This window comes from Festucalex cinctus, chromosome 6, assembly GCF_051991245.1.
Source record: "Festucalex cinctus isolate MCC-2025b chromosome 6, RoL_Fcin_1.0, whole genome shotgun sequence".
In the NCBI taxonomy this organism is placed as follows: Eukaryota; Metazoa; Chordata; class Actinopteri; order Syngnathiformes; family Syngnathidae; genus Festucalex; species Festucalex cinctus.
In genome coordinates, this window is record NC_135416.1 from 20,789,472 (window position 1) to 21,053,096 (window position 263,625).

Below are 263,625 nucleotides of genomic sequence, written 5' to 3' on the forward strand. Positions count from 1 at the left end.
CACTACTATCCCACACTGATTTTGAGAAAATTGGTCACATGACATGGGAGCTATTGAGCTGAAATGCTCATTTTTGCAAATAAAAATTCATAGAAAAAATTGAAAGACGTAAAATCGAAAAACAAGAGGCGTATCTCATGCGGCAGGCCTGGCACTACTATCCCACACTGATTTTGAGTCTATAGGTCACATGACCTAGAAGCTATTGAGCTCGGATGCTATTTTTTACATCAAAAAAATCATAGAAAAAATTGAAAGATGTAAAATCGAAAAACAAGAGGCGGATCTCATGCGGCAGGCCCGGCACTACTATCCCATACTGATTTTGAGAAAATTGGTCACATGACCTGGAAGCTATTGAGCTCGGATGCTATTTTTTACATATAAAAATTCATAGAAAAAATTGAAAGATGTAAAATCGAAAAACAAGAGGCGTATCTCATGCGGCAGGCCCGGCACTACTATCCCACACTGATTTTGAGAAAATTGGTCACATGACCTGGAAGCTGTTGAGCTCGGATGCTAATTTTTACATTTAAAAATTAATTAAAAAAAATTGAAAGATGTAAAATTGAAAAACAAGAGGCGTATCTCATGCGGCAGGCCCGGCACTACTATCCCACACTGATTTTGAGAAAATTGGTCACATGACCTGGAAGCTATTGAGCTCGGTTGCTATTTTTTACATCAAAAAATTCATAGAAAAAATTTAAAGATGTAAAATCAAAAAACAAGAGCCGTATCTCATGCGGCAGGCCTGGCACTACTATCCCACACTGATTTTGAGAAAATTGGTCACATGATCTGGAAGCTATTGAGCTGAAATGCTCATTTTTGCATATAAAAATTCATAGAAAAAATGGAAAGATGTAAAATTGAAAAACAAGAGGCGTATCTCATGTGGCAGGCCCGGCACTACTATCCCACACTGATTTTGAGTCCACAGGTCACATGACCTAGAAGCTATTGAGCTCGGATGCTATTTTTTACATAAAAAAATTCATAGAAAAAATTGAAAGATGTAAAATCGAAAAACAAGAGCCGTATCTCATGCGGCAGGCCTGGCACTACTATCCCACACTGATTTTGAGAAAATTGGTCACATGATCTGGAAGCTATTGAGCTGAAATGCTCATTTTTGCATATAAAAATTCATAGAAAAAATTGAAAGATGTAAAATTGAAAATTTGGCTAAGCGCTGTTTGCCAAGAAAACAATGCCAATTTTGAGGGCCTAAACTGAAAAAGAAACACATGAAACTTGGCACACACATCTGACCTGGCAAAATGAGAAATATTTTATCGTGGATTGTGCTATTTTTACAAAAATGATTCAGTAGCGCCCCCTAGAAAATTTTAAAGAAGCAGCCTCGGTTGTACGTTTAAGCAAGATATACTTAAATTTTTCGGTGTATGAAAAGCCCAAGACCTACAAAAACGTCTCTTAGACCCATATGCTAAAATGAACAGGAAGTGAGCTACGAATTTTTGAATGTCCCGTTTTTGACAATTTTTGCACATTTACAGGGGGCAGACTTTTGCCCACTTCTCCCACACGTTTCATCCGACTGACTTCAGACTTGTCCTGGACCATGTCAAGACCTGAGCCAACGACAGGGGAAAAAACCTTGACTTTTCGAAATACTATATGATGAGGGAGGGGCATCAATTTTTGTGTTTTGCAATGAAAAAGGAAATGCTTAATAACTCCCCGGTACATGCTTCAAAAAATCCCAAACTTGACATGTATGTTTATAGTCAAGGCCTGAAGGTATCTCTATGACAACATTCAGTTATAAATACAGTGCCACCTAGCCCTTGCGGGAAATAACCCCCCAAATATCCCACATATGGTATTTTGTACAAAATTTGTAAACAAATTGTAAATGTGATAATTAAGTCATTCTTTTACATTCCACCACTCAAAATGTTCATTGGCGTTAGACTTATCCTAACATATGTACTTTTTTATTTTGTTTTATTTGTTTTTTATAGCCTCACTGGACAATAAAAGCAACATTGTGCAATGAGTACGAGCGAAATATGTGTATATATACTTTTACAAAACATACCAATCAGGGCAACTCATTGTCTAAAAATAAAAAAGGATGTTGACTTTTTCAGAGGTTGACATTCACAAAAACCCATTGAGCTTGACACACTCAGCACACCTGGCAAAAAAGAAAATACGAGATACGCCTCTTGTTTTTCGATTTTACATCTTTCAATTTTTTCTATGATTTTTTTAATGTAAAAAAATAGCGTCCGAGCTCAATAGCTTCTAGGTCATGTGACCTATAGACTCAAAATCAGTGTGGGATAGTAGTGCCAGGCCTGCCGCATGAGATACGCCTCTTGTTTTTCGATTTTACATCTTTCAATTTTTTCTATGATTTTTTTGATGTAAAAAATAGCATCCGAGCTCAATAGCTTCTAGGTCATGTGACCTATAGACTCAAAATCAGTGTGGGATAGTAGTGCCAGGCCTGCCGCATGAGATACGCCTCTTGTTTTTCGATTTTACGTCTTTCAATTTTTTCTATGAATTTTTATTTGCAAAAATGAGCATTTCAGCTCAATAGCTCCCATGTCATGTGACCAATTTTCTCAAAATCAGTATGGGATAGTAGTGCCAGGCCTGCCGCATGAGATGCGCCTCTTGATTTTCGATTTTACATCTTTCAATTTTTTCTATGATTTTTTTTATGTAAAAAATAGCGTCAGAGCTCAATAGCTTCAAGGTCATGTGACCAATTTTCTCAAAATCAGTGTGGGATAGTAGTGCCAGGCCTGCCGCATGAGATGCGCCTTTTGATTTTCGATTTTACATCTTTCAATTTTTTCTATTCATTTTTTAATGTAAAAATTAGCATCCGAGCTCAATAGCTTCCAGGTCATGTGACCAATTTTCTCAAAATCAGTATGGGATAGTAGTGCCGGGCCTGCCGCATGAGATACGCCTCTTGTTTTTCGATTTTACATCCTTCAATTTTTTCTATGATTTTTTTGATGTAAAAAATAGCGTCAGAGCTCAATAGCTTCAAGGTCATGTGACCAATTTTCTCAAAATCAGTGTGGGATAGTAGTGCCAGGCCTGCCGCATGAGATGCGCATCTTGATTTTCGATTTTCGATTTTACGTTTTTCTATTTTTTCTATTCATTTTTATATTAAAAAATTAGCATCCGAGCTCAATAGCTTCCAGGTCATGTGACCTGTGGACTCAAAATCAGTATGGGATAGTAGTGCCGGGCCTGCCGCATGAGATACGCCTCTTGTTTTTCGATTTTACATCTTTAAATTTTTTATAATCATTTTTATATGAAAAAATTAGCATCCGAGCTCAATAGCTTCCAGGTCATGTGACCAATTTTCTCAAAATCAGTGTGGGATAGTAGTGCCGGGCCTGCCGCATGAGATACGCCTCTTGTTTTTTTCGATTTTACATCTTTCAATTTTTTCTATTCATTTTTTAATGTAAAAATTAGCATCCGAGCTCAATAGCTTCCAGGTCATGTGACCAATTTTCTCAAAATCAGTGTGGGATAGTAGTGCCGGTGCCTGCCACATGAGATACGCCTCTTGTTTTTCAATTTTACGTCTTTCAATTTTTTTTAATTAATTTTTTAATGTAAAAATTTGTGTCTGAGCTCAATAGCTTCTAGGTCATGTGACCTGTGGACTCAAAATCAGTGTGGGATAGTAGTGCCGGGCCTGCCGCATGAGATACGCCTCTTGTTTTTCGATTTGACATCTTTCATTTTTTTCTATGAATTTTTATATTTCAGAATTAGCATCTTAGCTCAGTAGCTTCCAGGTCATGTGACATATTGACCTCAAATCATTGCTGCATCATAGTGGTATATCTGATAGATGATGCATCCCTCTCTTTTTTTCATTTTACACCTCCACTTATTTATAATTATTTTTTTTCTGAAAAATATTAGCAGTTTAGCTTAATAGCTTCCAGGTAATGCGACCTATTGACTCCAAATTAGTCCTGGCTCATAGTTGCATGTCTGCGTGATGACATATACCTCTTTTTTTTCTCAATTTCAACATTTTCTTCATTTTAAATTAACTTCATATTGTACACATGAATATTATTTCTCAATATCACCCCACCAGAGTGCATTCCCAGTGAAACGTCTTTTAAACTTACAATAATAATAATAATTATTATTATTATTATTATTATTATTATAATAATAGTGAGAAAAAACATCTTTTAATCTTGAAAAGTGATCCTTTATTTTGAAAACAGGATGTGAAAAGTGATACTTTATTTTGAAAACAGGATGTCGTACTCCGTGCCAGCGTCCTTTCGCGCACACTACCGTAAATCCTAGAAAAGGGCGAACAGATTAAATGAAGTGCGGCTGGCTTGACTGCGTAAAAAGAAAAGGTGGCTAGTTTCAGTGCAGTAGCCCCCGGAGCGTATCCCCGAGACGCGGCGCTTTCCCCCGGAGGTGGCATCGCGAATGTCTGTCGAATATCGAATATCCAACCTAAAACTAACTTCACCGCAGTATCTTCTGACATGGTTCCTAGCAGCTGTGTGTGTGCGTGTGCGTTGGGAAGGGGTGACATCAAAATAGCTTCAGCCGCACTTTAATCCTCCCCGCCAGTCAGACAACCACGACGGGGGCGTTTAGGCCCCCATCGCCGGGCCCCAGCCAAGTTAGTTCAGTTGTCGTCTGAACTTCACGTTGTTTCAATAAGAGATAATTAGATTAAATTGGCATTACCCGCATACATTTCAATTATCTCCTAAAGTTGGCCTCCAGTAGAGTGATCAGGCTGGGATTTAAGGAGCGCGGGCCTCATTTAAATAACTAATCAGTTCTCAGTAGAACTTCCACAAAAGCTACCTTTTTATTAGCACACTACTTCCGGGTCTATGATGATGATGATGATGACGTAGGAGACGATGGTGCCAGTTTGTCAGTGCATGGGGGTGGTATATCTTATTTAAAAAAAAAATAAAAAAAAATCTAGCCTAATAACTAGCTAATGTATATTGTAATATAGACTGGCCTTGTGTGATTTGCGCTTGGCAGATGTTAATATAGTAATATCATTCTCCAGTAAAATACTTACATATTTATTGCATTTTTAGGGGAACTGGAGTAGTTTTGCCTAATGATAACGAGCCTCAAGTGGGACAGTCTAAAACTCTTAATGTAAAAACAACTTAACATCGCTTACAGTCCAAAAACCGTGATCAATCATCACCAAATTTATATGCACATATCTAATTAATAATACATCTCTATGCTATTAGAATTATTGCCTCCCTATTTGTGATGTTATGGACACTTACAGGACTGCCTCAGAAAATTAGAATATTGTGATAAAGTCCTTTATTTTCTGTAATGCAATTAAAAAAAAGAAAAGTCATACATTCTGGATTCATTACAAATCAACTGAAATATTACAAGCCTTTTATTATTTTAATATTGCTGATTATGGCTTACATCTTAAACAAAACTCAAATATCCTATCTCAAAATATTAGAATATCATGAAAAAGTATCCTAGTAGTAGGGTATTCAACTAATCTTTTGTTTTTTTAATTGCATTACAGAAAATAAAAGACTTTATCACAATATTCAAATTTTCTGAGACAGTCCTGTATGCTCACTACAGTTTAAATGATTTTTCCAATAATTTTGGTGGTTGAAGTGAGGGGGCACTAGATGTCAGCATACATTTTGGTGGTGATTGAGCGAAGTTTTATGAGCGAAGTTTTATGATGTTAAGTAACATTAAGCTGTTTTAGATTTCACGTACGTTTTGGTCCGTATGTGGAATATTTATGAATGAAGAAAGCTATCTAGTTTTATACTCAAGTAAATTATGTTTTACAATTCACGGTATGTTTCCAAAGTGCAGTTTGAAGTTGGAAAAGTCCGACTTCCCGACTATCATCGAATGCAGCATTAGTCCTGATGTCAGTCGCCAGCAAGGAGCAATACAAGGCAAAATGGCCGCCCGCTGAGAAAGTGGATTTTTTGTTTTGTTTTGTTTAATTCATTTTCTTCAAATGCAATATTAATTAAAATATTGTTCAGACTAGTAGGGGTGCTTGAAACATAATACATTGTCAAGAAAATATTTGACTTGATTTCCACTTTACAGATTAATAAAATTGTCTAAAAAATGTAATTTTGACATCTAGTTTCACAACATGAGCGGACATCATGCTGATTTGATAGCTTAGTCTTAATGATGTTCCTATTTGGATTTATTTTCCCTGGACACCAACTTGCTGAGTATAGTTTTATTCGTATGCACAAACATTGTGCATGACAAAGTGGAAGTGGGACAGATCACATGATTAATCTGCTCCTCAGTTGTTGACCGTAGACTCTTCACATCCACTTTAACAACCCGCTTCAGTCAGGTCAGACATTGAGTCGGTGGCCTCCTTCATACAAATGTTGCGTTGAGTTTACTTCGCTCTACTGGACCTTTGACCTCATTCTGCGCCAACTGCCTCTTGGCTTTCACCATAGAAGGAATGTCCGAGGTCTGATACACGGCTGACCTCATCCTGCTACCACGGCAACGCAGCTCTGAGGCCACGTCCTCCCACTTCATGTCCAGTTCACATCGTCGAGGGCCCCGCCGGTCTCGTGAGCTTGCGCGGGCTTGCCCGGCATTGAAGGAATCGTGACTCACGGCGACATTGTCCACATCCAAGGCTTGTTTGCCAACTTTGCGGACGGAGCGGGACGAAGGCGATTTGGATTTGCGGCGCGAGCGGGGAGGGGGCCGATGGGGGGCGGGAGGAGATGGAGAGGGAGGTGCACGATTGGATGTTGTTCTGCTCACAATTTTGAGACTCCCTCTTCTTTCCCTACCTCTCCATCTGCCTCTGTCGTTACCTGAGGACAAAGAGGCTGCAGTAAAAACACAAAATACATTAAAAAGCAACTGGTGAAGGAGGAAAAATGTGCAAAAACACAGCAAACATGCTTAGAAAACTTGTATTAGCTCACTTGTCACAATGACAACACGCACCTGCACATTATCTTATACAAAAGCTGGATCCAGATTATGTTCTTTGCAAGGATGATAATGCTCTGTTTTTATTAATGCTACAATATTTGTTGCCTCCGCCAAAGAGATTGTGTTAACGTTTATGGTTTATGTGTACTAGCAGGATAATGTAAAAACTCAAAAATAGACCCTTCCAGTGTGACGTCACGTTTAAGTGCGCCCCTTGCAGTGGTGGGCAGGGCGTCAATTTGTTTGTTAGCAGCTAGCAAGCTAAGATAGCTTGAAAACTTCGATATAAAGCAAGAGAAGTATATTCGGACACAAACGATTTAACGAATGACAATTTACACCATGAAAGTAGTGATCCATTTCAAGCAAAAACAACATACCTTAAGCAATTCCGCTTCAACTTTTCCTTCCAAAAAACTCAATTTTTTTTTGTAGCTAGCAGCTCCAAATGGCTGGCTTCATTGAGTCGCAGTAATAGAGTGTCCTACTCGGGACACTTTTTGTGACACTTGACATATTTCCCACCTTTTAACGAAAACGTTCGCCGAAAGTCAAGCTCTGTACATTTATCTGTTATGGGATGTTTGCCTTCCGTGAGGCGCAACGAGAGCTAAGCAATGACGTCAGCTGGGCCTGGAAGGGTCTATAAAATCACGGAGCTGCGAAATCCCCTGCTCTGCCCCAGAGCCGCTTGTAATATCACCTTATTTATCTACATCAGAGGAGCAAAATCATTCAGTATGATATAGTACATGTGTATAGTTTTTATTAAGTACCCCACAAAACAGTGTGTATATGTGCTAGTTTGAGTGGCCATAAAACAATATGGAGTGTGACGCCTGATGATTTAGTGTAAATGAAATTAAGAATTTAAGATCGCCGGCTTTATCCATTGGCTTGTGTCCATGAATCCTCAGCTCCGCTCACCCCAGATAACCCAGACCCCTTGAGCAAAATCAGAATTTTTTTTAAAGTTATTATTTTAGTTATTAGGCATACAGCTTTTGTATTCACGTGAATGAAACCCCCACCCCCAAACCGGTAAGCTGTGTGTGTGTGTGTGTGTGAGAGAGAGAGAGAGAGAGAGAGAGAGAGAGAGAGAGAGAGAGAGAGAGAGAGAGAGAGAGAGAGAGAGACGGGAATGTACTGGACTGGATATGACATGCATATGACAGCATGGGAAAGAGTAACGCGCCAGTAGTCTACTGGCTCGCGCGCACTGACGCCATCCAGTGGCTGACAGGAAAATCGGCCGACCCGTTTGCTTTTTTACGTTTCTTCTTTGCTTTCTATTGAAAACCGAACAGTATTGACACACAGAAAAATGTCAAGTCAAATATCTTTCTGTTTCAAAGTATCAACTTATCGTTGGAAGGTTAATCTAAGTAATCGAAGACAACAGCAAAACAATCTATCTATCTATCTATCTATCTATCTATCTATCTATCCATCCATCCATCCATCCATGCGCTACAAATTTCATGTGGTTCTTATCACCAGCAGGTGGAGCCATTTGTGATGAATATATCTAAACTGTTTAAATATGGTAATTTTATTGTTCAAGCAAGAAATTTTATCCTAGGACAAGGTTCCCATAAACAGAGTTGAGGGCTCACGTAAAAATGTTCGAATGTGCCACATTACGTGTCTAGAAAAGGCACACGGGTCTGTTTATATGTGATTAACAGTAATGCAAGATATACACGTCTTTATATATTTCCCTGACAAAGTCATCAGGGAAAAAAACATTTGATTAAACTTGACACTTGCAACCTAATGTGACAAAGCTTGCCTAACAAGGCACATGAGCTGAGGGGAAACCATGCATATCTATTAGCCCAGTTCCCCTGAAAAAGCCTCTGTACCCGAAAAACAAAAGCTTTGCTCCCCTTTCTCCCTCCCTCCCTCAATCATCTCTCCCTCACACGTAATGAGAACTAAACAGAATAGGCACTAGCAAGAGGAGACGGATATCAAGGAAAACAACAAGGGAAACGTTTGTAAGGATTGAAGACCTGAATTAAAAGGTGTTAAAAAAATAATAAAAAAATAAACACTAATAGTAGATTGACTACCGTTTAATTTTAGAGTAATGTACATTCATATAGCATATAGGTAAATCTATCAATCTTCCATAGGAACCCAAGAAACCTGGGAAAAATTAAAATAAGCCAGTGTCATTGGTTCAATATATTAGAATATCAGAAAAGTTATTTTAGTAGTTCAAATTTCAATTTGAAAATGGATTAATAAAAGGACATGTACTTACTACTATTGTATCACAATACCTTAGTTAAAAAACACCAGGTTGTTTTGTGTGTGTGTGTGTGTGTTTTTTTTTCTTTTCTTTTGGTAACACAACCACTGGAAATGAAACGTCTGAAAAGAATGGTTATTTATTTATTTATTTATTTATTTTTAAACTACATTACTTTTCTTAACCCTCCTAATGTCATTGGGGTCAATTTGACCCCATTCACCCATTGGGTCAAATGTGATAGAATTTCTGACAACAGGAGGGTTAACCTGTTTTTAATGTCAGGCTGCCAATTTAATGGCAAAAACGTTTCTTTCTTTTTTTTAATTTTTTTTTATCATAAATCTTTAAAAAAAAAAAGTTATCTACCATGTTCAATGTATTGTGATGCACCTGTATAGTGTACTGATGTTTAACAAGTTTGTACACATAATCCCAGAAGACTGTTTAGATCATCCTGCCATGCAGTCAATTCAGTCACGACCAACTTTGTCTGTGTGAAAGTAGCCATATTGTCATCTCTGCACTAAACATGAAATTTGATGATGTAGTGCAGCATCCCCGTAGGATAGCTGCTTTGACATGTGGCATGTCGAAGGACAGAGAAAACAACTAGAGGCTGTTTAGTAAGACAAAGAGAGACTTGAAGCTCTTAACATTTATTGTATCTATTTACAGACAATTGGAAAGAGAGCAGATAAAGATGGATGTATATTGTGACATAGCTGAAGAAACAGTTGCAGTTGAACAATAGCAACATTCTGTTTGGGGGATTTCACTAGTTTGCCTATGTACAAATTAACACTTTTTGTTTTACTGACAGTAACAATATATTATAGGTAGAATGTTTAGCCATAATAATGTAAGTCGAGAAATACTCTATGTGAGTTTGAGCTTTTGTGAATTTTGCGTTTTTAAAGTACTTAAAAGGGAAGTCAACCCAAAAACTTTTTTTTTTTGACAATAATGTTCTATGCAGACCCACTAGTCTAAATATAGCATTCTGGTTAATATTGAGTTAGTGGAATATCAGTTAAGCAGCAAAATACAGCAGTTTTATCCATCTCGTGGAGCGGCCATTTTGCCATTTGCTGTCGACTGAAGATGGCATCAGTATTGCTCAACCAATCACAGTTCAGATTCAGAAAACAGGTGAGCTGTGATTGATCACTGCCTGAGCCTTGAGTAACTGTGATGTCATTTTCAGTCGACAGCAAGTGGCAAAATGGCCGCCCCCTGAGATGGATAAAAGTGGCTGGATTTTGCTTCATAAGTCATATTCCACAAATATTAATTAAAATATCATGTTTAGATTAGTGAGGTCACATATAACATATTATTGTCAAGAAATCTTTAAAGTTGACTTCCACTTTAAAATCAAATGTGGCAAAGTATAAAGTCAAAATGACAGAAACTGTGTCCCATTCCAAATACTTGTGAACCTACCTACACAATTCGAGTCACTTCAGGCAGCTACCCTGTGAAAATTTTCCAAGAATAACAAAACAGCTTTGTGATGTTGTGCAAAGAAGACAAAAGATTGAAAGATTGGTGCAAAACTTGCTGGGTCTTTTTGGTCTGCGAGCAGTGCCAGCGTGCACAATGACTGTGGTCTGCGTTTGAGGTGAGAATTGTGAAAACACAGAATATATTGTACTCGAGTTGGAACAAATGTGTTCTTTCATGCTACTATAAGCAGGAAATCTGCATTTGGATGGTCAAATGTAAATACTACACTCACACCAACCATATCGTATAACTTAATTTCCATTCTTTTAGCGTGAATATACTTGGTAAACGAGTGATTGTGTGTACGAATGTGTCATCTTGTTCGTAATGGGCTAAAGTGCATCATTATCTTTTAGTGAAAGGAGCTGGCACAAGTCATCCTTGCACTCACCTTCACTATTACATCTCTGGGAAAGAAAAATGAAAATCCACAGCAAGCCTGCTGAAAACGTCACAGAGACGCAAACCACACAGGGAAATTCCAAGGGCAAATTGTGACCTTTCATAATGCATCCATTTATCCTCGCTTCATCTTCCTGTCCTGTGTCCAACCAACTATTACAATACAACAATTGTAGCGTAAGCTAATTAAACCGGAACGTAATGCTTCTGTACCACATGGAGTGTTTTTATTGACAATAAGAAGGGAGGAGACGTGGATGCATTCAGCCTCAGCTGAGAAGGGGGCGAGAGGGCACGTCAAACACTCGCAGTTGGCTGAAGGGAGAGGTGAAAGGTCAAACGGGGGATGTACCTGAGCTAGGCCGAACGTCCTGCTGTTGGGCTTGGGGGCGGGGCTTAGACGGCAGGCTGGAGGGGGTGACGTAGTTGAGGCTGGCGCTATTGATGTCCCCCTCGCCCACTAGCGTCAGGTCCGACAGGGCGTCCTCTTCCAGCATCTGGACCGACGCCCTGCCAGTGTCCTTGAACGCACCACACTGCGCCTCCTTGGATGGGTGTATGGGAGAGATTGAAGAAGGCGGTCGGGCGTTGCCCCATCCGCCGACGTCAGAGCCCAACGCGGAGTCCAAACTTTGAGACTGATGATGAGCGTTGAGAAAATGGCTGCCGCTTGCCCTGTCGTGGCTGGCCTTGTTCCCCGGGCGAGCGCCGCCGTTGCCGGGGTTACGGGAGTGAGGGGTGGAGCAAGCGGGCTCAGTGGGAGGAGGTGCGGCTTGGCCGGTCGCCGACGGCGACAGGCGCAGGAAGTCTGGGAGCTGCAGGTCGCTTTTGTTCAGCAGGCCTCGCTGGTCGTCAGCTCGGTTGCTCTGAGCTTTGGATATGAGGTCGAAGAACTCTGTGCACACACATACGTGAATAAACCTCCCGAACGGCGGGTGAAAACGGCGCTCGGTGTTGGGGTTGAGGTGGCATGCAAGCGGAGGGAGTCAGTTTGGCAAGTCAAAGCTACATTTAGTGTGCTACATATAGCTAGCTATCTACATGCTAGCGAGTTAGTGTCATTACAGCAACGCAGTTTCAGAAACAAGAATTGAAGAAAGAAAGAAAGAAAAAAAGAAGAAGGAGTTCTTTGTAACTTTACCTTCAGCTTCGTCTATATTAATCTTTTTCTGCTTTCGTTTCTCCGCAGCCTTATGAAGAGAGACAGAGTGGTTGGGTAAGGGCTGGCTCCCGGCCTTGCCGTTTTCCCCATGGGGGTGGGTGGAAGCGGCTTTCCTTGACTGCCTGTCCTCCCCCTGGGAGCCACAAGGAGAGCGAGCGCAGAGGTGTCAACGTACAGCAGGACGAGAGCTACTGATGGAGACGGGCGTGACAGCATTTTCAGGGCGCGTGGGTGGGGCGACTTTTGTGAAGAAGGGCTATTAAAATGAATCTTGATGGTACACTTGTGAGTTTGATGGGATTAATAGCCAATGGCGTTCATTAATAATAACGAGTTAGCACTTATTGCTAACTTGGACCTTCATTATGAGGCATAGAAGTGCTTGATTTCTCCCAGTCGGTCAGCGAAGAAAAAAGTTGGAAAAAAATGTACCATGTTTTTCGGACCATAAGGCACACTTAAAATCGTTTCATTTTTTATTTTTTTTAACTGGCCGCGCACCTTATGTATGGGTGGATGTTGTCTTCAATTAAAATTCTTTTCTATTATGTTTGCGTTCTCATTCGTATATAATCGCTAGTAGGCGTCTAACGTATTCGTCATACCGGAATCAGGACTACTTCCTGAAATGAAGTGCTCCTAGCCTAATGCTACCTGTTAAAGTAGATCCAACCAAAGACGAGCTTCTCTAGCGACATATTTCAAATGTTACAATGCAAGACCAGACCGCCACTAGCTGGGTAAATGCCAACTTCCAATAGCTGCTGGGAACAAGCAAAAAAGGTTCGATAATAGTGAGTGCATTGCTTGTATACAGCTGTTGAACTGTCAATCAACCAAGATAGCATTTAGCATTAGCCAAAGTAATACCACAAACACTCACCAGTCACCTGATTGACTAGAGATGTTCAAACATTTTTTTTTCATCTGCCGGAGGATCCTGTCCTCCGCTCAAAGCAAATCACGTCTAAATTGTGCCTAATATGGTGCACCCAATGGTCCGAAAAACACGATATATCATACTTATACAATATTATCACTAAATGCAAGTATAAAAACATAAAATATAATAAATAAAATCAGTTTAAAAGTGTGCCAAATACATTGTAAAGCAGCGGCCTCCAACCTTTTGTTTTCATGGACCAGACCAGAAAATGACTGAGAGGTACAAGTCTCATATTGCAAAATCAGTGAAAGTCAAATGTACCGAGCCCCTAAGCTGACATGGAAGAAAAAAAAAAAAAAAAAGTTGCGATCACGCACAAAAAAAAAAAAATGTGAAGGTCTTTCTTTTGTTTCAAGTCACCTTAGGGCTCAGTGCAATTTATATACATACAGTGCTAGAAAAATGTATTTGCTTGCATTGGTGACAAGCAAAAATAATTTTAGTGGTTAAATGCTATGCCGTACTTGATTAATTCATTAAGACTAGTGGGAAAAAAGTACTTATAAAAAGGTGAATTCAGTTTGAAAGCTTGAATTCCCTCATTCCTATTCAAAATGGTAATATGTTCACAGCGCCTTGAAAATGAAGGTATCCAATCCATATCAAAATAATTAGTGCTTGCTTGATGGTCTCAATTTGTTTATGACAGGTGGTCTCACAAATTTATTCAACACTATGAATTTAGTCTGACCGGGTGTTCTACTTTAAATGCAGGCTTATTTTTGCCAGTATTACTAAAGTGTTCAGAATATTTTGTCAAAAAATCTCCACATTGTTATGTTTATTTTTTTTTAAATTGTCATAACATGTTGTAGCTTGTGGCTTTCATTTATCCGAACAAAAAGAGTCAAATTAAGGTCTGGTATGAAATGATCCATGGCCCAGTGGTTGGGGAATGCTGCTCAATGTTTTTTTTTAATCTACAGTATACAATGGATACCACAGATATGAACCCTGTGTACAATGCACCACCAACACTGTGACCCACACCACCACATCTACCAACTCAACTAGAGCCACACTACAGAAGCAAATCAACCAAAAATAGCCAAACAAATAAACCACTGCACATTGACATCAAGTCGACAAAAGCATCTACAATCTAGCGCTACAGTGCTCCCACCACCAACTAATTCTCTTTGTGAAGCTGTCAAAAGCCAACAGAGGCATGGCTTGGTCAGAGAAAGAAATAACAAAGCAGATGGAAAAGTTGCCGATGCATCAGACCACAAAAATAGAACAAGAGAGGACCTTGAGAGTGTCACTGCCCAACATAAAAAACAGACACACACACACACACATACGGGCCGGATGCTGCCATAGACACGCGTCATACACAATTATAATACATTGCAAACAGACATGGGTCACTGAGGACAGCGGGATCGACACTTAGTAGCGTGATGTCATCATCAGGAAGAGGAGACATTCAGTGGGTTATCAAACATTCCAGAGTCAGGAGATCATATAAAAGCCGGAAGGCATCTTACGCTTGTTGATTGGTTTCTGCTCGCAGAAGCCCCGACGTGACTTTTCGACGGCGCTGCGGTACAGAAAGTGAAGGGAAGGTGCAGTAAACTTGATTTCAAATGTACTGTATTCTGTCAACACAAAGTCAACGTGGAACTTTTTCATTACCTTTTCCTGGCATGTGATCTGCCGAATCCAACACCACTCTCAGCCCGTCCAGATTGGATATGGGAAGACCGAGATCTAAGGGCTCAGATTCGCCACTCTTCAAATACACAAATGGAATTCAGATGATACAACATAGTGCAAATTTGCAACCTTGAAGATTTGGACTTACAATGCGTGCCACCAAATCGGAGAGGTGCAGACCATATTTGGCCACCACCGGCCTGAGAACCTCAGTCACTGGCTTGGTGGGCTTTGCTTTTAGGCCCACTGAGCGGTTAATAGGGACCAAATCTAACCTGGGAAAAGAGGACATACAAACTTAAAAGATTTGAAAGGTTACATCAAGATGCTACAAGTTATAATCAAAGGACTGAATGTATCTGACCTGAACAGAGTGCGCTTTTCAAGTCTGAGGTCTCGAGAACACAACGTCATACAGTCTTGATCCAAAACAAGTGGCTGGGGGGGAATCAAAGTTTTAAAATGCTTTGGTCACGCCATGAAGACTGTTTAAAAATAAAGACTATTTCTAAGCTTTTTAATTATCATTGTTACAAAAGATGGGCAGGGAGCAACTTCAACTTCACCCTGACCTTATGGTTCTGTTTCTGGTACGGCATTTCAAATGGGAATGACTGTTTTGAAGCTGGAGGCTGACCAGCACCAGAAAGGTTTGAAAATATGCTGCACTCTGGTCACATGAGCGGATTAAAAAGCATTTTTATCATCAGTGCATCCACAGCAAAATCGGCAGTGTTAATTCAACACCTACAGAGTTCAAATTAAGTGTCCACACTAAATATAGTCAAATCAATATATTTTAAAGTATTATTTTTTTACACTGAGATGGAGTTAAAACAAAACTCAGGGTAGTTGAAATTTAACACTAATCACAAACTGGTCAGTGTTGATTTTACACTAGTGTGCAATGTTAAAATATTACATCATCTAGTGTTGTACTTTTTTTTTAACATTCAAAACAAGTTGTTTTCATTAAAACTAGAGTGTTAATATTAACTAATGACTAGAGATGTAATGATATCCAAAGAACACGATATGATATTATCACAATATGAAGGTCACGATACAATAATTATCCCGATATTGTGTATGCGATACAAAAAAGGTCACAATATTGTAAAAAAAAATGAGCTCATACTGAAAAAAAACACCATATAGACAGTAATGCATAATAAACAACCCACAATCTCTAATAACACTTAATATTGAGGCACTTACTTTCTAATGCACATATTGAGTTCCTCCACATATTGACTCGCTTCACAAGCATATTACAATTCCCTTCATCTGATGATTAGCGTGGATTTTAAACATAGAAGGGCCAAAACATGCTGTATGAAAATTAAACTACACTAAAAAACTACTCACCAAAGGGTGCTAGAACTGCACAAATGGAAATCAACTTGACTTTTTAAAAAGATGTGCTGCTTCTAATATCATGGCATGACAGCGACGATATTGTGTACGTTTTAATATCGCAATATCACGATATTGCTGTTATCGTTACATCCCTACTAATGAAACTTCCAAACTTTAACATTGCAGTTTTTGCTTTTCTATTGACAACCACACATAACAATTTTGGACAAAAACATTTACTTGACTTCTAATACTTTTGGATCCACCACATCCATTTGTGTCGTACCTTCTCCCCTCCGACCAGGAAGAGGTCGATAGCTGCCAGGTTGATGCAGAGCTTCTCACAAAGCCCCAGCAACAAATCCCTGATGGAAACGCCAGCCCTCAGCGGCACGGAGCAACAAGAGCCATCTGGCAAGTTTATGTTACACTGCCTCAGGGAGGCGCTGCCTCCTCCACGCTCTGATACCGCCACACGGGAAACATCTCCCTGAAGAAACAACAGACAAGAGAGGAGGCTTGGTACAACATGCGGGTATCAAACATGAACAATGAGGGGATAAAGTTAAATTTTTCTCATAAAAGTTCCTGTCACTAAATATAATATATATGTTTTTCAGTATTGGTTGGCAACCAGTCCAGGGTGTCCCCCGCCTACTGCCCAGAGCCAGCTGAGATAGGCGCCAGCAGCCCCCGCGACCCTTGTGAGGAATAAGCGGTCAAGAAAATGGATGGATGGATGGATGGATATGTTTTTCAGTCTTTCCAGACTCACCTCATTCTTCCCAGAAGCAGATGTCCCAAGCTCCAGACTGGCGCCTGAGGACAGCGAACCTTGGGAATCACGCCGACCATTGCTACCAGAGAAATCTGAAAATGTATTCACCAAATTCAAGAAAGATGGTGGTCAAAAAAAAGGATTCCAGACATATTTGCATAATGAAATATATTGTAATAGAAAGAACTGCCAAAAAGCTTGGAAATGTGTTGCTGTGATGGAATATTATAGCAAATAGTAGTATGAAGATGTACTGACTGTAATTAAAGTCAGTCAGTTCTCGCTTCTTTGGGCCTTTGCCAAAGCTCCTGTTGCGGGACCAGGAAAAGAACATTCCCTTCTTCCTGTCTCCTGAATCATCCCGGCTGTCATCATTCAAGGAGCGGCCTGACTTGCTCCTTTTGTCCTCCTGTAGGACCCAAACAGGAAGAAAGGAAATGGGCAGACAGCCGCAGAGTGGAGGCCAGCGCCACATGTGTTTTTGCTTACCTTCTTGGGCGTGGACAGGTTGGAGCGGTCCGAGCCCGTGGTGCTGTGTTTGGAGGTGGGGCTGCTGGGGACGTGGTAAGGGTCGGGTAGGGGTCGGCCCTCCACCTCTGCTAACATGCACGCTTGGTAGAGCAGAGACTTGAGGAAACGTGTGTAGCTATCAAACTTCATCAGGTTGAAAATCTAAAAATGGAAGAAGCAAATAGAGAATTGTCATCAAAACTGAAAACACAAAGGGTTAAGAAAATTTGTGTGATTAGAGAGGGGAATAGACTAAAACTATATACAGCAGCTAGGGCTGAGCATGAATCGGCGGTAACTTAAATTAAGTGAAATGCTGATTCATAATTTTCCCCCTTGAGTCATAATGCATATTGTCATAGAGGAACATGTGAATGGAATCGCCTGTCTCCCTTTAGGTGGGATTTGCACATGCGTGGAAGCGACGAACGACACGTAACCCAGAAGTAGTTTGTGTGTGATACTGTCATACAGAATAATTGGCTGCTTTAACGTCTACGGTAGGGACTTTGCAAAAGTGGATGCTGGCCACCACTCACACCTCCTTAGCTTAGATGAAATAGCTTAGCATTAGCGAGGACAAAGCTACTAGCATAGCATTAGCGAGCTTAGCATTAACGAGGACAAAGCTACTAGCATAACATTAGCGAGCGTAGCATTAGCAAGGACAAAGCTACTAGCATAGCATTAGCGAGCGTAGCATTAGCAAGGACAAAGCTACTAGCATATATCATTAGCAAGCTTAACATTAGCGAGGACAAAGCTACTAGCATAGCATTAGCGAGCTTAACATTAGCAAGGACAAAGCTACTAGCATAACATTAGCGAGCGTAGCATTAGCAAGGACAAAGCTACTAGCATAGCATTAGCGAGCTTAGCATTAGCAAGGACAAAGCTACTAGCATAACATTAGTGAGCGTAGCATTAGCAACGACAAAGCTACGAGCATAGCGTTAGCGAGCTTAACATTAGCGAGGACAAAGCTACTAGCATAGCATTAGCGAGCTTAGCATTAGTGATGACAAAGCTACTAGCATAACATTAGCGAGGATAGCATTAGCAAGGACAAAGCTACTAGCATAGCGTTAGCAAGCTTAGCTTTAGCAAGGGCAAAGCTAGTAGCATAGCATTAGCGATCTTAGCATTCATGAGGACGAAGCTACAAAAAGCTAGCATGGCGCAGATGGATTTAAAGTGGGACAAAACAAAATCCTTGGATCTCCCATCGGCCAGGGAACACGGCACGGGATGCCTGATGCTTAAAGTAAGTTTATTTAAGTTATTTCCGTGGGAGTTGGTAGGCAGAGTCACCGGTCAATGTAGGCTTTGACAACTCACTATGTTTAAATGAGATAAGTCAATATGGCTTAGTAAACGTATGAAGATAAAGCGCTTTTAAATGTGCACTTCATTTACCATTTCATATTTTACAACTCTACCATTATTTACCATTTAATATTTTGATCAAATTGGATATTTCATATGTTGGACTATGAAGCATTTTGGGGGAAAGTACCATAAGTAAGCGATTCGAGTTTACTCGGGACTCAGCCATTGACACGAACGAGAATCTTAAGTGCTGATGATGGCCCCGAGTCTAGGCACTAATCTCACCAAAGCAGTGAAAGTATTATGATGGCATTATGATATACGTGAAAATCAGGCTCGCGGTAAACCAGAAACCAGCGGTACTTGTCCACAGTTGTTTGCGGTTCAATGACTTCTTCATGTGGCTGTAAAAATTTCAATTACACCATCACCAACCAGATAATAGGGGCTTAGGGGTGTTTTGGAAAGCCACAATTGAGGTACAGTATCTAGAGTTAATGTTAAATGAGTCAAAACTTGAAGGACGGTGTTAAGATAACCTTCTGGACTTGTGACTCTTGATATTTGTAACATTTCAAATGAAATCAATAGAGCTTTTCAGTAATGATTCCCTTTACACAACACGCCTTGCTTATCTTGTGTTACATAAGCAGCCACCACTCTACAATTAATACACTGTCAAGATAGTATTTTTATTTCTTTTTTTCAATTTTGAGTGCTAGTCCAAACATTCCTTTTCAGTGCTATCTTGTTACATTTGCACTTTGGTTGTCCAGCCAACCTGTAACTGTTGCTCCTTGAACATGTCAGGTCGGGGCGCATTGAGGATGTCGTCAGCGAGCTGAGCTTGACTGTCAATGTTGACCGGCGTGGTGGCTTTGCTGGACAAGAAACTGTTGTAGATTTCTCTGGCTCGCTGAGACAACTGGGAGCAAGACGGGAGAGCAAGTTGGAGCATCTAAAATATTTTTCACCAAATGAATGGAAATAAAAAGTACATGTAGTGTATGCTGTACCTGCTTTTTGTCATTTTCAGGGACGTGGCTAAAGAACTCGCAAGCTTGCCAGAACAAAATATTCTCCTCACTGAACTCTTTCTTCAGGAATTCCTGCAATAACAAAAAATGTGGATTATAAATCAAACAACACTTGACAAGCAAGGTCATGAATGGTGAAATAAGAATGTGGAACATAAATGTAAAACTTTGAAGAGCCAAAAGCTGAATTGTACTTTTTTTTTTTTTTTTTTTTTTTAAACCATCACCAGTGTGATTAGTAACAGTTTTTCCACCAACACTTTCCAGGGAACACTTATATGGCAGAGTCAAGAGGTTCAAGTCATGCCTCTGCAAATGTACGGTGGAGAAGAGCAGCTACCGCACGTTACCGAGAAGTATCGGACTCCCACGGGGTCCTGCAGCAGCCTCTCGAAGCACACGGCCCAGCTGGCCACTCGTCTCTCAGTGTGGCGCCGGTGACTCTGCACACTGGGGAGGCTGGCATTACTGTTCAGACTGTTGTCACTGCTGCAGCCCTGCAGCTCCACGCTGTTCAGTTCTAGAAAACGCACACAGACACTAGGGATGTAGCGATAACAGTAATATTGTGATATTAAAACTGCCACAATATCGTTGTCGTCATGTCGTGATATTAAAAAGCAGCACATCTGGTAAAAAAAGAATCCAAATATCCAGTTCTAGCATCCTTTGGTGGTTAGTTTATTAGTGCAGCTTCATTTTAATTAGGAATGTTTTGACCACAGCGGCGGTTATCACTCCTATATATCAGTCATACCAGAAAATATTTTAACATATGCGTAAAAGAATACAAAAAAAATTAACGGCGCTACTTCGCGGAAATTCACCTATCGCGGGTGAGCGTGGAACGTAACACCAGCGACAAGTGATTGAACATTATACACTCGGGGTAAAAAAATTCTAAAATCATGCAATCGTTGAACTGCATGATTTTTTTTTTTTTTGCATCGTTATGTAATTGTCCTAAGAATATTGGTGTGTACCACCAATGTTAAAATAGACTTACACAACAAGATCAGGAGATCAGAAAAAATAGAAGGCTGCATAAAGTGAACATGGCCTGTGCAGTACAAAAAAAGCAGTGCTTTGGGGAATCGCTAGTCAGGTGGCGAGATGATGCAAAGCTACTGAATGAACAAGAAGATTCAAATCTCTCCCAAAACAAAGCCCGAGTGATTCCTGTGTGATTTCTGCAATTGCGTACGTCAACCTTTTCATTCACATTACTGTATTTACTCTGTTGTGATTCTGTTCATTCATTGCTGAACGGTCACTGTGAAGAATTCCTGGGATTATTCGGATTTCGTGGAAATGTTCTCCGTCAATTTAATGAGATTAGAGATATGTAGTCAAACAATTGAATCTGGAAGTGACGCGGAAAATACACAATTAAATACATTAAATAATTAAAGGTTATCCTCTTAGTACTTTTCCATCCATATCAGTCAATTCACAAGACCACTGAATATTATTTAACAGTTAACAAAAGACACATTAAACCCTTAAGGTGTTATGGAATTATCTTCCACACTCCATTATACTATTTGCTCATTAATGGTTAAAAACAAGCCACGATACTGCCTTTACAAAGGTAATAATGATTTGCTTTGATTGAAAGTGACACTGTCAGGGAGATATTAATATTAATCTCTACCTGAATAATTCAATAAATAATGCAATTTAGTGAGAAATAGCCAATAGCAAGCAGTAAAAATTTAAGGTAGGCAAGCCAAACTGAATTTGGATAGCTTGAGAAATGTCACTATAAATTTCAGCATTTAATAAAGAAGCCAAATTAAAAAAAAAAAAAAAAAAAAAAAAAAAAAAAAACACAATACAATGTTGAAATCATCATACTTCGGTTACCACATGACGAACACTGTCAGACTGCCGTGACGATTCATCAAAGGAACGATTCTTTCAGTACTGACTCACTCACGACAATGTACACTTTTTAAACTAATTCACCACTCTTTTGTGTTGCGCAATTAGTTAAGCGGAAAATATTTAATCACCATACCATTGAGATTAGCAACAGATTTTCATCAATACGCCCAAACACACTTGATCCAATAAACCTGTTTCTGCTCATTTCACTCCCACTCCAATCCGCAGCTATCTGTAATCATCATCCGAACTCTTTTGTAATGTCACAACCTTGGAATACAGAAGTGGTTTTGTTTTTGGCTTGCATTTACGTAGATGTCTGTTGGTGTGTTAGTTTGAACACACACAAACGCGCACGAAATGGATCTGGACACCACTCATGAAGTTGTGAAATAAGACTCAAAGCACATCAAGTCACAACAAAAGAGGCCAGTTGAATATGTACACAGGTTTGTGTGGCCTCTATAGTTTGTCTCTTTGGAAGCCTTCAGCCATTGAACCAAACCAGCTCAACTATAGAGCAACACATCATATTCATACAGACTGCAATCTAAGATCAAAATATGTGAAAGGGAAAGGTTGTTTTTTTTCCAGATACTGAAATTCCTTGTCCTTAAATGTCAACCTTGTCTGATACAATTTCACAGAAATACTGTATTAGCATCTGACCAAGTTAAAACTGATTTAAAAATACATTTTAATTATAAAACTATACCGGAAATTGCACACAAATCAACCAACAAATCAGTCACTGTGTTAACATTGTGCTCCAGCGTGCTATATCTTCAACAAGCGCCAGCTGTCTCCTCACCTGGATAGAGCTGGTAGGAACCAGTGTGGTGCCAGCAGTAGCGAATCCTAAGTGGCAGCCAAGCACCTCCATCCATACTCACACTAACAGGGCCCCTCACAGGGTAACGCCGCACCAAGTGTAACACACACACATTGGGACACCATCATAAGGAGGACAAGAAAAGAATGGAAGGGAAATAGTTGGACTAACAAACAACCCGAGAGACTTAGGTCACAATACGCACACGGCCACATGCGTGTATAATTGTGTGCGTCCACCAATGATCTGCTCAGTGGGTAAGTGATACATGCCTACACAGGTCTTGACAAGATAAATAATTCAGAGTTGAGGGGGCAGGGAAGGGAAAAGGACAGGTCGTGCATGCGCATGCACTGCAGTATTCATTAGGAGCTAGTTAAGAGACGGACACTGCTGTGACTTAAGATGGCCTCCAGGTACGAACACACACAAAAAGAGGAGACGTACATATGTCAGCCTAATCTTGTATTGACCATTGGGACATATCCAAACAAACATAATATTATTAAGTAAATAATAAAACAATACTAGGGCTGGGGGAAAATAAGTAACCAAGTCAGTTGGGTCAACCATAAAAATCGGTCGACACAAAAATGCATGAGTTGAAGCTATTTTAATAATAAAAAAAAAACATATTTGCGGCACCTGTAAATTGCTGGAACCAATATTTTGTGTTTCCGCAAGGGCACTTAAATTCTTAGGGTTTGTTTGTGCTCTCTTTAGACTGAATAGGGAGGAAAATTAGCATCTGTACATGTTTTGTTTGTAACCAAACAATTTGCGACAAAATCGTTAAACAAATAAAAGAGTTCTACGGAATTTATTGGAGCCAAATACGTAAGATGGGGCCCTACGTGTGTCAGCAACAGGTATCTTATAGCATAGAGCAAGACTCACTCCTCCCGATACGGCGACTCGAAGTTTGTTTGTTTTTTCACTCCTCCAAATAGGCTAAGCCATCCAGCACGTTACCACAAGGACTATTACTACAGTTTTATGCCACAATAACCGAGCCAAATTGACTCAGTTGGCCAAAATTCATTTCACAATAGATGCAAGGAAGTTTACAAACGCGGACGCTAGCAGACCTTAGAAACGAACTCACTTCACAATACCATTGGCTAGGTTAGCATTCGCTAGTAGCATTATCAAGTTCGAAGCTACAATAGTGAATACTCATGACGTTTATGGATTTACAATGGGATGAAACCAAAGAAAAACACCAGGGTGACGGTGCGGGATCCTGGAGCATAAAGTAACTGATTTGAAAAACCTTTCTGTGCTGTTAGTATGCTACATGAATGGCCATTGTCGGTTTCGTCAACTCAATATGTTTGAACGAGACAAGCGAATATGTCAGGCTTAGTCAACATTTAATGAAGATAAAGTGCTATTTAAGTTTTACCATTTACCATCGAGTTCATTCAGGGCTAATGCTAATCGCGGTAGCTAATTGTTTTGCATACGCTAAGTTTGTTGGTGTTTGTGTAATATGTGCATATGTGTGCAGAAGATAATGAACAAATGAGTATTTATGCCCACTAAATTCAACTCACGTTCAACCTTAGAGGACTTAAATAAATAAATAAAATATTAATAATAAAAAAAACTGTTTTTATTTTTTATTTTTTATTTTTTTACTCAATGGAATAATAATTAATCAATGGAATAATCGATAGGAGACTCGTTTTGGTTTTAAGTCGTTAGTGACAGCACTAAACAACACTAATAAAACAACACAATTGAGCTAGAAATAAATGTCTAACTAACTACAGCATATTAAGGTATAGTTTAGCGTGTACATTTAGCATGTCTCCTGCCAGTAGATTGTAGCTTCTCGACAGGCAGGACACAGCAGCTCATGCTGGTGGGGGTGACAAGTCTGCATATCGACGGGAAGTAGAGCTTTCGCCACAGCTGCCCCTCAAACTGTCCACCTGCTCTGTGTCAACTGTCAAGACCTTCAAGTTGCTGGGAATTACAGTCGCTCTCAGGACATGACGTAGGAGACCAACATCACAGTCTCGTTTGGTACTGCCATAAAAAAGGACAAAATCTGACTGCAATGGAAAGTTAGGACTGAATTATTTAAAAAAAAAAAATGTTCCTCCACTGGCCACTACCCACTCTTGGGGACTTGCACGCTGGAAGAACCAAGACAAGGGAAGGCAAAATTCTGTTGGACCCTATCCTGGTCACCACCTCTTCCAGTCCCTTCCCTCAGGTAGACACTATCGTACGATGCATGCAAAAATCAGCAGACATTCCAATAGCTTCTCCTGACATTGACTCCCTAAACAATTGACTCACAATTCCAGTGGCTTTTTGCAAAGGTTTGCCGATTTCTCACATCCCTTTATGACAGAATTGCAATATTGATTATCGTATCTTTAAGGAACACATGACTCAACATTCCTTTTCCTTCATTCTAGGGGGCAGTGTTTATGAACATTAAAAGTGAAAATGTCAATGGCATCAGATTCCAATGTATAAACAGCATTGTCCATTTTAGACTTGTTTCCTGCTATTGTGCTATAAAAATAATACAAATAATAATTTAGAGGTAACTTCTAACTATCTCAGGTTTCATATTCTTCTTTCAAAAAAGAAAAAAAGACATTCATTGTGGAAGTGACGCATACTGAGGAAACTGGTAACGACCAATCACGGCTCACCTGTTTCCTGGGTTTGGTCAGCAAACTGAGGCATGATTGGTCGTTACTTGTTTCCTCAGTACAGGTGATGTCATCTTCAGTCAACAGCAAGTGACAAAATTAGTTTTTATAGGCATTACTTGTTCATGAAAAATAATAAAATTATACTCATTTTAGACAAAATATCTTCTTACTGGTGAAAATGGCTCAATGAGTTAAGTATCCCTTCCAGTGTTACACAAACTTTGACATCAGCAAGGATGATATATGTCATCTCTCTAATTCAGTAATTCTAAATGTAAAATAAAAGGATTCTGATTTGCCTTAACCTCCTGACTACCAGCAATTCAAATTTGTCCTCTGTAGTGGACCTTTTTAAACCTGAATATCTCCCACCCAGTGTATACGATTAAATTAACTCCTTTTGTGATCTATAGAGGACATTCAGAACTTTCCAATGATACCAAATGTGTAGGGGTGAAGTCATCATAAAAGAAAATGGCTTCCCTAGTCACAGCACTTTTTAGGGAAGAGGAAAAGTAAGTGTATAACACTTTTTATTGTTTGAATTATTTTCACTGTATTTGAGCCTAGCATTTAAGTTTAAAAAAAATGTCCTCTGTAGTGGACACATAATAGCTTAAAAATAAAAACTTTTTTTTTTTCTTTTTTTTTTTTCAGTATTCCAGTTGCTTCACAATGATTGGGGAATATCAAAATAAAGATTATTGAACAATATATATATTTTTTCCTGGTAGGATGTTAAGGTGCAATAAGTCGGGTATTTCATAAATGTAAGAAGTAGGGGTGTGAATTGCCTAGTACCTGACGATTCGATTCGTATCACGATTCACAGGTCACGATTCGATTCGATACCGATTAATCCCGATACGAATGGTCACGATTCGATACCGATTAATCCCGATACGAATTTATAAGTCGATTGTTGCGATTTTTTTCCATTCAAATTTAGAAAATACTATCAGTAAATTTGTACATGTACACTGTAAGATTTGTATGAATATATTTATCTAAAACTTGAGGCTTATAACCGTGAGCCACTGTACACAAACAGTTTGCAATCTGTTTCACATTTGAACAGCATTAAAATAAAAAATATTAAGGCTTAATGTGCCGTTCATATAACATTCTTCCATGCTCAAGGTGTGAATCCTAAAAAAAAAAAAAAAAAAAAAAAAAAAAATCGATTCTGCCGATTATTGAATCGATTCGAGAATCGCGCGATGTAGTATCGCGATATATCGCCGAATCGATTTTTTTTTAAACACCCCTAGTAAGAAAATACTTTTAAATACGTGTGAGCAGTAAATTTCAAGAAAACAGTGAGATACAAAAAAATGGCCTTTAAAATTCTATTTTCCTCTGAATTTATGGGAAAGAGATATTAAAATAATCAATTCATCGTTTTATGAATTGATATCAGGCTCGAAAAAGAAAATCGATTCAATATTGATTATCCAATTTTATAAGCCCATCCCCACTATAAATACAAAAAAGTAATACTTGTAATTAAACATAGTTGACTCTTCTCAGGTATAAAAGTTTTTTAAATGCAGAAAATGTAAAGACAAAAAGAGACTCATTATTGTACTACTAAGCATTTGAATGTTTGGCCACTTAAAACCTCAGCGTTTCTTTATTATTCTGCTACATTTTCCTTTTTTTTTACTTATGACTGCACGATTGTGATGTGGACACCAAAAGCTCTTCATAGGCATATTGATCCTATTTTGATGAAAACCCGATTACTCATTTTGTTGAGGTGTGCCGAATGAAGTGACCAGTTGGTGCATCTTGACCTGACCTGTACATTCTCCTTTCTGTGTGAGTGACAAGTGAGCAATCAAAAACCAAATGTCGGCCTCCCTTTTGTCTCTTTTTCTCACCTCCAGCTCCTCCCTTTATTTCCCATCTGCTGTGGCAGCGAGGTGCCAAAGCATTAGCATGATCCACAATCAACAGCTTTTGTTTATCGAGCCACATATCGAGCAACAACAGTGTGGCAGACACAGAACACTATATCCATTTAACACATTGACGAGCCACACCACATGGGGGATACCAGTAGAGATGGTGAATTTTACTGCAATAAAATGATTTGTATGTCACTTAATTGCCAACAAATATCCTCAGTGTGTGTGTGCTGTGGCAAGCTTGTTTTGAAACTAACTCAAGTCAAGACATTCAAACAGATTTCTGTGGCGTTAACATATAAATGGCCATTACCCCAGTACTTCTGTCATGCTGCTTCTCATTTAGAGGAACAAAAATAGACCAAGAGAAGGCAGCCAACTTGACACTAGCCAAAAGTGTTCCAATTACCATTAACTGGTAGAGCACAAGCAGATTATGAGAACAGAACGATAGTGATAGAAAAAACAGCAACTCACCTCCGTCGGAGACTGCGGTAGACTGTAAAAAAAGACAAAGAGACATGGATTACAATCTCTCCTCATCACAGATAAGACGCTGCACACTCAAACACATGCTCATACAGTGACGTGAAGGCCAACGGGCATCTGGCCTGAGCACACGCACTCGTGACGGCATGAAGGAACACTTTCCACGGGATCTGACACAGGCATACACGTCATGATAGACTCAAGTCCTCAGTGGGTGGAATCGCCGGTGAACTGGATGTGCCTGCTCTGCAAGGACACCTCCCCAGACGGGAGGTGCTTACCGGCTGTGAGTGATGATCAGACGACAGAACTTCACAGTCGAGTGTGATTTTCGTGTATGCATTACCAAGATAAGAACACAAAAATTCACTTGAATTATTCTTTATTCACTCACCTACTTCTTGTTAATGTACTGATGTAAAATGTATTTACTTGTGTTAAAAAAAACGTGTATACGCACTTCAAAATGTTTGCTTTGTTCTTGTTTTGTTACCTTATTCTTTACTGCACAACCGATATTCATGTTTATGTACAGCACTTTGTATACAGCAATGCCTGTTCTTAAAGCGCTTTATAAATAAAGTTGAGCTGAGTTGAGTAAGTACCGTAAGTACCAGATAAGTAAGTTAGATAGATGGATAGATAGATAGATAGATAGATAGATAGATAGATAGATAGATAGATAGATAGATAGATAGATAGATAGATAGATAGATAGATAGATAGATAGATAGATAGAAAGAAAGAAAGAAAGAAAGAAAGAAAGAAAGAAAGAAAGAAAGAAAGAAAGAAAGAAAAACAATTTTGCCAAAGTGGTATTTTAAGAACAATTTTGCCAAAGTGGTATTTTAAGAAAGAACTGAAATATGCATGAGAATACCTCATTCATTTTTATTAAATGGAGGTCATCCTGTAGCGCATGCTAAATCCAATAAATGTTGCTATAAGGTAGGGCTGCACGATATTGGAAAAACATGCGATATGCGATATACTTGCTGAATATAGCGATATTGATATTATTGCGATATTTAACATGTACCTAAAGAAATTTCATTTATATTACCTAATGAAAGAAAAACATTTTTCATGTAGCAAAATAAGCAACCTTAATGTAATCTTAGTTAATTAATTGTAATTATGTCTTGATAATTTTCAACTATTGAATGGCGATGCACATTTTAGTTAGCATCTGACTGATCAAATTCATATAAAAAGCATGAAATTCCATATAAAACTTATTGCATGCCTTTGCGATATGCATATTGCAAGGGCCAATATCGCGATATCGATATTTTTTCGATATATTGTGCAGTCCTACTATAAGGTACTGTATTTTCTACCTCAATATGCCATATTGGAGCAGCCCATCACATATTATTGCACTGGCTACATTTTCAGCTCGTAAAGCCTCCCAATTGACCCCAGGCTCATCTTGAATTCATTGCTCAACTCCTGAAATGTAAGACCTCCCACCTACTATCATGTGCAAATGTTTTCATTGTGAGTCGGCTCTCTGTGTGGTGTAACATTTACAATACAAACTAACTATCCATAAAATCCACATGGGAAAGTATCACATAAAGCCCGAAACTGATGTTATGGTAAGGCCCTGGTAATTTTTTGTTTTTGTTTGTTTGATTGTTTTTGTTTAAAATGGATGCTGAGAAGGGGAGACTACTGCGTGGAGAACATTTTCTGCATGGGGATGAAAAGAATAAAGTTGTTTTTGGGTTTTTTTCCCCAGAAAGTCATATGATGTGTAATGGGATGATTACAGTAAGCTTCCGTAGCTCCACAGGGGAGTGTCTACTTTCTACGGCATCATAGTGATTGTGGCTAGACAAAATTAAACTGGATTGTCCTTGTGACTTTAGTTAGTCACTAGCCTTTCCATTACAATATTCAAGAACGACCTCATTGTCTGCCGTGGTCATCTTGTGACAGATTCAAAATCCATATGGATGTAAACAAATAAAAGGAATTGTGATAATGATGTGGCGAATCTAGGCATGACCTTTGCAAATCCGAGACCAGAAAACAAGTTAACTGGGTCTGCTTGGGTTTCATCACTGCCGTTTTTCGCAGGCTTCCTGACACGTTTTGGCCCATTAGTTCTGACATTAAGCAACCAACGGCAACAATAAAAACAGACTCAAATCATATCGATTGACTATTCTACATGAAAACAATAGTTGTGGTTACTTCCCTTATATGATTTACACGAACATGAACTAAGCTCGCCATCCGTTGATTTAAACGGTAACCTGAGTATATGGGAAAGGCCTTGAGGAAATTCCCTACATTCCACCTGAAGAAGGAAGGTGTCAGGTGAAAACAATAACACACAACACTGAAAAAAATCCCGAACATGCCTTGAAACATCCCCGGATCAATCATTAACCAAGGTGCGCTAGCCTCCTTGAATCTATTTCGATATTCTCGACAAATCAATTATTTAATCTCTGTGGAAACAGAGTGAGGAAGGAACCTTTCTGTTCCAGCGTAACTGTGCCCTGTTGCACAAAGTGAGGCCGATAGACGCATGCCACCAATAATAACAATAATAATAATAATAATAACAACAACAAATCTTGCTGGGCATGCTCACAGTTCACACTGATCAAATCTCATAAGCTACACGACGGCGTAGCATTCAACATGCTGGTGACTTCACGTGCAACTTGTCTGTGGACTTCTCTGGTCACACTCTGTGAAATGTGTGAATTTCAAATATCATCTGGAAGAGCAAAGGTAATTTCCCTGAAGTCAAAAGATATTTGATATGACTTTGTCGTAGGTGACTGTAGTCAAAGTACCGCAGAGGGCCACAAAGGGACAAACCCCGTCATGGATACTTGCCATAGATGCTACTCCCTTTGCTGATCAGAGCTTCTTGCACACATGTCAGTGGCATGTGCTTTGTTTCTGGTACGTGTGTGTGTTTCTAATATATAGGAGAATCCTGTTTTATGTAGGGTACGTTCGTCTTCAATCCCACCCTCTTAATGTGATCACTTCCAGACGTTCCCTGCGGTGGGGTGGTTTGGCCCCTAGTAAAGGCCCTAAATCTGTTCCTCTTTTCCTTTCCCCACTCCCCCACAAACGTATTCATGCTCCCTTTGGTGTCTCCCCTTTCACTCAATAAAGACTTATTTACTAAGACTAATTAGAAACCTTCAACTCATTCTCGTCATTACTTTATTATCTTTTTTCAGGCTCCAGTTTTATCACCCTCCTGCTGCTGGCCTATGCCAGCTATTCCTGTTAGCAGGAGTGAGAAATAAAAGGTTTTCGGAACTTTCCCACACATTGATGTTGCTGGAAAATGTTACCTAAGAATAAAGAATTAAATAATCCCGACAAAGGTTTTTAGGTTTTGTTTATGCTTAGTTCCAATGAATGACACGAAGGAATAAGAGCGAATGTGAATCTTACTTTAAAATCATCGAGAAAGACATGACAGTTCTCAATTGCACAATCAATGACAACACTCATCACATCACTGGTACTCAAAAGGAAAGACTTTACCACTATAGAAAACTGAATTATTGCTGTTCTTGGACCTACAACTTAATTTGCAGTGGTTGACTCTCCACTACCATAGGAAAACTGCTTCCCTCATCGCGAGAATGCTCTGACGCCACAAGTGCGACTACACACTATTAGTCAGAGAGATGCTATGAGAAGGAACAAAAGACAGGGATGAGGCTTTCATCATGTTTGATGTCAACTGTATGTTCTAATGTAGGCTATACAGTTTGATAGACATTTATATATCAGGACCTTGTGTAAATTCCCCTCGCTACAATTCTGAATTCTCTGTATTACATCTCAATTCACATAAGTACATTAACATTAAAACAACATGATAAGGTGTGTTGGTTAAGTAAGAATGCATTTATGACAAACCAGCTTCACCAATGAGTAACCACAGTGATTTACATCAACCACATTGTATCACATGTGAACAATGTAAACTATGTTTACATGCAGTCATAACGCTTTCAAAACCCACATATTGGCAATATTCAGGGTTTGAAGGGCCATGTAAACACCTGAAGGTGAAAAACCCGAATAAGACCCCTGGATTACTCCGTGGCCTTTTCTAACCCGAATAGTTGGTCATACCTTACGTTGCTATTCGCTAAATTAACCCAACTTGAAAACATTGATTTCTCAGTGATGCTTTCAGTTCTTTTCTGTCTCTACAGTGAAAATGCCAAAGTGTGTATAAACATATACCTGTATATGCGTACCTGTAGTAAATCCCTATTACATCCCTAACAATAAGTCATCTCTGGTTGCGATGGTACTCCTCTTATTACATGCCATCTATACGCATGTTTACCTGTTTATTCCGCATTCAGTTCACCATGTAGCCATGAGTGCTTCTGTTTTTGTTGGGCTTCTGTGTATTTCTGCATGCAGGAAGTGGCTGGTCACCTTGTGCGTTACTCTGAAGTGATTTATTAGCTGTAAAAGGGAGGCTTACATCATCTGCGACGAACCCAGGACGTTGGGTTAAACACTCAGCACAATTTATAGCCATCCGCTCCAACTGTTTTTACAATAGTTTTACTTGAAACACTATAAAACAGAATCTTCCAAAACATTCCGTGTGTGCACATGGGCTTCAAGATGGGACATCGACTCCTTAAAAAACAATAAAATAAAGAAATAGATCTGTTTTAGAGGATGAGACACAACGCAGGTTGTGACACTTCACTTGGTGAATTAAACATGACTATGTGTGAGAGAAACTACGAAAAACAAAGACAACACTGTTTGCACCACAGCAAACTATTCCTGGCTCCGTCCTTCAGCAAGGAACGAGATCCACGCACGTGTGTGAGACCAAAGTCAATGATTCCAGAGAAGACTTAAACATGGAGAAACACTGATTTGTTGAAGTTGTCTTAAAACGGTGGTAGAGGGCCCAAAAATATCAAACTCACCAACTGACATTTAGATTTTGGAAAACACTAAATTCCAAATAGGACACACACTCAAACTCAATTCCATCTAAAGAGGAAGCTGTCTGAACGTGTGCGTGCCTGAGTGTTTACTTTTGAATATGAGGTGAATAGTGGCGGCCATTGAGAGGACCTGAGACACCCTGCCAGGTCTTTACAACGGCTTCGTCTGAATGGAGGAGAGGGAATATGGAAACAGGCCTTTCTGGCTTTTAATGACCCGAAAATAACCCACTGGTGACTGCTCACGTGTGAGCATCAACGTTGAAACCACCAATGTGATCCTTGAATGTGGTTGCACAAATCACAAGCTAATTCAAATTCAGAAAAGAGACAAACTAAATCTGAATCACTTGATCTCCTGAAATTCCGGAGAAGTGCGAATGCCTGTGAATGACTTTGTAATCAATATCCGCAATCTATGTAAAGGAAGGAATGCAGCTGATGTTCGTTTCCCAACAAGTGAGTCACACATCAGATGTGACTAAGGGTGATAAACAGTCTATTTGACTTGGCTGTTTTCCGAACGCACCACTGACACATCATAGAAAATAAATGACAGTCCCAAATACAATTCAATCAAACACATCTGTTTGAACAAAATACAAATACTGTAGCAAATAGTCACAACAGTAAATTCATTAATTGGAGAAGAACTGAAGCAGTAGAAGCAGTTGGAACATCTTTCCGCAGATGTGTGTTTTGGGTGTGTAGAAATGATGCATCACTCATGACTAACAGTGGCCAGAATTATTTTTTATTTTTTTGGTCTTAGTGACCATTTGTCCTCATTTCTGTCTTAGACACACATCTGGCTTTTGAGCGCAAGAGAAACAGCCCAGAGCTTGTTTGTCTTCAGTGTCACTTTACCTCACCATCTACCTTTTTCTGTTTTTACTTTCTCTCAGGCAAAAACTCTCTTTCACTATTTTTTTTAAATTTTTTATTTTTTATCTACAGCTCAGATCAATGTTTTTTTTATTTTATTTTATTTTATTTTTTATTTCATGTGCCATGGACGTTATTTGTTATGAAAGTAAGGAGTTAATGCAACAAAAGCACAAAAACACTATGGGCCTGATTTACCAAGATCCCAAACAGGCAACAGGTGTAAAAGTGGTGGGGAAGTGGGGACAGGCATATTTAAAAAGAAATAAGGGCTGGGAGGAAAAAAAAGGTTTTTGCAAGAGGGTCACGTATGCAATCCACAGACATTTCCAGTCTACATGAACATCCATTCTACTGTATCTAAACTACACATGACCTTTTCACACTCTCTTAGTATCCTTGTCAGGGGTCACCACAGATTTTACACTAGATGCCTTGAGAGTGGCGCTAAAGAGGTTAATAGGATAATCGAATCTAAAAGGATTTGATATTGACAGCCCTAAAAGAGTTTTTCACAAAAGTAGCAGTTATGGTTTTCACCATGGAACATTTTGGAAATAACTGCGAGCACAAAATGAGGTTTGAAGTGATGGCAATGGAGTGTTAGTAGAAGATAGTCATATAACTGAGTTGACGAAAATAAACGGAAACTCCAAGTTGAAAGTTTTGTCACAGTTGAGTAGCTGCAAGGCAGCCCTTCAGAAGACAAAATTCCGATAGATGATATGCTACAGTGATTTTTGTTGACATTTCAAAAATGTTTAAAGTGTGAAATTTCCCCTTGCCGCCTTTCAATTTTTCTAACTCAGGAACAGTTTGCGTGCTGGTTTTCACCTGTCATCTGACAGGCTATTTATTGGCACAAAATCAGCCACTGCAATTCGTCTGAGGATTGATAAATTAATCTATTTGCATAAATACTGCTCCAACAATGCCTAAAGTGAACTGGCAGTAATTTAACACTGTGCGGCAGACGCAATCCTGGCTGCACCTCGTTAGTAGATCAACTTACAAACCTGTTTTTGATGTTACTAGGCCACACCCATTAAAGGTACACATACAGATGTTGTGACTTCCTGCTTGTCTCTATGTACAGTAATTAAAACCAGTTTAATTCTTTACATTGACTTATCTTTTTTTTTTTTTTTTGCTTTTTTTTGTGTGTGTGTATGTGTGCGTGCAAATACGTATAAATTTATACTCATTAATTCACCTAAAACCTTATAAATATCCCATTACCCTTCGCCTTAACCAGGTACTTCAGAGTCTTGCCAGAGTCGTGAGGTTCAAATGGTCAGGAGACCAGAGAAAAGGTCAGAAAAAATAAAGATAAAAGAAAGATAAATCAAAGTGAAATCCAGCACCGACCAAACACTTCCTGCCTTCCCCATGGTTACAAAATCAAAGTCTTACGCCAACCCCAGAAGCCTCTAAATTCCAACAAATTAACGAGATCTCAAGAGACCAGAGGAGACCAGAGGAAAAACTACATTGACTTATCAATATGTATGTACAGTGCCAATTTTTCTTAATTAAAAACTAAAAGAAAAAAAATGTGGTGGTTTATATACATAATGGCATTTCAATTCATTTCAATTGAATTTTGTTTTGATATACAAATAAATGAAGTCACCAGTATGCTGTGCTAGACTTTGCCTTTTATCTTGAAGTTAGTTTTTACACAGTTTTATGAAAATAATAAATAAAAACACTAAGATTAGCAACATGTGTAATCCAGTATGTGTGTGAGAAAGGGAGTGAGAGAGTATGCACTACTCACTGTATTGAAGTTCCAGACCCGCTTAAAGGAGAGCCTCTTCCTCAGGCTCATCCTGCTGACTACTGACTACTTCGTCTACATGTTGCTCACAAAAACACACTCACGCACATGCACTGGGACACCCACTGATCATCTTTAGAGATATTTAGAACAGGAAACCCAATGTAGACGTCTAACATGGATGTAACCAGGGCTTTGCACATCTGTCACACACATGGACACCCCCACACACAACAAACACACTGAATTACAAGCAACATTTGCTATTAAGCCAACACGTTGCAAACACACGTTTTCCCTTATAGGCTGACACACTCACACACGTTTAACCGACACATTGACAAGGAAGTTCCATTCTCTCCCAGTCTCTCACACACACACACACACACACACACACACACACACACACACACACACACACGCAAACGGCTTGTTTCCATAGAGACACGCCCCCATCAGGCAGTGTGAGCTGAGGAGGGGGAGGGAACAAAGGTTAATCTGCCAATCATATTCCAGCACAGCCCTCGTCATTTCAGCCTCTTCCCTCTCAACAACCTTTTCGAATCACAGCATTTTTTTGAATCCCTTATTTCAAATCCAACATTTTTTTTTTTAATCCTCATGTAAATTTCCCAGAGGGAGCCTTCCCAAAGGGATCAATAAAGTCAAGTCTAAGTCTAAGTCTAAGAAAAATTAAAGTTACCAGGTAGTGTCTTAGTGCATTAAAGTTTTGATTTGAAAAATGAAGTTTTTTTGATAAGTTTTAGAAGATAAGATAGCTCTTAACTCATGTTGTTTTTTGAATGTTTAAATGTCCCAAAGACGTATTTATACAATTTTTTTTCTTTTATGTTTTTTTTTTCATGCTAGAGCATACAGAAGGCTTTGAACTGCATAGAACGGTTGACACAATGATAGTTATTACAAAAACGGCAGCAGAGTATAAGAGATCAACCAGGGACATGTTGCAAACATGCTGATGTCCCCACAGATTTGTGAATGATAAAAGTTAGCTATATTCTAATGCTAATTACTGCAAAACAGAAACAGAGAGAAATATACTTTTCCTAATGAAAAAAAGAGACTAATCCTTTCTTTTGGTAGGTTCCATGTTTTTATAACAATATTACAATATTCTGTGGTCCTTGCAAAATCTGTCAAAATCCAGTAAAACAGCCGGGAGCGAAGGGGGTTACTTCAGTGAAAATGGCTGGGAGTGAATGAGTTAATATGAAAACAAAAAAATGCACTGAGCTAATATCACACTCGTTTTTTTATAGTACAGTGCATCTTTTTAATTTTAACTCAATTTTATGAATTATTTAAAAAATTACTGTATCAATGACTAAAAGATCACAAGGGTCACGGGTTTGCTATATATAAATAATAATTATATATATATATATATATATATATATATATATATATATATATATATATATATATATATATATATATATATATATATATATATATATATGATATGATATGATATGATATGATATGATATGATATGATATATGATATGAAATACCTAGTAGGTATTTCATTACATATGTAAGTGAAGTTTGGTCAGCTCTATTTTTTACATTTATTATAAATGTTATGTTTGTAAAAAAAATCCTCACAACACATTTTATACATTTTTCTCATAGAGGTGTTTACATTAAAAATATGTATAGATAGATAGATAGATAGATAGATATAGATATAGATATATAGTTGGGTTCAAAATATTCTTAAACTCAATAAATAAATAAAATGAAATATCTTGAGACCCACCCAGAATGTCACCCACTTAGCAACCTCAAGACACCCACCACTCACTTTCACTCATACAGAAACAAAGACTGCAATTCAATATGTGCATGTGGCCTTTAAGCCTACATCTCACTCCCCTAATTTCCTGTTATGGCTTTCTGGGTGTTGAGTGGGGGTATAAAGTGAAGGCATAGTTATGCCAGACATTAAAATGACAACTCAATATTTACATTATCACTCTGCTGGCAGTGAATCCCAAAAGCCAAAAGCATTTTTTTTTTTCCAACGCAAGCCTTTCACTTCTTCGTCCACAATGCTGTGGTATTCTATTGATGAAGTTAACCTTCCACATCACTGTCTCATAGCAACATCAGGGATGGCTCTAGCATGCGGCGCCCACCACTACCACCACCTCGCGCGCACGGAGGCGAAGCACATTGCCACAGCCTTAATGACACAGCCTTCAAGCGATACACAAAATGCCACCCACACCCAACCCTCCTCCCAGCCACCTCCCAGGTAATTGCATGCCCAGACATACAGTATGGAGCATGACACAGTCCAAATTGGTTAAAAATGATGCTCCGTAGAGAAAAGGAGGGGAAAAGAAAAAGGAATGTTATACTGTACAACTATATTGGTGGGAATACGGAGGCGAACCACACTTTTGTTAGACAATCAGCAGGTTGTATAGGAGTGACTGTCAGAGGATGAAACAGTTTGTTACTCATAAGTAATGATAATGTCATGGATAAATAGAAATCAATTGGACAATCATCTGTTCAAAAGGAAAAAAAAAACATTGCTGCATTGATGAATACATAATATCAGATTGAAATAGCGGAAGACACATGACTGAAGTGTTGCCTGAGTGGGCAAGAGTAGCTTTGTGAAAATTAGAGACATCAATCTTGCTTATCTTTTCTGGCAACGGCCTCAATTATACCTCTTGATATTTTTTCCCCCGCGACCCTTGTGAGGAATAAGCGGTCAAGAAAATGGATGGATGGATGGATATTTTTTCCCACTGGCTTGCACACAAGTTCATCAGTAAAAAAAAACTTCAACATCGCCCTCTGCTGTTAGAATTAAAGTATTGCAGAGAGTACAGCAAGCCAACTGAGATCACTGAGAGGCGTGAGATCATTTGATGGCATTAGATCTTTTGCCCTTATTAGATATTCAATTTTCTCAATAATCCTACAGAGAGCATGGACGGTGTTGCAGAAGTGGCAAGTAGCAGAACATACGGATGGAATTGAATGGAGAAGCCAAAAATGTTCTTTACAATAATAGGTTGCATATGCTCACACTAGTCTAAACATGGCATTCTGATTCATATTGCATTTGTGAAATATGAATTAAGCAGCCAATCCACCTGTTTTTAACCATCTCAGGGGGCGGCCATTTTGCCAACAACGTCAAAAATGAGAGCACAGATGCTCATGGCTCAGGTAACGATCATCAATCATCGCTCACCTGTTTTCTGAGTTTGGTCATATGACATTCGCAAGCAGAGCTGTGATTGGTCGTTACCTGAGCAACTGTGATGTCATTTTCAGCTGTTATGGACAAAAACGGATGGATTTTGCAGTTTTAGTCAAACAAACGCAACATTAATCCGAATACTGTTTAGACTAGTGGGGCTGCCTAGAACATATTATAAAAAATATTTTGGGGTTGTCATGACTGAAATATTTTGGTCAAAACATGACTTAAGTTTGTTTTAGAATGTGACATAAAACAAAATTCTACTTATTACATTTGACGCGTGTGCCTATGCATGCATGTCATCGCAATTAACTGGTTTCTGGCTAAAGGCTGCTTCGTCAACCACAAGCGCAGCAAAAATGAACACACACAGCAGCGAGTGACTTATCACATGGCAACATTTGATTGTGCTCTTGAGGTGAACTGCGCCCATCTGGCACTTGTTGAAGGGGAGGAAAAAAAACAAAACAAAAAGAGGCACTTGTCTTCATGTGAAAGTGGAGCTTCCATCTGACGTTGTGCCTGCCATCCTGAGGTGTTTCATGTACAGGAGCAATGTTGACTCATCATCTGATTTGCCTTCCCTACAAACACTTGTGGTCCCAGGGGAAATCACGAGGAACACACAAGTAATGTGTGCGCGGGTCACTTATCTTTGGGCATCGTATTGTGTGATTGTTCCTTTTTGGGAGGCTATGAATGGGTGTTTTATGTCTGGTGTCTTGATGGAAGGATGGTTGGGGAGGGGGGGTCTGGCCTGTTGCATAAACACGCTGATTAACTGCAAACTGCTGTTGGTGAAATTTGGTGAAATTAAAATAGATTCTACCCTTGGGCCGAGAATGACTAACTGGCATCTTTATACTTGATGTGATTTTTATAACACATCCAGTGCATAACTGAGCGTGTTCTCTCTTGTTTGCTTTAATAGACTAAAGCAAGAAATCAACAGGTTTCTCTTTGGTGAAACATTGTCAAAAAACTGGCTTGTGATTGGCTTGCGCTAGTCACATGACCTGTCATTCCAGAGCTGGGCAGTGCGAGTAAAGTTTCAGTACATTCAGTGCATTTAAATAAACATGCAGTTGATCAAAAAAAAAAAAAAAGAAGATAAAATTGACAAATTTAAGAAGTTAGGTTGAAGACCATAACAAAAACAAGGTTGCGTTGTGTCATTCACACGCACACAATTACTCACTGGTTGTGAGGTCTTTTCCGAGTCCCCACTCAAAGTTTGCTGCTCCATGAAGAAAGATGCAAGTAATTTCCAACACTACATGTGACGGCTCCCCAAGGTGCTCGTGGCTAAAGCTTGATGCCGTCAACCCGCTCCAGAACGCGGCTGTTGCTAGATCCCCCTTCCAACTTGCTTGCTCTTTCTCATCTCCCCTCCTCTTCTTCCTCCTCGCTCGATCGTCTCCCTCTCCGCTCTCACCCTCCTCTTTCTCTGCATTGCCACCCACCCTTGTGTCATTCCTATTCCACCCACACTGTTGTCTGTGAGAGGCATGCACATACACACTAATCAGATGCAGAATGCGAGGGAGACCCCCGCCTTGACGGAAAACACACCATAACCTCCTACATATATATACTCGGCTCTGAGTGAATGCGTTACCTTCATTGCCCTCGTCTGTCATCTCATTAGTATTCCCCGTGCACGAGTGACATTCATGACAGAGGGAGGAAAAGGGGGGGGGGGGTCGGGGGGGGTGATGGACTGACTTTGATCTGTGTTGGAGGACCAAGAGATGACAGAGCAAACAGTGGAGTGGATGGCACAGGTCAGAATGATCAGGGTGTACAGAAGAGTTGAGAAGTGGATGCATTCCACAACATGCCTTGACACACAGTGGTGATACACACACTCACACCCCCACTTACAACCGTGCCCTTCCCCTACATGGCTTTGGAAGAGCCCTGAGGTCAGGAAAGTGGGTGCAGCACCACTTCACTAAGTGAAAGCATTTTTTTTTTTTTTTTTTTTTTTTTTTAAATGGGAACTACCATCGATCAATCAAATCACCAACATAATAATTTTTCCACAACACGAATAATTAAAACTCCTTCTCATTCCTGCACCCAAAGTAAATTTGAAACTGTTGGAGTATCAACATAGTTTTGGTCTCTTTTTTTTTTTTTTAAATAACCCTTTGAATTTCTCTCCCAAACAGAATCTGTTTAAGTGCTACTGGCACTGAGTAATGGAAGTTTGAATAACGGCATTTTTTGGTTCACCCAATTATTTTTCACAAAATCTGCCTTGAAAATGAATATAGAATGGGTGTGTTGGACTGGAAAACTGTTAAGGATTGTGATGGATTGGACCCCAATGCAGAATGTTCCAGTAATATTTATTGTAGCAAACCAAAGTAACAAACAAAACTGGTGTATACAAAAGACCCCAAAAACAGTAGAACAAAAAGCACTACCACACAAATAGGATAAATTACAAACTACAAACAAATAGGGATTTACCAAAAGGGAAGTCAGTACCAGGAAAAAAAAAATAAATACTGGGAACAAAGAGAGCAGACTGTAGCCAAACTAGAATGCGCACAGCAAACAAAACAAAGGAATGATCCAGCAAACGTGCTGGTGTGCTGGGGAGCCTTAAAACAAGGACTTAATTTCATTTGCCCTCAGGTGTGCACCTCCCTGCTCAAATGCACCACCTAAAGGGCAACTCGTATATTGGGGGGGAAACTAAACTGAGAAAAACAGACAACCAAGAGAACATGACAAAACCGCTACAGGATCAAAGCTTGAGGACTTCCCTAGCTCCAGTTCAAGTTTGACAATAATACAACAGAAAATGAGCATTTTAAACAGGTTCTTCCAAAACAGGGGTCCAGGCGAACAAAAGTGTGACATTTGGGGGACCTTTTAAAACATGTCAAGTCTGATAAAAATTCATTTTAATTTGTCACTATTTAATTTAGCCGTAGTTGAGAGACTGTATCCACATTCATCTTTTTGACATGAAATCAAAGCAAACGCACCAAAGGAATATGTCCCTTTATGACGCGTTATGATGTTCTGTGCTATGACATTAGCGCCGCTGGCTTTCGAGAAAAAAAAAAACCCTGGCAAACCTCGCCATATTCAGAATCTCATAAGCTTTTCTACATGTCGATCACCATGAAGTTTTGCTGTGAGCAGCAATCATGCATCATACGAGGGAGGGCATTTTACGTACATTGTCGTTGCATGGCCATGACAGACAGAGGAAGATGTGGACTGGCACCCCTGGGTTGACTTGTTTTTCCATTTATTTATTTATTTTTTTTGACTTGGTTGTAATTTTTCATACATTTTTATACTTCTCTGTCAAATTACTGACATTTGTTGCAATTCTATGGGCATATGTTAATTTTGCCTGTCTTTTTCCTTTTTTGGACATTTTATGGCCATATTTTAAATATTTTTTCTATCTTTTGTGATAATTTTTTGGCAATTTGTGAACATTTTATGGTAATTTTAGAGATTTCTTTTTTTGTTTTTGGACATGTTATAATTACTTTGTGAACGCTGACTTTTTAGTTTTTTAAAAAAAAAAACATCTATTTTCTGACTTTTTTTTTTCTTGGCAGTTCCAAAGACATTTTAAGGTCATTTTGTGCCTTTCTAATTTTATTTTTGGACATTTCATGATTACTTTTTTGAACATTTTCTTTTCTATTTTTTTTTTATGCAGTTCTATGACTTTTTTTTTTTTTTGCAATTCCATGAACATTTTATGGTAATTTTCTGCTTTTCGTCTTCCTTTTTGGCCATATGTTGTAGGACATTTTTAGGTAATTTTTAAAATGTTCATCTACCTTTTGTCTCTCTTTTTTTGACTATAAATAAAATATGGACAATAAAGTGACTCTGAGTCTGACATTTTTTAATATTTAGTTATTCATTTTTTATTTAATCATGAATTTATTTAAATAATATTTTATCTAAAAAAAAATAAAAAGAAATAAAAATGTAATTTTTATTTTTTTTATTAATATCCACTTTTTTTTTTTTTTTTTTTTTTTGAGAGAGAGAGATCCAGGAAGCTACTGGAGAAGGACTAAAGAGTCATAATGTGACTCCAGAGCCTCAGGTTCCGACGAAATGGGTGTACAATGGCCATTAAAATTGGAGATACTGCTTTTGGGAAGTTATTAGAGTGCACAAACGCTGCACACATTTAAAGGAGCAATTTTACAATTAATATTTAAACAAAATTATAAAATCATAAAATTTGTTTTTAATTATTATTAAAACATTGTGTTAGTTTACCAACAGATCCATAGACAGTATTAATATAATAACTTTGTTCAAGAACTCATACTGGTATTGGTATGAAAAAGTGGTATTGAACATCCTTATTAACTCATTTGCTCCCAATAACGTGTAAATACGTTTTTTTTTTAATGTTGTAAGTGTCCCAAAGTCGTTTTTTTGTTGTTGTTTTTTTATGCTAGAGCATAGAGACGGCTTTGTTGCAGCCTCTCAACTGCAAAGAACGGTTGCAAAAATGGTAGTTATTACACAAACGGCCAGCAGGTGGCAGCAGAGCAAAGGAGATCAACCAGGGCCATCTAGAAAAAAAAAGCTAAATTACTTATAATTTTAAATAGATTTGTGAAAACTGATGAAACTTAGCTCTCTTCTAATGCTAATTGCTGCAAAACGGAAACAGATAGAATCATACTTTTTTTTTCCTGATGAAAGAAGAGACTTTAATCTTTCTTTTGGTAGGTTCCATGCCTTTATAACAATTGAACACAATATTCTGTGGGCCTTGCAAAATCAGTCAAAATCCAGTAAAACAGCCGGGAGCGAACGGGATTGCTTCTGTGAAAATGGCTGGGAGTGAATGAGTTAAATAGTATGCTAGGGCCAGATAACCAGAAACTGTAGGAGAAAATTTTGTCTGAAGTTTGATGTGGTAAAGGCACAAAAGATCAAAAAAGAGCCTCCCCGTGTCCAAGAGACAGGCTGCATTTGTCTCCAAAATAGGGTCGCTTTAGGCAAAAGTCATGTCTGCATCACGCAAAAAGCACAAAAAAAAATCACTTACATAAATATTCACTGATACAGATCTAAGATAATGAAGATGAATTTGTAGGAGTTCATGCAGTTGCTAAAAGGATGCCATGCGCATGTCGTTACGGTACACAGACAGTCGCCAGGCAAAGAGTTCTCAAAGCCAGTCAACGTGATTCACTCGCTCTCTTTTTGCTTGTGTGCAACACAAATGACAACCACACAAGCCAGCCCAAAAAAGTAACACACTACTGTTTCCACTATGGAGTAGAGTGGAAGCTCGATTCACGAACGAATCATCTTCACACTGCCATCCACTGCATAATAATGAATCTATCAAGATGACTGCATTCAGGTTAAACCAGAGACTCATTATGATGAATGACAATGGATAACATTAATGTCAAATATTTCAAAGTTAAAGCACAAAATACAGAGGCTAGATTAACTTAAATCAAGACAATTGTAATTGTAAAATATCCCCCAGAGGGATTGTGGCACCGAACAACCACGGCGACTAAAGCAAATTTGTCTTTACTTACTTCTATGTTTGTGCATTACAGAGTCCATGTTGTTTATTCCCACAAATTCAAGAGTAGAACAACATTGCAGATTGCAGATTGTGGGGGAAATATTAGCAATCAGCCTTGCAATCAGCCAATTGTCTGTATTGTAGGGCACTTAAATTCGTGCATTCAACCCTTAAATTGTTTTTTTTTTCTTTCTTTTTTTGCCCTGCTTTCATTGGCGAGTCTTCCTGGTAAACAGCTTATAGAGAAGTGAACAATTGTAGCCACAATCACCTTGCCATTTTGTGTTCAACCACCAAGGACCACTTGAGAATTGTTGATGCGGGACAGTGGCCTTTCAAATGATTAATTCCATTTGATGCACAAAAATAGCAACTCTGAAGCACTTCTTGGAATAATATCCAGGTTTATTAATCGCGACACGGTCAAATGCACTCACCCAAGTGGTTCGTTGGGTACATCTACACATATACAAAAATGAGATTTAATACAAGAACTGTATAAAAAAAAAAAATCTGCCTTTGTAAAGAAAATCATGGTTAACTCATTCACTGCTATTGACGGCTATGTACGTCAAAAATCCATTTGAACTGGGCTGGCAGCGAATGAGATCATTTTGAGTGGTACTGCTGGAGACGTATTCATCACATTTTTGTGGTTATAGATTGCAACGGTGTACAATTGGATACAATTGTAATTGCAACATAGTGAGCAAGGTGTTTCAAAAGGTTTGTCCATCTCTTCCAGCAACATGAGCTAACTCAAATATAAGAAACGACCCTCGGTATGATGTAGTGTAGTTTTACACCACAATCAACAAGCACAGCAATAAACAGATCCGCAGTTTCAATCAAATAATAAACCCTGTGCATTGTGCAGGAGTATCTAATATTGTGGCCACTGAGCACAGGTACTATGTGTCATAAATGTGTGGATGGTCTTTTAAAACTGCATCTCTCCCTATATTAGAGTGGGATTAAAATTGGCTCCATTAGGGATGACTGCAAGAAAGGGATTGCGGTACATTTACTTTAAGGTGGAATAGCTGTGACAGGCCATTACACACAAGGGCCATACACAGGTATTTTCCCATAAGGCAAAGAGGGAAAATCTATTGCACACTTGTCTGGCAGAGCAGATTCTATGATGCTCATTTACAACTGTGAGGAGCAACTCCCTTTCAATTCACATTATGAGGCCAGAGCTTTAAGAGTTTTTTCATTGTAATGTTTATCGGTTTCTATGCTGGTCTATCAAAATACAGTCAGCCACAATAATGTTTACAGTGTTCCCTCACTTTTCGCGGGTGATAACAGTCCACCCGTGGTAAGTGAGTTCCATGAAGGAGAGGTCACTTTGAAAAAGTTTGTTTTTTTTCCTCAATAACCTCTAATACTGTATGTCACCTTAACTCATTTACTCTCAGTCATTTTCACTGACGCAACCCCCTTCACTCCAGGCTATTTTACTGGATTTTGACTGATTTTGCAAGGCCCACAGAATATTGTGTTCTATTGCTATAAAAAAAAAATAAAAAAAAAGAGGAACCTACCAAAAGAAAGATTAGAGTCTCAGGAAAGAAAAGTATATTTCTATCCATTTGAATTTTGCAGCAATTAGCATTAGAATATAGCTAAGTTTCATCATTATTCACAAATCTGTTTAAAACTGTAGGGAAAACAGCTTGTTGTAACATGGCCCTGGTTGATCTCTTATACTCTGCTGCCATATGCTGGCCGTTTTTGTAATTAGTACCATTGCTTCAGCTGTTTTTGAAGTTCAGAAGCTGTATCAAAGCCTTCTGTATGCTGTAGAAATTAAAAAACTAACAAACGTATACATATGTCTTTGGGACACTTGAAACATTTAAAATATAATGCATTTATATGTTTTTGGGAGCAAATGAGTAAATGAGCTCTTCTTGCGGAGTTAGGTAAACATGCCGCTTGTTGAAGTTAAATACCTTCAATTAACTTGTTTTTTTACTTCTCCTGCAGTGCACAGAACTGTGTAGGTGCCAGCGTGTACGAGCAACAACTGTGGTCTGTTCTAAAAATAGTTCACCAGTGATGGGACACTGAGTTGCTCAGAATTAAAAGAAGAAAAATGTCAAAAAAAAAAAAAAAAAAAGTTAAACATATTATTATGGTACATGTTTCTTAATGTACCAAATATTCTACATTTTGTTTAAAGAACTAATAGTGTTGAATGAAAGAAAGATGTTTTTATTTACTCAAATATTGCAAACAGCATAAATTGACCCAAATAAATATACAGTGAATCTGTAATAAGTGAACCACAAAGTAGTGAGGGACCACTGTACATACATCAAGTAAAAGGTAAACTTGCATAAGTGGTGATTACCTTCGAGACATTTATGTGCACGGTGAACAACTGCTTGGTCAAGTTGGCCAAAGTGTCCAATGGGATTGCTGCACATGCACATTCATGCGTTCAAATTGGTGGCCCTTCGACAAGGAATTGAGAATGCATGTAACTACAGAATCCTTCAGTATTGGACCGCCAACATGGCGGACAAACAAATATTAGAAACCATGATTGAAAACTTAAAATTGTATTGCTAGAGCGCTTGCTGGCTTGGGTGTATTAAAAAAAAAAAAAAACGTGTCAGTATGTGTTTGTGTATTTGCACAGCTCCCATGTGCTTTTGTGTTGAAACCATTCTAAGGACCAGCTAGTGCTCATTAAGAGTGCCAAAAATGTTTGAGCTACCCCTCTACAAAACACCAACGCACATACACGCACGCACACGCATCCACACACATCCCCCATGGTCAACACAAACACAAAGCTGTCTCTGTCTGTGGACATTATTGCATGAGCACAAAGAGAAAAAGGCCTAATGACCGGAAGAAAAAGGTAAGATAACGAGGGAGGCGGGTGCAGAGGAAAGAATACTGAATATAACGATAACATAATTGTCTACAAATAGTCACAATAACACAGTGGTGACTTCAAGACAAATGTCATGCCATGGGGAATTTTTTTTTTAATTGGAAGGCCATTTATCACTGATGGCATTCCACTTCATATGTAATTCTACAATGAAGACCAACCATGGAAAAGGAAAGAATTCCACAGTGTCCAAACAGCCAGTGAACAGCGGAAATATTTAACTTTCCTCTGATCTTTATCTTCGGAGGACAGACAAGCTTAACTGTTGTGAATTATGCTCAGCCTCCATTTCACTCTCCAGCAGAAACGATCGAGGTAACAGTGTTCATGATGTTTACCTCGGTTGGACTACAATGTGCAGCATGAGCCTGGAAATTAAAATGTAAATAACAGCTCATGCCTGAATTCTTGTCAACAGATGCGTATTAGGTCCACAATGATATGCAATACACGATCAATATCATAAATGGGTGGCTTGAATGCAGAAAGCTATTCTTACTGGATAGAAGATAATGTGTTGACTTTCAGTGAGGTATTGATTTAACAAGATATTTAATATTGTGGTTGTAGATGGCAGATTCGAGGTGCATCATACTCAGAGCTCAAAAAGTTGAAAAGTCGGAAAATGTCACAAGTTTGACTTGTGAAAATATCGAATACAGTAGTGCCAAATTCAAACAAATTTTCATGACAAGTGCCACTGTAGCTTGTTTTGCATTTGTAAAATTGATTGGTGTATAATTTATATTTACTTGGCATTAAAAATGTTGAAAATCTAGGCAGCTTTTAACACACCATAAAACTTATCGTTAATTCTTGCTGAGGGTAAAATTTGCAGTTTCGTACGGGAAAGTTTGTTTTGAAATATGAACAAATTACTTTGATCGGCTTTCACACTAAGCTAACACAGAGTCCACTGTCAGACGTGTCATTTTATGCTTTGACATCGCATCTCATAGACTCGAGGTTGGATCGTTCCTACTTGATTGTAGAAGTTGTCGTTTTGTAAGAAAGAAAAATAAAATATTTATGTAGATCACGATTAGAAAAAAAACAAAAAACGTATTGCAATGAGGTTGAGACGTGTAAAATAAAATAATAAATAATAACAAAAAACAATTGGCAAATCTTTTTCAACGTATATTCAATTGAGTAAACTACAAAGTCAAGATATTTAACTCATTCACTCGCAGCCATTTTCACTGAAGCAACGCTCTTCGCTCCCAGCTGTTTTGCCGGATTTTGACTGATTTTGCAAGGCCCACAGAATATTGTGTTCTGTTGCTATAAAAACATGGAACCTACCAAGAGTCGCTTTCATTTGAGTATTTTTGTATGTGTTTCCTTTTGCAGCAATTCACATTAGAATATAGCTAAATGTCATCATTATTCAGAAACCTGTTGAAAATGCTGGGGAAAAGTGCTTGTTGCAACATGGCCCTGGCTGATCTCGTATACTCTGCTGCCACCTGCTGGCCATTTTTGTAATAACTACCATTGCTTTAAGTGACCTCTTCAGGTCAGAAGCTGCATCAAAGCCTTCTGTATGCTCTAGCATAAAATACATTTAAAAAAAAAAAAAAAAAAGTATGTTTTTGGGAGTGAAGGACAAAGCATTTAAAAAATGCATTTATACGTTTTTTTTTAATGAGTTAATGTTCAAACTGATGAATGTATTTATTTATTTATTTGTTTATGTATTTTTCTTCCAAAAAAGCGGGGAAAAAGGAAAATACTATAGAAAATACTATGACAGCCCTAGCGGCTTCATAGTAAAAGAGTGCGAGTACTAGACTGGCATGCCAGCAGTCCAGACATGTCTCCCACTGAAAATTGGCGTACATTATGAAGCAAAAAATACGACAAAAGTGATTCCAGGCTGTTGAGCAACAAGTTGTGCATCTAAGCAGGAATGGGAAAGAATTCCACCTACACGGCTTCAACTACAGGGTCAGGCAAAATGGTCTGACACATTTGTAGGTTTAATTAAAGACAAATTCAGTAAAGAAACAAAAATGTTTTTATTTTCGAAAAGTACGTATAATGCCATTTTTTTTTTTAATATAATGCCTTTTTGTTTTGTTTCTGTATAGTGCCATTATTTTTGTTTCTTTTTCAGTTGATGCCATGATTTGGACTGGTAAACATTGTGCTTTCATTGTGGAAACATTTATTAAAACAAACAAATGTGTTGTGGGTTACCAGCTTCAGAGCTACTGGATCTGCATTGAAACTTTCGTGAATGCCTTCGACAGTGTGTAGACAATAACGGATCGGTAACGGTAATAATCGGTAATAACGGGGGGTTATTACTTTGAACATTAAATCTTGTTTTTGTATTGCATTCAACTGATTGAACAGATTTGCAAATTCATTTTTATTTATACTTTACACAATGTCCCAACTTCATTGGGAGGGGTTTGTATAAAAAAAAAAATCAACTTAAGTTTCTTCCATGAAGCTGCACAGACAAAAGTACGATTATGACGTCAGTAGCTTTAACGTTAAACAGTAAAAACAGTCACCCACTGTATGATCTAAATGCCAGTATATAACTGTACAATAATCAGAAAGTGTACAGTACACAGTGTCTCGCTATAGGCTGGCTTGTCCACAACTGTGTGTATGTTGCTATGGTGATATGAAGAGAGGGCTTGCGGTGTCATGTGATGATGCGCATGAGCTGCTATTATTAGAAAGAGCTGGTGCACGTGCGGCTCAAATGTGACGATAACACTCAGATGAGGCTCGAGTGTTGAAATAACACGCACCACTTGTCTGCAGATGTAGAGAGAGAGAGCGAGAGAAAGAGAAAGAAAACGTGCGCTCCTACCTCCAGGTCATCCAGCGAGCGGGCCAGGCTGAGACGTTTGGAACGTCCGAAGGAGCGCCTGGCTGAGGAGCGCTGGGGGAGAGGAGGGAAACCCATTGTCAGACCTCGGAACCGACCACCCTGAGGAGAGAAAAGACACGGGTTTCACATGCAGGTGGGGACAGCAGTGAACATCTGGGAAGCAAAATGAAGTCGTTGATCTTGACATTTGTCTGTTATGGAGAAGGAATTTTCAAAAAACATCCCAAAAACAAACTGAGGAGTGAAGATGCGGTCAGAAAATGAACATTAAATACTTTTAGTGCTCATTTCCACATTATAGATTGCAGTTGTGTTTTGGAATTTAAGTTCTATCAACACCATTAATAACAATTATTTGATTTTGTGGCAACTTCAGTGAGAACAGTTTGTGGGGAGAGCCTTTTTTGTTCTAGCATGTCTGTTCAGTCCATAAATTTGCACTTGAGTGAGTTGGGTGTGGAAGTGCCTGAGAATCCTTACCCCTGTCTCTACAAAAGAGATACACATGGAAAACAGTAATTTTGGTCACATTTCTAAAAGTACACATAGGATTCCTACCAGGAGGTTGCATAGGCAAATGAGCTGAAAATGAGGTGGACATAAACATATTCAACCTTCCATTTAAATTTTATGCACACACAGCTAACTTCACGCAGACATTTTACAATCCATCTGTAAATGTGCATCGTGAGGTCCGCCTCTACATACCTCCATTGTTTTTAAAAAGGAGAAAAATCTCACCTTGTAGGGTTCTATTAAACAATCTGGTCAAAAACTCAACAGGCATGTCATCAAGACTAAATGCCTTTCCTAAACATTGCTATTTCCTGGTCCATGCCAATCACATCTTCTACTCTTCCTTCTCTGTCATTTTCCTCATTCATCAACTCCTCAAAGATTTTTTCCATTTATTCAGCACACTTACAGCATCAGTCATAACATTTCTACCCACCTAACCTGCTGCATAAACCTCACATCTATAATTCTGACTAGCCAACGTGTATAAATGTTTCTTTTCCTCTTTACAATTTGGCATACAAGTTATCATATGCTACCCTGTCTGTACTGAGAAAATTATTCAAAGCCACGCACTCAAATTTGGATCTTTCACAAACAAAGGAGCATTATTGTCTGTACTTAGTGGGTTCTTGTAAATGTCAACTCACCTGCTGCAGAATAGTCAAGTGTCATCTGTTGTTTGGAATTTGTATGAATTTGCTATTGTGCGGAGGCAAGTTCATTTATGCAAGCAGTTTCCCCTTTTTTCTCCCACTGAAATGTTAAATTCCACATTAGACACAGGCATGTGCAGTCCTGTGTTATTGCATGCGCATGGATTCGAGTCAAATGGTAAACCACACATTCACAAATTCTGGATAGACCAGACTATACCAACCTTTACTGTCAAAAGAGCCATTTTCGGCCAAATAAATAACCAAAAATCTGTGTGGAGTCACGAAACATTTGAAGATTGTGATGAAGAAAGCAGTGTGTTAGTGTTAGTCTAATGTACGGAGTGCCCAAGAGCTAATTAGAGTCACACCACAACACACAAAAATATGACAGCAGCATCCAATACATTGACATTCATTTTCTTCTACCTTTTGTCTTCCGTTTTTGGTTTTTGTATTTAATTTTTAGACATTTTTCCTGCTTCTTTTCTTCATTCTTTTGACATTTTATGGCTATGTCTTGACTCTTTTTGTGGCCTTTTTTGCTATTAATTTTCTGATATTTTTGGCAATTTTGGGTCATTTTCTGCATTTCTACATTTAAGACTTTTGTATTTTCCGTAAAACGAATCCAATGTTTGTATTATTATTATTTTTTGTATCTGGTCTCACTAACAATGCCTGAACAGGGACTTGAACCCTGGACCCTCAGATTAAAAGTCTGATGCTCTACCAACTGAGCTATCCAGGCTTCAAGTTCAGTCTTCTCAGTGTCCTTCTATGAACTAAAAACAAAACACCAAGTAGCGAGGGTCACCAGTGATGGACTTGGGAGACTATGAAAGGCGGAAGTAGTTTTATCGATGGACTTAAATTACTGTTATTCTAATTTTGTATTTTGATACTTTTGAAGTACTCCGGCCCTCGAGGACTGAGTTTGCCCATCCCTGGTTAGAGTTCTTTTGTTTTCATGTCAGTTAAGAATGATCTGAGCATCTAAACGTCTGATGCTCTACCAACTGAGCTATCCAGGATTGGACTGCAGTCTTCTCAGTGTCCTTCTACAAACAAAAAAAACAAAACATTGCGTAGAGTAATCAGTGATGGACTTGAGAGACTTGATGAAAGGACTCTGATCTGAGTCCTCTTAGTGTCGTACTACAAACTAAAACCACAACACCGAGCTGGATATTGGCAGGTCGTCAGTGATGGACTTGGGAGACTGAAAGGCTGAAGTAGTTTTATCAATGGACTTAAATGACTGTTATTCTACTTTTGCATGTATTTTCCATATATATATATATATTTTTTTATCTCAATAAGAACACCTGGACAGGGACTTGAACCCTGGACCCTCAAATTAAAAGTCTGATGCTCTATCAACTGAGCTATCCACGCTCTGAAGAGGCCCTTTTTAGTGTCGTACTACAACCTAAAAGCACAACACCAAGCCGGACTGTCAATGGTCGTGACTGATGGATTTGGGAGCCTTTGAACAGCCGAAGTAATTTTATCACTTCAATGATGGTTACTATACTTTTGTATTTTCCAGAAGTGTTTTTTTTTTTTTTTTTAGGTTTTTTTTGTCTCAATAGGAACGCCTGAACAGGGACTTGAACCCTGGACCCTCAGATTAAAAGTCTAACGCTCTACCAACTGAGCTATCCAGTCTCTGAACTGAGTTTTCTTAGTGTCGTACTACAAACTAAAACCACAACATTGAGCTAGCTAGTGCCGCGTCGTCAGTGATGGACTTGGGAGACTTTCTGAAAGGCTGAAGTAGTTTTATCAATGGATTTAAAGGACTATTATTATACTTTTGCATGTATTTTCCATATATATATATATATATATATATATATTTTTTTTTATCTCAATAAGAACACCTCAACAGGGACTTGAACCCTGGGCTCTCAGATTAAAAGTCTGATGCTCTACCAACTGAGCTATCCAGGCAGTGTATTGAGTTTTCTTAGTGTCGTACTACAAACTAAAAGCACAACACGGAGCCGAACGTGATGGTCGTCAGTGATGGAATTGGGAGACTGAATGGCCGAAGTTGCTCGATTGATAGACTTAAATGACTGTTATTATACTTTTGTGTTTTCCATAAAAGTTATTTCTTTTTCATCTCAGTAAGAACGCCTGAACAGGGACTTGAATCCTGGACCCTCAGGTTAAAAGTCTGATGCTCTACCAACTGAGCTATCCAGGTTTGGACTTCAGACTTCTCAGTGTATTCTACAAACAAAAAAACAAAATATTACGTAGAGTGATCAGTGATGGACTTGGGAGACTTTATGAAAGGACGAAAGTAGTTTTATCTATGGACTTAAATGGCTGTAATTATAATCTTGTGTTTTCCATAGCAGTTCTTTCTTTTTCATCTCAGTAAGAACTCCTGAACAGGGACTTGAACCCTGGACCATCAGATTAAAAGTCTGATGCTCTACCAACTGAGCTATCCAGGCTCCGAACAGGCCCTTTTTACTGTCGTACTACATACGAAAAGCACGACACCGAGCCGGACTGGAAGGTCGTGACTCGTGAGTGATGGGATTTGACTTTGAAAAGCCGAAGTAATTTTATCAATGGACTTAAATGATGGTTATTCTACTTTTGTATTTTCCATAAATGTCCTTTTTTTTGTCTTAATAGGAACGCCTGAACAGGGACTTGAACCCAAGACCCTCAGATTAAAAGTCTAAAGCTCTACCAACTGAGCTAGCTATCCAGGCTCTGAAGTGAGTTTTCTTAGTGCCGCACAACAAACTAAAAGCACCACAACACCGAGCCGATACACACACAACACCGATATTTGATGGTTGTGAGTGGTGGACTTGGGAGACAATGAATGGCCGAAGTAGCTTGATTGATAGACTTAAATGACTGTTATTATGCTTTTGTGTTTTCCATAAAAGTTATTTCTTTTTCATCTCAGTAAGAACGCCTGAACAGGGACTTGAATCCTGGACCCTCAGGTTAAAAGTCTGATGCTCTACCAACTGAGCTATCCAGGTTTGGACTTCAGACTTCTCAGTGTATTCTACAAACAAAAAAACAAAATATTACGTAGAGTGATCAGTGATGGACTTGGGAGACTTTATGAAAGGACGAAAGTAGTTTTATCTATGGACTTAAATGGCTGTAATTATAATCTTGTGTTTTCCATAGCAGTTCTTTCTTTTTCATCTCAGTAAGAACTCCTGAACAGGGACTTGAACCCTGGACCATCAGATTAAAAGTCTGATGCTCTACCAACTGAGCTATCCAGGCTCCGAACAGGCCCTTTTTACTGTCGTACTACATACGAAAAGCACGACACCGAGCCGGACTGGAAGGTCGTGACTCGTGAGTGATGGGATTTGACTTTGAAAAGCCGAAGTAATTTTATCAATGGACTTAAATGATGGTTATTCTACTTTTGTATTTTCCATAAATGTCCTTTTTTTTGTCTTAATAGGAACGCCTGAACAGGGACTTGAACCCAAGACCCTCAGATTAAAAGTCTAAAGCTCTACCAACTGAGCTAGCTATCCAGGCTCTGAAGTGAGTTTTCTTAGTGCCGCACAACAAACTAAAAGCACCACAACACCGAGCCGATACACACACAACACCGATATTTGATGGTTGTGAGTGGTGGACTTGGGAGACAATGAATGGCCGAAGTAGCTTGATTGATAGACTTAAATGACTGTTATTATGCTTTTGTGTTTTCCATAAAAGTTGTTTCTTTTTCATCTCCATAAGAACACCTGAACAGGTACTTGAAGCCTGGACCCTCAGATCAAAAGTCTGATGCTCTACCAACTGAGCTATTAAGGCCCTGACTTCAACCTTTTCAGTGTCCTTCTACAAACTAAAAACAAAACACTGAGTAGCTAGGATCATCAGTGATGGACTGGGGAGCCTTTATGATAGGCCAAGGAAGTTTTATTGACGGACTTAAACGACTGTTATTTTCTATAGATGTTCTTTTTTTTGTCTCAGTAAGAACACCTGCACAGGGACTTGAACCCTGGATCCTCAGATTAAAAGTCTGACACTCTACCAACTGAGCTATCCAGTATGTCAAATGAGTCTTCATAGGGTCATACTACAAATTAAAAGCACAACATCGAGCCAGAAACTCAATGGTGGTCAGTGATGGACTTGGGAGACTTTCTGAAAGGCTGAAGTAGTTTTATCAATGCAGTTCAAAGACTGTTATTTTACTTTTGTATTTTCCATAAATGTTCCTATGCTGTTTTTTTTTTCTTTGCCTGAATAGGGACTTGAACCCTGGACCCTCAGATTAAAAGTCTGATGCTCTACCAACGGAGCTATCGAGGCTCTGAATGGGAACTTTTGCCGGTCGTGAGTGATGGATTTGGGAGAGTTGCTGAAAGGCTGAAGTAGTTTTATCAATTGACTTAAATGAGTATTATTGTACTTTCCATAAATGTTGTTTTCTTTTGTCTCAGTAAGAACACCTGCACAGGGACATGAAGCCTGGACCCTCAGATTAAAAGTCTGACGCTCTACCAACTGAGCTATGCAGGCTCTGAATTGAGTCTTCTTAGTGTCGTACTACAAACTTAAAAGCACAACACCAAGCTTGCCACTTGCCAGTCGGGAGTAATGGACTTGGGAGACTATGAATGGCCAAAGTAGCTTTATCGATGGACTCAAATGACTGTTATTCTACTTTTGTATTTTCCATAAAAATCAATTTTATGAATACTTTTTCTTCTCTTCCTTTTTTATTCAATTCTCTGACATTTTTGGCAATTTCATGGACATTTTATGGTAATTTTTTGCTTTTCCTCTTCATTTTTGGACATTTACGTTTGTTTTTGTTTTTTTTAACTTCTACAATCTTCATCAACCTTGTGTCTCTTCTCATCTGACAACCTAAAAATTTGGACTCTGACATTTTTTAATATTTAATTATTAATTATTTATTGAATGATTTAAATAACATTTTATCTAAAAAATGAAGATAAATATGTAAAAAAATAATAATTTCTACTATTTGTTTTTAGAGCTCCACAGGGAGCCACTAAAGAGCCACATGTGGCTCCAGAACCGCCGGTTGCAGACCCCAGCGTTTATAGTGAATCATCCAATCAGTTAAATTAGTTTGGGTCTTCCATTTGTAATAATTATACTCTTGACTCTATGGATTTTGTCCAGGGTATAGATTCAATGTCATCTAGACAGAGATGATCCATCACAATGGTATACAGTTGATGATGGATGGATGGATGGATGGATGGATGGATGGATGGATGGATGGATGGATGGATTTACAACCGCTGTAGCAAACCATTAACTAGCAACCAAAACCTGGCCAGCTGGGCCATTTAGTCATAAACTGCAGCCTAAAATGTGCATGAGATTAGTCACCGTGTCGTCAAGATTTACAAAGCCATCAAACCATGATGTAACCCATAAACCAAACAGAAGTCTTTCGTTGCCTTCACATTTCCACACAACACTCTTAATACTGTATGTCATTTTGCGTTTGGGGAATTGAACTTTCCTCTCATAAATGTTATCAGGCTGATTTGCCCATCGCGCAGGAGAGAGCGCTTAATGATGCTTAATTAATTCCCCCTAACAATTCAATCAACACCAAGATGTGACTAGCACTAATTAGTAGCAGGATTACACAAGGTGCCAGTGAGTACAATAAACATTTTGGATCCATATTTCTGTAAATGTATCTGGTAATATCACTTTTTTTTGTTTTTTGTTTTTGGGGTGTTGGGGGGGGCGGGGGGGTCAGTCTTATTCTTTGCTAAGAAGCATCTGAAAACATGTGGCCTGTATCTATGCAACTGATCTGCCTCACACACACAAAACAAACACGCACACACAGCAAAAGGGACAGCGAAAGCGAAGAGAAGCATTCCCTCAAGGCAAAACAAAGATTCAGTCAGCAGTTCAGTCATCACTGCAAACTAAAAGCAAAATGACTATTTCGGTCATGGACACTGTCTATCAAATATATGACTGTATTCTTATTACTATTATCATTAATAATAGAGTTCAGAGGTCGTGGGTTCATATCCGGCGCTCCGGCCTTCCTGTCTGGAGTTTGCATGTTCTCCCCATGCCTGAATGGGTTTCCCCCGGGTACTCTGCTCTCCTCCCACATTCCACAATCATGGCATGGTAGATTAATTAGACTCTAAATTGTCTGAAGGTGTGAATGTGAGTGTGAATGATCAACAGGTACTAATGATAACTAATGATGCAGCATGAAATGAAGTGTAAATTTAAGTCCAAAATAATGTTAAAAATGTTTCAATGTGAGAGATAAGGAAGCAGTGCCACCATGTGGTATTGCAATGTAAATTGCAACCAATTGCATTATGTAGGGTTCAAATTTAAACCCATACAAGATTCAAAAGCAAAAAAAAAAAAAAAGACCACAGCAACAGTACAGCAGTAGCTCAAAGGAAAACCATCTTGACCACAGTAATCATGAAGACAGCAACCTCAGTAGTCTCCACTCGCCACATGAAGGATATTGAACTAAAAAAAAAAGTACACGTCCACCTTCCTGTAACTGTTTGCTCTTGAAATACTTCCTCTGATTGTGGCCTGGGGTCCCTGGGACCAGGAAGAAGCAACATTCTGGTTCAATATGGAGGAAGTATCTATCTACAGCAGGGATGGGCAACTTAAACGTTGGAAGGGGGCAAAATGTTTCATCAGTTCTACGGCCCGTTGCTTTAGATCTCTCCCTTCTCCAACACAGGTGATTCCGGTGATAAGCTCATCATCAAGCTCTGGAGAAGCCTGATAATGATCCTCACCTGTGTCGGAGGAGGGCGACATCTAAAACACACAGGTCTCAAGGACCAGGGTTGCCTACTCCTGCGCTATCCTAACCCAACAACAAAAGATTTAAAGAAAACAACAAAATAATTCCATACTGTTTTTTTTTCTGAGTGTAAAGGGCTCTCTTGCATAAAAATTACCATTCAAGGATGGCACAAAATAGCTGAACAAGAAACAAGAACTTTTTTGTGCATGTGTTTTTTCACAAAAATCAACTCACTCAAAATTTTAAATGTCTGACCTGCTTATCATTCAAAATCTGCAAAAAAATAAATATATTGAAATAATATTGAATCCAGCATGGATTGCTATATTATGGACAGTATGGTTATTTTGCTGTAGCAAGATCAATGTACAGTGCTGTACTATAAATTGGGAAAGTGCCTTAATACTACTACTACCAATAAGAATAATTTGATTTGTAAGTACCTCAAGACCCTCAAGCACACTGTTCATCAAACAGATAAATAAGAAAAAGAAAAAATACAAGATTAACTAAATATGAATAAGTGATACTGACCAGATATGTTAGGGGTGCTAAATTTACCGCCAGCAATGTGTTCTGCATCTTTTTGTGTCCTAAAAGGTGTGCATTTTATCCAGCAGTAGCCTAATCCTACACTTTTTTTTATGTGACGCCAGTCTGAAACCCACTCCAGTGGAACTCATTAGTATGTGAAACAGGTGGTTTTCAGGTCAAGACATATGTCTGGCTGGTGCATAATGTATGATTTGATACTGGAGCAGTGGGATAAATAACTTATCAATCTAGTTGATGGGTAGAGGGCCGAGTTGTATGCTCGCATTACTCAATAGTGGTACAGCGATGTTTGGTGAGGGTCCGCACAGGTCAAGAAACTTTCACATGGATGAAAAGTTTCACATGTCAGTGGGAGAAGCATTTCAGCCAAAGAGCACTGGAGTTAAATTGGAGGCTTTCAGACAGAAGGAGCGATGGGGACCATTGGCATGAGCACAGACAGATTTATAACTTCAATAAAGTGCACTTGGACAGACTCAAGTCGAGTAAATTTCCACAGATGTGACGGAGGAAGCTACCTGCTGTCAAGGCTTCTCATTGCGTGGCTAGTTTTAACACAAGTCTTCCAAAATCCTTCAACAGCACAGTGACACATCACGTTGTGGAAAGACACAGAATGCGTTCAGATGAGATATAAAACCAAATCATGAGAATTTTTTTTACCTTTTTCTCTGCATCTTTGGCAAGTGCCCGCTTCTTGTCGTTTTCGCTTCGCTCTCTGTCCCCGGCGCCAAACAACTTTTTGGCCCACTCGTCTTTCAGCCGCTGGGTGTGTGCTCGTAAAGCAGGTGGAGGCTGGCTTCCACCCGGCGGCGGCAGGTGGTCTGCGGGGACCAGCGGGGCCCGGTAACGGTCGGCGGGGATCTTATTCATGGGAGGGGGCAGGGTGCTGCAATTGGCCGACGACCACCCGTCCGTGGATTCGGCGTACGACTCTTGGTCGCTGCTCAAGCCGTGGAGGTGGTGGTGCTGCTGATGCCAGTCTCTCAGCACGTGGACTGGCAGCCAACGCTGAGGCTCTGCCCCTCCCCCAGTTCCTCTTTTGTCCCCGCCTCCCCGCTTCCCCTGCGGGTAGTGCATCCCCCGAGCGTGTCTAGCTGCTACGTCGGCGTGCGCCAGCGGGAGGGGATGAGGGAGGTCTGCCAGGTATGCTTCATGACGGTAGTTCCTTATAGCAGGCGGGGCCGGAGGCGGGTGGGAGGCGGCCACTCCGAGGGTGGGGCTCCAAGCCTGTTGGGAGGAAGGCGGGCTGTCCCAGTGGCGCGGCCCGGAGACGTGATTGTGGTTCACAGGCCCTCCCAGGTCAACCAACAGCACCCGGTTGCTCTTCTCCTCAGGTAAAAAGTTACCGATCCCGCTATCGCTATTACTGCTTGTGCTGTGGTTCTGCTGGGCGTCGTTATCGGGGTCGTGAAAGGCTCTGGCCCGGACGCCCTCCATGTTGTCCCCCATGTCCCGGTAAAGTACTGACACAAAGTGGAGGAGGGACTGAGAAGTAGGTGGGAATTCCAGGCAGCCTCCCGTGTCTGGGTCAGGGGTACATTCGAAGCCAAACCTCCTGGCCACTCCCAAATGCACCTGAGGAAAAGAAAGAATATGGTGAAATACATGCCAAAATATTGACCCGTCTTCTCCACAACCGCAGTGTACCAGCCATCTATTAGGGTTAAGGACTTTTTTTTTTTTTTTTATAGAAATGCTAATTACAGAATGAAACTTCCATCCATCCATTTTCTTGACCGCTTATTCCTCACAAGGGTCGCGGGGGCTGCTGGCGCCTATCTCAGCTGGCTCTGGGCAGTAGAATGAAACTTTATATTTAAAAAATATCACTGTCAATACAACATTCAATTGTAACTAATATGTTGTCATCAAAAGTGAAGTCAGCCCCAAGTATATGCTTTAAAAGGGACAGCAACATGAAAAAAAACAACTTTTTGGAGCTTTTAGCCGTGGTAAAATGCTAATTCCTCAACCAAAACATTACCGCAGTGATTTTCCTCCATTGGACCCTCTATGAGAAATTCTAAGTCTAGGTCATTCCAAGCACCACCCCCTCCCAACCTGAGAAAACGAGCTGTTGGCACTCTTTGATATCATAAAGTGCGAACCCACCCCCACACGGCCTCACGGACTAAACGCACACCCACTTTCTCTGAGACCTCCATGGGATAGTGACAAAAGCAGCCTTTATCAGTCAACATTTTGTCCAAGTGAATTCAAAGCAATCAATTATTCTTCACATTTTCAATGCCAAAGTGCAATGACAATTGGCTGTCTTAAAATCCCACAAAGGTTCTGGCTGACACTTGTGTAAACACAAGTAAAACTTTTGCACTGTTAAACCTAACTGAACAAATAGTTTAGTGGTTAGTGTGCTTGCTCTGTAAGCAGCAAGTTCCCTGTTCAAAACAAGCTCAGGTTTGTTTTTGTTTTTTCCTCCTTCTTTCATTTATCTTCTTCCCTCTACTCCCCTCCTCCTCCACGATTTCTTGCGGCAAGGAGCCGTTTTGTTTCTGTTTATTGAAGAATTGGCTTGCGTCAAGTTCCGTGGCCATTCGGAGGAGTGCTGAAACCTAGAGCTCCAACAGCAGACTGCAGTCGGCTCGCCGGGGGCGGGGCAATGACACGAGAGAGGCGGGGATTTACTGAACCGGGCATTTTACTTCCACGCTACAAAAATAACCAGCAAAACACCTAATATTTCATAAAAAAATTATATTGCCATGGAGTCAAAGTTAAGATTTACGTAATCATTATATGCCTATAGTTAACTTTTGGAAGGGCTTAAAATACTGTGGTGTAATCCATTTAAATCCAGGTTAAAAATCCTTGCCTTTTTCTTCCCTTACCTTTGATATATACACATATACATATACATATACATATATATATATATATATTTTTTTTTAACCTTTTTTAAAATCAACTTCACTATACGGACTTTTAATTTAATTCTTTCCTTTGCTTGGCTTATAAATCTGTTGTTTATAAACATGTTTAAATGTTGCCAGTTTTTTTTTTTTTTTTAGTAATTTTAATAAGCTCCTTTGATTTTCTTTGTTTTGCAAATTTTTTCTGCTGTTCTGTTGTAAATGCTTTTAGGTGCTGTCTTTTTGGCTTTGTGAAGCGCATTGAGTTGCCATGTGTATGAAATAAGGCTGGGCGATATGACCAAAAAATTCTTGTGCAAAATGTTCAGACAATAATAATGTAGTAACATTAGCAAGCGGTGGTGTTGTCATAGCAAAAGTAATTACAGCCACCTAACTGAATACAGCAAGCCTTCCACTTCATCAAACTCCATGTGGTTAACGTTAGTAAATACCTGATGGTGACACAGGTCCGGATCCACAATAAACACGTGGCAAGAGGTCCTTAAGCCTCCTTCTTCGTATCGTCCTCTGCTCAGATGACAGTCTTCGTCTGTGGCCTGCATCGTGACCAGTCCAAAGAACCGCCGGTCATCGGGGCAACAGGCACTGAACGCTAGCTTTTCTGCCGGATACGTGGCAAGGATCTGGCCTTTGTCGCTGCACAGGCGCACACTGTCATGCATGACCTGGCAGAAATAGGAGAATTTGTATTAGAAATGGACACAAGGGAAACAACAGTGAACAACCGCAATATTGGGGTTTATCTTTCGCGTCCCAAAAAAAATCTACCAGCTAGTGTTAATTTTATCCGCCATTTTTAAAGTTAGTCTCAGTTTTAGTCCAGCTTCAATCACGCTTATTAGTTTTACTTCATACCGTTTCTATTTAGTCCATTTTTAGTCGAATATAAATCTAGCGTTTTATAATTAATTTTAGTCCAAGAAAACAATTTTATTCGTGTAGTTTTAGTCAACAAAAACTGTCGTTATAGTTTTGTTTTAGACAGGACAATCATTTTACCCCTGTATATTTTTTTTTGTCAGCAGATAATGTTGAACATTAAACTATTTCACAAATTTGATGAAAAACAACTTCACACACAATTACAGTATATCAACAAGAAGCTAAATGCTATTAGCTAATAAATTAGCCAGCATTAGTTAGTGGTCTGATTAACATTATTGTTGGAACATTATAGCTGTTGGATTAATGTTACATTATAAATATAATTTACTTTTTTTTTTTCCTTTTTGTTTTTAACCTTTCATCGTGAAGGGGGTGTGTCTCTCTGGGTCACATGACAGTGTCACACTGACAGATTAGCACAGACAAGATTTCACAAAATCATGTAATTTCCGTCTCATTATTGTTGATGAACTAAATGTCCATAGATTTTAGTCAGTTTTTATTAAGCGAAGAACATTTTCGTCTCGTCTTCATTAGTCAAAGAAAATGCATACTGGTTTAGTCTCAGTTATTGTTTCTTAACTCATTTAATCCCAGCCATTTTCACTGAAGCAACCCCCTTGGCTCCCAGTTGCTTTACTGGTTTTGACTGAATTTGCAAAGCCCACAGAATATTGGGTTTTATTGCTAAAAAAAAACAACAAAAAAACAACAACAAAACCCACAACAAAACAAAACAAAACAAAACAAAAAAAAACATGGAACCTACCAAAAGAATGATTAGAGCCTCTTCTTTCATCCGGAAAAAAAGTATATTACTATCTGTTTCTGTTTTGCAGCAATTAGCATTGGAATATATCCACGTTTCATCATTATTCCAAAACCTGTTGAAAGCACTGGCATAAAGAACTTGTCGCAACATGGCCTTGGCTGACTTTTTATATTCTGCTGCCACCTGCTGGTCGTTTTTTGTAATCACTACCATTGCTTTTAGCGACCTCTTCAGGTCAAAAGCTGCATCAAAGCCTTCTGTATGCTCTAGCATTAAAAAAACTAATAATGTTTTGGGGAGTGCAGGACAAAGTATTAAAAACTTATTTATACGTTTTTGGGTTTGAATGTGTTAATGAGGGTTTTAGTCTATTCTAGTCGAGTTTCGTCCAGTGAAAAACGTGTGTTGCGAAATTGACGAAATTAACACTACTACCTGCTGACAATATAATATTGAAAATATGTAAGCTCACCTTCATGAGGACCAGGGAATGGATCTTTTGCTCTGCCCTGAGGCGCCTCATGCATCCTCTAATGGCTTGCAGGCTGTCACTCTCCAGGCTGGTGCCCGTGGAGGCCAGCTCAATCGAACCCAGGTAGCCCACAATCATGCCCACGTTGACAATGTCCTGATTTGGATCTAGCACCAAGTCCCGCCCTTCGCCAACATCCACTTCCTCGTGGTCGTGGAGGTGGAGATGTCGAAAACCCGAGTCTAGGAAAACCGAGTCATCGGTTAGAACTTGGGCCATCTCCTCCTCGGAGAGCAGAAGCGGGTTGCTCTGCGAACGGGAGGAGTTTCGACACGGAGGAAACTCCGGATCAGACATCGGACGCGGTTTGGATGATGAGCTGTGGCCGGGTCGGTCCTTGTCGGAGCTGCTGGACGAGTGGCTGGAATTCTCAAAGATCATGTTGAAAATCCCTCCGGACTGCAACTCGGCCACGACCCGCTCTGCTCGGTTGATGCCGAGCTGCTTGGAATCCATTTTGGGTCTCAACCAGCCCCCGCGAGCTCCGCCGCAGGTCCTGCTGTTGTTGTTGCTGTTGTCGTACAGGCCGTCCAACTCGTCGTCGCTGGAGCACGAGTCCAGATAAGAAGTGGCGGTAACATTGCCGCTATGGTGACGGGCGCCGGAACCGCGTTGCTGGTGTCGCCTGTGACGCTCCGCTTCGCCAACGAGCAGCTTCAAGACGCCGGTGCAGCGTCCGATCAGCTTGACCACATCTTCATGGGATGCTTTGGAGACGTTGATGTCGTTGACTGAGAGGATGTGGTCTCCTGAACGCAAACCCACGTAATGTGCGGGGCTGCCTTTCAGGATGCAGCTGAGGACACAAGGGTTTTGTCCCGAGAGTGTAAAACCGTAGCCCGTCCTCCCCCTGGCCACCTCGACAGCCCGCATTCGCCTCGGTTGGAGGGAGGGCAGCGGTGGAGACCGGGGCCGGTTGGCCTCATTGCCGCCATGAGGACGTCTTCTTGATGACGCATCCGCTTGCTTGAACATCGTGCCAGAGGATTTTCTCTCATCTATTTGTTTAGAACATTCTGGTCGCTGCCAAGCTGGAGCAGCCGGCCCCCGTCTTCTAGTCGGAAAGCTCTGCCATCGAGTGACAAATACAGCAAAGGGGTGAAAGTTTGGACTCAGCTCTGGCACAGCCTGATGTCATTTTCCAATTTACAGGTTTAGTTACCTGCAAAAAAGGACAAGATGATAAGATGACACAGGCTGATACTCTTATCTCAACAAAGAACTTCGTTACAACAAAATTGTCTCCTATAAATGGGCATGGGCCCCGATTAGATTCTGTTACTTGAAAAACCCAGTAAAGTTTTCTCACTCATAAAATCTAAGTAAATTTTACAAGGAGCGTTTTCAATACATTGTACCATCAATTTTCTGAACCGCTTGCTCCTCACAAGTGTTGCTGGGGGGGGGTGCTGGTGCCTATCTCAGCTGGCTATGGGTAGTAGCCAGGGTACACCCTGAACTGGTTGCCAGCCAATCGCAGGGCACACAGAGACGAACAACCAACCACGCACACAAGCAAACCTAGGGACAATTCGGAGTAGTGATAGACCGATATGGTTTTTTCAAGGCCGATACCGATACAGATTATTTGTCGCCAAGTAGGCCGATAACCGATATTTCAAGCCGATATTCATTTGCAGTAAAATGGGGGGGGGGGGGGGGGATTTTTAAACTATATATAATTTCTCACTGAGTAACAAATTCATGCGAATGTAGCTCATTTGGGGGTTTTGTTAGGGTTCGTAAAAACGTTTCAAAAAGATTTTCGCGGTGAAAAATGGTGTGAATATGTTCCAAATGTGTTTACGACAAATAATAACTGACTGCGAACATCTTACAAATCCTGATGAAAACCCCAAATTCGCTACGTTCGCAAGTATTCCCTGCTCAGTGAGCTTTATCGGCCTTCAGATTCAAAAAATGGCCGATGCCGATATTTGTCAAAATGCCAAATATCGGCACCGATAATCGTCCCGGCCGATTATCGGTCTATCCCTAATTCGGAGCGCCCAATTAACCTGCCATGCATGTCTTTAGAATGTGGGAGGAGACCGGAGTACCCAGAGAAGACCCATGCAGGCACAGGGAGAACAAGAAAACTCCACCAAGGAAGGCCGGAGCCTGGACTCGAACCCGAGTCCTGAATACATTGTACCAGTTTAGTTTTTTTTTTTTGTTTTTTTTTTTTAATTATAGAAAGCTACTCACGGTTGAAGTACGAACCCACAACCTTCAGCTTGGGTGTCAGCGACTCTACCACCTGAGCCATGCCACTCCTGCTGTGTGTTGTTAGTATACTGATGGTGTAAGGCGGAATCCTTGTACCTCAAGAGACCCAGTTTTGGTCTCATTTTGGACACACCAACAATGCAGTATAGTGGCAAACAGCATGAGTGCCATGGCTCAGGTGGTAGAGTGGGTGTCTCTCAAGCTGAAGGTCATGAGGTCATTCCTCAATGCTTGATTAAATGTACTCAAAAGTCTCTTTGTAAAATGTACTTAGAAATTCGGAGTGAAAAAACTTTACTAGGTGTTTTCAAGTAAATCTTGCGGCATTACAATATTAAAATTAAAACTCTAAAAATGTCCTTTTGTGAAATATTTGGGCATATAAATATTTTTTTTTTAATTGATCACAATCTTTGTTATTAAAAAAAAATTAGAATATTTGGTACATTTAGAAAGGTGTTACCATCATGTTAAGTTTAAATAAATACATAAATAAATAAAAGTTAACATTCTTCTGTTTTAATTCTGAGCAGGTCACAATATTCCACCACTGGTGAGCTATTTTTAGAACAGACCTGTAAGCTACTCATGTTGTCCTTGGGGCTAACGACATGCTGGCACCTACACATGTACACAATTTTGCTTTTTCAGAACAATGCAAAGGCATCCATGTAACTGTGGCCCTGTTTATACCTTACCTATTGTTGCCAACTTCCCAGTATAAGGAAAGTAGATATTGGTTGAACTAAAAGTCGCTAAATTACATCATTGGCTAATTTGCATAACTGGCAATTTGTGTGTAATTGTCGCTGTAGGAAGAGGAATAACGTGGGAGAATCAAAAAGTGAGTAAGAAAAAAAAAACATCCTAAATGCGTTTTGAACCATCTTCTGTAGTTTTTTTTTTTTTTTTTTTTAATGTTGCCCTTGAAATAGACCATCACTTCTCAAAATAACTTAATGACTTAAATGCTTTGTCTAGTCCCACATTATATAAATCAATCTTCCATCCATCCATCCATTTTCTTGACCGCTTATTCCTCACAAGGGTCGCGGGGGTTGCTGGCGCCTATCTCAGCTGGCTCTGGGCAGAAGGCAGGAGACACCCTGGACTGGTTGCCAGCCAATCGCAGGGCACACAGAGACGAACAACCATCCACACTCACAAGCACACCTTGGGACAATTCGGAGCGCCCAATTAACCTGTCATGCATGTCTTTGGAATGTGGGAGGAGACCGGAGTACCCGGAGAAGACCCACGCTGGCACGGGGAGAACATGCAAACTCCACCCAGGAAGGCCGGAGCCTGGACTCGAACCGGAGTCCTCAGAACTGGGAGGCGGACGTACTAACCACTCAACCACCGTGCTGCCCTAAATCAATCTTGTCCTGTATTATTAAATTTAATTATAAGACTTATGTGCAGAGTCTACAGACCACCATAAAAAGTTGCTACACTTATCGCTAGTCGCTTTTCACCAAAAACAATTTAAAAAAAAAAAAAAAAAAAAAAATAATTGCCAAAAGGCTTTGGTGAGTTGCCAGATTTAGCAAAAAAGATGCCAAGTTGGCATCACTGTATTCTTTTTTTTTTTTTTTTGTTTGTTTTTTTTTTGTGACACCACCCACAGAAAGTATTGAAAACGGGAATGGATCTTTTTGTGATTTAGATGCAAGTGTCCAGACTACGCAGTGCAACACGACTAAAGCCATAATAACAAAACAAGAGTCACAGAATGTGCGCCACAAAGTCAGCTGCGTTTTGTCAACATGAAGCAACCAATCTTCGACGCACAAGCAGTTGTGGCATAGGGTGAATTGTTTTATGTACTAGTAACAACAGATAACTGATGTTTATACTTGGATGACAGTTGCCGTTAAAATGTTGGCTATGCAAGATTTACGATGGCGACAGCTGGACCCTGGATTGTTTTGGTAACCGAACCAACTGAACGTAGGCTGGCTTTTGGGAATGGATTTTCTAACAACAGTTACTGAACATTATAATCTATATAAGGAAGGCCAAGTGGTGGCGCATTCTTCATCTGGGAAATTAATGTGTTCATAAATTTAGAAATGAGTACAAACAAATCACAACCTTCGTTTAATGAGCCTGACAGATATATACGCCCAAGAGTAAACATTAATTTGCAAACGCATTATTCCGTGTAATAGTCACACTGCCATAAAAGGCACAATCCGAATTTTATCTATCATGGGACAGAAACAGGGTTTGACGGTTCAACTTCTGATTCAAATTAATTCTCGAAACAAACATCACAAACAAAAGAGTCAATTTCAAATCTGACTTCTTCTGAAGTTAACTGAGTACTGAGTGGACTTATGCCTAACTGTATTGAGCTTGTACGAACTCATCACAGCACAGCTTGCGAACATCACATGGCCAAACTCAGTTAACAGGTGTGCCCTGATTGGTCGTTACCAGAGCCCTAAGCAACCATTATATTATTTTCGGTAGACAGAAAATGGCAAAATGGCCGCCACCTGAGATGGATTTAAATTTAAAATGACTCCCCTTTAAGTATTTTTTTTTTTAGTTTTCCAATGTTTGTAATGCTGTTTGAATGCGTAGTGAGTACAGGTTATCCCCTTAACCGTGCTCTCAATCTATCAAAAATGCATCTTGAAAAGTGGTGACTAACCACCGGTCACTTATAATAGTTTTATAATAGCAAAATAACTTTATTATAAAACGGACAAAGTGCTGTGTTTGTATGGGTTGTTAAAATTTGGAGTGAATGATATCCAGCAGTTAACTTTATATCCCCTCACCTCACCTGGATGGGATGACGTCACATCACGTTTGCCCAATGGGAAGCAGGTTTTTAGACAGGTTCCTTTGCATGTGCACTACATCCACTACTACTACTACATCCATACAGATTCGTAAACGCTACTTTTGAGTTCACTTCACCTTGTAGACTGGACTAGTTAAGAGTTCTATTATTTTCGACACGGCGTCCCTTCATTCCCTGTCACATTAATTACATTAGTTTAGGCGTTGTCACGTTAACATGATAACAATGGTAGTATAACTGTTCGGAGATATTAACTCCCGCATAATCATATGCAGTGACCTTGTGCTGAAAACAATGCGTTTTCTCCTCTATTTACAACAGTTTTAAAGTTTTCTACAGTCGATTACGCTCCAGAAGTGCAGCCACCCTTGCCTACATTTTAGCCCCGCCCTTTCCATTCACAACTTTCCCGATTGGCTGTAACGTTGACAACGGTGGTGTACACACACTTTTCTTGACTGCCATTGGTTTGCACGGATGCCAATCTAGTAGCCAATAGTTATGTGGAGAACTTGACTCAGGTTCGACTGAGAAGTCACAAATAAAACTATCATCGTTCTGTGTCAAACTTTTGCAGGAATGGTGTGAAAACAGTAGCTTCTTTTTTTGTTATTTGTATATATACACGGAGAACATCGTGCATATAACAAGATAACTTTAGGCAGGAAGGCTAAGCGTGTGCGGGGGCGAACGAGTCAAATTTATGAAGCTAAGTCAGCTAAGTCAAAGGTAGATTACTTTTTTTTTTTTTTTATGCAAAAGTAACAAAAGGCCTGCGGGTGGCCTAGAGCGACTTACTTGACGAATGACGGCTCCCAGATTGCATCCATATTTTCGTAGCTAGGGACAGTTGGGTCAACTCATGGCCGATGGGTAAACAAAAGAAAAGGCTGCACCATCTGGCCAAGTCGCCTTACGAGGAGGAGGACTGGAGGAGGGGGGCAAGTTTAGAGTGGGCTGCTATGAGGAGGGACTGCATGTGGAAGGAAACATCAACATCCAACTGGTCCAATAACGCTTAAAGTTGCTTCCCTTGTTGGCCCTTATCATTGCAGCGGATAGAAAAAGACGACACCACTGTCCAAATATGCAACGTTTTTGTGATTTAAAAAAAAATAAATAAAATTGAGTACCTTTTTGAACTGTTATTTACTGTATATTGTTTATTATGATCTGTCCAACACAATAGATTTTTTTTCCCAAGAAGGGGAGTAATTAAATTGAAATGTGGTTGCAATAGTGTACACATCTTCTTATTCAGAATTAACCACATACATTCAAAGTCATGTTAAATGGGAGTCAGCAGCATACACCTGTCACCATGCTTCTAACTAACCCAAACTACACTTCAGCAGTTCTAGTAGGCTTTTTCAAACTTTTTTTTCTTCCTTGGAACTGTTAATTCTCTCCAACTTCTTCCATCTCGAGAAAAACAGCCCCAAAACTTGATGCTGCCACTATCGTGTTTTACTGTAGGCCGATGTATAACGTTCTTTAGTTGGAGGTGTTTGCTATGGATTGTTGCTCAGTATCTGGACTTGTAACATCATGATCTTGGCTTAGTGCCCAATAAAGCATATGGAAGCTGCCTGGTAATCCCCTTCACTTAATGCCTTTTAATCATCAGCACATTAATTAATAGGTGCTGTAAATTAGTCACATTTGTACAATATAATAAGAGCTCTTTTTAAAAACAAAACAAAACATTGAGTTGCACTTTCATAGGCGTGTTTATGAGAATGGTTTGTACTAGTTACCAGTTTTAAAATACTGCACCATAGTGTTTCTAAATTGACCAAATGTGCCACTGCCCAGTGAGTATGCAGCATCATGCAAATGAATGCACCATAGATGTTTTTATTTATTTTTTTAGCCCAGCTTAACAATTAATTTCCTGTTTATCAAATCTTGTTCTAGCAGAACCTCAGATCAATTGTCTCTGGTGGAAACGGATGATGGCGTCACGTTACAATAGTTACACCCTGGAATGAAGTTATGACATCACACATGTCACGCTTGCAAACATCTGTAAATAATTTGTTTTTGACAGACTTTATGTTGAAAATAAGTCGAAATTCTACTGGAAAGGGATTCCCAGCAAAGTGAAAGGAATCACAACTCTGGATTCATAATCAATCACATCAAGTCTTCACCGAAATATGATTTCAACATGCCAGCATGTTAGTCATAATAAATGATGTCATATGGTTTGGGGGAAGATGTGAATAATTATTTTCAGCTAGGAAAAAATACCATCAGGATTGCTCATTGTGGAATTGGAAGGTGCACCAAAATCAAGCCGGTTCAACACTACTTTTTTTTTTTTTTTTTTGCTAATTTGCTCCTCAAATCACCACGAGTTTCTCGGTAATCGCATTACCCCCTGCAGGGTTCCCAAGTCACTCAGGCTTTTGCTCCTCTTACACCAAATCAGAAGCAATCGCATAAAAACATTTAAATCCTGTTTGGGAATAATTTCCTTTGACATTTTAAGCAGTACACGGTCACCTGAATCAGAATAAGATGACCTTTCAAGTGAAGAAAAGGTTTATTTAATATGCTTTAGGGGAGCGACGGGACCTAAAACTTGAATTTCAATAACCGCTACAGGACTCATTCATTTATTGTGTTAGTATACATCAGTTGACATTGGTCACGCTTGAATTTGGAACATAACAATAAAGCATACAGTTTGATTACTGTGGATGTTTATTATTTTTATGTTGCAGAATTTGCCCAACATCAAGAACAGCAGCTAGATCAATCCATATTCTGCAATAAAACCATTTCTTTCAACAAATTATTTAAACCACAACACAAAAACTACCTGCTGCGCTGTAACATTACCGACAATTCTCTTCTTTTGATTTGTCAACGCTGCAGTTTGTTACCATGGTTACATGGCTGCCTTTGGATTGTGTTGCGTCCGATGCCACGCAACAGTGGTGGCAACCGTCGCCATAGAAACGGACTAAGGGCAATAATGCAAGAAGGTAGCTGTTACGCATGCTTTCAAGCGTTCAGTGTACAGGACAGAATCCTTATCTAAGGCAAGTGTATGTACACAGTATGAAAGCCCAGCACAGTGCCAGGCAACTCTTCATTGGACATTGAACTTGGTGCATTCTGTGGTCACATATCTTTCATATTCTGATCATATACATTTAAAAAGGAACAAAAAAAAACACACACACACACCACAACATACTGTTACTTTAAAACTCTCCTTATCTTTGTACAATTCTATCATGCACAATGGCTTTCATATTAACTTTTTACAAGATACAAGGGTAACATTTAAACTAAGGTGACCAAATGGTTTCCAGTCTTATTTAAACAATCACATTTTACATCCTGAGTGTTACAAAGATCAAGAGGACACATGGAATCATGTCGATGCACAGTTGGGGGACCATCGGATTATTTGATACAACTTAAAAAACAAAATGCACAGTCATCAAAAATAAAGAAAAACAATTTAGTATTTTTGTCTCTAATGTCTCAAAGATCATGTTAAAAGCAATTCTGTAATTCTTTGTCACAAAACTGACATCATGTCCGTGACAAGGAATTTTTACGTTTGCTTAGTAAACTGACCACACAAGTTCATAGAGTTTTTAAAAATCTTTTAAAGACAATAAGTAAAGTCTTGCTATTACCACTTTCATGAAACGGGGCAAAAGCATACTGAAAAATAGATGCAATGGTACTTAAAATATAGTAAATACTTTGCCGTTCAACAACACTATTAAGTGTTGAATCATCTTATCTCATTATGCTTTAATCAAAGTGCTATTTTGATGGGCTTGCGGGCGTGTCTCATTCTTACACTTCAAATATTTTCTCCAACTTAACAAATACATCATCTTCAGAATTGGTTTGCGCCACCAGAAGATTATTTCCTTCCATCACAGCCTCTCAGTGCCCCGACCACGTTTCTCCCAGAAGCCCACTGGTCACCACTCGTTTGCCTCCGAGCCAAATCCGATTTAAAGTGTCGTATCCTGATGGATTGATTGCAGTGACCCCAGCAGCTGGTAGTAAGGACTTCCAGGCGAGGCGACTGTCTCAAAGACGGACTGGAAGGCCCTGCGGTCCAACTCCTCATCAATTTGGTGGCGGTAGAAGTCCATGGCCACCAAGCAGAACAGGTTGACGTCAACCGCGTCGCTGGAACCCATTCTGCTGATGACGTGAGGAAGTCTGGTGTAGAAGGGGGTTAAAGACAACAAGTTGCCATCTTGGGCTAATGATCTAAACAAATATCCATACACATATGCATATTTCCTTAGTGCCAAGTGCCATTTGCTGTCGACTGAAAATGACATCCCAGCTGGTTCAGGGATCAGGCAACGACCAGTGACTGATCACCTGTTTCTGAAGCTGAGCCGTGATTGGCCATTAACTCAGCCAATGTGATGTCATTTTCAGTCGACAGCAAGTGGCAAAATGGCCGCCAACAACAAAAAATGTCAACTTTGGCTCATTTGTATGTTTTATTGGGGAAATTTTATATGCATAAATGTACATTACTAAACTTTAAACCTTCGTTTAAATTATTTTTGACTGGAATTGACAATTTAAAGTCTCTTAAAATTTGTAACAAACAAGAAATGTAATTTGATAATATCCATGAAGAATTATTTAAAGGGATACTTGACTCATTGAGCCATTTTCAGCAGTAAAAAGTTAATATTTTGTCTATAATTAATGTGGTAACTTAATTATTTTTCACGTACAATTAACACCTTTAATTAAATAGTAAATTTTCTACTTGCTGTCGACTGATGATGACGACATCACCTGTGCTGAGGAAGTAGGTAACGACCAATCATGGCTCAGTTTACTGCCCAAACCCAGAAAACTCAGCACAGGTGATGTCATCAGTCGACAGCAAGTAGAAAGATTACTTTTAAATTGTACATTAAAAATAATGAATTATCAAATTCATTCTGGACAAAATATCAACTTTTCACTTCTGAAAATTGTTCAATGAGTCAAGTATCCCTTCTAAATAAAAATGGGGCTACCTGAATGCTGTTTCTCCCCCCCCATTTATAATTTTACATTTTATTTTATTATGAAATGCTTACTGGTATTGTTCTATGTTCAATAAATGTTTAAAAAAACAAAAAAAAACAACAAAAAAAACATGGCCGCCCACTACTAAGATGGATAAAAAAACAGGTGGATTTTGTTGCTTAAATCATATTCCACAAATGCAATATTGATCAGAATACTGTGTTCACACTTGTGAGTAGATTTGTGTTGACTTCCCATTTAAAAGCAACGACTTAAAAGGCTTACATTTAAAAGCTGGTTAATGGCGAACCCCTGCATATTCTTGGTCCGCCATTCCCTAATTAATATTTTTTTTAACCTATGATGAACTCACCTGTTCACTGAGTTTGTGCTCAGGCCAAAGGAATACAAGTATTTTGGCGCCATCATGTGGCATCTATGTTAAATTGAACTGGGAACAGGACACCATGCCGTCTAACCTGCTTACTTTTACAAAATGGAGTGGTTAACAATTACATGCATAGTAGTTTTTTTTTTTGTTTTTTTGTTTTTTTAAGTTAATAATAGATATGTTTTTTTCAAGGCCAATTAGGAGTCAAGGGGAACGATAACCAATAGTTCAAGTTGATTTTCATTTGTAGTAAAAGAGAAATTATTAGTGTCAAAATCTTCAAAAAATGGTTTTGTTTTATTTTAAACATATAAAGTATTGACAGCATTGTTTAAAAATTACAACAAAAATTGCATGGAAGTTCCAGGGTCACCAGCATGTTAAGATAAATAACGTAACCCCGGGTTTTTCACCGGATGCGGTTGCGGTGCGGTTGCGGTGCGGTCCGGCGACGCAAGCAATTAGATTCCATTCATTCGAATGGTGCAGTTTACACCGCTTGCGGGTGCGTTGCGTGTCGACTGCGGAAGGCCTGCGGCGTGCCGCAAGCCTTCCGCAAGGATAGACCTATTTTCTATTTTTGCCGGACGCCGCAGCGGTAGGCCTCCGGCAAATGGCAAGCTAGCACAAAACACATCGAGCGGGACAGGAAGACCGAGGCAGTTTCAAAATAAATTTCCGGTTACCTTTCAGAATAAAACACTCGCCAGCTCCTATTTCACAAGTTTTTCAGCAAAACGTGACGTGGGCGTCGCCGGGCCATGTGCTCATTCACGGTTTAGACACCAGCGAACATGGACGAGGAGAGGTTTATATTGGAGGTGGAAAACCACAAAATAATATATGACACGGCACATCCTTTTTATAAGGACTGTAATGTATTGTGAGTTTGATGTTCGCGATTGCTTGTTGTGCCCGTCTCGCTTGCCACACTGAGCGGCAGCCGGACGCGGAAGACAGCAATAAAGAGTGGACCCGCACTGACCCGACTGTCGTTATTAATATACTTTACAAGGACAACCAAAAAAAAGATGCTGCATGGAATCTCATAGCAGAAGAAGAAGAAAAGGTTAAATCAAAAGAAGTCCACCTCTCGTTGTGAAATGCCACATGATCGCGCGCGCGCGGTCCCGCGAGACACGTTGGGAAGTGGGCGGCGACGGAGCTGCCGGACCGCAGCTGTGCGGAGCCGGTGTGGATTGACAAAAAAATTGACCCGTCCGGAGCACGCAGTCAAGACGCACCGCACCGCAACCGCACCGCAACCGCATCCGGTGAAAACCCGGGGTAAGTAATAGCTGCCTAAATTTTCTACTGTAAATAGTTTGCCAAAATCTCAACACATGTAATTTCTTTATTTTATTATGATTATTTTATTTAAAAAAAGTGTAGGGTGTTCCCAGTGTCAGCATCATTTTTTATAGTGGAAATTAAGAGTCCATAAATGAGTTCTCTGTATCTCACTGAGCGACAATGCAAATGTAGCTAATTTTGTTTTTTTCGTCAGGGTTTGCAAAAGGTTTTACAAAATCTTTGCAGATGGTGAAAAAAATTGTCTGTGAACATCTTAACAAATCCTGATGAAAACCCTAAATTCGCTGCATTTCTCCTCCATCAGATTTGTAAACAGGCCGATGACGATATTTGTCAAAAATAATAATTCCTACTTTTTGTTTTTGAATGACATCACAATGGGCATTGTTCTCCCCTAACAACAGTCATTTTTGTGTAACTTTTGTGTAAGACGCCATGATGACCCAACTTCATATAACTCCAGGTTCTTGAACTTATTCAACATTTTATGCTTTATGTATCATCAGTCCAGTGGTTACTTTTAATTTCCCACCATTTTGTAGTAGTGTTTTTCCACTTAGTACCCTAATGACCGAATGCCTTCAAGGTTGTCTGTCATTTCTAAATACGACAATTTGCTTGGCCGTTGACAAGCACTTGAGTGCAAACAAGGATACAAGGCTGAGATCCACTGCGATGTGGAAGCGGAGACAAAAAAGCAGGAGAGGCTCCACATAGCCATGGCCACCGGCGTCCTCTGTGTGAAGTTGGACAAGGAGAGCAGCACCCAGTCTCTCACCATCGATGACTGGCCTGTAGCATGCAGTGTCTGGAAAACCTGAACGTGACGGATTGAAAGATCAATTTGAGCTACGTATTCGCACTCCGATTTGGCTCGAATGCATTGAGTAGTAATGGGGATAAATGTTTGGCAACCTTGTAAACAACTGTGGCCATGAACTGTGGGTAAGGTTGCTGGTTGGACAGAAACTCCCCGATGACCTTGTTCATGACGTCTTGAGGTGGAAAGAAATCGTCGAGGAACTGTGGAAGAATCCTTGACACTACCCGAGCCTCACTTGGCAAGCCTTTTCGGATCCTGCAAACACGATAATCCACATGAAGTGACGACAGACAGCAACCAAATAAATGGATTGTTGGGACCAAGGATACGGGTGTCAAACTTATCACGCAACTCTTTTACTGCCAAACGTTACCCAAAAACAACCCCGATAGCGTCAGCCGATTGCGAGCATTTTCAATCATTTTTTCAAGGCAGACGGAATATTGTGCGCTATGCTTACGTAAACATGATGGATATCATATGAAAGATTGGATACCATTCTTTCATTATTTAAAAAAAAAAATATATATATACACACGTTTCTACTAGTGTTGTTCCGATACCGATACTGGTATCGGCAGAGGCGCCGATACTGCATTAAAACAGTGGTATCTGTATCGGTGAGTACTCACAAGTAACATGCCGATACCATTAATTCCAACCCTAATATAGGATTTTGGATGCTGCATCTTGTGTCTTGCTCGTGCACGATATAAACTGATGTGACATGCTCAATGCATGTTGATCTAAGATATCCTATTGGCCCTTGAATGCTCTGAACCAATGGCAGGACAGCTTTTTCATGTTGAGGAAAAAAAACCTTAAGTATCGGTATTGGCCGATACTGCTAAGCTGGGTATCGGAATCGGTATCGGGGGCCAAAACACGGTATTGGAACAACCTTAGTTTCTACCTTATCCCATTCTTTAGTACCGGTAATCACTATTTGAAAATAGGTCATTTGAGTAACATCAGTGAAAACAGAAGAATAAGGCGAAAACAAGCTTTTTGTGAAAAGATACATTTTCTACACAACAGTGACTTTGGCACTAATATTTTTGATCATTCACATACTATTTAATAGGGGTGGGAATCTCTGACATGAGGCCGATTCGATATGTATCTCGATACACAAGTTGCGATTCGATTGAAAAACGATTATCTTTCAGAACAGAACGGTTCGATACGGTTCGATTAAGTTTGGGAACGATACAATTTTCGATTCGATACGATTAATTTCAATATTCAAAACTGACAGTGACATTTGTTGCTTGTAAACATTAATCTTAAAACACCACACATTTTTACAGTATCTACAAATGTGTAAAAAAAGAACAACAACGTCTTCGATATTTTTATATATTGAATCAATTATTTAAATGGACCGGAACAAAGGGCTGGGCGATATGACTGAAAAATGTATCAGTTTAAATATTTATTAGTTGTTATTGACAGTTATAATTGTTTTTTTTTTTTTATTCAAAATCAGGATCAGGAAAACAAAAGGCTTTTAATTCAATTTGAAATATAAATATTTAACCTTTAAAAACACACCAACACAATTAAACAGAATATGTCCACATTGTGAAGTATTTCAGAAACATAAATTTAAGACATGAAATAAACCTCTACCGTCCAGCCAATGAAATATGAAGCCACCTTATGGAACAATAAATCTAGCAAACACATTTTAACAACTTAATATATCCAAAAATATTTATTTTTTTGGTTACCTGAGCCCTTGTGATGTCATTTTCAGTCAATAGCAAGTTGCAAAATGTGTTTTTAAAGGTACTAATTGTATGTGGAAAATAATGAAAGTATCAAATTAATTATAGACAAAATATTAATGTTTGACTGCCAAAAATGGCAAAATAAGTAAAGTATCCCTTTAAGGGATCTGGCCCATCACATCATTGTGTGGCCCAAATATTGGGTTCACAATTCTTGCCAAAAGATGGTACAAAATTGCAAACTGCCTTCACCTTTTAATAATAACAAAAGCTGACACTTAAATTGTTTCATATTCAAAACAGTGATTGATAAAAATGAGCTTGAAACCCCCGTTCAGCTGAAGTATCAACTGACTACTCTTAAAAAATGAGTTGTGTGTGTGTGTGTGCGCGTGTACCTGTCAAAGAGCACAGAGACCCTCTCCATGGCAACAATGATGGACTCGCTGTCTGGGGCCTGAGGGTCCGGCTGTGCGGGCCGACCGGCGGGGCTGGCTTTCTCCTTGCCTGAGGAGAAACCAACATGACCCGCCGTGACCCCCACCGCATCCGCTACAGCTGAGCCAGAGTCAACCTGACCTCTAACCCCTGTGACTCCTGAACCGGACGCAAGCACCGCTGAGAGGACGACAGGGGAGGGGGGCACCAGTTAAACCAGTATGGCAAAAAAGGTTAGAGTAGGGACATGGGTATTTAAAAAAATAAAGAAAGAAAGAACTTGTGGGAGGTGATTTTAATTTGTATTCTGGCTGTTCGCGAACATTGCTTTCATGGATTGTGAGATGTCCAATTTCCTGAAAACATTATGCATCTCCTAGGCAACGATTTACAACAATATGGTACTTGGCCAGTCAGTGCAAGGAGAACAAAATAAAAGATAAAAGTATTGACAGTTAGTAGGTGACGAAGTAGGGGTTAGAGGTAGGCTACAACTAAATCAACCTTTTTTTGGACACAAATCGCATGCAGGAAGCAAACGGGAGTTTTAATATTAGAAATGGCTGAAGGCAACAACTACTAATGGGACGGCGACAACAGGTGGGGAATCACACAAGTCATACAAAAATTTGTATGTATAAGATTTAAACTACGTTTATAAGAGGAAATCAATAGGTTGAAATGATCTCACAGCACGAGTACACAACCTGCATGCAATCAAAAAAGGCTAAGATCTTCAAGTTTCGATATGCCTGCTTTAAAGTACCATTTTATGCAGACTGGACTATTAAACAAAACTGTTAACTCATTGGCTCCCAGCCATTTTAACCGAAGCAATCCCCTTTACTCCGGGTTGTTTTACACTGGATTTTGACGGATTTTACAAGGCCCACAGAATATTGTGTTCTATTGCTATAAAAACATGGAACCTACCAAAAGAAAGTTTAATCTCTTCTTTCACCAGGAAAAAAATATATATTTCTATCCGTTTCCGTTTGGCTCCAATTAGCATTAGAATATAGCTAAGTTTCATCATAATTCACAAATCTGTTTAGAATTGTGAGTAATTGAGCTTTTATTTCAACATGGTCCTGGTTGATCTCCTTTGCTCTGCTGCCACCTGCTGGCCGTTTACGTTCATTGCAGGTGTGAAGCTGCATCAAAGCCTTCTGCCTTCTGTATGCTCTAGCACAGGGGTAGAGAACCCTGGTCCTCGAGAGCCACTATCCTGCCCGTCTTCCATGTTTTTCTCCAGCAATACAGCTGATTTGTTTAACTGGATTGTTATCAGGCTTCTGCAGAGCTTGCTGCTGCTGCTGCTGCTGATGATGATGATGATGATAACAAGTCAGCTGTTTTTGAGGGAGACATGGAAAACGGGCAGGACAGCAGCTCTCAAAGACCAGGGTTCCCTATACCCCTGCTCTAGCATTTAAAATAAATAAATAAATAAATAAACAAATAAATAATCAAACAAACATATGAATACATCTTTGGGACATAACACATTTTTAAAAAATGTATTTATACGTTTTTGGGAGCAAATGCGTTAACGTAGGAGAGTGAATTTAATTTATAGTGGCTTTTGAAAGTGACGGTTTTGATGGTACCAAGTACAGAGTTAGCATTTTGTACAAGATGAGATGTACATTTGGCTAGATTTACGCTACAATTGCTGATAAGTGTCTGGAAATGTGTTATCGTAGAGGTATTTTCCAATTACAAAGTGGATTTGTATCCATACCTGCTACAGATAGATTGATGTGTTTTTTTTTAGGGTCAATACCAATTATATTATTATTGTTATTATTATATATTATATTAATTTTCAGTTAAAAAAAAAGGGGGGGGGGGTATTGGCTTATTTTTGTTTTAAATACAAATACCAATCCCAAATGCCAATTCCACATACAGAAAATCAGAAGGACGCATAATGTTATGAAGATAAATTGTGTTTCGTCTTAAAAATTGTACAAATAATTTATTTGTGCTTTTGTATATTTAGAAAAATGCTACAGTATATAAACAATTTATTTGCAATATGGCAGTAGGGTTATTATAGTTTTGGAATTTTTCATTTTAGTTTTTATTTTGTTTTGAGTTTTGTTTTGTTTTAATTTAGTTAGTTTTAATTAGTTTTCAGGGTGGTTCTGTTCGTTTTTGTATTAGTTTTAGTTCTTTAATAAATGCTTAGTTTGAGTTTAGTTAGTTTGAGTATTAGTTTTAGGTTTTTAATGTGTATTACTTGTGCGCAACATTTAAAAAACACCATGGGCGTGACCTCATTATATCAAAATAAATCTATAAAAATCACATTTAAAATCATCCCCAAAGGCTCATGCATTCAATTAATTACCAAAGACTAAAACGAAGGACATTTTTTGCTATAATTATAGTTAGTTTTATTTTAGTTAGTTTTGAAAACATAAAATTTAGTTTCAGTTAGTTTTCTTTTTTTAAAAAGCATCTTCGTTTTTATTTTATTTCGGCAACGAAATTGTTTTTTGAATTTTAGTTTTTTTGTTAGTTTTAGTTAACTATAATAACCTTTAATAGCACGTGTTTTTCGACACCCTCCCTTCTTACTTTGACCATCTCCAAACATCTTTTGATTTTATTTTATTTGAACTGAGTCAAATGCCATTTTTAGCATATGTCGCGGGCCACTAAAAAATGGACGGCGGGCCGCAAATGGCCCTCGGGCCGTAGTTTGGACACCACTGTCTTAAAGCATATTTATTGAACATTTTTTCAGACTTTTAAAAATGTATACGTTTTTTTTTTTTTTTTGTTTGTTTGTTTTTATCTTAGACCAGGGGTGTCAAACATACGGTCCGCGGGCCGGATCAGGCCCGCAAGTGGGTTTAATCCGGCCCGCGAGTTGATTTTGTAAAGTTAAAAAAAATAAATAAAAAGAATGTAATGTCTAATTAATCAGCCGGCCACAATCAAAACATACAAATTTGTAATTTCACAAGCAGTCCTCAGATGAGTAATGCAACTTGAACGGGGAATCGTCATCCTGGATGTCTTTATTTTGCACTCAAACTTTTTTTATTTTTTTTAAATCATACACAGACAAATGTGTTAAATTACTGGTAACACAAATAGATATGACAAGGATTAACGTGCTTATAACATTATTAACACCCATGCAATGCATTCTGGGAACAATATATATTGAAAACAGGTCAATTTAACACGTCCGGAATGTATACCGGCAAAGTGTTGCCGCATTCCATTTGCATCCGTCTTATTTTTCGGAACAATATGATTACAGATGAGCTCCGTAATTTAGGGCTGGTCCACGAAAATATGCGTATCAATTATGGCAATTGTTTTTAAGTTATATACCGTTATTTTCCCGATTCGGCCCACTTGATAATATATTTTCCTCCATGCGGCCCCTGAGCTAACATGAGTTTGACACCCCTGGACAATAGAGTTCATTTTAAATTTCTTAAAAAAATGTTCAGGGAGCTGCCAGGGTTATCAGTACATCTAAAAAAGTTAAATAGAAACTTAAGTAAATATCATCGCTGTCTATAATTTTCAACAGTAAAAGTTTTTTTTTTTTTTTTTTTTTTTTTTTTATAAATACCTGGAATCTTAAACTTAACTTAAACTTTGTACTCTTTTAATTTCAAACAAAAACAAAAGCTTCTTATGAAGTTAACCGAACCAAACACTTTGTATAAATTAACTGAAATTTAAATAAATAGCTCCCTGAGATTAAGGTCTTAGACTCACCGTTTATCGGCTGTCAGATTTAAAAAAAAACAAATATAACAGCAGATGACGGGTGTTGGAGTAACTTCATTTAAACCATTAAGGGGGAGTGTCAGTCCAGGCCAACTAAATGATATTTAAAGGTTCAGATTTTTGCTTGTCTACATCTATGTTGTCGCTTGACACACGTGCAGTTATTGGCATTCAATTTTGCTGCCTGCACATGCAGGTTGTTTCATGTTCAGTGAATATATTGGATGAGTCACTTGAAAAGTACATCACATTTAAATATGGCTTACGAGAGACAGACAAAAAAAATAAAAAACAAAAACAAAAAAAAAAACACTACATTGAAATGTGATCTGCCTTCAAGTCCTGCTTACCAGTGTACATGCAGGTGAGCATGAGGCCCAGGGCAGCCATGGCTCTGTGAGGTGACGGCATGTTGACTCTGTCGACACTCAGCTTGACAAGTGCCTCGCCATCCACACGAGACAGCTGCTCAGATAGCAAGAGACGCTCCAGACCCCGCAGCACACAGTGATAGATTACTGAGGGGGTGGAGTCCTCACTGGCTGACACCATCACGCTGCACACCTGAAACACACAAATGCAGCAAAGAAGGCTTGGAAGAGCACAGAAATAAAAAGTTGAGGGTACAGCTGTCAAAATTGATCATCAAGTAATCGATTATCAAATTAATTGGCAACTATTTTAAGAGTCGTTTGGGGCCCTTTTTTAATTTAACATGGTCCTCAATTTCAGCATATCAACAGTCATTGTTCACTGATTTCTGTTGTGCTTCACGAAAGAAGACTGATTATCTTTTGTGTTTAATCAAATTAAGACATTTGTAAACATCTGTTTTCACTTAAAAAAAAAAAAAAAAAAAAAAAAAAAAAAAAAAAAAAAAAAAAAGAAGGGGTCATTGTTTTCCAAAGTCACTATACGAATACGAAGTACAAAATAAACACCAACCACTGGTTAATGAACAGTAATCAGGGAGAAAATGGTTTTGTAATACATTTTTATGTAAAATTAAAATGAATCTGATTAGTCGATTAATCGACTGAATGATAGATTAATGGATTCTAAAATTATTAGCTAGTGACTGCACTAGTTGAGGCACAATATGAGACACAGGAAAGCATTATTGATCTACAATGGTAAACCCAACCGGTTAACTCATTCAAACTCAAAAACATATAAATCCGTGTTTAAATATTTTGTCCTTCACTCCCAAAAACACATTTATACATTTTATGATTTATTTATTTTTTATCCAAGAGCATAGAGAAGGCTTTGATACAGCTTCTGACATGAAGAGGTTCCTTAAAGTAATGGTAGTTATTACATAAAATGGTCAGCAGTCGGCAGCAGAGTATACGAGGGTCTTTTTGACAGTGTTTTCAACAGGTTTATGAATAATGATGAAACTTGGCTATATTCTAATGCTAATAACACGGAAACACATACAAATATCCTTTTTTTCCTGATAAAAGAAGAGACTAATCTTTCTTTTGGTAGGTTCCATGTTTTTACAGCAATCGAACACGATATTCTTGCAAAATCTGTCAAAATCAGTTGGGAATGAAGGGGGTTGCTTCAGGGAAAATGGCTGCGAGAGAATGAGTTAAAATCGCAACTCACGTTCACTATTAGGGACCAAAACAGAACTTCTTACATTTACCTGTATAATAGCAGCAATGAACTCTGATCCTACATCTAGAGGGTAGTTCTCCATCATGTAGAAGGCCACGGCACACATCACCAGGACATGCTGCTGGTTATGCAGGTTCACACAGCTGTAAAATGGAGGAGTAATTTGATGAACAAAAGGCCGCGCTGTTCTCTTGCACAAAATAATTTATGCACATGGAACATGCCACCAACTGATGCATGTAACACTAACTGCGCAATAGCCCTGAGGTTGGACAGCAGGTACTCAGAGATGGTCGGGATCAGCTGCTTTGCTGTGTCATCGAGAAGGTCACACTCCAGCACGTACAGCACCCCATGAAGAGCACCCATGCGGCTGGGCAGGTGCGTGCTCCGCAGGGTGGTCTCTAACAAGCGACAAACTGGTTCCGCAATCGCTTTGTCCTGAAGGAACATGAGTTTTCTTTTCAAATTCCTTCCACTCAGTATTTAGAACGAATCGGGAGTGATGATGCTCACCATGCCCAGCACAGCAGCTGCCTTGCAGATAGCAGGCACCAAGTACTGGTTAAGGATCTCATCCTCTGGTGGGTGAAGCTTCTGCAGCTCCATAAGTGTGGCGAACATCATGTCAAACTGGTTCCTCTCTGTGAAAAGGTCTGACACTGCCAGCAGCTGACAAGAACAGGAAGATAGGAGTAGATGTCATTTTGCTCATCGACAATAGAATTATAGTCATAGCAATATTTGTGTATTATGGCTCACCGATCGGACCACTTCACTAACGAGTATGGTTGGAGTTTTCCGGTTACTTGGAGAGCTTGGGATAAGCCACTGGCTGTAGAGCTCCAGAAGAAACTGGGAACACGAGTGAATGTCCACCCCTGCGCGATGTTTTCTGATAGCACACGTAGATGTAGGTCAGTGTTGTTTTCATCAGCGATGAACAAAATGATTTCTGTGACGACAATGTGACGGTGAGGAACTAAACATGACTCTTGGATGACGAAATCGTGACAACATGAGATGAAAATGTTAGTTCGGTTAGACGTTCAAACTGCACGCTCCCCTCGTCTAGTTTTTCATCAGATAATTGCATTGCTGAGCAATTTTCTGCATAAGCCCTGGTGCAAAATGGTTGCTAGCTAGTTTCAGGCTGAATTTAGCTTTGATGGGCTAACACCACAATACATGTGTTAGCTACTGTGTAGAAGATTCAAGGATTTTTGACTCGGTAGCAAGTGTAAGGTGTTGCCAAACTTGTCATACTGACATTAGTTTGAGTGAATGTCTAAATCATGAAGGGGGAGTAGCAATTTAGACCTATTGTGGCATTTTAGACCTGTTGTCACCACACAAAAAACAAGCAAACCCATTCATGCAGATATTTGATAGTTTTGGTCATTGGTCGAGACAAAGATAAAAAAATCTTTAGTGAAGGGTGGGTGGGTGTTGCATGGTTATAAGCTGTCATATTTTTGCTTATTAACTCATTTGCTCCCAAAAATGTATAAATGTTATATTTTAAATGTAATACGTGTCCCAAAGACATATTTATGTTTTTTTGTTTTTTTTATGCTAGAGCGTACAGAAGGCTTTGATGCACCCTCTCAACTGCAGAGAATTGGTGAAAAATGGTAGTAATTACAAAAACGGCCACCAGGTGGTAGCAGAGTATAATAGATCAACCAGGGCCATGATGAAAACAAGTCGTTTCCCCACAATTCTAAGCAGATTGTGAATAATGATGAAATTTAGCGATAGTCTAATGCTAATTGCTGCAAAACGGAAACAAATAGAAATATACTTTTTCCTGATGAAAGAAGAGACTATAATCTTTCTTTTGATCTACAATGGCAAACCCAATCAGTTAACGCATTCAAACTCAAAAACGTATAAATACGTTTTGTTTTTGTGCTAGAGCATACAGAAGGCTTTGATACAGCTTCTGAGGTCGCTTAAAGCAATGGTAGTTATTAGATAAAATGGTCAGCAGGTGGTAGCAGAGTATAAGAGAGCCAGGCGATGTTGCAACAAGCTCTTTTTTCCCCCAGTCTTTTCAACAGGTTTGTGAATAATGATGAAACCTAGCTATATTCTAATGCTAATAGCTTCAAAACAGAAACAGATATCAAAACAAATATCATTTTTTCCCTGATGAAAGAAGAGACACTAATCTTTCTTTTGGTAGGTTCTAACTTTTTATAGCAATATAACAAAATATTCTGTGGTTCTTGCAACATTAGCTAAAATCCAGTAAAACAGCCGGGAGCGAAGGCGGTTGCTTCAGTGAAAATGGCTGGAGTCAATAGGTTAAGGCCATTCTATTTTCATAATGTTGTACTATTATCAAAATTCTGAAATTATAAACTCAATTATTAAAAAAAAAAGTTGCAAAAACTTAACTCAGACCTTGGAGTTTGACTAAAACCTTTTGAGTTTTTGTTGACATAATCACATCGAGACGACTAAAATATGACTACTGTAATAAGCATTTCCGTCCAAAGGGCAAAACTAAAATGGCTTCCAAAATCAAGTTTGATAGATGCCTGTTTTCAGTGTAAATAGACAAACTGTGAACGTCTGCATGTATCTAAAATGATTCACAATACCGAGAGTTAATTGGTGATAAAGGTGGGGAGGTGGGTGCTGGCGTATCTGCTTCATCTTCCTCATCTTCGCCCCATTCTTCCTCCCTCAACGGGGTGATATTATTTCCTAACCACACCGAATGAATGGACACCTGTAGAGAAGTGACCAACATAATAAAATACTTCAAATCTATTTAAACAGTTCCTAATAAGTAGCTTGAATTACCTGTCCCAGTTTGTAGTCCATATTTCCCATCTCACGCTCTGTGTTGATCTGAAGCAGCAACTTTTCATGACTGATCAACATCCCTGCTGAAAGAGAATACAGTCAATTACTTTTTAACGTCATTTAAAAAAGAAACCTGCATGCGGTATTGTTTTCTACCTGCTGAGGCTGCAGACAAAGAGGGCACAGGGTCCCAAGCATGGTAGGGGTGATGTGTGTGAATGTTGTCTCTCTTGGAAACAAGCGCCTGGATTTCTCTCTCAACCTCACCCCGGATCACTGCCAGTTTCCTTCCAAACCTGGGCACAAACTCGTACAATGAAACCAAAAAAACAATGAAAGTATTCAGCAAGACTGGATAGAGAATAATAAAAATGTACCGTGTCTCCAGGGCCTTGAGGCTCTTATTGCGAGGCTGCTGTTCCAGACAGCTGACAGCAGGGTTGCCTGCAGTGGGCAGCATCATGGCACCCAGCACCAGGCTGGTGATGGCCTGCACTGCCAACACATTCAACTGTGTACGCTCCAAATCCTCCTGCAAAGCCAATCCAATGTGGAACAGCTGATGAACCAGAAGCTAAACGCTACATGTACCAGGAAGTGCTAAGACTTTAAAAGATGAACATCTTTCTGTGCTATGTTGACTTGTATTAATTAACATTAGCACTTGTGTGCATTTTTTTTAACAAAACCTAAACAAAAATAATTTCGTCAATTTTCACCGGACGAAAACTAGACTGGACTACACTAAAACCCTCATTAATAAACAATAACTGGGACTAAAGTAGTATGCATTTTCCTCGACCAAAATGTACTTCACTTAATAAAAGCTGGACTAGTTCATGAACAAAAACAAGACAAAAATTACCAGTATATGATTTTGTAAAATTTTGTCTCTGCTACTCTGTCACTGTCACACCCCCTTTCAAATCTGCAGCTAGTGAATGCAACATGCACAAACACATGAGACAAACAGGAGGTGGAGTCATGGTGAAAGGTAAAAAAAAAGAAGTAAATTATAGTTATAACGTAACAATCCAACAATAGTGTTAATTCAACCATTCACTAATGCTGGCTAACTTACTAGCTCATAGCATGGAGCCATAGCAGCCACTTGTTGATATACTGTAATTGTGTGTGAAATTACGGAGCCCCTAAGGTAACATGGTAGAAAAAGAAAAAAAAAAAAAACTTCCCTCACTTCCCTCAAAAAGCATTCCCTCACAAAGATTTGCCCAATCTTTGCAAGGGAACGCAAAGTTGTTTTTTTTTGCCTACCATGTCACCTGAGGTGCGCCGTAAACACTTCGGGGTCATCTTCCATGTGACCAAAAGCGACAAGGATGGAACGTTTGTAAACATGAAACAAATCACTTTTGGTCACATGTAAGATGACCCGTAAGTGTTTACGGCGCACGTAAGGTGACATGGTAGGCGAAAAAAAACAACTTTGCGTTCTCTCACAAAGATTGCGTTCACGCAAAGTTGTTTTGCGAGGGAACGCAATCTTTGCGAGGGAACGCAAAGTTGTTGTTTTTTTTCTATCATGTCACCTTAGGGGCTCCGTATGAAGTTCTATTTCGTCCCTCCCGACCGCCAGAAGGCGGTGCTTTAAGCACGGAATGTTCCTTTCGCGCATGCGCAGTTCGAGTAATGCATACCAAATTAGTCACCTGTGACCCCTGGGTGACCCTAGAAGGGTATAAGTTCCGGTGTCACCCAAGGTTCGTTTCCTCTTTTCTTCTCGCGTGGCGTATGCATACGACACATTTTCGAAGAGTGTAAGAATTGGGATTTGTATTTATCCTCTTGACCGCGCCGCTTGGAGCCTTGTGACCGGATCGGTCGGAGCTGCGTAGTTCGCCCTCCAAAGGCTGCGGCGACGGTGTTTTTCTTTCCTTCGTTTGTGACCCGACGTGGTCGCGTATTCTAACCTCCCGTGGGGTAAGGTTATTGACTACTTGTCGCCTTATTTCCGCGTTTACTGCGGTGTTTTGAGTTTTTTGTGTGGCTAGCCTCGCGTTAGCGCCCTGGCTACCACGGCTCGTGGTCTACCCTAATTTTTTCCTCCGCTGGCTTTGGCAGCGTTAGCGCTTCTCTCGGTTTATTAGCGCCGCTTTCTTCCGACGGTGTTGCCGTTTGGTTGTTGCTTTTCTTTTTTGTGCCTTTGCTGGTGAGGGCAGCGTCAGCGTTCCCGCTCCCAGCTTACGGCGTCGCGCTTTTCGCTCGATTCTTTGTTTTACTTACTTTGTGCGTGTCCCGCCTGCGGTGCGCACCTGGCTTGAGCTGTGCAGGTGGCGTTCGCGCCCCTTCTCCCAGCTTGTCGCCGCTTTCGCGACTGCTGTCTGCCCCTCCCGCCCGCCGGCCGCTCCGTGTGCGTCTGCTGCGCAGGTGGCGTTCGCGCGCCTTCCCTCAGCTTATCGCTACTATTGACAACTGGCTGTCTGCCCCCGCCCTCCGTCGGCTGCTCGGTGTGCGTCTGCTGTGCAGGTGGCGTTCGCGCCCCCTTCCCTCGGCTTATCGCTGCCTTACCGGCTTACTGTTTGCCCCGACCCACGCGTCGGCTGCTCGGTGTGGGTCTGCTGTGCAGGTGGCGCTCGCGCCCCCTTCCCTCAGCTTTCCGCTCATCACTGCTTGGGCCTCCTTGTGTTCACAATGGAGGACTCCCATTGCTGCGTGGACTGTGGTATCCTCTTTGAGGCCTCCGATGTCCTGGACGATCGCTGCCCGAGGTGTCTTGTTTCTGACCGTGCCGGGGATGGCCGGGCCTGCAGTCCTAGTGTCAGTGACCCCAGTCCACTGGGTCATCTGTCGTCCTCCCAACCGAGGCGCCGGAAACGTCTCGGTGTGTCCTCTGCTGTACATGCCCCCCCCAGGAAAAGGGCGGCGCAGCGACGACTTGCTTCGGAGGTTGGGCACCTTCAGGCTGAGCTGGCAAAGGTGAGATCTCTTCTGCAGGACCGTCACCCTCCCACACTTACGGGGGGGCCGGGACCACCTGCCCTGCCCATGCCGCGACCATCCACCCCGCCCATGCCAGTGCTTCCTCCTGAGGAGGACGCCATTTCCTTGGCAGCTTCGGCTTCCTTTTTTAATGACGACGACCGTGACCCGGGGTCTGTGGTTTTGGGACCAAACTCTCCAGCGTCCGCTCAGAGTTCGTCCAGTGAGGCGGGGGATAGTTCTATACGGGCTGTCCTGCGCAATGCCTTGGACCTCCTGCATTTGGAGGTGCCTCCACAGGCTCAATCGGCGTCTGAGAGCGCTTTCTTCCGGCGCAGGCGCCCTTCCTCGGCTTTTTCTGTCCCCGCGTCTGATGACTATCTGCGGGAACTACATGCTTGCTGGAGGGATCCTGGGGCTCTCTCCCGTCCTTCGGCTGATGGCCGTGATTTAGCATCTATGCACGGTGCTGCTAGTGTTGGCTTGGACCGGATGCCTGCTGTGGAGCCAGCTGTCGCATCCCTCATTGTGTCCCCGGAGGAGACCCTTCGGCCATCTGTGCGATGTCCTCGACCCCAATGTCGTGTGACTGACGACCTTCTCACACGGGCCTATGGCGCTGGTGCACGTGCTGGCCGCATTGGGAACTCTTTGGCTCACCTCATGCTTGCTCTCTCTACATCCCTGCAAGCGGACAGCGTGGAGGCTGCTGTGTCCTTCAGTGATGCAGCCCTCCAGGCTTTTGCCCTCATGACTAGGGAACACGGCCGACTCATGTCCTTCCTAGTGCAGGCGCGCCGCCAGGTGTGGCTAGCGCAGTCCCCCTTGTCGGAGGCCTCTAGGAGGGCCCTCCGTGGTGTTCCTGTGGAGCCGGGGGAGCTTTTTGGTTCTGCCGCTGTGGGTGCACTGGAAAGGACGGTTAAGGCTCATGAAACCAGGAAGCAGCTTTCCAGCCTCAACAGGGCCCTGCCTCCCCAACAGGGTAGGCCTGGGGCACCCTCTGCTTTTCATCGCTTTCCTCAGCCCCGACCTGCCGAGGCTTATGGCACCCGGCGACCCCCGCAGAGGCCCGCCGAGGGTTTTCACTCCTCCGCCCGCTTGCCTTCAGGGCAACCACGGGCTGCAGGCCCCACCCGCCGTCCCTCTCGGGCCCCTAGGGGCCGGAGGGGCAGGGACTGAGGCCTTGGGGCTGGCCGTCGGACATTTTTCCCACCAGCAGCTCAGTTACTGGGCTGCTCGTGCCTCAGACCCATGGGTGGTCTCCATCTTGACCCACGGGTACGAGCTGCAGTTCCGACGCCGGCCTCCTGCTTCCTGTCGGGTCAGGATGACTCTCATCGCCGACCCGGCAAAAGCCTCAGCTCTGGACCAGGAGCTGTCCACCCTCCTGGCCAAGGACGCGATCGAGGCCGTGGACCCCCTGGCACAGCCCGGGGGCTTCTACTCGACGTACTTCCTTGTCCCAAAGAAGACCGGTGGATACCGTCCGATACTGGACCTGAGGGGGCTCAACAGGCATCTCAAGGTATTGCCATTCCACATGCTAACCACGAACGACGTCTTGCAGTCGCTCGCCCAGGGGGAGTGGTTCACGTCTATAGACCTGAAGGACGCCTACTTCCACGTCCCCATCGCACCTCGACACCGTCGATTTCTCCGTTTTGCCTACAAAGGCCGTCACTGGCAGTTCCGTGTGCTCCCTTTCGGGCTCTCCCTCGCTCCGCGGGTCTTCACTCGGTTTGTGAGGGCTGCTCTGGCGCCCCTGCAGTCTGTGGGCATGAAGGTGCTGCCGTACCTCGACGACTGGCTCCTCTGCGCGCCGTCGCGGGCTCAGGTGATCCGGGACACCTCCGATCTCCTGTCTCATGTGGCCCGGTTGGGTATCAGGGTCAACTTGCCCAAGTCCTCTCTGGTCCCCTCTCAGCGGACGGACTTCATTGGTGTGACGTTGGACACCACGGTTATGAGAGCCCACCCGTCTCCTCACCGAGTCGACGATGTTCTTCGCCTCCTCGCGCACTTTCGAGGGGGCAGGCTGTTGCCTTACGTCGCCTACTTGCGGCTTTTGGGCAAGCTGACGTCCATGACGGCTGTGGTCCCGTTGGGCCTGCTGACACTGCGCCCACTACAGAGGTGGCTGAACGGCTTCCACTTGGACGCCAAGTGGCACCGCCACCGGAGGCTCAGGGTGTCCCGTCGGTGCCTCCTTGCCCTGGCACCTTGGAGGGAGAGGGCTTTTCTATTGAGCGGCGTCCCGCTGGGTGTGGCCCCGGCCCGCCGCGAAACAGTCACCACGGATGCCAGCCTCACGGGCTGGGGTGCTGTCTGGCAGCACAGGACGGCTCAGGGAAGTTGGTCTGTGCGCGACAGGGCCGATCACATCAATGTGCTGGAGCTTCGGGCGGTGCACTTGGCACTCATGCACTTCTTGCCATACCTGAGCGGACGGCATGTTCTCATACGGTCGGACAACACCACGACCGTGTTTCACATAAACCATCAGGGCGGCGTCAGGTCCGCCCGTCTATTGGAGATCTCCCAGCTCCTTCTCAGGTGGGCTGCTCCCCGTCTGGCCAGTCTACGGGCCACCTATCTGCCGGGGGTTCGGAACCAGCTCGCGGACTCTCTCTCCCGTCGGGGTCCTCCTCCGGGAGAGTGGCGCCTCCACCCAGAGGTGGTGCGCATGATTTGGAGCTGCTTCGGCACGGCGGAGGTCGATCTCTTCGCCTCCGAGGCCTCGACCCAATGCCCACTTTGGTTTTCCCTGAGCGAGGCCACCAGCCCTCTGGGTCTGGATGCACTGGCGCAGCCGTGGCCGGAGTGCCTTCTCTACGCCTTTCCGCCGCTCCCTCTGATATGGCTGACGCTTCAGAGAGTTCTTCAGGAGGGTCACACGCTCTTGCTGGTAGCCCCCTTCTGGCCGGCCCGGACGTGGTTCCCCCTGCTCCGTCAACTGTGCTCCGGCGAGCCGTGGCGTCTCCCCGACAGGGAGGACCTGTTGTCTCAACAGGGAGGTCGGGTTTGGCATCCCGACCCTCGGCGCCTTCGCTTGTGTGTTTGGCCACTGAGGGGCCCCAACCGCTGCTGACCGGCTGTACAGAGTCTGTCACACGGACCATTCTTAATGCGAGGGCACCGTCCACTCGGCTACAGTATGCCAACAGGTGGAAGTTGTTTGTGGCATGGTGCGGAGAACACGGGGTGGACCCTGCTTCATGTTCCATCCCCACCATCCTGGATTTCTTGCAGTCCCTCCTGGATAAGGGCAGGTCTCAGTCGACGCTGAAGGTGTATGTGGCAGCTATTTCTGCCCGGCATGTTGGTGCTGATGGCGGTTCCGTGGGGCGCCATGGGTTGGTGTCCTTGTTCCTCAGAGGGGCTCTGCGTCTTCGTCCCCGCCCGGCCCCTCGGGTTCCGGCGTGGGATCTGCAGTTGGTGCTGGACGGCCTGTGCAGGCCTCCCTTTGAGCCCCTGGCGGGGGCAGACCTTCTGTGGGTGTCGCGCAAGACTGCACTCTTGCTCGCCGTTGCCTCCGCCAAGCGCGTCAGCGACCTACACGCTTTATCGGTTAGCCCTGATTGCCTGCGATGGCACCCGGATGGCGCCGGCGTCACTCTGTGGCCGAACACTGCCTTCATTCCCAAGGTGTTGTCTGGCTCTCGTTCTAACCAGCCTCTACGGCTTAAACGTTATGTACCCACTCCTGCTGATGGTGGGGACAGGCCGGAGCTCTTGTGTCCGGTGAGAGCCTTGCAGTGTTACATTGACGCTACGGCGGGCTTTCGTACGTCTGCCCAGCTTTTTGTTTGTTATGGTGGTCCTACCAAGGGCTCCGCTCTCTCCAAGCAGCGCTTGTCTCACTGGGTCGTGGATGCCATTCGCCATTCCTACCTGCTGTCGGGCCGCCCCCTGCCGTCAGGGGTGCGCTGTCACTCCACCAGGAGCGTTGCCACGTCCTGGGCCGCCCTGAGGGGTGTTTCCCTGGAGGATATCTGTGCTGCTGCCTCATGGGCAACGCCTTGCACCTTCTCCAGGTTTTATAGCGTGGATGTCACCTCTCCCCATCCGCTTGGCGTGATCTTGGGTCCTGCTGGGGCTTCTCAGTGAGGTTTGTGTCTGAGATCCCTCGCGACTACGCCGGTATTAGTCATTCAGTGCTTAAAGCACCGCCTTCTGGCGGTCGGGAGGGACGAAATAGAACGAAAGTTACAACTGTAACTACGGTTCTATGAGTCCCGGACGACCGCCAGGGCGTCCTGTCGCTCGGAATCCTCGTGTTCACGCGAGAAGATTCCATAGGAAACGAACCTTGGGTGACACCGGAACTTATACCCTTCTAGGGTCACACAGGGGTCACAGGTGACTAATTTGGTATGCATTACTCGAACTGCGCATGCGCGAAAGGAACATTCAGTGCTTAAAGCACCGCCTTCTGGCGGTCGTCCGGGACTCATAGAACCGTAGTTACAGTTGTAACTTTCGTTGTTTTTCGTCAAAAAGATGAGACGTTTTTATGTAAAATAGTTTTATATCCGAAATGTTCAACATTATCTGATGACAAAAAAATATACAGGGGTAAAATGATTGCCCTGGCTCCAACTCGGCGAATAAAATTATGTTTTCTTTGACCAAAATAAAGACTAAAATTCTTGATAACAAAAATTGACTAAATAAAAAAATGGGATGAGGTTGACTAACTGATACAAACTAACAAGCATGATTGAAACTGGACTAAAGCCGAGACTAAATTTAAAAATGGCTGATAAAATGAACACTAATTGGCACCTCTTGCTGTGTGTCCTCCTCCTGGTCCATTGAGATTGGTTGGGTGACCAGCACACCCAGCAAAGTGGCCCAGGTCTCCTCAAACTGAGTCCTGCTACTCCAGCCTAAGACAGTCACAAAATGTCCATTAAAAACAAAACAAAACAAACGAAACAGGCATGGGGGACAATGTAATTAAGATGCAGATGCCAATTGTACATTTTTACACACCAAGTATGTTTATGCGGTACAGGAACTCTCTGAAGACATCCTTTTCTTGTAGAAAGTCTACAGGAATCTCAGGCAGTGCTGTACCAAACTCCCCCTCAGGCTGTGGGGACCAGCCTAGTTTCCAAACCTGTGGAGTGTTGACAAAGCATTGCAACACCCTTACACACTCCTCCACTGCACAAACACACAAATATAGAAAAACACTGACCAGTGGAGGCACCCGAGTGAAGCTGTTCACCAGTGGCAGTCGGGCAATACTGATCACAATGTTGCGCAAGGTTGGTGTCAGAAAAGCAGGGATTGTACTGTTTTTGTGATGTCCTAAGGAAAGAATGCTCTGTAGGCCTTCCACCAGCTCTGCCATGATCTCACACGCTTGCCACTCACATTTATCTGCAACCAAAAAGATGCTCAGTAAAGCAAACCCATCGTTGCTGATTTGCTTGATAAACTTCATCAGATCAATAAATCCTCACATTTTGTGTGTACGGAATCCACTTCATCTCCTTCAGCATCTTGTAACTTTTTCTTCTTCTCTGGGAGCAGAAGCTGGTCTCCGGGGCTCACAGCCACTTAAATGCAAAAACACAAAGGAACCATTTTAAAAAGAGATGTAACAAGCAATAAGCTATCTACAAAACAAAAACAAAAATACCGGCGACAAGAATGAGACGTAAGCAGTAGATGATGGAACAAGCGCGTGTCGTGTACTCTGCGGTGGACAGTTTGGTCCAAATGGAAGTTTGCTGCAGAGCCAGGCACAGACAAGCCAGAGCCCACTGCAGGTCCACACTCAGCGGTAACTGATCTTGAAGCAGGCGCCAGACTATCACCTGGGTCACGGAGAAGATATCAGTGAAAAACAGACAAATTGGATGTAGATTTGATATTTTACCTCAGTGGCAGTGCAGGTGAAAGTCGTTATGAGGTCTTCTTTGTCAGAAAGAATGCGGAATGAGGATGGCAGCTGGTTGACACAGAGGAGGTACTGCGAGAGAGCTCTACAGAGGGCTAAAACCTTGGGGTAAAAACCTGGCTCATCTGAAAGCATAGCAAGCCATGGAAATCTGATCAATACTGTATCAAACATTTTGAAAGGCAATCAATCGTTACAAACAGGCCATGCTCACGCCAGTCAGTTTCTTACCATACACATCAGCCAGTTGGGTCCAGTAAGACTGTGGCTCGGACGTTGGTAAAAAGGAGCGGTGTGGGGCGGGAAGTGACTGCGTAACTCCAGCAAGTTGCTCTAAGGTCACCTGCAACGCTGTCTCCAACAAGAGTGGGCCCTGACCTCGCGTTAGCCGCTGAACACCCATGCTCAGACATGGACACAGCAGACTCGGGTTGAATGTCTGTCATTGTAAAGGGAATATGTGGGTTGATTTTGCATATTGGCAGGAAAAAAATAACCAATAATGAAAAACCCAAAATAGAGTATCTGCTTTAAGTATATGCTACTTACTTCACATCTCATAATGCTGAAAAGATCCGGGGCAGGCAGCTTGGTAAGTAGTTCAGTTGTCTCCAACAGAGACACGTCTCCACGAAGACAACACTGTGATTTCACCAGGGTCACATACCACTCCTAGCAAATAGCAAAAATGCATAAATAAACACATATTTTCTATGTTTTTTTTTTTTATGTGAAGTTAATTAACTCTTTGACTCCCAGACAGTACGAGCCGATTTCAAGCATTTTCACTCATTTTTCAAGGCAAACAGAATATTGTGCGTTATGACTACATAAACATGGTCAATACCATATGAAAGATTGGATTCCATTGTTTCATTAGAAAAAAAAAAGAAAAAAAAAAGAAAAAAAAAAGTATGTTTCTACCTTATTCCGCTCTTTAGTAATCACCATTTGAAAATAGGTAATTTGAGTGACATAAGCGAAAATAGAAAAAGGTAAGGACAAAAGATCCATTTTCTGCACAACCGTGACTTTGACACTAATATTTTTTGTTTAGTGACGCTCTGTGAATTAGATTTAATGTGACAAAGACTTTGATCATTCACGTCATCCTTGAAACCGTTCTATTTCATCAGATTCGTCATGTTTCATTGTAATTTGATACACCTTGAGCCCATTGAAAAGATATACAATGCTGCCATCTGCTGGCCATAGTTAGGTGTTTTTTATTTCACAATTCATTGACCTGGCAGTGCTGCACTGGCCATTGATACTTAAAAAAAAAATAAAAATGTAGTTGACATTGTGTTAGTGGGTGTTTTTGATTTCACAACTCCATTGACAAGGCAGCGCTCCACAAGATGTTGCAGTACCCATTGATTTAAAAAAAAAAAAAAAACCATACTAAATGTCAACATTTATGGCAGCATTCATTAGGATTTTAGCATACATCATTAAATGTTTTTGGTGGTCAAATAGTTATATATATATATATATATATGTAAAAAAAACAGAAAAACAGTTCATATTCCAGACCTTATCTGCATTGACCAGTTGAGGGGCAGGCGGTGGACGTCCATCTAAGGGGTGTGATGTCACTGGAGCCGCTGGGCTACTAGTTTTAGCAACAGTGGCTCGAAACCTGTCCAGCAGGGAGTAAAACCTCTGATGCCTGTGATGAGAAAACAAAAAGGGCATTGTGAAATTGTGCGTAGATTACAGATCTGCTTTGCTTATATGACTCGCAATCTGTAGAGAAAATCAGTCAATGAGTGTATTTAAATGTAATGCATTCTTCTATTAAGTATTTGCCATGTGTGTGTTTTTGTTGAAATCAGCATTGGGCGGTCGTGATTTGCTCACTCTGATTGGCTGCTAGCTAGCGAGTCAGCACACTGGACAGAACAGGAAGTTGCAATCATGATTAAACAAACAAGATAGCAGTATACTTTGTTTAGATTTTTATATGAGTTATAAGAGTTTTCCAGTTGCATTTTTCTAACAATGAGGAACAGTGACGACCGCAAATCAGCTTAAAATTATTTCTTTCATATCCCGGACTTACTGTCCTGCAAAATTGCATTACCTCTGAGCCAGGCTACTGATTTGGAGGTATTCTTGGATTCTGTCTAGTTCCTCCACAGGCAGCTGGGCTTTACTGTTCTGAAGGGCAGAAAAGTGGATTATTTGAAACTACAGTATTATAATAACTTGCGGGTAATACATTCTGCAACACTGAGTTTTTATTTCTAAAAAGACAAAAACTATGTAACAACCTGTAACGTTTCTGCCAACAGCATCTCCACCCTCCGACAAGCTAACGTGTCAACCATTCGTGCCAAAACCCTGAAAGGCGTGTTCAGCATCTTGTCCACATAGAGCATCAGCAGGGAGCCAGACTGGCTCAGGTGGATGCCTTCTAAACATTGTAGAGTTTTCTTCAACATGGTAGGCTGCACAGAAAGATGTAGGGGAAAGATTTTTAAGAAGACATCAAGTAGATAAATATGGAGGACCAAAACTGCTAAAATTCAAAATAAATAAATGACTAAATAAATAAATAAATAAATGTCTACAAGTGAAAATAAAAATGAATATTAAAAAAAATATAATTCCAAAATTATATCTAAAAAAAAAAATATATATATATATATATATATATATATATATATATATATATATATATATATATATATATATATATATATGGAAATAAATCCGTTTTTATTTTCACTTTTAGACATTTATTTATTTATTTATTTATTTAGTCATTTATTTATCTATTTATTTAGTCATTTATTTAGACATTTATTCATTTTGAATTGTGTCGAAATGTTATTCAAATGAGGGGGCGGTCCTTAGCGTGTCTTCAGTTGGACTCCACGGTTGCAAACTGGCTGTCATTGGTCGAGTGAGCAACTCGGTGAACAAGGAAGTCTTGCCGGCTTGCAATGGAGCGCTCCAGCAATGGACAACAATCGTGTCCACTGTCACCTCAACTTGCGACTTGAGTTGTTATACAACAAGTGAGAGCAGACAGTGGACACGATCGTCGTCTATTACTGGAGGTCTCCATTACAAGCAGGTGAGACTTCCTTGTCGCCGAGCTGCTCACTCGACCAATGACAGGAAGTTTGCAACACTGGAGTCCAACCCACGACACGCTTAGGACCGCCCCCTCATTTGAATAACATTTCGACTTGGCTGTACGGCCCAAAACTGCCAAAAATCAAAATAAATAAATGACTAAGTAAATAAATGATGAAATAAATAAATGACTAAATAAATAAATGTCTAAATAAATAAATGACAAAGTGAAAATAAAAACGGATTTATTTCCATTCATATTTATTTTTTGATATAATTTTCGAATTGTATTTTTTTTATATTCATTTTTATTTTCACTTTTACACATTTATTTATTTATTTATTTATTCATTTATTTATTTTGAATGTTGGCAGTTTTGGTCCTCCATAGATAAAAGGTTTAAAGTGCTGATTAAAATATGCAAATCATTTAACATTGTCACAGTAAGACTGAAATGATGACTAACGCATCACATAAACAGTATTAACAAGCAGCCTGAATATGTCAAAAAGGCAAAAAGGCCGGCTTACAATGGTCAAGTTGTAACAGCGGGACTGAATAGCTTGGATGAAGAGGCCGCTGGCAGCTGAATTTCGGTGCACTGCACTGATGAAATCCTGCACGGGGGGCTCATGGGAAAGACTGATGAGGTCACTCACATGATTAACTATCAGCCAAGTTAGATGCTCCGAGTCATGGAGGTTCTGACACTGCAAAAAGACAGTTGGAGCAAATATTTTCTATTTGTGCATGAATTGAGAGAAATCATCATGTAAGCATTCTGTCGGAATCAAACGGGCTCACCACATAATCACAGAAAAGGATGAGGGCCCCTCTGCGGACAATCTCTCTGTTGATCATGGCAAACAGGGACACGGGATTCTCCTCATCACCTTCACCTGACGAGTGAGGGCTGAGCAGTTTCGTGCATGATCTGCTGTTTCTCCTGATGGAAAAAGCCAGCAGAGATTCATGTCAATTTCAAAATATAATTATTGATTTGTCTACCGCCCTGATTATAATCTAGCCCACATGTTATGTTTATTATGTGCTTGGGCTTCTGAAAAAGAAAACTCAAAGTACAGACTGATGTCCAGACTGTTCTTACCTTGGTGTCTGGTGAACCGCAGCCCACCAGGAGTAGTTGGTGTAGTTGATGAGGAGAAGGACTTGGCACCAGAGGAGTACCAGGGAGGGGTGTGTGGTGATCAGACCCTGCACCATGCTGTTCAGGTTCTCTAAATGGTAGTACAGGCCAGCCTCCGAATCATTCTGGCCACTGGCACCCTCATCTTTTAGGAGGAGGCTGGCTGCAGCTGTGATCCTACGGAACATACCTGTATAGAGAGAAAAAAAAAAAACGGCCAAGGTTAGAAGACGCAGCTCATAGCCATAAATAGATTTAAATTTGATAAAAACACTTACCACTTTTGAAGATGTGTATTAAACACATGAGCAGTGTACCCAGCTGCTGGCAATAGAAAGTGTGTTGCTGCTCCGTAATGTCCACTTTAACTTGTTTGCAGGAAATTTCATCCAGCAGCACTCCGACCATTTGGAGCAAGAATCTAAGACAAAGACAAAACCAAAATAAAGTTAAAAGTCGACAGAAAACACAGAAAAAAAAAAAAAAAAACGATAGCAAATCGATTTTCCTTTAAAAAAAAAAAAAAACATGAATCGATTATTCTAATCTCTTTTTCCCTTAATTAAATTCATAAGAAAATACAATTTTAAAAGCCATTTTTTGGTATCTTGCTGTTTTCTTGAAATGTACTGTTCACATGAATTTAAAAGTATTTTCTTATATTTATGAAAGACCTGACATAGCATTTTATGACAATTCAGAATCTTTTTCATTTATATTTACAATTATTGAATTTGAATTATGAAAATATTTTCATCTCATCCTTGCTGATGTCAGTGTTTGTGTAGTAATCAAGTGATAATGCGTTACTTTGATTCATGAACTAAATCATTTAACCAGTTACTGCCTCGGCAAAATTTAATTTGGAATTTAATGTTGGGGGAGTTTTTATCATGACCTTGATATTTAACTCATTCGCTCCCAACATTTTCACAGAAGCAATTCCATTCGCTCCCGGCTGTTTTACTGAATTTTGACAGATTTTGCAAGGCCCACAGAATATTGTGTTCTATTGCTATAAAAACATTGAACCTACCAAAAGAAACAAAGTCTCTTCTTTCATCAGGGGGGGGAGAAAAAAAAAAAGGATATTTCTATCCGTTTCCATTTCACAGCAATTAGCATTAGAATATAGCTAAATTTCATCATTATTCACAAATCTATTTAGAATTGAGAGTAATTGATTTTTTTTCAACATGGCCCTGATTAATCTCATTTGCTCTGCTGCCACCTGCTGCCCGTTTGTGTAATAACTACCATTTCTGCAACCGTTCTTTGCAGTTCAGGCTGCATCAAAGCCTTCTGTGTGCTCTCTAACATAAAAAACAAAACAAAAAAAATCCACATACGTACGTGTCTTTGGGACACTTAAAACATTAAAAAAAATAACCAAAAAAACGTATTTATAAGTTATTGGGAGCAAATGAGTTAAGAAGAACTGATGTTGCATAATCAATCAATATCGAATTGGGAAAAAAATTTAAACTGAATGAAACTCAACTCTTGTGAATCAAAATCGAATCAAATGAGGTCATTAGAATCGATACCCAGCCCGATCAATAATCACGTTACAAAATTTAAAAATGTAATTACAGCTCCCAAAAAAATTATGCATACATTACCAAGTCACAGTCAATAACTTTACTCCCCAAAATGTTGTTCATATTTCAAAACATTGTCATGTATCCATTTTCACACAAACCTGGCAAAAGTTTCCTCGGGTAGGACTTTCTCTGAATCCCCATTAGCTTCTTGACTAGCAAATGAATCCAAAGAGGGAGGGGCCGTCGGAGAGGGGCTCTGTTGGTAGAGGCGACGGACGGTGGTGCAGGAAAGAAGATGTGGGGAGAGGGAGAGCTCGTGGACTCGTGATAAAACAATGTCCTCAGTTGACTGAGAGACAAGTACCCTGAGCACTGCCAGGATACCAGAAACCCACAGTTGGACTGTAGTCACTGATGCCTGAGGAAATGGCGCATGGATTATAGTTAATAGCCGGAAAGTACGGATCAAATTGTGATTTCTCACCATGGTACCCGGGACGACGAACATGCTCTTGAGCAGCATATCCACAGGCCGAAGAGAGGAAGGTGCTACACTCTCAAAAAGAGTGTTCAAGACACCCAAGGCCTCAGGAGAATCCAAATGCATCTATTGAAGACACCGCCAAAGAGCCAAAAAGATGAGAAATTGTGTTGCTGTCCCAATATTTATGCACCTGAGCCATATATTTGATTCTCTATTATGACTGTAACATGGTGGGGTCTCCATTCCAAACAATAGCTTGCTAAGTGTTACCTGTTGCTTGGCAATCATGGGAAGTATGACATCTGCAATCTGCCTAGACAACCTTTTCCACTTGTCCTCATTTTCTTTGTGACACTGCTGCAGAACAAGGATGAACATCTCCAAAACCTACATTACAAATGACAACAATTAATGTGGCAAAAAGGTCACGCCTGGATAGCTTGAGAATACTTTGTCATCCGGTGGCATACCTGGTGGTGCTGAACAAGTCTGAGCAGCATCGAGACCACCACTTCTTTCTGCGTATCCAACTCTTTACCCGCATCTGCCTTGTTGGAGCCCCTCAAGACAAACAGGTCATGAACTATTGGCTGCAGGGCAGGGATAGCTTCAGAGAAAACGGGAAATCCCATGAAATCAGAACTGTTTGTCAGCTTTCAACATGTATCGTGCGTGCAACTCTTACCGTGTGTGACAGCTTTCCTACCACTGGCCATGATGCCATCACACAGCTGGATGATTTTAGGGATACTGATTATTTGCTTGGAATGGTAACGTTCGTAAGACAGCAGCACCAGGAAGAAAAAGATGTTGGGTATGACTGCCTCTGAATCTCTAAAGGAAAAATTATAAACCATTGAGTTAAATAGCTTTGTTACATAAAACTCTGCTTTGGCATATATTAAAAACAGTGTTGTACATCGGGGTCTCCGAGAAAAAAATTATACTGCAATAAATTGTTATTATTATAATATCGAAACACTAACGGCAGTGTCGATATTTTGAATCATACTCAATGTCATCTATGCCATCTATGCTAAGGCTAACATGAAAAATAAAACTTTACCAAACAATACATTGATGCCAATGCAGTTGCCTTAATGGGCTTTTACTTTGAAGTCGGCCTGCACGGTGACATCACTACCAGCTTTACTTCGCCTTTCGACATAGTGGCTTATATATCATAAGTTTTTATTGAAATTTCACATTTTCTACCAACATTATCACAATGCCACCCCGATGATACGGCCAAAGTCTCAAGCGTTAGTGGCTAGCAGCTAGTGTTAGCATTAGTGACAGCTACCTGCCTTCCTATCTTTACTCCTTTGTCAATATCCTGGAAAAAGGCTACTTTGTAATACACTCTCCATGTTTCAAAGAAAGGAATGTGCCTTAAATTGCACTTTGTCTTTTTCATTATTAAAAAAAAAAAAAATAAATAAAAAAAAAAAAAAAAAAAGATAATAGAACTTAACTAATAAATAAAAACATTCAACTCAAAATGTCAAATATTGCCGTTTAGATTTTAGAAACACAACTTAAAGCCATTAATACCTTTTTATTTGATCCATGGAGCATGTATAAAACAAAAATGTATCTGCTTCTTTTTGCACTTACAAGTTTTTTTTTTTAATTTAATGAACAAAAGTGTTTTATAAAATAAATCAATCAATGTATCTATCAAAAACAACGATTCGATCTGTGACTCAAATCTGTGATCCTAACTGTGACTTTTGTGAACTTTGCTGTCACCGTCAGTACCTAATCTCTCCTGTCCCGTTTGTGGGGGGCGCTAATCCCCTAAATGGCGGTAAAGTAAGCAGAAGCAGTGGCATCATAACTTCCGTCTTGACACCATTGGCGAAGAAGAACAGTTGGCAAGTTTCCACTCTCACTCACATACTGAATATCGTGATATATCGTTGAGAAAATTTCTGACAATATATTGAATATTGTAGAAATCCTATATCATGATATGACCGTTATCATGGGCATATCGTCACAGTATTGAATTGTGACTAAAGCCTGGTTCGCCCGGCAAGATTTAAAATTGTCGGCCGATTTCCAATCTTTGCCAGACACCACACGTGAAGAGAAAAAATCACGGGAGTTCCAGTTTTAAACGTACCGTGCGTGGTGTGCGGCCACACTGCACAATCAACACACTCCACACGAACCGAGTTCATTCAAGAATCTGACGGGAAGTCTTGCAAAACCTCTCGAGATTAAACGTGGCTTCCGAGTCGTCAACATGAGTCGATCCTGGTTTTCAACCGAAAAAGCGGCATAAAAAGAAAAGGTCTTGTTTAAAGGAGTGTAAATGGGCACTGGCGAGACTTCGCTTGCCCTCGGCACGGTGCTGGCGGCGCGGGTTGGCATCCCACCCACCACGTTTATTTGTGGAGAATGTGTGTGCGTGTAAAAAATAAAAAATACAAATAATTAAAAACTAAAAAGTGTAATAGCGCGAGCACTGACTTTCTGCTGCGTCATGACTGTTTTGTTTTTGGATTCCCCACCGGCTTCCTCGCTGGCTCGCTTTTTGATTGGTTGCACGTCACTGTCAATCTGCTGCGCGGAGCGAAATCGGGCAAAAAATCCAACATGTTGGATATGCCCGATTTCAAGTCGGGGGTCCTTCCGAGCGCCGATATCGGGAGGCGCCGTGTGTGGTGACAATACACACGGAAGGATTATCTGTGAAGATTATCGTTTGCGTCCTTACGATTGTCGGGAGGGGAAATTCGGGGCTAAAATCGGGCCAATTCTCCTGCCGTGTGAACCAGGCTTTACCCGTATTGTCCCACCCGTAGTTGTAAATAAAAATACAATGGAGACATTTGTGATACTTTGACAAACTTACCTAAACTGTCCCACTTCAATATATTCAAACTGCTTCAGGACAAATCCTATGAACACCTACATCAGAACAAAATATTATTAAGAAAGAATAGCCCACAACGATAAATGGAGATCCTACTATTCATCTGTTCAACCTGATCAGAGTCCAGCAAGCAGTAGTTGACCCTGAGTTGCACAAGTTGGGCCAGAAGGTCCAGAACTTGTCTCTGCAGAGCCACAGAGGTGCTGGTTGTGTACTGCTTTAAAGCTTTAATCACAAGCGGCTCAAAGAGACGGATGTGATTGTGGATGGCATTCTGGAAAGACAATTTCAGAACAGCAGTATATGAAAAAATACAACTCGACGGCATCTCAGGGCAATTGCTATATATGATCAACTACTACCTTGTCACCTCTGTGTCGTGTTGCATTTGCAATGTTCGACCTAAGTTGATTTGATGCTTTCTGCATTACATCAAACCATCTGAAAGCGGACAAAAAAGCCACAAATTCACGATGCATTCTTGATGCGACAGATTTGCCACACACACAAAAAATTACAATTCATTTTCCTGCATCAGGTCTGTATGTTTCAACCCACCCAGAGGCATCCTGCTCTTGCTCAGCCTGCACCATGTTACGGAGACTGGCATCAGCCAGAGCCTGTGTGAAGTGTGTGTACGGTGCCATGAAACAGTAGTGGTACAGGCCTGGCCTCAGGCTGGACGAGCCAAGCCGGAGCACCTTGCCCTGGGCGCGGCTGGGTCCACTCAGGACACCCTCACACTGGGATGCCAAGTTGGTTCCAAATAGTGTCTTTAACAGCTAAAGGAGAACAGATTGCAAAAAGTAAGGAATTGAATGGCTTTGTTAGTTGATCTTGCAAATTTCCAACTCTCTCATTTTGGACTCGATTATAGAATGTATGGAACCATCGCACAGGGAAGCCAAAGTCTTTACAGGCCCTGTCGGCAGGATCCAGCCTTACTCTATGTGGAGTCTCTGGTGGCAACACACTGCTCAGTGGTGCAACCATGTCGAGACTTCCACACACAATCCAAAACAAACAAGTAAAGCAACACCATGTACTGACCTGCTGAACACAAACTGTAGCCATGGTAGGTTCTCGCGAGAAGCAGGACCTGAGGTAGCCCAAAATTTCCTCCACGCACTACATGGGGAGAAAAGGTTCATCTGAAATGTATTCCAAACAGTTCAGTAATCTAAAAAACAGCTTCAAGAAAAATACTTTGCTGATGTCATGAAGTGTGGCCAGCTCAAGCAGTTGAGAAAGAACATCCAAGGCAGCGCGAAGGAAGCCGCCAAACTTCTCGTGGCTATTGTGAAGGTCCAACGTCACCTAAGAGAAATCGTGCAAACAACAGTCACGTTTCTGGTATATCAGTGAGTAAATTTAATTAAAGTTATATACCTTATAGTTGGCATGAGTTGCTTTGAGGACGTCGTAGAGCTTGAGGTAGGGTGGCAAGTTGTAGAAGTTGCCAAGAGTGTTAGACTTGTTTACTGCTGTTCCACTTGTGCTGTCAGCATTTCTGCCTGCTCCCCACAATACACATAGACATAAAAAAAAAAAAAAAAAAAAACTTACTAGGGATAGACCGATTATCGATGCAGATATTTGACATTCGGCATCAGCCTTTTTACGAATCTGAAGACAGCTAAAGCTGGCATCTCACTGAGCGGTGAATGCTTGCGAACGTAGCAAATTTGGGGGTTTCAGGAGGATTTGTAAGATGTTCACAGACAGTTTTTACTTATTGCAAAGACATTTTGAACATGTTCAGACAAGTTTTCACTTCCTGTGAAGATCTTTTAAAACCTTTTACAAACGCTTACGAAAACTAAAAAATAAGCTACATTTGCATACATTTGTCGCTCAGTGAGACAGAGGGACTTGTCATTTATGTTTATTTAAATTTCCACTTTATAAAAAAAAAATGAAGCTGACACCAAGGTTATTTTAGTTAACTAAAAAGAACGAAAAAAAACAAACTATAAATCAAAACCAATTTCGTTAAAGAAATAGAAAAAAAAAAGAATTATTTTAAAAAAAGGAAAACTAACTGAAACTACATTTTAGGTTTACAAAACTAACTAAAACTAACTATAATTATAGCAAAAATGTCCGTTTTAGGTAATTAGTTTAATGCATGAGCATTTGGAGATGATTTTAAATGTGATTTTAAGTACGGTAGATTTATTTTGATATTAACCGCCGGAAAATAAGGGTGTTTCAAAGTGTGTCACACAGAAGTGATGTCATCTAGCAGCAGCCAATAGAAAAACACCTTCAGATGACATCACTCCCATGGTGTTTTTTTAAATATTGCGCACAAGTAATACACATTTTTAAAACAAAAACTAATACTGAAACTAACTAAACTAAAACTAAGCAATTATTAAATAACCAAAACTAATAAAAACTAACAGAACAACCTTAAAACTAATTTTTTTTTAAACTAAACAAAAAAAAAACACAAAACGAAAATAAAACTAACTAAAATGAAAATTCCAAAACTATAATAACACTGGCTAACACTGGAAACTCCCAATAATTTTTATTTTTAAACATTAAAGACTGTTCAAATTATGAAATGATGCTGTAATTTTAGAAAACTATTTATAGTCTAAAACTTTAAGGAGCAATTTACTTGCTTAGTTTTTAATTTAGTTTAATCAACATAAAGTGATGGCCCAGGAAGCTCTGCATTTTTTTTGTCATTTTAAATAAAGATATCTATTCTTTACATATTTAATGAATATCGGCTTGAAATAACAGTTATTGGTGTCCATGACTACTAATAATCAGTATCAGCCCTTACAAAAAACATTATCGGTCTGTCACAGTTCATGGAGGAGGATAGATGTATGTTCCTGAGCCTTGTGTTGTGTACCTGCGTTGATTTCATTGCTTTTCTTTGGACTCAAAGGAACAGCATTAGGATCAGCAGCCTCCTTCTCTTTGCCCTTCCTGCGAATGGGACTGAGTGAGGGTGTGTTGGTCAGGGAAGGCAGTGTGGCCTACAGGAAGAGAAAATGAAAAAAAAAAAATTCAGTCACTTGAAAGGAAGTAATCTACAGAGACGAAAGAAATTCGAACCTTAACTGCTGGTCCTGGGGGAGTGTCATCCAGCACATGGGCACAGATGTTGAGAACTTTCAGGAGGTGGAAAAAAAGCTGCTCCACCATTGTCACCAGTGAGCGCTCTGACAATGCTGCCCAGGGTTCCTCCATCTTATTTGGACCGCCACTAGGATAAGAGCTGCCGCTGCTACCTTCTTCCTCTCCAGCCCAGGGGTTGCGCATGCATTTAGGAGCCACCGCTTAAATCAAGAAGGTGAATTGCAAATGATTTCAAACTACCCATTTAAGTACATTAGCTCTGACACAAATCACTGCAAAAAACAAAATCTTAGATATAATTTCTTAAATTTAACCTAAATTTGCTTATTTTGCTTTGACAAGTTATTTTTACTTAAAATGACAAGATCATTGTGCTTATTTTTTAGATACTTTTTACTTCATTATAAGCACTGTGAGGCTTAAAAAAAACATTTTAAGATGACAATTAACCAACATCAAAGGCCCTGAAGTGGGGTTTCACAAGATGAGTTTTCTTATTTTAAGATTTTGCATAATGAAAAATTACAACCATGAAAACAATCAGACAAAAGTGCAAGTGGTTTCGTTATAATTACTAAGCTCATTTTTCATCTTTCCAATATTCCGATATCCAAATTCAGTGGTCTAGTGGTAGAGTGCCTAACCTCAGACTTGGAGGTTGTGGGTTCGATCCTGGCCTGGGTCATACCAAAGACAATAAAAATGTGACCTGTTACTTCCCTGCTTGACACGCAAATTTATCCAAGAGTCAAAAAATACACATCTATTTTAAGAAAATAGTTCTATTTATTACAGCTTGGGAAAACTCAATATAACCTGTTTTTTTGTATAAAACCAAAGACCACTGTGGATGATATGGGAATAGTATTATTTATTTCTTTGTTTTTTTTTGTTTTTTTTAATCTTACAGGTACTGTAAATTTAAGTAGTTTTTCCTTATTCTGTTGGCAAATAATTTTGCTTATTTGAAGTAATATTTTTCTGATTTTACTATATATTTTCTTACATTTTCTACTGTCCTTTTTGTAGTGTATTATTTGTGCTTGTACAATGAAAATGCATTTTTGGAAGTAATTTGATTTTGAAATCATATATAGGCTTTGTGATTTGGGTGCATTACTGACCAGCGAGCAGGTTGCCAGCTAGCAACAAGGCATCCTGGTGTGCAGAGAGGTCAAGTGGGAACCAGGCAGATGACAACAAGGAAAGCACCATGTTGGCCATTCCCACTGTTAGGGTCCTTTGCTCCACATCCGGTGCGGAGGAGTTTGGCGTATTGCTGGGTTGGGACAGACTAAATCAGAATAAAAAAAAAAAAAGAAATAAATCACAAGAAACATATATGAGGGAAATGCATGTTCACAAACCTTAAAGCCCTGCCCCTGCTGCGGTTCAGAGTGGCTCGAGCTGAAACTGAACTAATGGAGTTAACGTAGCCACAGTGCCAGCCTGTGCTCCACGTGCACACTGGAAAATTTGAAGCCAGGAGACACAGTGCCTCACAGCAGCCAAACTTTAAAAAAAATAAAAATAAAAAATAAAAAATAAAAAAAAAGACAAATGATATTTTGAGTTGTTATAATATGTAAGAGTATCTATCTGCGCATGTGAAAGCTTACAGTCAGGGCCCTCGAGGTAGAGGAGGTGAAAGCATGAGAGATAGCGGTCACTACTCGAGACAAGTTGTTTTCCACTGTGACGTCAGACACCGTGTTTGACAGACTAAAACCCCGATAAGTCCTGTTAGACAGAAAAGAGCGGGATTTTGTAATAAGCTTCACACTAAAATTGAACAAACTTGAGCAAAACATTGCTTGCATATACAGTTTGTAGCAGATCTATGGTTACCTTGTGATGGTGCTCACTGTGAATTGAGAGGGGGGTTGTGCCTCGTGCATCAGCAGCTGCAGGTAAACTGAACTCTGGTCTCGGGCAATGGCAACAACAGGGTCCGTTTGGCCCTGGTCGCAGTCATAAAATAATCTCGATACGAGCCTGATGGATGAAGAGGGACATGATGAAGGGAAACATATTTAATCAAACCCTCCATCTTGTGTATTCAACCAGCAACAAGGAATTTGAAATATTCAGTAGCAATGTTTTTTTTTCTTCTTGTTTTAAGGTAACATCAAGTTAACAAAAAAACAAACACAACTGTTATACAATGGTGGTACTCAAAGGAGCTTATAGGAACTTAATAATAATCCTACCCCTTATTTTCCACTATTTGGCTATATATATTTCTCATACGACAGAACATCAAACTGAGGACAAAAACAAAACAAAATATATTCCATCAATTTAGTTACAATATTTTGCCTAATCACTAAGACAATTTACAGAAACCCAAATCACAATTTATGTCATAATTATATAAAATTAATAATGTACTTATTTACAAGTAGCACAAGAAACACAGGCATCAAATATACAATATAAGAACACAAAAAAGGAAAACAATCGGCACGAACGGAATACTCGTTTATGGTCATGTAGTTTGAAGATAAAGACAAATTGTGCAAATAGTATACACATTTGTAATCGTACAATATTAGAAAAACTGAAGACAGTTGAGAAGAAAATAGTCTCAATAGACTTATTTATGAATACAGTACAAAAAAAATAAAATAAACACCTTTCTCATTAGCTATTTAATTTCTCTGCATATTTCTGCATAAGTATAAAGTAAAGTTTTTTTGGATACAAAATAAATTCATCTTGAACTCTATAAGGTCCCTAAATTTTAACATTTTTGACTGAAGAAACAATTAAAGGCAAGGTCTTCTGTTTGCACTCAGGAAAATGCACTATATGAATACAGGATTTTTACCCATGAACTCCTTCTCAATCTACACCTCTGGGCGTCTGTTAATGTGTGGTGGTGATTTTTTACGAAACCCGGAAAATACATGCTTGGTTTTAGGGAAAAAGAATCACCACCACACATTAAGCCCAGAGGTGTAGATTGAGAAGGAGTTCATGGGGAAAAATCCTGTATTTATATTATGTATTTTCCTGCGTGAAAATGGGAGACCGTGGCTTTAAGGCAAGTGACAACATTTAGTGACATAATATTAATAATACAATTAAAAGCATACCTGCTGACAGCAGACGCTGCCACATGGCGGACTCTTGGGTCATCATCACCCAACAGATGAATGACTACATTTAGAACCCGGTCCTGCAGTCGTAGATGCTAATATGAAGACAAAATAAACACACATTAGAGGACTACTTCCAACATGTAAATCTACACAGAAAAACTACTTTGCATAGTACAAGTAGAGCAGAAAAAAGCTTAAGAAAGTCTAAAAAATCAATCAATCAATCAATAAATAAATAAATAAATACCCCAGTATAGTGATGATCGCCTTTGTGCAAAGTTTCAGTTTTCCTCTCTAGGAAATTGACTAACCTAGAAAGAATAAATCAGGTAATTTTTCCTGGTCACTATTAAAGCACTTCTTTTAATTACGACATAAAAAAATAAAATAAAAAATAATCTAAAACGCTTGCCGAAAATCCATCTCAGCCAGGGTCTCCAACAGCTCAGTGCGGACAAGCCAGTAGGATGAGTCTGTCAGGGCCAGCAGGTCAATCACCAACTGCAGGCCCAGATCACTTAGTGTACTACTGCATATGGTCATGAGGCAGTGCTGAAAAACACAAGCCGTATGTGTTTAAAAAATAAATAAATAAAAAATTAAAAAAATTTAAAAAAAATACCTAAACAAAAAGGTACACACAGCAACTTACCCTGACTGCAAAGCAAGCCATCTTGCAGGTTACTGAAGATTCATCTTTTAGAGCGTTTCTCAACAACGGCACCAAGTCCACCAGGGACAAAGGGTTACCTGAAAAGGATTACGATGACAAATTCTAAACAGTTCTACATCAGCACCAAAGAATAACAATGCACAAACACACTGACCTGTTGCGCTCTGCACACTGGCCAGCCAGGTGTGTATGTTGTAACGGGTTTTAGTGAGCGCAGCCTGAATAATGGCTGCGCAGAGGATGGCTGTGGCACCTCGAATCTGCGGATCCCCATGATGAATTAGGTCCAGCACGTCACTGACATATTGCTGCTCTGGAAAGTCATCGTAAAGGAGGAGGGTCAAAGGTTGAACTTGGTAACAACTTGCTGCTTGTGGATATTCTCATTCATCCAGGCCATTGAATTGACTACAGCTGGACTGCTTTGTTTTAGAAGACATTTCACCTCTCCTCCAAGAAGGCTTCAACAGTTCATGCAACAAGCTTGGTTAGGACAGACCAACCTGAGTTGGTGTGGAAAACCCAACTATTTATGGTTCACGTTGGAGGCATGCCCCACCATCGGAAATAGTATCATTCTTTTCGTTGTTAAGATGCTTCATTAATATTCCACTCAGTTGTAAAAAAAAAATGTAGGGAGCTACCTCTACAGTCATGTTTTGTTGTTTGTCAGAGGCAAACTCATTAACCTGCTTCAACCTGCTGGTCACAAGTGTGATGGACAAAAATTATTTAATTTACAGGGCTCTAAAAATGCTACTGGGTAATCTTTCAAAATATTATCAGTATATATTGTCAGAGTACATTGCTTGGATGAAATGCATGCATTTGCACATGTTTGGAATAAATTATCACATGACCAGAGTTTACTTCCTGGTTACACCTTGAGAAGAAGATTGCTTCCTCAACTCGTCCCAACATACATTTTCACTTATGTGTCCATATTTTTTTTTTATTATTATTGATTATTTAAAGGGCTATGAATGACACCTGATGTTTGATATGCCTGGGTAAAATTTGGGATTAAATGGGTTAAGTTTCTTGGGAATATTTGTAAGGACCCCCATTGTTTGTGAGGGATAGATGCGAAAGGGTGTTTTCCAAGGCTGGATAGAGGATGCGTAAAATGAAATAAAATAAAATAATCACTTAAAACCAGTAACACCTGAGAAACAATTATTCCTGAATACAAATTAATACATTCTCCCCATTTTCTTGTATTGTTCATGTGTTTTTATGCCCGTGTTACGCAAGCATATTCAAATCAAATCAAGTTCACTTTATTTATCCGCTAGGAACGTCAGTGCACTCTTCCTGGTTCCACAAGAACTTTCAATGTCCTTTGCCTGCTTAAGACTATGCCATTTTCCAAAACGTTCCACATCACACGATACTACCATTTGGGAAAAATTTGTACACACAGAATACATTAAAAAAAAAAACAACAACAACAACATTCTATTGCATAATTTGAATAATTTACCTTCCACTGGAATGCCGTCCAGCGGCTCCAGGTAGAGGGAATTAAAGAAGGCTTCAGGAAGCAGTGCTCCCGCTGCTCCAATACAACTGACCGCCAGGGCCTTTACACTCACTCGTACCTCCTTGTCAGGAATCACACCTGGTGATATAAACACAAACAAAATCTCTTGAGGAGAAAATGAGTGTTAGGTGGGATCTTCTTCTTTCTGAATCGTAGGTCTTCTGAGAGCTCTCTTGAGCATTATATCTATCAGGCAATTCATTTCTAAAAACTGGTGTGCATTTTCTAGTGGCCAGAGAAGATTTAAGCCACACCCCCAAACTTGTGTCATTGTAATGTTGTATCCCGCATCTGGAGTTTATCCATTTTATTTAAATTTCAATTCATACTCACCATTCTTTTGGCCTGTCAATAGGAAGGAAGCAGCAAGCAGCCTGACACAGTGACTGAGCGGCTCGGCACCCTGGTCTGTATAATGCCCAATTGGACCATTTATACTTGATGGCTGATGAAGCAGAAAGTAAATGTGTCAAATGAAAACATTTTAATTTCATTTACATGTAGACAAACGCGTGGTGTGTCAAGTCACCTTGCTGTCAGGTTCAATTTCAGTGGGTTCCTCCTTTGGGATGAAGCGGTCCACGCTGCTGTCGGAACTCTGCCGATTGTGACCTCTTCGGTCGAAGAGATGAGGTTTGCTCAAAGCTGCGCACAAACACCCACAGTGACAACAATCCTTGAATCATTTCTTTAGGTTTTTGTGTTATAATTTAATATACCCAATGCCGATGGGAGAAAAGAGATTTCCTCTTGGGATGAAGGTGCTGGTCCTTCATCTTCCTCATCCTGCAGAGTTCCGATCTGCATCCCGGAGTACTGGCTCTCACTGCCATCCAGCACCTTATGAAGTAAAACCTTTTCAGTAAATTACACTATGAAATGCAACCAATCACATCAGAAGAATAAATAATTTTTCCAGTTATTCGGAATGTAAGCAATTTGACCAACAAGAACCCCTCCTACACAGCCAGTTGGACGGCTGACTCTCTGGTACACCTGTTAATGAAAAGGCAAAATAAAATGTTGCAACTGTAAGGTAGAATTCAGGGTGGGAAGAAATACAATCAACCATCCTTACTGGAAGATATTGATTAATTGATGCCTCATAAAATTCCCCTCCCAATTCAGTATCGATTTAGCAAATTCTCTGAAATTGTTTCACCTCCTGGCCAGTGAAGGACGCTGTGTGTTCAATCAAAAACACAACAAAATGGTGACCAAATCAAGCAACAGTGGTGCGAAGCCAGCACCTTCAACTTTTGCAATCAAGAACACACGGAATAGACGAGAGGTGTAATGATTAGTTGACAATTAGTCAATTATTAAATCAATCATTTTACTTGTAGATTCATCTTTGGATACTGTACCTTTTTTCAAAATTGTCCAAGTCTTTGGAATGTCGCCTCTAATACATTTTCTCAGATTTCTGTAGTCCCTCATGAAACCAGACTGATTGTCTTCGTGAATAATCAAAATAAGTCATTTGCAAACATCTGCTTTGACTGTGGAAAACGATCTACCAATCTACCTTTGCCAATTATCTGACGTTATAGACTGACACGGTGGGAAAAAAAATGAAAAAATGATTTCCAAGGAATTTTCCTTACAGATTACTATTATTCAGCAATCTCAATCTAAAAGAGGCCTATTATAGCTCAGTTGCAAGTCAAATGATTCAACAATCAAGTGATTCACACTTGACTCGGCACATTGTACAGAAAATCTTGAAACAGAGAGGAATGCGCAGAATTGAAACCCCCAGTAAACTTTGTCTACCACAATCAGCTAAAGGAAGACCAAGCTTTTGGTCCCCAAGCTGTTTGACTTTTAGATAAATGCCAGCTACATTTAACATGGCTTACCAAAACATTTACATTTGTTTTTACGCCACATGAATTTAAGCACAATGCAGAAAAGTTTCTTATTAAAATATAAAATAAGTAGGGTCCAATCAAAGTTGGCTTTTGTTGGTATATTTGGTTTCTGATTGAACGAGAGCCTGTTGGCACCTCTTGGCTAGTCATGCGGGAACATATCTAGTGGGAAAGAATTGAAATTCCTCTAATTTAAATAAGTTAAATTAAAAAATTTAAATTAAAAAAAAAAGTCTATTGATAATTGAGTGTAATAACTGACACACAAAACAGCTATTTGGCTAACAGACGTGAAACGATGCTGCACCATCAGCCGACAGAAAATCTCAACATCGACAAATTACATGTTAGCTTGCAAACCAATTAGTCTCAGAATCACGCATGCAGTACAAATCAATCAAACTGACCAGCTCTGCAACATCTGAGGGGGTGACAGCTGAATCGGGCCCTTCCGTGGTTGTCTGAGAGGAGTCGCTGGCCGGGAGTGAGCCGTCATTGGTGCTTAGGAGTGACCCGCCCTCAATTAAGGGCCCTCCATCTGGTGTGGCGTTCTCTGGTGTAGTGTAGTCAGCCGTCTCGGGTGTAACATTAGCCCCGCCGCTCGAGCTCCGACTCAGCATCTCCTCCTCATTGTCGTTGGGTGACTCGGGAGTATCTGAGGCAGATGTCCCGCCTCCGCCCCCGCCTTGGTCCGAGGAGGCGCTCAAGTCCACAGAGTCACCGGGCTGCAAGGTATGCTGGGAGGAGCGCGGCTGTTCGGTGATGATGTCCACCTGGGCTGCCGAGGAGACATCGCCGCCGACAACAGATGCTGGAGAAAATAAATACATAAAATAATCATGCTACTGTTACGGAGCACAATGCTTTAGTGGTATAAACTCATTAACAGGGGTGTGCTCAAAAAATCGATACAGCAATATATCGTTGCGGGCCTCATTACAATACACGTATCGATACGCAGGCGTCAGAATCAATACTGTTCGTTAACTTTAAATAAGCAGTTATCGTTTGCATTTGTAGCTTGCATTGTACCTAAAAAATAAAAACTAGCAGCGTCTTTGAAGTTAATTGCCTTCAATTAATGCAAAAATAGCTCACCAGTGATTGGACACTGTCTTGCTAAGAAAAATGAAAGCAGAGGAAGAATATCAACATTTATTTACTTATAAACTTAACATGGCACGTGTCTCAATGTACCAATTTTCCTATATTTTGTTTAAAAAAATAATAAAAAAGTGTGACATGAAAAAAATGCTGTTTTTATTCCCCCAAATATTTCAAATAAGCACATTTTAGAGCTGTAATTTTAATACTTTGATATTTTTGCTCATATCGGCTCATGCCTATTAATAGTTTTTCCCGGTGTGTCTGTGAAAACTGCTCCCTTCTCTGCAGCGCGTACACATTTAGACCAGGCATGCCGCTTGGTGGTAAACCAGAAGAGCTACTAACAAAAACATTTTTGTCATCCAGCATAATAAACATATCCTTTAGGTATACATATGACTTATTATAAAATGCAAGTAAATTAATGTAAAATATCACGATACGTAGCGCCTCGAAGATCATATATTGGGATATGCAATACCCAGCCCTAATTAACATGTTTAAGCAAATGGCTAGCTAGTAAAAAATATAAATTCTGGATCAATGGCCCTGCTCTGTACAGTAAACATTAAGAGATAATGCACAATCAAGCAAAAGCAAGTTACTAGTTACAACAGGATGACCGCACCTGTGAAAGTGCCAGTAGTAACGTCAGTCTTCTCAGAATCATCTTCCAATCCCTCCTCCTCCCCTGAAAGCATTTTGCCTGGAAAAGAACAGATTCATGAAGAAATACAATTAAGATTAAAAATGTTGATAGGGAAGAACGAGTGTTGAAATTCAGATCTCATGTATTCTGCCATCTGGTGGACTTGTTTGTGCATTGTGGGAATTAGGAAAACAGCTGCATCTTGTTGAATTTGGAGGTAACTTTAGCAAACATCACAGAAAGAAAGCAATGTACATTACTATAAAATATAGTGAAAAATGTTCTTAAATATAAACTGATGAATATCAAACTCGATCTGGGGCAGAAAAATTACAGGAGACGAAGAAGGTAAAGTAAAATTAGTGCAATTGTGTTTTGTTTTGTTTTTGTTTTTTTTAATTCGGGGGCTGTGTTGAGACAAACATTCCTTCATTAATGAGGAAATCTCCCCCCCCCCCAAAAAAATTCCTTCACAATAATATGTTCAATGCGCCCCCAACTAGTCCATACATGGTATTCTGATTAATATTGCGTTGGGAGGAATATTAAGCAGTTTTAATTCATCTCAGGGTGCGGCCATTTTGCTGCTTGCTGTCGACTGAAAACGACATCAGAGTTGCTCAGATAATGACCAATCTCGATTCAGCTTGAGGACCTCATCAGATGGCTAAAATCAGAAAACAGGTGAGCCGTGATTGGTCATTATCTGAGCAACTCTAATGTCATTTTCGGTTGACAGCAAGCGGCAAAAGGGCCACAAATTGAGCTGGATAACATCATTTTGCTGCTTAAATTACATTTACAAACACAAAATTAATCAGAATGCCATGTTTAGACTAGTGAAGGCACATAGAATATTTCTGGATTCACTTCCCCTTTAAGATGTGATAAAATTCACACAAATCTGAACCACACTCAGAAGAAAAGAACAGCAGGACAAAAAGTAGACAAGTCACCTCTCTGTTTCCTAAGGAGGAGTGGACTGCAGGAAGACCCTCCTGCTGAAAATGACAGGAAACAGGAGGCACAAACAGGAGGTGAAGAGGAGAAAAGCAACAGTGGCTCCAAAGACTTATAGAAGAGACAACGATTAACATGAAAAGGATGAGGAGGAAACAAAAGGAAAAGGCTCACGCCCAGTAGTTAAGAACAAATTCATCTAAGTATGGGTTAGTCAATGACAAGACAACCAGAATGAAATGTGAGTTAATGTTAAACAGTTCTGGAGACAACTCTGTCCAGATCATGAGAACCTGACAGGTGTATTTACCAATGAACTCCAAGATGCTGCCTGAGCGTGCACGACTTTCCGGATCCTGACGAAACACGGTGGCATGCGGAATGGCGCCTACATGTATGAGCATGTGCAAAAGCTCTGGCGGTGGAGTCCTTAACATTTGTTGCAGAAGCTCCAGAGATGCCGTCACCACATTGTGGTCCCAGTGTTGCGTGTAGTGTAAAGTCAGCTCATACACCTGGAGACACACAGAAATTCAAACACATGAAACTGTAAAACAAAAACGCAGAAAAATAAGATTTTTACCTGCAGCAACTGCTCTGGTGTCGGCTGCACATCGGCCTCCTTCTTCATGACTCCAAAGCTCCCTTTGAGACTTGTGGTGTTGACCTGCTGCTGCAGCAGAGGCATCAGGTAGCGCAGGGTTAAAAGTACCCCGAGGATAAGATGGCTGAGATGTTCCTCATCAACTGGAACCACAAGACCTGAAGATGACCAATAGGGATGTAATGATAACAGCAATATTGTGATATCAAAACTGTTACAATATATCGTCGTCATGTCACGATATTAACTCATTTCACTCCAAGCTATTTTCACAGAAGCAACTCCCTTCACTCCCAGCTATTTTACTGGATTTTGACTGATTTTGCAAGGCCAACAGAATATTGTGTTCTATTGCTATAAAAACATGGAACCTACCAAAAGAAAGTCACTTTTTTTTATCAGGAAAAGAAAAAAAAAAAAAAGAAAAAAAAAAAGAAAAAAAGTAAATTTCTATCGGTTTCTATTTTACAGCAATTAGCATTAGAATATAGCTAGGTTTCATCATTATTCCCAAATCTATTTAGAATTGTGAGTTTTTTTCCCCCAACATGGCCCTGGTTAATCTCCTTTGCTCTGCTGCCACCTGCTGGCAGTTTGTGTAATAACTACCATTTCTTAAACTGTTCTTTGCAGTTGAGAGGCTACATCAAAGCCTTATGTATGCTCTAGCATAAAAACGTATAAATACGTCTATGGCACACTGAAAACTTTTAAAATAGAACGTATTCATACGTTTCTGGGCGCAAATGAGCTGAAAGCAGCACATCTGTTAAAAAAATAAGGTTGATTTCCATTTGTGCAGTTCTAGCACCCTCTGGTGGCTAGTTTTTTAGTGGAGTTTAATTTTCACAAGACATGTTTTGACCCTTCTATGTTTAGAATCCACACTAATGGTCAGATGAAGGGGAACGTAATATGCTTGTCAACAGAGTCAATATGTAGAGGAACTCAACGTGTGCTTAAGTCTTATTAGAGATTGCAGGTTGTTTATATGAATTGCTGTAATGTACACAAGCACAATATTGTATGTATATCATGGCCTTCATATCGTGATAATATCAAATCATGATGTTTGAATATCGTTACATCCATAGTGACGAACAGTAGGTAATCAAAAGTTATTGCGTGTGGCCCGCAAATACTGTCGCCCGTAAAGATGAGCGTATATAGTACGTTGTCCTACCCAGCAGCACATTAAGGAGCCATGTGTAAAAGAAAGTGGCGCGTCTTGAGTGTTGGCACACACTAACGGCCGAGCTGGCAGCTGTCCTTCTGATGGTGGGGGAGCTGGACTTCAGGTTGGCAACAAATGACTTCAAGAGGACCTGAGACAACATCGAGTATTGGCAATATATTATTATTGGTGAGTGAAGAAATCATCATATTAGATCAAGAAGCTGAGACAGACAAAAAACAAATAGAGGGAAAGGGAAGACCAACCAAATTCACACAATAGGCAAAACAAACGGTTCAAGTCAACCGTCAGACTTGTGAGAGGACACCTTGATCTCGCCATCATTGGCAAAGTGTCCCAAGGCGGCCATGATCTTCGGCATGGCTGAAGCCAGGGTCTCCTGCACAGTCTCCTCCTGCCGCTTGGTGATTCTGGTCAGGCATGGCAAAAGGTTGACCAAATAGGGTCTGCGTTTCAAGGGGAAAGAATGAGACTCATTAGATGGTTAGCCCAAGAATCGAATCATGTTTTTTTTTTTTTGCCTAATTATTAACTTAAGTCCTATTGAGTCAAATTACTATCTTAGGGAATAGTGTCTACCTGCATTTCTGAGGTCTGATGAGGTGTGCGAGCTCAGCAAACCTCCACAAAGCTGCTCTCAAACTACGAGAGGCACCATTCTACAGGAAGACAAGTGCATTCACCATCATCACCACAATCAGACATCGCAACTTACATTACAAATAACTGTACAATTGTGACAACAAACCTGTCATGTGGCTTTCCTCAACATAAGTGTTAAAAAGAAAATTACCTTTTTAATTTCTTTATACAGCTCAAGCTGCAGTCGAGGCAGATTAGAGTCCATCAGTGCCTAAGGAGGTGCAACATATTTTTTGAAATCCTCAAAACTGCAGTGTAAAAAGTCAGGTTACACTAGGGCCTACTTTAATCGTTACAAGATAATGTAGCATGGAGAAAAGATGCAAATAAGGCCGAAGCTTGCAAAAGGGTAAATAATCAAAAACTGTACATTACAAATCAAACTAGAATGTCATGTGCAACAGGTTCATTGAATTTTTTCAATTACATTTTGTAGGAATAAGTACACTGAGTTCCAACTATGTTTTGCATTTGTATTATTAGTGTTGGAACACCTTTGTAACTAGGGAAGTGGAAACCAAATAAAAAGAGAGGGTGAGGAGAGGATTTTTTCCAGAGAGTGCAGTTGTGAATTGTACCAGTCAGTCCCTTTCCTCGCGAGCTTTGAACTGAGTGTCTTCTCTCCTTTTTGTTGTGTTTAATAAATGTCAAACACACCTGACACATTTTCATACATCAATAGACAGATATGACACATATTTACAAAACTTAAAGTATATTAATATTGTTTTACAGTTATAGGTGCACAAAATGGAAATGAATATATTTCTCACAAAACTCTGCATCCCTGTATGTCTTTGTTAGGGATGTAACGATATCCAAACATCACGATACGATATTATCACGATATGAAGATCACGATACGATACTTATCACGATATTGTGGGGGCGTTGCCGATATTTAAAAAAAGATCACAATATTGTGAAGAATGAACTGAAGAATGTGTTTTAATTCTAAAGTATGTTTAGGAAGAATAACGACGACTCACTTTGATTATTTTGTTCAGGCACTCATCGGCTACCATTCGGACATCTGATTCGCTGTCGTCACTGCAGAGCAGGAACATTTCCATGGCGATGCCTAGCAATTTCTGGAACTCCGGTGATGTTCTGCCACAAGCAGAAACACAGAATGGAAAACTTTACTATGTACACAGATGCTGACACAAAATAATTTCTGAAATAGTATATGGTGAGAATTAATGGCCCAAAAGTTTCATAATTGATACTGTAGCAAGACCCACCTGAGAGACTGTGCCACTATGTTTTCACATATTGTCAAGCAGTGTGTAACTCTGTCTTTTTTTGTTGTGGCCTGCTCCTTTTTCCTGTGATGGGAAATAAGAATTGTGTATAATGTGGTTTTAAAAAAAGAAAGAAAATCAACAGTTTATAGATGTAAAAATACACAGGAAACTCATCTCAAATTGTGTTATATCAAATGCATTATAATTACAGCTGATATACTTTTGCCATGTCTTTAACTTCACATTTTCATTGCAAAATAGCTTAGATTGGATAGAGAGCAGCAATTCTCAAGTACAGCCACAGATTTTCAGTGGGGTATAGGTCTGGATTTAGACTGGCCAATTCCATCACATTTATATGCTTTGATACAAATCATTCCAATTTAGCTCTGACTTTATGTTTAGGGTTGGTGTGTTGCCGGATAGTGAGCCTCCACCTTGGGCTCAAGTTAAGATGGACATTAAGTTGGACGTTAAGGGGGTAGCACTTGATAACTTTATACTTCTTCTTACTCCTTTTCGAACATGTGTAAATGTGTAGCTAATGACTGGATGAATTATTGCAAAATTGTTATTTTTGTGGCTCTACTGTTGTGTTTGTTACTTTATCTGTCTTGCATTTTTTCCTTATTTTTTTATATGTATTCTTATAATTACTTTGTTTATATACATGTTTGAAATAAAATAAAATAAAAAAAGTTGAACAACTCCACAATTACAAAATCAGCATAATTGTTAAAAATTATTATATGCATACCTTTTTTAAATTTTAAAATAACTAATTTAATAAATTTAATTTAATCCAAAAGGAACTTGCATAATTATAGTGTTTAAAGAATTTTGTCTTACTATTTTTTTTTATATGTATAAACATTTTCTTGTTTTGTACCAAAAAATAAATGATCGTCCAGCTGCACTCCAACTTCATGTTTTTGCCAACATATATTATTATAAATTCTATTTGCTCCAAAATGAACTTACATTGTTTTTTTTTGTTTTTTTTAAATGCTCAAACATTTTGTTTTGTACCAAAAATAATCGTTTGAATCATCGTGATTATTATTTTTTTCCATAATCAAGCAGCCATATATATATATATATATATATATTTATTATTGTATTTTTTTTTTTTTTAATTTATAGTCATTGTATTACACACTACTTATGGGACTTCATTTGAGGGCATCTGGTTGCACAGCATTTTATTTTAGGGTAGCGGAGTAAATTAGGAGGCTGTATGGCTAAATTTTTGAAAAACATGCATCATTTTCTTTCCACCTCGCAATTATATGCCGCTGTGTGTTGGTCTACCACATGACGTACCAATAAAATGTATTTACGTTCCTGGCTGTACCATGACGAAATGTCTTATTGGGCTATAAATACTTTTTTGCAAGGCACTGTACAGTCGAACGACCCGCAGTGAGCGCATTCAGTCAACTTGTTAACCCGTCCCCAGACTAATCAGATTTCTACTACGACAAAAGTACAGTACATTAGTTTGTGTCAATAGCATGCAGTACTGTACTGCAGAATTTTCACTTGAGGGAGATTACAATGTGTAAAATTAAAATAATTTTACAACTCCATAGGTGCAAACTGGTTAACATACCTCAACATGCGCATCAATAGAAAACTGTGTATATTTAGTGACTGCAATTTTCATTTCCAGGACTCGTGCACTCGCCAAGCTGTCTAGTTTGGTTGTTAGCTTGCTAAGCTAACATGGTTGGGGGGGGAAAAAACAAAACAAAAAAACACTTACTGTCTCTGGACAAGCTCCTCGGCGGTCGGTGGTCCTTGCTGCTGCTGGAATGACTTCAGCGATTCAAAGGCCTTCATTAGTTTTTCCATGGTGGCCATTTTTGCAAAACACAGAAAGAAATCTGGCCTGGCTTGCTAATATTTACAATTACGAGCTAACTAGCTTTAGCGCACGGAGAGCAAGCGGTGCGTAGTCCAGCAGCGCGCCACCAACGCAGCTTGCTACAACAACCGCAAGGCTCCCTGCTCTCAACCTCCGGTCCGAGATGTCTATTTTCACGTCACAATAACGTACCTTACCAAGGAAAATATTACTTGCAATGCCATATTGCATGCAGCTATGCGTACCCACAGAAATACAGGAAGTGGCTAATGTGATAGCTTGTTAATAGGACGGTAGCAGAATCACCGACCAATCAAATTACAGTTGTGTGGCCATTAACCAATCATAAATAGCTAAAATACTTTAGTCACGGGACGGCGCTATGCATATCGATTACGGTTTGCAGCAGTTATTGCTACAATTTCAATTCAAAATAATATATTTGAATAAAAAAGCTAAACCAAAGAAAACTATGATTGCCAAAACAATTTGGGCTTTAAGTTCGAGAGCAGGAGTCCGTCACGTTTACGCCTTTTCTTTCTTTGTATTATTGTTGGGACTCTCAAAAACCAACAAAACTACAAGGTCAATTTATTCGAAGCCAAACAAATAATGACTATACAGTATTGATATCTCACAATAACCGTGGCACAAGCTGATAACATGCCCCTCTCACCCCACTTTAATAATGGAAAATAACACACTAGGCAGGACATAGGTGAATTTTATACAAATGGCAGTGTATTGTTTCATAATTACAAATGCAAGATATGATACAACAACCAGTGATACAACTTGTACAAGAATTAACAATGACTGCAGTGGTTGAACAACATGACTGTACAGGTACAAAAGGGGGAAAAAAACAAGGGAAAAAAAACACCGTAGGCCCTGTTGGAATACAAGTAAAGTGTTCATTTAAATATCTTTACGCTAACAGAATGACAAACCACCCAAGTGGTTCTCCAGGCTTATATTGACTAGACCTAAGCGACATCAAGGAATTGAGTATCTCTCCCTCAGGTGTTAACTGCTGAGGCTGATCCTAATTTGGAAGGGCTGAATCCCAATCATAGAAGGAATGCATTCAACATATTCAAACAAGGCCGTCTCTACGGGTTACCTTGTCATTTTAAACTGTCCTCAGATACCATAGATATGTTGGCACTAAAAAGTCAACGTTTACATATACAAGGAACCTGATGTATTACAAACCAATACATGCGTGCGTAATAAAACATATGTATTACTTAAAACAGGCATTACAATGCACTTAGTGCGGACATTCAAAACCTTTGAGCAGTTTAAAGTTTCTGTATGTGAAAGAATTTATCTCAGAATGGACGGAAGGATGCATGAAAAGGGTAAAAAAAAAAAAGAAAAGAAAAAAAAAGTCTAACATCATTAATTCTTGTAATTGGCACACACTATGAAGACAGTCTGTCCTCAATTTTTTCAAATACTACATAATTAAATTTTTCTCATCTAAAAATAATAATAATAATAATAAACATTCTAGTGCAAAGAATGTTGGATGGAGGAGTACTGACCATGGCAGGTGGACACTGTAGGTGCAGACAGTTTCTCTATGAGAGCAAGTGACAGTTTTACAGCTTTGTTCTAAATGTACAAAGTTTTTGAGGCTAGAAGTACTAAAAAGGCTCAAATGTACAAAGGCAAGAAAGTCAGCTCCAGAGCATGCCTGAGTGCAACAAAGACAAACAAAATGACTCAAGACAGCAAAAGATACATGGCACGTTTGAATTATCGCAACGGAATGTGCAATGATGGACTTAGTTTATCGAGCAAAATAATATCGAAATGGAAGGGGTAGTAATATACGTACACGGTAACATATATTATCTAATTTGAGAAATTCTGTGCACATACAAAAAAATTCCCTCCATGGTTACCAACTATAAATTTCTAAAGAAATGTAGACACTTGATTTTTATCAAATTGGTGATAAATGGGGGGATGGGTGCAGAAACAAAATGAACTTAAACTAATTTGAGCTCCTTATCACTTCAGATCAAATTTGATTCAATGCATTGAACTTAAAAGCTGGATTTTTATACGACGCCATTTACACACAGTAAGCTAATGTGCGAAAACGGAGTATTCATAGCATTACCGTAAATACAGATGGTTATAAGTTACACTGTCCATCTCAAAAAGACCTCTCCAAACTTCAAACGCTTTTGAGAGCAACCATATGCACCAAACTGAGTCCGAAATACAACAAAATCAGCAAACCCCTATATTCAATTTTGTTGGACCTGGAAAGGGTTCAAATCCTGCATTTTCTGCCTTTATCCACACAAGAAAGCACCTCAAACCTTTTAATGGAAGCGTAAACATTGTCCACTAATACAACACAGTTCCCTTGAGCTACCAAATACAGTACAGCTGTATATTCTCTACTAGTAGGACACGTGGCCAACTATTTAACTACTGCACAGAAGCTCAATTTTTGTCTGTGCAGAGGCTAATTCATTTCATTCAGCAGAGGTGTTTTACCTGTAGGCTAGATTTTCCATTTTACACCATCATCCCTCATTCTCGGTCTCGAAGATTAATTTAGCAGGGCAGCAACACAAAGAGGAAGAGTTTTTTTTGCCAGAGATTATAATAAGAAAAGGTTAGCAAATGGTCGACACGACAGCAGAAGGTGTGAAGCATCTGTTATCTGTTATGAATATTGAGAGCCTTTCAATTAATGTTTTTGGACTGTTAGATGACCTTTTTTTAGGGGAAAAAAACATCAATGTCATCTGTTTGATACAAGTTGGCACAGGCACATAGAACTCCTATACTGGCCAAATATCAAAACATGCTGTCAACAACCTGCACAATTTGGGAAGAGGTATACACAGGCCAGATGTAACCATCAATCAAGAGAAGCGAGAGGGACTTTTTGGGGGGCAAATTGTTGGGCAACGTAGCAATTATGAACAGATTTGTTCTCAATTGCTGACAGAATTCATTCCGATGTACCTGAGCCATGAGGGTGAATGAGGCAATGGGGATATGGTGTGCTAAAAATCAATGCTAAACATACAGCACTTTTTAAAACAAAAATAAATGCCTTATGCTACATTGAGAAAACTAAAGACAAATTGTACTGTGCTTCTTAAAAAAACAAAAAAACAAAATACCCCAAGAAAAAATATCCATATTCATTCCCAAAGACAATAAAATGAAAATGTAATGTATGCATTCAAGTGGTACTTTTATGGCTTTTTGTACAATACAACCTTTAGTGAAAATATACATCTAGACATAAATTCAAGTACAAAGGTACAAAATCTTTAAACTCATACTTTTTTTTTCTTTAATTATAATACACTTTTAATACAGCTCATAAATACAGGTCAACATTCACTGAGTTCCTAAGATTTGCACTCGGTTGGAGTTTATGGTGAAGATCAGCGGCAAAGGGGGAGGGGTGAAAGGGGTTAGGGTTGTTTTGGGTGGGGGGCGAAGGGAAGTCTCGAGGGCTCCTCGAACTCGTCGTCACTGTAACCGCTCTTAAAACAGACCTGAAGGAGAGGAGGCATATGTGATGACGGGATAAATCACAGAAATATGAACAGCTTTAACATACCTGTGGCGGTTAAAAAGCAAGTGATAAACACATTTTTGAGAGATATCAGAAACGGATACAAGAAAACATACTGCCAAAACCAGTGTTGGGCAAGTTACTTCCAAAATGTAATATATTTCATATTACTAGTTACTTGCATTTGAAAGTAATGAGTTTCTTTACAATATTACCGTCTGCGTAAAGTAATGAGTTACTCAACTTTAAAGTTACTTTTAAGTTACTTTTTTTTTTTTTTTTTTTTTTTTTTTAATTCGGGGATTAATTTATTTAATCATGATTTTGACATTTTAAAAAGAAAATGCAAAATTTGCAACTATAGCTGGTAAAGTTAACTTGAAATGAGGAACTTTATCTATATAGCGTGGGTCATAATGTGAAATATTTTCACTCTATTATGGTGAGAGATCACTGCCTTTGATTCATATTTGTAATCAAAATGTATTTTATTACCATAAATGAGATTACCAAAATATTCAACTAAATTTATACACAAGGGAAAGATGAGTTTATATTTCCAAATGCCATGTTCCTCTTTACCTTAACAGTAACACAATGTATTTTTTTACGTATTAAAGTCAACTTAATCATTGGTCTAACTAATAATAGTGATGGATTAAGTATAATTAATAACTAAATTGAAACATGAAGTATAGGTGTTAGGAGCGGCATGGCTCAGTGGTAGAGGTCATCTCCCATCTGTGAGGTTGTGAGTTTAATCCTCACCCTTGGGGACCATGTCGAAGTGTCCTTGAGCAAGACACAACCACGATTTGCTTCCAGTGGACCTGACAGCTGTGTAGCAGCAGCCGACCACAGGTGTTTGAATGTGTGTGCGGTATTTAACTTTGTGTCTGTGAAAAGCACTGTACAAATAAAGTTTACTTACTATTAAGTTGACATTTGTGGCAATGTAAATTCAGCCCTGTAGGCGCTTCATTTATGATGCACGGCAATGTCAGTGCAATGTCAGTATAAGTAGATCCTCCAACTCTCCATACTCGCCTCATTTCCCCAAAACATTTCGACCTCCTCCTGCCTCCCTACTCTGGCAATATAGAATTGATAAGGCACGGATTTACATAATATCCATGCGGGACTACATCTACTTCCGCAAACCGGTGTCACGTGAAGATGTGTTTTGGGTGAACGTCACTCAGTGTTGTGTTTTGTGCTTAATGTGAACGAATACATAAAAAAAAAGCTTTAAAAAACCCAAAAAGAGTTAGAATTGGGCAGCACGCCCTGCAATGTGAACATAGCCTAATTATTGAATGTGGCGTGCGGGAGTTTGTCCAACGGAGTTTCTTTACCGTGACGTCATCGGCCACTGACGCTCTTCTCTTGGCTCAGATACAAACAGATTTGCATTTTTGCTCGCTAACAGCCAATCAGAATGATCATGATTATCTTTTTCTTTTTTTTTTTCCATTATGCACGTTCATTCAAATCTTATCTACACAATGACTCTTAGGCTACTTCACAGTTCTAAACTCCGTTTTTGTTTTACTTTGTTTTTTTCTGCTTGTGTTTTGAATGTTGAACATTTTATTCCATGAAACCATCACAGTGAATGGTCTCACAAACGATGACTTCTCAGCCGCGTACGGAGCTGAGTATCGTGTCTAAATAAACCAATGTTGTCGGATTCTTAAAAGAGATTGCAACTTGCAAGTGCTACCCGATAGTTGCTTTAATTAGCAGCTTGTGTTATAAAATGTAGATATTGTAATAGATTGGGTTTAAATTGATGGTGTTTTTTTCGTCTGGTCACGATGTTGTAATGCGCGTTACAAGGGTCAGTAACTGTAATATTACAAAAATATATTGAGTAACTCATTATATTACCTCGTTACTACCTAAATGTAATATGTTACTACCTAAATGTAATACATTACTGCAACGTGTTACTTTTGAAACACGTTACCCCCAACACTGGCCAAAACAGAATTCATGAAAAGGTATATCCCAAGCAAATAAACCATTCAGAGCAAAACAACAAAACAGAAAAGTGTAAAATTCAACCCAGTGGAAAACAAAAAAAACAAAAAACAAAAAAAAGAGGAAAATGCAAGCCTGGAAATCATCAGACTGAAAGCTAAAAAGTGCTGCGATCACACGAGACAGCCACGGCTAAGAAAGAAAAGAAGGAAGAGAGGAAGTACCTTAGCCCCCACCCCCTCGAAGAGTTGCCGGAGCACTAGCACTTGCCTCTCTTCTAAACAGGCGGTAGAAGAAGCCTCTCTTTGGTGGAGTGTTTGGCCGGTTCATGTCCAGGTCCTGACATAATGTCCCATCAGTCTCGTAGACATTGATTTCTTTGAAGCACTCCATTTCAATCATCTTTACAAAGAGAGATAATGTGATATGAATGAAGCACACTTGATGTGCACAGCTTTCACCTAGAAATGCAAATGTAGATATTTCTAGATAGTTCTCTACACTTTTTGTTTTTTTTGCCACTGTACTAAAATGAGTAATCTGGTCATTATCACTTTTTGGCATCTTTTGTGGGAGTGCCAAAGTGGTGGAAGTGGTCCACTGACTGCATGACAGGAATTTTGCTTCTTCCTGTTTTTCCCCACTCCATCATTTTACCGACTCTGATTTGTTTAAACTTTTACATTTATTCATTCATGGAACAGGAACAACGAAAAATGTGCCATTTTTCTCACAAAGCTTGTCTTCATATAATGAATGGCTATATATCTAGAAGAAAGAATGCACAATTGTTATGTTCCTAATCTTCATTTCCAATTAGAATTGCTGCTTTATATTTAACTCTATAGTCGACCGCTGCCAATCGTGGGAGATGACTGGCCCGACCCGAGAATAGCTCTCACATTATCCTAATAGTATTGTGCAAACGGTCATAATGTCATGGCCTGTCGGCGTACATCTAACATTATAACCTTCACTGACGCAAGGATAGCCGTGTCGTGTACTGTACCGCACTAAGTGAGCTGCGGGGGTGTAAATGACATCATCCCAGTGTCCAATCCTGCAGTTACCTCATTCTGCCACGGGATGGAGACACTTCCTGTGGCAAACTTGTGGTAGAAGTCGTCATCGGTGGGGTCAAGGTTCACACCTTTGACAGTGGAGAACTGCTCAATGTCAAGGACATCTTTGCAGTACACAGCCCGAGGCTAAGAGAAAAATACAGGCAAGAATAGGAACATGTGGTCAAATAAAAGACTGTGGAACTTTAATACCCATACTGAAAGGGAGGGTCTTCCGTTTTCACACAGGAAAATGCACTATATAAATACAGGATGTATACCCATGAACTCCTTCTCAATCTACACCTCTGGGCTTCTCTTAATGTGTGGTGGCGATTTTTTTCCTCTACCCCCATCCCCCAGTCTGTATTTTGCCATTTTTTGTTTGTTTTGTCAATAGCGGGACGTTTCTGTGGACAGACAGTTTTTACCCCTCCAGCCAATCGAAGAGCAGGGGGTGGCTGGGAGCGTGTCACTCACTGTCAGCCGACGGGGCCGGGCGAATTTGTCACAAAGTGTGAGTGAGTGAGTGAGTGAGTGAAAGAAAAAACAAAAAACGTGTGTGCTGTCAAGTTGCAGCGGGAGTGACGTCATGCAACCGACAAATTCGCCCGGCCTCGTCAGCCCACAGTGAGTGACACACCCTGCTCTGCGATTGGCTGGAGGGGTAAACAACTGTCTGTCCACAGAAACGTCCCGCAGTTGACAGTTAGAGGGAAAAAAATAAATCACCACCACACATTAACACAAGCCCAGAGGTGTAGTTTGAGAAGGAGTTTATGGGTATACATCCTGTATTTATGTAGTGCATTTTTCTGAGTGAAAACGGAAGACCCCGCCTTTAAGGAAAATGACTGATCAATGTGGAATATGATTCCAGTGTCAATATGGACTACTAACCGTTATAACCATACACAGCAACAGTGTGTACTGGCAAATATTGTTTTAACCTCTCGGAACAGTTACGTTATTTCTTATTCTGTCAGTCTATTTACAAGACTGAAAAAGAAACAATTTTCAGTGTCAACAGCACAAGTTCACATGCGCTTGCAGTTCCAACTTTGAATTTAAAATAAAAACCTATCCTAGGTTTGTTTCTCACCCAAGAACGTATCCTAAATATTGTAGCTGGTAACTGAAGTGCAGTAGTGAAAAGATGGAGGATGATTTGTAGATTTTGGAGGACCTTATAGTTTCTTTCTTGGGTTTTTGTGTGTGCATGTAGGTTGCACTTACATCAGGGCTGAAAGGCGGTTCGAGCATGCTGGCCTCCAATCGTTTGAAGTTGATGTTCCTGAAGATGTAGTGTTGCTTGACCTCTATGGCCCCGCGACCCTGACAACCCAGACGATTCTTGGGGTCTTTAGCAAGCAGCTAGGAGAGGATGAGACAAACAAAACATTAAAATGTCATCAAAACAGAAAGAAGGGCTGGTGAGCCCAAATGCAAACATGCACGGAGTAAATGGCTTACATGTAACCCTTTTGAATTCCCGTATCTGACTGTCGGCCATAATTTAATAAAGTTCACTAATGCATAGTATTTCATGTAGTCATGTGCTAATGCAACACAATCATGTCTCGAATTAGAACGCACTGCTGCTGTTTCTTTGAGAGCTTGTGGATAATATTCCCTCCATACCACCTACAGCAGAGAGGGCCTTGTGAAGTGGATGAGTGCAGTTTAGTGTTGCGCTCACTTTTTCACCACATCTCTCCAGTTTCAGTTATCACTGCACGACTTTCACCCAGTTTCCCCGTAGCTTTCTGCTCTGAACAACTCATCTCCTGACTATTTAAAGCTGTCTTGTTATTTTTCTTATTTATTTCCAGTATATAACAGAATCTTTTTCGTCTATGACAACATTTAAAAGCAACAAAACAGCCCAAAAAAGGCGGTGAGAAAAAGCTCATCTCTTCCATGACGGCTTCCCCATCCTCCAGTTTTCTACTCAACTTTTTTTTTTGTACAGAAACCTTTCTTCTTGCTCTCCCCACACTCATCCTCCCCCTGGGGAGTCTTCAAATCTGTTGAACCTCAGGTCAGAATGTTCCACAGCAGGACGCAAATAAACGTCTCATCCGCCCTGGCTCCCAAACAGATAAGCTCACTAGCTCCCTCTTGGTACAGATGAGAGGGTTTGCATTGAAATTTTACTTCCTAGTTATTATCAACTGAAATTGCTACAAAGCCACGATTCACAGCAGCAATTAAAATTTTGTTCATCTTGTCAGTGTGGTTTGTAACAGTAAACTCTAATGTAAAATATGTTTACACCACATGATCAGTATGTGGCGGTTTGACATCATACAAAAGGATCAGGTGGACTGAATTCAGCACAGTCTACAAAGGGCAACAATGAAGGTTATCTGGCTGGCTGTGCTCTTTTTTGTGTGTGTGGCAGTTTATTAAAAGAACACAGGCTTTGTTCAAATTACATTCAGCGTTCTATCCATGTCACTCTACTGTGCAATCAATCCTCCATTGACTAATCAAACTACCGCAATGTGTGCAGCTCCTTTCTTTAGTTGTACATACCACAAAACTGACGAAACAATGCCAAAAAGTGACAGTATGCCATTTTGGAGGACTCCATAATTTTCTATAGTTTGTATTATACTTGATGTGATAGTAGTGTTAGTGTATATATTGACTATATTGATACAGTGTGAATACTCACTGATTATAACGAATGAATAAATGAGTTAATGCCCAAAAAATTGTTTTTCAATGTTGTGTCATTAAAAGCGATATTGCCAGGACCTTGTTGAATATTTGCTACAAATAAGGTAAAATCCCAGCTAACATAGCATTATTATTTTATTAAGTCTCAAATAAATACCATGCATTATACCACATCAGTCACTACCCCCAAGCTGAGAATTCTTTTTTTCACTTGCTTTTATATTCACTTGCTGAAAGTAACAGCAGGTAACAACCAATCTTGGCTCAACTTCAGAAAACACGTTAGCTGTGATTGGTTGTTACCTGAGCAACTGTGAAGTAGTTTTCAGTCGACAGCAAGAGGCAAAATGACTGTACCATGAAATCACGGATTTATATATGAATGGCCTGTCAATAGGGCCCACGCGGCTAAAGCTTGAGGGCAACCATTTTATGTTGCTACTTTTACTGACATTCTGTGTTATTATTTTCGCTGTGTTATGCTAGGATCCATGTATGGAGTAATTAATGTCAGGCAACCTCAGGGAGTGGCAACGTAAGATGGCCGCCAGTGGCTCCACTTCTCCCAATGGAGAGCAAGAGACATGACAATCCATTCCTATGTGTAGGAATAATTGTAACAATAATAAGTTAGCATACATTTGCTGCAAGGAAGAACTGCTTCTGCTTGCAATGAAGAATGCTTTGCTTTGCACTCACATTCACATAGCCTAGCCATATATGTTATCTTATCATACATATATTTGCTGCCATAAAGGACTGCTTCTGCTTGCAATGAAGAATGCTTTGCTTGCAAAGAAGAATTGCTTCTGCTTGCAATAAAGAATGCTTTGCTCTGTTCCTACTCACATTCACATAGCCTGGGTATTTGAAGATGACTCAAAAAGCTGTAGAACCACAACATCTAACGCAGCAGAATGGTTAGAGCCAGTCTGCTAAGGTCGCCTGTTTTCTGTTAAGAAATAATTGCAAACTTGACCACACATGTACTCAGCAATCTTCCACTTACGTGCACAACACATAGACAAACAAGTACACTGTGTTCCAACTGTGCCTTGCGTTTGCATTTTTAGGGTTGGAACACCCATGTAACTAGGGGCGTAGAAAGGGCATAGAAAACCAAATAAATAGAGACGGTGAGGAGAGGAATCTTCAGAAAGTGCAGGAGTAAACTGTATCAGTCAGTTCCTCTCCTCTCTCCTCGCGAGCCCTGAACTGAGTGTCTTCTCTCCTTTTTGTGTCGTGTTTAATAGATGTCAAAACCGGTAACCCTAACACTATGTATCCGTGCCTGAGATAGATAGAAACTCTTTAATTTGCTCTTTAATTCATAATCCACAAATGGATTATGGAATATTATTAAAAATAGAGTACAGTATTTAGACTAGTGGGGCTTGCATGGATCATATTATTGAAAAGAAATCTTTTGGATGTTCTTCCTCTTTAGCCAAGTGACAAAACAACTAACCTTTATCCATTTGCCCTCACCTGTCGGCAGATATATTTTGCTTCTTCAGAGAACTTATCAGAGTACTCCTCCTGATCCTCGCGCACTCGTTTGTCCACCTCCTCCCGCTTGACACGTTCCTTGCGCTTGCGAAAGGGCGACTGGCCTTGAATCATCTCAAAGATAAGGCAGCCTAGACCCCACCAGTCTGGACTGAAGGTGTAACTCTCGTTCTGGATTACCTCGGGAGCTGAGGAAGAAGGGAGGAAGAAAAAGTGGTAGCTTGACAGAGGTCGGGTCATGCTTTTTGATGGGGGCACTACTGTGTTTGACAAAAAAAGTCCACTTCATACCCATGTATCCAACAGTGCCTACTCTCCCTCGTATCGTCTCTCCTTCAGGAATTTGCACAGCAAGACCCAAGTCTGAAATGCGGATGTGCCCTGAGGAAGATGTACAACATTTAGTTTAAGCTTTCACAAAACTATGATGATAGGTCTACAAATTATCATCCTTAAAAGTTGAACAGATTTTTACAAGCATTTAGAAAAATTAAACTATCAAAAGAGGCAGTGGCTACATTACACTGCAGTATTTGCACAAAATACACTGAACTCAGTGACTGTTATTTTACTCAATCCCTCTTACTGGCTCATTCTAAAAACCGATGTTATGCAAATTAGTCTCTCTTGGCAATCAGCGTTCCAACAAACAGATCTGATGTAAAGAAGAAACAAAGACATACCACGATCATCCAGAAGGATGTTTTCAGGTTTTAAATCCCTGGAAAAAGACAAGAATAAAAAAAATTGCGCAACAAATTTTCATTTAGTCGGCAAAACTAATAACACAATACAATATATACAGTGGAAACACAATTTAAAGGACTAATGTGTATCTATGTTGATCCTGTACATAGATACATTTGCATGCATGCATATATATGTATACACAAATACACGTACAGTATACAGTGCACACATACACAATATACACATTACATTTCATTCCATTGAGCCAGACACAGCATTGTTAGCATTAGCTCTCTATTACTACGGTTTACTATGTACAGAAAAAATATTCTATATTTTATCAATTGCATGAGATTTATGTTTATTTGATTTTTTTACAATATCGTGAGTTCTTATACGGTATCGTGAGATTTTTATTTTTTTATTTTTTTATTGCTAACCACCCCCATCATAATGATAATTATAGTATCATGAGGTTCATATTAGTGATGCACGATATTGGGAAAATATGTATTTATATACATTTGTATTGGTCAGATATTGCAAAATTAGACCAATGTTGAAAGCCGCTTCAAATAAACTAACATTGGACTGGTTACTGTCACTTGAGTTCTGTTGCTGCATAACATAGGAGGAAATACGATGGGGAGTGATGACAACGGGGCCACGCCCTTTAACTGAACTTTTACCTCCGTTGCTGGTTACTATAATCGTGTGGAATTAATCAACATTGGGCTACAGTATAAGATGACAGGTTCCAGCGACTTTTACCGCACTTTCAACATCCCATATGAGATGGGTGCCACCAGCAGGACTTCCATGGATTTAAGATGAAAGGTTAAATATAATATTACACAAGCAAAAGACACTTCCAGAAAGTAATTAAGTGTATGTATAAAGACTGAACATAAATTATTTTAAGTGGATCAAAGAAACAGTTTGTAAATCGGCAAGTAAAGCAATTTAAGCTTTCCTATTTAGTATTATCTTTTTTAATGGATTTCAAAGACATCCAGAAGTCTACCAAGAGCTTCGTTTGCCATAATTTGAAGACCACTTCAGCTGTTAGTGAATCACACCTCTTGAGTTTCCGCGTTCATTCTGTTTTTGCACGGTGGGTTATGTCAGGAGTTTGGATGGGGGAATCCACAGACATGAAAAAGGACGGACAAGCGAATCATGGGAGAATCTGGTTCTAGTCCATCCATCCATCTTCCGTACCGCTTACTCCTTACAAGGGTCGCGGGGGCGCTGGAGCCTATCCCAGCCGGCTTCGGGCAGTATGCGGGTTACACCCTGAACTGGTTGCCAGCCAATCGCAGGGCACACAGAGACGAACAACCACCCACGCTCACGCTCACAACTAGGGACAATTCAGAGTGTTCATTTAACCTGTCATACATGTCTTTGGAATGTGGGAGGAGACTGGAGTACCCGGACAAGACCCACACAGGCACAGGGAGAACATGCAAACTCCACCCAGGAAGGCCCGAGCCTGGACTCGATCTTGCGTCCTCAGTACTGGGAGGCGGACATGCTAACCACTCAATCACCGTGCCTCCCGGTTCTAGTTATTTTAGTTCAAAATAGTTAATCAAATGCTATTTTTAAACAACATTTATCACACATAGAATATAGTTTACAGTTGTTACAGCTGTAATGGCTTTAGTTTTGGTTTAGGTGTAGCAAACGCACTCGCTTTAAATTCCTGTGTGTTCTTGTAAAATTGCTGACACAATAATAATGTTTGATGTGTGAAATTTTCCTGTGACAAAATTTTCACTCAATGTGTGGGCGGGGCATATTTTGTGGTTTATTTAACTACTTACATTACCATTACTTTGAATATTACAATGCCAGTGTGAAGCAATTAATCATGAAATAGACACAGTTTTAACTCAACGTTAACTCCCATGCTAATCTTTGCTAACCTGTAGACTATTCTCTCACGGTGCAGGTCCTCAAGGCCACAGCAGATCTCAGCAGCGTAAAAGATGGCCCTCTGCTCATCGAAGCCAGAGTTGCCCATGTTGTAGATGTGGAATTTTAAGTCACCGCCATTCATTATCGTCAACACCAGGCACAGGGCATCCTTGGTCTCATAGGCGTATGCTAAACTAACCTGGGAAAGGGGCAAATTGGGATTGAAGCAGCAAGGAGGGTGAGGAGTTGTAAATCGGACAAATGGGGGTGGAAGAGATGGAAGAGGTAAGAGACCAAGGGCAGAATGGTTACATACCATTCACATGTTACCATGCAGTACAGTATATGACTCACAATAGGTAATATAGACATTTCAAGATGTTTTTATTATCAGAATAATTTCAGCTACATCAAATCCCCACATGTAAATTGTACAGCCTTTTTGAAGGATATTTAATTCATTCTGTAATCAAAACAGATCAAGCCCAAACCAATTGAGCTGTCTCAATACATCTGTCAATAAAGTTTAAATGTGAAGACCAAGTTTGCCTTACTAAGAAGCTTCTTTCCCCTCCGTATGCTAATATCTTTCCTTCTTCTTGATCTCTATTTTCCTTCGTTATTCCCACCAACCGTCCCTTCTCTCCCAAGGGTCAATGACATGCAGGGTATTGTGTAATGTGTGTGAGTGTGTGCGCATCACTGCTGTACAAGCAGGAAGTTATTGCCAGCAGGAGGAATCCCATCTGCTTTAAAGTACGTAGAAAGTAACTGTCCACAAGAGGGTGTGGGAAAATTCCTGTGTGATATCATGTGCACCCCCAACACACAAAGCATTATGCGGGAAAGCAAAATAAACAAATGACAGTAGTTACCAGTCAGCAGCATAAAACACATTGTGTCCTTAAAGCTGTCTTCAGAGCTCTATTGGATATTAACATCTGACAGTTTTTAACCGCAGTTCTGAAGCTGATCAACGTGGCAACCGAGTCAATGAAGTGAGTTGCTCTTTGCTTAGCTGCTGGCAATGTTAGCCAAAGCTAACAACGATGGCACACGGCAACATGTGACAACAAGAGTTAAAATATGACAACAGAAGGTAACAATATCTATTGACTAATAGAGAGCACTGATCAAAAAGACAAAGAACAGGAGAGAGCGATGAGGGGTTTCAGAGAGCACTTGACTCTTCTCCTTGCTACCGCTGTTTGGTCAGTGTTGCTAGGCAACAGAGCAGCTCTTGTAGATAGAGAGGTAACATGACGAGTCATCAGTTCTGCCTGCAGCACAGAGAATGAGTGCGTGCGCACGTGCGCAGATACACAGCCGCACACACAAACGCGCACGGAAAGAAGCATGTCAATCCCAGGTGACACAAGCTTGAAGTGTAAGGTTCGGCAACAAGCCCACGCCATTCTCCTTGCGTGTGCGTGCGTGAGTGAGCGAGCGTCGTGACTCACTCAAGCAAGACACTCAACATAGCTCACCCGTCATCACAATATAACAACTCCAACTCTTAGTTTCAAATGGCGAACACGGAGAGGATCGTTTTTTGGGTGAGTTTATGTTCCAATTTGGAAGTCTAGCTATGTTACAACAGAAACAAAGACACACTTGGTGAAATAATCTTGTCTGTGGAACAATCATTTTAAGTTTCGTCTCCTGTCTGTGCACCTGAGATGCCAGGAACCACACACGCCTGGTTTGACAACAAATGCAAATGAACAGGTTTAAATGTCATGCATGTTCACCTAAAGTACATTTTAACGGAGAAGAGTAGAGAAAAACAATAAAATTCACAAATGACATGCATATCACATTACAGGTCTAAGCTCTACTACATACTGAAAAATGATCATTTTAAAAAGGACCCCCGAGGTGTAAAAAAAAAAAAAAATAGTATAAAAAAAAAAAAAAAGGTTAAGCCTACATAACCCCTACTTTATTCGAGAACCAAAACCATTACTTACATCTGCCTTTAATACAGTGGAACCACGAGTTACGAACGACCCTTTTTACGAACTTTTTTAAGTTGCAAACATAATTTTGGTCGAAAATATGCCTTTAATTACGTACAGCACATGTTTTGTTATGCAAACTCAGTATGGGTGAGCGAACAGTATCATATTGTGCATCTCGCGCGATTTAACAATCAGTGGCTCTGTGCAAAACTAAACTTTTTTAGTCTTAATTAGACCTCTAAAACAAATTAACTTTTCCTGCCATCAACATTAATTCACCTTAATAGAAATCCCAACAAGTACTGCCATCGACGTTAATTGACGTCAACTACATTTTGTTTTTTGTTTTTTTTTTGGGGGGGGTTAAAATGGGCAGTCCAACGTCTTGCGTAGCTCTGGTTTCTTGAGTGAGCTGAAAAAATAAAACACCCGCTAACTATGGCCAGCAGATGGCAGCATTGTATCTCGTTTCAATGGAATCCTGTGTGTCAAATTAAAGCTATTGTCACATTAAAGGGATCATTCGGATTTTTTAACATGAATCTCAATTTCATCCTCACCTCCAGTGTGTGCGATCATCACTGACTTACCCCTGACAGCGTTCTGTGACACGAGTTCTAGTTTGGTGTTGGACGAGAGGAAAATAATCCAGCAAGGTGGCTCGGGTCTCGGAAATAAAGCGTTTTTCTTCTAAAAACAATTTGTGTTCAAAAGAGTCATACATTTGCATCATAATACTCCTTTTCTGAAAAAAACTCAGATGCCATTACCGCCTGTACTACTTTTCTGTTTGTTCGTATCACTGCGCGGCGCATCGCATGCAGCTGATAGACGCGCACTAATCTAGAAGTTGTTTGTCTTTTCGAAGGCGGAAGGATCAGCTGGCTGCAGTGCGTCTATTAGCTGTCTACAGGGCGACACGCAGTGATACGAACAAACAGAAAAGTAGTGTCTGGCGGTAATGGCGTCTGACTTTCTTCAGAAAAAGAGTATTGTGATGCAAATGTATCACGTTTTTGAACACAAATAGTTTTTAGAAGAAAAACGCTTTATTTCCGAGACCCCAGCCAGCTTGCTGGACTATTTTCCTCTCGTCCAACACCGGACCAGAACTCGTGTCACAGAACGCTGTCAGGGGTAAGTCAGTGCTGATCGCACACACTGGAGGTGAGGATGAAATTGAGATTCATGTCAAAAAATCCGAACGATCCCTTTAAGCCCCCCCCCCCACAAAAAAACAAAACAAAAAAAAAATAAATAAAAATAAAAAACACAATAGAAACTAGAAAGACAAAAGCAAAGTGTGACCAAGATTATGTTAATTATTTTGTAAGGAGACCTTTTCATTGGAGGAGCTGTTGTCCTTGTACCCTCCTCACAACGTTAAAGCACAATAAGCACTTGTTTGTTTAGTGTGTGATTTCGTCATAGTATGTTGTACTGTATTTATTTTTCAACCACACACCAATTAAAATTATGAGGGGAAAAAAAATGTAATTTGGGGCTGGAACGGATAAATTGATGTTCCACTCATTTCAATGGGAAAAGTTACCTCGATTTAAGAACGTTTCAACTTACAAACGAGGTCACGGAACCAATTAAGTTCATAAGTTGAGGTACCGCCATATTGCGTTTGTAGAATATGAATTCATCAGCCAAATACACCCGTCTTTTATCCATCTCTGGGGTGGCCATTGTGCCACTTTTGCTGTCGAATGAAAATGACATCATATTTACAGTTATGCCGTGATTCGTTACCTGAGCATGAGCAACTGTGATGTAATTTTCAGTCGACTGCAAGTGGCAAAATAGGGTGGATTTTGCTACTTATTTCATATTCGACAAATGCAATATTCATAAGAATACCATATTTAGAATAGTGGGGCCGCATAGAAAATATTATTATAAAGAAACGTTTTGGGTTGACGTCTCTAAGTTTCCAGATGTTCCATTATGTTAAGGATTGCCAGCTTCACATTCCTGTCCCTCTATTCTTTGGCCCAGAACACAAGAAACGCAAAGCATGGTCACTCTCGAAAAGTGTGTTCAAACTTGTTATTCAAGTGACAGCCAAAAATCACCACTTGCTAATGACTACGGCTCAGTTTATAGAATTCCTCCGTAGGAAAATCAGCCAAGTGCAACAGCGCTATTAAGAGCATTAGGGATGGTGGTACTGTGGCAGGTTAATGATTTTCAGAAAGGGATGGTGGAGGGTCTGGTGCACATATGCAAAAGGGACACTGGACTGCTTTCTTCTATACATACAGCATGCAGTTTGTTTGTGTGTCACCAAATTTCATTACAGACTCAATGTCAGTGCAACAAGGCACACAACTCCTTTCTTAAAAAAAAAAAAAAAGTTCAGCATGTAGCACTGTTGTGGTTCCGCAGACATTGTTACTTAGTGTCTACATAAATGAATTGTTAGGTAATCTAAGAAATGCCTCAGGAAGTCTTTAAGAGTGCAAGTCCACCCCCTCCCCCCCGGTCAAAAGTAATGGATTGCTTGGCACTGAAATCAGCAACAAGTCATTCCCACTAAGAAGCAAGATGTCACATTAAATGACCATTTCATAAGCATTCCCATATGATTAAAGCAGAATGCTTGAAATGAAAGAAACAGACATATTTACAAAATGCTCATCAGCACAAGTACACAGAGTCAAAATTACCATTCGGCATGTGATTTGATTTCACATGATCCTTTTCGTCACTTTAGTTCTCTCACTGAAAGGTGTGCATAACAGTTCTGTCTTTGAGAGCTGACTGGTCAATTTTGCAAACGTGCCATTTGTTTCTTTTGGAGCCACAAATGATGGTCACACACATAACACGCACACACAATTTGTTTGAAAGGTTAAATAAGAAAAAGGTAGTACTTACTACAAAATTACTGTTAACTTTTTCTAAAATTCGTTTTTCGTTTAGTGCCATTGCTTCACTTTTTCTTTTCTTCACTCGTTTCTTTTCCAGCTTTTTACAGGCGTACATCTTACCGGTGGCACGTACTTGGCAGGCACAAACCTGGGGGGAAAAAAGTAGCAAGGAAACATGAACAAACATAATTTGGTGTCAGAGAGAAAGTTCATGTCAAACCACAGGATTTTCCGATATTTAATTACATAAGCTCATAAAAGGTGTTAACCGTTGAGGTTACTTCAAATCAATTACATTTCATGAAGTACCTCTGAATCACTATTAATACATTATCTTGAAGAAACTCACCTCGCCAAATCCACCTTTTCCTAGTACTCTGTAATGTCTGAAGGTATTTTTGGTTACGGGCTGCCTAGAATGGAAAGACAGGAAGAATGACAGCCAAGTTAAAATGCCATGTGAAGCTGGAGACTGAATAATACTCTAATATTAATAATTTACACTACTCCAGTTCCAATGTTTTATGAACAACGAACTTTAATTAGGTTGTTGTGTGACTACTATACCATGAGTAAACTGGTAAGTTTTTAGTTTCTCAGGCTAGCTGCTAGCTAGCAAGCTAGCCACTGACTATTTTTAGCTGTTTGTTACTTGGAACCAAAAGCTAGCGGTTATTTATGTCTTTTTGATTTACTTAAATACTTAAATAAATGATAATCAACTTTTTACACAAAGGTGCCATACATTGTAACTATTTTATCATAAGCCAGCCTGCATTAAGGAAGGAGGTTCCAACTGACTTCTCAAAGACTTATGAGCATACTGAGTGGTAGTATCTGACAGCATTTAAATGCAGTTCATGAAGGACTTGAAATTGAAACAGTTAAAATGTCTGATAAACTTTAGCTTAGTCTGGACAAGATGTTTTTCAATGTTGTTTTTACAGTTGAGATGCTGTAGAAACAATAATTCTACGTTATCTAAAACCTGGTTCACACGGCAGGAGAATTGGCCCGATTTTAGCCCCGAATTTCCCCTCCTGACAATCGTAAGGACGCGCCGAGACGCAAGCAATAATCTTAACAGATAATCCTGCCGTGTGTGTTGTCACAACACACGGCGCCTGCCGATATCGGCGCTCGGAAGGAACTCCGATTTGAAATCGGGCATATCCAACATGTTGGATTTTTTTGGCCTGACTTCTCTCCGTGCGTGGTGTCCCCCGAGGACGAACCATGCGCACAGCCGGTTGACGGTGACGTGCAGCCAATCAGAAAGCGAACCGGTGAGGTGGGGAATCCAAAATCTAAACAGTCATGACTCAGCAGAAATTCCGTGCTCGCGCTATTAAGGCCTCAGTATACTTCTGCTTGAGGCTCACGCGGAGATTTCACGGCGGAGCTCCGCTCGTGCGTTAGCCTTCCAACTTGTGCGCAATACACATCGGTGTCTGCTGGAGTTTCACACCAAGTCCCGCTGTCGCTATGGCTGGGACGCCACAGTGTGGCGATTCCTCTGCATTTTATGACAAATTCAGGAAGTTCAATTTAATTCAGAATCACGAAACAAAGCCGGGGGGGAGAGTAAATTCATCACCGTGGCAATTATCCATCCATCCATCCATTTTCTTGACCGCTTATTCCTCACAAGGGTCACGGGGGGTGCTGGCGCCTATCTCAGCTGGCTCTGGGCAGTAGGCGGGGGACACCCTGGACTGGTTGCCATTCAATCGCAGGGCACACGGAGACGAACAACCATCCACACTCACAAGCACACCTAGGGACGATTCGGAGCACCCAATTAACCTGCCGTGCATGTCTTTGGAATGTGGGAGGAGACCGGAGTACCCGGAGAAGACCCACGCGAGCACGGGGAGAACATGCAAACTCCACCCAGGAAGGCCGGAGCCTGGACTCGAACCGGAGTCCTACCGTGGCAATTAATTATTGCCAATTTGCACCGGTGTCGGCTGTAAACACAAAAGCCACGCGCTTAGCGAACACAGGTTTTTTTTTTGTTTTGTTTTTTATAATAGTTGTTGTTTTCCGCCTCACGTCTCAGGCACATATCCACATGCACAGCCATGGTCTCCGAGCAGGAAGTCGATTTGCGCCGCTAAACAGTTGCCTTCACGGAAACTATCTGGGCGGAGGCGGGGAGAGGGGAAAAAAAAAAAAAAAAAAAAAAAAGAGAAAAAAGCCGAGTACGCCATCGAACGGACCAATCACGAGCGAGCTACGCCCCGCCATCTACGGTGTGCAAGGATTGGCGACGTGTGCACCGCAGCCGGCCACGAGCTAAGCGGCACTTAAAATTCATGGCTCGCGTAGATCATGTGATCTACGCCGGTTATTAACGCGAGAGCCAACGTGGAGGCATAAATCAGGCTTTACACTCTTTTTATTTATTTATTTGTAATTATTTATTTATTTATTTTTTTACTACAGGCACACACATTCGCCACAACTAAATGTGGTCTCCGGACGAGACGCCAACCCGCGCCGCCAGCACCGAGCCGAGGGCAAGCGATGTCTCGCCAGTGCCCATTTACTCCTTTAAACAACACGTTTCCTTTTTATGCCGATTTTTGGCTGAAAACCAGGATCGACTCATGTTGACTTGGAAGTCACGTTTAATCTCGAGAGGTTTTGCGAGACTTCCCGTCACCTTCTTGAATGAACTCGGCTCCTGTGTGGTGTGTGATTGTGCGGTGTGGCTGCACACCACACACGGTAGTTTCAAAACTATAACTCCCGTGATTTTTTTCTCTTCACGTGTGGTGTCTGTCAAAGATTGGAAATCGACCGACAATTTTAAAATTTTGCCGTGTGAACCAGTCCTAAGCCGTATCTAAGTGGATTCCACACAACAAGACCAACTTCTCACCTCTCCAACCATTTCCACTGCAGGAAGCGAGAGAAGTACATGGACTCCTGGTAGGAGGAAAATGGTGTGCCACTTAGATAATCACGAACTATTCTGTGGAGACATACAAATGTATTGATCAAACAAAACTTCAAGAAATTATTTTGGGACAAATACATTTGACAGCAAAAGACAATGTTTTCTGAAAAAAAAATAAAAAAAATTTTTTTAACTCACCACATCCACTGAAACCAACTGTTTCAGAATGGATTGATGTAATACACGAACTTTGTGCTGTGGAGTATGGAGTGGTTACATTTTTCCTTTAGGCATTCCACACTGAAATGTGAACAATATTGGAAGATGTGGAAAAATGTTTTATTGAGATGTTCTCACATTAGAAGGAAAGCTTTGTTGATATTTTCTCGACCAAGAAGTGATGTGAAGTGTATTTAACTGTTTGGCAGATGGCTTCCTTTTCTGTTATGTTAGTCCTTTAGTTTGTTTTTATAATACATTAAAAAAAAAAAAATGAATAAATTAAAACACCCTCTGCATGTCATTCAAATGATTTGGTGAACTGGCTTTATGTTCCGTATTGATGGAAAGGTTGGCAACACAAATTTCTTCAAAGTGTCAACTTGTCACTAAAAGTTGATGTGACCCTGGACAACTTGCATGTATGTGATGTCTTCAACTGCTTTGACTACAAGTTGATTAAAATACCAACAGGGTCAAATGAACCCTAAAGTTTCCCATTCCAAAAGTGTTATGATTGCATGGTGGCACACAGATTTTAACATAATTTATTATCCTTCTAGAAACATAATAAATTACAAGTGAATAAAATAGCTCTAGAAAAGTAAAATCTCACTGTATTTATTTAAACCATCTTAAGTGCCTGCTGTTTTCCAATTCTAAAAATATATTAAAAACATACTCTCATATGCCTAGGAGACTTTCCCTGGCACATGCTGACAGTGTTTCATAACTAAAAATGATGAGGAAACTGGTCTGGCTGATCTTGGCTAATGACAAAATAGGGGTAGAGTTTCCACAAAAGTGGCACCATGACTGCTTTGTAATAGCAAACAGTTATGTCATCACAGATCCCAGTAACATGACATAAATGTTGACTCGTTTGTGAGATCTAGCCATCATATTGCATGCATCAAAGCTTTTGTCTCTTAAGCAAAGATTGATATTGGTCATTGGAAGCTATTGTTACATGAAGTGATCTGCCCTGTCGCCCCAAATATATACCATTGTGTTCATTACACAAACCGCATTTGGGGCATAGCACTGTGTCCTTGCACAAAAAGTTGTGTTGTCCAAGCTCAGTTATCAGGTCAATAGATGTGACTTTGTCTTAGAGGTTAAAAATGTCCACAGACACTTAGTGAGGGAGGAGTCCAGCAGGAGCTGGCTGGGTGCCCAGCCCGACAGACACTGCTAGGAGCAGAAATAAACATAGCTACAATATGGCTATTGTTTAGGGAAGGCCAGGCAAGAGGAAAAGAAAAGAGGCAAAAAACAAAAAACAAAAAAAACAGACATGTTAATATGGGCGATATGGGCAAGCATACCCGTTTGAACTTGGTATGACAAAATTCCAAAGCAATGCAGGAAAACCCATGAGCGAACCAATATTTTCTGGTCTGCAACCGGCTGTGAAAATGTCATGTTTCCACGTGCAGCACCATGCTTTCCTTTGGGCTTTCCCTCAGGGGAAAAAAAAAAAAAGAAAAAAAAAAAAAGATGAACAGAGAAAGAATTACATATTAAATTCCTAGTTCCACAATAGACTATAATAGGAATTGTGGCACACTAGGTGCCACAAACGACTATTTTGCTAGTCGACTAATCACCAACAGTAGTCGCGATTAGTCGACTAATCGTATCATATCGTCAGCCTCCTTAAAATAATTGCTCAAAGTCTTTTTTCGACCCTTTTTTTTCCCTCAGAAAACTCCAAAAACGGAATCACATTCTGATTATGTATTAATTTCATTTTCATTTCAGGGGTATAATTATATATATATATATATATACATAAAATAATAAACTATCTGTTCAACTAAGGATGTAGCCAATTTTAGCAATGGTGGCCAGCACGTTTTTATTTTGACGACTTGGGCCAATATTTTTAAGGGGCTGACAATCAAGCAGCTACTCTTATATAACCATCATTAGCATATAGCTTGAATTTATTAAGATATATGTAAGAGTTAGTAATAAAGAGGGTGACGGGTGAAAGGTAACAGTATATTCAACTTTTGTTAAAGTGCAGTTTGTACCAGAATTTAGCCATAACATCGCTGTAACAATGTTGCACGTTTTATCACACAGTGTGTGCTCAATGCTGAAAGCATCTCCGTTAACGTCCACGTTAGCACTTAGCTACGCTAACCATCCAAATAACTTACAGCGGCTGAGATGACTGTCCCTCGCCGTCAGAAGGATTCGACAATAGGTGCTTCCGTCTCAAATGCTCATGCATTGCCGATGTGCTGCCGTGAAAGGCACGGTCTGTCTTGTATATTTTACATTGAACATTATTCGCTTTAGTGTCTGTAGAAATGTTCCCAAACTTTCGAAGTCCGATGTCGGTTAGCCATGATAGCATACTGTGTACAGCTGGTGCTGACGTCACGTCTGACCCGGATTAATGCTACTGCGCATGTGCGTCTAGTAAGAGCAGGCAGGAGGACGGGCGGCAGGCGGTCAAACAAGCCGTTGAGGCAGTTTTGGAAGAAAAAACAAATATAAGGCTGATATATATTATGTAAAAGTGACTACTCGACTATTTAAATTAGTCACGACTAGCCGACTAATCTTGGTAGCCCTATGGCACACTAGTAAAATTTTGGTAACCGTAACATGTACATGTGTTATTTCATGCTTCTACACAGTGCTGTTTTGCCACCCACTTTCAATTTATTTATTTACCGGTAACCTTTATTTATCCCGGTATGGCAATTGAGAACAGATTCTCTTTTGCAATTTGTGGATGCCTGGGGAGAATATTTCAAACTGATTTGTAGGTCTGATTTTTCTTCAAATTGTGTGTTTATTTTATACAGTTTAAGTTTTAAGTTGATGTGGCTTATGCTATTTTTAGGTTATGAAATTTGATGGAGATGTCATCATTTGTCTGTACAATATGCACATTAGTCATGTAGTCAACAGAACTGGGAGGACATCACAAACCAATCAACATCAGAAATTTTACTATGGGCTGTTTTATGGCTAGTTTAAACTAATGTCATACATAGCTGAATTTAGTTGGAATTCTGGAAGATTAAAGAGACATATTGCTTCCTTCATAAAGCAATGAATTGTTAAACCTCAATTTTATGGTAAGTTTGACAACACAGTGAAATGGCATCAAGTATGGATGGGAATAGCAGAGTAATGCTCCTTACACAATAAATGATTTATTTCAAAAGTTTAATTAAAAGAAACTGGAGTACTTGTCATATACAAATGGAGGTTAAAAAAAAAAAAAAAAAAAAAAACTGTGGCCAATTCCAAATCAGGCCATGTGATGAGAAGCAAGTTCAGTCTTATAATCCCTGGTCTGTTTGCTCCTCCTGACTTGCACCGCCAGCAGCTGAAACACCTGCAAGTGTGTGTGTGAGGGTGCATGTATGTGGACACTGAGGCTGCAGTTGTTTTCATGCCAGCCACCCGGATGATCTCTTTGCCCAATGAACTTTTTTCCCCCCCTTTTCAATCACTTCTCGTCTGCAAGCCTTTGTGGGCGTCTATGCGTAAAACTGCACAGCAGGTGCCAGCTGCCTCATCGTCACTAGTGACAGGATGCACACAACACTGTGTGCAAACACAAACAGTGAACGAGAGCGGTTCTGCTGGTGCCACTAAGCTGACTTGTCATAAATAAAACCTCTCACAAACATTCCTTTCATTACAAGAGCAGATCCATTCTAAAAGAGGAAGTTCGGTTAGACCTATACTACATGGCTTCAAAAAAAAAAAAAGTCATCCAAAGTGTGGAGAAGATTAGACTTACTTGGTGCAGTCATTGAAGAGCTCCTTACAAGGACTCTGTTCAAGTCTCTCCCAGCACCCGGTGACCACATCTATCGGTATGCCTAGCAGATGGGATGCTGACTTGAAGGGGTAACAGAAAGAGAATGGACTGTGACAATGGGCAAAACACAGGCACCTGCAATCCGTCATCCATGCTGCTATGAACATATTATTACCCCATTATCGAAGTAAGTGTCTAAAACATTCAATCCGCAGTCCCACCGCTTCTCATCAGGAGCGAGCTGATACATGGCCTGCCAGGAGAACACAAGCATAAGCACACATCACAAGAATCCCCGCTAACCCTGACATCACGAATGCCTCTACAGATAGGGCAAAGGAAAGAGGGAGGATGAGAGGTTCATCGGAAATGAAAGAAAAGTCACAGAGTGGGCACACATCGGCGGGACAGGCCACTGTAGTTTTACAACTGGAGGTCAACTGGCACAGCTTTTAATTCTTTTCCCGCCACAGGATGTACATGAGTAATGCTGAGTCCTGCGTCATCTACGTCAATACTGTAGTGTTGACATTAGAAATGCCCAAGAGCATGAAGCGGAGACTAAAATGTACAATTTTATTGAAGATGTTTTTAAAGCAACTTAGTCAACAACCCAACAACTTTCTTTACCACAATATGTTCTATTTGCCCCTACAAATGTAAACACAGCATTCTGATCAATACTGTGTATGTGGAATATGAGTTAAACAACAAAATCCACCTGTTTTTATGCATCTCAGTGGGCGGACATTTTGTCACTTGTTGAATGAAAATGATATCACAGTGCCTAAGGGTTCAGGGAACAACCAATCACGGCTCTATTGTTTTTGAGCTGCGCCATTATTGGTTGTTACCTGAACCCAGAGCAACTGTGATATCATTTTCAGTCGACAGCAAGTGGTTCCCTGATGGCACTTGATAAAAATGTGTGGATTTCGCTGCTTAACTAATTTTCCATAAACACGATGTTTATCAGAATGCTGTCTTTATAGACTAGTGGTGCTGCATAAAGCACACTGTCAAAATGTGAGAGATGACTTCCCCTTTAAGTTAAAATTAACACGGCACAAGTCAGAGACCAGCAATAGCCAGTCAAAGATGGTTTAAGTCTTAGAATTGAGAACCACAACTCGCAGTAACCCTGTAATTCGTATTTTATACTGTATTTAATACTGATCAGTAATTGACTTGCAAAATTACTGGAAACAATGAAACCGCTTTAATTCAGCAACACTGGATGCTATTTTTTTCCTTATTTATTTATTTATTTATTTATTTATTTTAAATGGGACGCGCTGGTGTGGCCAATTTCAAAATAAAAGCTTTTTAAGTAATACAATGGTGCCAATGCAATTGCCTTCTTATTTGTATTTGGAAAATGACCCACGCACCGTGTGGTATGTGTCGAAGCTCATTGCAGCCATCCTCACGCGACGTTTGACTTCCACACATCAACACAACGCCACTTCGAAATTACGGTATATTTAATTACCAATTAAGGACGATAAGACAGTTAGTCTGCGATTGATTGATACAGCCCAAGTCTCCGGCATTAGCAAATACTAGCCACTAACGGGAGCGCAAACATTGACAGCTTGAGTTCAGATAGCCGAACTGCAGTTGCATTCAAATACTGTGGGACACATCAAACTCCAGTCCAACAAACTCAGCTCAAGAGCAAAGGATCCCGCATCATGCAAAGGGCACCAAGTCCTTATTCATGCTCATCATGAAAAATGACTTCATGGAGCGCATGTGCGCCAAACATAAAAATGACTAATGTGTGTTCTTTTTAAATAAGCACGATTTGCTCCTGTTTTCATTTGCCGCATACCTCCGGGGGCCGAGACACAGTCTTGGGCCTGTGTTCGCCTGCTCCCCAGGCTGACGTGGGCCTGACCTCACAGACGAGTGCATGGAGGAAGAGGAGGGGTCTGCTCTCTGACAGCCTGTGTCTGTCACTAATTACCTCCTTCGTTGACCCCCCCACTACCCCCAACCAACACCCAATGTTATTGCCAAGATCAGGGAAAATATAGGGGCCCCCTCTTTGATCATTATTCATCCCACAGGGAACACAGGGATGTTGAAGCCAACAAACAAACAGGGAAGATAATAAGGACTGGGTGAAAAAAAATGACAGCAAAAATATTTTGATCTTACCACGGCGTCCATGAATTCAATGCAGCGCTTCAGTTCCGGCCTTGTGTCACAGTACTGGCGAAATAGAAGCCGACCAATGGGCTGCTTCTCACATAGACTGGTATAGTCCCTTTCTGACAGGTAGAGACAAGTACACAAAGCGAGAATTGATCATCTACATGCTTTTGTAGCATCACACAACACATTCGGATACCAAATAAAAGACAAAAATAAAACAAAAGTAATTGTCATGCTGTGGTTATACGAAGACAAAACTTTTCCTCTGCTCTCTATGGTTTTCAGGACAGGGAAAAAAAATATTGTTAAAGTAATATAAAGCGTCCGTTATAGGTTAACTTCCCAAGAGCTAAGCTGAAAAACCACGCGCAATTCATAAACATAGAAGACAAAATAAGACCATACATGCAAATAAAAACAGTCACACGTGTTTCCAGAGGATTGAAAAGGAAGAGATGAAGATGTCTGAATGGGTGACACCTACAAAACAACCTACTAGTAAATCAAATCTTTGTGACTGTTCTCCCAGCTGCAGTTTATTACCCAGCATTCCCTCCGCTCTGCAGCACACTGCTTATTATTGTAACTCATTCACATGATCACAAGGCCAAGGAAACCCTAGGTAAGCAAATCAAAGATTGTAAAGACTGCGGTTTTATTGCCTCTCTTTGATCTGCCCCCCCCCATATGTCATATGCAAACATTCACGGAGCAAATCTCCTGTACTGAGGTTCATTGTACTATCCCTCGGGTATTGCCTTACATCATTGATCCCCAAATATCTTTGGTGTTTCCCTGTCAGCTGGAAATAGCTGTCAAATGCGATGCTCATGAAGACAAATTTAGAGAACCTATGCAATAAAAATGTTTAGAGCGTTTGTGTGCTAAGGTGAGAATAAATGGAATAGAGTAGGGTCAGCTGAATTAACTTTATGCACAATGTGCACGGTGTAACTCACTTCTCACCCAATTGAGGGATAGGATAGGTTCCAGTCCACCCACCACCCGAATGAGGATAAACAGTTCAGAAATGGATGGTTAGATGGCAGGCAAACAGAACTTTCACGGCTAAATGGGCATGGCATCTGTCGTGCTAGCTTGCATGACGAGCTAACAAAGCAGCAACGTCACATCACCTAATGCTCTTAAAGGACATTTAGGCACATCCATGATTGATTTCTGCTTAGAATTCGAGTCCGATTTCTTCACAGTAATATCTGTTCGATCGGTTTTTGGTTGTTTTTTTTGGTCGTCGTTTAAGTCCGTCACAAAAACACTGAATCAAAACTTGCTGTTGGAGTCACATAAAAAAGGGTCAAACTCCAAACTGTATAACTTTTGGGCTGTTTGAATAAGCATATGCAGATGACTATATTAGAGTGCAATTGATAGTACAGTGAACTGGGCATTGCTCACTGCTGCCATGCAATAATGGCTGTTCAGCTCCATTAAAATACTGCCGGTTGCGGGAGTGCGCGGAACAAGATAACATGGCCACACTGCACATATTTGGATGGATATCTGGGACCGGTACTTTTACGCTGGTTTAACAGACCGGGTCTTTAAGCCATCTTAGGGATAATTACGGGTAGGTAAACATCGGGTAAAAACATGAAAGTATACGCCTTCATTTACTGAAACCAAGTCTAATAGAGCAATCAAGCAAATCTAGAATATAGAAATGAAGTTTTATTATAGTGGCCATAATTATCAGAGTTACTGGTATCATAATGATTTTTCGAAAAGTCATCCATCCATCCATTTTCTTAAATTTTCTCCTCACAAGGGTCACGGGGGTGATGGAGCCTATCCCAGCTGACTTCGGGCAGAAGGCGGGGGACACCCTGAATTGGTTGCCAGCCAATCGCAGGGCACACAGAGACAAACAACCATACACACACACACACACACACACACACAAGTACACCTAGGGACAATTGGGAGCGCCCAATTAACCTGCCATGCATGTCTTTGGAATGTGGGAGGAGACCGGAGTACCCGGAGAAGACCCAAGCAGGCATAGGGAGAACATGAAAATTCCACCCAGGAAAGTCGGAGCCTGGACTCGATCTTGCGTCCTAAGTACTGGGGGGGATGTGCTAACCAATCATCCACCATGCCGCCTCGAAAAGTCATGTACAAAAAAAAAAAAACAACCTAGGTATCATCAAATTTTGTCTGTGCCCAAATTGATGATGCTTCCAGTCCACTGGGTGTGAATTTAACAACAGCCGGACTCGCCATTGCTCCAGCAATATGGTGGGAAGAGATGAGGGCTCGCGTACAGTATGACCCAAAATGAGCCAATTTTGTAATGGCAAGAAATATGTTGTAAAAGTGTGTCTATAATTCTTGTTTTTAAAAAAAAAAAAAAAAAAAAAAAAAAAAATGGACATCTCTTTTCATCATAGAAACACAGGCCGTAACAAATACCATTTTAATTTGCACATAGTCACACAGCAAGTAAAAAAAAAAAAAAAAAAAAAAAAAGAATGACTCATTTGAATCGAACTGGAAGGTGGCTAGGGAGTGAGTCCCATACACCTCACCCCAACACAAATGTAGAGACTGAACCCTGTGGTATTATTTAACAATACTGAGCTACAAAAGTGTGCCTTGTACTGGTTGTCACAGTCCTTAATAACTCGGGGTGGGCAAAAAAATCGATTCATAGAAGAATCGAGATTCTCATTTATTAATCGAATCGAATCGATATTAATATTCAAAAATCGATTTTATTTAAATGAGAAATGAAGAAGAAGGGGAAGTTGTAGCCCACATCCTGTTTTGTGGAAAAAGGCACTTAAAATACAAAATTAATAAATGTTTAAACAAAAAAAAACAAAAAAAGAAAGACACTTTAATGTCTATTTGTCATTTTGTCTTGCAAAGCAGACTGGAGTAGATCATGACAATGTTGTGCATATCTGTAAATTGAAGCAGAAATCATTTGTCAAATCAATCGAAAATCGTTTGAATTGAGAATCGAAAATCGATTCTGAATCGAATCGTAGACCCAAAAATCGTAATTGAATCGAATCGTGAGACAGTCAAAGATTTCCAGCCCTACTAATAACCCAAATTTAGCCAGCATCAAAATGTAGCACAAAAATTAGCTCCTAACTGAGAGCATGTTTATGTGATGTCATATGCGTAAGACAAAGACTGTTGCTGATGTTTCGATAAATGAGCATTAGCGCCAAAAAAAAATCAGCGAGTAACTGAAAGAGTGCAGGCAAGTGTCTCCAACACATTTACTGCGCAAGTATTGCTGTAACTAAACAGGAGAAAGTCAAGAGTTGAATGACAAATGTGACCATGAGCAGGTTTGCTCCAAGGCGCAATAAACTCTGCTAAATAACTCCTAGAATGATGTGAATGTGAAACTGAAAATAATTTGAGTCGTAACTGAGAGAGCAAAAAAAAAAAAAAACGCATAAAAAAACGTACAAGACGATGCATGGAGAGTGAGGGGCTGTAAATGGCAAGCCGACACAACGGCTCCAGCCCACATAATGCAATCTAGGATTCCTAAAGTGACCTACTTGTCAAGGCTAAGGTCAAATGCCTGACATTATCAAGACACAACAAAGACACTGCTATCAGCGTCTATACTGTATCTTTCCAACCCCTACAAAAGCACGAATGCAGTGTGCGTGTGCGTGGCTACATGGTCAGTGTGTTTAAGTACGCAAAGGGGATTATTTTGATCCTGCGCTGTGTGTGATAGGGAAATTACGCAATAGCCTCTATGTAACAGTGACGTATGAAACCCTTAACAGCTGCTGAGTGCAGACACAGACACAAAATCGTTTTTTTCTTTACGCTTGAGCAGGCATATACTGTATGTTTTTTTAACAAACTCATGAGCAATACTTTTGTCTCATTGTCATCATGACCACATCCACCTCTTGAACTCATCTTCCCTGCTTTTATCTTGCCGTTAGTTTCGCTAACTTATTGGCGATGTTGACAGTGCTTCTTTTTTAATTGGCATTTAATTGTCATGATTCTCTTCAGAAAGCAAGATAGCAGGAGGCGAGGCAGAGAGAAAGTAGGGAGAGGTGTGAATGTGGGGGAGGGGAGTGTGGTTAGAGTTGCAATAGCAGAGAAAGCTGTGAACCACTGTTACATGTGATTGCACATTACTTGGGCAGATGTGGAAAAAAATGGGTTAACATGCAATTAATGTGCGATTAATCGTCAGTTAATTATTGAAGTCATGCGATTAATTACGATTAAAAAAAAAATAATCGACCGACACCTTTAGTTTTGATACAAAAACCTAAACTGTAGGAGGACTGTAAACCCAAGCATATCTATAGAATATAATTATTCCTGTGCATTTGTTCTATCTGTGTGCCAAATTGATGCTTAAATCACCTACTGTTCAAGTCTTTAATAAATTGCATCAATCTGCCTAACTACACACACATGTACTTTAGGCGTAAAACCATGGGCTCTCTTTGGCCCCATCTTCATGGAAACTGAGCCGATGTTTTTCTTATTCATTTTTAACACACTTTATGTAAACAATAGTTGTCCACACGAAGACTCTGAAACGCTGCAATTTATATGCCAGGCCTGAAGTGGCGCTGTAATGCTGTCACCAAAAACAGATCAGAAGAAGTCCATGCGATGAAAATATATTCACATCAATTTAACTTCTGATGACTGATGACGAGATGGAACTTTTGCTTCAAATATAGAGCCTAGATCACCGCCAAAGTAAAAAAAATATATCAGACACGATCCACAATTATTGTTGTTGGTGGTCTTAGCACACAGTAATGAGAGAACTGGAACAACCATGTCATCAACTCAACAGACATACATGCATGCTGTTCAAACAGAAACGCGAAGGCTGCGTTTTGATATTTATGGTTTCGAAAATGATAATTTTCGGGCTCCCCAAAAGCCCGTTTCAAGTGGACAAAATGTTACAAAAACCAAAAACTTTGCCGATACACTTAAATGTGTTGTGCAGGCGGAGCCTAAGACCTCAAACACTTGCTGATCATCGAGGCCTACTCACTCTAAAGCTAATCCTCAATGTAGGAGGCAAGTTGTAGTGGAGATGTTATGATTTGGCATACGAACAGACAGAAAACACAGTTGAAGAAATGGCTGAGCAGACAATTCCTTGAGTCAGACGCACTCATACACAAATAGTTTCCTGTGCCCCGCCTGCGGGTGGGTGGTGATGCCAAAGAGGAAGGAAGTCAGATCTGAGCTTCCTCCTGCAGTCCGACCCAACCCTTTGACATAGCATGTCAAATTATCCTTCTGTCTCACATGCAAACCAATTTCTTACCAATAATGCGACGCAGCTCCTCACACTGGCTGATATGGGGTAGTTTTAGCATCTTTTTCCATTTCTTACTGCGTCCATTCCTCTTCCCGCCTCCACCTGAGAGTTACAGAAAGAGACGGTCAATAGTGACATAGCAACATCGCAGGTCTTTCCTCACATACATGTGAGCATGTTTGCTACCTTGGTGTGACCAGGTACCTATGTGTTCTAGTGATTCATATCACTAGTCACCTCCATGCATAAGTAGTGCACGCGGTGAATAACCAGTATTTTACATGCAGCAAATTGTGTTGACAAAATTCTCTGTGAAGAGTGAGTTTACATGTGCTAGGGGTTATTAGCTCTTTGGATAAACTCTGCCTGCCTCTGCAACAAAATGTAAGAAAAACAAAGTATCTGGAGAAAAAACACATAAGCATGGGGCGCACATACAAACCCCACACAGGAAGTTCTGAGCTGAGAAATTTTAGGATTTTGTTAGGGGGCCATTTTTGGCAGGAAAATAATCTTGATTACCAATTAATCGTCTGATTAATAAAAAACAAAAAAAATGCATAAAATAAAAAAATTTTCTCCCCAAAAGCACTTCAGTTGGTGTCAATTATACACTGATTTTTGCTATTCGCGGGCTGGCCTGGTTCCTATTCCACGCTGCAATATTCTATTCAGGGGTGGGACGATACGGGTAAACCACGATTCGATACTGTGACGATATAGGACTCACGATATCGATAATATCATGATACACGATATCTATGATTTTTTATATATTGTCAAAAAAAATTAGCAATATATCACGATATGTGACTGAAAAAGCCAAACAATTGCCCATAAAAAGTAAAATGTCTAATTATGCATTTATTTAATGCCAAAACTTTTACTATGTAAAAAGTTCTGCATTGTGCCTCACTGCCTCTTAGACTTTTAGCCATAAACATTGTAAAGTGAGACAAATTAAAGTGCATAAACATTTATAACATAACACTGCACAATTGGACACATGACATTGATAATTGCTGTCGCTGTATCGATAATTTATTGCAACAGAGAGCGCAACAATATATTGCGATATCGATTTTTTCTCCGACCCCTAGTTCTATTATCCTTTTTCCATTTGTTTATAAAATACATGTACTTTGTAAAGAACACACTATAAATAATTAGAAGTGTGATGACATATCGATATCGCGATAAATAGTGATACTTTGTCTCCATTATCAATATGCCAAATATCAATATTTGTAGTTAATATACAGTCACATAACGGCTCCATTGTCCATTACTTACTGAGCAATTACTTGGCGGGCCACTAGGGGGAGCACCTTATAAGCATGGCAGGGAAATGTGCGGAGGTCTTCAGGCGAAGAAGACTGATGAGCTTACTTTAATCATTTATCGGTCCAGCAACTGACTCAGTTTTGAATGAAAAATGCGTATTATGTCTTCAATTTTTAAGTTTTGAAAAATATTTTATGTTTTGACTTTTTGAAGCACACAATCTCTGAGGAGTATTAATATTGATTTAATTGGATTTAATATAATTTTATTTACTTTTGCAATGTTACACAAAAAAAGTAGGGCTGTCAAAGTTAGAGTTAATAGATTAATTAATCACGGAAAAATGTTGCATTAATCACGTATTAACGCATATTAATCGCACTATTTTTTTTTACCGCACTTGAGCCTTGAACGTAACCGCGGATGGTTATATTGAAGGCTGCGCAGGTCAGTGATTAGGTCGTTTCCTACGCTTGTTGTTCCAAGATAAGCGGGGTGACTCCAGTTGGTGTGCTCGGTGGTAAATTTCGCTTTAAATGTACCTGATTAATCGTGATTAATCAAAATTAAAAAGTGTGACTAATCAGATTAAACATTTTAATCGTTTGACAGCACTAAACAAATGTTTATAAAATGAAACAATTGACTATGTGACTGACTACCATGTTGCATGACAATACTGTTTAATTAAGAAAGACACAAATTTGTTCACAGAAAGTTGTCTGTTAAAACATTGGTATTTGTTTAAAAAAAAAATACACTAAAGTACTCACTGTGAGGAAGACACCAGTTTTAATATTGTGTTTCAGTGATGGTACGAAAAAACAATTTTCTCATTGAAAGAACATCAGTTTATGTCTTGAGTAGTTTTATCGTAGAATATCGTGGATTTATTACCTGACCTCTATATCGATAATCATGGCATCGTCATATCATGAGATAATTGTTATCGTGAGCCTTGTATCGCATTGTATTGTATCGTGAGGTACCCAGGCAGCGGTTCCCACAAAAATAAGAGGGCTGGGGGAAAAAAGTCCATCAAGTCGGATAAGTCAACTTTAAAAATAGATCGTCTAAAATTTTCTACCTCGAAGCTCCGCCATCCATGTTTTATACACTCATTTTTTCTTGTAGACGCACACAGTATTGGAATGGTGTCTGTGATCCGAATCATCTGATCTTTATTTCTTCGCACATGATTCAGGAACAAAAAACGTCACAAAAGAAGAAATCTGACATGTTGAATACTGTAGCGCTGGTGTTGAGTTTTAAATTAAAATCAATTTAAAAAAAAAAAAAAAAAAAAAAAGGAAATACAAGACTAATTGTTGAGAATACTACATACTGACCAAACCTGAATGTTCGGTACAGGCCCACAGGACCAGACAGCAACCCTTGCCCATTGAGAAAACTCTTTGCAGCAATCAAAGGCTTTCTTTCACCTTTGGTTATTGGTAACGCAACGTTAGATGCTAATGTGAACACTAGTGACTTACTTCCTATCACTCAACAAGCTCATTTCTCAACCTGGTAAATGGTCCAGTGTGAGCACATAAAAGGTAAAAACGATCAGCAAACATCGACCAATACCCAACGTCTGAAGCGCCATACTCGACCGATTAATCTGCCGGCCGCTAAATCAAGCAGGCCCTAAGCCAGAAACTCTCAATTGTGAGGCTGATTTGCACTGTGCTGCTCACAAAGCCAAAATGCAGCAAAAATGCTCCAACTCTATGTCAGAAGGGGTCGCCGCCCAGCATGTCGATGTCCAAGTCGCACAAATCCAAAGATAGAAATTAGATGTGGTAAGGCCACTTTGTTGGGCAACCATGTATCCACAGAGGCTTCCCCTACTGGGACAGTACAACATAGTACTTGTTGACAGGAAAGCAAATCTAACAAGGATAGGATCACATTGGCCTCATGTTGAAAATATTGTTGGGAGGCTACAATGAGGCGCATAATATACAGTACATGCACACGCATGCAGTGCAAAATTCCACAAGTTAAACATAACATTGAATAATGAATTGGCTGTGTTTGACGGCAGGATAAATCCTCGGAGACATTTGAGCCAAAAAACAAGAATGACTGATGAAGATGTCCCATTACCAAAAACATCAGAGCTCAAATTCTTTGATGCCAGAGGTGTGAGAAGTGTTTTGTTATGTACAATAAAGAAAGGAAATGAGAAGCTGTTATCTAATTTTGAAGTCAGGTGGAAAAGAACAAAGAAAACAGTGGGGGAAGGAGTGCGTGTGTGTGTGTGTGTGTGTGTATGCGCGTGCACGTGCCCGTCAGAGCTCGTTGGGCAACCCCACCCTGTTTAATGTCACTCTGACGTCAAAGCCATGTGTGCAAGCCTTTAATGCAGAACGGATGGAGGGTGTATTTATTTAACTAACTTTGGTTCTCCCTTCCAACAGAACGGGGCCGCTCCATAAACACCAACATCAGGGCAGTTGGCATCAGTCAAACTCTGAGATCATCACGTAGGATCTCAGCGACAGGTCCGAGCATGTGCATGGTCACATGGCTCGAGTTCAAGAACACTCATAGCAGCTGAATGGCCCTTACTTTCAAGAAACCCTCTAGCGCAAAATAGTTTATAATGTTAGCGACAACATCCCAAGCCCATCTCATTTTAATAACCGGAACCATATGGGGGATGGTCATATTTCCTGCTACATTCCGCCACCAGCTTTTCAAGAAAAGCTTTAGCCACAAATGTGACCTGACAAATGAATGGGTGGTCCCATGGTGCACTGAGCTTTTACTTTTTTTACGACTACAGTCGTTTTATTCCTTGCTGACTAAAACATTGCTGTGACACTTCACGGTAACACCAAGTGGCTTTCGGGCAAAATATCTCATCAGCCTCCCATCACTTGCCGCAGCATGATGGGACAGTCTAAAACGGCAGTCTAAAGCTTAATGTTGCAATGTAAGAAAAACGGGATCAATTGTCACCAAAATTCATGTGCACATCTCTACTCATGCCCACTTCAAACTCTGAAAATATTAATATGCCCCAATATCTTGGATTTTATGGCTGTTAAGTGTTATCCTCTTAAGCTTAAAGGGGAATTAAAGTAAAATATTTTTTTTTTTTCTATACAGTCTGCCCTGCATACTTGAACATCCAATAACAAAGTAGCTTTTGCGTAGTTTTGCGATTGGCGTGGTAAAAAAAAAAAAAAAAAAAAATACAACCAGCTACAATATGTCTGCTATTTACTGTAAAATCCGTGAATAAGGCATTTTTTTCAATACATGACACGTATAAAATGATCCAAAAATCGTCCCACTATACTACTGACAATTCCAAACAGCCGGTTATTTCTGATATTTCCGCAGTGCAACACAATGCAAATGCTTCCTTTACAGGGTGATAACAAACGGGGTATTGCCTTTGCCTGTGACTAGGCTCCAAACCAGGCAGATTGCAGGTCTCGACACTGCAAACATTTCACTCGCAAATGCGGCCAACTTTCAAGTGCGTGCTGGTGAAAAAAAATCCCGCTCGCATGGCGCGAGCGCATTAATTCTCCCTCTGCACTATGTTTAAAACGTATGTTCTAAAGTCGTTGTGTCCTCCGCTGGCTCTCCCGTAGCAACGAGAGCGCGCCAACTCAATCGAATAGTATTTGAGTGAAACATGACCTGCTGTAATATGATTGGCTGGCTACTTCCTGATTGGGCACAGCTTACACGTACATGCACACCGCGCAGACTACAGTTTACATACAAACATATATATGCCGCTTTTCCACCGGACCGGTTCCACACCGAAGCGGCATTTTTTTGTCACCGGATGTGAGCGTCTCCATGGGACTTTTTCGGGGCAGAGCGGTTCCGTTGTAACCGCTGTTTAGAACCCTTTCCGTGGTGGGGGACGAGAGGGGCCGTGTCGTCACCTGTCATCTGATTGGCCGACAGCAACGCAGCAAGCGATGCCGTGGCACACGCTCATGACTCTGCTCCTCTCGTGTAAAACAATTAGACGAGAGAAGCAGAGTCATAAAAATACAGTATATTAGGGGTGTTAAAAACAATCGATTCGGCGATATATCGCGATACTACATCGCGCGATTCTCGAATCGATTAAAAAAAAAATCGCATTTTTTTTTCTTTTTTTTTTTCTAAGAGCTCAGAATTGTTCATTCGGTAGTCTTACCGATTCAACGTCTTATCATCATTGCCTTTTTTTTGTGTGTGTGTTTGTGTGTGAATCGATTTTTAAACTTCCATTTTTAATGGGAAAATATTCAACAAAACGTCTGACTTCGGGTTAGGATTCACACCTTGAGCATGGAAGAATGTTATATGAACGGAACATTAAGCCTTAATATTTTATTTTAATGCTGTTCAAACATGAAACAGATTACAACCTCTATAAGACTGAAATTTCAGATAAATAAATAATACATTTTCATATAAATCTTACACTCTACAAGCTTACTGATTAGTATTTTCTAAATTTGAATGAAAAAAATCGCAACAATCGACTTATAAATTCATATCGGGATTAATCGGTATCGAATCGAATCGTGACCTGTGAATCGTGATACGAATCGAATCGTCAGGTACTAGCCAATTCACACCCCTACAGTATATACAATAAATATAATAATGTTTTATATTTTTAACTATATTTACAATTTAAAAAAGTACTTGTGGATGGAATTGCAATATTTACAATTTTAAAAAGTACCTGTGGATAGAATTGCAATGTTTGTGGTTTTATAATAAATCGCGAGTGCACAAGTCTCGCTGGTGGTGTGTTCCCATTCACTTGAATGAGAGCTCCAGCGGCAGAGCTCTCCATTCAGAAATAGCGTCGCGAGCCGGTTCTGAATCAAAATATTTCATCCATGGTGGTTCATATTAAATTGTAAATATGGTTCAATGTTGGCGTGACTTGCCACTCGTGAAATGTTATGGCACATCCACACGCACTGAGGAATGCAAGCTTGGCTTAGACAGTTCAAATGATACGGATGAAAAGGTCAGGGGGATATCGGCCGAGGAGCAGGTGAAAAAAAATAAATATCGACTTTTACTGAGCTAAATAAAATAATTTTCACATGAGTTAAGTTATACGAAATAATTAACTTGATTTGATAGCCACTGCTGTTGCAGGCAAACCTTGTGTTCCAATAAAATATTTTGAAAATATATCGAGTTGCGTATGCCTAAGGTCATGCTGCACCTCCACAAAAAATGGCGCGACCAAATCCTGTGCTGTGTGACCAACTAAAAATGTTACTCGCACCAGTGGTACCAGTGGAAAAGTTAGTGTAGAGCCCTGAGATTGTTATAGTAGTCAACGGCATTTCATCACATTTTGAAATCACAATAATAGCCACAAATCAAATTACAACGATCAAAAGTACAATGCTTTTCAGTGGACGTGATGTATGCTCGGAATTGTCAATACAGTACACGCATTCATAAAAATAAATTAATGTAAAAAAAACTAGAAAGAGGTTTTAATTATATTTACATTCCAACATAATATTTAATGTATAATGATACAAATTTATGTAAGTACCGGGTTTCAAAAAATTGTTCGGTGTGTATAGACCAGGGGTCTCCAAGTTCGGTTCTCGAGAGCCTGTTGTCCACGTCTCTGTCCTTCAGCAAAGCTGAATTTAATGATCAGCTAATCAGCAAGCTTTGCAGAAGCCTGATAACGATCCCGATCATGAATCAGGTGTGTTAGTGGAGGAAACATGGAGAACTGGCTGGATAGGGGCTCTCGAGAACCAAACTTGGAGTCCCCTGGTATAGACCATGAGCACAACTGGTCAAGCTAAAAGCAGCAACAAGCAATTGTTTATGGTATCCATGAACGAACGCACAGCTAGTGGTGAGGCCAACTTTAAAAACAAAATTTTGCCAAATGCAGTAATGTGCTGATAGTAGCAGTGCCTTGGTCGCTTTTATTTTGAAGTTGTTCCCAGCAGTGTGTCGCCGTGTGACTAAGGACCTGGCACGTTTTTTGATTCACTCTGGTTGTGGTGTCTTGCAAACTTTTGCCAATAAAGTTCAATTGATAATTAAGGACACTAAAAAACTACTGACATTGTATTATATGGCACCTGTTGCCAGTATTCAGCGCCATCTCCAGCATTAGCAACTAGATGCTAGCTAGCCGCTAAGCAAACGAGAGTGAGAGCCATCGGTTTACTTTTCAAAGGCAATTTAATAGACAAACATGACTGCACACACATTGATACTGACAGCCTGACAGCTGCTGCTCTTACTGATCACTTTTTAACAAACCAGGCTCGCTCAAAGTGTGCTATTTAAGCCGGGAAATCGGTTCCGACGTTATTTTGTTTTATTAATCAAAATCATTGGTGAGAGATTTATCTAAAATCTCAGGGGGGGGGGGGGGGGAATCTAAAATTCAGACTTAGGCAATATTAGCAGTAAACAACAAGCTTGTTTTATGTTTATTAGAGAATAAACAAAAAGCCTTTTCAATATCCCCAAATGAATTATAAATCAATTAATTGTCAATATATATATATATATATATATATATATATATATATATATATATATATATATAAATCTCTGTAAAACTAGAGCAAATTAAAAGAAAATTATGTCATTTTTGGTCTCAGCAGCCCAGAATTACTCAAATAAGAAAAAATGGACTTGGCACTCAGGAAAAAAAAAATGTTGGCCAGTATAATAAAGAATGCCAGCAAAAAAATTTTTTTTTAAAAACTTAAGGGTGACTTTGGGGGGAGATGTATTATACACACACATGGCACGTAGACACGGCATCCTGTGCAGGTAGAACATTGTCTCATCACCATTGTTGTTGGTGGTTGCTCTTTATTAGACTGACAAAAAAAAAAAAAAAAAAAAAAAAAAAAGAGAAAGCACTATTTAAAATTGACAATGAAGAAAATGCACAAACACAAAATGATTCAGTTATTGGTTTGGTCTGTAATGTGCAGTGTTCACTAAACTGCCTGCACACAGGCTGGTCTACAGTTGGCTGCAGTCTGCAAAGCACCAGGTGTGGATGATCTTTTTTTTTTGTGATGCATTGATCACAAAAACGCATTGATCGACATGCCGATCACATACTTTTCCCCACATAAATCAGTCCAATGTGATCAGTGGTCGATCGATCAGAGCAGCACTAAAGTACAGAGTCAAGGGTTAAACTATGCCCCATGACAACGATCAATCGATCCATCCATCCATCCACCGACAGACAGACAGATGTACCAAACCAGACAAAAATATGGCCTCTACACATAAACCCATAAAATTGAACATTAAAAATTTAGTACGAAAACGAATGCCACACTAGAGAAGTCTCAACGAGCTTTTGAGCAGCATTACTGGCAAAGTCCTCGCAGTCACAGCATAGCGTAGTGCCACTATCTTCACAGCTCGCTTTTATTTTGCACTGCCATGTGGTAGAAGTCACTCACCCATCTGATGAACACATGTCACACGCTGATGCTCAGCCGCAAGTCCAATGAATCCTGACAAAGCATTGCAGCATGCAGTCAGTATTTACATCTTCACAAAATATGTTTGGGGGCGATTGCCACGTTTGAGACTTTGACAAGACAGTTTTTAACAAGCAGCATTCAAAGAGGATGAAGAGTAAAGAAGAGTCTTTATTATGCTGAGCTGATACAAATCAATTACCATATTTTCGGCACTATAAGGCACACCGCATTATAAGGCGCACCTTCAATGAATGACATTTTAAAACTTTTTCCATATATAAGGCGCTACAGTAGAGGCTGGGGTTACGTTATGCATTCATTAGATGGTGCTGCGCGAAAGGGAATGTCAACAAAACAGTCAGATAGGTCAGTCAAACTTTATTAATAGGTCGCTTGCACATGTCGTCACTTCCGCCTCGGATTTCTCGTAGTCGCCATGCTGGGTGGCCTCCATTTACGTAGCGATTCGGTCTAACACGTATCTATCACGTTTGTTTTCTGCGTTTAAAATGGTACATTGTTGCTGCATCGTTGGCTGTTCGAACAAAGCCAAGGGGGAAAATGGTCGGTCTTTTTTCCGAATTCCGAAAATAATTAGGAACCAGGGCCTGAAGACAGAGGAGTGCGGACTCCGGAGGGAAGTCGTTACTTTGGGCTCGTGTGTGCAGCGATCACTTTGTGAGCGGTAAGCTTGTTTACCTTTATTTAATGCATGAGGATTAATAACGTTTCGACCGCCCATATATGGGCAAGTTGCTTATGTTTTGGATTCATGAGCAAGCAAGTTCGGTAGTACAAGCTGGCTAGCGGACGTTAGCCGAAAGCTAACATCGAACATTTTCACCCAAGTAGTGCCAGTGCAAAGTGTTTACTGCTGAAATTGGATTGATTAGTCTTGGGCTTTTAATGGCGATAACATGTTTTTTGGTGGCAAAATGTAAACTTGGAAAAAAAAGAGACAGAAGGGGGTGATGCAAGAAAACAGACCCCCGGGGGTGATGCCACAAAACAGGCCCCCGGTAGCCTACACATCATGCTAAAGAACTTATTCACGGCCACCCTACTGCGGTAAAATAACCAGTCTTTCCATATTTTATTTGTTTATATATTTGTTTATTTTAACAGGTCGCCCTGCGCCCGTTTTTCTGTCCAATCATCCCGACTGGGCTCCAACATTAAAGTTGGGTCCCAAGTTACAACCTCTATGTCTCAGCCCAGTCGGTGCCAAGATATGAACGTGCACAGGAGAGACAAGCAAAGAAAAGACGACTCGAAGTGGCAGAGATTGTTGCAGTTATGCAGCCAGATGGCTCCAGTAACCTGTACCCTCAAGTACTGCTGACATAATTGACTCTGGTATGCCACTCAGAATTCATTACATGATATATTGTATGCATGAGTGAATGTATGTGTTTGTTTGTGTGTGTACACGCACCTTATATTTTAGAGACATTTGGAAGTGTTTATAGAAATAAGTATTTGCCTGTAGCAATGTTCATACATTAAAAAATGCAACAAAATATGTACATTTCTTTTACACTGACAAAAAAACTATACTACTTTACTATATTAAACCTATTACTGGTACCGTATTTTTTTGTGATTTTTTCTTTATTTTTTTCTTTAGGGATCTCATGCCACACCGACTTGATTGCCAATGACATGATGGAAACGAAGGCGAGCATCAAAGCATTGGAGGAGGACAACATGCGACTGTTTGTTTGGCGCTAATAAAGGCAGCGTTTATACAAATTCTATTGTTGGGTTTGTTTACAAAGCTATACATAATACAAATGACAGGATTTGACTCAATGTGCAATATGGTCCCTCTTAAAGTAATGGCATAAATCTCTAGTATTTCTAAAAGCACAAAAAATGAAGTGAATAATGATTAGATGTAGTAATTTCAGGGTTAAAAATTGAACTGTTAATTAATGTAGTTTATTTTAGCACAGGTGCCTACCATCCTGAGATGACGGTATGATGTAATGTTGATGGGGTACGCAATGACTTTCATTATGCTATGTACAGAGGAAAAAGTTGCTCTCTTTTAAATTTGTTTAATGTAAGACAAGTACCAGTACTGTGTTACAGTTTTCCCAATAATCCTTGTTTCACACTTGTCACAAAACCACTGTCCTTTTGGTAGTCTAGATTGGCACACTTCAAGTGATATCATTTGATTTTACAATCTGCTGCAGCACAAAAAACTACTTTATTCCGCATCTTTGAAGTACATGAGCAAGTGGTAGGTGACAGCGGCTGAGCAGGAACACTGGAAGTCCACTGCTGATCTAGTAAATGCTCTCCCGAGCAGTTCAGGTAAGGCGGGGATTTTGGGGAAAAAAAACTCTGGCTTTTCCAACTGGCCAAAACGAGCGATCTGGGTGGACTCGCTCAATCACACTTTGTCCACACCACAAAGTCGCAGAAGTCCGTCCAGTTAAACTCATCTGTGCCTGAATCTGAAAATATTACAAACATTGTAATGAAAATATGAAACATAGAATTAAATAAGAAACTACAAAAAGTAAAGCCATACATACCTGGTAATACTATTGGTGTTATCGTGACAAGTGATGGGAATTGTTGCCATCTGGCACCAGACAGAAATTGGGTGTTGTGACAGCCTCCTTAACCGTGAGATCATAAGAAAAGCTGTCAGTATGCTCAGTAGTTACCATGAACACGTTTTATTGTACTGGAAACTGAAACTAAAAATACGTCCTCTGAGAGTGGTTAACCTTAACCATTTAGAATAAGTTGATTAAGTAACATGTAACTAGTGAAAGGGTAGCATTAAATTTAATTAAGCCACGGGGAGGCTGTGCAGTTACTTTTTATTCTTATACGCTCTGCCATATTTGCCTGTTATCAAATTGTTAGAAAAACCACATCAGGTAAACCTAGCTGTGCATGTAAACACAATGATAACAGGAAGCCTGAGAACAAATCAACATTTTTGTGTGCAGAATTACCAACACCATGTGGTTTACTTACGTGCAACAGCAACCGTTTCTTCTGATGCGATGTTAAAGTTTACACTCTGTATCCACCCGCTTACAAAATAATTGTAAGCCTCCAGGGATTTGTTGGCGTGTTATGGAGCATGTTGTCAACACGAGGTAGGGAAAGATGTCCAGAGATGTCACATTTGGCCAACAAGCTTTCTCCGTCAAAAAAAAAATCACCCTTGGTCAGGACGTAATTAGGATCAATCCCGCCACACAGAGACACCTTCTGCCTGTATCGTTGTTTTTGATCTTCCGGTAAATCGTGAAAATACTGCGAAAATTACATCAGGTTGATAAGCTCTACCGTGTAACTCGCGAGTGTACCTTGTGAACCGGCGGACACCCAATATGGCGCCCGAAGGAAAAACTCCCATGATGCATTACGATGTGCAAGCGACCTATAGATTACAAACCAGCTTTCTGACAACTCCATTCACTCCCAAAATGAATAAACAGCTGTTTTATTATTTTCTCTGAGGTAAAGTATTAGTATTAGCTAGCGATCCAAGATGGAGGGATCTTCTGCGCATGCGCATCACCGATTGTGCAGGGTCACCGATAGCGTCTTGACAGCGAGACCTGTTGCGGCTCAATATTGATCCATATATAAGGCGCACTGGATTATAAGGCGCATGGTCAGCTTTTGAAAAAATTGAAGGCTTTTAGGTGCGCCTTATAGTCGTGAAAATACGGTACACACGTTTAAAAATTCAACCACATTTGATCACAGAGATCAACTCTCGAAACACAGGTAACACCACGGTAGTTGTTCGCAAATGCAATTCTATCAGTGGTGAGCGGTCATAATATGCTAGAAATGCGGTGCATGCCCAAGCCCTTCAAGAAAATCATTCAAAATATTTATCTGTCAGTGTCCTCTATTAATAATAGAGGGTTTCTAACTTCCTATAGGTTTCTTCAAGTTAACTTTAAGACTTTTTAAGACTTATTTAATACCATTTAAAAATGTAACACCCTTTTCATAGCCTTATTGGCTAACAAAAAAAAAAAATTGTGAAAGTGTGTTAAATTATTTCTCAAACGTATAAATATGGAATGTGTGCAGGATGTAAGAATGCAAGCATATTGAGTAGGCTACTCATGCGACACCACCACAGCGCAGACACGGACCACAGACAATACTTCAATAATGTGGCATCTAGTTTGCCAATGGCTTTAAAAGCGATGTCCGGCTAAGACAATTGCAGCTGAACACCGATAACGAGCATGCCAACTATTGTACGTGCTAGACGCGTGTACAAATCAAAGGTGTTTACTCAACCACGCTTCATTGAGTTTACATCTATATCTATATCTCCAGATCTCTAGTCTAATATGAAATGGGTGGCCTTGGCTACGTGTAAATAAACAAATAAAATTCTGCGTGACTGCATTTGTGTAGTGGTGCTCTTCAGTGAACTGTCGGATGTTTTCAAAAGTAAAAGCTGATACAAATGTCTTGGGAAAAAAACACACACACACAAAGATGTTTCACCTCTTCACACTCCTTTTCAGATATATAAAATTGATTTTTTTTTCAGGTTTTATTTTTCATGTCTCTTTTACAAGTATTATATATTTGACTATAATACTTGTTTTCCTAATTATTGTAGCACATGCTCAAATTTAAAAAATAAATAAATAAATAAATAAATAAATAAAAAAGCTAACTACACAAAGATAATCAGTCTGCTATCATGGAGGACTACAGCAATATACTACCTAATCTAATAAAATACTGCTGAGAAGCTGAAATTCCAAGGACTCAGACCATTTTAAATTAAACTGGGTTTCTAAACTTTTTTTTTTTTTCATTCTCAATGTATTGCCAAGGTATCGGATCGGGACTCGGTATTGGCAGATACTCAAATCAAATGACTTGGAGTCGAGTACTGAAAAGCGTGATCGCGCCAAACCAAACTAAATATTAGATAACAGCCCGTGCCTTGTCGCCATTGTCCCACACCCTGCGGCACTGGAGGTGCAGAGAGGACGACGGCTTCAGCGCTCCCAAAAAACAAAACTTAAATGGTAGGAAATGAGACAGGGTCACACATAGTTTAGGGGCATTGTAATGTGAGCAAGCTCACGCACGCAGGCACAATGGAGCCTGGCCGTGATAAATGAATGGCCTGTTGCTTTTCCAGTGGCTCTCACATGCGGCGTGTGATTGGCTGGAGTAGCCCCAGATAAGGAAAACATTAGCTGTGAGTATCTCTGTTGCCTATTCAAAGTAAAGACCCGGTGTTTGCTTAAAGTAATACGTGTGTATAGTCACAGTAGAAGTCAGCGAGTGAAAGGAAGACAGAAACATGTGAGTAATAGGCAACACTTATCCTCACCTCTCTCCCTTTTTGCCTCTTCTCAGCTTCAGGCTCCCCTCCCCCATATAAACAACTTTTTGCTCTTGTTATGCCTTCAGCAATTCCGTGTGGCCAGACTTTTCCTCCACTTTATATGGCCCTGACGAAAGGTGTGTTCTGAACACAGAAATGTGAATACATTACGGGTCAACATGACAATAGCGTTCAAACGCGAATTTCCACTCATTTGTTTGATTTAGGCTGTATATTTAATATGAAGATGTTTACACGCCATTAAAGTTACAGTGATGTCTATTTTTTTTTTTTTTTTTGGTTTAAACAAAGGCTTTAATGTTAAGACAATAGACCCTTTTCATGGTGGCGTCAGATCACTTCCATTCAGTCACTCCAGGATGTCTATTAGCTCCCACAACCTGTATTTGCCAGTTGACTAACAGTTAAACAAATCGACAATCAAACTTTTTTTTTTCTTTTTCTCTCGTGAGAAAATCGACATTCAAATTTAAGTATGAGTAATTACGTTTTGCATCAAAACCGTGCAAGGGTGCTTCATTGCGCTATTTTTCATCCCCCATGATCCATTTATCTAAATGTGGACACAGAGTAAAATTCATCAAATTCTCTAGAAATCTCGACTCTAACAACTGAGAAATCTGCCCATAGCAATTAAACTGGATCAAAAAGCAGACTGGACAGACAGCTGAAGACAAGCAGAAGGATAGCTAGCTAACCAGCCAAGTTGTACACATGCTGATCACATGTATGCACAATTCCAAGCTTACGTCAAAAGTCAAAATGGTGGTCACTCAGTGAAAGGATGCTGTCCTCTCATTGAAAAGCATTTGACTTAAGATCGTTGTAATTTGTTTTGTGAGGATTATTTTGATTTCAAACAATCTGACAATCTTTTTAGATGATAAGAATGGTGGGCGTTTGGTGGGCGTTGGATGTTTACCTTGGGCCCAAAATGACTAGCTAGGGTCCTGCGCTGGGCCAGTAACATCGCAAGCCAACTGACGTTCCCAGAGTGTGATTGGCAGGTCACGCATAGATACAGAAGGCAGCTCGTGGCTGCGATAACTGATTTGAATTTCACAACATCCACACTACGTACATAGATCGCGCTCATATGCTCCAGTTCGGCGCAAAGACAAGGTCATACACGAGCAGACTGCTCTTCCCCAATCAGTTACGGGGGACACAACCAGGCTGCTGCACGTCCCGCCTCTCGAGTCATGGATAAGAGTGTGATTGTCAACAAGTGGCCCGCAGAAGTTTACCGATACATGATGATAGAGGGACATTTTTCAAGCTTGACACCGGGATCTTAGGACCTTTGCAAATCTCTACACAGTTTATCCACAGCTAGAAATGACAGAAATAACCACACATAAACGTTAACTTAAAGGGATAGTTCGGCTTTTTTGACATGAATCTCTATTTCCTCCTCACCTCCAGTGTGTGCGATCAGCACTGACTTACCCCTGACAGTGTTCTGTGACACGAGTTCTGGTCCGGTGTTGGACGAGAGGAAAATAGTCCAGCAAGCTGGCTGGTGTCACGGAAATAAAGCGTTTTTCTTCTAAAAACAATTTGTGTTCAAAAGAGTGATACGCGCACTAATCTACAAGTTGTTTGTCTTTTCGACGGTAGAAGGCGCAACTATCAGCTGTCTACGGGGCGCCGCGCAGTGATACGAACGAACAGAAAAGCAGTGCCTGGCGGTAATGGCGTCTGACTTTTTTCTGAAAAGGAGATTAATGATGCAAATGTATCACTCTTTTGAACACAAATTGTTTTTAGAAAAAAAACGCTTTATTTCCGTAACCCCACCCCACTTGCTGGTCTATTTTCCTCTCGTCCAACACCGGACCAGAACTCATGTCACAGAACGCTGTCAGGGGTAAGTCAGTGCTGATCGCACACACTGGAGGTGAGGGTGAAATAGAGATTCATGTCAAAAAATCCGAACGATCCCTTTAACTTAGCGCCATTAGCCTAGCAACATTAGCTGCTACAGCTGTGCCTCATTCAAGTTCGTTCAAAACGGCTCTGCTCTTCTTTCTCTCCTCTCCTCCGCTTTCTCTCCTCTGTGCTTGCCAAAAGTCGTCTGGATGGTAATTGTCATTCCGCCTTTAGATTTGTTGCTGCTGGCTTGTTAGCTTAGCACCGTTAGCCTAGCAACATTAGCTGCTGCCTCTGTGCTTCCTTCAAGTTCGTTTGGTTCAAAACGGATCTGCCATGATGATGGATTTTCAGGTGAGCAAAAGCCTTCTTTCCCCCTCTTCGAATCCTTGCTGAAAATGTTTTGATCTTCTGCCATGGAGAAAAAACACCACACTGGTGAGGACATGTTGATTGCTACGTGTTAGTCTAGACAGTAGTGTGGGGCGGACCAAGCTTCGGTTAAGCCGTTTTTTTTTTGTTTTTTTGTTTGTTTTTTTTAGATGCCGGTCTAAAAAAGCGAGAGGCGTGATAGATGATGTAATCAGCGCGACATGGTCTATACAAAACGTAAGCAGCGCGACTTGGTATATTGTAGGGTCCTCAGTCACGTTGCAAACAGTGTACAGACTTTAATAGATATATCGGACCTTTGTATCGGCTAAAATATACATATCGGGCCGATCAAAAATGACGTGATATTTTCCCATATCGGCCGATATTGTATCGGTCTGATAAATATCGTGCTTCCCTAATACGCAGTCCATTTGTGGGTGTAATGACTACTAAATGAGCCTCACATGAAGGTACAGTCACAAAGCAATGGGCTTTATGACCCTCAGCTGGAGGAAACACCCCAGAGTGATGACAACAAATGTTAGTCTGGCTGTGACCACAAAACTAATAAAGCTATGCTGGCTAACGTCACAGGAAAACCCTTCCAAGTGATGAGGGGGGAGACCTGCTGGTGGTGGCTAACAGAGAAATGCTTGCCACGCAATACAGGCAGTATTTTTCGGGCTATAAACACTTTTTTTCCCTGGTTTGGCTTGTCCTGCTACTTACACTCAGCTGTGACTTGAATACATTGAAAATTAGAACTCCGCACCAAAAATCACCATTTCTATTGGCTGTTAGCAAACACTTTTGCTGCATTACTGCTGGTGGATAGAAGGTGGTGGTGGTAACGCGCCAAAAGTATTTGCAAACTGCCAAAAGAAAGATGATGTAAGAAGGAGAAGAAAAAGAAGAAAAAGGAAAAGAAAACAATGAAGAAGAAGTCATGTTATTCATCATGATGCATTTATTATTTTTTTTTACTTGAACGATTTATAGTCCAAAAAATATGATACATCTCTTCCTAATCTGGTGCGATTTTGCTTGGTTTGCAAGACAAACAGGTCACAATTTTGTAATAATGGGATTTCAATATAGATTTATGTCAATTGGTTAATCATCTAATAAGTTGCACATACTTGGAACAGACCTCCTGTTCTTGGATAGACAAAAAGCTAATCAGACCAGAGGAATGCAATGCAACCACCTGCTTTATTTTGACTAAGTGGTCCAACTGGAAGGGTCAGTCATGCTTGGACTATGTCATCACCACTGGTTTCTACACCCGCTATTTTTATAACACAAGTGTGAGTGAGTGTAACAAATAAACACCGACAAGGGATTTTGCACAATTTTGCTAATAACTAAAACAGAAATGGTAAATTCTATAAAATTTGTAAATGTTGAGCTTTAGATCACCCCCCAGTAGGGTTGTCAAAAGTATCAATACCAACACGTTGTATCCAGATAGCATATCACGGTCATGGTATCGTTACTACCGATACAGGGTAGCGTTCCCACAGCGCCAGCCCTGCACGGCAGACAGCATCCGGCGGGTGCGACTTTGGGTATCGATATCGAGTTTGAAATTTTAGTAACGTGACAACCCTACCCACCAGCCCTCTGCCTAAAATGAACGAATGTTAGAAATCTGTCATCTTATCCATTTTCAAAATCAGCAAGTCTGCAACAACAACAGTAGTGGAGTTGTAGTTTAGGACTTATACCTAGAGAAAGTGTTGATCTCTGAAGAATACTGTAAATGTGTAAATAAAAATCCATTCAACCATCCATTATCTTAACCGTTTATTTCTCACAAGGTTCGTGAGGAGCCTATCCCAGCTTTCAAAAACATCGATCCCTGTGATATTTATTTTTAACTATTTATTTATTTATTTATTTATGAATTATCGCTAAACACCACCAAATAAAATCAGAAATTATTTAATAAACAGTTATGGGAAAAATGGTTTTGTAATTCACTTGAATGCAAAATAAAATTTTATCCCATTATTAAATGGAATAATCAATAGAATAATCAATTCTAAAAAGCAGTTAATAGTGACAATGTGACATCATGATATCCCTGACTATGCATGTATTTAAAAGTAGCCCCTTAAAAGTTAGTCTCACAGCAAGATACTGTATGTTAAAATTGTTAGAATATTATAAAGCTAACAGCTAACAGCTAACCTGTCATCATCGAACAAGAGGAAATCCATCCATCCATTTTCCGAACCGTTTATTCCTCACAAAGGAATATATTGAACTGGATTATGCTTATAATAAGCATAGCAATAATATTGTGTTAATACGATAATTTTGCTAGTCGTCTAATCACCAACAGTAGTCGCGATTAGCCGCTTAATCGGATCATATGTAAATTGCAGCATATTGCACCAGCAATCAGTTGCTCTTATGAAAACCATTTTAGGTTGCAACTTGAATTATTTCAGGTATGTACAAATTAATAATGAAGACAATTAAGATCTCTGCAGCTTATGCACCATTTTTTTTTTTTTTTTTTGCACTATAACCCCGTTTACCTGCCAGTTGAGTAGAAGCACGTGTGGCTAAAGCCAACCTGTGGCAGGGTTTCTACTTTCTGGAGTCTGGATTCCTCAACCCTGACTACAACATAGCATACATTTACAACAGTTGTAACAAACTTGGTTATGTGTTGCCATTGAGGGCTTGTGGCAAATGTGTCATGTTCTGTTACTTTGAGTGTTCCTATTTATGAGTTCATAAATGCTACACTGTTTGTGGTTCTGAGTGTGGATGGAGAATATGAGGCAGCGCGCGTGTCGTTCCAGTTAATGCCTCCGTAATACAAAGTAGATGCTACATGTTAGCGTACCAAACAGTACGACTTTACAACAAACACACACGGTAACCTAAGCTATATGCGCTAATGCTAGCTTCCAGACACGAGTGCCCCGATGACATAAATGAAATCAGGCATCAGCCACGTTACGTGCTTCCTTTTTAGACGATTGAGAATCCCCGTCGTGTTGCCATAAAAAGTAGGTTTGCATCGTAGGAAGTTATTTTCCTGAAATGTGTCTGTTTACCACTACTGCGCATTTTGGTCTCAAACATATAACCAGTGGGAGATGCAAGACGCATGGCAGTTTAAAGAGAAAAACAAAGTGCCAAATAAATAAAAACAGAAACAAACTATCCACATATCGTCAACGTAGTTATGACTAATCAACTATTCTTCACAGCTCTAAATACCAGTGTGAAACATTAGCAGAAAATTTGAAGGAAAAGAGTACTTGTCTACTTGACACCATAGAAAAAAAATATTACACCATTAATAAGGTTGTTGTAGAACAAAAAGGAGCTAAATGTGTTTAAACTGAGACATCACTCCTGAGCATGTATCAAATATTATTGTTATTAGCTTATGTTGCTTAGTTGCTGGATCTGACAGACAGTGGGTAAAAGTAGTTTTTTTTTTCCCCCCCCAAATGGGATATTATCTGCGATTGGCTGGCAACCAGTCCAGGGTGTCCCCCGCCTACTGCCCAGAGCCAGCTGAGATAGGCGCCAGCACCCCACGCGACCCTTGTGAGGAATAAGCGGTCAAGAAAATGGATGGATGGGATATTATCTAAACAGGAAGTTAACGGGAAATAATACATCCATCCATCCATCCATCCATTTTCTTGACCGCTTATTCCTCACAAGGGTCGCGGGGGGTGCTGGCACCTATCTCAGCTGGCTCTGGGCAGTAGGCGGGGGACACCCTGGACTGGTTGCCAACCAATCGCAGGGCACACAGAGACGAACAACCATCCACACTCACACGCACACCTAGGGACAATTCGGAGCGCCCAATTAACCTGCCATGCATGTCTTTGGAATGTGGGAGGAGACCGGAGTACCCGGAGAAGACCCACGCGGGCACGGGGAGAACATGCAAACTCCACCCAGGAAGGTCCGACACTGGACTCGAACCGGAGACCTCAGAACTGGGAAGCGGACGTGCTAACCACTCGACTACCGTGCCGCCCGGGAAATAATACAAACTAAAAAAATCATAACTTAAAGCGGCTCTTTGTAACAATTTGCCTGAAAATATCTGTACAATAGCCTTTTTATTTGACCATTTATGACTGGAACATCTTCTAATTAGCAGATTAACACCTTAGCTGTTCACAAAGTATACTCCTGAAAGCCTCAGGCCAATAGTTTTCAGATTGGATTCAGGCTTGGATTCTGGATCGACTTTCCCATGTCTTAGGGATGTGACGTATGCATTGTGTACGTGAAGAAGGGTGGGTGGAGTTTCATTTTTTGGCCTCAGGTGGCAGTAGAGATTCAAAATTGAATTTTCTGCGTTCAGTATTAAAATGCCATATTCACTGGAGAATGAAGAGCAAATGGTGTGAAGTTCTCAAAGCTGGAGCTATCAAAACCTTTTCATTCCTGTGAACTGGTTACTTTGGGGAAAATGTTTTCAACTGATACAAGTAGGAGCCTGCTTTCACACCTTGACTCTAACCATGTTGACATGCTCATATTTCCACATATTTCCAATTAATTGCCCGCCGATTATAATCGGCCGATTATTGGCCTTCAAACATTAGCCAAAACAACCGGCCAATTGGGCCAAATGGCCAATTATTTCCCCCTTAAAACATTATTGAAGAAAACCGAAGTTTCCAACACTGTGAAAGTGCCCTGAATGCACCATTTTGCTTTCGTAGCATTAGCAACTAGCAAGTGTGTAGCGTATGTTATTCTATCTATTCCGTTGTCCCCAAGTGTCCCTTAAGCTGTTTAATGACACCACAGTTGGAGTTAACTGTAAAACTAACCACACAACGTAAAGAATTACATCCGCTGTACATTTAAATACAAGACATGCTTCGATTCTAAAACATCGCTAGCCAAGCACGAACAGAAAGTTAGCAAATGCTAAAAGGAAGACAGGAAGTTAGCATTGACTTCGGGAGTGTTTTTCCTTCAAATAACGAATATCCACACACAAATCTTGTGGGAACACATACTCATAAATGAGATAAAGGCACAAATACTTCCCAATGTGTGAAAAACAAGTTATTTTAATAGAATTCAATCGCAACCTTCTTCTGTACTCACTTTAAGTGTGTACGCCATGGATACATGGCACCACACTGCCCCCAAGAGGCCAAAATGTACAGGAGCAGTCATCTTGATTTATATTGCACTTTCAAACAGCCTTAGCTGTCAGTATTTGCATTATATATATATTTTTTTTTTAGATAACTAATTGGCAGATTAATCAGTAATCTGTATTTTTTTTCTGCCAAAAATCGGTATCAGCATCGGCCTCAAAAAGTGCATATCAGTCGGGCCCCTAACAATCCACACAACAATCAGCGGTCATTATTTATTTTTATCTTAGCTTGTCAAAGTGTGATTTAATACTGTAGTCAAACATGATGATGAAATATTGAGACTTTTTTTTTTTTTTTGCATTAACTCCTTGCAGAAAGTGCTGCTGACACCGACTTGATGAGACGACCAAGAAAACTTTCCATCACCTAACACTAGTTTGCAACAAGCATTCTTGGTGGGTTGCACACTGGGGGATCGTCTTGTCATTTCTCTCTCCACGGCGACATCGAGGCGTTAATTAAAGAGCAGACTTAATGAGACATTAGCAGGACAAAATTTTGCAGACTCATGGGATGGAGCACAGCCACTGCAGTTGAGACCAACTTCACACGCTCCACTGGTGTATACATCGACCTCCTTAGTGTCATGATGCATTAGGGGGACCAAAGCGGGGGAGTTAGCAGACAACCTCTGTGGGGTATCTAAATGTGTAGTTTTCTTCGACGGCCTGCACTCACTTCTGGAAAGGCGACTTATAATACATCATTGATATAAGCACTGAACTAACCACATAGCTATCCGTTTGTAATTGTTGCACCATTAATTCAAGACCATCACCTCATGTTGCAGGATGATATTGCACATGTGGCAAGGACCTCCATTGAGCATGTTTGGGGTGCTCAAACTCAGCGTATAGAAGCCGCATCACACTGACCCCGGGTTTTCACCGGATGCGGTTGCGGTGCGGTCCGGCGACGCAAACAATTAGATTCCATTGATTCGAATGGTGCAGTTTACATCGCTTGCGGGTGCGTTGCGTGTCGACTGCGTCTCAGCTGCGGCGTGCCGCAGGCCTTCCGCAAGGATAGACCTATTTTCTATTTTTGCCGGACGCCGCAGCGGTAGGCCTCCGGCAAATGGCAAGCTAGCACAAAACACATCGAGCAGGACAGGAAGACCGACGCAGTTTCACAATGAATTTCCGGTTACCTCTCAGAATAAAACACTCGCCAGCTCCTATTTCGCAAGCTTTTCAGCAAAACGTGACGTGGGCGTCACCGGGCCATGTGCTCATTCACGGTTTAGACACCAGCGAACATGGACGAGGAGAGGTTTATATTGGAGGTGGAAAACCACAAAATAATATATGACACGGCACATCCTTTTTATAAGGACAACCAAAAAAAGGATGCTGCATGGAATCTCATAGCAGAAGAAGAAGAAAAGGTTAAATCAAAAGAAGTCCACCTCTCTTTCTGCTTATCTGTTGTGCACAGACTTTCTGTATGTTTGTCGTTGTGAAATGCCACATGATTGCGCGCTCGCGGTCCCGCGAGACACGTTGGGAAGTGGGCGGCGACGGACCTGCCGGACCGCAGCTGTGTGGATTGACCAAAAAATTGACCCGTCCGGAGCACGCAGTCAAGACGCACCGCACCGCAACCGCACCGCAACCGCATCCGGTGTAAACCCGGGGTGAGTGATGCACCCAGCCACGTCGACAAAGATAATTTGACGGGGGCATCAACCCCCCCCCCTATTTAAAGGCTTCGATATTTTTGGGAGGAAAACTTGGTGTTGAACGGCAAAAGGCAAATAGTGGTCGTGCCAGATATGGACATATTTTATTGGGATTTTCTTCTCTTTTGATTGTTGTTGTTTTCTGTTTTATCTCTGCTGTTCATCTGTTTATATGTTCAAAAAAATAATAAAAGGAAAGAAATAGCGCAATTTTTATCTAATAGTAAACATAAATGTAAACATAAAATGGTAATGAACAGCCTCAGTTACTTCTTTCCACCGCTTGCTTGTTTTTTCATATCGAGTGCCCTTGGTAAATGACTGTGTTACCGTGGCTTGTGTTAGCTTGGTGCTGCTAGCGGCTGGTCTTTGGTTTGGCTTATTAAACAGGTTAGTTGTGTCGCCATCTGACGCACGAACTCCTCAATCTTTGCAAATTACTTCTGTGTGCGCATTGTCCTCTGGGGAAAAACCAAACCAATTCCACACTATGGAGGTGGACTTTCTTTTCAGGACCACTGTGCGTGCTGTGATTAGTTGGTCGGGTACACAGCAAACCAGCTTTATGAGCTTTGTCAGCTGTATGAGATCGTCAATAGAGGTGGGAATCTTGGGGCACCTCACGATTCGATTGCGATTACGATTCAGAGGCTACGATTCGATTATAAAACGATTATTGATTTCCCCCCCAGGCAGCAGAAGAAAAACAATGTATTTTTGTGCTTTTAATGTTTCGTACATTAGTTACAAAAATAGTACAAAAGTCCTCTCAGGCCTACATAAACTACTATTTCAGTATCAAGTTAACAGTTCAAAACAGTAAATAAAATACTCAAGTCTTCATTCTGTAACAACAGCTTTTAAGTATATTCAGTCTTCAACAGAATAAAACATAGCATTGAGCAAAAATATATTATTTTTATCCACTCAAAAGTGCATTGAGGTATAAATGAAAGACAATGTGAACTACTACTTCAATACAAATGCCTGAAAAAAAAAAAAAGAAGTGCTTTCCTGCTTTTTAAGTTGTGTAAAGATGAACATGTAAACATTAAAGTTTCTCAGAGGTAAAAAAAAAAAAAAAAAAAAACCCTCAAGTGCTTTTCTGCTTTTTAACTTGTGTAAACATGAACGTGTAAACATTAATGGGATCGTTCGGCTTTTTTAACATGAATCTCAATTTGATCCTCACCTCCCGTGTGTGCGATCAGCACTGACTTCTTTCTGACAGCGTTCGGTGACACCAGTTCTGGTTCGACGTTGGACGAGAAGAAAATAAAAAAGAAAATAGTCCAGCAAGCTGGCTGGGGTCTCGGAAATAAAGCGTTTTTCTTCTAAAAACTTTTTGTTTTCAAAAGCGTGATACATTTCCACCACAATACTCTTTTCTGAATAAAGTCAGACGCCATTACCGCCAGCCACTACTTTTCTGTTCGTTCGTTCGTATCACTGCGCGGCGCCCTGTAGAACGCTAACCGACGCACTGCAGCCAGCTAGCTGATACTTCCGCCTGAAGTTGTTTGCCTTTTCGGAGCAGGTCTGATCTCACGAAGAGGTGGGTTGGTCAGCTCGGCCATGCTTGTTGTTGTTTTGAATCTCGAGGCGTGAGTTGTGGATGTGTACTCTCGGTCCGTCCCAAAAAGCGTCCCGAAGACCGCGCGCGCTACTGCGTTTCAGTTCCGCGTACTTTTCGCTCGTTTCGCTTCCCTTGGCATATTTATATAATCGGAATTTGGACGTTTGTGAATCGTTCTCGATTGTTCCACGGCCGAATCGTGAATAATCTAAGAATCGGAAATTTTGCACACCTCTAATCGTCAACACATTAAAGTTCTTAACGATCTAATATCGTCATATCGCCCACCCCTAACTCTATATCTATACGCAGAGGTGGACAAATTAGGTCCTTGAAGGCTGGAGTCCTGCAGGTATCAGATGTCTCCCTCCTCCAACACAGGTGAGGGTCGTTATCAGGCTTGCCAGAGCTTGCTGATTGTCTTGGAGAAGGGAAACATCCAAAACCTGCAGGACTCCGTCACTCAAGGACCAAGTTTGCCCACCCCTAACTTCTATAGGCTACACTAACTAGGTTAGCCCATCATTAGCAGAAACTTGTGTACACTCATTTACAGTCATGTGTAAATTGATCTAGGTTTAAAAAAAAAAATAAAAGCTCTTTGCTAGTGAAAGAAAATTAATAGCCAATCCAATCCATCAGTGTAGGTAAAAATATGCAAAGCCATAATCTTAATTTTTATATTGGCTCGACTCGGATATTTATTCATCGTAGTCATTAATTGTCAGAAGGATCCAACCTGATGCACAAAAAATGTGCAGTGCGGTAAAATGTCATGATTGGTTTAGATGGATAAATCAGTCGGGGAAGCGCCTGTAGCTGCTCAATACAGTCCCATAGATGCCTTCTATCTTTGTATTTGTGCTACTTGGACAGCGACATGCTGGGCACCTTCTGGCACAGAGTGGGAGCTCTTTTACTGTGTTTTACCCCCAAGTAGCGGGACTTCAAAATGTCATTTTTGCAAACTAACTTGCACGATATGATATAGTACTTGTACCGCAACACTCTGCCCAGGCATCATCTATCTGGGTTTTTCTAGAAATGATGCATCCGCATGCTTTGTCCAGGTTGAGCGGAAAATCCTACATTCAGACATTTTGCCAAAAATCCACATAAAAAAAAAAGGTAAGACATTGATTAAGGTAACGTAAAGCAATGTTGTGATTGGGGACACACTAGTTTACAACACAGAACACTGGATTTTAATCAATGACAGAGCAGTCCATTGTCCAGGCTCTGTCTTCTCAGGTTTTGAATAAAACAGCCCTAGATTTCCTACGGGGTGGCCATTTTGCCACTTGTCTGTCTACTGAAAATGACATCACAGTTGCTCAGGGCTCACTCAGCCATGATTGGTCGTTACCTGGGCCCTGAGCAACCGTGATGTCATTCTCAGTTGACAGCAAGTGGAAAACTGGCTACGCCCTGATATGGATTTTGCTGCTTAACTCATATTCCACGTACACTGTAATCAGAATACCCGGTTTACATAAGTGCAGCCGCATATTATTGTAGAGAATATTTTGGGGTTGACTTCCTCTGAAGTGTATATCCGCAAAGGGATTTTAATAGGTTTTTACATTTCATCACGGAACTGGCATTTTGGGATTCTGAATATGATCCTTTTTTGTGTCCCAGAGTGAATTGAAGAGATTCTAAATTGTAGTCTTTACGTATCAGTGTGTACAAGACATCCGCATCTTCCCTGAGACAATGACGTGGTCGACCCAGTTTTTGTGTGATCGTACTGCATCGGAGTAGACATGCACTTTACTTGAGTTGAAAAAATTCTGCATTTACATAAAACATTTAAAAACAGATATCACCTTTTTGTGCCATTCATGTTTAGTAGTGCCGTGCCATGTTTCTCATGTAAAATACAAGCCTTTGCTAAAAAAGGTGTCAGGTGGAGCAAAGTATCCGACAGTTATAGAACATGCAGAGCATCATTTTAGAAATGTACACGTAGCAAAGTGCAGTGTGGATCAAAAGCAATCTATTAAATCAAAGTGATCAACTCGTCCATTATCTTCACAGCCACTCCGATTGGATGACAAGTACATTAGTGCAACAATAATACACCTCCTCCCGACCTCCTCCTGTGTTGCACACCCACTCAGCGCCCTTTCTCTCTCTGCCATCTTCTGGAAACAGATGCACCCTCGCTTGTGATCCACCACCTCCAGGTGAGAACCTGCAGGGGGATCACCGGCCCACGGAACACCGTGCAAGCAGCCCTTTATAGACCCCCGATGCTTTCAAAGCTGCATTTCAGGCAATCAATTGACTGGCATACCTCTGCGTCAAATAGCACCAATCAACTAATAAGCGTCACATAAGCTGGTATTGTTAGAGATCCTTGATGGGTACGTCACCACTCGTGTAACATACCATTAAATATGTGCGCAGACAGACGTAAATAAACGTTTAATTTAAAAAAAAAAAAAAAAAAAAAAGCCAATGGTGCTGTGTGGAAAAATGCGCTCGGGCCGCTGCAATGGCACCGATGCTGCAAACACTCCCTGCCTTGTTCACCCCCAGTCAACAGGCCCTAAACCTGCCCGCTTAATATGTATCTTATTAGAGATGACAACAAGCAATAATTGCGAGTACACCATGCATGTACCAGGTGTGGATCTCAAAACACAAAGCCCACACAAAGGACATGAAAGAGGACCAGAGGAACCCGGCTCGTCCTCGATTACAAGGCTCAGCTGAAAAAAGACAAAATACCATTACTGTCGCGCTTACCTTCTCTCGCCTTGAGGAGAACTGTGTTGGCCACGATATTTTCAATCTCCATTGTCACAGTGTGGTTCCCGAGCAGTCGCGATACATTTCACTCAGCGGGTGAAAAGACGTTTGGGTTTTTTCTTGTTTTTTTGTTTTTTTTTAAACGCGTAGATTAAACGTGCGGATGGCGGCGAAGCAGCTGCACGCGCGCGGGGAAGAGACCGAGGCGCTCGTGCATAGTAGCTAGCTTAATGGTGCTTGTCCTTTCTCTCCATTACAACATGTTTGGGAAGCTGTGGACGATTACCACGGGCTTGTTAGCATTCGCAGCCTGCCTCTCTTTCCTTCTCTCCGCCTGCCTTCCTTCCTGCTTCGGCTCTCTCTCTCTCCTCCCTCGCCTTCTTCCTCCTCCCCCCTCTTCTTCGCCTCTCCCCCCTCAGTTCAACAAGCTGACAAGAGCAGACGGATTCAGTTTTATTTCGACAGGTGACTTCACGTTGGGTGCACTTGTCACTTGGTAGCACACGTTGTGAACTACTCATGTATAAAATAATTTTCCCTTTATAGAAATAATTGAAATCCGTTACAACCCCCCAAAATAATGCACATTTTTGTTTGAGTAAAATGCTGTAACATAAAACACATAAGAGATTTGAAAGAAATTGTTTTTTTTGTTTTTTTTAAGTATAAATAAACTGAATGTCACACAAGCTGGCTAGCGGACGTTAGCCGAAAGCTAACATCGAACATTTTCACCCAAGTAGTGCCAGTGCAAAGTGTTTACTGCTGAAATTGGATTGATTAGTCTTGGGCTTTTAATGCCGATAACATGTTTTTTGGTGGCAAAATGTAAACTTGGAAAAAAAAGAGACAGAAGGGGCTGATGCAAGAAAACAGACCCCCGGGGGTGATGCAAGAAAACAGACCCCCGGTAGCCTACACATCATGCTAAAGAACTTATTCACGGCCACCCTACTGCGGCAAAATAACCAGTCTTTCCATATTTTATTTGTTTATATATTTGTTTATTTTAACAGGTCGCCCTGCGCCCGTTTTTCTGTCCAATCATCCCGACTGGGCTCCAACATTAAAGTTGGGTCCCAAGTTACAACATCTATGTCTCAGCCCAGTCGGTGCCAAGATATGAACGTGCACAGGAGAGACAAGCAAAGAAAAGGCGACTTGAAGTGGCAGAGATTGTTGCAGTTATGCAGCCAGATGGCTCCAGTAACCTGTACCCTCAAGTACTGCTGACATCATTGACTCTGGTATGCCACTCAGAATTCATTACATGATATATTGTATGCATGAGTGAATGTATGTGTTTGTTTGTGTGTGTACACGCACCTTATATTTTAGAGACATTTGGAAGTGTTTATAGAAATAAGTATTTGCCTGTAGCAATGTTCATACATTAAAAAATGCAACAAAATGTGTATATTTCTTTTACACTGACAAAAAAACTATACAACTTTACTATATTAAACCTATTACTGGTACCGTATTTTTTTGTGATTTTTTATTTATTTTTTTCTTTAGGGATCTCATGCCACACCGACTTGATTGCCAATGACATGATGGTAACGAAGGCGAGCATCAAAGCATTGGAGGAGGACAACATGCGACTGTTTGTTTGGCGCTAATAAAGGCAGCGTTTATACAAATTCTATTGTTGGGTTTGTTTACAAAGCTATACATGATACAAATGACAGGATTTGACTCAATGTGCAATATGGTCCCTCTTAAAGTAATGGCATAAATCTCTATTATTTCTAAAAGCACAAAAAATGAAGTGAATAATGATTAGATGTAGTAATTTCAGGGTTAAAAATTGAACTGTTAATTAATGTAGTTTATTTTAGCACAGGTGCCTACCATCCTGAGATGACGGTATGATGTAATGTTGATGGGGTACGCAATGACTTTCATTATGCTATGTACAGAGGAAAAAGTTGCTCTCTTTTAAATTTGTTTAATGTAAGACAAGTACCAGTACTGTGTTACAGTTTTCCCAATAATCCTTGTTTCACACTTGTCACAAAACCACTGTCCTTTTGGCAGTCTCGATTGGCACACTTCAAGTGATATCATTTGATTTTACAATCTGCTGCAGCACAAAAAACTACTTTATTCCGCATCTTTGAAGTACATGAGCAAGTGGTATGTGACAGCGGCTGAGCAGGAACACTGGAAGTCCACTGCTGATCTAGTAAATGCTCTCCCGAGCAGTTCAGGTAAGGAGGGGATTTTGGGGGGAAAAAAACTCTGGCTTTTCCATCTGGCCAAAACGAGCGATCTGGGTGGACTCGCTCAATCACACTTTGTCCACACCACAAAGTCGCAGAAGTCCGTCCAGTTAAACTCATCTGTGCCTGAATCTGAAAATATTACAAACATTGTAATGAAAATATGAAACATAGAATTAAATAAGAAACTACAAAAAGTAAAGCCATACATACCTGGTAATAATATTGGTGTTGTCGTGACAAGTGATGGGAATTGTTGCCATCTGGCACCAGACAGAAATTGGGTGTTGTGACAGCCTCCTTAACCGTGAGATCATAAGAAAAGCTGTCAGTATGCTCAGTAGTTACCATGAACACGTTTTATTGTACTGGAAACTGAAACTAAAATTACGTCCCCTGAGAGTGGTTAACCTTAACCATTTAGAATAAGTTGATTAAGTAACATGTAACTAGTGAAAGGGTAGCATTAAATTTAATTAAGCCACGGGGAGGCTGTGCAGTTACTTTTTATTCTTATACGCTCTGCCATATTTGCCTGTTATAAAATGATTAGAAAAAACACATCAGGTAAACCTAGCTGTGCATGTAAACACAATGATAACAGGAAGCCTGAGAACAAATCAACATTTTTGTGTGCAGAATTACCAACACAATGTGGTTTACTTACGTGCAACAGCAACAGTTTCTTCTGATGCGATGTTAAAGTTTACACTCTGTATCCACCCGCTTACAAAATAATTGCAAGCCTCCGGGGATTTGTTGGCGTGTTATGGAGCATGTTGTCAACACGAGGTAGGGAAAGATGTCCAGAGATGTCACATTTGGCCAGCAAGCTTTCTCCGTCAAAAAAAAAATCACCCTTGGTCAGGACGTAATTAGGATCAATCCCGCCACATAGAGACACCTTCTGCCTGTATCGTTGTTTTTGATCTTCCGGTAAATCGTGAAAATACTGCGAAAATTACATCAGGTTGATAAGCTCTACCGTGTAACTCGCGAGTGTACCTTGTGAACCGGCGGACACCCAATATGGCGCCCGAAGGAAAAACTCCCATGATGCATTACGATGTGCAAGCGACCTATAACCTCTCTTCTGCACTCTTTAGCTCACTCTACAGGTTTTCTTGCAATTAGCTTTAAAAAACTACTATCAACGGCTTTTGTGATCAAGTCAAACCCGTGTGCTTTGGCGCCATCTGGTAGCATCTTTGTGCCAAGCACTTTAGTGAAATTGAGGGAAGGCAATAGCTTTGTCAAACAGGAAATGTTCTTTGCCACCTATTATTTTTGCTCTTGCTGCATCTCTTCCAGTTGACCTCAGTGTTGCTGCAAAAAACGTGGGCAATTGTACAATGAATTTTCATAAGGAGGGGAGTGCTGTATCGAACCGTGTTTCATTCCGGATCCCGCTTGTCTCAGTCGGATAGACTCTAGCTTCCCAGGACCCTAAAGAGGCAGAATAGACCTTTCTCCCACTTTAGTTTCAATTTCCATTGTTTTAGTTCTTTATGTGCTTGTTCAGTTGCTCTGCGGTATTATCAGAATTTTTTTTTTGTTTGTGTACAATATATTCAATGAAATTGAATCAACCACACAGTATATGTTCAATATTGGTATTGCAAAGAAAAAGAGATGCCTGAGGTCCACCAGTCATCGGCCACATTCTCCCTGGTAATTGCTAAACCTCATTCTGATTTATGGAGTAGCACCTTTAAAACAGTTCCCAGCAGGCCTGGACTGGGCATCTGGCATAGAAGGCAAGTGCCTGATGAGCCTGGTGACACCATCATCAATGTGGGGCCCCATTTTGGACGCAGGGACATCGAATACACATGTCATGCGTGAAATCTAGGCCACAAATAAACCACGTTTGTGATTAAACCCAAAGAAATAGTGAGTTTTCTCCCCCCAGGAGACCGTGCTTTGTGTTTGTGTGTCTAACACTGGGGTGGAAGTTTTTTTGTTTGTTTTGTCTTTAAAGTGCGGTCCTGAAACTTCGACGCAATTACAAGCTCCAGTCACTAGATGGCACAAGGGCCCAGCAATGAAAATCCGTCAAATAGAAATAACCCTAATACGCTGCTGCCATGTTTTTGTCACATTTACGAAACTTATCTTTGGAAACAATTTAAACGTTCAGATGCATATAATATTGACATAAAGATGAATAGACAAAAAGAAATGTGTACTTGTTTTTTTTTTGTACTTTGTATTGTGCCTGTTTTTCTTTGCTTTCTGCGGTCAGGATGACGTCATAAATGTGAAATTGTTCTCTACTAGCACTGTGTATTTTATCAAACTCCCAACTTTTACACTTTATCAAAGCACTATCAATTATGTTTTCACACATTGGGGGAAAAGTGACATTTGTTACTTTTAGTAGGCCTTCATGCTCAGTGTGACACTTACTGCTAGTTAAAAATTACTTTTACGTTTAAAAGTATATATTAGAAATTAAACGCTTATCTGGGTCCAATTTAAAAATATATATTAGAAGTTAACCACTATGTGTATATATATTAGAAGTTAAACAACACTTGTATGATTTGCAAAGTGAGCTGGGCGATCTGGATCCAAAACATCACCTCTGGCAGGCAAGTGTGCAAGCCCGGTCCAGCATAAAGTAAAATAAGAAGTTAAAAACATCACAAGCCAAAACTTTGATCATTTATTCCAACTGATCATTTATTCCAACAATGTGAACATTTGGTCATCATGGCAATGTGCCTTTGAAATTAACAGCATATTGCACTTTAAGATTAATAAATGGATAAATGGAATTGATTGATTACTGGCCACCCCTCAGGCGCAGGACAAGATGGAGGGTGGACTCCTTCTGGATGTTGTAGTCGGAGAGGGTGCGGCCATCTTCCAGCTGCTTGCCAGCAAAAATGAGCCTCTGCTGGTCTGGGGGAATGCCTTCCTTGTCCTGGATTTTGGCCTTAATGTTCTCAATGGTGTCACTGGGCTCCACCTCAAGGGTGATGGTCTTGCCAGTGAGGGTCTTCACGAAGACCTGCATGCCACCTCGCAGACGCAGGACAAGATGGAGGGTGGACTCCTTCTGGATGTTGTAGTCAGAGAGGGTGCGGCCATCTTCCAGCTGCTTTCCAGCAAAGATCAACCTCTGCTGGTCTGGGGGAATGCCTTCCTTGTCTTGGATTTTGGCCTTGACATTTTCAATGGTGTCACTTGGCTCGATCTCAAGGGTGATGGTCTTGCCAGTAAGTGTCTTCACAAAGACCTGCATGTTTGCACCTAAGAGGAATAAAAAAAAAAAACTCTATTTAGGTCTTAACCTTAACAGAAAAGCACAACAGTGATGGGATGTACATTTAATAATTGTATGCACATGGCACCCAAAGACTTTTTTGTACATCGTGGGCTGTCTCCAAATTTTCGTAGCTTTAGCTGCTTTGTACTAATAAGAATGTGTCATTAAAGAATGATTTTTTTCCTTTGCAAACAGTGCATGCCACGGCAACAGCGTGCAACGAAATAAACAGCTTTCAATAACTTTTCATCTTCAACATCGTAAGATGAATCACACCAAGTTTGAACATGATCGGATATAGTCTGTAGGAGGAGTTCGTTAAAATAAGACCCCTATGAAACTGCCCCCCCCCCCCCCCCCCCCAAAAAAAAATGGCTACACGTTCCAAAGTAAATCAAAATGGCGGACTTCCTGTTAGGTTTAGCAGATGGTTCAAAAAGTGTTGGGTTTTTTTTTTTGTATCTTGAGGCTTGTTACATATGTCTTCAAATTTTGGTAACTCTAGGTGAAATGTACAGCCGGGAATGCTTCATTATGTAAGAATTTTGAAACGCAAAATTTGATGCCCCGCCTCTGTCGGACTTCCTGTTAGGTTTAGCATATGGCACCACTAGACTTTTTTTGTAAGCCGTAGTCTGTTACATATGTGTACCAATTTTCGTAGCTCCAGATTAAACGTACAACCGGCAATGCTTCGTTAAGTAAGAATTTTGAAACTCTAAATTTGATGCCCCGCCCCCATCATATAGTATGTCAAAAACTTTCGATTTTTTTTTTTTGCCATGATGTTGTCCCAGGTGTTGAGATGGTACAGCCCAAGTTTGAAGTCAATCGGGTTAACCGTGTAGGAGAAGAGGGCAAAACTATGACCCCTGTTAATGTTCAAAAATAGGCCAAAATTGGAAATTCAAATACTCACTTCCTGTCTATTTTAGGGTACACCTATCAAAGAGTTTTTTTGTTCATCTGGATGTGCTAAAGGTGCCACACAATTTTCATAGCCGTAGGACAATCGTAGCGGGACAGCGGTAGGGAGCGCTAAAGACCCATTTTTCTGCTAACATGTATGGCGACTTTAAAATATCACATTTTTCGCCAGGCCTGGTCTGTATGGAAAGTATTTGGTGAGTTTTCGTTCACGTTTAAAAAATGCACGTCTCAAAAATGCAATTGTTTGCGGAGAAGAAGAACAAGGAAAAGAATAAGAAGAATTCCTTCAGGAACAATACATCATTTGTCTTTTGAAAAAACGCAGTTATTGTTTTTTGTTTCTTAATTTTTGCATTGCAAGCTACACGTTTCTCGTCAGCTGCACTTGACTCTATAGTGGAAAAAATGTGTTGGCTCAATTTTAAAAAGAATGGGACTATATTTACACGTATATATTTTAAGTACTGTTTTAGTTCGTCCAGTGTTGAGTACATGCCACAAGACCTACCTAGCTAAAGCGAAAACATAAAAACAAGTGTGATTAGTGACTTTTTTGACTGTGTGTTAAAGTTCCACTGAGCATGAGAATTTTAAGACGCAACACCATAATGCAGGAATTGGCTCCCCTTTGCAGCTTCACGCCCCAGCCTTAAGCTGGTACACGACACAAAATGATTTTTTCAAATCTTCCGCATCCATTTTCCGAACCGCTTATTCCTCACAAGGGTCGACTCGAAAAGACGTTTTATCTTTGGAACATGCCGCAGAACCTGCACATAAAACGTGACACGTGACTTCACAAACACAGGCTCTTCCGGGTATGCTCCGACGGTTGCCGAATGTTTCCGAAGAGTGCCGGAAAAGAGAGCGGAGATCCGCGTTATAAAGGCATGCCTGCAAGGAAATAATATATTTGGAAAATAATTCCTATGGCCAAGAGAACCCACGTTTATACAAAAGCCCGAAGATAGCTGCCCGCAGGCTCCAGCCTGCACTCTCGCAACCCGAGTGAGGGAATAAACGGATTGAAGAACGCTATCTGACTGGTATAATATGTATTAATTGTTGGCGTGGGTTCACATCTTGTTGATATTTACTGTAAGTTTGAAACAACAGTTGGTTCAATAAAGCATAAAAAAAAAACTTTCATGGTTCACCGGAGATCATAGAGACCTGACTGGCAAAAGTTTAGTTGGGAGAGGGAGGATCAAAGTCGCTCTGAAGCTGGGGGGGATGCTCTAACTTATCAAGTGTACGACAATGGAATGAAATTACACTCTTATACAGTAGCCTGTTAATCCAAAGAGAACACACAAGTATCGTGAAAGTATTTTATTTTATTTTTTTAACCTATCACAGTTAAAATATAACAGCCGCCAATGCTTACGAGTACCAGGTAAGCTTAAACGTTTAAATACTAAATACAAAAGAGACAATTGACTCAATAGCGCGAACAAAAAAAGTTGTTACTTACAATAAAGTGATGATATTCAAGATGTGTACAGTATGTTGTGCGATCACGGCCAACTTCTTTATACTAGGTGCTACCACGTCATTGGCTATAGGGTATATGCCACGGAGGAGGCGGGACTTCCGACTTCCGTGATTTTGCACATGAATTTTGATTCCGGTCCGGGTTGCGAACACGCAACCGAGGGGCACAAAGTTTTTTGTTTTTTGTTTTTTTTCCTCCACTTTTATCCCACTTTTCTTTTTTTAAATTGAGCAGTTATACACAAACAAACGGGACATTTGTATCATCAAATAACAAATTAAGGCACTAAGGTCCTTCGAGAATGATCTTGGCGACTAGAACCTTCCGGCTTTGATTGGATGAAGGGATTGTAGGTTGACTTGCCATTGGTGGCTAACTAGGAAGAAATGTCGACCAGTATCGTCACAAAGCAGGTGGGGGATGGTGGCTCATACATTTGGCTTCAGTTCACTATCACTCAGAATCTTTCCTTATTAAATAATAAACACCACCATAGGCAAAGTGCACATTAATAACAAAAAAAAAAACATGACAAAAGTAGGCCATTCTCAGTAAGTTTTTAAGTAGAAGTAATAAAACGTGTAAAAAAAAACAAAAAAAAAGGAAATGTAGACGTACTGATTCAACTTCAGTTCTGAGTAAAAACAAAAGGTTTCTGAAGCATCATTTAGTGCAAAAGGAATTTGTTCCCTGTTACTTATGTGCAGTAGCCTAGCTAGCCTACCTGTTTTTATGTTCTGTCACAATGAAAAAAATGCACTCAAAATAGTTGTTCGCTTTTATTGTCTTGAAATATCTTCTTTATTAAAAATGTGATTGTTTGTTGTGAAAGCTGTTTCACATTCCTCCATGTCGCTATTGTCCCTATTTTTCTACATTAGTTCAGAACCCATCTAAACATAACATAAAAATAATAAAAAAATAAATAATAACGCAACTCATATTTATGTACAGTATAAAATAGTTTTAGGGTACTAGGCACATGTCTAGAGTACACTTTCATACATAAATTATTATTAATGATCCCACAGTGGGGTAAATTGCAAATTATGGAAATCACATAAAATTATCGATAATGTAATTGATTTCAATAATTACTAGAAAGGGTAATGTTTAGATGGACTAAGAAGGGAAAACGTTGAATACTTTGCAAAAATGTTTTGGTAATATCTATCTATCTTTAATTATCCATTAAAAATACAAAGTTGGATACAACCCTTTAAAAAAAAAAAAAAAAAAAAAAAAAAAAAGAACCTTGATTGTGGCGTCTGCACCTGTTATGACATGTCTCTGCCACGAAAATACAAAGTGGGATGCAACCTTTTAAAAAAATAAAATAAAAAAAAATCTAACCCGCTTGCAACTGTTATGTTATGACATGTCTCTGCCAACGCTGGTGATTAAAAGTGCGGTCTTGAAACTGCGACACAATTACACCTTCCAGTCACGAGATGGCGCTGTAGTGGAATACAAGACTCCACAAAGCAGACATGAATCCCCCCCCCCCCCCCCCCTCCTTCGCAGAGGTTACGTTTCTGACCCTCCTGCATTAATAAGTAAAAATCCGTTAAATATAACTACAGTATTTAAATAGAACCAAGGCATGTTTTCTAACATTTTTTCAAGATTTCTAAAAATTATTCAAATACATATAAAAACATAATGGGAAGAGAGCAAGAGCAATAGATGACACCAATCTAATTTACCAATTTGTGTATGTATTTGTACTTTTTTGTTATATGTACTTTTGTTTTTTGCCTTGCTTTTCCCTGCTGTCTGCAGTCAGGTCGGCATCGTAAATCGTGTTCTTAATTATGATGTGTTAAGTGATGAACAGAATCACACCTTTAGCATAGTATTGCGTTATCACTTGTGTTGTGATACTTGTGCAAAACAAAACAAAACAAAACAAAAACAACAACATGAGTACAGCGTAACTGGTGCTGTAATGAATTTATAGCTGTGTGAATAATCAATATTGGCCCCAAAATCTAATGTTTTAATTATGATTATGATTTCATTATACTACAATTATTTAGGTTCAATCTGACCTTCTTTTGAGTGCCCATGATAAATTAAGCTTTTTTTATTTTTATTTATTTATTTATTTATTTATTTATTTATTTATTTATTTATTTATTTATTTTTTACCCCCAAAGAAAGACACTGAAGTCAGGTTCAAAAGTCATTTTCAAAGGCTGTTGAATGGTTGAATGTAACATGTGCTCATGTTGCCTTCAGGCATGTTGGATGAGCATGCAGAGTAGTCCTTATGGAGTTAAATTAGGGCCAAAAGTTTTGTACTTGAAAAAATGAAACTTGAAACTGAAAATTGTTGTGTTGATCTTGAATTTCACAAAATATAAAAAGGTATTGCGGCACGGTAGTCGAGTGGTTAGCACGTCCGCTTCCCAGTTCTGAGGTCTCCGGTTCGAGTCCAGGCTCGGACCTTCCTGGGTGGAGTTTGCATGTTCTCCCCGTGCCCGCGTGGGTCTTCTCCGGGTACTCCGGTCTCCTCCCACATTCCAAAGACATGCATGGCAGGTTAATTGGGCGCTCCGAATTGTCCCGAGGTGTGCTTGTGAGTGTGGATGGTTGTTCGTCTCTGTGTGCCCTGCGATTGGTTGGCAACCAGTCCAGGGTGTCCCCCGCCTACTGCCCAGAGCCAGCTGAGATAGGCGCCAGCAGCCCCCGCGACCCTTGTGAGGAATAAGCGGTCAAGAAAATGGATGGATGGATGGATAAAAAGGTATTCTAAATAAGCATGTGAAAAGTTTTTTCGGGTCAAAATTAATTTTGATTCACTTCGGTCCAGACTTTGAATAAATAATTTATTTTCAATTTTTGCTTCCATATATATTTGGACATTTGAGGTCTTATTTTTTTCAGTTGCATGTTTTTTTCTTTTCCGATTCAGATCTTATTTTTTTGGGTTTCAACGCATTTTTTCAGTTTCAAAACTTTTTTTTTCACTTTCAAATCGTTTTTCACTTTTAGATCTTTTTTTTTTTTCAGTTTCAAGTCTCTTTTTTTCAGTTTCAGACTTTTGACCCGAATGTTACGTGGGGGCGTATGGCGTTAGATTTGTGCCACAATTCCGTGCGTAACAAAATGTGTTTCGTACGTACAAAATGTGTTTCGTACGTACAAAATGTGTTTCGTACGTACCAAAAATGTGTTTCGTACGTACAAAATGTGTTCCGTACGTACCAAAAATGTGTTTCGTATGTACAAAATGTGTTTCGTGCGTACAAAACAGTCCTCGCGCACGCTTGCTACGTCTCTCCTCAACACGTACGAAACTTTGATTTACGCTTGCGATGCAAGGGTCGAGGCGTGATATTTGTGCCACAATTCTTAACCAATCAGGAGTCGGACAGGAAAGCAAATCCTGATTGGCTGTTTAATATCCAATCAGGCAGAACTTTGACAACGTGTCGTCACGCCGCGTTGCATCATGGGCGCTTCTTCGATTATTATTTTTTTTGTTTACTAGCACTCGGTGATTTCCTGTTTGTATTTTATCTGCATTTCTGCTGACTTTTATTTACTTAACAAAAGTTTTGTTATATTACGGGGTGAAGCAGCTCCCAACTGCTTTCCTGCTTAGCGGAAGACAAGTTTTAGCCCTCATGGGACCGTTGGATGACCGTTGGGGGGGACGCTAACTTCCGAATCGAAGACTACTTTCAACATTTTCATAACGGTAAGTAGCATAAAAGTAGCATCTTTTAACTTGGCCACTATCACACACAGGCTTCCAAGACAATCAAAATTGTATGTAATAGTTACATACACGACATTGGCAATGGATGTGCATAGTTATGATGAAGAAAAAAAAAATCGCCACCCCCTTTCTTTATTTTCTTATGCATTTTTAGTGCCTAGTGCCACAAAATGTATATCGTGTAACTAACAGACAGAAAAAAACATGGAATGTCCAAAAGCACTGTTAACACAATGCCATAGTTACTGATTTTTAAGTACGTTAGTGATATTGATTAGAAAATCGTGGAAAATTACGAGATATCAGCTCTTGAATTCAATTCACGAGTTAATTTTGTTGTCATTACCTGTATACTTGTGCACATAAATGCCATCTCAAACAAATCACTAAAGCAGCCTTTTACCACCTAAAAGACTTCGACAGAAGGGTTGCATGCTCCATACCAGAAGAACCTGACTCATGCTTTTATTTCCAGTAGACTTGATTATTGCAAAGGTCTTCTGACTGTTATCCCTCAAAAGAGCATCACATTATAGCTGCAGAGGTTATGAAGTGGTTACCCTTAGTTGTACTAGACATTTAACAAGAACAAGAAACTGTAGAAACATGGATGGTCACATTGTTTTCCCATAACTACATGAAGATTGATGAATATGATTGTTTCACGTTTTACAATTAATAACCTTGAGCTTTTGTTTGTTTCCAATTTACCAGGTAAACCAATCCAGATTGCGCATCGTTTCTATATCCGGGTCACAGTCATCAATACGATGTCTAAGGATAGAGAGTACAGCTGAGATGGATGGGACGGCGATGGATGGCTCCACAATAGCAGTCTACCATGCCTACTGTGTGTAAAACTTGAAATAAAAACTGCAAAGATGCACTGTAACTGAGGACGATTCATTTGATTTAAAAACAAAATGTACAGTTTGCTGTTTGTTGGTCGATAATGCATCATTAAGTGTCAATTACAAATACAATGTGTAATATATTTTCATCTGTGGAACCTCTTGGGTCTTGCATTCTCAATACATCATCGTGAGTACAGTACTCTGAGGTCTTCTTGGTCAATGATGGGCAAATGTGCAGTGTGTGCACTTCCGCACTTTAATCTTGAAACCATAAATGTGTCATGTACTGCATTGGCACTGTACCTGCAATAGTATTTTGGTTATTGTTTACAGGTTGTTCCGAATACAGTGTGTGTGACACTTTTTATTTTTCTAATTGTCAATGATACTGTTTGCAAGACACATTTAAATAAGTTCAGTAAAAGTGTCGACAACTTACAGGAGAAAAAATATTTTAAAAATGTTTGATTTGGTATGCTGCAAAACAGGCCATTACAACTATTCGAACTTCAAATTATGATAGTCCAATGTTAATGTTGTCATTCTTCAGGAGCTCTTCATTTCTCTGCTGTCAAGCTCAAGCTTCACGTTCTGACTCTTCCTACAGACATTTTAATGACTAAGTCAAATTGGTCTCATCAGCTGGCTCAAAACGTCAGGAATTAGGGCTGCACAAAATTGGAAAATCATGCAATACGCGATTTTGCTGAATATAGCAATAGATATTGCAATATTTAATATGGATCTAAAGAAATGACTGATGATGATTTTATTATCTAATGAACAAATTATATTTCTCATGCAGTAAAATGTATTCAGAGTTATTTAATTGTAATGACTTCAATAATGTTCAACTAGTGGATGGTGATGCACATTTTAGCAAGTGGCTGACTGGTCAAATTCAGATAAAAGCAAAAAATTCCATATGAACCTTATTGCATGTCTGTTATATGCATATTGCATGGGCCAATAGCGCGATATCAATATTTTTTCCACTCCACTTCTTCATCTTCTGCTTCTCGTGGTGTTTTTGACACTTCTGTTGTGGTGTCATCAGGTGCATTCTGGGTCCTTTGTCATCTTTGTTGCCTGGTAATAAAAACAAAACCCAAGGTTAGCGCTCAGATTTTTAATTGTCTATCTGTTGTTATGGAAAAATGACAAGATCAACCATGTTTCTCACATTAGTAAAACAATTATTTTGGGCAAACATGTTTATTTCAACAGCTGCTAGTCATGGTGTATGGTTGTCTTGTAACCAAAATGAATTCAATTCTTATCGTCAATAACTATGGCATTGGACTGCCAAACACAGTGCTCTTATGTATTCAATGTTTTCTATTATTCACGATATACCTTTAGTGGTACCAGGCACTAATTACTAAAGAAAAATGGATGGTCTAACATTTTCTTTTCTACTTCTTATACAACGCCACTCATGATGGCATGCATTGTTTAAGATTGTAATGATAGTAGCACGATCAAAAGAGGACAAAACTATAGGATTTACTGACTTAAATACAGTACAGTATTTTGTAACTTACCATAATGAAAACGTAAGTAGCAGGTTAGCCTCTTCTCTTTTTTTTTCTTCTATTTTATGCCGTCATCCAACATCACCATGAGCGCTAAAACTTGTTTTCCCTCCTTCTTCCGCTAAGCAGGAAAGCAGTTAGGAGCTGATTCATCCCGTAACATAACAAAACTTCTATTAAGTAAATAAAAATCAGCAGAAATACAGACAAAAATTCAAACAGGAAAGGACCGAGTGCTTGTTAAAAAAAAAAAAAAAAAAAATCGAAGAAGCGCCCATGATGCAACGCGGCATGACGACACGTTGTCAAAGTTCTGCCTGATTGGATATTAAACAGCCAATCAGGATTTGCTTTCCTGTCCGACTCCTGATTGGTTAAGAATTGTGGCACAAATATCACGCCTCGACCCTTGCATCGCAAGCGTAAATCAAAGTTTCGTACGTGTTGAGGAGAGACGAAGCAAGCGTGCGCGAGGACTGCTTTGTACGCACGAAACACATTTTGTACGTACGAAACACATTTTTGGTACGTACGAAACACATTTTGTACGTACGAAACACATTTTTGGTACGTACGAAACACATTTTGTTACGCACGGAATTGTGGCACAAATCTAATGCCATAGGGGCGTGGTGTCAACTGAACGGGGCGTGGAATCATGAGTGACAGCTGCACAAAAGCGCTTTGGGAACACCCCCCAGTGACAGTGCCCTCAGGGAACGTAGGAATTAAAAGAACTCTTAACATATATACACCATATTCGTGTGTTTGGCAGCATGTGAATTGATATCAGTGACAAAATTCCACTTCAAAGTCTGTTTTAGACAGTACTGAGCACCAATTACGGTCTAGCAGCAATAGGTTGTGCCAGGTTTGCCGTACAACAGCGACGTTTAAGCGTCTAATATGTTCGATGTCGATGTCGGCATTATGAACGCGTCAGGACAACCTAATAATGCACGGGTGAGACGTGCTAAATAAGTGTTGCAAAATCACAACAAACAGTAAGGGGCTGTTTTTGTGACAACATATTTTTTGGCGTGACACATTATAAATGGGGGACTTTGTCAAAGCTGAGCTAACGTTAGCATGAAGTATCGGCCACAAGCAAGCACTGCGTTTGTAAACAACTGAGGTAAAGCTAGCCACCTTTTGATATTACGCGGTCAACTCCGCCGCACTTCATTTTTTTCTGTTCGCCCTTTTGTAGGATTTACGTTAGTGTGCTCGAAGAGACGCTTTCACGGAGAACGACGTCCGCTTTTCAAAATAAAGGATCGGTTTTCAAAAATAAAATTCAATTCAAACGCAGTTTAAAAGATGTTTGTTTTTATTATTATTATTATTATCAGTTTCAAATATGTTTCACTATAACACAGTACCAATTCACATTTCACTGGGAATGCACTTCTGGGTGATATTGAGCAATAATATTAAGTTAATTTAAAATGAAGGAAAGGTTGAAATGGAGAAAAAAAAGAGGTGTGTGTCATTGAGCAGACATTTCACTATGAGCCAGTAATAATTTGGGGCCAATAGGTCACATGACCTAGAAGCTATTAAGCAAAAATGCTAATATTTATAGAAAGGTGTGCATTATATATCAGACATGCCACTATGATGCAGCATTGTTTTGGGGTGTCAATAGGTCACATGATCTGGTCCGCAGGGTGTCCGGGCTCTCCGTCAAGAGCTCGGCTATCAGGGAGGGACTCAGAGTTGAGCCGCTGCTCCTCCGCATCGAGAGGAGATGTTTGAGGTGTCTCAGCCATCTGTCTCCGATGCCAACTGGACGCCTCCCTGGAGAGGTGTTCCGGGCACGTCCCAACGGCAGGAGGCCACGGGGATGACTCAGGACACACTGAAGACACTATATCTCTCAGCTGGCCTGGGAACACCTTGGGATCCCGCCTGAGAAGCTAGATGAAGTGGCTGGGGAGAGAGAAGTCTGGGCTTCACTGTTAAAGCTGGTGCGATAAGTGGTAGAACATGGATGGATGGATGGATGGATGGATGGATGGATGGATGGATGGATGGGTGGATGGATGGGTGGATGGATAGGTTTTTGGGAAATGTTAACACTCACTATTAACTTGAAACCCCAAAAAATAAGATCTGAATCTGAAAAGAAAAAAACATGCAACTGAAAAAAATAAGACCTCAAATGTCAAAATATATATGAAAGCAAAAAATGAAAATAAATAATTTATTCAAAGGCAGGACCGAAGTGAATCAAAATTAATTTTGACCCGAAAAAACTTTTCACATGCTTATTTTTATTTTGAATACCTGAATATCAACACAACAATTTTCAGTTTCGAGTTGTATTTTTTCAAGTGCAAAACTTTTGGCCCTAATTTAACTCCATAGGTCCTGACGAGTCAACCAGTTGAGGAGGGGACATGCACTGCCTGGTGTTGCTCCCTCACTCCCTCTCGCGACCACCGACATGGCCGGCTGGGGCACCTTCTTCTTTTCTTGTCATCGCCGAGAACAGGAGGATCGGAATATTGTTTCGAATCTACCAATTGGCCGTGCTGGGATACATAATCGGGTATGGTACAATCCTGCCTTGCCCCCAATTGTTTCCGTCCAAGGGTGCCTTTGGTCCACAAAGTGATTCACAAAGTTAAAAATAGTTGTGCCTGTGCAAGTCCTGTGCGTTTGCTTTGCTCGGTTAAAATGGTAGAGCATGTGTGTGGATATTTTATTATAAATACTTAGTAACCCTTTGTAGCAAAAGTCACGTGACTGGACAGCAGCAGAAAAAAAAACCTTGTGACTCCTAGTGGCGACTTCTTAGACTTACAAGTTGTAATTTCTACAGGTACAAATCATGATTTTTACAGATACAAATTTACACTTCACGTACATTTTTTTTTATGTACAAATAATTTTTTTTAAGCACATTTTTTTTTAACGTACAAATGTTTTGGTTTTTTTAACGCACAATTTTTTGGTACACATTTTTTTTTTTTTTTTACAGGTACAAATCATGCCTTTTAGAGATACAAATTTATACTTTTTTCTAACAGGTACAATTTTTTTTATGAGTTGCTTTTGCACCATATTTAACTCCATAGGGTTTCCTAACTTTATATTACCGTAGTTGTTTTGGAAGCCCCACATTAAAGTATTTGTAGCTATTTTCCAATTCCACTCAAGTCAAGCTACTATTTTTATCTCACGAAATTTTGTCACTTGTATTTCAAGTTTCCACATTACACAATGCAAGCTAAATGTTGCATACCTACTATTGCAATGGCAACACTTTTAATACTAAGTGTGCGCGTATAGAGACCAACGCTGTTGCAGCAAAGTACACAATGTACTTTGCAACAGAAGTTGAAATCTTGATTGAGTGATTGAGGTCTTACAAGGCATAACAAAAAAGGAACAGCAGAGGTATACGAATCAGGGAACATTAACAATAGGGTGACCAGACATCACGTTTGGGCGGGACAGTCTCATTTTTTGGGCGTTGTGTCCTGCGTCATCCCGGCAGGTTTCACCAACCTCATCGTTTTAATCCTATACTGTATTATGCAAGTCCCATACCATCCTTTTTTTTTTTTTTTGCCATGTACACACAGTTGCAGTAGTGATTTATATGATAAACCCATTAAAAGGGAACTGCTTAATTCCATCCTATTTACTTCCAAATACACAATCATGTTAGTCGCGTCCACATCTAATCTAGAAGACAGCAGGCATTGACCAGACCTAGAACTACTTCTTGCTTTACCTGCTTTCTTGTCTGAAAAACATGGGAAATGTAGTCCTACTATCCACGATGGTTGCCACTCAACGGTCAGACAACACAAGCTGAGCTTTTTTAGTCGTATACTGTATTTCCAATGTTACAATTGGGACAGAGTAAAGAAGCTTGAATGATGGTGAGTGCATTGACTTCCTTAATGCTGCTGTAGAACTGTCAACCAACATTTAACCCCCCGCCATTCCCATGCCAGATTTATTTCACCACTTTTGTATTTGTATTTAAATGCACTTCTATATACGTTTGTTTTGTTGTTGTTTCTTAAACTGTTGAAGTTACATGTGCGCCTGCACCATATTGGAGTTGGATCCCTACTTGTTCTGCTTTAACCATGTTATGAAGTACAGTGTGAGTGATTTTTTCCCCCCTTTTGTTTTGCAAACATTTTAAAAGCAATAGCAAAAAGAGAAACTACTGTACACTACTGTACACTGAACGCGCCAGCCTGTGATATTCAAAGCTGGCACTAGATGGTGGTACAGACCAATACATGCCGTTCAAGGCTAACTTGGACTAACTTAAAGTACAGACTAGTACTGTTTAAAACAGTTTTGCCTTACAGACAAAGGCGGTAGGTTTTCTCCTCTTAAATCGGTATCGTGTGTGTATTACTGCATTGATTCTATCGTTTACTTCCGCATTTACAGACGATTAGAGTTGTTTGCACACTTCCTGTGTACGTATTTTCGTGTGGGCGCGCGCGCGCGTGCGTGTATTCGTTCACGTGACATTCAGCAAGCCTCTGACTCGAGGCAAGTTGCAGAGAAGAACACAACAGAGAAGCCTTCCAAACGCACTTCGGCGTCGAACCAAACGTTGCCAACCAAACAGGATGTTTTCTCTCGGGGAGAAGATGGAGTTTCTGATATCCAACCCCTTTTCGACACCTGTTGGACAGAGAATCGGTGAGTGGCAGAAAGATAGAGCAGTCAGTTCACACATTGTTGTATTCGTATGTTTCACGTTAAATGTCGGTTGTTCTAAAGGTGTCATCCAAATTCGGACACGAACATCAAGTTACAGGAAGCTAATCACGCGAGGGAGGCAGGCGTTAGTCTATTTAATCTTCCAATTGATTGGCTGCTTAGTTTTAAGTGGCGACTCAAGCTACCAATGAATGTAGAAGAAAGGCGCTAATGTTGTCATTCAGGTGTTCTGACGATCGTTACAATTTGCTTATACTGTTTCATAGACCGTACTGTGTAAAACTATAACAAGAAAAAGGCCTGCAGCAGTTGACAAGCTGATGAATACTGTATTCATATTGCAATACAGATGTGTCATCACCTGCATTATTTGCTGTGACCAACAGGGGGAGTCAAATCTACTAATCCAAATAAGAAAAGCTGAACTCCATCACACACTGCTCTACTTGATTTAGCTTTCTCGTTCGCCAGTCTTTTGCCTTTTACCCCGAAACATAAAGTAATCTGCATACGAGGGTTGGTGATGATGATTAGGATGGGGGGGGGGGGTTTATACACATCACTCAGGTCAAGGTAGGCATTGCATCACAATCGAGTCAAAATGCTTGTGCTGATTTCCAATTGCTATTTATATTGAATTTACAATTCAGCTGTGATGTAGTTACGTGGTTAAAATACTGCTGGCTGTTGCAACTCTGCCCTCAACCTTGAGTACAGTAGCTCCTTTAGAAGTAAGCAACATTCATTTTGTTTTGCTTTTTGGCATTTGATGGATAGATGTTGGGATTCATCGATCAGTCAATCAACCAATCAATCAATCAATCATTTTTAGTCAAAAGATAAAAAAATAAGTCAACCGAAAAAGCGTATGGTGAAGCCGCAGCTTATCAAGCTGAAGCCTAGACTTTTTTTTTTTTAAGACAAAAATAATTCAACAAACAAACACATTGAATCACTAACACTAAATTCATCATCTCACAGAGTGAAATTAATGCTGCCTTCCTGTTGTATTGAAATTATGTTAAATAGCACATGTTGAGTAGAAAATTGCACGTGAACGCACCCCCATGTCGTATTTTCCACTAGACAACTGGAAATGTATTTTGATACCCGAGTTTCCAAGCTGAGAGAACTATTCAAGTTTCAACATGACGGGGAGTGCAAGAAATATTAACATTTATAAGGGCATTATCGTCCCCTAGCAGGTTGTTTTAGGATCTACACAATTACGTAGCATACACAATTCAATGTCCTGTCCTTTACAACTCATCAGTTGCTCTAATTATTCAGTTTCATGAGCAAGAAGCTTCCTGTGTATTTTTTTGCCACAACAACAAAAGCACATGAACAGAACTTGGTCGTAAATAGGAGTTCCCAAGTGGTAACGTCCATCTTTCCGATAACACGTGGAGGCAGGGTTAGTCCCGAATAGAAAAGAGAAACACTTTTTTTTTTTATTATCATTATTATTATTATTTTAAACAAAAATAAACTTGTTCCACCCTGTCAAGCCAACATAATTACCATATACACTTTGTTTTACCCTTGGTTTATATTGTGTATAAGTACTGTACTTTGAGAGCTCCACTCTCATCATCAATCACCTGCGGGATGAACTAGAACAGAGAGTGGACCATTGGACCTTAGAATTGGAGAGTGGGCAAATATTCCTGCAGACATATGCCGCCACCTTTTAGAAAGGCTTGTGATGTGTAAAGTACTTGTGTCCAAAAATACTTATGCCCAAATAGTGTACAACGTTCAGATCATTGATATTGTTGCTTGTAAAGTTTCCTATTTTTTTCATGTAATTGTTAAACCCAGATGCAAATTAAAATGATGTTTACAATGAAAAATTGGTATTAGCATATATACAAGCATTGTCCACTCACTTAATACAAGCAATATGTACTTTTGACTGTCTCCAACAAACAAAAAAACAGAGAATGATTTTTAAATGATTGTGAAGCATCCAGTGAAGGTTAGCACATGCAATTAGTGACAGAATGTTGCTCTCAATCCTTCCCACCTCTCGTCATTCACTCATTTTCTAAACACATAAATGTTAGTGTGGCTTCAGCTCCTTCTGAGGCAAACACAAGCAGCTGACAGTCACATGAAGTGCACAGAGCTGGAAAGTGGAAGTGGAAGGGGGAGTAGATGCAACAGAGTAAATGGGATCGAGAAGCATAGGAGGTGAAAGGAATGAAGGGGATTTAAAACGGTTTAGGAGGAACACGTGAGGGTTGGAGAAAGTTGGCTGTGATTACTAAATAGTTTGAGATCAAAATGCCACCTGATTGCTCACAAAAAAATATTATGTTTTCATTGATACATTTTATGTAAATGTAAACCTCAAAGGGAAGTCAAGTAAAACATTTTCTTCACAATATGTTCTTTGTGCCCCGTTGAGTCTAAAAACAGTAACACATTCGGATTAATATTGCAATGCGGAATATGAAAGAAGTAGGAAAATCCACCTGTTTGTATCCATCTCAGAGGGCGGCCATTGTGCCACCTGCTGAAGATGACATCACAGTTACTCAGGGCTCTGCTCATGAGTAACGACCAATCACGGCTCACCTGTTTTCTGCGTTTGGTCATGTGACGGTGATTGGTCCTTTCTTGAGCCCTGAGCAACTGTGACGTCATCTTCAGCCACCAACAAGTGGCAAAATGGCTGCCACCTAAGATGGATAAAAAACGGGTGGATTTTTCTGCATAATTCATATTGACCAATTGAAATATTAAACAGAATGCTTATGTTTAGACTAGTGGGGGTGTTATAATTATTATTTTACTTGACTATCCATTTCACAACTTCAGGAAGATGCAGTTGAATTATCTGTATTTATATCCTGCCAGTAGTTCTTTACATTCACCTTGGTTTTTTTTCTTTTTCTTTTTTCAACAGAGCAAGCGACCAGCGGCTCTCGACAGTCAGAGGACTGGGGACTTAACATGGAGATATGTGACATTATCAATGAGACAGACGAGGGGTATGGAATAATGTCATTTGTTTTGTTCAGTTATATGAATAAGTTGTATTTGGTCTCTCTGTAGAAAAAGAAACCACTTTCCTTAAGTTCCTAAACTATACTCTACTGCTACATTTTTTGACTGATGTAATACGATTTCACCTGTAACAAACACTTCCCAGATAGCAATATGCAACATTTGTTGCCAAGTGTTCTGGGTTCAAATTTTGCCTCAGGCCTTCCTTCCTGCGTGAAACTTGTCATCTCCCCGTGCTTGCAGGGTTTTCTCTGGGTAGTCCTTCCATCCATCCATCCATTTTCTTGACCGCTTATTCCTCACAAGGGTCGCGGGGGGTGCTTGCGCCAATCTCAGCTGGCTCTGGGCAGTAGGCGGGGGACACCCTGGACTGGTTGCCAACCAATCGCAGGGCACACAGAGACGAACAACCATCCACACTCACACGCACACCTAGGGACAATTCGGAGCGCCCAATTAACCTGCCATGCATGTCTTTGGAATGTGGGAGGAGACCGAAGTACCCGGAGAAGACCCACGCGGGCACGGGCAGAACATGCAAACTCCACCCAGGAAGGTCCGAGCCTGGACTCGAACCGGAGACCTCAGAACTGGGAAGCGGACGTGCTAACCACTCGCTGGGTAGTCCTGTCCTCCAAAAATATACATTAGGCTAAGAGAAGAATCTAAATTGTCAGTAGGTCTGCACATGTGTGAAACGCAGCCAGGTCGAAGTGTACCCCATCTCACCTCACCTGGCATTAGGTCCACAATATCGGCGACCCTAATGAGGACAAACGCTATAAAAATTAAATGGATATATTCTACCTAATTGAAGAAATGTAATTTTTGACAATACTTTCAATTTATTTTCTTTCAAACTGTCTTCTACCGTCGCTCTAAGTCATCTTCTGTGACGCAGGAAATGCCCTGCTCAACTAAGAACAGAAAAACAGTTTTTCTTTTGTTACTTTAACCTTGGCATGTCATTCTAGTTTAATCGCGCTTTGGTGTGCCATATTCAACTAACTACATTTGTTTAAACAAGTTAAATAAGTGTTTGAATAAGATACATTTGTTTTTCCAGGCCAAAAGATGCAATCAAAGCCATTAAGAAGAGGATTATGGGTAACAAGAACTTCAGCGAAATCATGTTGGCCCTGACTGTGAGTATTCAACTGTTCAGTTATTTTAATGTTCTGTTTTTTATTTTTATTTGTCTTGTTTTTTAGTGTAAAGTGTGCTAACAAAAGCAGTACAATAAATAATTTGTTTTTCTATGAATGTATGTTCTTCAGGACAATATTCATTTGCTCACTGTCACACAGGTTCTTGAGACATGCGTAAAGAATTGTGGCCATCGCTTCCACGTTTTAGTGGCGTCACAGGAGTTTGTTGAAGGAGTTTTAGTGCGAGCTATATTGCCCAAATACAACCCGCCCACTGCTCTCCATGACCGGGTGCTCAGTCTCATACAGGTACGTAAAATACTTTTGTATTTTTTTTTTTCTAAACGTTTGTGTTCCTTTTTTTCCCTTTTTTGTGACAAATGAGTTTTACATTTAATGCTCTTGTAAGGTCATACATAAACTGATCAAATTTCTCCTGACTAACATCTGCAGGACACTTGCATGACTTTTCCTTTCTTCTATTTATTTCTGAGCGCAGTTATGTCTCATCATGAAGTTATACTGAGGGTTGTCTGTACTTTTCTCAGTCATGGGCTGATGCGTTCCGTACTTCCCCCTCCCTTGCGGGTGTGGTGTATGTTTACGATGACCTGAGGAGACGAGGGTTGGAGTTTCCCATGACAGACCTCGATGCACTATCCCCCATTCACACTCCCAGCAGGGTGAGAAAAGGGAGAAAATAACTCGCACAGTTTGCATCGAAAGTGACAGAACAATATATTTGTACATTTCTGTGTAATGTCATGACCAGCAGCTGCATCTTGTATGTATTCTGTTTGTCTGAGTCTGCATTCCTTGGCTTCAGACTGTGCCGGAAAACGAAAGCCAACAGTCCACGGATACTCCTCCCCGTCAGTCACAACCACAAACTCCCTCCAGTTGTCCTACTCCAAATTCTTCACCTGCATCTCAGCCCAGTGAAGGACCGGCTGCCCTCTCTGCAGTGCAGGTATCACCTCTAAAATTAGAAATCACACCTAATTGAGAGGAAAAACAGGACTTCATTTTGGGTTGACAGATGTCTGTATTTAATTGTTATACATGCCGTATAGTAAATAAGTGGATTTGTTTTCATCCCAACTATAATTACAGTATATATGCAAGTACAAATCCAAGAGTAACAGTCAAATCCAGAGCCTTAGAAACACGAGGCAACCCTCACTAGCTACCATGCTGTCTGTTATCAGTCATCCGTATAGTTATTACAGCCAAGTAGTGGTACCACCTGCTCCTAACTTATTTGTTCCCAAAACTGTATAAATGCGTTCTATTTTAAATATTACTGTGCTCCCAAAGACATATTTATGTCTCTTTCTATTTATGTTTTTTTTTTTTATGCTGGAGCATGCAGAAGGTTTTGATGCAGCCTCTGAACCGAAGCAGTAGTAGTTATTAGGGATGCACGATAATATCGGTGGCCGATAATTATCGGCAATTATCGACCAGTTTGACGTCAAACAGATAAACCAGATAATAGGGAAATCTGCCGAAAATTATTATTATATTTATACAGATAAAACGGATGATAAAGAAATCTAGCAATAAAAATAGACATGCCACGTTGATCCATCTGTTGTGGTTGTGACTCATATCAATAAAATTCAGCTTCATGGTGCTTCACATACATTGAAACATTGTGCAAAGTTTATACAATGTTTAGACTTGTAGTAGGACTCGAAAGTATATTTGTATTCAAGTTAATTTTTCAAACAATTATCGGCTTACTTATCGGTTATTAGAACTTCTAAATTATTGATTTATTGGTATCAGTTGAAAATAGCATTATCGTGCATCCCTAGTAATTACAAAAACGGCCAACAGGTGGCAGCAGAGCATAAGGAATCAACCAGAGCCATGTTGCAACAACCTGTTTTCCTCACTGTTTTAAACAGATTTGTGAATTAAGATGAAACTTATCTATATTCTAATGCTAATTGCTGCAAAACGGAAACAGATAGAAATATACTTTTTTTCCTGATGAAAGAAGAGACTCTAATCTTTCTTTCAATATGTTCCATGTTTTTATGGCAATAGAACACAATATTCTGTGGGCATTATCCATAATCCAGTAAAACAGCCGGTGGCGAAGTGGGTTTCCTCAGTAAAAATGGCTGCGTGTGAATTAATTAATGAAGGAAAACCGTAAACAATATAATGTTGCATTGTCAAGTGTGCCAATTTATATCAATTTCCTTCCCTTCTTTTTCTTCTTTAGAAAGAAAAGCTGCAGCGAGAACTTGGACTGGTAAAGGGAAACCTTACTGTAATGGCTGAAATGTTGAATGAACTTAAGCCTGGACAGAGCAAGCAAGATGATACAGAACTGCTGCAGGTGTGTGAATTTTATAACATGTTTCCTGATATGCAGGTGAACAATTGCTGTAATTATTTGGTTTCTGGCTTTTCCTTCTTTTGTCCCTATTAGCGATTTGTCAAGGCATTCTATAAAATGTGTGAAATTGCTCTCTTCTGTCAAAGCAGCAACTCTACTCAGTGTGTAAGAATATGCAGACTCGAGTGGTGGAGCTCATCCCCCAGTTGCTGGACGAAGGACTCATTGAGGAGCTTCTTGTGGTTAATGATGACCTCAACAATACTTTCATCCGTTATGAGAGGTATGCGGGAGTGTTTCTAAACTATTGTGGATTATTAAAGGACAAGTACAAGTCCTCAAAGTGCTCATAGTGTATCTTTCTTAAACTTGCCATTTTAGGTTTGACAGGCTGAACAATGCACAAATTACAAATACAGAACAGGTAAGATTTTTATTTCGTTGCACTGTTTTGCTTGTTATTTAAGCTTTAAACACATAATCCTTGATAAAATCTTCTCACCAGAGTTCTGTCACCCGCCTGAACCTCGTTGACCTTAACGCAGAGCCCGCAATACTGAGCCAGCCCGCTCTCATCACAACGAACAATCAACCGGAAGTTAACACGTGGACCAATCAGAAGCAGTCGGCCAACCACAGTGAGCATCAAGTTCTTCTTGTGTCTCCTCTTCACAACACAAACTCGTGATATGCTTGAGACTCCGAGGTGGAAGATGTTGTATTTCTGTCAGAAAGCAGGGAGTGATCATTTAGGCAATTTTGTTATTATTTTTTTTCATGTAATGCAGGAAGTGTAAAACAAGCATCAATCTATCACTTTTAACATCGTTATACTACATTTGTAACTTCTAATGATAATTAAATAGGCCAAATGTTTGGTTTGTATAATTGCTTTCAACAATCCTTTTGTCTTTTCGAAGATGAGGAAGAGTTTGATATGTTTGCGCAAACCAGAGGAAGCTCCTTAGCAGAGCTGAGAAAGAGGTGAGTGCTAATAAGCAGACACATTATGCGCATCAATGATAGTATACAGAAAGTCATCCTAAAACTGTATCAGTATTGTAAATTCTAGTACCGACAATAAAATGAGCATTTGCTGTGATGGAATGCAGTGAAACTTCTAAGGTTAAACACAATTTGTTCTATTGTGCTGGTTGTAATTCTTCCCATAGAAAACAATGAAAATCAAAATAATTCATTCCTGTGTTTTAACTGCTGTCATCATAAAACATGAACTATATAAGCAATGTTTAGAGATAAAAAGTTTAACATCTAAACATTGGCAATGGTTTTGTTTTCCAAATTGTACATATCTTGGGTTACTCCAATTTCGAGGTTCCCAGTTATATATGATATGGATATTTTTTGTGGCTGTTTTTTATGGATTAAAAAGAGAATCTTTGATGTGTTTGCAGTGTTAAGTATGAGGACCCTGGAGCTGTAGAAGGACTTGCTGGGGCTCTTGACTCAAGGCTGCAAGTCACTGGAAATGTATGTACAAAGCACTAGTAATAATAATAATAATTACCAGTAATATTTATTTAACAGAATCACATGCTAATTTTATCTTAAAGAGACAGTGTGTAGAATCTACTGCCATCTAGTGGTAAACAAAGAGAATGCAACAACCGCAGTTCAAAGTGCATGCATTTTGAAGAACGTGCAGTATATGGTGCTTCAGAGAAAACCAATTACTATTTAATTACAAAGTTCTTCTCCTTTGGGTATCCGTAGCAGAAAGATAGTAGCTATGTCTGCCTCCTGTAAGGTGCTGTGCGACTGATGTAATATACTAGGCTCATGATTAAATTCCAAAAAATGTACATTGATGTGATAGAACAGATTTTTTACATATTATTGAAGTTAATAGTGTTTTTTTTTTTTTTTAAACAAACAAAAAAAACCTTATAAATACATCTTTGGGACACTTAAAACATAAAAAAAAAACGTATTTAGACGTTCTTGGGAGCAAATGAGTTAAAATGGTGGCTTTAAGATACATTACGCTTCAAATCAAAACATTTCCTCTTTAGTGAGTAAACTGTTGACTTCACTCTTTTTGTATTGGTTTTCCTGTCAGATGGGGCATGTAGAAAACACTCTACAGAACGATGTGGATAAATGGTTGTCTTGTGATATGGTGAGATAATTTAGTTCTTCAGACCAAGACCCTAACAAATATGTCAAATATTATATCACTGGAATTTTTTATTTCTCCTTTGTCAAAAAAATGCAGCAGGACCAGTCCGCGGTCAGTGAGGGAGTCTCCAGTGAAGGTTTGTCACTTATTTTCCATATAGATGAATTGTTTCAGTATTCTATTCTCACTTCTCTAGAACATTTATGTGGATGAAACAGTTCTAAGGTTGCTCTTTGATTTGTTGTTTTCAGAGTTTGATAAGTTTTTGGACGATCGGGCAAAGGAATCTAACGAGAGTAACCATACGACCTGTGGCACACTGCCTTCCACCTCCAGACTGCCGCCACAGTCGACAAAGCAACAGGCCAGTTCACATGACCAGCTTTTCTCCCTCTAGGCTTGGGAGCCATGGAACAAGATCACAAAGATGTAATTTTTTTTTTTAATAAATAAGCATATTATCGCTGAAATATTAGCACAATAACATGGCTTTGTCATGTTTCAAGTGGAAAATTTCAGCTCAGATCATCGTGGTGCTGTCTAGAACAAAATATACTTTATTCATCCCATGAGGCAAATTATTTTGCCCCCTGCAGCAGTATGCACTCATATATGCCTGTATCACTGGTATAGAAACAAACCAACTAAGTAAAAGACAAAAACCGAAGATTAGGATGGTTCCTGTTTTTTAGATCCAGTGTTTTTGTTACCCCCTCACATTATTTCACTGTAGAAATGGAAAGAAAATAAAATCATGATGCTAAAGTGAACCAAACAGCACAGCTTGGGGGAACGTATGTATAAACAAAAATAAAATTGCACTACGCCGCCGTTGCCTAAGACACTGTAAATGCAGTGCTGAATCTGATATTTGTGACTTTTCGTGCATAGAGAAAAAATGTACATGATATTTATGAAATAAATCATAATGTTGATTTAATCATTCAAATCTCAGTTTGAAAAAGCGTGTTCAGATAAAAAAAAAAAAAAAAAAGGTCATGTTTGCCTTAATTTGTCCCGAACAAGTTTTATATTGAGAAAAATAAATGAATTGTGTTTCTCCTTTTGGGGGAAAAAAATGTTTTTTATTTCTATTCTAGTTTTCGAGTATAAAAAAGGGGCTGGATGACTGGTTAGCACGTCCGCCTCCCAGTACTGAGGAGTCGGGTTCGAGTCCAGGCTCCAGCCTTCTTGGGTGGAGTTGGCATGTTCTCCCCGTGCCTGCGTGGGTCTTCTCGGGGTACTCCAGTCTCCTCCCACATTCCAAAGACATGCATGGCAGGTTAATTGGGCGCTCCGAGTTTTCCATAGGTAGGGTTGTTCATCTCTGTGTGCCCTGCGATTGGCTGGCAACCAGTTAAGGGTTTATCCCGCCTGCTGTCCATAGCCAGCTGAGATAGGCTCCAGCACCCCCCGCGACCCTTGTGAGGAACGTTTTACACAAGGAAATATAACAAAAGCATCCACAAACACAGCAGTTCATGACATTCACAAGCAAAGCAGAGGAAAAACAAAAGTAGAAAGAAAAATGACTAAAAGAACATACATGCCACTACAAACAAAATGAAGTTTCTCAGGAATATCCCATATTTTTGCTAGTCTAAACATCAGCTCCTTGCTCATGGGTGCACTCGCTCAACGATAGACCAACTGCTTGTGTGATAAGTCCTAATTTCTGTGAATGTTATTGTTGAGGTGCTCAAGGATGTCTGGCGCTTGGTACATGACGTCCCTGGGGCACTCAATAATAGGAAGGGCAGAGGAGCAGGCACAACTCAAAAGGAGAATAGGAGGAGAACAGGAAACAATTCCTTCTCCTGTTGAAGACCACTCAGACCTGAAGCAATGCTCAACTGGGATGTTTATCTTTGCTGCTGCGTGTGTGCTGTATGTGCACTCCTCCATGTTCCTGCAGCTTCCACCTCCAGCATACCCACCAAGGATCAGCTTCCAAATGGTGTTCAGGATCAGCAAAAGACAGATGGGGATTCACCGTTTCTTCAGTTAAGAGCCAGTCTGCCTTCGTATTCGCAGCCACTTCGTCCGTACACCTTGCTGGCCTCTGCAGAGGACTTCACCTACATGCCCAAACCCAGGCATTACCGACCCGCACGCCTACGTCGCATTCTCGGATCCTCTTTTGACCCATTCTGGATGTCTATTGATCAGCCATCTGAGGGGTCTGCTGTCTGCACAGACATCGGTAACTGTGATACTGCGGCAAGAGGTGACTCCATACCTGTCGAAGTCAACTTCACCGCTTCCCCGGAAGACTTCAACCTCAGTGCTTCCGCAATGCTGAGGAAGGCTCGAACAAACCAGAAACGGGAGTTGGCGACGGAAGCAGCAGATGTGGACCTCGGCTCACTGCCTCCAGATGTTGCCAACTCGGTCCGAGCCTGGCTGGTGCACTCGGCCACGTGTGGATTGCGTTCCCAGTGGGTGGATCTGGGACCGGCGTTCTGGCCACGCTGGCTGCGGCAGACTGACTGTGAAAAATCAGACGGCGTGCAAAGTTGCTCCTTCCCCAAAGGCATGACGTGCGTGAGAGCCCAGACAGCACATGTGAAGATTCTGGCTTGGCATTGTTCGAAAGTGAGAGATGATGAGTCCAAGCAAATCAAGAGTGGCATATCTGATATCAGCATGTTGCTGGGGATTCGTGAAGAAATGAGGAGGTGTTTATGGAGGCCGGTGCCTTATCCTGTAGTCACAGCTTGTACATGTCAATGTAAATGATTGCTGTACACAATATTGCTTAAGGAATTCCTCTTTGAAATGTAATGTCTAGGCATTATTTTTTTTCTACTTTTTCCCCCATACAGCTTAATCAAAATCTATTCTGAGGGGAGTTATTTCACATTAAGCAATTGCTGACTATTATTTGCTTACAATGCAGTACTGGTGCCATCATTCCACTGCATTATGTTATTATAACAGTTCATGGACTTCAAAATTTAGATTAAATCAAATGTGCCTCTTAATAATGATTCACTGATGACACTCTTATTCTCTTGAGAATGATTCACTTTGACATCAAAGAAATAAATGTCTGGAAATTGAATGTGGTGATTATTTGTGGCAATGTTGCACCCCCACCACCGCCCCACCCACCCATTTGAATTACATGAAAAGATGTTTTACAGTTCCTTTGTCTCCTTTGCTATGTACAGTACTTGCAATACCATACAATCTAATGGCTGAAGGTTTGTGAAATAGAGGATAGATGCTTACTAATAGGACAATTCAAATTCAGACCTACCAAGCTTTCAAAAAGCATTGTGTACTATTGACTTAAAAACATTAAGCCTTCATATGCGTTGAGAATTATGTATTTAAAGTAATCCATTTGAACAAAGTAAATGTTTTCTGAAACAAGAAACATTCAATTTACATTTCGCCAACCTATAGATAATGCCAAGTTATATTTTGGGGAAAAAAAATATCAGAATATATATATATATGATATGATATGATATGAAATACCTATACCATAAGTAAAGTTTGGTCAGCTTTATTTTTTACATTTATTATAAATGTTATGTTTGTAAAAAAAAAAAATCCTCACAACACATTTTATACATTTTTCTCATAGAGGCGTTTACATTTTCTCAATCTTAAAAGTAACCTTACTAAAAAAATTAATTAAAAAAAAAGTAGGGACACGTAAAAAAAAAAAAAAAAAAAAAAAAAAAAAAAAAAAAAAAAAAAAAAGCAACCAAAATTGCACGAAAAAATCCGCCAAACAGCAAAACCGCGAAAAGTGAGCCTCTCCCGTGTTTTGCCATTTCCCCAAGATGTTGGCCACTTCTACTAAAATCGGCTACCCCTGAAATGAACTTATGGATTCATATAATATAATGCATATTTGGTTCAGTTTTTCGTGCTTTCTTGAAAACCTGAAAAAAATGACTGGCCATTATTTTAGGAGGGTGACGATTTTCAACAATTCGCCCCCTGTTGTTCGTTACGTAGGATGAGAGTTGTAGCCGTTGAAACTTCAAATTCTGAGGAGCCCTGAATGTTTCACAGTGGCTTGATCCCACCCACCCAATCCGAGTTTTGCGACAACAGCAACACACGCAAGATGGCAGCGTTGGAAGACGAGTATGAAGATGCGCCTGATGTAGAGCCTTTAGAATCAACATTAAAGAACATTATCGAGCAGAAATCTTTGAAATGGATATTTGTTGGTGGAAAGGGTGGTGTCGGTAAAACGACGTGTAGGTAAGTTGAAAGTTATCTGCTCATTAGTCCCAAGATACAAAGTCACCGTGTGGGTTGCAAACTGACATACCAGCTTTTCAATCAGCTTTCAGTATTTGTTGACGTGGTTTGTGGGCATCCGATCATTTCATGTTACTTTCATTGTATAAACTGTCATGTATCTACTTCACACCACATTCAAAATGGTTCTTTTTCTGTAAGGGTCACAAGCTGTCAAAATGCCGGCTAGCATGCTATGAAGCTAACCTGCGACACCCAACGGATACATGACTCACGTCTTTTACAGCTGTTTTCTAATGGAGCGTTACATCAAATCGTTTTTGTTTCGTACGAAAGACAACACTGCCTATTGATATTTTAGAACCCAATTTTTAACGGCCGACTTTAGCTCGTACTGGACGGTTAATGAAACCCCACAAACGACGTCACAAAAGCGGCTGCAAAAGTCATGTCTGAACAAATACATTAACTTTGATAAACACTGTCATCCGAGGTAATTTAATCAACAAAACGAGTATTCATTAAAAAAAAAAAAGAATAATAAAGAGGTCAAACAAAAACATTTATTTAATTTTAATATGGTGGATGAGCCCCGTCTTGTCTAAACACGGCTTTCTAATACTGTGTTTGTGGAATATGAATTAAGCAGCAAAATCTACCTATGATTATAAATCACGGAGGGCGGTCATTTTTCCACTTGCTGTTGACTGAAAATGACATGACAGTTGCTCAGGTAACGACCAATCATGGTCATGTGACATTTGCAAACTTAGCCGTGATTGGTTGGTACCTGAACCCAGAGCAATTGTGATGTTGCGCGTGTATTTAATTTCTCTCGGTACATAAGTTAATGATAACCATTTCTTGAATAACTTTTCCAGTTGCAGTTTGGCTGTCCAGCTGGCTGCCGTCAGAGAGAGCGTCCTAATCATCTCGACTGATCCCGCTCATAACATCTCTGATGCTTTTGACCAGAAGTTCTCAAAGGTGCCTACAAAGGTCAAGGGCTATGACAACCTGTTTGCTATGGTAAGTGTGCATTTTGGTGAACGATTCGAGTATACACATTCGGGTAAATCAGTCACAGTCTGTGTGAAATTGCCTTTTGAGTCTTATGACAGTTTGACATTCTCAAAACACAAGCCATCATTCTGCAAACTGAATACCCGGAGGGGGTTTAAATCAATGCTACTTTTTTATTCCACAAATGTGTGCGTGTTTGTGTGACTGTAGGAAATTGATCCAAGCTTGGGGGTAGCAGAGCTGCCTGATGAGTTCTTTGAGGAAGACAATATGCTCAGCATGGGCAAAAAGATGATGCAAGAGGCTATGAGTGCATTTCCTGGCATTGATGAAGCCATGAGCTATGCAGAGGTCATGAGGTGAGACGGCCACGTTCATGTCAAAGCATTTCTCATCACAAGTTTTGGCATTGCTATTGTAAAGGGTTGTAAGATCCAACCCATACTGAGTAACACTTAACTGTGATATTATCAAATAAGAGGATTCAAAGCCATATTTGAAAATTACTCCCAGTGAACTGTACTGATTGTTGGAAACATAACATGTACATACAGTATGCTTTAATGTAATTTGCTTCTTCCTTATATCTCAGGTTAGTGAAAGGAATGAACTTCTCAGTGGTTGTCTTTGACACTGCACCTACTGGCCACACGCTACGCCTGCTGAACTTCCCCACCATAGTGGAACGCGGCTTGGGCCGACTCATGCAGATCAAGAACCAGATCAGTCCGTTCATCTCCCAGGTTAGTATGGTTGCCAAAACGCAAAGAGACTTCTTTGAAGAGATCCACAAAATGAGCTCTCTGCTTCCATTTATTTATTTATTTTTGTAGATGTGCAACATGCTGGGCCTGGGTGACATGAACGCAGACCAGCTGGCGTCCAAGCTGGAAGAGACCCTGCCTGTCATCCGCTCAGTTAGTGAGCAGTTCAAAGACCCTGTAAGTCACCCTTTCTTCACAGCGGTCTGCAAGATAATTAGCAAGAAATTGTTGTAGGCTATCATTGAAAAAGGGAAAAGTGCATATGCAGCCACGGTCTGTTAGTAAAACAAACATACTAAACTTCAAATTACTTACTTCTTCCTACCTACCAAATTGCTAAGTTGGCTATACTAATTGCCATTTTGTAAACTAGCTCCTCTCTGTTTGCTGTAGGGGCAGTTCACCTCTGCTTGTGATGATCAATTAACATTTGATTTTAGTTGGACAAAAAAAAAAAAAAAGCTATTTAATTCCTTTTAATTTAACAGGTGGTGAATACAAGATTTTGGTTACAACATTGAAAATAATTAGATGCTAGTTAAAGCAGTGAAAAGGTAATATTTCGTCCAGAATGAGTTTGATAACTTCATTATTTTTAACGTACAATTAGTACCTTTAAAAGTCTACGTCAAAAGTCTAAGTCAAGTTTTTCTACTCGCTGTCTGTCGACTGATGATGACATCACCTGTACTGAGGAAGTAGGTAAAGGCCAATCATGGCTCACCTGTTTTCTGGGTTTGAGTCATGATTGGTCGTTACCTACTTCCTCAGCACAGGTGATGTCATAATCAGGCCCCTTTCCTCACAGGGTTGTTCTGTGCCCCGCCATGTTATGGTTTGCGTGTGTGTCTGTTACGATCATGGGGATATGGGGGGAGGGATGGCTTTTTCTTTTTATTGTATTATGGATGTTTTAATTGTTCAGCACTTTGAGTTGCATTTGAATGTATGAAAGGTGCTATATAAATAAAGTTTCAATTGATTTGACAGACAGCGAGTAGAAAAATTACTTTTTAAGGTATTAATTGTAGGCTTACATGAAAAATAATGAAGTCACCATATTAATTATAGACAAAATATGAACTTTTTGCTGCTGAAAATGTCTCAATGAGTCAGGTATCCATTTAAATGCCATACTGACAGGTGATTTGCGAGGGAACCTATAGTTAAATTCCAGCATTTTCTGACACCCCATGTAAGTTCGCTCACTCTTTCTTACCCCCCCCCCCCCCCCCCCCCCCCACAGGAGCAGACCACCTTTATTTGTGTATGCATCGCCGAGTTCCTATCCCTGTACGAGACCGAGCGGCTAATTCAAGAACTGGCCAAGTGCCGGATTGATACTCACAACATCATCGTCAACCAGCTTGTTTTCCCCGATACCGAGAGGCCGTGTAAAATGTGTGATGCACGACACAAGATTCAGTCCAAGTATCTTGACCAGGTATGTGTTTCTGGTATGATATAATGCTGGTCCAAACAGTAGATACACTTACATAAATATTTAACAACTGTAGCTCCTGACTCCAAAATATGAACTTTGTGTGTGTTTGTTTCCGACAGATGGAGGACCTTTACGAAGATTTCCACATAGTCAAATTGCCTCTGTTGCCCCATGAGGTCCGAGGTGCAGATAAGGTCAATACGTTCTCAAAGCAGCTTCTGGAGCCCTATAAGCCACCAAACAAGTAATTCCCCGCCTTACGGGACCAGCCCACCGACCAGTTCCCTCGTCCAAAGACCGCGCTCCCCTCTGAGTTCTTTCATCCGTCAGTACTAGACCCCTCATGTGCATCCAAACCAGGCACGCTTCAAGTGCAGCTGATGACATCTCGCATAAGTCACCCTGTTAGAAAGCTGGAACATTATACATTGGTGCTGCCTTACTCTCCTGATCATGCATCATATCTGTAGCAGTAATAGATCTACTTTAATAAAACATTTAACTGACTTCTTTTCCTCCATACTGAGCATCGTCCAGCTTACAACAGGGAGTAAAGTAAATCTTACCTGTGGATTTTTTTATTTACCCAACCAAGACCATCCATGTCTTAGACACAAGATAACAAGAGCAGTTTTTGGTTCATTTGCTGTTCAACACACTATCAAGATTATATATTATTTAAATATTGTATAGAATTATACCTGGACGTTTTTAATGAGCTGATCTAATAATTCAACTAGTGGTTACTTCTGTTGTGGTCTAATGCAGCATCCTGAGATTCAATGGCAGTATATGATCCAAATTATGATTTGATCCCTGCCGAGCTTCCGGCATGAGGTTTGCGCTCTTAACTGTCAAATAGTTTGAACTTTGAGGACACTAGAAAAACATGTCTCGCATCATGAAGTGCATTGTTGATCATGAATTAGTGAATGTCACCCAACATGAACTGTAAGCTGAACTTTTAGATGGATGTGGATACAGATTGACTCAGCTAATGATGCAAGTAAATCCTGTCAGTGAATGCTTACAAGTAAAAGAAAACAAAAAAAAAAACCAAAAACTTTTTTTCTATGTGAATTTCTTGCAATGATGTTGCGAGTGTTAATTAAACTTAATTCAACAGAGAGCTTTTTTGTGGACATTCATTTGATTGGCTTATTAGCGAGCACTTCGCCCTAAGACAAGCACTCCAACTGGGAAATGGATTGATTGACTTCGACAAAACATGAAGCAGTAGTTAACCTTTCACATTGTCCTCTGCAGCAATACACAAGAAACACGGCCATAATTCCATTTAACGCCCACTTGTTTCATATAATCATCAGAATGATTCCATTGTTTTTTGTTGTTGTTGTTGCTATTATACCACACAAATGTTTGTCAAGTTACACATGCTGGGCTTTCATAATTTCCTCCAGTCCAGTTCGGTAGTTACGGCCTGTCGCTTGTGCTCCATCATCCAGCAGCTCCTCCCGGTCGGGAACCGCGCTAACGAGCCGCTCGTCCTCCTCCATTTGGGGATTTACCCCGGGGCGCACTGACCACTGGACACACCAAGGAGACTCCGAGGATTAGTGCCATGCAGACGCCGGGGGACGTCTGTGCTCTTGAGCCAAAAACACCATTGGAACTCATTCACACTCAGGACCTCTAACCATAATGTGAACACAAGCTACTTCGCCATGGACCACTACCTACCGAAATGAGCAATTAGCACTTCGAGACTTTAACAGGTAAGATATTTCCGTTTAAAAGTCATAAAAAATATTTAGTGGAAATATGATTCATTAAAACTAATCTGAAATGGTCACAAATGTGTCAGATGTTTTTGTCATAGAACCATATTTGGTAGCCAAAGTGATGTCAAAGATTGAAATCCTAGACACTAATATAAACCTTACTACAATGGTACCATTTTTAATGCAAAATTAAACAGTAAAAAGTGTCAAGTGTATATGAGTTTGATTTATGGTTGAAGGGTAGCTGCGAATTGTTTCTCGCTTGTAATTTCATGACCTTATTTAGCTAAGAGATGTACATTCTCAGTGAAATGTGATGAACTTGTACAACACTAAACTACAAATAAATGATAATCCATTTTTTATTTAGTGCTTGTGCTCACTGCTCAGTTGGGTCCAGAGTGAGCTAGAGTAGCAGAGCCTATCCCTGCTCACTTTGAGTGTTTTTCACTCTGGAATGATCACCAGTCAATTGTAGATGAATACATTAAAGGGATACTTCACTTATTTAGCCCATTATAGAAATACAAAGTTAATATTTTGTCTGTAATTAATTTGATACTTTCATTATTTTTCACATACAATTAGTACCATTAAAAACACAATTTGCAACTTGCTGTCGACTGAAAATGACATCACAAGGGCTCAGGTAACCAATCACAGCTCACCTTGGCCATGTGACATTTACAAGCTGAGCTGTGATTGGTGCCTGAGCACTTGTAATGTAATGTAATTTTCAATCGACAGCAAGTTGTAAAATGTGTTTTTAAAGGTACTAATTGTACATGAAAAGTAATGAAAATATCAAATTTATTATAGGCAAAATATTAATGTTTGACTGCCAAAAATGACTAAATAAGTAAAGAATCCCTTTAATTTGAGTAATTATCCATGCAGGTTAAAAATTGAGACTTTTTTTTTTTTAAATGGATGTTTCATTATGAGCGTCATATAGACAATGACAAGCATTAACTTTCTCAATGTGGTGCAAGTACTACTAGCAGTATTTGGCCTCCCTCTAGTGGTCGATGAAAGAATCACTAAATTAAAAACAAATACAGGTAATAGTAAATTTGCAAACGTATTACACAGCAGAAATTGGAGTGTTACATTTTTGGGAGTTTATTTTAAATGCTGAAGTGTAATTTTGTAACATTTTCAGATTTAATTGGTGTTCTTATACAGAGTTGATCACCTAGTGTTAGATTAACTCTGAAGAAATGTAAGAAATCTCCGCCTTCACACCTATCGCCACACAAACTATCGTCAGAGTTGTTTTAACCCCATCTCAATGTAAAAAACAAAAATAACACTTTCAAAAATGTTTTCACTATATGTAGTGTGGGCCAATTTAGACACTAATAAGGTGTCAAATTTAACAGGTGTTGAATTAACACTTCCAATTTTGCTGTGCAGAATGAAGCTGGCAGCGACCCAGCCTTAGTAAGAAGCACACTTTTACATTTCATTTGTGGTCTGCATTCAGGCATTAGTCAGGTGACTGAGACCTACGGTGTGTGTTTCTCCTGAGCTGGTGCATGCTGCCAACAATGACTGTCACCTACACGGCCAGAGTTGCAAACGCTCGCTTCTGCGGCTTCTCCAAGCTGCTTTTGGCTTGGAAGGGAAGTATCTACAAGGTGCTGTATAAGGAGTTCCTGGCTTTTTTTGCCATGTACACGGCCATCAGTATCACATACAGGTAACAACGCTTTCAATTAGCAACAGCAAATAATTAGCGTGCTAATGGTATTTGTTTTGTTTTAGATTTTTGCTGCCTGATGATCAGAAGAGGTATTTTGAGAAGCTGGCAATTTACTGCAACCACTATGCCAGCCTCATCCCAATGTCCTTTGTACTGGGTAAGCGGTAGGGTGGCCATTTTCATAAGGTCAAAAAGGAGGACATATTTTAAAAAATTAATGTGTTCCCTCGCTTTAATAGGGTTCACTTTTCGTGGCCTCGCTGTTTCGTGGATTTTTTTTAGTACAATTTTGCATGCTTTTTTTTTTTTTTTTTACAGAAGGTTTGAATATTGAGTGTTTAAAACAAGAGAGAATTGTGAGAAAATGTAAATGCCTCGTTGAAAAAAAGTGTATCAACTGTGTGGGTAGCAAGGTTATTTTAGTTAACTAAATCTACCGGAAAAAAAAACTGAAACTAAAAACGCAAAAAACAATTTTGTTAACAAAATAAAATAAAAACAAAAATGCTGTTTAAAAATCGAAAACTAACTGAAACTACATTTATGTTTACAAAACTACCTAAAACTAACTATAATTACAGCAAAAAATGTCCTTTGTTTTTGTCTTTGGTAATTAATTTAATGCATGAGCCTTTGGGGATGATATTAAATGTGATTTTAATTAGATTTATTTTGATATTAACCGGAATAAGGACCTTTGAAAGTGTGTCACACAGAAGTGATGTCATCTAGCAGCAGCCAATAGAAAAGCAACTCCAGATGACGTTGGTCCCATGGCGTTTTTTTTAAATATTGCATGCAAGTAACACACATTTTAAAAATACCCCCCCAACAAACTAAAACTAATACTGAAACTACTAAAACTAAACTAAAGCTAAACATTTATTAAATAACTAAAACAAAAACTAACAGAACCACCCTGAAAAGTAATAAAAACTAAATTTAAAAAAGAAAACTCAAAACGAAATCAAAAGTAACTAAAATGAAAAATTCCGAAACTATAATAACCCTGGTGGTGAGGGGTCTTAGAGCCTTAAAACATTTATAATAAATGTAAAACATAAACTTTGCGGATTTCATTTATTGCGGGTATTTTTTGGAACCTGTCCCCAGCAGAAAAGGAGGGAACACTGCACATCAGACCTGCAGTGTATTTTCATCAACAATAAAGTTTTGCATGGTTTATAGATCATGTTTGTGTAACTAAATGGTAAAAAATATCAATAAAAAGACAAACTTCTTTTTGACAATTTATTTAATTTACCAGGTCTTAAAACCACTAAGCAGTGACAAGCTTCCGTAAAAGTGCAACATGCCGCAAAACTTAACTTTTGAAAAGCAAATGACAAGGAAAAAAATGTGTTCAGTGACGACGCACCTGCTGCTCACATCTTAGTTTGATGCGTTTCCGTTCTACGACCTGCTTTGTCCTGACATTCTCACGTCCACATCACACCGAAACAGAAACCGTGAAACGAGTCTCAACTGCTTTTGACCAGGAATTTTTGTTCTTTCTTCCATTCAATAATAAAAGATGTCCGGCATTTTGGCGTTTTTGCTAGTGCTGCCTTTTTGCTGACTTTTCACTGCTGTCAAAGAAGACGGCGAGAATATGACGTAGTCAGATAGCCACACGTGGAGCTTTGTTTACATTCATTGAACCAATGATATACGCGGTTTTTAACTGAAGCCACTCTTGGCCAATCACAGACCAGTTGTGACAAATGTGGGGTGGGGCCGATGTTGGGTCACATAAACTCAACCGCGGCGGGCTCCAGGTGGAGGAGTGGAACCGTCACTTGCCTTTTGTGCCAGTTGGCGTGGGTTCGATCCTCCGCCTGGGAGAGGCCCATGTATGTGGCCTATGAGAAGTAGGCCGTGTGTGTGTGTGTGTGTGTGTGTGTGTGTGTGTGTGTGTGTGTGTGTGTGTGTGTGTGTGTGTGTGTGTGTGTGTGTGTGTGTGTGAGTGGGTATAAACAAAAAACAAAAAAACTCAACCGCGGCTAATTTTCTATAAAAAGGAGGACAAACCAGCGTCCTGCTTATGGTTGTGCAGGACACAGGACACATCACTGAAAATGGCATTTTTGGGTTATTCAAACGTTTTTTTTTCATTCAACATAAAATCCAGCCAGATGATTGAAATGACCCCTCTAGCATACGTCGAGCTTCATCTTGCGCTTTAATACAACCTTCCCAGCAGCAGAGTTGACCTTTAGCTTGCGTTTCCTGTGGAACGCCGTGAGCAGGTTTCTACGTGACCCTGGTGGTGAACCGCTGGTGGAACCAGTACACGAGCATCCCGCTTCCCGATCGGCTCATGTGCGTCCTGTCGGGGGGCCTGCAGGGCAGTGACGAGCGAGGCCGCCTGCTCAGACGCACTATGATGCGCTACGCCAGCCTGTCGGCCCTGCTCATCCTCCGATCTGTCAGCACGGCCGTCTTCAAGCGTTTCCCCACCATGGACCACGTGGTGGAGGCTGGTGAGTACCGTATAACTTTACTTCCCACAAATATGACCACTGCGATGCTGACGTAAAGAATCGATTGAAAGAATTGTCACTTCACATTAGGATTCATGACCAGAGAAGAGCGCAAGAAATTTGAAGGCCTCCACTCTCCTTACAACAAATACTGGATCCCTTGCGTGTGGTTCACCAACCTGGCTGCTGTGGCCCGCTGTGAGGGCCGAGTCAAAGACGATCACATGCTCAAGCTGCTGCTGGAGGTGTGTCGCTCATACGCGTGCATGCGCACACGGTTCATGTTGGAATGTGATCTCATTCATGTTGTGACCCTTTCCAAGCAGGAGCTGAATGTGTTCAGGGGGAAATGTGGCATGTTGTTTCATTATGACATGATCAGCGTTCCACTGGTTTATACTCAGGTAAGCAGACACGTACGCAACCAAATATAATCTCTCTTCACGGTATAACCCTTCCTTGTGGGGACCAATAAAGTTGAATAACACAAGTAAAATAGATCTACTAAAAAGTATTGTTTTTTTGTGTGACTATCAAAAGAGATACAGATTTCAAATACATACTGGATAGACAAGTGTATCCCTGTATGAGGACTGGAACAATAAATCAAACATATGGCACATCTTCCTACATTAGCTTTGATATGATTGTGATATATCATCACATGACCAATGACATCCCTGCATGAATAAATTATTATTATCATCATAATTATTATTAATTAATTTATTTATTTTAACAAAAGACATATAGGGAGTCCTTGAGTTACGACGCTCTCGACCTACGATGTTTTGACTTTACGACGGCAGTGCCTCGTCTGCCATTTTATCCCATGTCCACCATTTTGTCTCCATTGTTTCAGTAGTGCTAGCACTTGTCTGTGTTTGTGCATCGGGAGTATCTTCGGCTTTTCCATCCACCTCTAAGCAGTAATAGTAAGTTCCAAATCTTATTTTTATTTTTATGTATTTTTTTTATACAAAGTATTTTGTTGTACCCATAAATTTTGACTTGAACAGTTTAATCCAATTTATGTGGAAATTCGGGTTACGTCGCCGGCCTAGGAAATATGGAACTCGTTCATAACTCGAGGGCTCCCTGTACTATATTTGACAATAAAGTATGTATTTAGTCCAGAATGTGTACTTTTTTTGTGAGATAATAAAAGGCGTAATTTTATACGAACAAATTTGTATTTTTTAAAATTTACTTAACATGTGACTTTCTTCCTTCATGAAGTTTCTACATTAATAGGAGAACTATATTATTATAATACTTGTGGTAACCCCCCCCCCCCCCCCCCCCTAATAAAAATACTTTATTATCATAACTTAACTTAAGACTTGTTTTTTTTTCTTTAAATAAATCTAACAAAGCTTTTATCGGCTAGTGGAGATCTTCTGCAGTTTATGTTAATTGTACTTCGCCCCTGCACTTAATTTAAAAGCAATGAGGGGAGCTGCTTCGATTGGCCAGGAGTCAGCTGCATTCCTTCCCAGTCGGTGCACATCAGCCACCACTACTTGTGCTAAGCTAGGAAAATACCAAAAGAAAAAAAAAATAATCCACCCATGTGCACATGCAGTTAGACTGCCTTGCGCTAGACTGGGCATAAAAATAAAGCCCTGAAAGTCAAAAAGATGTCATATGAGGTTTGTTCCATTTAGATTTGTCAGAGCAAACAAATAACCATTTAGCAGTCTTAAAAGCATGTGTTGGACCCCAAACAGAAGTGACTCGATGCATTGTCTCTGACATGTCACATGACCCAATCGTTTGGCCAGTAAAATTAAAGACAAGTGCAACCTGTTATCCTGTCTGTCCTGTAGGTGGTGACTTTAGCAGTGTACAGTTTTTTCCTGGTATGTCTGATTGGTCGCCAGTTCCTAGATCCGAATCAAGGATATCCAGGCCATGACCTTGACCTCTACGTGCCCATTTTCACCCTGCTGCAGTTTTTCTTTTATGCCGGGTGGCTCAAGGTCAGTGGCTGTTGACTTTGAAAACATAAAATGAAATGCCGTCAAATATCTTTTGGAGTTTGGTAAATGTTTCTATTGCTAAAAGGTTGCAGAGCAGCTGATCAACCCTTTTGGAGAAGATGACGATGACTTTGAAACCAATTGGTTGATTGATAGAAATTTCCAGGTTGGCTCATTCTTGTCTGTTTACATTCTTACACTCAACAGCCACGAGAACTTCATTGCAACTGCATCTATTTGATTCAAGAATGTCGTTTTTCAAAGCATCAAGTCATAGCTTCTGGTGGAGTAGAAGCACTGCACTGTCATACTAAAATGTATATTACCGTAAAGCGGTTGTCCAGTTTGAATTTGAAATCACAAGTCATGGGAAATAATAATGACAATCAAATATTTAAATATGCCAGTGTTCAATTTTGGGTTAAGAAAGGATTTGGTGGAGGGAAAATGCTTGTAATATGAAGGCGAAACACGCCCGCGGAGCACAAATTCAAAAGTAATGTAAAGTAAAGATCCATTCTAACAATGTGGATTCCTTATTTTCTTTTTTATGTCAATCTGTAAATATGCATTTTCCTTTCACCATGCAGGTGTCCATGATGGCAGTGGACGACATGTATGGAGATCTGCCGATGATGGAACGAGATCGCTACTGGAACGATTCCAACCCGAGACCGCCCTATACAGCTGCGACTCTTTTTGTCCTGCGCAAACCCTCATTCCAAGGGTCGACCTTTGACATGGCGTGAGATTTAATTTTCTCATTATGTGTGCATTCAACTTGTGACTTTTACATTTATGTTATTGTTGTTGTTTTTACATTTATATAATATGAGGTCAAAAACATGGTCATGATAGTTACAGGAAGGTTTTAGCGATAGTATCTTCTCTTCGGGAAAGACTTTTTACAAGTTGTTGAAACTTTTAGTTACTGTAGTGGAGTTTATGTCAATCAGGTATTTTGTTTTTTTTTGTTTTTTTGAGTTATATTTCTGATGACTCCCTATTTGAAAACATATCTGTACTTTCTACTCCTTACTTTGTCAAGATAGGCTTGTCAGGATATTGTGTTGTTGGGAATTCATTGTTTTGATAGCATGAAAATCAAGCTAGCTGCTAGCTAGCTCGCTAAGCTAGCTAGCAGCTAGCGAGCTAGCTTAGCGCGCTAGCTTGTAGCTAGCAAGCTCTTGGATGGAAAAAAAAACACAATGAAGAAACAAACAAACAAAATAATCTAAAAATATATAATAAGATGGGGGATATATACTGTATATTGTGTTTTTCATTTAAAAAAGTGTTCATTGTTGAAATTAATTTCAGTACAATTCAGCACAATTAATTACAATAAGTAAAGAAGTTAAATTAGTAATTTTAATGTAACTAGTCTTTTAAAATTTATCTTTAGTTGTCTTTTATTGATCCCTTGTTTCTGTTCTTCTTACTGTAAGTACAGAGTGTGAGTACTTTCCCGACTTATGAAGGTGTGTAATAAAAAGCATTAGCAACCCTTGATTGATATAGAAGGTCAACACCAACAACATTGTCATGTGTGATTATCAAAGAACTGACAAAACTGCCCGTGTGCTATCTGACAGGATTCCCAAAGAGGAGATGCACTTCCAGCCTCTGGAGGAGATTGCAGAGAACATGGAGGAGTCAGTCAGCCGTCACCCCAACATGGCTCTCTTCAACCGGCTCCTGAACGCAGGCCCCTCACACACCGGCTTCATGAGCGGAGCCCTGCGACGCACCTCGGCCCAGCTTCAGAGACTCTATCATTCCCCCAGCATCGACCAGTGCATCAGCGATGACGACGACAGCGATAGTTGTAAAATAGGCAAAGGGGGCTCTTTGCCGTCTGGGTTGGGGCAGGACACCCAGAGCACCGTGTGTAGTTTCAGGGAGGAGAAGGGCGCCAGGGTGCCTCTGCTTGAGATTCAGTTTGGGGCCGAGCAGGAGATGCCACACGTGCACTCTAATATCAGCGAGGGAGACGAGGATGCTGGGACAAATGGGAGCCAAGTTGAAGGTGTCCACCAAAGACAGGAAGAAGAAGAGAAAGCAGAGATCGCACATCCTGCGTTGCAGCTTCCTCCCCCACTCCAGGACTCACGAGAGACTCGACCAGCCTCCACCATTCCCGTCAACTTCCATCACCCCTCTCCTTTCCCCCTTCACCCCACTTCCCACTATGGTCTGGAGCACTGCAGCTCGCAGCCTGTCATCAACCACCACAAAGCTGCAGCCTCCGTTCTTCATCCTTCTTTGGGTCAACAGAAACTATCCTTCCTCACCATGCCATGTTTCGAGTCCCAGCGTTTCCGGAGTGTCAGTATGGGATCAGAGCTGACTGGGACTTAGCCGCACACCAGTTTGTCGTTTTGACTAACTATAATGCTGAATTCATCCATCTGCCTTTTATATCGCGTATCCTCATTCATGTCACAAGTGAGCTGGAATGATAGACAATCACATTCACGCATAAGGACAATTTATTGTTTTTGATGAACTAACATACATGTTTTTGGATTGTGGAAGGAAGGATTAAATATCCAATGGTAAAGCTGTCTGTCTTCTGGACTGCAACACATTATGAATGTTTTTTTGTTTTTTTAACTTAGAATGTATGATGATTGAAATCTAAATACTGCATCACATCTTTAACATAATTTGCAATAATCATATAGTTTGCACTAAAATGTTTACATATTTAGATGGTCAAATTGTCGTTTACTGGAAAAAGTGTTTGACATTTACTGTATTATTATCCTCCTGCCTACCAGGAAAAAAATATATTGTCCAATCATTTTTATTTTTATATTCCCCAATCTTTGTGAAGTAACTGGATTACTGCAAAAGAATTTTTTGAAAAAAAAAAAAGTTTTTATTTTTAAGCTATGATGTGGCCACTACAGAGGACATAAATGCTTGGCTCAAATACAGTTAAAATAATTCAAAAAATACTTTGTGTTCTTAAGAGTCTTATAGAACACATGCTAACAAAATTTAAAGCCTAAATTTGTTCAATAAAAAGTGTTATAAACTTACTTTCCCTCTTCCCTAAAGGGTGCTTGCAGTGAGGGAAACCATTTTCTTTTATGATGCAACCAAAGGTAGCAAAGCCCCACCCCTACATATTTGGTATCACTGGAAAGCTCTGAATGTCCTCTAAAGAGCACAAAAGGAGTTAATCCAATCGTATGCACTGGGTGGGAGATATTCAGGATTATTAAAAAGGTCCACTACAGAAGACAAAATTGAATTTCTGGTAGTCAGGAGGGTATAACATTTACTATTTGGTATATACTGTCATTTGTATGTTTTATGTCATGATATGTTACTTGTATGATATGATGCAAAAGAAGGCTGTTTTGGGTGCTATGAGACAAAGCATGACAACATGTATCCCTTTTGATCATTTGTTTGCACCAGTACAGATTGTCTCTTGTTAAACAACAGGAATGACAATAAGATACGGCTGATATGAATAAGCACTTTTTGTATTTTGTCAAAGAACTACCTCTGTACGGCATTAGCCTTTTTTTTTTCTTTCTTTTTTTTTTACTTTGAAGAAGGCACGTTACAGTATAGTATTTCAATAGTGTTTTTTTACATAGTTCAACTAGGAATGAATAAAGTGAAAAAAAAATCTATACTTTCATGACATGGAATATTGATAGTCATATTGCATCGTTTCTTACAACACATTTTATAGCAGCCTTTTATTTAGAGACAAAAGCATAATTTACAACACAGGCAGGAAGATAAATTACATCCTTTGCCAGCAGAGGGCGATAACACTACAGCACAAAGGAAATAAAAGACCGTCCTTGAATTCTAGAGTGTCCATGATGAGGACATTCAGGTAGATGTCCATTCTCCGTGTCCATGCTCACCAAGAGGAAGAAGAAGGCTTCTACCTGGGTTGCAAAACCCTCCTGCTGCGGGACGATTGCCTTTGTCTGGAAAGGAAGGACTGGGATAGGCCTGGGGGTTTGGGGTCCTCGCACAAAGTCTGCTGCCCCAGAGCAGAGGACTGCAAAGAGCAACGTGGACAACGTCTAAGTATGAGTAGAACCTTTGCCTTATTATTATTAGGGGAGGGGCCATAATAACCCATAATCGTTCAGATTCTGAGAAACAAGATATAGATAAGCAAGATACTCGTCCATGGCCTTGTTTTTAAAACAAATGTTTTTCTCACTTTTTTTCTTTTACCTTTATGCGCAGCAGTTTGATTTAGTCCTCCTTTTACACAAGTATCTGTACTCGAGTACAGATTGTGTGTACTTTTGCCACCTCAGTTTATTACTGGGGGGGAAAAAGTGTGCTAGAAACATGGCTTTTATTTAAGACAGTACTATAGCGGGTAGTGCGTATTGGCAAGAAACTGGCATCAACTGCGCCTGACACATACCCCATGTTTAAAAGTTATTGAAAAGCACTTCTCAATGAAGAATTACTAAGTTACTGATTATGGTAGACATATCAATTAGTGTTGAATCTTCATTCTGAATCTTAATTAGGGATGTACCAATACCAGCGTCAGCGTCAGTGCATAGTGTACTAATACACCGATACCACTTAACCAGCCTGACGTTACTCTTCTGCCCCGCCCTGAGGGTGTGGTGTGCAGTTTGGGAGATAAAAAAAAAAAAGTTCTTCAAAACATTGCACTTGTGCTTGCTTCAAGCTGATTATTAAGATGCCCAGTGAAAGGAGCACAAAAGAGATAAAGAGAATGAAACACGTGGCTTCTCCGTACAAAAACACATCTTAATGCTAACACATAATGCAAAACCTCATAGACAGGCTAACGAATTAGCATCGAGGTTGAACCTTCAAATAATGAATATTCAAACACAAATGGAGCAGGTTAAACAATTCACAAGCATGTATTCTTTGTCCTCTTTTCATCTAATCTGTCCATATTAGCTACTGTATCTATCAACTATAGGTAATTAAATGTAAGTGCTTGTATTTGTAAAATCACCAAATATGATGAAAGTGTTTTTGTACCCACCATGCTTTTCCAGGCGGTAAGAAGAAGTTCCTCCTCTCGCTCCCGCTGTGTCTTTGATTGTTCTCCCTGATAGTCCTGTCCAATCAGAATCTGTCACTTAACAGGATAAATAGCTCAGAGAGGCCGCAACAGGCCTAATCTCACCTCAACCATCCTGACATCACACTTATCGGCTTCCTTCCTGGTTGTCATCACGTTGCAATACAATGTGATTATGAGTTAAAAAAAGAAAAAAAAAGTGAGTGTTGTTCCTCATTGATTGTTGATTTTGCAGCTGATATTTTTTTTTTTTTTTTTTTACAGCAGAGACAGCAGCTTTGTTGCTGGCAGAATCAATCAAATGTGAAGTCAGTGCAGGCTTTGGTGATCTGGTTCAGCTCAGAGATGCCAACCTGCTGACTCGGACATTTTCACTCTTGGCCAGCCATTCATTGGCCTGTGGATTAGTGGCTACACAACATAATACAATGAAATTAGCACAATGGCGTCATGTTAAAATAAAATAATGATCTTAAAGTGTCCTTAAAACAGTATTAGCAATTATACTTACTGAAAAATATTACTTTACTTTTAATACTCTATTTATAATGATTACATTTTTAAAAATGATAAATTTTTATATCAACCTGATCAAGTCAGTGGGGCAAAAATATTCTACACTTTTATGTTTGACCTTTAGCAGGACTAAAAATGATTTTTAAAGTTTTAGTTTATCATTATTATTACAGTGTTCCCTCGCTATAACGCCGTTTGCACGGATTTTTTACCGCAATATTACATTCATTTTTTCATACAGTAATGTACCCATTTTGTAACATTTATGAAGATTTGAACATTGTGAATGTTTAAACAAGAGCAAAATGTGAGAAAATGTAAATGCCTCAATGAGAAAAGTGTATAAACTGTGTGGTGGGGGGTTTTAAATCCTTAAAACATTTATAATAAATGTAAAACATAAAGCTGACTACTTCGCGGATGTCATTTATTGCGGGTATTTTTGGAACCTAACCCCAGTAGGAAAATGAGGGAACACTGTATTATCCATCCATCCATCCATCCATCCATCCATCCATCCATCCATCCATCCATCCATCCATTTTCTTGACCGCTTACTCCTCACAAGGTTCGCGGGGGGTGCTGGAGCTTATCTTAGCCTATCTTTGGGCAGTAGACGGGGTAAACCCTGAAATGGTTGCCAGCCAATCGCAGGGCACACAGAGACAAACAACCACTCACACTCACACGCACACCTAGGGACAATTCGGAACACCCAATTAACCTGCCATGCATGTCTTTGGAATGTGGGAGGAGACTGGCGTACCCGGAGAAGACCCATGCACCCAAGGAACACCCAGGAAGGCCGAAGCCTGGGCTCGATCTTGCATCCTCAGTACTGGGAGGCGGACCATTTTATTATTATTATTATTATTATTATTATTATTATTATTATTATTATTATTATTATTATTATTATTATCATTATTATTATTATTATTATTATTATTATCATTATTATTATTATTATTATTATTATTATTATTAAACCTTTGCGACACAGGGCTTTTTCCATAGGGAAATTTCTCTGTAATTATTGTACAGCTTGGCATGTTGGCCTACAGCATATTTAAGAGGAACCTTTACAGGATAAAATAATAAATAAATAATGTCATGCTGTACTATTTTACATTATTATTATTATTATTATTATTATTATTATTATTATGTCATTTAGTTATTTTTTGCTTTCTTGATGTGAAAAAAAAAGTCATCTCATCTGCCTATATCTGACATTTCATGCTTTTGGGTTGCTTCAAAGGACCATGACTTGTAAACATCAACAGTATTTCTGCTTTTCTGAGTCATGACTAAACAGTCAGTAAACAGAGACAAATAAATTACAGCTCCCCTTTAATATCAGTTGACATAATCAAAAGCGTGAGATGAGTGCACATGAGAAATAAAGAACTTCTGGCCAACAGTCGCAAGTTGAGATTTCTCAATTTCCCGTCCCTGAGATGCATTTCTAGCAAGGTCAACCCATTCCAGTCTTTGAGCTGATTTGAGAAATGTGGTTTTGTCTTTCCCATTAAGTGCGACAACACAAATGTGGAGGAGGATTTCAAAGAATGGGGTGTGTGAATGTGTGAGTGTTTCTCCAGAATCTAGAGCACTGAGGTCAGCAAGGTCGGCTCACACTCAATCTCATTTGTAGGGTTCACCTCAACCATGTGGCTTTGAGTCTTCCTCAACTCAATGCTATATGCTTGCAATTATGCCCCGGTGTGCACGTGTGCGTGTATGCACGCGTGTGTGTGCGTGTTTTGCACATTCCACTTTTTCTACACGTGCCTCTGAGTTGCTGTGACTGTTGTTATTGTTGCTGTGGCAAAAAGAGAGCGAAGTGTGAAGAAGATAAACATTTCTCGGAATGTGCATCACGTCAAATCTATTTACTGTACATACTAGAATGAGAGGCCACAACAGGTACACAAAGCTATGCGGTTCCTGTTATAAACTGTTCAGGGTAACATCCTTGTCATTTTAAAAACAATTATTCTAATTGTTTGAGCAATAGCAATATTATTAAATTGACACAATCAGGTGGTGGCAAAAGTACTTACAATCATAATTTAAGTAGAAGAGCTGATAGTTCTGGATGTACCAATTTGACTCGTTAAAGTTAAAACGTACAGACTCTGAAATGTACCAAAGTACAAAGTGCTCCGAGGGAGACAAAAATTTATTAAATATTAGAAGCAATGCTGCACAGTTCTCAGAAGTGGTCAGGTCAAGTGCAAATTTAAGTCATGATATCCACCATATTACAGTCAGGATTAAAAGATTTAGGATTATTAGAATTACTAGCCATTCATCCATTTTTTTTCTTGTCCCCATTAATGTTGCAGGTCAAATGAAATCTAACTCGGTATACATTTGGCTGAAAGATGGGTTGCAGCCTAGACTGGATGCCAGTCAGTCATAGCCGCAACAGGTCTCGCTGTCAAGACGCTATCGGTGACCCTGCACGATCGGTGACGCGCATGCGCAGAAGATCCCGCCATCTTGGATCGCTAGCTAATACTAATACTTTACCTCAGAGAAAATAATAAAACAGCTGTTTATTCATTTTAGGAGTGAATGGAGCTGTCAGAAAGCTGGTTTGTAATCTATTAATAAAGTTTGACTGACCTATCTGACTGTTTTGTTGATATTCCCTTTAGCGCAGCACCATCTAATGGATGCATAACGTAACCCCAGCCTCTACTGTAGTGGCTTATATATGGAAAAAGTTTTAAAATATGTCATTCATTGAAGGTGCGCCTTATAATGTGGTGCGCCTTATAGTGCCGAAAATACGGTATGTACAAAAGCACAATATTGTGCTTTTTTTTTTTATTTTTTTTTTTTTTTTTTTTAGTATGAGCTCTTTTTTTTTGCAATATTGTGATCTTTTTTAAAAATACGACAACGCCCCCACAATATCGTGATAATTATCGTATCGTGAGCTTCATATCGTGATAATATCGTATCGTGATGTTTGAATATCGTTACATCCCTACTCGGAACCATGTCATCTGGTGTTGCTTTTTAATTGGCCATTGCTAGATGATGTCATTTCTGTGCAACGTACAATAAAAGGACCACAACTCCCAGCCAACTGTTCGAATGTTCTTAGGTTTAAGATGAAGTTTGAAATTATTTGCCAAAGATTAAAACAAAGGATGTTAGCTATAATTATAGTCAGTTTTAGTTAGTTTTGTAAACGTAAAATGTAGTTGCAGTTATTTAAAAAAAAAAAAAAAACGTTTTCATTTTTATTTGATTTCATTAACAGGGCTGTTTTTTCAACTTAACTTTGTTAGTTTTTATGAAATATTAATTATTTTTATAATTAATATTATTGGAATATTTCACACTAGTCACGTGCACGCACACACAAAGTTGCCCTGACTGCTGTGTGTGTTTGAGTATTATGAACCAACAGGATCAAACCTGCACTTTCAACTAAATAAACATGTGACAGGTCAAGTCAACGTTTACGACGGTACGCCGATTGAAAGTCTTTCACACGTATTTATTCAGGCGTGTTCGGACTGTTTGTCGTGTGTGTGTGTGTGTGTGTGTGTGTGTTTGTGCGTTACGGCCACTCCCTGTCTTACACAACTTGAGTTCGGGAGAAGTTCTCCCTGTCCGTATATGGGACCTGTCAGTCTGGTTCTTTGTGTCTGGTTGTCGCTCTCGACTGCTCGTTGAACAAGATCATTTTATCAGTATGATATCAGTGGTCTGTCTTGAGGCTGAAGTAATCAAAAGAGACTGTGAGTTTCTTTTCTTGAATTATAATTGATATGTTTGCACTCATAGCTTCATCTGCTACACCAGCTGTGGAGACTAGTGATGGGTAACGACTATGTTCCACATAGATTCATCCTCATGATGAGTTGGCACCAACCCTTGATTATATAATTATGTACCCAGTTATATTTAACAACAAAACTCTCTTCTCATTTTCAAATCTAATTACACACCACTCAGTGCCTAATGGGGCTTTACTTTTTGGCCAGGCTAAGCTGGGGGTGGAGGTGAAGAGGCTTTGAAATTTTCACTGCGGGCCTTTTACATACGGATAAGATTGTATTTATATTTGTTGAAAGGATATTTTCTGGCATAAAATGACACAAGAGTGCCAGCGCTAGGTACTTTATTGATGATCCAGGACATAATATAAAAATGTTAGGAATGATAAACTGCTATTTTCACTGTCGATATTTATTTTCTAAATTCATCCAGAGAATGAACATTAAGCTGAACTGATTGTGTTGTTAAGAAGCTTGATTTGTTTTTGTGTGGCCATTAGCAGCAAAACATGTTTGTTCCAATTGGCAAAATGTGCAGACGACTTGGACACAGAACAAGTTATTATCCAACCTGGGCATGTAATTTGCACTGAGGCCAAGGTGGAGCACACTTTAAATAGAGGAGGGATCTTTGACACTGTTATAATGTCTGCCTTTTAAACTGCCTCTAAATTCTGGGACGTGGCATCAAAAAAAAAGAAAAAAAAAAGTTTGGATGCCAAATGAAATTAATATACAAGTTAACAAGTTACTATATCTGTTTTTAAATTCAATTTACAGGGGAAGATACTAATCTGATTGAAGTATACTGTAAAAAGATGACATATTTACCACGAGTCAACACGATTAAGATAATTTATGTTTCACATCAAATACGTGTACTCAAAACTTGCACCAACGCAGATCCAATTTAGAGATGCCCCCAAATTGTGCCGTAACAATCCGAATAATCCTGATACTTTGATTGCAGACTAATGCAGACAGACATTGCAGACAGAATGATACAAAAACAAAAACAAAACTGCAAAATTGACACCTTTAAGAAAGTGTCAGCCAAAACTTATTGCCTTTGAATTTGTGATAAAGTTGAGAAATAATTAACACCTATGTAAATTATGTGCTAATGTGACATGGAATGTAATATATATATATATATATATACATATGCCAAATGAAACCAATATTTGGAGTAAATTACTTGTTTCCTCTTTGGTGATTATATAAGGAAATTAATTTTAGATAACTCTGAAGCAACCTGTCTTTTTTTCTTTTTTAATTTTCATTCAATTTCCAGGCAACTGTTTTAAATACACAAACATGTATTCCTCAAAAAATACATTTTTTTGAATCAGTTTTGACATCCTCACACAAACCAAAGCTCTTCTTCGTCTCTTGTCTACATGGACTTGTTTTACACAGTGCCTCCTAGTGTTGTGACTGAGACACCACATAACTAAATTGCCTTGTGTTATTCTATGCAGCCCCACTAGTCTAAATACGGTATTCTGGTTAATAGTGTGTTAGTGGAATATGAGTTAAGCAGCAAAATCCAGTATTTTTTATCAATATCACAAGGCAGCCACTTGCTGTCAAGTGAGAATGACATCACAGTTGCTCAGGTCTCAGGTAACAACCAATCACAGCGCAGCTTCAGAATGGAGGTGAGCTGTGATTGGTCATTGCCTGAATCTTGAGCAACTGTGATGTCATCTTCAAGAGACAGCAAGTGGCAAAATGGCTGCCCCCTAAGATGGATAAAAACGGCTGGATTTTGCTACATAACTCATATTCCACAGATGTAATATTAGTCAGAATGTCATGTTTAGACTGGTGAGGTCACATAGAACATGTCGTGAACGCGGAAGTGTGGTGGTGGACCCAAATGCAGGAGGCGGACAAGTCAGGGAGGCAGAGGTGCAAAAAAAGAAGTAAAATTTAATCCAACAAAACCAAAGTAGCAAACAGGGCTTGGTGACAACGAATACAAAAATACCAGAGGGAAAACTATACAGGAGCAGACGAAAACACTGGCAACATGAACGTGGGGAAACAAGAATAATGAACCGACAAGAACTGAAGCGAAAACCGAAAACTAAGTACACACACTAATTACACACGACGAGACACAGCTGGGCAAGACACAAGTGGAAGGGGGTGCTGATTGGTTGGCACATGAGGAAGGGCAGGCAAACACAGGTGGACATGGAAAGGCTTAACGAGACTAGGGAAAATCAGGAAATCAGAACATAAACATGACAAACTAAAAACCCAACAAAAACAAAGCAAAACCCACCCTAAACAGAACCAAAACATGACAGAACATACTGTACTATAGTCAAAAAATGTTTAAGGTTGACTTCCACTTTGAGTGAAATCTGTAGACTGTTGATAGAGTTGGACAGTAAAATGTCATTAATGACAAAACTGTTACTTTAATAAGTGTAATATTTGAGTGAAACCTGACTAATGGTTTTGAACAATATTTGATGAAAATAAACATTTCCATCACAGTTGTTTAGGGTATCGATCAGCGAGTATGCCAATGTACAGTAAGTACTTGTATTCATTCTGATAAGTGGTATTGGTGCATCTCTAGCAGTTGTAGTTGTGCTGTAATACACATTAGAATGATTACCGATTGAACAGATAATGTTTTCAGTGTTGTACTAATGAATCATTTGGTTGTTCAAAGTTGTCGTGTTTCAGAAAAATAAAAATAAATAAATCCCTGCACATCTGTGCGTGTGGTGGGGGTGAAGGGGAGTGCTGGAGGGTTGACTAGTTAAGCGCTGACTCCTGGCCATAACCTCTCATCCCATTATTCTTACTTTCTTGCCTGTTTCCATGTCACTAGGGGGGCTCCCTGATGGAGGCTGACAGTACCGTCTGTCCAGCGTCCTCCGGCCCATTGCCCCGCCTCCTCCGTCGCACCCTCCCCCTCGTGTCTCCTCCACTCTGCCCCCTTTGCTCTTGCCCATGCAGAGCTGACCTGGGCGACCTTGCTTTGGAGGTTGCCAGCTTGGCTCTGAGCTTCTTAAGGGGGCAAAGATGAGGATGGCTGTCAAAAGCACATCTGGGACGAGATCGAGCGTCCATCCATGACTGATTAATCTCTGGTGGATCCTTGTTCATCTTGACACTGTGGACAAAAAAAATTAAGGCTGTGTACACAATCATTCCCTATCCACTATAGGTTAGCAACTTTTACTGTCAAAAATAGCCATTTTAGGCCAAATACATAACAAATAATCTGTGTGGAGCAGCAAAACATCTACTTTATATAAACATTATGATGAAGGAAACAGTGTGATAATGTTAGTTTAATGTACTGAGTCCCCAAGAGCTAATTAGTATGGAGGACTAAAACTGGCAAAATTCGAAATAAATAAATGACTAAATAAATAAATGGCTAAAAGGGAAAATAAAAATTTATATAAAAAAAATATAATTCGAAAATTATATCTAAAAACTAAATATAAATGGAAATAAATCTGTTTTTAATCCGTTTTAAATAAATAAATGACTAAATAGATAAATAAATGACTAAATAAATAAATAAATACATGACTAAATAAATAAATAAATGACTAAAAGTGAAAATAAAAACGGATTTATTTCCCTATATATATTTTTTTTTAGATATCATTTTCGAATTATATTCTTTTATATTCATTTTTATTTTCACTTTTAGTCATTTATATTAGGGCAGAACACCAGAACAGAAAAATATACAGCAGCAAATCTTTGAGGTTCATTTTCCCCTACCTTTCGTCTTCCACTTTTAGATCAACCCCCACCCCCCAATTTTTTAGACATTTTATGGTGATTTTCAGGATTTTTTCTTTTGTTTTTGGACATTTTATAGTTACATTTTAAATGTTTTTTTTCTCTCTTTGTGTTAAAAATTAATTTCCTGACTTTTGGGCAATTATTTTCTGCCTTTTTTTTTTTTTTAATAGAATTCTCTTATTCATTTATTTATTTATTTTTTATTGCAATTTCATAGAATTTTATGGTAATTTTCTGTTTTGTTTTGTTTTTTTACTTCCTTTTGGACATTTTACGGTCACTTTCCGAACATTTGTCGGTATTTATTTTATTTTTTTAACTTTTTCATCTATCTTTCATCTTTCTTTTTCTCACAACTTAAAAGCTTGGACTCTGACATTTTTTTGAACATTTAATGATTTTTTTTTTTTACTCTAAATCATAAATTCATTTAAAGAATACTTTATCTAAGAACTAAAAATAAATATGTAAAAAAATATAAATTTCTACTCTTGTTTTTAGAGATCTACAGGGAGCCACAGGTTGCGGACCCCTACACTATACTGTGTTGTTGTGACCTGTACAGTAAGTTTGCCATTTTATAGTGCTGTTGGAACATGTTTAGGTTATAGTGGTGTCACTGGATATCAATATTCACCTTGTATTTTAGCAAAGAACTGACGATCATTAGAAAAGCACTATATCCCATGATGCATTGCATTGTTTCATAAGTTTTGCTGCAAAAATATCTTTAATGTAAACATGACAACACAGATTATTGTTCAAGATTATTGAATGTGCACCGCTGGTATTGATGTGTCAGCAATGACGTTATTAATTGTCCACCCAAGTAGTGCTCAAAAAACAATTTTTTTTCATTTTGAACAATGAATGAAATATATAGTCCAGTGTTTTCTTACCTTTACTGACCCAAGGCACATACGGTACATTAAAAAAAAAAAAAAAAAAAAAAAAAAATTTATGGACTGGTTAAATGAAATTGGATGATCTAACAGGACATACCAGCTGGAAAACAATGATTTAGTCCACTACACAATTAATTTTTTACTCTCATTCGTGTGTAGGAAATGAGTGAATGAGCCTACTGGCGGAGATTTCCGGTATGTCTCACTATTGTGAAAGTGAAAACGTGAAAATATTTGTGCGAATGAGTCACCGAAGAGCCATTTACTATGGCGACACGAAAACAGGTTGGAATGATCAGTACATGTTAATTGCTTTTGTGAATTGAGGTGTGACATGTTATGCGAAACACTCCTTCCCACTTCCTGTTGCGCAATTCCACAACTGATATAAAGGACGAACTTGTTGAACTGGATCCAAAGTGGCAGGCAATGACGCCCGCAAGATGAATACGCAAGGATGGCTTGGGTCAGTAATGATGAAGAAAACTTTCGAAAGTAGCCGATGAGAGAGAAAGAGAGGAGAAAGTGGAGGATGTCATGTTTTGGCGAGGACATGTATTATTCATGCTGTCAGTGGAGACGCGGCTGAAGTCACGGGAGTGTAAGTAATGGTGTGTGTCACGTAAATCAGCGGCGATGATGACCTCATTTTACTGCATAAGTCTCACCGCCCACACGCTTTAAGGAGCTCCAGCTGCACGTGGCTGCACACACACAATCATACGAGCTTTGTGTGAACTCACAATAAAGCAACCAATAAAAAAAAAAATATGGTGATAAATCCTGTTTATCATCGGCTTGTCTCTTTCAGACTAGAGGAACCGAGTCATCAAATCGATAAAAAATACAGATGACAACAACAGCATAATATCGTATTATTGTATGAATATAAAAATGAGCTCTCGCTCTCATAGATGCATCACAATTGTGTTTGTGTTGCTCTCATTCTGTGGGAGAAAGACGAAAGATGGTGTCATATGTTCCCACCCAAATGTAAAGATGCTTAACGATCAAGATTAAAGCAATGTATATTATTTAGTTTGAATTCAGCTTTCATGCTGGCCTCTCATTATGTGTCCTATTTCTTGTTTATGGGATTTTATGATCATCACTTGCAGTTTCACAGTTGAAGAATTCCATTACATTGCATCAAGAGAAAACAGTAAATCCTAATTTGTAATAACTATGTAAAAGTCTGACATAAAGACAAAGGCAAAGCAGCTTTATTTGCATTTCAAGGTAACACAATGTGCTTCAAAATCATTCATAAACATTTTAAAGCATTCACAAATATATATTTAAAGGAAAAAACAAATAAATAAATGAAACTTACTAAAATTACTAAAAGAAAGCACAGTGCAACAACAAGATTTTGTATACATGATTTTAAGCTTATTCCATTTATGTGCAGCATAACGGCTAAATGCTGCTTCACCATGTTTGCTTTGAACTTTGTGTTCAACTAATTGACCCCACTCGGTTTATATGCCATTAGCATTTCTTTCATGGATTCAGGACCTCAACCATTCGGTTATTTATAGACTAGTTTCAGAACTTTAAATTCTATTCTACAGCTGACTGGGAGCCAGTGTAAACTCTTTTGGACTGGTCTCTTTGTTTTGGTCAGATTCTCTTTGGAGAGAGTCCAGTCAAATCAAATCTACTGCATGGAGACAAAATTACTGATGAGCTTTTTCTGGTCTGCTTGGAGCATGCAACTCTTCACTCTCGATATGTGTAAACAACACAAATACGATGACTCAATTTTGATTGTGTTATTAAAGGCACAATCCAGCCATCCATTTTCTATACCGAGTGTCCTCATTAGGATCGCAACTAAGATGGATCCTATCCCAGCTGACTTTGTGCAAGAAGCAGAGGACACCCTGAACTGTTTACCAGGCAATCACGGGGCATAGACAAACAACCAACCACTCACGAGCGCATTACGCCTAAGGACATTTTAGAATCTCAAATGAACCTAACATGCATGTTATTGCAAAATCCACACAGGAAGGCCGGAACCCGGATTAAAAAACAACCAAATTCAGAACAGTGAGAGAGATGTTGGACTGAAAAAAAAATAAAATACTACTAATAATAATAATAACTAGAGCTGCAAGCAGCTATAAAGGGCCCTCGCAGCCCGGGCCACGTTGGGGTACTTGCACGTTGGGGTACTGGCACGTTGGGGTACTGGCACCTTGGAAGCAGAATTTCTTTGAAAATGGCATGATAAACCATTACACGTGGATTTTTTATTTTTTTTGCCAGGTGTGATGAGTGTGTCAAGCTCACTGGGTTTTGGTGATTGTTAAGATCTGCAAAAATCAGCGTCTTTTTTTTATTTTAAGGCAATGAGTTGCCCTGATTGGTATTTTTTGCAAAAGTACATTTACACATCATCGCTCATACTCATTGCACAATGTTGCTTTTATTGTCCATAGAGGTGATCAAAAAAATATGAAACTAAATAAAAAAGTAAATATGTTTGGATCGGTCTGATGCCAGTGAACATTTTGAGTGGTGGAAAGTAAAAGAATATTCATAAATGACTTAGTTATCACACTTAGAATGTGTTTACAATTTTTGCAAAAATACCGTAAGTGGGGCATTTTTTTTTTTTTTATGCCTCAAGGACTAGGTGGCGCTGTATTTATAACTGAATTTTGTCATAGAGATACCTTCAGGCCTTGACTATAAATATACATTTCAAGTATGGGATTTTTTGGAGCATGTACCTGGGAGTTATTAAGCATATCCTTCATTCACGATATTGCTTTTAATGTCCAGAGAGGCTATCAAAAATAAATAAAACAAAATAACAAAAATATGTATGTTTGGGTAAGTCTGATGCCAGTGAACAATTTGAGTGGTGGAAACTAAAAGAATATTTATGAATGACTTAGTTATCACACTTACAATGAGTTTACAATTTTTGTAAAAATACCGTAAGTGGGGTATTTTCTTTTCATCCCTCAAGGGCTAGGTGGCGCTGCATATATAACTGAATGTTGTCATAGAGATACTTTCAGGCCTTGACTATAAACATACATGTCCATTTTGGGATTTTTTGGAGCATGTACCGGGGAGTTATTGAGCATATCCTTTTTCATTGCGAAACACAAAATTTGATGCCCCGCCCTCATCATATAGTATTTCAAAAAGTCAAGATTTTTCCCCTGTCGTTGGCTCAGGTCTTGACATGGTCCAGGTCAAGTCTGAAGTCAGTCGGATGAAACGTGTAGGAGAAGTGGGCAAAAGTATGCCCCATGTAAATGTGCAAAAATCGTCAAAAATTGGACATTCAAAAATTCGTAGCTCACTTCCTGTTTATTTTAGCATATGGGACCAAGAGACTTTTTTGTAGGTCTCGGGCTCCCTCATACACCTAAAAATTTCCGAAGATCTTGCTTCAACGTACAAGCGGGGCTGCTTCGTTAAAAAAATTCTAGGGGGCGCTATTGAGTCATTTTTTTGAAAAATAGTACAAAACACGATAAAATATTGCTCATTTTACCAGGCCAGATGTGTGTGCCAAGTTTCATGAGTTTCTGTGCATGTTTCGACCCTCAAAATTGGCGTTGTTTTCTTGTCGAACAGTGCTTAGCCACGCCCACAGCGATTCACGAAAACTCACAAACTTCATGTTGTGACAACATGAAGGTGGAAACCCTCATCTGAACAAATATGAGGTAGGTCCAGTTCGGGCCCTAATAATAATAATAATAATATATATATATATATATATATATATATATATATATATATATATATATATATATATATATATATATATATATATATATATATATATATAAGAATGGAAAAGCTTCTCATATTTAGCAGAGCACAACCGACAAATAATTCATTTATGAATGACTGGAGGAATGCATTTGACTATTATCCTAAACACAACTCTAATTATTGTGGTAAGGGTATATATATGTTTATATGTCTCCTCAACTGCTACTTCGACAGCCTGGTTTCAAATATTAAAATGTAGTGGTATATTGTGAAATGAATGGAGAATTTTAATTGAAAAGATTTGGAACTCAGGTAGTTGACTGGTTAGCACGTCCGCCTCCCGCCTTCCTGGGTGGAGTTTGCATGTTCTCCCCGTGCCCGCGTGGGTCTTCTCCGGGTACTCCGGCCTCCTCCCACATTCCAAAGACATGCTTGGCAGGTTAATTGGACGCTCCAGATTGTCCCTAGGGGTGCTTGTGTGTGTGGATGGTTGTTCGTCTCTGTGTGCCCTGCGATTGGCTGGCAACCAGTTCAGGGTGTACTCCGCCTACTCCCCGAAGCCAGCTGGAGTAGGCTCCAGCACCCCCGCGACCCTTGTGAGGAGCAAGTGGTTAAGAAGATGGATGGATGGATGGTAATATATACGATACATAAAGTTGCGGTCTCAAATGAAAATCCGCGAAAGAGCGAGGCCTTGAAAGGCGAACCGCAATATAGCGAGGAAACACTGATCGGTTCAGTCCGTTTATATTTAAGATAGACCATCCATATATAGCAATACAATATGATTTTCGGAAATAGTGTATATGAGAAAGTGTAACATTTAGTGAGTGGTCATTAAAATGCACTTTCTAAAATACATCCTCCATTCGTAGGCTACTGAGGAGCCAGGAATATAAAATGTTTATTGCCAAATTGTGGGAATGTGTCATGGTTTATGGCCCACAGAAAAGGAATCATGGGTGGTATTGCACTTTCCATTATGTGTGTTATAGTGCAATACTTGGATCCTGGCTATACTTATAACCACACCCATCATCATGGGCGGGCCATAGGGGTCCATGCCCGCCCACCAAGATGATTGTGCCCACCCATTTGAGGCATTAATCTCTAAAATGTTTTTTTTTTTCATTATTATAATATTTTTCCATTCATTCTGTTTAGCACTCTTATGTCTGAGTGTCAATAAACGCAACAGGTCTCGCGGTGTACTGTAGGAGGTACGTTAGGTTTGCCGCTCGTGAATTGTTCTTGTTTTCGGTGTCGGCTACACGGTAGCCGTTTGTTCAAGACAAATAAAAAGGGTGACATTCCCACGCAACGTTTTCTGGCGGCATGCTTACAAGACGTCACAATATGAAGAAATAGTGGTATGGTATGGTATCTTATCTGCAACAGCCATCACAGCCTTACTGAAAAGTGAAAATAATGCTACGATGAATACGTCAATGTTGGCGTGCAATGCAAGAGTCATGTACATTTTGTTCAAGTGAAGCTGCAAGTTACTGAAGACGCTGGCGCACAAGACAAGTGAGGAGGGACATACTGCAAACTACTTTCGTGTTGGCAACTAAAGAGCCACTTAAAAAAACACACACACACAAAACACGGGACCAGCATATTGTTTGGGCATCTAAAATGAGGTAGGATTTTGCCTTCCTTTTTTCTTTTTAATTCTGCTGCAGACACCGTTGAAACAGGTGGCCCGTTTGAAGCGATATGTCAGCGCATCCGCCATATTGGATGTGGCAAGTGTATTTGCCATTATACTGGCAAATAATTAGTAAGATTGACTTTTAATGGGATAATATAATCAAAGGTAATAGTTCCTTATTAATCCAATGAGTTGTGGCTTGATGATACATCTCCAAGGAGAAACGGAACGAGGCATCTTGACAAATAATTTCACTTTGCCTCATCCAATATGGCTGTGGTGTCAACGTACTCACGACGCCGCTGCAGTCTACTGTATGTGTATGTACTGTAAATGCTGTCTATGATAATACTATCAGCGGGCGCCATTCAATGGATAGATGCACGACAGTGCTACATAAATGTATCCAAATATATTGGGCAAGTTAATGCTGTCTGTAGGGTATTCATAATAATTGGGCCCACACATGGGCTCTGGTGACAGGTCTGCTTATAACCAATCACAGTACGCAAGTCCATTCAAACAGTACAATCAGTTTTGGACTTGTCAAAACCTTAAAAAAATATAAACTATCTAAGTACTACAAAATATTTCAGTTAGCTTGATACACACATAATGCAAATTAGGCCTAATTTGAGCACAATTTCCTCTTCTTCTAAGGCCCAATTATCACGCAAAGAGATTATCTTGTGATATGGGGGTTGTTATCATTGTGATTTTTCATCCTCATTTGGTTGGAAAATGATAAGGGCCAACAATTGTAAATGTTTAACCTGTTCTATATTTATGACCACAATTTCTTATGTGTGTGGTCAACATCAAGTGGGTCCAAGCTCCGGACTTGTCATGTGCGAACGCTAGCTGGAGGAAACCCGAAGCTTGTGTTTGCTGGACAAAAATCAAAGAGCAAATAATTGTGTTGACTGTTTGTATAACGTGTCTCACAAAATAGTCACCACAATAAAAATGGCAAGAGAAGCAACGTTATGTATTGACTAGATAAACTAAAAGTTAGCCTAGCATTTTTCATTTCTTTAGCCTACCGTTTTTCCTTCTTCTTTATATTTTGTGGCACACTAGAATCCATTCTGGCACCATACTGCCTCTCAAAGGTCTGACTTGGTAGTACAACAGACATCTGGTTTGGAGGAGGAGAATCGTGATTGTTTGTGGAGAATGGAAAAACAGTTATTTGTTTGGTGTGCTGTTGGTCATCATGACTACGCCTCACACTATAAGAGCAGTAAGAACACACAACACTCCAGATTTTTGTACTCATCATGAGTGAGTGGGCTGTCTCACTTCTAAAAGTGTGTTCAGTTGTGAAAAATGGTTATGTGTGTACACAACTTCACAACAATTAAAAATGTTTGTGAGCCTTTGAAGGTCACCTGGTTTTAGCTCTCACGTGCGCAACTCATCTGCCTCCCCAGGTCAGTGTTTCTATGCTAGCTAGCTAGCTAGCTAGGAAAAATGACATCACTTTTCTCCCACAAACTGAGGCTTCATTGTGTGTTATTGTGGAGTGTGTGTCAAATCTTGATCAAACTGAAATGTTTAACACCCCTCTGAAATGTAGCCGGTTGAACAGAAGCATTACTGTATTTATTACTGGCCGTGAAGGGCACAGTGCATGCTGTGTTCAGCTGCTGTTCATGCAGGTGTTGAGGCTGGCAGCAGCCACACCTGGCTGGAACCGCAGACAACAGCAACCCTTTTGAACGCTACGCAGACACAAAAGACAGACAGAGGCACATGAGTGTGCGTCGCACACCCACGCACAAGCCGAGCGCATCAGATAAGCACCTTTGCCAACGTGAAAACACATTAAGCGCTGCACGAAAGACAGATGTTTCTATCCTCATCCCAAACGCCTCTCAAGTCATGAGCTCTGTTCTCCCATGTCCTCATCCACATTCAAGACCGATCATGGCACATATTTCCCTCTTTTCAGCTGGCACCATGACAACTATTACTTCACTGGAGAAATATGTTTCCAAATTTCTGAGACGCTGCGGGACAGGTCCTCTCCCGATCCTTTGCCCCGGGCCAGCGTGAAGCCTGGGAAGCGTGTCAATTTCCCAAACCATCATTTTCTGCCTGAACTCATGACATTTCTTGTCTTGTCTTGCTGCCTTATTTTGCTGCTCAGGAACCTTGAGAGGTGATCTCATCGGTGCCTCGCGGCTCAGTCCCGACTCCCAAAACAACATTGTATTTATCGGACGAAAATAGGTACTTCAGCCTGGAAAAACCCGGCATGGAAAAAACAGAAATACTGCAAGAGTTTCCAAGGAAGCCAGTCTGGACTGAAGAGGGCAGTTGCAATTAAATTAGTGAATATGTTGCTGTACTCCAATGTGACATGGTCATTAATTACCTTGTAACTGTTAACATGGTGCTGGAATTTGTGATAAAACAAAATATTCACTTTGTTGTTGATGAATATGGTGACAGATGAAGTTTATATCCCCATGCTGTAGTTTGTTGTTGTCAGAAGAATGTAATTGGTCACTGAAAGCTAAAATAATGTGTTATCAATGTAATCTGCCCAGACTGAAGAGTGCATGTGTACGACACATACACACTACTGTATTAGCAATAGCTTATTGTTTTTTTAACCAATCAGATTTCAAATTCACAAGCCACATTTTCCCCTCCTCTGATTGGTTGAGCTAAATAGTTTTACAATATGCGCACACTAGAGACAGAGGAGGACAAATTTTGGACATGATTGAAAATTCACTTTCAAGGCAGACCTTAAAAGAAGAACTGGACATTATGAGTACTGATTGCCCAACACAATTGCTGGCTGGTTCGTTTCAACCGTTAAAATGGTTTATTTGGCACTTCGAGAGCAGTACAATACTGTATGAGCGCTCCAGCTAGCTTACAGAGCGGAACAAAGACAGGCGAATTTTAACTCTACATAATTATCATGTCTGGTATGTTTTGTTTTATTTAAAGTTTTATTTTTTTCATGTTATTAGAAAACTATTGATTGTGAACTGTTCCAAATGATAACAGCTCCATGTTTCTCGATTTAGTAATATTAGTATTCATGCCAAATATGCATATTTATCACATGCACATGTTGGGCCTTGAACACCCCAACCAGGTTTTTTTTTTTTTTTTTTTTTCCCCCCCAAGAAAATTGGTGCACTAACTAGCGAACCGTCAGGCTTCAGATCAAAGCTTCACCCCAAACAGGCGCAACGTCTTATTTCGGTTCGGATATTGTGAACTTTCTGGTTATATTTCTGGTTGAAAGATAATGATAAAGCCTTGCAGTTCCACTGTGGGGAAATTCCATCACAACATCACATCAGGAGCAGCCTGTATTTCCGCATGTTCTTATTTCTTGATGTCTGGAGGCTGCTTGGCCCAACTGTAGCTCAGTTTCATCCGTCTAGACTTCTGCTAGACCACTTGTCCTCATTTGTGTCCCCTGTGAGCTGGAGCCTATCCCAGCTAACTTTGGGCGAGGTGAGGGGTACACCCCGGGTTGGTCGCCAGTCAATCACACGGCACAACCATTCGCACTCACATTTACACCCACAAACAATTTAGAGTCTTAATTTTTATCAGTTTAAAAACGTCACACCCGTTGGGGTCCTGTTGCCTGGCAACTGGTTCAAACATTAGTAAATCCCTGCCCTGGGCCAATATACAGTATGATCAAAAACATTATTCTTCTTCAGAACATGCATCTTGACATATTTTTGGGTTATCGTGGATTAAATTAATGAGATGTTAATTTAGTGTGAGGGTTGCTGCTAGGCACGTTTTGACATGTGACATGTTCCCTTAAAGTTAGATTGTTAACATACTAATTAGTGTTGGTCGTCTGTAATTCATCCAAGTAACAGAAGTAAAACTCTTTGCATATTAAATCAAGCTGTCTGTGTTTTAACTAGACTACCTATACCAAGTTTTTGTCTCTTTCATATTCAAGTTTCCAACTCACACATGTCGAAGTTGTCGTTTCAACCTTCCTGTGGTTGATTTAGTCTAGCAGACTTGAGGACCGACTACAGACGCATGAAAACCAACATTCACACAGTCGGACAAACATTAACCTGCTGTCTGACCTTCCTCTGCTCCACCTAAGGAGGACGAGAAGGAGAAGGAGGAGGAGGAGGAGGAGGAGGAGAGTTCTGAAAAAACAAGAATTGGAAACACATTCCATTTCCCGTAAAGTTGGAAGAAGGAGCGGTGAGTCACCGGGGCAGTTTGAAATGGGCTCTTTGGAGTCACAGACGCTCTGTCTTTGATCGTCTACGCGCGGTGATTTTAGTCCTCTCGGGATTAGTTAAATGTTGTTGATGTTGTCGCTCTCCTCCCCCCACCAAATGCCCATCCATCGTGCAGACTCTTAATAAACATCTGCGACCAATTGTATAAAATTGAGCACCATCTCAAACAACTCTGCTTGTATTTGTCCAAATTAATGGATCAATTGTTTCTTTTTCCATTAAAAAGTCACACAATACCAACGTGAGAATGGCACTTACGTATGTAGTCAAAGTATTTCGCAACAGACCTCCACCAAGGAGTCAAATTGCGAAACACTGTGGAATAATACGCTCCTGTCTGCCTCTTCACACCAGTCCAGACAACGTGTGTGACCAGACAGACCCCCCAAAAACAGGCAAACCCAAGAAAATGATGCTGCTTTTCCGTCTAGTTCCGACGCAGCTTCCTGAGTCACAGACGGAGCTCCACATCGCTTTCATGCTGACAACTTAATTGACTTCACTCAAGGAGCAAAGGCCACAATATGTGTTCTTGTCCGCACTCGGTACTAACGTACATGCTAGGATTCTCCCTGGAATACAGGTGGGCCATAAAATTATCATCAAATGAATCTGACCCCAAGTTCTTGTTGTTGTCAAATTACTCTCAACATCTAGTATCATGTTAAGATAATAATCTGGCGCAATAGTGGCTCTATAGATACATGAGCTTTATATAGCATTTAGCAGGTTAGAATCGAGGGTTGAAAAAGGAAAACCACTTAATTCTATTCCTGTTGCACTGCTGTCAAATAAATGTCTATTATTTCCTCAATTCAAGTCACTTATTGGTTACTTAAAGGGGCATGACGCAACTTATGACTTAAATTGGAGTGTTAAAATAACCATATTTTTCACCCGCACATGTTTTAAGAATTGTATAATGGACAGGAGGCACTACTGTGGCACAATGACTGTTGCCCCTATTTTCCTGTAAAGTGAAATAATGTTGGTGCGGTCAGGCCGGAAACTTTAACTTTTGCTCTGAGCATGACGTCCTGCTCAAGATTCTGGCCCTGCGCGTCGCTGGCGTCCATTCCGCGTTTCGCCAGAGGGGTCGCAAATGTGAAAAAACTCTGAATGCTGCGTCATGGGCCTTTAACAGTTTTTACGCAATGGTTAAAAGGCAGTGGATGCTTATTTGACAGCATTAATAATTATGAAAATTGAATGTTTCTTTATGAAGGCTTTATGTATTACAAAGTATATAATGTACACCTTGTTATCATATTGTGGGGTGACTGTTGCAGATATGTCGGAAGCACACTTTCAGTCTCAGAAGGTCACCCAAAAGCCCCCCCCCCCCAAAAAAAAAAAAAAACTGCACAAACATATTCAAATAAATTATTTTTATTGCCCTAGTGTGTACTGGAGGCACAGTAATGACTCAAGTTGAGTCACTAACGCACACACACACACGCACGCAAGCTCGCGTGCGTACTCTTGTCTAAAACTTTCTCGCACACACACAAACACTTGCCAGAAATCCAAAAATGCATTAGTTGCTGTTTGTTATATTAAAAACAGTTTAAAACACAGTTTGCACAGAAAGCTGAATGAAGAATGAGTACTGACTATTATTAGCTGCCTATTAAATGAACATTTTTGTTTGCCATTTAAATATGTAATATGTAAAATAATGCAATAATATAATAACTAGGGGTGTGAATTGCCTCGTACCTGACGATTCGATCCGTATCATGATTCATAGGTCACGATTCGATTCGATACCGATTAATCCCGATATGAATTTACAAGTCGATTGTTGCGATTTTTTTACTCCAATTTAGAAAATACCATTCAGTAAACTTGTACATGTACACTGTAAGATTTGTATGAAAATGTATTATTTATTAATCTGAAACTTCAGTTTTATAACTGTGAACCACTGTATTTAACAAATAGGTTGTAACCTTTGTTCATGTTAGAACAGCATTGAAATAAAATATTAAGACTTAATGTTCCATTAATATAACATTCTTCCATGCTTAAGGTGTGAAAGTTAGCTGTTTTTTAAAAATATTTTTCCATAAAAAATAGATGTTAAAAAATCGATTCGGCTGCCTATTGAATCGATTCTAGAATTGCATGCTGTAGTGCCGAATCGATTTTTTAACACCCCTAATAATAACATATGACACCATTAAAAATGTAAAGACTCGCTTTGAAAAGTCATTTTCCCCCAAAACATTGTAAATCCATTTTGAATGGGAAGAAAATGACATTTATTTACTGAGTGGTGTAAACTTGGACTTGATTTTTGCAAATGTCTTATTTGAGTCAACACAAAGATTATAAATCTGCTTTTCTATCTATCTATCTATCTATCTATCTATCTATCTATCTATCTATCTATCTATCTATCTATCTATCTATCTATCTATCTATCTATCTATCTATCTATCTATCTATCTATCTATCTATCTATCTATCTATCTATCTGTCTATTGTGATATAGATAGTTGTGAGGTACCAGTGGACAAAAAAAAGTCAAGCTTGCTACATGAAGTTTGTTGTCATGTTAATGTCCATTGTTGATGCCTGAGCGAGCCATGGAGAGAAGATTTTGGCATTCCACCCCCCTGCAATCATTAATCAGACAAAATGATGTCATAGCTCCCTCCTGGGATTTTCCTGCCTGTGGAAATAACTACACTGCATGGCTCATGAGTACTTTTACCAACAATATGTCACGAATGAAGAAAGTTTGGCAGCGCATGTGCACACTTTTGAGACTTTCAAGCATCTGATAAATACTAGGAGTCGATCTGTGAGTTTGATCCAGGCTCATATTTTCCACATAAATACAATGAAGAGAGGCAAAAAGAGGACAGATGGGTGTATGTTGTAACAGAACGGGGTGGTGAAAGAGGGGAGATCACTGGCATGCTGTTTGTGAACAAATATATGCGTCAGCGTCACGTCCAAGATTCACAAATGCTCGCTCCCTCACTCCCTTTCCACGCACATACTGTGAAACATTTGCTTCACTGGTGGCATTTATATCATCTTAATGTACATGCAGATTTGCAAAATGAATTGAGTTATGTATACTAACTACCTTGCCACATTTGTCATATTGACATCTTCTAAACTTCAAAACATGTTGGCATTATTTATGTATTTTGACATTACTTAAAGGGAACGTTTGTGCAATGTGAGCTTGTACAACAAAGCAAGTTTGTGCAATGTCTGTTTGCAAAATCTATTGAAAGATCATCCAATTCCTGAAAAATTAATTGACATAACGGGTTTATGTGGAAAAACATTTTGAGATTTTGAGTGTTAGATGTGGCTCCTCTCATTAATGACTTTATTTGGTCATTCAACATAATCATAAAAGCTTGGGCTTGCTACGTTAATAAATTATATTCCTCTAATTTCTCATTTATTTGTTCATTCAGTTCAAAATAATCTCATTTTTAAGGTGAAGGATCAATTATATCCTCAGAAACACACAGACACATGTTCACATCATTCACACTAAGGTGGTAGGAAATTTGTGGGCATGTCTACTGATGAATGTGCTGAAGCCACGTTAACTATTAATGAAATCCCTCTACTTGGGAAAAATGGATGCCACTTCATCTTGCATCTTTCTTATGCTTATACGTAACTACATGTTTGAGCCATGAAAATGTAGCTACTTAAAGCCTCTGGTGTCTTTTCCACTCTACCACGAGGCACTCTAAAGTGACCATGCCAGCCTAAATCCCTGATCCGCATGCTCACTGTCAAGTCAGACTTGTTTTTTTCCACTCCTGGTGCTTCCGTCTTTCTTACTGCGACGTGCATGCACTCATGGTTAACGACGAGGCGCTCGAAAGAGGCCACACCAGAGCACTATCTGAAGGGAAGATGCATTTTCGGGGTGTAGGCATAGCTAGCAAGTTAACAGCATAGCCTGCCTACTACCAGCAATTCAAATTTTTCCTCTGTAGTGGACCTCTTTAAACCTGAATATCTCCCACACAGTGCATACGATTGAATTAACTCCTTTTGTGCTCTACAGAGGACATTCAGAGCTTTCCAATGATACCAAATGTGTAGGGGTGGGGCTTTGCTACCTTTGAATGCATCATAAAAGAAAATGGCTTCCCTCAGTGCAAGCACGTTTTAGGGAAGAGGAAAAGTGTATAACACTTTTTATTGAACAAATTTAGGCTTTAAATGTTGTTAGTATGTTTTCTATAAGACTCTTAAGAACACATTAAAGTATTTGAATTATTTTAACTGTATTTGAGCCTAGCATTTAAGTTTTAAAAAATGTCCTCTGTAGTGGACACATCATTGCTTAAAAAAAAAAATTCAAAAATTTCCTTTTGCAGTTACTTCACAAAGATTGGGGTATATCAAAAATAAACATGATTGGACAATACTTTTTTCCTGATAGTCAGGAGGATATGACAATTTAGGGCATAACGCTACGTGAATGAAAGTGCTCAAATTTTTTATATATTGGGGTAGGGGCAACTCATGCCAAGTGGATCACTGTCCCCAGTTTTAGCAACGCCCTCACTTCCTGAAAGAAAATCAGGAAGCTGAAACAGTGAAAAACAGTTTAACGCTAGATCGCCGCAATCCAGTATGTCTGCTTACATTTTCTCATAAATTTTCTTCTAACATGTAGGACAAATTCACAAACAAATCTCTTAATAATTCCCTATTTCTTCAACTACCACCGGCAACTATTTTCAGTATTCATTATTTATTATTTTAAAGCAAATATATTTTGTTGCACATTCCAAAAAGGAGGAAAAGAAAGACAAAATGCAAACTGATAGCAGAGGAGAACGAAAGATGAAGAGATAGTTACGGTGAGATCAAGAACAAAAGAAGTTTGTTTCATGTGAAGGCTGATATTTCCTGACGTTAAATATCTGGTTCAGCATCAACAACCTCCACCTCATTTTTTTGCCACAGGACTCCACCAAGCAGCCAGGAGGAGGAAAAGAAAAAGTTTAACCGTTTCACTGCCGGACAGAATTGAGTCGACTGTGGTTGAGTGACTCAAAGCTTTTAGCTCTCCGTCTCCATATATTAGTGGTCACACTACAAAGCGTGCTGAAGAAAGTGTGACAGGGCCTCTCCCAGTCACGCCTGTCTGCACCGCTACCTGACAAATAACAGCACACGAGGCGTACACTCGGATCAATGTGCTGCATTTGTCATTTTCACCTGAAAACAAAACATATCTTTGCAGTACTCTCCAAGTGACGAGAAAGGAGTGATGACTAATGATTTCAAAAATGTCAAGAATGTCTACATTCCCCCCATGATGTCTTTGACTCTCCCCTTTTGCACTCATGGGAATGCGCGCTCAGTTTAATACAGTTACACTGCATAACAAATTATGATTCAACTCAACTTTATTTATAAAGTGCTTTAAGAACATGCGTTGCTGTATACAAAGTGCTGTACATAAACATCAGTTTTGCAGTAAACAAGAACAAAGCAAACATTTTGAAGTGCAAATACAGTTTTTTTTTGTTTTTTTACAAGTAAATACATTTTACATCAGTAAATAAATAAGAAGTAGTGAATAAAGAGATAAATAAATACATAAATAAGTAGTAATTCATGCAACATATGTCACATGACATGTGGAGCCAACCATATTTCACTTGAGACAATTTTTTTAAGTTTTCTGTTAATGTTACGTATGTTTTCTCTGCTTTTCCCCCCGAATGTTGTCAACTGTTTGTTGATGCTTGTAGGTGTGTCTGCTTGTGTGAAGTACTTTGAGTTGCCTTGTGCAGGAAATGTACTACACAAAAAAAACTGCCTCTCCTTGCCTATAAATTACTGATTGGTTTAGGTCCTGAATACTTTAAAGAAATGTTAATTGAATATAATTCAACGTAGGTCAACAAACTCGGGTCAATTAGTGGAGACAAGAGTTCAATGCTGCATGCAAATTGAATAAGCTGCCAAGAGAAGTGAAATCAGCCTCAAGTGTTTAAATACTTTTCCTGACATCTATGATGAATATTAAAAAAAAAAAAAAAAACGTTTCCAAAACCATTTTCCCCCCAAAAAATTATTGTTCTTATGTTGTGTTTGAGGAGTGGAATTCAGTCCAACAGCAGCGTGCAACCATGCAGGCTGACAGCCAGCATGAGTAAGAACGTTTGGTTCTTTTTTATTCAACTAGTCCCTCAAGAGCAGAATTAAGTATTTGGAACAGGAATGAGTGCAATCCAAATACACAATAGTAAAGTTCTTCTCACAAATGAACGCTCCCTACAAATGGGGCTTTGTTTAAAAGGGAACCAAACAGGCTTTCCAACTGTGCAACATTTAAGAAGAAGCATCGTAAGACGTAAGAGGCATTGTTACCAAAGAACATTTTATTTGATGAGAGGGCCTCATTTGTTGTGGATGACGCATCCGGTGACTAATTGAGGCACATAGATAGAACGACTAACTTACGGTTACAACCTAACTCAAACTTATATTGTAGTGACATTGGCTGGACTACATGTTAGTAATTACGTAATGTAATAATCAGTCGGTTGCATTTGTTTCTTTCCATGTCAGTCAATACATGACACAGCATGGATTACCAGTTGTCCTCACTTGTTGACAATAGCTGTTGGTTTTTATTGTATTTTTAGGTACAAATGTAAAATAGTAAAACATTTGATTATTCATCCTAAAGGGTTGGCATGGAACTAACAAAAATGAAAGTGGAATTTGATTTGAATCTCCACATGCTGTACTTCACTTGCATAACTTGGTGCTGCTAAGCTGTTGAAATGATCCGACTTTCACCAAATTATGTTTCTTAATAGCAGTTCCCAGCAATTTAAAATGTCCTGTTCAAACATGAACGGGACATTTTGAGACATTAAGACTAATGTGTCTCGTAATGACAACTCCACCCTCACTCTATTCATAACAAACACGCCTAATGACTTTGCAGATGTGAACAATAAAAGAATTAAAGTCAAAATTCCCACCAGGCATGAATGGCTTAGGGTTAGAGAAGGTCATGTTACAGACAAGCCTCTTACAGACTTGATGGACACGTACAGTAAATAAACATTATAGAAATGAATTTCACTATGCTCTCTCCTCGCATTTACACGTTTCAGAGAGCTTCAATCAACACTCAGAAGTTTCTTCGGTTAAGAGCTTTTTGTTAAAGCTGAATGCCAAGTAGAGCATAAAACAACAACCCACAACCACATTCTGAGTGGCTCCTTGATTAAGGTCTCCACAAAATAGTTGTTTTTTTTTTACAAATAATAAATAAATAAATATTATATTGTATATTTATTTTTTAATTATTTTTGAAAAAAACCCATCAGAAAACGCTGATCCAATAAAGTTTTTTTTTTGTTTTTTTGTTTGTTTTTTAACTGGAAAAACTGTGTAAATGTGGAAAAAAATCCCGGGAAAAAATGTAAAAAACAAAAAAACAAAAAACAAAACACAAACTATTAAATATGCATTGACTGTAGTTTTAAGTTGTAATGTCACCATGCACCTCTAGATGGCAGACATGTCTTATTTGCGCTTACTATACTGCTTTATACTACAACATGAGTAGGCCTAATATTTCATTTTATTTATTTTTTTGCAGATTTAGTATGATATGCAGGACAAACAAAGTACTTCAATTACAATAACATTTTTAATGAGTTAATTTTTGTCAAATTGTTGCACTTAATTTTGTTTTACCGTTCAGTAGATTTGTGCCATCCTTGAATGGTCATTTGTTATGCAAGAGGATATTTTGTTGTTTGCTTCAAACCCTTTGCTGTCGGCCTACGGTAGTTGCTCTTTTATATATGAATTGAAGAATGTATTGTCAAAAATGCAGTGTATTAAGATCACGTATTTTGTCCATATTTTAAAAAAGCATCTTTTGTTATAAATCTGGTTAGGAAGTGCGTGGTCCTATGTGGCCCCTGAGTGCACTGATGAAAAATTGTGGCCTCCTCCAACATTTAGGCTGCATTTTTCAAGTTAGTAAATGAGTCATACAAATTCTATCCATTGGTCTCCATTCTCATTTCAATTGCCATTTCTGGTAATAGAAATAAAGACCGTAGGCTGGTGTCATCTCAACACTAAAGTGAAAGACAACAATGAGATCTAAAGAAATAAGTCTGACTGCAGGTGAAAGTTTAGGGGGATAGGTTGACTAATTAGGGGTTTGTGTTAGTTTGTGTTATGACTGTAATACTCTCGGCAATTTGATACTGAGTTGAGTGATAAGAATGACCAAACTTGAAAAGGGATGAAAACATAAACAGTGACATCATTCACTGAATAATAAGCTTGTAGGTAAAATGATCCTGCTTCTTTTGCCTGTCAGGCCACATGCAGGAAATAAGCGTCCGCATTCCTTTCCGAGCAGTAAAAGCGGCCAGTGGCGCTGAGTGTTCGTCTCGGCGAGAACATCAGCGAGCGCCCACACAGTTTCAACCCCACTCACACCATTTGATCTCTCCATCAACTTACCACATGGTCCTTCCCCGCTATCTGATTAGTGGCTCTTTGCTAAATATGACTTCTGAGTGCAGGTGTCCTCATTCGCAGGCAAGGACGCACAAAGAGGGGATGCACACAAGCTGATGTGATGTTCTGATGTATGGTAAGGCTTAAGAGTGACCGTTTTGAGATACGGCACCTCGTGAAATGATTTTTCTAGATATCCAGTATGATTTATTTTTTGCATAAAATATGATTGAGTATAATACAGTATAAATTACAGGCAAGAATATCTTATTATTTTTTATGAATTTTCAAGAATTTGTTCACAAACCATTTGAATGATAATTAAGTTACCATGCCTTCTCTTTGCTGTTGCATTGCGACTTCAGTTTAGTTGAGGGAAAAAAAGGCAGAAATGTCAAACACGAGATTGAGACCTTCACACAAGGTTAGACTGTGTGAAGATCTTTTTCAAGGAAAGCTTCATGGCTGAATTGAGCGGTAATGAAATGCACCGGCGTGTTGAAAAATGGTTGAAATTCATGAAAAATATGCAACTATTTTGATGCTGTATGAAACTTTATGCCAACCTTTATTGTGTACAGGCACATATTTAACATAATAATAATAATAATAATAATAATAATAATAATAATAATAATAATAATAATAATAATAATAATAATAATAATAATAATAATAATTACTAGTAAGTGAAAAATTGGAATAAGCAAATAATAATAATAACTAGACTAAGTGCAATTTCTGGAAACATTACGTGGGAATGCTAATAGCTGAATGCTAAGATTTGAATGCATAGATGCTTATGAAGTAATTTGAGAGATAAATTATGAAATTATGACCTCCTGGTTACTGGACAATGCAATTTACCAACCGAACAGTATCAGACACCTGGTAATGATGATAAGTTATATATATGGAAGTGGGCGTGGAAAGTGATACTGAGAAAAAGTTCAATGTCTGTCCCATTGAAAATGAATGGGGAAAAGTTGATATTAAACGTTAAATTGTGGCAAGTACTGTAAGTAATATGGAATCAGACAATAATAATAATAATAATAATAATAATAATAATAATAATAATAATAATAATAAAACTTCAAGTTCTTGTTTGATTTTTGAAGCACATTTTGCTGAAAGTTTGCGTTGAACCTCACATTAAACATAAAAGAAAATCAAAACACAGTACCTCAAACACTGACTTCTAATGTCAATATATTAGAACATGTAAAATTACCTGAAATTGAAACATATCCATTTTGCAATTTATTGAAACAACAGATCAAATGTTATTTTCACGGAGCAACAAAACACTCAGCAATACAATTGAAATTCTTTGCTCCTTCCTGAGCCCATTCTGGAACCTTCCGCTGACCTACCAGTGCCACATCTGCCCCAACGCTGACTGCAACTTATTGGGGAAATGAAAACGCGGTGTACCGAAATGTTCCCCACCCTGCATGGACTCACATTCACTTCTCTTATTTTCACGCAAAGAGGAACTCCCTGGCAATTCAGCAGGCCAAAAGCACATCTCACCAGAAACAAAGTCAAGAGTTCTTCAGTAACTGTGATTAAAGTAATAGTATACAATATGTATTGTACAGTATTTGGCTTAAAACTTGATCAGACCTATTTAGTGACCTATAGGATGTGAACGAGGGAAGGTTAATGATGACAGCAAATACTTGTCTTGTACCCGTCTGAAAATCACCAGCTTCTACCATTGAATTTCCCCATCTAATGTCGAAAAAAACATATACCAGTAGGTGAATTCTTTCAGTTGGCAATGATTAGCATTTTTTGTTACTCAGTTCACCATGTTAGCAAAGCTGTGACAATAATCAACACTACTGTATCGCTTTTACATGTATAATTTTCAAACAACGTCAGGTAGACAAAAACACAATAAAAAGTAGTACCAAAACTTGAGATGTAAATGTAAATAAATGATTAAAAACACAAGTGAATAATGTATAGAGGGTGATGTCATCACATCATGAGTAAGAATGTAGTCACTTACAGTATATGAGCATTCACGCAATATTATGACGTATCCCTGAAGTGTGTCTGTAGAAATGGGAGTGTTTGGCTTCTTACTCACCTCTGTCACTTTACTATCACGCTTGCCTGTCTGGGCTTCTGCTGTTTGTTTGAAGTAGAGCTCATGCACGCTGCAACACGTCTGTAGCCAAGGTCACATCAGTTCATTACTTATATATATATATATATATATATATATATATATATATATATATATATTTACAAGAAAGAAATTATGTTTTTGTACTAGTGATGATATAAATCTCGAGGCAGATTAAAACTTGGCATCAGTCAACAATGATCTTCCATATATTTCTCTGTAAGACTTATTGGATATCTGTGATAGCTGTGCAGGTGCACCTGCGTGCCCACAACTCAACAGTGAACAAAATGTGATCCTCACAAAATATTACTCAACGTAACATACCACTTACACTCAGGCTAACTTCAAAATAACGTTTATTTACATTGATATCAATGCAAATAGACTCAGCACACATTTACTTTGAAAGTGGCTCACGTCGTGGCATGATGGCTAGCTTGACTTCCCTTTTAGGCGTTCACAGTTTTTATTGACATTAAAGTTGCGACCAACATCAACACAACACTAGCCCAAAATCGCTCATTTAGGACATTAAGAAACCGCTAGTTAATTATGCCGTTGTTGTATGATACGGCAGAAGTCTCTGACGTAAGCTACTGGCTAGCATGCAGCTATCTGTTAGCATTACCTACATGTACTTGGCTGGTACCTGTAAATGAGTTTGACAGCTGGTACCCGGCTTACTTGATTTCTTTTTCAATATTCTGGGCCAAGGCTACTTTGTATTTCACTCTCCATGTTTAAAGGAAGGGAATGTGCCTTAAATTATACTTTGAGGTCTTTTCACTATTAAAAAAAAAGAAAAAAAAGATAAATAGAACTTTGTCTTCATTTATTTCATAAAAGCACTTTTGCCCATAAAAAAAAAGAGAAACAACTCAAAATGTCAATTGTAGCTGTTTAGATTGGAGGAACACAAGTTTAAGCCCTTAGTACTTTGTTATTTTATGGACCATGTATAAAATGAAAATGTTTCTGCCTCATATTGCACCTCAAAGTTGTGTTCCTAAAACGCTATATTAGACATTTTGAATTGATTGATTTATTTATTTATTTTATTTAATGGGAAAAAGTGTTGCTTTTTTTTTTTTTTTTTCTGATCCGAAAAATGACCCGATGGTGTGGCTGAAATCCATGATCCGATCCGAACCGTGACTTTTGTGATCCGTTGCACCATATTCTGCAAAGTTAATGAAACGGGACCCTTAATCATTTCACATGTTAAGATGGAAAAGAACAGCATGATGAACGTTGTAAAGTAAACCCAAATTTCTCAACCTCACCTTATAACCGTTGCAACATAATCCATCATATCTGTGTCACACACCCCAACGACGTAGGCAAAATCATGTCACGCAGTCTCTCTTCAAAGTCAAAGCGTCGCATTTTCACCATTTAAAAACCACTGCACTTTATAACAAACAATATGCAGCACAAAACTCTGCCCTTCTCCACTGTTTGCCTTTTTCTCAGATTGGCACGGTGACAGTGAGTTTAAGCACCCATGTGGATGGAGGGGAAGTAGGAAGGACAGCTCCATATGTGATGTGTCAGCCCCGGGGAAGCGCTGGATCCGACTGCCTTTTCCCGCCACACTCATTTGGCCCCAGCAATCGGCCCGTCTTGTGCTAAAGGTCTCCCATGGCTACGAGGCTCCTTGGCGCTATCTGCAAGCTACAGACCGCAAACATGCTGATTAAACGGGCCTTCATTAAAGCGATTACATGCACAAGGGGGCTCGATTTCCCACAGGCGGCCAAATAACAAAGATCACGGCGGGGATGTTTTTGGGAGGGGGAGGAGAGCATGTTAAGAGGACGGGGCCTAGTGACAATGTGGTTTTGTCAACATTAAATTAAACAACCCAGGCCTACTTGAAGGAGTGACTAAGAGTGTGACTTCATACTCGCCGTGTGTTGGACTGACTTGTTCTCACCTCGCGGGGACAGCCATCTTGTTGCCGTGACGATGGGCCGTACCTGACTCACCACACCTACAGGCCGCTTCCAGGTCACCAAGCTTCCAGCATGGAAGACCTTGCCCAAGACTCAGAGAAACGTTACTTCTGGTTCATTTCATGAAGTGGCTGCATAAACAGTGGGGGTTGTTTGCGGGAATTAAAGTCACCAGGAGACAGCGTTTTGTCCTTTCCTGACACAAACCTTTGGATTTGAAATAAGACGAGCAACTTGGATGCATTCTGCTACCTCCTATGAAATAGATTATTTCCGGTGACGTTTTTATAATAACTCAATGTATGCTTCGATATGCTATTTCACTGTCATCCAATCTAAGATTTTTTTTTTTTTAAACATTAACATAATGTAACATCACATTAAAGTGGAAGTCAAACCAAAACAATTCTTAACAATAATATGTTTTATGCAGCCCCACAATCCTGTAAATATTGTGGAATATGAGTTAAGCAGCAAAATCCTACAGTTTTTTAAGCAACATCAGAAAGCGACCATTTTGCCACTTGATTGAAAATGACATCACAGTTGCTCGGGTCTCGGGGAACAACCAATCACAGCTCAGCTTTGGAAAACAGGTGAGCTTTGATTGGTCGTTGCCTGAGCAACTGTGATGTCATCTTCTGGCGACAGCAAGTGGCAAAATGGCCGCCCCCTGAGATGGATAAAAATGGCTGGATTTTGCTGCACAACTTGTATTTCACAAATGTAATATTAATCAGAATGTCATGTTTAGACTAATCAGGACACATATAACATTATTATTGTCAAGAAATGTTTAAGGATGACGTCACCTTTAAGAATGTTACAAATTGCAGTGGAACATTTGTCTCATTTCCAAAACATCAAGCACTGACTCACAATATCAAAAACGTTGCTGATGTCCCTTTAATGTTTTAAAAATGTTTTAATTATAGTAATTATTATATGTTATTGTTTAAGTGTCATTGTGAAGTGATTGTGTTACTCCCTCACAGGTGATGCGGTCTTTTTTGAAAAACTACTGAAGTTGGTCAAAATGCCAACATATGTAGTGTGAAAAAGTAGTTTTCTGATGCCCCCCCCCTCTGTTCCATGCCCTTGTAGGTGTCAACACGAATCACCGCAGCACTCAACGGCAGCGACAAAATTGGATGTATG

The 263,625-nt window shown here is 39.8% G+C and overlaps 8 protein-coding genes, 8 long non-coding RNA genes and 6 other non-coding genes across 35 annotated transcripts; 8 read left to right on the forward strand and 14 right to left on the reverse strand.

Moving 5' to 3' along the window:
• Window positions 1–9,911: 9,911 nt before the first annotated feature.
• Window positions 9,912–69,597, reverse strand: rgs12b (regulator of G protein signaling 12b). 3 transcript variants are annotated; one of them, XM_077524593.1, is made up of 19 exons: window positions 69,449–69,597; window positions 63,544–64,765; window positions 61,846–62,079; window positions 59,181–60,095; window positions 49,953–50,072; window positions 27,744–27,765; window positions 20,310–20,479; window positions 19,939–20,031; window positions 19,704–19,847; window positions 17,573–17,755; window positions 17,342–17,492; window positions 17,081–17,175; window positions 16,592–16,795; window positions 15,311–15,384; window positions 15,095–15,221; window positions 14,926–15,022; window positions 14,778–14,830; window positions 12,321–12,474; window positions 9,912–12,074 (listed from the first exon to the last, which is right to left on the reverse strand). In XM_077524593.1, exons 2-19 carry the CDS (start codon window positions 64,576–64,578, stop codon window positions 11,515–11,517), a joined length of 4,431 nt encoding a protein of 1,476 aa, XP_077380719.1. In that variant the 5' UTR covers window positions 64,579–64,765; window positions 69,449–69,597; the 3' UTR covers window positions 9,912–11,514. The 3 variants fall into 3 exon arrangements, with proteins under 3 accessions (XP_077380719.1, XP_077380720.1, XP_077380721.1); XM_077524594.1 differs by lacking the exon at window positions 69,449–69,597 and adding an exon at window positions 68,630–69,010; XM_077524595.1 differs by lacking the exon at window positions 12,321–12,474 and having other exon boundaries at window positions 11,866–12,074.
• On the forward strand, window positions 11,870–12,621 carry LOC144020794 (uncharacterized). The gene is made up of 2 exons (XR_013283971.1): window positions 11,870–12,173; window positions 12,369–12,621. It is a non-coding gene; the product is annotated as an uncharacterized LOC144020794 (long non-coding RNA).
• Window positions 51,824–51,896, reverse strand: trnak-uuu (transfer RNA lysine (anticodon UUU)). The gene has a single exon. It is a non-coding gene; the product is annotated as a tRNA-Lys (tRNA).
• On the reverse strand, window positions 52,744–52,816 carry trnak-uuu (transfer RNA lysine (anticodon UUU)). The gene has a single exon. It is a non-coding gene; the product is annotated as a tRNA-Lys (tRNA).
• On the reverse strand, window positions 53,029–53,101 carry trnak-uuu (transfer RNA lysine (anticodon UUU)). The gene has a single exon. It is a non-coding gene; the product is annotated as a tRNA-Lys (tRNA).
• On the reverse strand, window positions 53,544–53,616 carry trnak-uuu (transfer RNA lysine (anticodon UUU)). Its single transcript has one exon. It is a non-coding gene; the product is annotated as a tRNA-Lys (tRNA).
• On the reverse strand, window positions 54,349–54,421 carry trnak-uuu (transfer RNA lysine (anticodon UUU)). The gene has a single exon. It is a non-coding gene; the product is annotated as a tRNA-Lys (tRNA).
• A 1,658-nt stretch (window positions 69,598–71,255) lies between the features above and the next one.
• Window positions 71,256–123,405, reverse strand: htt (huntingtin). Of its 8 annotated transcripts, none has more exons than XM_077523991.1 (67): window positions 123,043–123,405; window positions 121,275–121,358; window positions 121,020–121,140; window positions 120,182–120,241; window positions 119,968–120,047; window positions 119,696–119,834; window positions 119,377–119,518; window positions 118,173–118,351; window positions 117,900–118,104; window positions 117,586–117,627; window positions 116,609–116,686; window positions 115,281–115,684; window positions 113,719–113,839; window positions 113,529–113,644; window positions 113,333–113,444; window positions 112,940–113,077; window positions 111,611–111,769; window positions 111,436–111,533; window positions 111,196–111,335; window positions 111,031–111,094; window positions 110,778–110,875; window positions 109,528–109,674; window positions 109,299–109,419; window positions 109,047–109,192; window positions 108,804–108,973; window positions 107,656–107,879; window positions 107,450–107,576; window positions 105,967–106,091; window positions 105,784–105,894; window positions 105,628–105,705; window positions 105,136–105,359; window positions 104,940–105,018; window positions 104,690–104,851; window positions 104,557–104,612; window positions 102,379–102,527; window positions 102,164–102,300; window positions 101,964–102,080; window positions 101,694–101,816; window positions 101,368–101,627; window positions 99,944–100,086; window positions 99,627–99,855; window positions 99,323–99,464; window positions 99,049–99,228; window positions 97,707–97,883; window positions 97,517–97,593; window positions 96,967–97,102; window positions 95,980–96,102; window positions 95,662–95,869; window positions 95,410–95,555; window positions 95,170–95,347; window positions 94,991–95,086; window positions 94,723–94,907; window positions 94,515–94,641; window positions 94,305–94,408; window positions 86,957–87,111; window positions 86,736–86,875; window positions 86,577–86,662; window positions 86,372–86,502; window positions 84,525–84,657; window positions 84,279–84,434; window positions 84,013–84,203; window positions 83,791–83,905; window positions 82,484–82,697; window positions 78,332–78,551; window positions 76,293–76,455; window positions 76,034–76,194; window positions 71,256–72,853 (listed from the first exon to the last, which is right to left on the reverse strand). In XM_077523991.1, exons 1-67 carry the CDS (start codon window positions 123,138–123,140, stop codon window positions 72,640–72,642), a joined length of 9,564 nt encoding a protein of 3,187 aa, XP_077380117.1. In that variant the 5' UTR covers window positions 123,141–123,405; the 3' UTR covers window positions 71,256–72,639. The 8 variants fall into 8 exon arrangements, with proteins under 8 accessions (XP_077380117.1, XP_077380119.1, XP_077380124.1 ...); XM_077523993.1 differs by having other exon boundaries at window positions 108,804–108,958; window positions 117,586–117,630; XM_077523998.1 differs by having other exon boundaries at window positions 78,332–78,440; window positions 86,577–86,659; window positions 117,586–117,630.
• LOC144021468 (small Cajal body-specific RNA 14) lies at window positions 105,455–105,584 on the reverse strand. Its single transcript, XR_013284159.1, has one exon.
• A 458-nt stretch (window positions 123,406–123,863) lies between the features above and the next one.
• grk4 (G protein-coupled receptor kinase 4) lies at window positions 123,864–183,751 on the reverse strand. 2 transcript variants are annotated; one of them, XM_077523519.1, is made up of 16 exons: window positions 183,357–183,751; window positions 155,792–155,887; window positions 150,481–150,593; window positions 148,493–148,570; window positions 148,297–148,397; window positions 144,285–144,377; window positions 141,747–141,810; window positions 141,405–141,545; window positions 136,566–136,756; window positions 134,628–134,665; window positions 134,236–134,325; window positions 133,924–134,132; window positions 130,987–131,124; window positions 129,760–129,897; window positions 128,960–129,091; window positions 123,864–126,686 (listed from the first exon to the last, which is right to left on the reverse strand). In XM_077523519.1, the coding sequence occupies exons 1-16, from the start codon at window positions 183,406–183,408 to the stop codon at window positions 126,603–126,605; spliced, it is 1,758 nt and encodes a 585-aa protein (XP_077379645.1). In that variant the 5' UTR covers window positions 183,409–183,751; the 3' UTR covers window positions 123,864–126,602. The 2 variants fall into 2 exon arrangements, with proteins under 2 accessions (XP_077379645.1, XP_077379646.1); XM_077523520.1 differs by having other exon boundaries at window positions 128,914–129,091.
• On the forward strand, window positions 164,959–166,308 carry LOC144021171 (uncharacterized). Its single transcript, XR_013284065.1, has 3 exons — window positions 164,959–165,241; window positions 165,682–165,912; window positions 166,184–166,308. It is a non-coding gene; the product is annotated as an uncharacterized LOC144021171 (long non-coding RNA).
• On the reverse strand, window positions 166,887–167,952 carry LOC144021400 (uncharacterized). The gene is made up of 3 exons (XR_013284127.1): window positions 167,557–167,952; window positions 167,103–167,189; window positions 166,887–167,021 (listed from the first exon to the last, which is right to left on the reverse strand). It is a non-coding gene; the product is annotated as an uncharacterized LOC144021400 (long non-coding RNA).
• On the forward strand, window positions 182,704–185,002 carry LOC144020241 (uncharacterized). Of its 3 annotated transcripts, none has more exons than XR_013283834.1 (3): window positions 182,704–182,791; window positions 184,376–184,606; window positions 184,878–185,002. It is a non-coding gene; the product is annotated as an uncharacterized LOC144020241 (long non-coding RNA). The 3 variants fall into 3 exon arrangements; XR_013283833.1 differs by lacking the exon at window positions 182,704–182,791 and adding an exon at window positions 183,170–183,824; XR_013283832.1 differs by lacking the exon at window positions 182,704–182,791 and having other exon boundaries at window positions 184,093–184,606.
• Window positions 185,003–185,294: 292 nt separating this feature from the next.
• LOC144020242 (uncharacterized) lies at window positions 185,295–186,677 on the reverse strand. Its single transcript, XR_013283835.1, has 3 exons — window positions 186,252–186,677; window positions 185,798–185,884; window positions 185,295–185,716 (listed from the first exon to the last, which is right to left on the reverse strand). It is a non-coding gene; the product is annotated as an uncharacterized LOC144020242 (long non-coding RNA).
• A 1,562-nt stretch (window positions 186,678–188,239) lies between these two features.
• On the reverse strand, window positions 188,240–188,759 carry LOC144020240 (ubiquitin-like). The gene has a single exon (XM_077523521.1). The coding sequence runs from the start codon at window positions 188,604–188,606 to the stop codon at window positions 188,373–188,375; it is 234 nt and encodes a 77-aa protein (XP_077379647.1). The 5' UTR covers window positions 188,607–188,759; the 3' UTR covers window positions 188,240–188,372.
• A 5,785-nt stretch (window positions 188,760–194,544) lies between these two features.
• LOC144021379 (uncharacterized) lies at window positions 194,545–195,902 on the forward strand. Its single transcript, XR_013284117.1, has 2 exons — window positions 194,545–194,989; window positions 195,725–195,902. It is a non-coding gene; the product is annotated as an uncharacterized LOC144021379 (long non-coding RNA).
• A 716-nt stretch (window positions 195,903–196,618) lies between these two features.
• On the reverse strand, window positions 196,619–197,745 carry LOC144021378 (uncharacterized). Its single transcript, XR_013284116.1, has 2 exons — window positions 197,409–197,745; window positions 196,619–196,953 (listed from the first exon to the last, which is right to left on the reverse strand). It is a non-coding gene; the product is annotated as an uncharacterized LOC144021378 (long non-coding RNA).
• Window positions 197,746–201,757: 4,012 nt separating this feature from the next.
• Window positions 201,758–211,243, forward strand: LOC144020878 (target of Myb1 membrane trafficking protein). The gene is made up of 15 exons (XM_077524746.1): window positions 201,758–202,082; window positions 205,018–205,102; window positions 206,185–206,263; window positions 206,426–206,575; window positions 206,815–206,949; window positions 207,093–207,236; window positions 208,503–208,619; window positions 208,769–208,902; window positions 209,001–209,043; window positions 209,125–209,257; window positions 209,540–209,603; window positions 210,035–210,110; window positions 210,700–210,759; window positions 210,856–210,895; window positions 211,011–211,243. The coding sequence occupies exons 1-15, from the start codon at window positions 202,010–202,012 to the stop codon at window positions 211,154–211,156; spliced, it is 1,479 nt and encodes a 492-aa protein (XP_077380872.1). The 5' UTR covers window positions 201,758–202,009; the 3' UTR covers window positions 211,157–211,243.
• A 158-nt stretch (window positions 211,244–211,401) lies between these two features.
• LOC144020879 (noggin-like) lies at window positions 211,402–213,823 on the forward strand. The gene has a single exon (XM_077524747.1). The coding sequence runs from the start codon at window positions 212,605–212,607 to the stop codon at window positions 213,496–213,498; it is 894 nt and encodes a 297-aa protein (XP_077380873.1). The 5' UTR covers window positions 211,402–212,604; the 3' UTR covers window positions 213,499–213,823.
• A 942-nt stretch (window positions 213,824–214,765) lies between these two features.
• On the forward strand, window positions 214,766–218,723 carry get3 (guided entry of tail-anchored proteins factor 3, ATPase). The gene is made up of 7 exons (XM_077525379.1): window positions 214,766–214,986; window positions 215,868–216,015; window positions 216,220–216,368; window positions 216,602–216,752; window positions 216,843–216,950; window positions 218,020–218,217; window positions 218,337–218,723. Exons 1-7 carry the CDS (start codon window positions 214,781–214,783, stop codon window positions 218,463–218,465), a joined length of 1,089 nt encoding a protein of 362 aa, XP_077381505.1. The 5' UTR covers window positions 214,766–214,780; the 3' UTR covers window positions 218,466–218,723.
• A 990-nt stretch (window positions 218,724–219,713) lies between these two features.
• Window positions 219,714–229,743, forward strand: best2 (bestrophin 2). 2 transcript variants are annotated; one of them, XM_077525501.1, is made up of 10 exons: window positions 219,714–219,953; window positions 221,446–221,661; window positions 221,727–221,821; window positions 223,914–224,147; window positions 224,238–224,392; window positions 224,474–224,551; window positions 225,977–226,129; window positions 226,215–226,295; window positions 226,720–226,874; window positions 227,725–229,743. In XM_077525501.1, exons 2-10 carry the CDS (start codon window positions 221,498–221,500, stop codon window positions 228,488–228,490), a joined length of 1,881 nt encoding a protein of 626 aa, XP_077381627.1. In that variant the 5' UTR covers window positions 219,714–219,953; window positions 221,446–221,497; the 3' UTR covers window positions 228,491–229,743. The 2 variants fall into 2 exon arrangements, with proteins under 2 accessions (XP_077381627.1, XP_077381628.1); XM_077525502.1 differs by lacking the exons at window positions 219,714–219,953; window positions 221,446–221,661 and having other exon boundaries at window positions 221,742–221,821; window positions 224,012–224,147; window positions 227,725–229,742.
• Window positions 229,744–229,892: 149 nt separating this feature from the next.
• LOC144021319 (uncharacterized) lies at window positions 229,893–231,476 on the reverse strand. Its single transcript, XR_013284103.1, has 3 exons — window positions 231,297–231,476; window positions 231,153–231,227; window positions 229,893–230,165 (listed from the first exon to the last, which is right to left on the reverse strand). It is a non-coding gene; the product is annotated as an uncharacterized LOC144021319 (long non-coding RNA).
• Window positions 231,477–263,625: the final 32,149 nt, after the last annotated feature.

Excerpts from the sequence above, each read along its gene's own strand:
- rgs12b (XM_077524593.1), bottom strand. The coding sequence starts at position 64,578 with ATGTTCAAGCAAGCGGATGCGTCATCAAGAAGACGTCCTCATGGCGGC. Across the intron at positions 15,023-15,094 it reads CCGATTTGGTGGCACGCATT|AGTGGCGAATCTGAGCCCTT; the intron begins GTAAGTCCAAAT and ends GTGTATTTGAAG. Across the intron at positions 12,475-14,777 it reads GCAGAAACCAATCAACAAGC|GGGGAGGACAGGCAGTCAAG; the intron begins GTAAGATGCCTT and ends TGTGGCTCCCAG.
- htt (XM_077523990.1), bottom strand. The coding sequence starts at position 123,140 with ATGGCCACCATGGAAAAACTAATGAAGGCCTTTGAATCGCTGAAGTCA. Across the intron at positions 119,519-119,695 it reads CCAATGATGGCGAGATCAAG|GTCCTCTTGAAGTCATTTGT; the intron begins GTGTCCTCTCAC and ends ATGTTGTCTCAG. Across the intron at positions 84,204-84,278 it reads CAGCTGCTGTGCTGGGCATG|GACAAAGCGATTGCGGAACC; the intron begins GTGAGCATCATC and ends ATGTTCCTTCAG.
- grk4 (XM_077523519.1), bottom strand. The coding sequence starts at position 183,408 with ATGGAGATTGAAAATATCGTGGCCAACACAGTTCTCCTCAAGGCGAGA. Across the intron at positions 141,546-141,746 it reads GAAAAGGTGGATTTGGCGAG|GTTTGTGCCTGCCAAGTACG; the intron begins GTGAGTTTCTTC and ends TTTTCCCCCCAG. Across the intron at positions 136,757-141,404 it reads AAGTTAACAGTAATTTTGTA|GTTAGTTTAGCATACGCCTA; the intron begins GTAAGTACTACC and ends CCCCTTTCCCAG.
- LOC144020240 (XM_077523521.1), bottom strand. The coding sequence starts at position 188,606 with ATGCAGGTCTTCGTGAAGACCCTCACTGGCAAGACCATCACCCTTGAG.
- LOC144020878 (XM_077524746.1), top strand. The coding sequence starts at position 202,010 with ATGTTTTCTCTCGGGGAGAAGATGGAGTTTCTGATATCCAACCCCTTT. Across the intron at positions 206,576-206,814 it reads GGGTGCTCAGTCTCATACAG|TCATGGGCTGATGCGTTCCG; the intron begins GTACGTAAAATA and ends TACTTTTCTCAG. Across the intron at positions 210,760-210,855 it reads AATGGTTGTCTTGTGATATG|CAGGACCAGTCCGCGGTCAG; the intron begins GTGAGATAATTT and ends AAAAAAATGCAG.
- LOC144020879 (XM_077524747.1), top strand. The coding sequence starts at position 212,605 with ATGCTCAACTGGGATGTTTATCTTTGCTGCTGCGTGTGTGCTGTATGT.
- get3 (XM_077525379.1), top strand. The coding sequence starts at position 214,781 with ATGTTTCACAGTGGCTTGATCCCACCCACCCAATCCGAGTTTTGCGAC. Across the intron at positions 216,753-216,842 it reads TCAGTCCGTTCATCTCCCAG|ATGTGCAACATGCTGGGCCT; the intron begins GTTAGTATGGTT and ends TTATTTTTGTAG. Across the intron at positions 216,951-218,019 it reads GTGAGCAGTTCAAAGACCCT|GAGCAGACCACCTTTATTTG; the intron begins GTAAGTCACCCT and ends CCCCCCCCACAG.
- best2 (XM_077525501.1), top strand. The coding sequence starts at position 221,498 with ATGCTGCCAACAATGACTGTCACCTACACGGCCAGAGTTGCAAACGCT. Across the intron at positions 224,148-224,237 it reads GGACCACGTGGTGGAGGCTG|GATTCATGACCAGAGAAGAG; the intron begins GTGAGTACCGTA and ends ACTTCACATTAG. Across the intron at positions 226,296-226,719 it reads TGATTGATAGAAATTTCCAG|GTGTCCATGATGGCAGTGGA; the intron begins GTTGGCTCATTC and ends TTCACCATGCAG.